This window comes from Scyliorhinus canicula, chromosome 25, assembly GCF_902713615.1.
Source record: "Scyliorhinus canicula chromosome 25, sScyCan1.1, whole genome shotgun sequence".
NCBI classification, from domain to species: domain Eukaryota; kingdom Metazoa; phylum Chordata; class Chondrichthyes; order Carcharhiniformes; family Scyliorhinidae; genus Scyliorhinus; species Scyliorhinus canicula.
This window is the reverse complement of record NC_052170.1, coordinates 6,906,791-7,195,148: the sequence shown is the minus strand read 5'-3', so window position 1 is coordinate 7,195,148 and position 288,358 is coordinate 6,906,791. Positions and strand designations below refer to the sequence as shown.

Sequence of the window (288,358 nt, the reverse complement as noted above, 5' to 3'; positions counted from 1 at the left end):
TTTTGAATCAAACCCCGAGGAAAACCTGCCCGACCCACCCCTCCCTTAAACTAACCTGGCCTTTCACACAGAGGTGCACCCCCCCCCCCCCCGCTTTCAAGCTCTTGAGGTGCGCGACCACCCGCGATCTTTTAACCAGCCCATTCAGGTCCCGGATGTTCCACATTTCCAGCCTTACCGGAGGCTTACTTCTCCAATCCCCTCTGCTGTCCGTCATTTTAGCTTCCGCCCCCTAAATTCCACCCTGCATCTAGCCCATCCCAGATGGTCCCCTTCTCCATCCCTGACCATGTAATCTCTCACACCCTGCCATATCGCAACAAACTACCCCCCCCCAACCCCCCCACCCCCACCCGGGCCACCCCTCTCGGCCTTCTCCCTCACCGCCTCACTTCCTTTCCCCAGCATTACTTGCTAGCGCAGTAGCCCCTGTCCAACATCACCTCCCAGTCCTCAGCTCAAGGAAGTAGGCTCCCTGCTGATCTTTCCCTCCTCCACCCAAACAAAGAGTTCTCCTGAACTCCAGACTGCCTCCTCCAAAAGCCAGCAAAACACAAACAGTTCCATAAAACAGGAGTGGGGGATGGGAACATCCATCCCCACATAAACCTTTCACCTCTACAACCCCTTACAGTCACATCAGTAAACAGCTAACCCCCAAAAAGGGCCGCCTCCAAACTGGTAGGGCCAGAAATCCCCCAATACCACCCCCACTTCTGATGTGGAGATGCCAGTGTCGGACTGGGGTGAGCACAGTAAGAAGTCTCACAACACCAGGTTAAAGTCCAGCAGGTTTAATAAGTTTATCCCCACTTCAAGCATACTTCTAACCATTACGAAATGCCAGCACCCCGATTCCCAAGTATTGTCCACTCAGTTCTCCCCTAGTTTGTGCTCCTTAATGAAGTCTTTGGCCGCTTCCGGAGTATCGAAATAATACTCCCGGCCCCCGAGCGTCACTCATAATTTTGTGGGGTTGAGCACCCCAAACCTGATCCTACGCTGGTACAGTCTGGCCTTGGCGTTGTTGAACCCTGCCCACTACTTCGCCAACTTGGCTCTGATGTCCTGATAAATTCGGACCTTATTCCCCTCCCAGTCGCAGACACGCTTCTCCCTGCTCCAACACAAAATCTTCTCTTTCTTCACAAATGTGCGGAGTCTCATGATCACCGCCTGTGGAGGCTCCCCAGCTCTCGGCTTCTGCCTCAGGGACCTATGCGCTTGGCCCACTTCAGGGGCCTTATCCAGCACTCCTTACGCCACCAGCCCCGCCAGCATCTTCAAGACGTGCCTCGCGGCACTCACACCTTCAATTCCTTCAGGCAGGCCCACTATTCGCAGGTCCTGCCATCTTGAGGTATTCTCTTGCTCCTCCACCTTTGCCCTCAACGTTTTACAAAGGTCTCCTAGGAGCCCCACCTCCACCTCCACAGCCACCACACGATTGCGGTGGTCGGAGATCACTCCTTCGATCTCCCGAATCTGGAACCCCTGCACCTCCAAACACCTCTCCACCCATTCCATCGAATTCGTCAGGGGTGCCACAGATCCTTAAACGGTCTTCGAGCGATCCTCCCATATTTTCTTCCTGTGTTGGCAGAATTCCTCCTTAATAAAAGTCATCAACTAGTCCATCTGGGGCCTTTCATCTTGCACCAGGCCTTCCCCCGCAGCCATCCTTACACTGGCTGCTGCAGCACAGGTTTCCTTGAACTCTCTAGCCACCGTCTTCTGCCGGGTTTGATAACCAGCAGACATACCACTCTTGGGGGAAACTGCTCCTCCGACCTTCACCTACACCTTCTCATCAAATTCCACCCAATATCGAGTAAAAAGAGCTCTTTTCTGTGCCTTCAAGCAGGAGCTGCCCTGTGTGTGACCACTAACACCATGGCTGCCACCGGAAGTCGACCTCCCCATTCTTATTGAACCCATGTAATCATCAATCACTCTTCTCATCCTTGCACAAAAACTTGGATCCACAAGCAGTCCCACATCCAGCCTCTGTGCAGGCCCCTTCTCAAGGATCACATACACCATGAGGCAAGCATGATCCAAAATGACAATTGGCAAGTATTCCGCTTTCCTCATTCCTGACAGCAATAACCTTCCCATAATAAAGAAGTCAATCCTTGAGTAAGCATTGTGCACTGGCGAAAAAAAGGAATACTGTCTACTCCTGGATGCAAGAACTGCCACGGGTCAGCTCTCCCTATCCCCCCCCCCCCCCCCCACCCCTCCCCCTGAAGGGGTGAATGAGTGCGTCTGAGACCAGTCCACCTTTGGATGCAACACTATTTCAATCTCCACCTTAAATTTATTGATGTGTGTCCAGGCTTGGTATGGGGTCAACATCCTCTTCATAAAGCCAACATCATCCCAATTCGGGCATACCCGCTAACCAACATCACCAACCTTCCCTCCAATGCATCCGTTCCTATAACATACCTGCCATCCTCATCCGCCACCACCTTCTCCATCTAAAACCTAACTCTCTTACCCATTAGTACCCATACTCCCGGCACTATCAAAGCCTGAGTGGAACACCCCCCTCATCCAACCCTTCCGCAGCCTAACTTGCTACTTCACCCTCAAGTGGGTCTCCTGCAACAGCACCACATCGACTCTCAAGCTCTTCATATACGAGAAAACTCGCCTGCCTCACCAGTCCATCCAACCCCCGCACGTTCCAGTGACCATTCGGACTGGGTAGGGGGGATTTTGTCCCCATTCCCTCCTATTAGTCATGACCATGGCACCTGACCCCTTCCTACGAGTGGGCACCTGGCCCCGGCTTCCCCCCTGAGCGGGCACAGGCCCTGCCCTCCCAAGCGGGCACAGGCCATGCCACTTGTCACCATCTGCCAGCTACCCCGCCTTCCTTCCCAGAAATCTCCCAATCACTTCCTCTCAAAACCACTTCTCTCTATATACTCCCCAACCCACCCACAATCCCTCCTCCCAGGCCCATCCAACCATGTCCACATAGGCTTAGCTGGCTGCGGCCTCTGTGCCCAGCTCGCTCCCATTCACCATCCTACTCACATTTGCTAGCGAGGTGGCCCCCGCCAGAGTCCCCCCACCTCATATACCTAGTACAAAACCACCAGAAAACCCCCCTCCAAACCCAACCCTTTTAAACAACCTAACATGATAAGCCCTAAACAAACGGGGATAAAAAACAACACATTACCCCAACTTTTCCAAACAATCCTCTCCCAACAACAACATACGAAAACAAAGCCCAACTCAATTCAGTCCCAATTCTTTGGGCCTCACGTACGCCTCCGCCTCCTTCTCTGTCTCAAAATAATAGGGCGAAATTCTCCCAAAACGGGAGAAATCGTCAAACTGCCGTAAAACCCGGGCGGGTTTTACGGCATCGCGCCCCTTCCCGACGGGGGACCGATTCTGGGGCGAAATTCTCCCAAAACGGGAGAAATCGTCAAACTGCCGTAAAACCCGCCCGGGTTTTACGGCATCGCGCCCCTTCCCGACGGGGGACCGATTCTGGTCCCCCGTCGGGGCTAGCAGCCCGACGTCGGAGGCCCCGACAAGTCGGGCTTAACGAAAATCGTTAAGCCCGCTTGTCGGACTTAGCGCCGGCTGACGCGTCATATGACGTCAGCCGCGCATGCGCAGGTGGGAAGACTCCACCCGCGCATGCGCGGGTGACGTCATCGCGTTTTTGCGCAAACCCCGCGCATGCGCGGTCCGGGTTGCCCCTCAGCCGCCCCGCATATTGATACTGCGGGGCGGCGGAAGGACAAATAGTGCGCGGGCATCGGGCCTGCTGCCCGCGATCGGTGGGCACCGATCGCGGGCCCATGGCACCCTTGGCACGGCCGTGGTACTGCCGTGCCAATCGGTGCCATGGTTATTTTTTTCCAGGTGGTCACGACGTTTTTACGAATGGCAGGACCAGGTGTGTTTGCCGTTCGTAAAAAGGTCGTAAAGGGCTGGGACTTCGGCCCTTCTAACAGCTGTGAATCGCTGCCGGCCGTAAAAAAACGGCGGCAGCGATTCGTGTCAGGATTTCGGCGGGGGGGGGGGGAGAATAGCGGGAGGGCGTCAAAAAAGTCGGGAAGGCCCTCCCGCTATTCTCCCACCCGTCGTGGGGGGGGGAGAATTTCGCCCATAGTGTTTGGAGGTATGCGTAACTCTCAACTTCACCGTGTAGACCTCCCCGAACCACACATTACTTTTGTAAAGCACTGCCGTCGCCCTTTTAAAAGTTGCTGCCGTCTTGATAGGTCTACCGTGATGTCTGGCACCTGGTTGATTCGACAACGCCACCAGGATGGCAGCCTGGCTGGGGGACCTGCACGACTTTCTCCGGCTTGAAAAAATGAAGTTTGAAATGAGGGGATCAGCGGAGGGCTATGACACATGGTGGGAACTGTTCAATACCATCTTGATTCTGCTTGGCCCAGCTCAGCACCTTCTTCTTCATCTGATAGTTGTGGAAAGAAACTATCACAGCTCTCGGTGGCTCATTTGCCTTTGGCTGGAGCGACCACACAGCTCTATCCAGCTCAAAGAGGGAGGTGTTCTCTCTCCCAATAACTTGGCGAACATCTCCGAAAAGTACTCTGTCAGCCTCCAGCCCCTCGTACAGACCCACGACCCGCAGATTCTGCCGCCGTGACCTGCTCTCCAGGTCCTCCACTTTAGCTCTCAGCCCTTTATTACTTTCCTCTGCCTTCCGCAGCTCCTCTCACATCGAGGCGAGCTGGTTGCTGGGCTGCGTCAATGCCTCCTCCACCTCCTTCAGCACCTCTCCTTGCAACCGCAACACCGTTGACGTCTTACCAAGAGCCTCCTTTATTGGAGCCAAAGTATCGCCTCCCAACTGTTTGTGCCTTTGCATCATCTCCTTTCCATGCTGCTCAAAATGCTTGCCAAACTGCCGCTCAAACTTCACCACCATCACCTCGGCCAGCGTGTCCACTGTAATGGGCACAGAGCTTGCTCCTGCCATCCTTCCTCCCACAGAACTCCGCACCAAACCCGAGCTCTCAGGCGGACTAGCACTCCTTCGTTTTCGTCCCATATTCTCATATGCTCTCCGCCCCCCCCCCCACCCCAGATGAACAATTCTTGCCATAGCCCTCCGATGGTCCCCTCATTTCAAACTTCTCCTTTTCAAGCTGGAAAAAGTCGTGCAGATCCTCCAGCCAGGCTGCCACCCTGGGGGCGTTGTCGACCACCATTCCAGCAAATTCCTTCACCGGGTAAAGAGAGAGGTGACGGTCACAATGTTTGGCTTCCTCCTCTCTATCCGCTCCGGCATTTCTGATATCCCAACTATCGCCACCATTTGGTCTGGCCCGGCCTCTACCCCTTTGATAATATCCTGAACACCCTCTTCCTGTATCTCTCCAACTTCTCACAGCCCCAGAACATCTGTACATGATTTGCTGGTCCTTGCCCACACTTCTGACACTCATCCGCCACCCCCTGGAAGAACCAACGACCGCCACCAACATTTCGCCACCGGAACCTCAATACTCCAAACTTAATTCGTTAGTGCGAACACTTCCTTTGAAGGCCCTATACCGTAGTCTGATCGAGGAAATGAATCTGGGTCCAAACCCAAACTCCCCAGTATCTCAAAGATATTCGCTCGCGACCCGGTTGAACACTTTCTCTGCGTCCATGGAAATTGTTACGTTCGGCTCCGGACCCGACGGGGACAACATCACTACATTGAGCAACTTCTTTATATTGGCCGACAATTGTGGGCCCTTCATAAATCCCGTCTGATCCTCCGCTACCACCCCAGTATGCGATCCTCAAGCGCTTGGCCAGCACCTTAGCCAATAGCTTTGCGTCTGCATTTAATAGTGATGTGGGCCGCTAAGACCCACATTCCTCTGGATCCTTATCCTTTTTCAAGATTAGAGAGTTCAAAACCTGCGCCAATGTGAGGGGCAACTCACCCAGGCGACCGAGTCATTAAACATCTCCATTAGATGAGGCCCCAACTCCGTCGCAAATTCTTTATAAAATTTTGATGGGAATGCATCCAAGCCCGGAGCCGACTCAGATTGCACCTCACAACTTCCTCCAGCCCTGCACTTTCCCCTCTTCCACCATCGGGAAATTCGAACAGTCCAGGAACTGTTTCATATCTGTGTGCCTCTCCGGTGGCTCAGACCTGCACAACCCTTGGTACGAGGTTTCAACCACCCCATTTAACTTACTTGGGTCAGAAATAACCTTGTCCCTCTGATTTTTTATTTGTACTATCCCTCGAAGATGTCTCCCATCTCCACTGGTGCACCAATGACATACTGGCCTTCTCCCCACGCTCGGAAAACACCCCTTGTACCAACGCAACTGGCTAATCGCTTCCCCATTGAAACCAATTTGAGATCGATCTGCAGCTTCTTCCTCTCTTTCAACAACTCCTCCCTTGGGATAGCCAGCCCATTGCCAAAATGGCCTCTACCAACTGTTGCCTCTCGATATTCTCCCTGTGCACCTTAATCAAGATCAGTTCCCCACTAATTAACGCTTTAATGTCTCCCAGAACATGGAGGGTGAGACCCCCTCATTCTTATTGAATTCCATGCACATTTCTATCGCCGCGACTATCCTGTCACATGCAGATACAACCTCCAAAGAGGCCATTGGCCGCAACCCCTCTCCAAACACAAATGCATAGTGCAGCCATGGTCCGATATAACAGTCGCCGCACATTCCAATCCTACCATCCTCGGGAGCAGTACCTTACCCATAATTAAAAACATGAACGCGGGAGTAAACGCGGTGCGAGAAAAAGGGGAACTCATTCGCCAGGCGGTGAAGGCCATGACATTGGCCCCCTTCCCCTCCACCCGCTCCAGCTAATGTGACATCCCAAAAATCGGCACCAAAGGGCCTGGCGTCATCTTGATCTCCACTATCCCCGACAGAGTTTCGAACACTGCCTCCCAGAAACCTGCAGGTTTGCACACCGCCCAAAGATATGAGCATTATTCGCAGGCTTCCTACACCTCTCACATGCACCCTCCACTCCGGGGAAAAAAACACCAGTCCGACTCCGTGTCATATGAACCCTGTGTACCACCTTGAATTGGCTAAGGCTCATCCTCCCACAGGAGGAGGTCGAGTTGACCCAATGCATTACTTTGCTCCATGCACCCCACTCCAGCTCGATCCGCAACCCTTCCTCCCACGTCCGCTTTATCCCTTCCATTTGTGCCTTGTGCCTTCTCCTTCCACCTAAACTTACTGCCCCTTGACAACTCTACTTTTAGAACATAGAACATAGAACAGTACAGCACAGAACAGGCCCTTCGGCCCTCGATGTTGTGCCGAGCAATGATCACCCGACTCAAACCCACGTATCCACCCGATATCCGTAACCAAACAACCCCCCCCTAACCTTACTTTTTAGGACACTACGGACAATTTAGCATGGCCAATCCACCTAATCCACATAACTTTTCCCACAATTCCTCTAACCTGACAAACTTGCCATTAGCGAACAGGCCCCTTACCCGCTCTATCCCTTCCTCATGACATCTCCCAAACAATGCATCCATCTCCTCCAGTATAAACCTATGGTTCCCACATACAGGGGCCAGTGCAGACATGTACCCTCACTCAAAGTGCCCCCTCAATTGGTTCCAAATTTGAATCGATGACACTGCCGCCAGACTGCTAGTATACCTCACTGGAGAAAACGGAAGCGGAGCCGTCGCCAAGGACCTCAAACTCTTTCCCCTGCAAGAGACCTCCTCCATCTGCACCCACTCTGACCCCCTTTATCTCCACACCGCCCAAAAGAAATGCAACAGATTTGCGAGCGCCAGCCTCCCCACCCGCCCCCCCCCCCTCTGCAAAAACGTCAACTAACCATTGACGTCTCGCCACACAAACACAGATATATTTCGCCACCCTACGGAAAAATGCCTTGGGATGGAATAGTGGCAGCGATTTTAAAAAATAAATAAAAATCTTGGCAGCACCTTCATTTTCATGGCCTGTACCCTACCTACCAGGGGTAGCAGCAGGCCGTCCCACCTGTTCAGATCCCTTTTAACCCCTCTGCCAGCCCAGCCAGATTCCACTTGTGCATAGTTGCCCAGTCACAAGCCACCTGAATTCCCAAATACTGATACTGACCCTGGCCAACTTGAATGGTAAGGCCCCCAGGTCCACGCTTTTCCCTGCGCACTCACTGGGAAATCTTCCCAATTAGATGCATTACATTCACCAAACCCACAAGTTCTCCCATTAATAACCTACCGATTCACCATCATAAACCTAACCACCCCCCTCCCCCCCCCGCCCGCTCCTCCGGGGAACCACACCTCCCTGGCTACCTCAAATGTCATCTTTTTACTGAACAGGATCACAACCCACATCTTGACCTAGAATCAGCCCCCGAGTTAAACGTTTGCCCCACCCATCCCTTCCTTAACTGCACCTGATCGTTCACCCGTAGATGTGACTCCAGCCGGAAAACCACAGGCGGGATTCTCTAATCCCATGGCAGAGTGTCCATGCCGTCATAAACGGCATCGCTTTTTATGATGGCCTGAACGGACAGACCCAACGACTAACTCTGGCCCGCAAAAGGGGCCAGCATGGCAGTGGAGCGGTTCACGCCGCTCCAGCTGCTGATCCCGGTGCGAACTGAGTGCCGCGGGATACGTGCATGCGCCTTAGCACCGGCGCCAACAGCGCATGCGCAGTACCTTCCTTCAACGCGCCGGCCCCGACACAACATGGCGCAGGACTAATGGGGCCGTCGTGGAAGAAATAAGACCCCCAGTCAGAGAGGCCGGCCCACCAATTGGTGGGCCCCGATTGCGGGCCAGGCCACATTGAAGGCCCTCCCACCCACGCCGGAGTCGGACCCCGCCTCCCCCCCCACAGGCCGCCCCCCCGACCCTTTCATGCCGAGTTCCCGCTGGCTGAGAGCAGGTGTGGACAGCGCCGGCGGGACTTGGCTTTTTCACGATGGCCGCTCGTCCCATCCCCCATCCAGGGCCGGGAATGAGCCGGCCGGCTGCGTAGAGTGCCCTCCCACCGGCGCCGCTCCAACCACCCCGGCGCCAGTGGCGGTGATTCTCAGCTCTGTGGCGAATCACGGGGTGGCGTGGCACAATTCGCGACGGTCACGGGAATTCTCCGGCCCTGCTCCGGGCTGAGAGAATCCCACCCCACATGTGCTCTCAAACTCTTCAGGTGTGCAAACACCCGCGACCGTTTAATCGGACGATTTAACCCACGTACATTCCATATTGAATCCTCACCGTGGTTTTTGACCTCCCCTTCTGCTGAGGTCCGCCATCATCACTGAACTTAAACCCCGCCCAACCATCCCCTCACTAAACTAGGCCCATCCAAAATGGCGACGCCTGCCATCCACACCTAGTCCCAACCAAAAAAAACAACTGCGTTATCAGACCAATACTCCTCCCGCCCCCACCTCCCCCACTGCTCAGGCTACCCTCCACAGCCCCCATCCCCACACTACTTCCGTTCACGATCTGACTAGCATACCCTGCTAGCATGGCGGCTCCTAACTGGAAATCGGAACAAAGGTCCCCACCCCATCTACCCATCCTTCCACTCTGCTTGCTCTATACTTTCCCCTCTTTGACCGACCCCAAATCCAATCACCCAGTTCGAAATGGAATTGGCGAAAGCCTAGAGAATCCTGCATGTCTAGAAATGTTCAGGACTGGATAGGAAGGAAAAGAGAACAGGTACAAAAGGCCCTTATGGAGTGTAGAAACTGCAGGGGGAACTCAAAAAAGCAATTAGGAGGGCAAAGAGGGGGCACAAATAATTTTTTAAAAAATCTTTATTAGGTATTGGCGGTAAGATTAGGGAAAATCCCAAGACTCAAATTTTTTATTTCTTTCTGGCCACCGGGGAGATGTCAGAGGACTGGAGGACAGGTAAATTTGGTTCCAATTTTCAAGAAGAGCGGTAGCGATAAGCCAGGGAATTACAGACCAGTGAGTGTTACATGAGTGGTAAGGAAAGTATTGGAGAAAATTCAGAATCAATCTCCACTTGGCGAAACAGGGACAGTCAGCATGGCTATTTCACAGGGAGGTCATGCCTCACAATTTGATGTCATGGTTTTGAGGAGGTGACCTGTAGATGAGGGTAGGGCAGTTGATGTACTTTACATGGATACCAGCAAAGTTTTTGACAAGGTCCCACATGGGAGGTTGAATAAGAAGGTGGGATCAGGGTAACGTGGCAATTTGGAGCCAAAATTGGCTTATTGATAGGAGACAGAGAGTGGTGATCGAAGGCTGTTTGTGTCACTGGAGGACTGTGTCCAGTGGCGTACCACAGGGGTCAGTTCTGGGTCCCTTATTGTTTGTGATTATATATAAACAATATAAAAGGAAATGTGGGGTAGATGATCAGTTCACAGATGACATGAAAATTGGCCAGGTGGTTGGCAGTGAAGAATAAGGGCTTGGGTAATAGAATGGTATTAATGGATTGGTCAGATGGGCAGATCAGTATCAGATGGAATTTAACCCTTAGAGGTGTGAGGTGAGACACTTTGGAAGGAGTAACACGATGGATTATTCAATGAATGGCAGGGCACTAGAAAGCTCAGAGGAACAGGGATTTTGTGTCATGTGAGAGTACTTTTAAGAAATGGGTATTTATCAGATAACTGCAGTGATGTCAGAGAGTGGGTGTGGGCTGTCTGTCTTTCACTTTTGTTTTTGTGCAGGCTGCTACAGGGTGTGTTTAGTTTCGTTTTGCAGATTTGGAGCTGCATCCAGCAAGACAAGATTTCTGTATGAAAGGAATGTCTTCAGATCACTTGCTAATTTAACAGTGATAACTGCTCTCAGTAAAGCATTTAAACCTGATATCTGTGTTATAGATGTTGCAAGGAATGATTAAGGGTTACTTATAGAATATTGTACCTGTGGGGACGATTGGTGTTCATAGTTGTTAAGATGTTTACTGTGGGTTTATAAAGTGTAAACTGGATTCATAAATAAATATTGTTTTAATTTAAAAGTACTTTAGCTCTCTGTTGCACCACATCTGTAAAGTGGGCCTGTGTGCTCCCCATAACCACAATCTATAAAAGTTATGGGTCAGGTGAACTTCATGATTCACTTTGGGGTTCTCTAAACCCTGGCCCATAACACGTAGGGTGCTGGTCCACAGATCCCTGAAGGCAGCAGGACTGGTTAATAAGGTAGTTAAGAAGGGATACGGGACACTTGCCTTTATCAGTCATCTCATAGATTATTAGAGCAGGAAGGTTTTGTTGAAGCTGTACAGGGTTTTGTTGAGACCACAGCTGGAGGACTGTGTTCAGTTCCCATCAACGCACTATAGGAAGGATGTGATTGCACTAGAGAGGGTGCAGAGGAGATTCACCAGGATGTTGCATGGGATGGAGCAGTATAGCTATGAAAAGGCTGGATAAACTTGGGTTGTTTTCTTTTGAACAGAGAAGGCGGAGATGGGACCTGATTGAGATGTATGAGATTGAGGCGCATGGACATGGTGGATAGAAAGCAGTTGTTCTCCTTAGTTGAAGGATCAATAACAAGGAGGCATAGTTTTAAGGTGAAATGTTTAGAGGGAATTTAAGGAAAATATTTTTCACCCAGGAGGGTGGTGCGAATCTGGAATGCACTGCCTGGGAGGTTAAATAAAATAGTATAGCTAGCTCACCATCTTTAAAAAGTACTTGGATGAGCATTTGAAATGTCATAACATTCAATGCTGGGAAGTGGGATTAGTGTAGATTAGAATATTTTTGGAGGCTGTGCAGTTTTGATGAGCAGAAGTGCCTCTTTTGGACTGTACTATTCTATGATTATAGACTCCAATTTCTCAATTGGAATTGAATTTCTGAATCCGAATATTGGGTTGTTACAAATCTGAAAATGTTAGTAACAGACCCGCATCACAAGACACAGTGGCTGACATTGTTTAAAAATCAGAGTAAATTACAAATTACTTTTGGGGAAAAAAGGAGTAGAAAATGAAACATTAAATATTTGAGTCGCTTGCTGGTTCTGTCAGTTACAACTAAATATAGGGTGTGGACCAAATTCAGGACAAATGATTATGCTACTGGTGCAAGGAATGTTGGGGGAAATTGTCTTGTCAAGAATACGTTAACATGGAGTGTCATTGTAGTTTAAGCAGAAATATGAGATCTAGAAGAAACCAGACTCTCTCCTACTCATTTTATTCTGTTTTGTCTTGTAGCCAGAAGGGAAGAAAATCGATAGTGTGAAAACTTACAATTTGGATCCCAAAGGTTGGTTCCGTTTTCACCATTAACATTCTTAGCACAAGTTGTTGTCAACATATCATTCATGTTATTACTGGAAGGAGAGGCATGTTGCTGAAGCTTTTCACCTTGCACTTATCAGGACAAATGCAAGAATGCCAAACGTAAAATGATTACTACAGTTTATACCACAGGTGAAAAGAGATGCTGATTGGTTGGCAAGTCGATTCTGATTGGCCAAGGCATTCCAAAGGAGAAAGGATCAGGGACCTACAGGCTTCCAACCCTCTGTCATTCAAAAAGGGCACAAGGCTTGAACATCTTTCTTTTGTTTGCGGAGAATGAATTCTTGAGCATGAATGTATGCTGGTTCTACCAAGCGTAAAGGAGCCACATTACGAGCTTGATGGATTATCTCAAATTTGTTATTAGTGTAGCTATTGACATACTTAAGATTGTTCAGGAAGTGTTCCCAATCACAGAATCATATCATATATCTTTTTGGGTTTTGTAAGTGAGTGGGTAGTGGTCTATACTGTGCCCATTACGAACAACTGGAAGAAGCCTAGGTGCCAGATTATACAAAGCTACGGACCAAGTGCCGGAAAATGGGATTAGAATAGAAAGGTACTTGATAGCCGGCGCAGACATGATGGACTGCAGGACCTCTTTCTGTGCTTTTGACTCCAAGATGTTCTTTGATTCGATCGGCTAATTCTTGGAATGCAAAGCCTAATGCCTGGCATCACAACGGCACTCAAATTCATACACAACATTGCTCAATTGTGTTGTAATCAGATTATCTTTTTGGACTGGTGGGAGCATTGTATTAGCGGAAACTACCAATTATGTAGCTACTGCATAATAGCAGTGTGATCCAATTTGCTTAATCAGTTGTTCAAAGTTTTGAGCTAATTTGTTTTTCCAGGGTAATTTGAAGTAGAACGGACACTGCCTTTATCAGTCATCTTATAGATTATTAGGGCAGGAAGGTATTGTTGAAGCTGTACAAGACTTTGGTGAGACCACAGTTGTTATTGATCTAAACGTGGCAGCTTTTGGTCCACTGCCAGTCTGTATGATAGCAGGTTAAAGTCCAACAGGTTTGATTCGAATCACTAGCTTTCGGAGCACTGCCCCTTCCTCAGGTTTTAGAAGGGGTAGGTTCCAGAAACATAAATTTAGACAACGTCAAAAATGCAAGACGCCACTTTGAATGCGAGTCTTTGCAGGTAATTAAGTCTTTACAGGTTCAGATGGGACATGTTAAAGAGGTGTGAATTGTCTCAAGCCAGGACAATTGGTAGGATTTCACAAGGCCAGGCCAGATGGTGGGATGTGAATGTGATGCGACATGAATCCAAGGTCCTGGTTGAGGCCGCACTCATGTGTGCATAACTTGGCTATAAGTTTGTGCTCGGCGATTCTGCGTAGTCGAGCATCCTGAAGGCCACCTTGGAGAACGTTACCCGAAGATCAGAGGCTGAATGCCCTTGACTGCTGAAGTGTTCCCCAACTGGAAGGGAACATTCCTGCCTGGTGATTGTTGCACGATGTCCGTTCATCCGTTGTCGTAGTGCCTGCATGGTCTCGCCGATGTACCATGCTTCGGGACATCCTTTCCTGCAGCGTATGAGGTAGACAACGTTGGCCAAGTCGCACGAGTATGTGCCACATACCTGGTGGGTGGTATTCTCACGTGCAATGGTGGTACCCATGTTGATGATCTGGCACGTCTTGCAGAGATTACCCTGGCAGGGTTGTGTGGTGTTGTGGTCGCTGTTCTGAAGGCTGGGCAGTTTGCTGAAAACAATGGTCTGTTTGAGGTTGCGCGGTTGTTTGAAGGCAAGTCGTGGGGGTGTGGGGATGACCTTAGCAAGATGTTCATCTTCATCGATGACGTGTTGAAGACTGCGAAGAAGATATCATAGTTTCTCCGCTCTGGGGAAGTACTGGATGACGAAGGGTACTCTGTCTGTTGTGTCCCATGTTTGTCTTCTGAGGCGGTCCGTGCGGATTTTTGCTGTGGCATATTGGAACTGTCGATCGATGAGTCGAGCGCCATATTCCATTCATATGACAGCATCTTTCAGCGTCTGTAGATGTCTGTAACGCTCCTCTTCGTCTGAGTAGATCCTGTGTAGACAGAGGGATTGTCTATAGGGGATGGCTTCTTTAATGTGTTTAGGGTGGAAGTTGGAGAAATGAAATGAAAATCGCTTATTGTCACAAGTAGGTTTCAAATGAAGTTACTGTGAAAAGCCCCTAGTCGCCACATTCCGGAGCCTGTTCGGGGAGGCTGGTACGGGAATTGAACCGTGCTGCTGGCCTGCGATGGTCTGCTTTGAAAGCCAGCTCTATAGCCCTGTGCTAAACCAGCCCCTAATGGAGCATCGTGAGGTTAGCCGTGGGCGTGCTGTAAAGCAAAGTGCTGAGGTGACTGTCCTTGATGGAGATGAGTGTGTCCAAGAATGCAGTCGATTCTGGAGAGCAGTCCATGGTGAGTCTGATGGTGGGATGGAACTTATTGATGTCATCGTGTAGTCGTTTCAGTGATTCTACGCTGTGGGTCCAAAGGAAAAAAATGTAATTGATGTATCTGATGTATAACGTCGGTTGAAGGTCCTGTGCGGTGAGGAGGTCTTGTTCAAACTTGTGCATGAAGACGTTGGCATATTGAGGTGCCAATTTAGTCCCCATGGCTGTTCCATGTGTCTGGATGAAGAACTTGTTGTCGAAGGTGAAGACATTATGGTCCAGAATGAAGCCGATGAGTTGCAGAATTGCATCTGGAGATTGGCAGTTGTCGGTGTTGAGTACTGAGGCTGTAGCATCAATACCGTCATCATGGGGGATGCTGGTATAGAGTGCTAAAAAGTCCATTGTGACGAGGAATGTTCCTGGTTCAACTGGTCCATGGGTGCTGAGTTTCTGTAGGAAGTCCGTCGTGTCGCGAGAGAAGCTGGGCGTTCCTTGTACGATGGCTTTCAAGACGCCCTCGTTGTAGCCAGAGAGGTTCTCACACAGGGTCCCATTGCTTGTTACGATAGGACGGCCTGGTGTATTGGTCTTGTGTATTTTCGGGAGGCAGTAGAGATCTCCAATGCGGGGAGTACTTGGGATGAGAGCATGTAGGGTGCTCTGAAGGCCTGGATCCCAGGTCTTGATCAGTCTGTTGAGTTGGCGGGTGTGTTCCTTGGTCAGATCTGCGGATAACTGTCTGTAGTGTTCAAGGTTGTTGAGTTGTCAGTACACTTCTTTGCAGTAGTCCGTTCTGTTCAGTATGACGGTGGCCCCTCCACTCCGACAAGTTGATGATACATTTTCCATTTCTGTTTTCTACTGTGGTGTCAACGCCGGCATCTCCACATCAAATCTGTATGATACACAGCGAATAAAAAGAGTCTGCCATCCATCCATAAAGACGTTCTTCCCATCACACAATTGAGCAATTCAGTGCCAGTTTGATGCCAGGCAATTAGGACATATATCATAACGAATGACTGATTGAATCAAATAACTTACTCCGCCAGCTGTCAATAATAGGCAGAGTACAGATGGTATTCAACAAACCGTGCTTGCAAAACACAATATGAAACGGCTACTATCAGATGTGATTTTGCTATTGAGCAGCACTTGCTGAACAACCCTGAATACACTAATTCCTACATAAATCACTACAGTAGGATGTTAAGATAATGAGTCGATCTCAGTTATCCTTGCTAGAAGTGACATACATTCTTACTCAAGGACCCATTCTCTGGAAACTTAAAGGAATGCATTCAAGCTTTGCTCCTTCTTTTGAATTACATGGAGAGGCTTTTTAAAAATTCATTCACGGGATGTGGGCATCATTGGCTGGGTCTGCATTGATTGCCCATCGTAATTTCTCTTGAACTGAGTGGCCATTTCAGAAGAGAGTCAAACATATTGCTGAATATCTAGAGTCACATGTAGGCCCGACTGTTAAGGACAGCCGATTTCCTTCCCGAAAGAACTTTAGTGAAGCAGATGGGATTTTACAACAATTGTCAATAGTTTCATGGCCATCATTAGACTTTACAGATTGTGAAAAAACCAGTGGAGTCCAACGAGCTTCTTAAAAGTCCTTTATTTCAGCAACAGCATCATACATGCACAGGGCCCGGTTACCTTTCACCGGGTCCTCGTTTCCTTTTTAGCTGGCCCTACAGCTGCCGGCCTTTTATGATAGCGCTTTAACTCAGTCCAATTGAGCATGGGGAATAATCATCCCCAACTGGATGAGTTCTGTGCAGGTTGCTACAGGTTATGACACAGATTTTATTAGATTCAAATTTCACCACATGGTATGGTGGGATTTAAACCCAGGTCCCCAAAGCATTACCCTGGTCTCTGGATTACAAGTCCAGTTACAATACCACAAGGTTACCATTACCTCTTCTTAAATTTTCTATTTATGATTACAATACCTCTGCTGATCAGAGTCAACTTGCCAACTAATGAACATTCCCTTTACCATTGTATAAATTGTCAGGATCGTTTTAAATATGGCCTTCTAGTGTTTGTTCCTGATGAGTGTGTGGTGGTATGGATGTGAGCACTGCCATTGGTGCAGAGCATGGGTTTCCCATTGGCTCTGGCTGGTCATGTGCCTCTCATCCAATTGGCTGGGACTAGTCATGTGACGGCTCACCAATTGGTTGAGAGGCAAGTAGACCCCGCCTCCGAGTCGGGGTATAAGTACCCAGAGTTCCCGGCGGTCGGCATTTCTCTGTAGTCGACCACCAGGCTAACAACTAGCTGATTAAAACCACAATTTGGATCTTAATTGAGTCTCGAGTCCAATTGATGGTACATCAGAGTGTAAGATGAAAAACTTCAGAAATATGTCTCATTTTTTCAGCACAAATCATGTTCTGTACTATCAACAACTGATCATCAATGCTGTTTTTTTTGGTTCACACAACAACAACTTGCATTTTCGAACACAGTAAAACCTGACAAAATCCTTCATAACGGCTTCATGAAATGAAATTCATCACCAAGCCAAATAATCAGATATTAGGACAGGTGACCCAACGCCTTGGTAGGTTCTTAACTTGGAGGTCGAAACATACACGTTTTAACGGAGGTTCTTTGGGCCAAATCAGCTGCAGGTACAGCTGTCAGTACTGGAGTGAATAAAATCGGTAATGCTCAGTCAAGCAGAATTTGCGAAGTGCAGGTATCTAGGGAGTGATGTAGGATGATAGAAGACGACAGTGATTGGGAGGGGAGAGGACATGGTCATTTAGCTTAACCAAATACCATGCTGATATTTACACTCCACTTAAGTCTCCTCCCATCCTTCTTCAATGCACTGCATCAGAATAACATTCTGTATCTTTCTCCCTCATGCACTTGTCCAGCTTTTTGCCTCAACTTTACCTTTAGGTAGTGTGTTCCACTCTCTGGGGAAAGAAGTTTATTCTAAATTCCTTGTTGAACTTACTATCTTAAAGAGAAATGAATTCCAGCCTGCTCAATTTTACTCTTAAAAAAAAATTTTTGAGTACCCAATTCATTTTTTCCAATTAAGGGGCAATTTAGCATGGTCAATCCACCTACGCTGCACATTTTTGGCTTGTGGGGGCGAAACCCACGCAGACACAGGGAGAATGTGCAAACTCCACAGCCGGGATTGAACCTGGGACCTCGGCGCCGTGAGGCAGCAGGGCTAACCCACTGCACCACTGTGCTGCCCTCTGCTCAATCTTTCCTGATGGGTATACCCTCAGTTCTGATATCATCCTTGTCAGTCTAAGGTTCTAGACCAGTTTAATGTAACTTCTCTGATTATTAGTTTTATCCCTCTGGCAAAGTTGATGAAAAACAACGGCAACTTCATGTCATGCTTCTGACCATGGAATTCTACCGTGCGGGTAAATTGAGACTTGAGTAGAAAGTTCAGTCAGCTTGAGTTTATCTTAATAAAGTTATATCAGAACCTTGGAATTCCATTGGTGAAAGCATGGGAAGATTTAAAATACTGAACTCTCCAGTAAACTCCAGGAGGGTGGAATATTGTGGTCATGGGGAGGACAAATAAGAGAAAACAAACCAAAACCAATAGTTGTTGAGAAAATCAAGGATCTTATTAAAATATCCTATTTATATAAATCAATATATTTTTTAAATTTAGGTAATGAACAAACGGTTAAGATTGATGCTGATATCCCAGATGACATCATTCCAAATACAGAACCACTATCGTTCATCAGTGTTCAAGGTACATTGATTGGGGTGAGGGATCTCTGGTCTAAATAATCCAAGGCTGTTTCCTTTTGGAGACTGCAAGACGAGCACATTGTTCAAGTCTACCTGGCTTGTGCAAATGTAAATATTCAAAACGACAGATCATGAGCATTCCAGCTTTACTTTGGCTATCAATGCTTGATAGAAATCCAAAAAGTAAGGGGCAATAAATACCGATGCTGTAATAATCTGCTTATTTTAGGAATATGAGTCAGAAAGCAGCTCATTGTTCCTTCCTCCTCTTTGCGATACCTTCCATTGATTAAATTTTCTTCTCAATGTCAGAAAGTAATGGGTGTTTGGCCTCTTCAAGTCATAGTCACAGAACTTTACAGCACAGAAGATGGTAATTTGGTTCCTTCTCACTGAACTTATTTTATTGCCTCAGTTTTTTAGTCTTAAAAACTGGTGAATCTTTTCAGGATGCAACCCTTGAAATTGAAAAGATGGCTGGAAAAGTTTTTTTCTGGAGAAAAATGGGCTAAAACTATGGTATGTTGTGAACATGTCTAATCTTGAGTATTGCTGTAAAAGAGACCTTGGGCTGGATTCTCCGGTTGCTGACGCCCAAATCACGTTTGGCAATCGGCCAGATAATCAAAGTTCCCAACTGAATCGGGGACGGTGCCACTTTCGTGATGCTCCACCCCCTACAAAGCGACGTGCTCTGTGGGTACGCAGTGCCACGTATCAACGGCCTCAGGACATTGCCTCAGGCCCGCCCCGATGCTCCGTCCCGACCGGTCGAGTTCCCGATGGCGTGGGGTCCGTGTGGTCTCAGCTGTGTGGGAACTCGGCGTGGTGGCTGCAGACTCAGCCCAGAGCCGCCACAGTTGGGGGAGGGCCGATCCGCGGGCAGGGGGGGGGGACTTCATCAGGGCTTGGGAGGGAAGGGGGTGGTCCGGGTCACGTGAGCCGGCCCAAGGGGTGGCCAAGGACCCGACAATTTTAAGGGCCGTATTGGCAGCTAGAGCCGGGTTCTTTAGGCTGTCTGCCTTGAAACTTACTCCCGCTGTATTCCCTCTGACTTGATTGCTTTTCTGTATTAAACTATGTCCATATTCTGCTAACAGTCTTTGTCCCCTCTCCTTGGCAAATTAGTTTAAACTCCTCCCAACTGTACTAGCAAACCCGCCAGCAAGCATGTTAGTCCCACTTTAGTTCAGATATAGACTGTCCCACTTATACCTGATACTCGGGCAGCAGGGGCTGGTTTAGCACACTGAGCTAAGTCGTTGGCTTTCAAAGCAGACCAAGGCAGGCCAGCAGCACGGTTCAATTCCCGTACCAGCCCCCCTGAACAGGTGCCCGAATGTGGCGACTAGGGGCTTTTCACGGTTACTTCATTTGAAGCCTACTTGTGACAATAAGCGATTTTCATTTCATTTTCATTTCATTCTCCGCCATTGCCGGGATACCTCATGTCCAGGGGCTGAGTGACTGCACGTATGTTGCCTTCTGCTCTTGGGCCATTTAGGAGTGCACCTAGTCAATAGGAAGGGGTTCCACTCCCTGAATATGCAGCTCTTGTGCGCCCACCACCTTCGGATCTTGCAGGTGTGTGCACGGTTCTGAGGGACTGTGCATTACAGCTGCATCCTGGGGCAGTTAGACATCCCCGGTCTCTTCAAGAACACCCCAGGCTGGGTGGTCGTCTCTTGGGGAATACTCGCTGTGGACCTGGCTAATGACGCCAGTCAGGAGGCCGGAGATCCGATACAACGAGGCCCATGTGGCCACCCGGGCTGTCATTGAGCGGTGCACCGGACTGCTCAAAATGCAGCTCCAATGTCTCGACCGTTCCGGTAGTGCCCTGCAGTACACCCCCTGAAATGTACCCGCTTCATGGTCATCTGCTGGCACAGCAGCAGGGCATGGAGGAGGAGGAACTTCCAGGGAAGAGGAGGGTGACGAAAAGGCTCCAGACCGGCAGGGGCTGGAGGAAGAGCCCATAGAGGAAGCGGAGGATAGCCGGAGGCTGCAGGAGAGGTAGCAGCAGTGAGTGTCTGGCATGCTGGAGGGCATGGGAGGTACTCATATCAGCCTGCTTTACATAGGACGTGGCCTGACCCGTCAATGCTACCCCCACCCCCCCCCCATTTCCCACCCCCCGGTCTGTGTTACATCACTCCAGGGTGCTGGGACTGTGCCAGTATAGTCAGTGGGTCACTGTCAATGGCAGGCGGGATGATGATAACCAGCAGAGAGCTGAGCTCTGATCTTCGTTCTATGCTATAGCCTGACCCCTGCCTGTCTGCTGAGTGCTTGCACACACACAACAGCTGCAACTGGTGTGCATGGAGTGGGGGAAGAGGGGGGGGCTTGCAGGACATCCATGTCTGGGGAGATGGGGCAAGGGATTGGAAGTCGGCCCTCGCTGTGGAAGAAAGTGATAAATGCGTCATACTGGTTGTGGTGAAGGATTTTTAATGTATCACAGAACTGTCCACCATTGCTCCATTCTCCCGATAGTGCCTCCCCACCTGCGAATGGACAAGTTCTGCAGCACCTCGGCCATTCCCATCTGAGACTGCGACATGTCCCGCAGTGCCTCATCAAGGATTGCCTGTTACTGAGTGACGTCCCCCAGTGAGTTGGATAGTCTACCAAGACCCTCAGACGTGGTCGTCACCGACTGTGCCACGCCTTGGACACCTCCACTCATGTTGCTGATGCCATGCACCAGGCTCTCCACTGCGGCTGCTACCCCGGTATGTTTACCTCGGTTCCATGTATTGCCGGCACCACGTTCTGCGCCCTTAGCCTCTGGGACTCCTCCAATCAGCTCTGGACCTGCTGTAGTGTCGCTGACAACCCCCTCTGAATATCAAGGCCGCACCTTAACGTCTGCATCAACTCCGGGTAAATCCGTTTCCGAGGCTCAGCATCTGACTGAGACCCAGCTGGGTCCTGGGATCCAGCAGGCCTCCGGCTGCTGTCTCGCCTGGTCATTGCTGCCACCATCTGATGTGCATCTGCAACGTTGTGGTGCTCACCATAATGTGCTCCAGACGACTAATGTTGGCCACCAAGGTGTGTGTCTCTGCGCTGGTGGAAGATGGGGTTGGTAGTTGTGACTCATCCACAGTGGCATCCTTGGAGCTCTCCTCTGAGGTGTTTTCCTGGGAGGCAGGGAGCGGGACCACCCCGGATGTGCCTGCGCCGTCAGCTGGAGGTCCTGCGGGATAATAGACATGTGGTGAGTTGGAGGGATGAGTTATTCTGTATGATAATAACAACTTACATGTGACAGTCCATCTCGGTGGGGCCCGGTGGATCCTCACCTCTGCAGCATGCGCCGAACTCCGCTTTGGTGACCGCTCTGTCCTCGGCCACTCCTGTAACCTGCAGGGCCCGTTCCTTGAAGGTGGTCAGGATTCTGATGTCGCCAATCTGAGCCCTCTCCTGATGGCTGTGGGACAATTTCTCCTGTGGAAAAACAGAGGGCATCATTAGCTGCACACGTGGTTAAGTGTGAGGGGAGGGGGTTGAGATTCTGGTGGGTGGTTGGGGAGGGGGCTTGGGGTGGGGGGGGGGGAAGAAGGCTTGGGGGAGTGGCGGCATGGGTGGGCCAGGGCACTGCTCGGTGTTGGGTGGGGGTGATGCCAGGTGTAGTTTCGTCGGGGGGGGGGGGCAGCTAAACCTGGTCCTCCTGGTGATGCTGCCCTAGCTGACGGTTGCTGCCACTTCCTCCCAGGCGGCCTTGTAGCTGACTCTCCGGAACCCTCGAGGGAACAGGACACCGCCTCTGGGAGCCTCCCTAGGTATGCATCCCCAAGTGGGGCCGGTCGTCTTCACGCCAAGGCTGCAAGCTGAGTGGGGTTGGATGGGGAAGAGCAGTTTATGTGTTCTTTGTTATCGGGGGGCTGGTGAGTGCGGCCATGACGAATCAGCTGGTGAGCCTTCATTTGCCTTCAGTGTGAAGCATGTGGGACCTCCTCAAGTGGACCAAGCACCTGGGAGCTCGCGGCAGTTCCTGCTCACTAACTCACTTAGAAAGGTTTTGGAAGAATTGCACCCATCTTCCAAAGATGGCATCTGTTTTTCTCACCCATTTCCATCTGACTGGAATATTTTCACCATTTTTTCTTTTAAATTTCTCGCATCTGCAGTATTTTGCTTTGTACTTACGAATGTATTTTGTTACCAAAACAGGAGAAATTTTAGCCCAAACAATTGAAAATTCTATTGATGGAGCAAAACTGAAACATCTAATTAGAACCCCTGGTGGCTGCGGAGAGCAGAATATGGCATCAATTACCCCAGTTGTGATTGTCACCAACTTTCTGGACAAAACTCACCAATGGGAAAGGATTGGAATGGATCGTAGAGATGGTGCATTGAAGAACATTCAACAAGGTACACATCTCAAATTTTATATACGCGATTGTTAAGATAAGGAGCATTGTGTTTCTGGAATTTGAATTTTATGGATTGACGCATATTGAGACTATCACTGATGGCATAGCATAAATCAGGTGCATTTTATAGTACACTGAGAATGCTAATTTTGAGGGCTATAGATTGCAATATGATGATAAATTAAAACCATATGCAGCGGGACTCTCCGCCTGCAAGATTCTCCATTGTGCTGGCAGTGCACTCATACCCGTGGCTTTCCCTGTGGCATGGGGTGGCTACAATCCCATTGGAAGGTGACGGGAGCAGGTGTAAAATGCACAAGCAGAATTTACAAATCAGCCAGGCTATTTAAAGAGATGCGAGGGAAGAGGGTGTTGTTATTTTCGCTGTTTAAAAGTTCAAACATCGCTTGCATTCCATGCCTTGCTACTGGAGATGTGAACAGTTGTGAAGGCATGAGGTAGATTTCTAAGACTGATATAGAGCTGTGTGCAGTTTCAGATTTAAAGCTGAATTTGTCTCACATAGAATTTGTGTATGAATTCAAGGAAGGGGGTGGTGTGGCTGGAAAAGAGCAAAGGCACATCCACGTGGGATCCTCTTCATCAGTACTTGCTTCATCACAAGAGAGTGACACTTCAGACTGTGAATCTCGCTGGCATGCACAACATGCATCATTTGGAAGAAAGGTGGAGGCAATTACTGTATAACAAAGTATTTGTAGGGTTAATGTGAGACTAAAGAAACAGTGATAGTGGAGTCGGACACTTTAGGAACTTTCAAGAGGTTGTTGGATAGGCACATGGAGCACACCAGAATGACAGGGAGTGGGATAGCTTGATCTTGGTTTCGGACAAAGCTCGGCACAACATCGAGGGCCGAAGGGCCTTTTCTGTGCTGTACTGTTCTATGTTCTAAGTCAGGACTGTGACAGAATATTCTCCACTTTCCAAATAAGTGCAGCTCTAATCACTCTAGAAGCTCAACACCATATAGGACAAAGTCATCCGGTGCATTTGCACCCCATTTTAGACCCTATAAAAATTTCCCTCCAATACCAAACGCTGGGCTGAATTCTCCGTCCCAGGACGCTGATAGGTCGGTACTTTGGTTAATATATCTTATGTGTCACCGTACTTTATACATTACTCAACAGACTTTGAAACTGAGCTTCATGCGTGAAGTAAATTGTCTTTTATTCAGATAGTTTTGCAGATGTCTCTTATCAAGTCAGTTTTCTTGCAGATATAGAGTTTTTTAAAGTTTGTTTTGTCCAAGCAGAGTACTGAGTTGAATTCAATATAAATTACGTGGGCATGCAGTGATGTGATCTGTATGAGATACGGAAGGAGATGAGGAGATGATTTGTGTAATCCTTTATCAGTGTGAGTGCACATCCAGTTTTGGGTCCTGTTAAAAACTGTTGGAGCTGAAGCCTTGGCCTGGAATCCTTCCTTCATGCTCTAGTATGCGCTATATGTCTATTATTCCTTATCCATTTATCCCTTACTGCACAATCATCGCTAACACGACTGAAGCCGTGATCAAAGGTGCTTTTACAATATCTTTGGCACCAGTATTGGATGATTTTCTATCTTCTAAATTTCCATGTTCAGACATATTCTGCTGATGCGCTCACCATTGCAGCATTTGCATGCCAAAGCTCTGTTCCTTCGACCTGCTGGATGTAGGGTATCCCACCAGCCTTCAACTTCTTGCACCAGGCCCTGGTTGCTGAGCCTTGGTACATAATCATGAGACTCAAACATGTCCTCCAGGAATTGTGCCATGATAGTGCATGAAGTCATGCTTCTCCCTTTAGTCCACACTACTCTATACCCATGTGCAGTGCACGCTTATGTTAGGGGTGGGGGTGAGATGGGGGTGGGGGGGGGGGGGGAGGGAGGTGAAGAGAGAGAAGCAATCAGTTTCTGGGTCCTGTGTACTGCGTTTGTGCATGAGCACCCCAGAATGTCATGATATGAGTCTGATGGTTATAGAACCCTGCTGGACAACTCCCTTGGAGTCACTCATGCCTGTGGGATAGTGCGCTGATGCCACTGTTATGGCTGAAGCACCTTTGGGTGCCAGATTTGTAAACGCGACAGATGGAATGGCAGTTGGTTAGACAGCAAGAATTGGCATGTAGGGCCCTGATATCTGCCCTTAGGTACCCTGCTCATTTCACTTGCTCTACAATGTCATGATCTGCTGTAACTGCAAAGATGCTGATGGATCAATGAATGTTATCTGTGTGATGCTTCTTGCCTGTTTGCAATGGGGGGAATTCAGCATTGAAAGTCTCGATGGAAGACCCTTTAATGGACCATGCCTTACAGCAAATAACCAGTTGGTCAACATTGAAAATGTTTACTCACATGTCAGTGGAATGAGATCTCTGCCCACACATCCTTATAACTCCTTCACAACTTATTTGAATAATTTCCAAGGTTGCAGTTTATCTCAGGTCCGAGTCTTAAAGTTCGCCTCCTAAATCGGTCCAGTCTTTGAAATGTTCTTGGGGTCGGCTGACCCGACTTGAAATGAAAAATGAAAATGGCTTATTGTCACGAGTAGGCTTCAAATTAAGTTACTGTGAAAAGCCCCTAGTCGCCACATTCCGGCGCCTGTCCGGGGAGGCTGGTACGGGAATCGAACCGGGCTGCTGGCCTGCTTGGTCTGCTTTAAAAGCCAGCGATTTAGCCGAGTGAGCTAAACCAGACTTCAGCCCATACCTGCCTCCTGACAATGAAGATCTCTCTGGTACCATTTTTGATGAGGCAGGTGTGCGCAGGCAGGAGTTTTCCTGGTTTCCACAACTGGCGTCAAGGATGAAAATGAAAATAGAATCCATTATACCTGACAATTGGTGCAAAGCATGGGTAAGGAAAAAATATCATGGGCAAGAAACTCTGAGATTTTGGAGATGGTAAACAATAAGGATTTTGGAGGTGATGCAAGCCCAATGTTCGGAACAGTGGAATAGATTGAGAATGATTTAATGATACAGGCCACGTTTTCACCATGTTAGTTTGAATGGAGCAGATGTTGGAAAGCATAGCCAGGCAAACAGGCTTCAGTAATGGACAGTATGTCTCATTAGCCAACTTCTAACAAAACCAGAATGTCATGAAAGTTCAGTCTATTGGTCATGACACAACAGTGGCAACAACCTTGCATGTTTATACATGTAGCTGTCAGGTGGAAATGCAGAATGGGCAATTGTTGATCTGCTGACCAAGCCCTTGGGGCAATGTTTGGCAGTGAGTTCACTGTGTACCAGACTACCAAGTGTTTTTCAAAAGAAGTCATTGACAGTGTCTTGTGGAATCCCTTGGAGATTGCAAGGAGGAGTACAGAGTGCTGATCTTTGCTTGTTCAATGTGGGATAAAGACTGCGATAGCCGGAGGAAATTAAGACGACAAAGGAACACTTAGGTTTGGATAGGGATTGGAGAGCAAGGTACCTGAAGCGGGAGACATAAAAGATGACGTCACTGCAGGGGAGAAGGATCTTGGTACAAAGAGGGAGGAAAGAAGCACCAGATGATATGGCCTTTGACGAGGAACACCAACCAAATAGACATGGAGGGGAATTCAGGTAACAAAGGCATAGCAGAGGAGAGACCTGTGCTGGTCATAACCTCACAATAAGGAGAAAAGAATATACAAGTCCAAATTTAAATTCGGAGGCCCTATGATTGGGTGAAATAGGCTCAGAGACAGAATGGGGTCAACTTAGAGCATTAAAGAGCCATTATGCAGGTTGGAGACCATGTGAGGTGGAATTGGATTGAGGAATCATTTGTGGACCTTGACCCTGGCTTTGATTAGTCAACATTTTCTGCTTCCAGATTTCTTTCTGTTTTCTCTGATACTGTATTTTGTGATCAGATCACTGATTTTCCCAGTTTTTTGTGATTTTCATTTCAGATTTCCAGTGTTTGCAGATCTTTGTTTTGTAATTTGATTTGTTTTCCACACAGGTTATGCTCAGCAATTGGCATATCGCAAACCGGATAGTTCATATGCAGCATTCATGAGTCGACCAGCCAGCACGTGGTATGTTATCGAATTAAATGTTTCCTTTCTCTCTTCTCGTTCTGATAATAGTATTTTCATAGAATTTTCATAGAAGTTACAGTGCAGAAGGAGGCCATTCGGCCCATCGAGTCTGCACTGGCTCTTGGAAAGAGCACCCTACCCAAGGTCAGCACCTCCACCCTATCCCCATAACCCAGTAACCCCACCCAACACTAAGGGCAATTTTAAACACTAAGGGCAATTTAGCATGGCCAATCCACCTAACCTGCACATCTTTGGACTGTGGGAGGAAACCGGAGCACCCGGAGGAAACTCACGCACACACGGGGAGGATGTGCAGACTCCGCACAGACAGTGGCCCAGCCGGGAATCGAACCTGGGACCCTGGAGGTGTGAAGCGTTTGTGCTATCCACAATGCTACCGTGCTGCCCAATAAGCTGACATAGCTTATTGAATCTTGCTTCTGTGAAATGTCTCAGGATGTTTCATCCTGTTTCATGTGTGTGATGAATACAAGAAATTGCCGTATTTTTGCAGTAGAAAAAATAAATTATCATATTTTGTAGTTTGTATTTTTGCAGTAATGTAATTAAAACACATACAGACTGTATGCCTGCTAGAGCTGTGATTAACAGTGAGGTTATCAATGATGTTGCAGAGGAAGTGTTCTGCTGGTAAGCATTAAATGGCATGTTTGCTGACAGCTAGCTATGTATTACAATCTGGACCAGACCCCAAAAGCAGCTAGGATACTGGACCAAAACCACAATATTTAATTTTAATAATATAGAGGGCGCGATTCTCCGCTCCCCCCCCCCCCCCCCCCCCCTCCCGCTCAGAAGAATCACCGCTCGCTGTTTTTCACGGCGACTGCCGATTCACCGACCCGGATGGGCCGAGTGGCCGGCCATTCGTGACCGTTTCACGACGGCGGCAACCACACCTGGTCGCTGCCATCGTGAAATCGCCGTGAGATGGCCGTTTTGGGGCTTGTAGGGGGCCTGGTGGCGAATGAGCACCACGACTGTGCTCGGGAGGGGACAGGCCCCCGATCGGTGCCCACCGATCGTCGGGCCGGCGTCTCAATCGGACGCACTATTTCCCCTCCGCCGCCCCGCAAGATCAAGCCGCCACGTCTTGCGGGGCGGCTGAGGGGAAAGACAGCCACCGCGCATGCGCGGGTTCGTGCTGTCAGCGTCGTGACGTCAGCCGTGCATGCGCGGGTTGGAGCCGGCCAACCTGTGCATGCGCGGCTGACGTCACATAGGCGCCGCCATCGCGTCACTCTCGGCGCGCCGCCTGGCGGCCGAGAGTTACGGAGCGCCGCTCCTAGCCCAGCCGGGAGGGGAGAATAGGGGGCGAGGAGCGGCCTCCGAGGCCGTCATGAAACTCGACCGAGTTCACGACGGCCCTCCCGATTTTTCCCGGGAGCAGAGGATTCCGCCCAGGGGGCGGGATTCTCCGCCCCCCCCCCCCCCCCCCCCCCGCCCCCCCCCGGGCGGGTCGGAGAATCGCCGGGGGGGGGCGGCGTAAATCCTGCCCAGCCGCCCCACAATATTCTCCGGCCCCCCAAAAATACCATTGTTGTGAATCGCGCCGCGCGCTTCGGAGAAGGTTGAGGACCGGCGCGATGTAACGGGCCCCGGGGCCGCCCCAATTCTCCGGGCCGGATGGGCCAAAGTCCCGCCGATGTGACCACGGGTCACGCTGGCATAAATCAAACTATCTATTTCACGGCGTCAACCAGTCGTGATGGGCGTGTGCTGGGGAGGAGAGGGGTGGGGGGAGGGTGTGGAGGGTGTGTGCCGGGGAAGAGAGGGGGGTGGGGGTTGGGGAGGGGATTGGGGGGGGGGGTTTGGGAGGATGCGTGCCGGGGGGGTGGGGGGTTGGGGAGGGTGCATGCCAGGTAGGAGAGGGAGGTGGGGGTTGGGGGGGTTGGGCAGTGTGTGTGCCAGGGAGGGGGGGGGGGGGGGGTGTCTGCCTGGCCATGTGCCAGCTGGCAACAGTCGCGACCAGCCAGCCCATAGCACTTGTCTGAGGTGGAGGGGTGGGGTATGGGAAATGGCGACATGTCGTCTATCCCCCCCACCCCCGACAGGCCGTTGTGTTTGGTCATCACCCAGCCATGTCGGCCACTGTGGCAGGAGCCGCACTTCTACATCTTGCCCTGGGGGAACTGGAGCAGGGGCATGCCAGGGAGGTGCCGGAGGCTGCTGCAGAAGAGCGTGCCGCAGGGAGGTAGGTGGCAGCCGCCCAGGCTTGAGGGCCGCCCTCACGACAGGACGAGGAGGAGGTGGTGGTGCCACGGCGATGGAGACGCCCGATGAGGCCCCATGTGTACCGGCCCTACTCGTCGTACCAGGACCTCACGGACCGGGCATGCAGGAGGAGACTTCGGATGAGCCGAGAAACCGTCGCCCATATCTGCCAACTGATGGCACACCTGGCACCGCGTGGCACTGAGGGAGGACACCCTCTCCCCGTGGCCGTCAAGGTTACAGTGGCCCTGAAGTTCTTGGCCATGAGATGAGATGCACGTCGCCTTGCGGCCACCTGCGGATAACAGGGCCGTGTTCACGAATAGGAAGGGGACCTATTGCATGCCGCAACCTGGCCCATCTAGGCCGGGCCACCCCAGGAAACGGCCGCAACCATCGCATGATGATGCTGCACGTCTGTGCCAGGTACCTGGGCAGTGTACATGACTCATTCGTATTGGCTCAATCCTTCATCCCCACCATGTTCGAGGGATGCTCCCCCCCCCGGCTGAGGGGCTGGTTGCTGGGCGACAGGGGTTACCCGTTGCGGTCGTGGCTGATGACGCCTATATGGAGGCCACAGACTGACGCGGAGAACCGCTACAATGGTGCCCATGCAGCGACCAGGGGTGTGATAGAGAGGGGCTTTGGCCTGCTAAAGATGCACTTTCAGTGCCTGGACCGCTCTGGCGAGGCTCTCCAGTGGCTGTCAGATAGGTTCGGCCACATCGTTGTGGTCTGCTACATTCTGCACAACATAGCCCAGCAGAGGGGCGATGTGCTGCACGCAGAGGAGGGGGAAGGGGAGGAGCAGCAGGACGAGGCACAGACCTCCCCAGATGAGGAGGATGGGGGCAATGTTCAGGACAGACGGGCTGGACATGGACGGGAGAACTAATCTGTGCCCTGCACCCGTGCCAACTTACTCGGTGTCAAATTTTTTGGCCTTACGGGCCCTATGACTACGTCTAGGTGGTTCCCCAAACGGTACAGCGTAACTGGAGGTGGACTCCTATGATTCCTGCCCTGTGACTAGGGACCCCTTTGGCGGCCGTTTCCTGGGGTGGCCCGGCCTAAATGGGCCAGGCTGCGGCTCGGGCGACTGGGATGGTGAGCTGCCAGCCTGTCCTGCCCGTTGCCCACCAGATGCACCTGGGACGGAAGGGGCGGGGTCTGAGGTGTCTCGGTGTTCCGGGACCTCCGCTACAGGGGGACCCAGAACAGGCCTCCGCATCTCCTCCTCCCTCGGGGTGCCCGATGTCCCCCGGGCCTCTGCATGGATTGCGGATGCGAACAGACCGAGCACCCGGCACCCCCCCCCTCCCCCCCGGGCATCTGGCTCTGCCAGTCCTGGAGGCCTGCCCTGGTATCAACAAGGGTCTGCAAGTTTGCAGCCATGGAGCTCAGGGAGTTGGCCATCCCTGTCTGTGTCTGGCGACGCCGGCTAGCACCTGGGCAATGGCGCTGATGCCCTGCAGAGACTGGGCCATTGCCTGCTGAGACTGGGCCACGGTGTTGAGCATCTCTTTGATATGCTGCTAACTCTGGCTCATGGCTGCGTGTGAGAGGGCAGCCATGTACTGAGCCACGAAAGCCCCACACCTTGCATACTGCGACCCATGTCTGACACCGTCGCACCCATTGCCTCCACCGCGGACGCCACCCGTGCGGTGTCAATCTGGGTGGCACGCATGACCGGCACCACTACCTGCTCCTGCACATGGGTGGACTCCTCCACCTTCGTCGGCACATGCCGCAAGCCGGCCGTCATCCCCTTTGGTCGTCCCTTGGTCCGTGCCTGCACAGGTCTATGGGTGGGTGTGGTAACTCAAGGAACCCGGGACCCGTCTGAGCGGCAGTTGGCTAACTGTGCCGGGCTGCCCTCCGTCCGCCTGGCCCCTCGGCTGCTCCTGCCTCCACCTGCTGCACCAGGACGGCTGTGTTGTGCGCACCAGTTAGTGTCCCAGATGCCTCATCGCTAAAGTGCCCAACCGAAGTGAGTGTGTCTGTGATGGTGAAGGGTGTAGGCGATAGCAGTGGTGTAATGGTGTGCTCCTCATCCGACCCAAAGTCCGGGGTCCCCTGGAGTGGTGATTCCTGGCCATCCGTTCCCTGTGTGTGGGTGTCGTATGCTTCAGTGTCCAGGGCATCGGTGTCCTGTGTGTTAGGGTCCTGAGTGTCGGTGTCCTGTGTGTTAGGGTCCTGAGTGTCGGTGTCCTGTGTGTTAGGGTCCTGAGTGTCGGTGTCCTGTGTGTTAGGGTCCTGAGTGTCGGTGTCCTGTGTGTTAGGGTCCTGAGTGTCGGTGTCCTGTGTGTTAGGGTCCTGAGTGTCGGTGTCCTGTGCGTCAACGTCCTGTGCGTCAGTGTCCTGGGCGTCAGTGTCCTGGGTCGGCTGCGAAGGGGGCCTGTTGTTGAGGCTGCCCTCCTCGTCGCTGGGTGTGGCCTGCTGGCGTCGTCGCACTCATACTAGATGTGGGAGGGGTCCGCCTGGTGATCCGGGCCTGTCCCTGGCTCGTGGCCGCCCTAGAATGTTCTGGGGGCGGTGTCCGCCTGATGGGCCGGGTCCGTCGCCCCTTCCCCCATATCCCCCTCACCCCATATCCCCCCTTCCCCCATATCCCCCTTCCTGCTATTCCCATTTCCCCGATATCCCCCTGCCCCCAGATCCCCCCTTCCCCCATATCCTCCTTCCCCCATATCCCCCGATATGCCCCCTTCCCTCATATCTCCCTTTCTGCAGATATGGGGGAAGGGGTTATGGCGGATGGGGGAAGGGGGGATATGAGGTATGGGGGAAAGGGAGGATATAGGGGAAGGGGAGATGTGGGGGAAGGGGGAATATGGGGGAAGGGGGAATATGGGGGAAGGGGGAATATGGGGGAAGGGGGGATATGGGGAAGGGGATATGGAGAAAGGGAGGTTATGGGGGAAAGGGAGATATGGGGGAAGGGAGGATATGGGGGAAGGGAGGATATGGGGGAAAGGGAGATATGGGGGAAGGGAGGATATGGGAAGGGGGATATGGGGGAAAGGGAGCATATGGGGAAAGGGAGCATATGGGGAAAGGGAGATATAGGGGAAGGGAGATGGGGGATATGGGGGAAGGGAGGCTATGGGGATATGGGGGAAGGGGGATATGGGGAAGGAGGATATGGGGGAAGGGGGATATGGGGGAAGGAGAATATGGGGGCTGGTTTCAGCTTACACTTTGAACTGATTGAAAATAAACTGTTCGTCTATCTACAGATATAGCTTTTAAACTGAACTGAAATGCTTGACTTCTGTTCACATCTCCAACTAATATTGCTTTTCTGCAAAGTACCTGATATATTAGCTCCTTCCAGTAACTACATCATCTTACCAAGCTGAAATCTAATTAACTCCACAGGGACTCTCTTTAATTCAAACAACATTCCATTAGCCCGAGCTAATACTTTAATTGTACTTCTGGCTTCAGAACATAGTTGTCTTTAAAACTAAGATTTATTTTAAAACCATGACTGCAGCAGTCACACACACCAACCCAGGCTCTTAACCCTTACAGATCCAAATACCTACAATACAATGGGCTGGATTCTCCATCCAGCCGTGCCACATTTCTGTTTCACCCTGCCGGCGGGATGCCCCATTACGCCGGCTGGTCAATGGGGTTTCCTATTGTGGGGCACCCCCCCCCCCCCCCCATGCCGTCGGGAAACCCCCGCGCTGCTGGCAAAACGGACGTCCCGCCGGCACAGAATCCAGCCCAATATATCTGAAATTCTTACATTCATCACAAATATTGTAACAGTTTGACCCTGGCTGAATAAATCAAGGCACATCATGTAACAAGAGACAAAGGAATGCTGTGTGCTTTGAGTGCAGCTGGTGTAGCTAATGGGAGGGACCAGGTCTGTCTGGAAAAATATATTGCCTCCAGGACTTGAATCTGGGCAGAAGTTTTTCAGCTTAGATCTAATAAAAAAGGTTTCTCCCTCCACGGACTCTGCATTAAGACAAGCAAGTAAAACTTGGTTGTTAACTTTACACATAAGTGGTATTTAAAATGTATGGGTTTGTTTAATTGGAATGTTGAGGCAAGTTTCAGGAAGCAAGTTAAGATGTTGTACCTGTTTACTTTAACGCTATTTCTATGTTGCTACAAATTAAAGTTTGTTTTAATGCGGGTGACATGGTGACACAGTGGTTAGCACTGCTGCCTCATAGCGCCAGGGATCCGGGTTCGATTCTGGCCTTGGATGTCTGTGTGTGTATGGAATTTGTACTTTCTCCCTGTTTCTGCGTAGGTTTCCTCTGGGTGCTCCGGTTTCCTCCGGCAGTCCAAAGATGTGCAGATTAGGTGGATTGGCTATGCTAAATTACTCCAAAGGTTAGGTGCGTTTACTGAGTTACGGGGATAGGGTGGGGGTGGGTGCGTGGACCTAGTTGGGTGCTTTGAGGGTCGGTGCAGACCCGATGGGCCGAATGGCCCCTTTCTGCACTGTAGTGATTCTTAAAGCTGTCTGCTGGTCAGGATTATCACTCCTGTTGGCAGGAACATTTCCTCACAGTTTTACCAAATGCAAATAGTTGAGTTTCAGTCTGGGTTCTAAACCCAAATTGGGGTTCTGGTCTGGATCCATAACAGGTGCCACAAATACAACTTATCATGTTCCTGCTTCTGTTGTCGGGCTAATGAGACTGGTATCAAAAAAAAAAATTATGTACTAGTAGGAGTATAGGATGCACAAAATCCATTAAAATCTCCCATGCAATCTGAAAGAGGATTCTCTTTCGAGGTATGTCTCTTTACTATAGTACAACAACATCTCGTATTTACATAACACCTCTAAGATAATTAAACCTCCCAAGGTGCTTTGCAGGAGTGATTACCAAACAAAATCTGTCACCAAGCAACATAAGGAGATATTAGGACAAGTGATCAATACTTGGTTCAAGAAGTAGGTTTTAAATCTTCAAGGAGATTGATGTAGAGAGGTGAAGGGGTTCAGGGAGAGTTCCATAAAATGTGTGCCAAAACTGATTTCCATAAAGATAAATGATGTAGATCAAATAATGTTTTAGATTTCAATCTGTGCACATTGAATCATTAATTATAGTGATGTTCAAAGGATTAATTGTGTAAAGTTTCTTAGCTTAATTTACTCCATTAGATTAATTTACTCCATAAAATCGTTTCTTGCACAATATTTTTTAAAAAATGAGTTTACATTGCATTTCTTTCCTTGTAGGTTGACTGCTTATGTGGTGAAAGTGTTCGCGATGTCATACAATTTGATCACAATTCAAGCAGATGTTCTCTGTGGTGCTGCAAAGTGGTTGCTTTTAAACAAACAGAAACCTGATGGTCACTTCCAAGAGGACGCTCCTGTAATTCACGGAGAGATGATTGTACGCAAGATGTTTCTTCTTTCTTGTGTTCAGTACAGATGGCTGTAATGAAGAAATAAAACAATTGAATCGTGCAATGTTATAGGACAGAATGAGGCCATTCACTCCATCGTGCCGATGCTAGCTCGTTGACAGAAATATCCAGTTTGCCTCAGCCCCCTGCTGCTCCCCCAGATTTTTGCCCTTAAAAGTGTTCCTCCAGCTCTGTAGTTACTGTTGAACCTCCTTGCACCACTTCTTCACAGAGTGTGTTCCAGTTCACAGCTTGCTGCATTAAATGCAACATTGTCTCTGATTCATATGTGAATTTCTTTAATTGCAACCCTCTTTGATTCTCCCACTGGAACACATTTTTCTTTATTATACACAATCATAGCTCTTCACGATTTTGAACATCTTGATCAAATCTTCCCTTAGCCTTCTCCTTTATCCTTTTTATTTGTTCAAATGCCTCCTTGACCTGATATTTCAGTCACTCCTACAATCTGCTTTCACCCTTCAGTCGTTTCCCTCCTTTGTTCTCCACTGTTATGAATGTTCTTTCAACCATGTGTCACTGTTCGCTGGACCAAACCTCCAAATCCTTCAGTTTTCAAAGTTCTTTACGTAACATTCCTCTTCCCAATCCAAATCCATCTTCACGTTCTTCTCTTTTCTTTGGTGTCCATTCTGTGCCCCTCTACATGGGAAAGCATTCTACTATATTTTTTGAGTTGTTGGGGAAACTTGTTCCTTTCAACATTTCCATAAACTTCTTCAAAATTGAACAACTCAGCTCAATGTTGAGGGTGTAAATTTCCTGATGAGGCTTTTGTTTTTTGTTGTAACCCCAAAGGATATTCCAGGACCGGGACAACATGATTTCCCATGACCTCTAAGGAACATGAACTTCTCTTTTGGGGTGGGGGGGGGGGGGGTTCCTCTCGACAGGCGAGGCCCAGCTCTATAAAAACTCTGGTCGAGGAAGGAGACCCTGAGGGGATGGAGGAGTATTGGAATTGTATTGAAATAAGCATTGTTTGTAATTTCTATTATTGCCTATGCCTTCTGTTTATTGTGGATTTAACAGTTTTAAAATTGTTGTTTAAAAAGTTCACATCTAATTTGTACTTACACAACATTCCTGATGTTCCAAAATTTTCAAATTGTTCCTTCAGATGAATTTGAGGCTTTGAGGTTTTAATTATGATCTGAATTATAGGATATTTCTGCCCCAATTTTTACTTGGGGAGGGTGGTGTTCAGGCCTTTGATTTGTTTTCATAAATCTTTGCCAAGCAATTAAGTCCAGAAATGAAATCAGCAGTTTGATTCCTCCTTCAGGTACCATACCCTAAGACTTCCATTTGTTGGGTCCATAATTACGCCTGGCAAAGTACTACTGTGGTTTGCCATTTACATTATGGCTGACCTGGAAGCTCTCCTGCTCTTAACACCTGCCATCAAGTGAATTTGCAGGTTTCACAGGCTGATAAGCAACCTATGGGTCCAAGTTATGTCAACATCTTCCATGAACATCAAATCCTGAAGTGGGACACTACACTGTGCCACAAACCATCCTCTAGCAGTTATTCATATTTGTTTGAAGTTATAACGTGGGGATGTTCATTAATTAAATGTGTCATCTTTTGATTTGTATGCTGATTGTATCCTTTAGGGAGGAATCCAGGGATCAGAAAGCGACGAATCACTGACTGCATTTGTGCTCATCGCGATGCATGAGGCTAAATATGTTTGTTCACTTTATATAGAGGTAAAGGAGTCTCCTTTTTTTTAGAGTAAGGTGATAAGACAAGAGTATGGATGAGATTTAACTAAATGGGAACAAAGTCGCATAGCAAGCATGTTTCGCCGCCTGTTTCTTGGCGCTCGTAGCTCCGAGAAACGCAAGGCTCTAAAATGCGACTTGCATTTGATTGGGGGCCTAAATGGGGAAAGTGCGGCCGAGGCTGCATATAGCCCTGTTTTGTGCACTGAGAAGCTCCGCTGGCCGGGATGCCTCAGTATCGTGAGGGATCTGGATATCATTTTTAAATTGCGTCCCGATCGCTGGAGCCCCTGATGCAAACCCTGGACACCCCCAACGCAGTATGGGAGGGTCTGCGCCCCCCCCCGAACACACCCGTGCAAATAATGCCAGTTTGGCACCTTAGCAGTACCATCTGGGCTCCTTGGCAGTGCCAGGCTGGTACCCAGGTGGCACTGTCAGGCCGGCAGTGCTAGGGTGCCACCCTGACCACTGGCATGCGCCTAAGGGCCTCTGATCCCCTGGGAGACCCCTCACGAGTGCCGTTCCGTCTGGCTCCCATTTATGAAGGCCAGTATTTAACGACGCTCGCCCAAGGTCTCCGTGGCGAAGTGGATAGATCACAACGATGCGGGTATCTCGAGAAACCTCACATTAAAGTGAGACTAGCTGTCACGCTTTAATATGCCAATTTATTAAAAGGTGTTCCCGCCCACAATGGGCGAGATTCACATCACAACGTTTTGCAAGATCCCTTTAAATCTCACGAGGCGTTGCGAGCCTGGTAGATCCTGGGAGTCGACCATGCTGCGCTGTGGCGTGCTGCTTTTTTTGTACAGTCTGGCTGTTTGATCATCCTCGACAATCCAATATTCTGGTTCACATGATTTTGTTAGTTTCCTTGACGTTATCTCCAATTTTCTCCCATCTCACCTGAAAGGCCTTCGCACTACTATCAATAAGTGCCTATTTGGCACTTATTCAGCATGAAAGTTTGGAAGGCAGGCTACCTGACGAGATGCATCATTGCTAAATATGATCCTGTCTGTTGTCATTTTCACTTGGGTCCCAGACGTCCTGATTCTCTTGCTGTGGCATTGTCACCCACCTCTTTTACAACTTTGTGACCAAAACTCTTTATTATGAAGGGTGCTGGGGTGGATGCTGATGGTTAACGCATGGCGAATGCTGGAAGTTGAAAGATTGGAGACAAGACACAGGGAAGCTAAGTAAGGATGGATTAAGGGAGAGAAATCAGTGGCATGAGGGTGATGGGGTAAGTAAGGAGTTCGAGGTTGGATGTATAGAGGGGTGATCAGAGAATGGAGTGGGATCGGTAGTTGTGGATAGACCATTGATGGAGGTGAAACTGGAAGCTGGCTCATTGGCGATGATCAGGTTGCGAAGAATAGCAGTCCCCGGTAATAACATTTTGATCAGGAGCAGCACTCCTGCAATATCCGGTGATGCAAGACTGTTCAGCATAAGTGGTTTGTACGTCGTTGTTGAAGAGACTTTTAAAATAAGATGTCCTTACTTCGCATGGGCACAGTGCATAATGAAGACATGACCGGTAGATTTATGTTCCACTGCAAAAATGTCATGTTCTGTCAGCCATATTGTATTGAGCAAAGAGAAGCAACAAAACAGGTACACCTGAGTTTACATATTCAAGAAATATTACTGCTGTGAATGTTTTCTCAATACACCAGTTGATAGAATGTCATTCTAAAATCTAATTTATTTATTATTCATTAATTTCAGAATTATGAAATCAGTATCAGAAAAGCAGGTGACTATCTGCAAAATAGGATTGATAATCTGAAGAAAACATATTCTGTGGCAATAACAACCTATGCCCTATCACTATTGAGAATAAACAAACTCGACACCCTGATGAACTTTGCCTCCTGTAAGTCCGCATTTTCTTTGTCCTTAGAATTTTCCTACTGACATTCGTCCATCTCTGCACACCCAGGGACTATCACAGTAAGTGAAATTGTTAGTCCTGTCAAAGGATATCGAATCCTCAACACCTTTGTGACGTTCTTATTTAACAGAAACTAAGGCGGAGACAATGCTGTCTTGAATCTTGAAATCAGAATTCAAGCTAGTTTGAAAATTCCGAATTCACTGCACTGTGAGGCAGTGAACATTTCCATTTATCTAATCAATAATTACAGTTAAGCTGGTGAAGCTGTTTTAGTTCACAGTGCGAAGGAGCTTATAGCAAATTACGTTGTGCCCAGTTTCTGCTTCATTGAGTCAGAGCTGATCAGTGATGAGCATATTTGGCACTACTGCTGAAAAGCAGTGTACACTCCCATCTCCTTCATGTTGGTGCAGTATTGTTTGCTGGGCACCCAGAATGGGATATCTTTTTTTATAAATGTTTTTTTATTGAGTTTTCATATTTTATATATGACAAATTACAAGTTATTAGAGAGAGAAAAAAAAAGGAAAACACAAAAATTTAACATGAATATTTACAGGTAAGCATCTTCATAACAATAATTGTGGCCGCCCCCTTTAGCCAGCATACATATTTTACATTCCCCAATATGGCCGAGGCACATGTTTATAGGCATTTATTTATAGTTTGGTTTTGGGCCTTGGCTTGCCATCAAACCCCCATACCGAGCCCGTAGCCCCCCCTCCCCCCGGCTACCTTCCCCCGATTCCCGTCCATTTTCCCCTGGTTCTTGGCCACCCGACTATTCTTCCTCATGTACGTTGGCCACAAACAGGTCCCGGAACAGTTGCATGAATGGCTCCCACGTTCTGTGGAAGCCGTCGTCCGACCCTCGGATGGCGAATTTGATTTTCTCCATTTGGAGAGATTCCGAGAGGTCGGACAGCCAGTCTGCAGCTCTGGGTGGTGCTGCTGACCGCCAGCCAAACAGGATTCTACGGCGGGCGATCAGGGAGGCAAAGGCAAGGGCGTCCGCCCTCCTCCCCAGGAATAGATCTGGCTGTTCTGAAACCCCGAAGACCGCCACTATCGGGCATGGCTCCACCCTCACCCCCACCACTTTGGACATAGCCTCGAAGAAGGCTGTCCAGTACTCCACAAGTCTGGGGCAAGACCAGAACATGTGGGCGTGGTTGGCCGGGCCTCTTTGGCACCGCTCACATTTGTCCTCCATCTCCGGGAAGAACCTACTCATACGGTTTCTTGTTAAGTGGGCTCTATGTACCACTTTTAGTTGCGTCAGGCTGAGCCTTGCGTACGTGGAGGTGGAGTTGACCCTATGCAGTGCTTCGCTCCAGAGTCCCCACCCTATCTCCATCCCCAGGTCGTCCTCCCATTTCCTTCTTGTTGCGTCCAGTACGGTGTCGTCCCTATCTACCAGTCGGTCATACATGTCACTACAGTTTCCTTTCTCTAGGATACTTGCGTCCAGTAGGTCTTCCAATAGTGTCTGTCGTGGCGGTTGTGGGTACGTCCTTGTCTCCTTTCGTAGGAAGTTTTTGAGCTGCAGGTACCGTAGCTCGTTCCCCCCAGCTAGCTGAAATTTCTCTGTCAGTTCGTCCAGTGTTGCGATCCTGTCGTCCGTGTATAGGTCCCTGACTGTCAGTGTCCCCCCGTCCTGCCTCCACCTTTTGAAGGTGGCGTCGGTCAGTGCTGGTTTGAACCTATGGTTGTTGCAGATGGGAGCCTTGTCCGACATTTTGTACAGGCCAAATTGCTGCCGCAGTTGGTTCCAGGATTGGAGGGTGGCTGTCACCACTGGGTTGGTGGAGTGTTTTTTGGGTGGGGATGGGAGTGCTGCCGTGGCGAGGGCCCGGAGGGAGGTTCCCATGCAGGAGGCCTCCTCCGCACGCACCCACTCGGCTTCTGGCTCCTGGATCCATCCCCTTACTCGCTCGGCTGTTGCCGCCCAGTGGTAGAATTGTAGATTCGGGAGGGCTAGCCCCCCCCTGGATTTTGTTTTTTGTATGACCTTCTTTGGGATCCTAGCATTTTTACCCCCCCATACGAACGCCATGATATGTTTGTCCAGCGCTTTGAAAAAGGCCTTGGGGATGTAGATCGGAATGGATCTAAACAGGAAAAGGAACCTGGGCAGTACGTTCATTTTGATCGTCTGGACTCTCCCCGCGAGGGAGAGCGGGAGTGTGTTCCATCTTTGCAGGTCCTTTTTAACTTCCTCCGTCAGACTGGTGAGGTTCCATTTGTGGATCCCTTTCCAGTCATGGGCTATTTGGATCCCCAGGTAGCGGAATTTATTTCGGGCTTGTTTGAACGACAGCCCCTTTAGTGCTGCCCCCCCCCTTGCGGGTGTACTGGGAAGATCTCACTTTTGCTCATGTTGAGTTTGTAGCCCGAGAAGGCTCCAAACTCTTTCAGGCAGAATGGGATATCTAATAAAAGGTGGTTCTTTAGTCAGTGACTGGGCCTTCACCCATCAGACGAGCTCATGATGGGAAGTGGTAATGGAGACCTGAGGACAAAATGGCGAGTCTCTTGAGAGCCTCACCAGAATGTCAACAACCAGTAGCCTCAGTCTTGATGCTGTTGCAGGTCGAGGAAGCCTGAGCTTGTGTGCAACTTCCCTGCTGATGTGAGAAACCTTCATTGGGAATTGTTAATGATAAGGAATTATGACATTTTGGCAGTTGTGGGTCTAACGAGGACCAGCAACATTTGGTGCTGAGAATGAAGGCAGAATAATTATCCTCGTTATTTTAGAATATTACTTAATAGAAATCTTGGAATGAAATGCTGGAGTACTTCAGTGAAGAAACACTGATACTTTTGTGATTTAAGTATATTGGCTAGAGGAGTGCAGAAGAAAATAATTTTAAAGGGAATATTCAACATTTTATATCCAACAATGTTTTTATTCCTAATTTTTAAAAGCTCCAAAAGCAGGAGGAGCATTGATTTTTCTGGTTCCATTACTTCTTACTCACAGAATAATTCATCAGGAGCATCATTTCTGCTTGAATTCTCATTCCAGACAATCTCCCTGACAACGCACTTGATAATTGCCAATGTGCCTCTCTATCAGAACTAGATGAATTTGCTTCAAAGGATTTTCTTTTTGTAAGAGCATAGCATACAGGACCAATATATTTGAAAGGGGCAGCACATTTGCTATGAATGATCTTCATTTTAACTTACTATTTTTTCAGACACCCATTTAGGGGAATCGTACTGGGCAGATGCTGGAAGTGTCAACTCTTTGTACACAATTGAAGCCACAGGATATGCCCTTCTGGCTCTTGTGCAGTTTGAGAATTTTGACCAAGCTGGTAAAGCAGTTAAATGGCTGGCACAACGAAGCGAATATGGAGGTGGCTTCAGCTCCACACAGGTTGCATTATTCTACTTTACATTTGTATTGAATTCATTTTTAAGAATAAAAACTAACAGTTTAGCAGAGATCTTTAAGAATGGTTGAGGTTTAAGTCTTTCCTTTTTATCGCTGTCAAACAGAATTGACCCTTTCCCAAGAAGGCTTGTACTGGTATACAAGTTGAGCTTGTCTCTCATTTCATAGAAAATACTTTGGAGGTTCATTAGTGAATACTAGTTAAGTGTGATTTAGTGCTTTTTAGCTTATGTCTATTAATGGAGCAGTAGAAGGCCTGGAGAATCTCTGAAAGGGATGAAGGGGCAAATTTTATGCTGTTGTGAAATAGTGGGTGGACATCCCCACACCATGAAGGGATGCTCTTGATCCTCAATGGCGTTCCCTCCTCAGGCTCACTTAATTGGTTTTGTCAAATTTCTTGAGGATCTCTTTAAAAAGAGCATGGTGATTAACTGGTTAATGCAAACGATGGAGGTCTGTTGCAATGCACCATAGCCTGTGGCTTCTGAGCTGTCATAAAAGGAAGCAAAATAATAGCTTGTGCAGTTCATTTGTACAGGAATGCTATGGCTCAAATGACAGAAACTGGACTGAGTGACCTTTTCCATTATTTTCAAAGCGTTAGAAAATTCCTGCTCATATTTGAGCAGATATGATTTTACCAACCCAGCACACTGACGGTAAATTCGTGAAATGTTGTGGATCAAATGAGAGTCAGCAAATCTTCTCCCTGCAATCAGCTGGTCAGCATGATCTCACTCGAATATATTTCCAGCGGCAAATTTACACCAGGATCTTTCAAGTGTACTCAAACCGTTCGAAAGTGTAAAAGCAATTTACTGCAGATGCTGGAATCTGAAACAAAAGGAGAAAATAATGGGTAATCTCAGCAGGTCTTTCAAAGAGTCATCCAGACTCGAAACGTTAGCTCCCTTCTCTCTCCATAGAGGGTGTCAGACTTGGTGAGATTGCCCAATATTTCCTGTTTTTATTTTTGTCTATTCCAAAAGGGATGGCATTTGTGATTTTACAGAACTTCTGCAGTGACCTAGTGATGAGCATCCTGATTTGGACATTAGACACCTAAATATTTGTAAAATAAACTGAACCAATACTCAGTATTCAACAATGAACCGACATATAAAATACTGTACTTTAAAAAAAAATGTATTTTATTAAAAACGTCTATCAAAACAGGTTATAACAAATAAGCATCTCGGGAAACATACTTCCCAGCAATGAACTATGCAGTCTGTATAATTTTATGGGGGCCCCCCATAAAATATTGTAATTACTAAATAAGAAAATTGATTGGTTTTGCTCAACTAGAACTGTTTTGCGCATCTTACGAAACCTGGTTGGAATCTTGCACTAGCTTATAAGTGTTCTTCCGATCAAATTGATAGGCGGTATTCTCCGTTCCAGGGACAAATTTCTCCTGCCAGTGGAGAATGAGGACTGTGTCCTATTGGTGCTAGGATTGTCGTCGAGGTGGAATTCTCATATCTTTGTTGTGCAAAATAATGCACAGCGGAGAACATACCAGTTTCCCAGCACTGACTGGTATTGGGCCGTCATTGTGCAAAATAATGCACAGCGGAGAACATACCAGTTTCCCAGCACTGACTGGTATTGGGCCGTCATTTCGAATGGGTGCCACGATTCTCATATCCAGAGACAGGCCCTTCCTCCGCACAATGCTAGTATTTTTAAAAAATAATAATTTTTATTGGAATTGTTTGAAAAATATATATCAACAAAACAACAATAATAATAATAAACACCCCCCGGCACCCGTAACAATGCATATAACAAACCTCCCCAAACCCAATAAACAACAGAATAAATTAACAAAAAGCAAAATAACTTAAATACTATCCCCCTAAACCCCCCCCACCCCCCCCTCCCCCCCCCCCTTTCCCCCCTCCCCCCCTGGGTTGCTGCTGCTGCTGCTGACCTAGTACCTTATCGTTGAGCCAGAAAGTCGAGGAAAGGCTGCCACCTCCTAAAGAACCCGTGTACCAACCCCCTCAGGGCGAACTTAACCCTCTCCAACTTAATGAATCCCGCCATGTCATTAATCCAGGTCTCCACACTCGGAGGTTTCGCATCTTTCCACTGCAGCAAGATCCTCCGCCGGGCTACTAGGGATGCAAAGGCCAAGACATCGGCCTCTTTCGCCTCCTGCACTCCCGGCTCCACCCCAACCCCAAATATTGCGAGTCCCCAGCCTGGCTTGACCCTGGATCCCACCATCCTCGACACCGTCCTCGCCACCCCCTTCCAGAACTCCTCCAGTGCCGGGCATGCCCAGAACATATGGGCATGGTTCGCTGGACTCCCCGAACACCTGACGCACCTGTCTTTGCCCCCAAAGAACCTACTCATCCTAGATCCGGACATGTGGGCCCAATGCAGCACCTTGAACTGGATGAGACTAAGTCTCGCACATGAAGAGGAGGAGTTCACCCTCTCCAGGGCGTCCGCCCATGTCCCCTCCTCAATCCGCTTCCCCAGCTCCACCTCCCACTTAGCCGCAGGGGCAGCAAAGGGAACCCCTCCACCTGTCGCCTAGCAAACGCCTTGACCTGAAGGTACCTGAACATATTCCCTGGGGGGAGCTCAAACTTCTCCTCCAGTTCACCAAGGCTTGCGAACCTCCCATCAATAAACAGGTCTCCCATCTTCCTAATGCCCGCCCTGTGCCATCCCAGGAACCTGCCATCCATGTTTCCTGGAACAAACTGGTAGCTGCCCCCAAATTTTGAGGGTGGCCGCCACCACCGGGCTCGTGGTGTACCTCGTTGGAGGGAGCGGCAACGGAGCCGTTACCAGTGCCTTCAGGCTCGTGCCTCCGCAGGACGCCATCTCCATCCTTTTCCATGCTGCCCCTCCCCCTCCATTACCCACTTGCGTACCATCGAGACATTAGCCGCCCAATAGTACCCAGAGAGGCTGGGCAGCGTCAGCCCCCCTCTATCCCTACCCCGCTCCAAAAAGACCTTCCTTACCCTCGGAGTCCCATACGCCCAAACAAATCCCAGAATGCTGCTGTTCACCCTCCTAAAAAATGCCCTCGGAACGAAAATGGGGAGGCACTGAAACAAAAACAAAAACCTCGGGAGCACCGTCATTTTAACGGACTGTACACTACCCGCCAACGACAAAGGCAGCATGTCCCACCTTTTAAATTCCTCCTCCATCTGCTCCACCAACCTAGTAAAATTGAGCTTGTGCAGAGTCCCCCAGCTCCTAGCCACCTGAACCCCCAGGTACCTAAAACTCCTCACTGCCCTCTTTAGCGGGAGCCTACCAATCCCCTCCTCCTGACTTCCCGAGTGTACGACAAACAGCTCACTCTTGCCCAGGTTCAATTTATATCCCGAGAAACTCCCGAACTCAGCAAGAATCTCCATCACCTCCGGCATTCCCCCCACCGGGTCTGCTACATGCAACAGCAAGTCGTCCGCATACAGCGACACTCGGTGCTCCTCCCCATCTCGCACCAAACCCCTCCACCTCCTCGACTCCCTGAGAGCCATGGCATGAGGCTCTATTGCCAGCGCAAAAAGCAAGGGGGACAGGGGGCACCCCTGCCTCGTCCCATGGTGGAGCCTGAATTACTTGGACCTCCTCCCATTTGTCGCTACACTCGCCATCGGGGCCTCGTACAGCAACCTCACCCATTTAATAAACCCCACCCCAAACCCGAACTTCTCCAACACCTCCCACAAGTACCCCCACTCAACCCTGCCAAAGGCCTTCTCCGCACCCAATGCCACCACAATCTCCGCCTTTCCTTCTGCTGCCGGCATTGCACAATGCTAGTATTAACCACCCTTCCTGCTGACAAGGGTAGCACCGCTACCCATTCATTAAGGAGGAGCTTCCTCCTCCTTCCCTCCCCTCAGAACATCATGCACGCCTGAGTGTAATCCGATCCCCCCGCCCTGCTTTCTGCAATTGGAAAAGAGGAAGTGAAAGCACTTAGCTGTTTTGAAGTGACCAGCAGCTGTCAATCAGAACAAGAATGTTTCTAACCATTGCAGTTGGGATCAATGGAGGGTACTTCAGATTCATTAAATTGCAAATGGAAAGATTAAACAAACCTCATGGCAGCTGGGTTTAAACCATTAATCTGTCAATCAAATGCTAGTTACAGATACTGCACTGAAATTGAATGAATGCTTGACATTTCATTGGATCTCAGGGTATTTCAAGCCTCTCACGTATTGTGAGATTTCTAGGCAGGCTCTGACATTTCAAAAAGCAGTTTTAAAAGCATAGGCTGAGGGAACCAGTGCGAGGAGATGGAATGTATTTGTGGCTTGAATATTCACTGAACTGTCAGGCAGAGCAGTTCAAAATGAAAAGCATAATAATCCCGGACCAGACCCCAACCGCTGCAGGTAATCAGCCATGCATATGCATGGCCAGAGACCCGGCCATTCTCCGGCGGTTTTCGGCGCAGGAATCGGGAGTTTCACCCGGTGTCGCTGCTAGCCTCCCACCGGTACCGGAGCGGGGAGGGTTTCACGCAGAAATTTTCATCGTAAAAAATCACCCATGCTCCGTTAGCGTCAACACTTAGTCGGTGAAACGGAGAATCCAGCCCTATGTCTTTTAGGAAAATAGTGAATTATTTCTGAGCTTTTAAAAAGTGATAACTCGCATAAAATAACTTAGAATTATCATTGCATCACTTGCACTAATTCCTAATTAGTGATTCTTACCACATTGAAGAACAAGGGAAGCAGGCACTTGGTACCATGATACCTGCGACTTCCAAATTGTACCCTGCACTGACTTGGAAATAAATCACCGATCCTTCACTGTCACTGGATCAAAATCCTTGAATTCCCTCCATAACATTATTGTGGGTGTATCTATTCCACATGCACCACAGTGGTTCAAGAAGGCAGTTTACCACCAGCTTTTGAGGGGTATGTAGGGCTGGGCAGGGGAACAAATATTGGCCTTGCCAGTGACGCCCACACCTCATGAATGAATGAAAGAAAAAAGAGTGCCCCACTCAGGCCCACACAACAACCCCCCCCCCCCCCCCCCCCCCCACCCCCCACAACTCCATTTAACTGTTGGACACTAAGGGGCAATTTAGCATGGCCAATCCACCTAACCTGCACATTGTTGGACATTGGGAGGAAACAGGAGTTCCCGGAGCAAACCCATACAGGCACGGGGGTTGGGGGGCGGGGAGGGGGGGGGGGGGGGGAGAACACATGCAAGCTTCCCACAGACTGTCACTCAAGGTCAGAATCAAACCCGAGTCCCTGGCCAACCACTGTGTCACCGCGCCGCCCCTGGAATCTCCAGTTTTCTACAATCTCTTGATTATTCCCCGTGAACAAAATAAGAAATTGGTTAGACCTTCTTATTTCTGAAGCAAGTCTGAAGTCTCAATTAAGTTTAATAATGACTCTTTTTCCACTCCCCCAGGCGACCATGGTTGCTTTGCAAGGTTTAGCCGATTACCAGGCTGCTGTTCCTTCAATCGAAGACATTGACTTGAATGTTGTTGTATCCATTCCTGGCAGACGGAAACCTATTTCGTGGCATTTTGACTTCTCAAATAGATATGTAGCAAAATCAACAAGGGTTAGTTATTACTTCTTTTTAAAAATAAACTTTCCAACTTTTCTTTTTGATATGCCCCAACTTTGTGCACTTCTGCTTACTATTATTTTTGACCATAAATATAAATTCTCCAAGATGGTGTGTATCATCTGTGGCTGTTTCGCAATATAATTTTCCTGTGTTACCAATAGAAGTGAATTAATTTTGCATTACATAGAGCAGAGCCTTTAGCACAGAAATGGGTCTTTCAAAACAATTGTCTGTGTGTGCATTCATGTTCCATGAGGTCTCCACTCAGTTCATTTCATGAACATGTATTAGATTTATATTTTTAATAGCTGTGAGGCTGATATTTTTTCTCAATAATTTCAGTGTTGGCTGTTCAGAGGGTTATAGTTTTATTGTGTAACCTTGAGGAATTTCAGTGGCATATTAGAGAATTCCAATTTTCAGCCACAGACAGTCTGGCGAGGTATCATGTTTCCTTCTATAGAACATAGAACATAGAACAGTACAGCACAGAACAGGCCCTTCGGCCCTCAATGTTGTGCCGAGCCATGATCACCCTACTCAAACCCACGTATCCACCCTATACCCGTAAACCAACAACCCCCCCCCCCCCTCCCCCCCTCCTCCCCCCCTCCTCCCCCCCCTTAACCTTACTTTTTATTAGGACACTACGGGCAATTTAGCATGGCCAATCCACCTAACCCGCACATCTTTGGACTGTGGGAGGAAACCGGAGCACCCGGAGGAAACCCACGCACACAGGGGGAGGACGTGCAGACTCCACACAGACAGTGACCCAGCCGGGAATCGAACCTGGGACCCTGGAGCTGTGAAGCATTTATGCTAACCACCATGCTACCCTGCTGCCCTATGGCAGGGAGATTCTTCACAGAGCATCTCTCATCCATTTCCTGGGAGCAGACGTTGAACTCACCTCTCCAGATTGTTAATTCATGCCTCTGGATTACTGCTATGGCAAAGTTACCAAAGCAAAATACAAGATGCTGGAAATCTGAAATAAAAACAAAACGTGCTGGAAGTGCTCAATATATTTGGTGGCATCTGTGGAGAAAGAAAGTCCGACGTTTCCTCTGCTTAGGGCATTATAAAATTTACATCTGTTAAATGGTCAGGAGATGAGGTCTCTTTACTGATGGTTTCACAAGGGTTTAATTCAATTCCCAATCCTCCATTGATGAAGTTGCCCACACCAACGTAAACATATGCTTGCATATTAGCCCTGCTGGAGCTGAGAAATGGAAGGTAATATTTAATCTATGAATGCTCGGCAATGGCCACCGCTCACAAGAAAAATCCCAGTGTAGTCCCCTTGACTTTCATTATTGCTGAAATCCCACTCCCACTATTAGTATTTTATGAGGTTATAATTGACCAGAACGTTTTAACTCGACCAGCCAGATTATCACTTCAACTACACAGAACGTAGAACAATACAGCACAATCCAGGCCCTTCAGCCCATGATGTTGTGCCGACCATTTATTCTAATCAAAGATCAACCTAACTTACACCCCTTCAATCTACTGCTGTCTATGTGCCTGTCGAAGAGTCGCTTAAATGTCCCTAATGACTCTGACTCTATCACCTCTGCTGACAGTGCATTCCACACACCCACCACTCTCTGTGTGAATAATCTACCTCTGACATCTCCCCTTCCTCCAATCACCGTAAAATTATGTCCCCTCGTGACAGCCATTTCCACCCTAGGGGAAAAATCTCTTGCTATCCACTCTATCCATGCCTCTCATTATCCTGTGCACCTCTATCAAGTCACCTCTGCCTTCTTCGCTCCAGTGAGAAAAGCCCTAGCTCCCTCAACCTTTTTTCATACGACTTGTCTCCAGTGCAGGCAGCATCCTGGTAAATCTCCTCTGTACCCTCTCCAAAGCATCCACATCCTTCCTTTCATGAGGCGACCAGAACTGGACACAATATTCCAAGTGCAGTCTAACTAGAGTTTTATAAAGCTGCAGCAAAGCCTCACGGCTCTTAAACTCAATCCCCCTGTTAATGAAAGCCAACACACCATAGCCTTCTTAACAACCCTATCATCCTGGGTGGCAACTTTGAGAGATTTGTGTACGTGGACCCCAAGGTCCCTCTGTTCCGCCACACTTCCAAGAATCCTGCCTTTAACCCTGTATTCAGCATTCAAATTCGACCTTCCAAAATGAATCACTTCACATTTATCAAGGTTGAACTCCACCTGCCACTTCTCAGCCCAGCTCTGCATCCTGTCAATGTCCTGTTGTAACCTGCAACAACCCTCAACACTATCTACAACTCCCCCAACCTTCGTGACATCGGCAAACTTACTAACCCACTCTTCCACTTCCTCATCCAAGTCATTTGTAAAAACCACATAGAGCAGAGGTCCCAGAACAGATCCTTGCGGGACACCACTGGTCACCGACCTCCAGGCAGAATACTTTCTATCCACTACCACTCGCTGTCTTTCGCCCAGCCAATTCTTCATCCAGACAGCCACGTTTCCCTGTATCCCATTCCCCCTAACTTTCTGAATGAGCCTATCATGTGGAACCTTATCAAATGCCTTACTGAAATCCATATACACAACATCCACTGCCCGACCTTCATCAATGTGTCTCGTCACATCCTCAAATAATTCAGTGTGGCTTGTGAGGCATGACCTGCCCCTCACAATCAAACTATGTTTCAATCAATCTTCAATCAAACTATGTTTCTCTAAATAATCATGAATCCTATCTCAGAATCCTTTCCAATATTTTGCTCACCACAGACGTAAGACTGATGGGTCTGTAATTCCCAAGGATTTCCCTATTCCCTTTCTGAAACAGGGGAACAACATTCACCTCCCTCCAACCATCTGGTACAACTGCAATGGAGAGTGAGGACGCAAAGATCATCGCCAATGGCGCTGCAATCTCCTCCCTCGCTTCTCCATAGTAACCTTGGGTATATCCCGTCACGCCCAGGGGACGTATCTATCCTGATGCTTTTCAAAATTTCCAGCACATCCTCCTTAATATCAACCTGTTTGTGTCTATTAACCTGGTTCACACTGTTCTCATGGGCAACAAGGTCCCTCTCTCTTGTGAATACTGAAGCAAAGTATTCATTTAGGGCCTCCCCCAGCTCCTCAGACTCTCGGCACATGTTCTCTCCACTATCCCTGATTGATCCTACTCTCACTGATCATCCTCTTATTTCTCACATAAATGTAGAACGCCTTGGGGTTTTCCCTAATCCTTCCTGCCCGGGCTTTTTAATACCCCTTCTAGCTCTCCTCAGTCCATTTTTGAGTTCCTGGCTACCTTGTAACCCTCTAGAGCTGAGTCAGATCCTTGCTTCCTCAACCTTACGTAAGTTTCCTTCTTCCTCTTGACTAGAAGCTCCATTTCTCTTGTCATCCAATAGCATGTTTGAGACTAGGTGCCATCCATAATTGGTACGTTTGCTGACTCCTCAAAACCACTCTCCAGCATCTACATGGCTCAAGTTGGATGAAACACACACGTTCACCTTATTGGGTGGAGCCATGTACCACTCAAGAAACTGAACGGCCAAGGCAAAGCAGTTAGTTTGTTTGTCACCCTGGCTTTAGACCAGATATCAATCCCCTCATACACTAGTGAGATAGTGTGCATTATGCATAAAATCTGTTGCAGCAATTCACTGAAGTTGTTTGACATTAACTTCCAACCGTCTTAACAGCCACCAGTGAGATGAAATAGTGCAGCACTCTCAATCTTGAGGACAACGAATTAAAATCATTAGACAACTATTCTCTTTTTTATTTTTCTTATTTGTTAGAATATAACAAAATGAAGCCATTTTCATATCATGAATCCAAGCTGTTAAGCTCTTTATTGTGCAGTCTTTTTCTGGGTTTTTGTTTAATTAACATTATCCATACTTCAGATGAGCGGCCTTGATAATGCGGTCTTAACTGCGACTGGGAAAGGACAAGGAACAGTTAAGGTAAGGGTTGACTTCAAATACTTATTGTTTTGGAGTACAATACTGTCAGCGGAGTTTAGTCCTTCATCCATTAATCCCTTGAATTGTTGCCGATGATGTGTTAAATTGGGTCATTGTAACACCATTGAAAGGTAAATTGTTCCAGCAGGACTACATATGATACAGACGAAAGCCAATTGGCCAATTGGTCCATGCCAGTTTTTATGCCCAACACAGCCTCTCCAAACTTTAATCAGGATATTCTTTCTCCCGCTTATGGTTATCCATCTTCCCATTATTATTCCTTGTGGTGGTTTATTCTGCAATCTAACCGCCCTCTGTGAAAATGACTTTATTCTGAATTCCATAATAGGTTTATTAATCCAAAAAGAAAATGCTGGAAAATTTCAGCAGGTCTGGCAGCATCTGTAGAGAGAAGAAAGAGCTAACGTTTCAAGTCCACATGACCCGTTGTCATTTTAATGTCTGGTTTATTAATGTCTGTATTAGATTTAGGGACCCTAGGTCTGGTTCCTTCCACAGTGGAAATTCTTTCTCCACATCTCTTCTATCAAACCCTTTCAGAATTTTAAACAGTTCTGTCAGATCACTCCTCAGCATTCTCGTTTACAGAAAAGAGGCTTCAACTATTAATTTTTTCTTGATGGTTATAGTCTCTTGGTTCGAATATCATTTTTGTGAAACTGCTGTAAATGATGCATAATATTGTGTAACTCATTTAATTATTTTAAAGAGTTTTATCAAGTCGCACTTTTCTTGATGAGAGGAAAGAACCATAACCTTTCCTGAGAAGTATATCTTCTCAGTTCTGCGATGATTCTAGTGTATCTTAATTGCACCTTCTTCCTGCCTCTATATTATTTTTAGAGAAGGGAGACAGATATTATCATACTTCGCACCAATGGAATGTTACCATCCCAGTGGATCATACTAGACAGAAAAGACCCAGACTGAAATCCTCGCTCAAAACGACAGAACTTTTACTTTTACTTTTTTGAGAAAATGTGGATGAACATAGTCACAGGACTGCCAATTAGCTTTTAGAAAGAGAAAAAAAAGTTTAATAAACATGAAAATTTTGACTTTATTAAAATACTCCTTCACTCCCACTTCACAGATGTACATATACGTTAAAGATAACACAGCTTACAACGCATATCCTTATGCTGCAAGGTTTTCAGTAAATATACTCCTTGCAAATCAACAAGCCAACTGTGGTCAGATGCATACCACTCTGCAATAATGTGGTAGATGTTACCCCATCGAATCTCTGTGGATTTCTACTCAAAGTCCCTCAGGATGATTGTCCCATGAGTGTTTCCAAACTCCACTCTCAAGAAGGCGTCTTCTTAGAATCAAAGCTTTTTGGCAAAGGGTCATCTGGACTCGAAACATTGGGCGGAATTCTCCACCCCCACGCCGGGTGGGAGAATCGCCCGGGTGCCGCGTGAGTCCCGCCACACCGCCCTGGCACCCGCACGTGATTCTTTCCCCCCCCCCCCCAAACACGACAGGTTCCCACCGGCGCCGTCCACACCTGGTCGCTGCCGGTGGGAACTGCGCGGTAACGCTGAGGGTGCGGCCTGTGGGGGGGGGGGGGGGGTTCCCTGCACCGGGGGGGGGCTCCGTTGGGTGCCCACCGATCGGCGGGCCGACCTCTCTAAGGGAGGACTTCCTTTCCTCCGCCGCCCCGCAAAATCCATCCGCCATCTTCTTGCGGGACGGACTCAGGGAGGATGGCAACCGCGCATGCGCTGTTTGGCGCCGCATGCGCGGGTGACATCATTTACGCGGCGCTGGCCATGTCATTTACGCGGCACCGCTGTTTATGCGACGCCAAGGCCCAGCGCGCGTTAATGATGCGACGCCGCTCCTAGCCCCCCGAGGGCAGGAGAATAGGGGGCTGGGAGCAGGCTCCGACGCCGGAGTGAAACACTCCGGTTTTCACTCCAACATCGGCACTTAGACTCCCTTTGGGAGAATTGTGCCTGTTAGCTCTTTCACTCCCTACAGATGCTTCCAGATCTGCTGAGATTTTCCAGCATTTTCTCTTTGGTTTCAGATTCCAGCATCCGCATTAATTTGCTTTTATGAGTACAGTTAAACTTGGCTAAACAGGTATTTTTAAGTGGCCCCGACTACTATTTACTCATTCTTTTTACAAGCTCTTTATTACTTTCCACGCCGTAAACAGCATAATAGAAACACTGCTTAAAATTCAACCAAAAAGCCCAATACAAGCAAACAACTTTGTTTAACATTAATCTCACTAGTTTTACTCCTTTTTACACAGGATCACTAAATTAAACTCCCTTAAATTAATGTTTTATTTCTCATATCTGACCACGTAAACATAGATTACAGAAAACTATCTCCGCTTCTTGACACCTCCCCCTTTCAAAGAACAAAGCATTCATAACTGTGAAGATTTCTTTACACTGGTGTTGCATTCACCTCACCCAAAGGTAATCCAAATATCGAACAATGAAACTTATTGCATCATACAAATAAACTTCTGTTATTTCACAAATACTTGGAATGATTTCATAGAATCATAGAATGTACAGTGCAGAAGGAGGCCATTCGGCTCATCGGGTCTGCACCGGCCCTTGGAAAGAGCACCCTACTTAAGTCCATGCCTCCACCCTATCCCCGTAACCCAGTCACCCCACCTAACCCAGTCACCCCGCCTGCATTTAACCAAAATGAAGACAATAACAGAATTATCAGAATCTATACATGAAACAAGTCATGTGTTTTTTTTCCACTGGTTTCCAGATTTTAACTCTGAAAATACTGTTTCATTTAAGTCTACAGAGCAATTTACACACACACAGATACACAGAACATACAGTGCAGAAGGAGGCCATTCAGCCCATCGAGTCTGCACCGATCCACTCAAGTCCTCACTTCTACCCTATCCCCATCACCCAATAACCCCCTCCTAACATTTTTGGACACTAAGGGCAATTTAGCATGGCCAGTCCACTTAACCTGCACGTCTTTGGACTGTGAGAGGAAACTGGAGCACCCGGAGGAAACCCACGCAGACATGGGGAGGATGTGCAGCCTTCACAGAGACAGTGACCCAAGCCAGGAATCGTACCTGGAACCCTGGAGCTGTGAAGCAACTGTGCTAACTGCTGTGTTGCACAGCAGCATTTAACCAAAATGAAGACAATAACAGAATTATCAGAATCTATACATGAAACAAGTCATGTGTTTTTTTTCCCACTGGTTTCCAGATTTTAACTCTGAAAATACTGTTTCATTTAAGTCTACAGTCTAATAGTCCTTTTTTCCACTTGTAGGCATAGTTTAATTTTCAAGCCCATTTTCCAAATTCACATGTGATAAATTCACATCTTGATGCAACACAGTCAAAATTTAATTTTTATGCATTGACATATAATTTCGTCTCTTGTCAAAAATCTCTTTTAGCTGTTTAAAAAACATGAAGATGCATCAAAATGGTTTCCTTTCCTTGCTTTGTTTGTTGTTATGATCTTGCCGTTTCTCCCAGTCCCATTTCAAGCAAGTTATTTTGAATTCTGTTTGAGCCATGTCAATCACTTCCTCCCTCTGGAGTTTCATAATTCGTTCCAACCCTTCAACCTATTTGCACAATTTATGAACTTTGGATTTTGACTGGTCTTTGGCAAACTGTTCATTTGCTCACTTGATTTTCTTCCAATTACTACATCTGTGTTGTATTACTGATAATCATTTTAAAATCAGTGGGTGCAATCCATCGGCCACACTGTGCCAGCAAAGCAGCTTGCCGTGGCACAGTGTGACCGATGAAAGCCAGGAGACCCCGCTCCTGGGATCAACCTGGCTTGCAACCCCTCGCGAGGTCCAATGTGACCTCGAGAGATGTTGCAATTTGAATCCCGGCCACAATGGGCAGGATCACTTTTTGAGAAATCTGCATATTAGAGAGAGGCAGTAAGCCTCACTCTAATGTGCAGCTTCCTGAGGTACCTGGGATTCAACCTCTTCGCCTCAGAGATCTTGGGCGAGTGCTGTTCAACATAATAAATAATAATAAATGCAAATTACTTTGGATGCTGGAATCTGAAACGAAAGGGAAAATGCTGGAAAATCTCAGCAAGTCTGGCAGCATCTGTAGGGAGAGAAAAGAGCTAACGTTTCGAGTCCGATGATTCTTTGTCAAAGCTAACAGACAGAGAGAGTGGGAAATACTTATACTGTGGAGTAGGAATGAAAGATGAGTCATAGCCACAGTAACCCAGGGAAACTTGGTGCTAATGGCCACAGAAACCAAGGGGAAAGAGTGTTAGTGACAGTTCCCAGAGAGGACAAGAGATGTGAAAGGTTAAACAGCAGGGAAACTAACATCAGAGGATGAACTGTTGGTGTGGGGGGAGGGGAAGGGGGAAGCAAAGAGGAGAAAGGTGCAGGAAAGAAAGAAATGGTAAAAGACAGTTAAAATGAAATGAAAACAAATGGGTCGAGGTGGGACTGATCATCTGAAGTTGTTGAATTCGATGTTCAGGCCGGAAGGCTGTATGCCTAACCGGAAGATGAGATGTTGTTCCTGCAGTTTGCGTTGCGCTTCACTGGAACATTGCAGCAGGCCAAGAACAGACATGTGGGCATGGGAGCAGGGTCTTTTGTTAAAATGGCAAGCAACAGGAAGGTCAGGATCCTGAATGCGAACAGACCGACGATGCTCAGCAAAGCGATCACCCAGTCTGCGTTTGGTCTCTCCGATATAGAGACCACATTGGGAGCAGCGAATGCAATAGACCAGATTGAAAGAGGTGCAAGTGAAACGCTGCTTAACCTGGAATGAGTGTTTTGGGCCTGGAATGTTAAGCATGGAAGAGGTAAAGGGGCAGGTGTTACACCTTCTGCGATTGCATGGGTATTCTCTGGTAGTGAGAATAGGTAAAAAATGCAACTGGTTAATTATTATTTGATTTCTAACCGCCCCCCCCCCCCCCTTAGCTCGCCCCACCCTCTATACACATACAAGACAGACAAACACAGAGGGAAAAGAGGGGTATAAAAATGATACTAAAAGTAAAAGAATAAAAGTCTCTGTATCAGATGGACATCTTCCAGTTAGATCTTTCTTCAGTGTGATGTCTTTGCTTTCAGCCCCCACTTTTGGTAAGATCTCAGTTAATGTTATTAATGGACGGGACGGTCCCGGACTGGAACACTGGCTCAAAATTCTATCGGCTGGATTCTCTGTTCTTGAGACTAAGTGTTCACGCTGGCGCAGGATTCGTGGAGTTCCACAACATTCAAACTGGTGAACTGATTCAGTGACTGTTGAGGGGCTGGCACCGGCGCCACGTGGAACACAGTCGAGTCCAATGAGAAACAGGGCTGGATTCACGATTGACACTCAGGAAGCTGACAAGCTGCAGCTGCATATACACACTGCACCCCCCACGCACACCATCCCAGCCAACAAGGAGAGCAGCACCGCAGTTTGTGGACATCAAGCTGGAGACCCCCCTGGATGCGGTGGAGGAGAGGCAGGTGACTATGTATCCCGGGAAGGAAGCTGCCACCCGCCGCCATTCACTGTGTCCCCTCGGGGTTATCGGCAAGCACCATCACCTTGTAGGGCACCAGGATTGGGCGTCCTCCCCCATTCCCCAACAGTACCAGGTGCTGCGGGATCTGGCAGATATGTCACACTGTCTCCCTGCTCAGCCGGAGTCTTCGACGGCATGCCTTGTCTGGCAGGTCCTCGAATGTCAGGCACTGCTGGGTCACACGAGACCTCATGCAGTGCCTCCTTTGCAGCTCCTCCTCAGTCTGTTGGGCAGCCGGCTAGCCATCCTGGGCAGCTGCCTCCTGTCCTCTGGGACGTGTTCTGCTGCTGCATCCTCTGTTGCTGCAGCTTCCTCTTCCTCGAGCAGTGCCAGCTTGTAAAACCATAGGGCACCTCCCCAGGGCTGTGGTGACGAGCAGAGCCGCCGTCATTGCTGGTTGAATTTCAATATCTATTCTCTGCAAAGGGTGAAAGGCTGATATGTGAGCATGGTGCGTATCCCCGTGCCCAACCAGGTCCAACCGGCTACACGGTGGCCCCAGTTGGCACTGTCAGCTCTGTCCCTGCATTCCCCCTCCTCCCCCATTTCCATACCCCTGGCGCCTGTACCTGATGCAAGGGGTACCGTCGTCTGGGGCTGCCCTTGCCAGCGGTCCGCTCCTGTGGCCTCACCTGGCGCCCCTGTAGGAGTTACAGTGGGCGTTGCCCTGGGTGGACCACCTGATTCCTTTCTGGCGGGTACCGGCCGGTTGGGTGATGAGGGGTGTGGCGAGAGGTTGGGGGGGCTGGGGCCACCCATACGGCTGGTATCACTCTGCAGAACCAGAGGCCAAGGTGGGTGGGTCAGCGGGGTGAACAGCAAGATGGCTGCCTTGCCGCGGCAATGGCAGTCCGTGCCTAGACACAGCTCCAGTCTCGCGGGGGTCACTCCGACCACTCGGCCCTTTCACCAGTTACCGCTTTCCCCTCCCCCCCCCCCCCAACCCACGTCAGCCAGCCCAGCGGCCAGGCAGCAGCTGACTGACTCCATCCTGGAGGTCGACAGAAAGTACTCCGAGGCCCTGCCCGTAGAGCTGCTGGGGGAGAGAAAAAAGTTACAAATGGACTTTAACCTGCTATAAACTATGAAAGCAGTGCACCAACTCCGCCAGACATGGGGGACCTACTATGAACACGGGGGACAAGGCTGGCTGCCTACTGGCTCACCAGCTGAGAAAGCAGACAGCCACGAGGGAAATATCACCGGTAAAGGATAGCAGAGGTGGACTGGTAGCAGAACCAAAAGAGGTCAATCAGGCATTCGAGACCTTCTACTGAGGACTGTACACCTTCGAGCCCCCTGACGGGGACGCAGGGTTGAAACAGTTCGTCGACGGAATGGAACTATCAGTTGTGGGGGAAGACAGATTTTACTCCCTACGCTAGCGCAGGCCACAATCACAATGATACCCAAAAAGGATAAAGACCCTCCGGAGTGCGGATCATATAGACCCATTTCGCTGCTGAATGTAAATGCGAAAATACTCACAAAGGTCTTGGCAAAAGGCTGGAAAGCTGTGAACCAGAGGTGGTCGCAGAGGACCAAATGGACTTTGTCAAGGGTAGGCAACTCACTGCGAACACCAGGCGGCTGCTGAATGTAATAATGATCCCCTCCCGGGGAGAAAAAACCAGAAGTAATCGTCTCCCTCGATGCAGAAAAGGCCTTTGGACAGAGTCAAATGGAAGTACCTCCTCGAGGTACTGAAATGGTTTGGGCTAGGAGCGGGATTCACCGCCTGGGTGAGACTCCTATACAACGCTCCCAAGGCAAGTGTTTGAGCCAGCACCACCAGCTCTGAACACTTCCAGCTACAAAGAGGCACAAACAAGGATGCCTGTTGTTCCTGCTGTTGTTCGCGCTCATAATCAAGCCCCTGGCGATAGCCCTGTGGGACGCGAAAAGCTGGAAGGGCATCCAGAGCGGAGACAGAGAGCACAGAGTCTCACTCTATGTGGGTGACCTGCTCCTCTATGTCTCAAAGCCACAGGAAGTACTGAAGGCAATCGTGCAGATCCTGAAAGAGTTTGGAACCTTCTCGGGTTACAAACTCACCCTGGGCAAAAGTGAGGCATTCCCAGTGAACCCAAATGGGGGAGCGACAGAGCTGGAGGTGCTCCAGTTTAAAACAACATAGAACAGATTCCAATACCTGGGGATCCAAATAGCCAGAGACTGGGCACAGATCCACAAGTGGAACCTGACCATTTGGTGAAGGAAGTTAAAATTACCTACAGAGGTGGGGCGCACTCCCACTCTACCTGGCGGGAAGAGTGCAGACGATCAAGATGAACGCACTGCCGAGGTTCCTCTTCCTGTTTAGATCCATACCGATTTTCATCCCCAATGCCTTTACCAAACCTGCAGCACTACCACTGGGCAGCAATGGCCGAAAGAGTGAGGGGATGGGTAAAATAAACCAACTCACAGTGGGTACAGATGGAGGAGGCCTCCTGCAAGGGGCCTTGGCTACAGCAGCACTCCCATCCCCTACGACAAAATCAAGCCCAGTGGTAGTGGCCACATTGAAAACGTGCGCCCTATTAAGGCAGCACTTCGAGCTGACTAGGATGTCCCCCATGACTCCCATCTGCGGCAATCACAAATTCCCCCCCAGCCATGCTAGACATCACATTCAGGAAATGGTGATGGGATAGGGGCACACTGACAGTTAGAGATTTTTACGTAGGGCACAAACTAGCGACACTGGATGAACTGACGGAAGAGTGGAAACTGCCGACAGGACAGGAAATGTGACACCTACAAATTACGCACTTCCTCCGCAAAGCGACAGTAGGGTACCCCGGGGCCCCAGACACTACACTATTATAGGACCTGATAAACGCAGACAGTAAAGAAAGGGGACTCTGTGGGAAAATGTATGGATAGCTGCTGGACAGAACCCAAGCTGCTGGAATAGACCAGATGGAAATGGGAGGACGAACTGGGGACAGAGGTAGAGTGGAGACTCTGGAGTGAAGCTCTGAGCAGGGCCAGCTCCATCTCCTGAGCAAGGCTTAGACTCATGCAGTTCAAAGTGGTGCACAGAGCCCACCGAATCCGAATCCGAATGAGCAGGTTCTTCCCAGAGGTAGAGGACAAATGTGAATGGTGCTAGAGAGGCCGACCAACCACGCCCACATGTTCTGGGCATGTCCCAAACTTGCTGGGTACTGGACAGCCTTCCCTAAGGCAATGCCCAAGGCTGTGGGGTGAGGATGAAGCCATGCCCAAATGTGGCAATCTTTGGGGTATCAGAGTAGTCATAACTACACATGGGGAAGAGAGTCAACGCACTAGCTTTCGCTTCCAGAATCATGCGCCGGAGAATCCTGTTCCCGTAGCGATCAGCAGCACTGCCCACAGCTGCAGACTGGCTTGCTGACCTTTTGGAATTTCTCCACCTGGAGAAGATTAAGTATGCCATCCGAGAGTTGGAGGAAGGCTTCCTAAACACATGGGGCCAGTTTGTCGACCTGTTCCAGAACCTGTTTGAGGCCAGCAACAACGAATAAGATGGAGAAACGGCAAAGTTAGAAAGAAAAGGGAGAGGAAAAAGAAAAAAATAAAGACGGGGGGGGGGAACCATAGGAACGCACAACCCAGGGGGAGGAGGTGTGGGTAGAGGAAGAGGAGAAAAGGCAGGAGGGACACAGAAGGGACAACGGGGGAGGAGGCAATTCCCTTCCAATCACGAGGGAAACACAGCCGAAGTTGATGGGGGAAGAAAAGAAAGGTGGGGGGAGAAAGGGGTGTGGAAGTGGGGGCAACCCCTCCCCCCCCCAAAACCGACAGGGGAGGGGGATGGGACAGGGAGGGCCGGGCTGTGGGGGAGGGCAGGAGGGACCACACGCTGAGCCAGAGGGCAGCAGAATGTAAATAGGGGAAATTAAGGGAAGGACAAGACAAACCTTTCTGTATAATACAGTAAATAAACACGGCCAAAAATGTACATAACTGTTTATAAATTTTGAAAATGCCAATAGAAAGAATTTTTTTTTAAAAAGGAGAGGACTTGCCCCCTGTTTGTGGCACTCACTCCCTGTTCAGGTATATTACAGGTCCCAAGTCTTAATGAGTGTGGGTTAATGAATGGATGAGTGAGTGGATTGGGTGAGTGATTGCCAGGGGGATGGTTAGTTGCTTTGGGGTTAACCAAGTTGAGGTGCGATGGTTGGGTCATGTGGGAGTCAGGTTGTGTGGGTATTTGGGTCAGTGCGGACTTTGGATTGGATTGGATTTGTTTATTGTCACGTGTACCGAGGTACAGTGAAAAGTATTTTTCTGCGAGCAGCTCAACAGATCATTAAGTACATGGGAAGAAAAGGGAATAAAAGAAAATACATAACAGGGCAACACAAGATATACAATGTAACTACATAAGCACTGGCATTGGGTGAAGAGTTAATGAGGTTAGTCCATAAGAGGGTCATTTAGGAGTCTGGTGACAGTGGGAAGAAGCTGTTTTTGGACTGGTGGGAGAGAGAGAGTCAAGTCGGATTGGGAAGCTTGGCTCAGTTGTGGTGCTCAGTTTAGTTCTGCTGCTAATCACGGACTTTGACCAGGTTTTAACCAGCATAACATTTGCTAGGTAATTATCTGGGTAAATTCTGTGGATCTAACCAAGTTTCTGACCCGGAGCTCAGTTTGATGACATTGGCTGAGGGCCTCAGGCAGCATGAATTATCCCATTGTAAGTTTAAACTTCCCATTCAATTACAGGATATGTGAGTGAGCAAGTAGAGTGAGCAAGGACTTCCGCAGGGTCCCTACATGCGACATAAACCTCTCAGTCCAGATTTGACTGGTTTGGCTTATTGTTATATTTTAAATGTACTGCTTTTGATAAATGACCACGACTTGTGCTTTTACTATACAGGTTCTGACTAGTTATCATGCTTTGCTGGAAAAGCGTGTCACAGAATGCAAGAAATTCACTTTAAAAGTAACTGTGGAAGAGGTTGCTCAAGGTGAGCCATGCACAAACCATCCAGAGATCATTATTTCTCTTAACTAACACACAACCCATTCTGAAATGCAGCTAACAACAAACATCATTTGCATATTTTTTGACTCCCACAAAGAGATATGATGGGATAATTTTGCTTGCTCAGCAGTTGAACATAGAACAGAGAAAAATACAGCACACAACAGGTCCATCGGCCCACGATATTGTGCCAAAACTTTGTCCGAGATTAATCATAGATTATCATAGAATTTACAGTACAGAAGGGGGCCTCATGGTAGCATGGTGGTTAGCATCAATGCTTCACAGCTCCAGGGTCCCAGGTTCGATTCCCGGCTGGGTCACTGTCTGTGTGGAGTCTGCACATCCTCCCCGTGTGTGCGTGGGTTTCCTCCGGGTGCTCCGGTTTCCTCCCACAGTCCAAAGATGTGCGGGTTAGGTGGATTGACCATGCTAAATTGCCCGTAGTGTAAGGTTAATGGGGGGATTGTTGGGTTACGGGTATACGGGTTACGTGGGTTTAAGTAGGGTGATCATTGCTCGGCACAACATCGAGGGCCGAAGGGCCTGTTCTGTGCTGTACTATTCTATGTTCTAAGGAGGCCATTTGGCCCATCGAGTCTGCACCGGATCTTGGAAAGAACACCCTTCCCAAGGTCAATACCTCCACCCTATCCCCATAACTCAGTAACCACACCCACGCTAAGGGCAATTTTGGACACTAAGGGCGTTTCTCATGGCCAATCCACCTAACCTGCACATCTTTGGACTGTGGGAGGAAACCGGAGCACCCGGAGGAAACCCACGCAAACACCGGGAGGATGTGCAGACTCCGCACAGATAGTGACCCAAGCCGGAATCGAACCTGGGACCCTGGAGCTGTAAAGCAATTGTGCTATCCACAATGTACCGTGCTGCCCTTTAGAACAAATTAATCAACACTCCATCATTCTACCGTAATCCATGTACCTATCCAATAGCCGTTTGAAGGTCCCTAATGTTTCCAACTCAACAACTTCCACAGGCAGTGCATTCCATGCCCCCACTACTCTCTGGATAAAGAACCTACCTCTGACATCCCCCTATATCTTCCACCATTCACCTTAAATTTATGTCCCCTTGTAATGGTTTGTTCCACCTGGGGAAAAAGTGTCTGACTGTCTAGTCTCTCTATTCCCCTGATCATCTTATAAACCTCTATCAAGTCACCCCTCATCCTTCTCCATTCTAATGAGGCCTAGCACCCTCAACCTTTCTTCGTAAGACCTACTCTCCATTCCAGGCAACATCCTGGTAAATCTCCTTTGCACCTTTTCCAAAGCTTCCACATCCTTCCTAAAATGAGGCGACCAGAACTGCACCCAGTACTCCAAATGTGGCCTTACCAAGGTTTTGTACAGCTGCATCATCACCTCACGGCTCTTAAATTCAATCCCTCTGCTAATGAACGCTAGCACATCATAGGCCTTCTTCACAGCTCTATCCACTTGAGTGGCAACTTTCAAAGATCTATGAACATAGACCCCAAGATCTCTCTGCTCCTCCACATTGCCAAGAACCCTTACGTTCACCCTGTATTCCGCATTCATATTTGTCCTTCCAAAATGGACAACCTCACACTTTTCAGGGTTAAACTCCATCTGCCACTTCTCAGCCCAGCTCTGCATCCTATCTATGTCTCTTTGCAGCCGACAACAGCCCTCCTCACTATGCACAACTCCACCAATCTTCGTATCATCTGCAAATTTACTGACCCACCCTTCAACTCCCTCATCCAAGTCATTAATGAAAATCACAAACAGCAGAGGACCCAGAACTGATCCCTGCGGTACGCCACTGGTGACTGGACTCCAGGCTGAATATTTGCCATTCACCACCACTCTGACTTCTATTGGTCAGCCAGTTCGTTATCCAAATGGCCAAATTTCCCACTATCCCATGCCTCCTTACTTTGTGCTTAAGCCTACCATGGGGAACCTTATCAAATGCCTCACTAAAATCCATGTACACTACATCCACTGCTTTACCTTCATCCACATGCTTGGTCACCTCCTCAAAGAAGTCAATAAGACTTGTAAGGCAAGACCTACCCCTCACAAATCCGTGCTGACTATCCCTAATCAAGCAGTGTCTTTCCAGATGCTCAGAAATCCTATCCCTCAGTACCCTTTCCATTACTTTGCCTACCACCGAAGTAAGACTAACTGGCCTGTAATTCCCAGGGTTATCCCTATTCCCTTTTTTGAACAGGGGCATGACATTCGCCACTCTCCAATCCCCTGGTACCACCCCTGTTGACAGTGAGGGCAAAAAGATCATTGCCAACGGCTCTGCAATTTCATCTCTTGCTTCCCATTGAATCCTTAGATATATCCCGTCAGGCCCGGGGGACTTGTATACCCTCAAGTTTTTCAAAATGCCCAACACATCTTACTTCCTAACAAGTATCTCCTTGAGCTTACCAGTCTGTTTCACACTGTCCTCTCCAACAATATGGCCCCTCTCATTTGTAAATACTGAAGAAAAGTACTCGGTCAAGACCTCTCCTATTTCTTCAGACTCAATACACAATCTCCTGCTACTGTCCTTGATCGGACCTACCCTTGCTCTAGTCATTCTCATATTTCTCATATATGTGTAAAAGGCCTTGGGGTTTTCCTTGATCCTACTCGTCAAAGGTTTTTCATGCCCTCTCTTAGCTCTCCTAATCCCTTTCTTCAATTCCCCCCTGGCTATCTTGTTTCCCTCCAGCGCCCTGTCTGAACCTTGTTTCCTCAGCCTTACATAAGTCTCTTTCTTCCTCTTAACAAGACATTCAACCTCTCTTGTCAACCATGGTTCCCTCACTCGGCCATCTCTTCCCTGCCTGACAGGGATATACATATCACGGGCACGTAGTATATGTTCCTTGAACAAGTTCCACATTTCACTTGTGTCCTTCCCTGACAGCCTATGTTCCCAATTCTTGTCTGACAGCATCGCATTTACCCTTCCCCCAATTGTAAACCTTGCTCTGTTGTACGCACCTATCCCTCTCCATTATTAAAGTGAAAGTCACAGAATTGTGGTCACTATCTCCAAAATGCTCCCCCACTAACAAATCTATCACTTGCCCTGGTTCATTACCAAGTACTAAATCCAATATGACCTCCCCTCCGGTCGGACAATCTACATACTGTGTTAGAAAAGCTTCTTGGACACACTGCACAAACACCACCACATCCAAACTATTTGATCAAAAGAATTTCCACTCAATGTTTGGGAAGTTGAAGTCACCCATGACTACTACCCTGTGACTTCTGCACCTTTTCAAAATCTGTTTACCAATCTGTTCCTCCACATCTCTGCTGCTATTGGGGGGCCTATAGAAAACTCCCAACAAGGTGACTGCTCCTTTCCCATTTCTGACTTCAACCCATACTACCTCAGTAGGCAAATCCTCCTTGAACTGCCTTTCTGCAGCTGTTATACTATCTCAAATTAACAATGCCACCCCCCCCACCTCTTTTACCATCCTCCCTAATCTTGTTGAAACATATATAACCAGGGACCTCCAACAACCATTTCTGCCCCTCTTCTATCCAGGTTTCTGTGATGTCCACCACATCGTAGTCCCAAGTACAGATCTATGCCTTAAGTTCACCCACCTTATTCCTGATGCTTCTTGCGTTGAAGTATACACACTTCAACCCATCTCCTTGCCTGCAAGTACTCTCCTTTCTCAGTGTTTCCTTCCCCACTGCCTCACTACACGCTTTGGCATCCTGAATATCGGCTACCTTAGTTGCTGGACTACAAATCCGGTTCCCATTCCCCTGCCAAATTAGTTTAAACCCTCCCGAAGAATACTAGAAAACCTCCCTCCCAGGATATTGGTGCCCCTCTGGTTCAGATGCAAGCTGTCCTGCTTGTACAGGTCCCACCTTCCCCAGAATGCGCTCCAATTATCCAAATACCTGAAGCCCTCCCTCCTACACCATTCCTGTAGCCACGTCTTCAACTGCACTCCCTCCGTATTCCTAACCTCGCTATCACGTGGCACCGGCAACAAACCAGAGATGACAACTCTGTCTGTCCTGGCTTTTAACTTCCAGCCTAACTCCCTAAACTCGTTTATAACCTCCACACCCCTTTTCCTACCTATGTCGTTGGTACCAATGTGCACCACGACTTCTGGCTGCTCACCATCCCCCTTCAGGATCCTGAAGTCACAATCCGAGACATCCCTGGCACCTGGGAGGCAACGTACCTTCCGGGAGTCTCGCCCGCAACCACAGAATCTCCTATTACTATTGCTTTTCTATTCTCCCCCCTTCCCTTCTGATCCCCAGAGCCAGACTCAGTGCCAGAGACCTGGCCGCTGGGGCCTTCCCCCGGTAGGTCATCCCCCCCGAACAGCATCCAAAACGGTATACTTGTTTTGAAGGGGAACGGCCACGAGGGATCCCTGCATTGTGTGCCTGGTCGTTTTAATTCCCCTGACTGTAACCCAGCTAGTCTTGTCCTGTACCTTGGGTGTGGCTACCTACCTGTAACTCTTCTCGATAACCCCCTCTGCCTCCCGGATGATCTGAAGTTCATCCAGCTCCAGTTCCCTAAACGGTCTCTGAGGAGCTGGAGTTGGGCGCACTTCCCGCAGGTATAGTCAGCGGGGACATCGGTGGTATCCCTCACCACCCACACCCTACAGGAGGAACATGCAACTGCCCATGCCTCCATCCTCTCTTACCTTACAGAATATAGCTGCCCTGTGGACCAACTGGACCTCCGCCCTCTGACTCTGCTCCCAGTCAGCTGCACTCTCTGTAAACTCCTGGCTCCCTTCTCGCTCTTTGTGGAAAAGAAATGAAAGGAGCACCTTGCTCCCTCCTCACCTAACTCCCTCAGTCACCAAACTCTCATGATAGCACTCAAATGCACCAAATTCAGCACTCCCTCAGTCACCAAACTCTCACTATAGCACTCAAATGCACCAAATTCAGCACTCCCACAGTCACCAAACTCTCACTATAGCACTCAAATGGACCAAATTCAGCACTCCCTCAGTCACCAAACTCTCACTATAGCACTCAAATGGACCAAATTCAGCACTCCCTCAGTCACCAAACTCTCACTATAGCACTCAAATGGACCAAATTCAGCACTCCCTCAGTCAACAAACTCTCACTATAGCACTCAAATGGACCAAATTCAGCACTCCCTCAGTCACCAAACTCTCACTATAGCACTCAAATGCACCAAATTCAGCACTCCCTCAGTCAACAAACTCTCACTATAGCACTGAAATGCACCAAATTCAGTACTCAGTGCAAACAAAGTCTGCACTGTAGCTGGATCCTTTTTATACTGTGAATCTAGCCTCTGAAAACTGGCCTAATCCAATTAACTAATTAACAAGCTCCAGCTGCAAGTACCTACAAGTAGAACCTTTGTTTAAAGATGATTGAAAATTCACCTTCTTCTAAACCAAACAGCAACTTTTACGTTACTTAACCCAATAAAGGAAAGACAAAACTTTAGATAAAAATGAACCCTTATACTCCCTCAGTCACCAAACTCTCACTATAGCACTCAAATGCACGAAATACAGCACTCAGTGCAAACTTTAAAAGTAACTGTGGAAGAGGTGCCTCGAGGTGAGCCATGGACAAACCATCCAGAGATCATTATTTCTCTTAACTAACACACAACCCACTCTGAAATGCAGCTAACGACAAACATCATTTGCGTATTTTTTGACTTCTACAAAGAGATATGTTGGGATAATCCCAGTTGAAATAGGGTTGTGATTCTACCTAAGTGACGGGACACAGTCAATGCACTGGCAATATAATAATAATAATCACTTATTGTCATGGGTAGGCTTCAGTGAAGTTACTGTGAAAAGCCCCTAGTTGCCACATTCCAGTGCCTGTTCGGGAAGGCCGATACGGGAATTGAACCCGCGCTGCTGCCTTGTTCTGCATTACAAGCCTGCTGTTTGTGCTAAACCAGCCTCTAGTAGCTGTTTATATATACCTTTGCAAAATATAAAAGTGTTTCATGTTTTTCCTAGTCATGCAAAATAAAGTTAAATACCCTTGCCTTCATTTACTTATGAAACTGCTGTAAAAATCTTTTACTCTGTTTTGCAATTGAATAACTGAAAAGTGAAATCCCCGTCCATCTTCGAATGCGAATTTCTCAACTCAACCTATTTACATATAAGCCCACTCTACTATAGCTTTGCTCTTGCATGTGGTCATACTGGCACTTCCATTACAGAATAAAATAATATGTTCCCAAGCTATTTTTAAAAGCTACATCCATCCTCGCCTCTCTTGCACTCTTTCTTATTAAATTTAGAGTACCCAATTAACTTTTTCCAATTAAGGGGCAATTTAGCGTGGCCAATCCATCCACCATGCACATCTTTGGGCTGTGGGGGCGAAACCCACGCAAACACGGGGAGGATCTGAGCATTTTCAAATGCCAGCAGGGTTAGGACCTGTTGAGGGCACAATTTCAATAACATGACCCAAAGTTCATCGCAGGATTCCATATCCTCCAGGACAGTTTGACGTTTTCAACATGCTGGTGGTGTTGAGGAATGGGGAATCATTTTGCCGTCAATTTATGACCCATTAATAGGTGAGGCAGATAAACCTAGCGCTTGGATTAGTACTTGGAACTATGATGTTGCCAGAACAGAGACTTTGTTGAGGGAGACCATAAGACCATAAGACATAGGAGCAGAATTAGGCCACTCTGCCCATCGAGTCTGCTCTGCCATTCAATCATGGCTGATACTTTCTCAACCCCATTCTCCTGCCTTCCCCCCATAACTTCTGATCCCGTTATTAATCAAGACCCTATCTATCTCTGTCCAAAAGACACTCAGTGATTTGGCTTCCGCAACCTTCTGCGGCAGAGTTCCACAGATTCACCACCTGAAGAAATTCCTCCTCATCTCTGTTTTAAAGGATTGCCCCTTTTGTATGAGATGGTGTCCTTTGGTTCTAGTTATTCCAACATATGGAAATATCCTCTCCACATCCACTCTATCCAGACCTCGCAGTATCCTGTAAGTTTCTAAACTCCAACGGGTAGAGACCTAGAGGCCTCAACTGTTCCTCATACGACAAGTTCTTCATTCCAGGGATCATTCTTGTGAACCTCCTCTGGACCCTTTCCAAGGCCAGCATATCCTTCCTTAGATACGGGGCCCAAAACATGCTCACAATACTCCAAATGGGGTCTGACAGAGCCATGTACAGCCTCAGAGGTACATCACTGGTCTTGTACTCTAGCCCTCTTGACATGAATGCTAACATTGGATTTGCCTTCTTAACTGCTGACTCAATCTGCACATTAACCTTGAGAATCGTGAACACGGACTCCCAAGCCCCTTTGTGCTTCTGATTTCCTAAGCATTTCCCCATTTAGAAAATAGCCTATGCCTAAATTCCTCCTTCCAAAGTACATAACCTTACACTTTTCCGCATTGTATTTCATTGGCCTGTCCCTCTACAGATCTTTGTATCATCTGAAAACTTAGCAACAGTGCCTTCAGTTCCTTCTTTCAGATCATTAATGTATATTGTGAAAAGTTGTGGTCGCAGCACCAACCCCTGAGGCACACCACTAGTCACCAGCTGCCATCCTGAAAAAGACCCCTTTATCCCCACTTTCTGCCTTCTGCCAGTCAGCCAATCCTCTATCCATGCCAGGATCTTACCCTTAACACCATGGGCTCTTAACTTATTTCACAGTCTCCTATGCGGCACCTTGTCAAAAGGCCTTCTGGAAAAACCACATTCACTGGTTCTCCTTTGTCTAAAATCCTTTTTACCTCCTCAAAGAAGTAACAGATTTGTCAGACATGACCTCCCTTTGACAAAGCCGTGCTGACTGAGTCCTATTTTACCATGCACTTCCAAGTACTTCACAATCTCATATTTAATAACAGACTCTAAAATCTTACCAATGACCAAAGTCAAGCTAACTGGCCTATAATTTCCTGTCTTCTGCCTCTCTCCCTTCGTAAACAGTGGTGTTATATTAGCCCCTTTCCAGTCCTCTGGGACCCTTTCTGCCTCCAGTGATTCGTGAAAGATCACAACCAATGCCTCCACAATTTCCTCAGCTATCTCTTTTTGGATTCTGGGGTGTAGTCCATCCGGTCCAGGTGACTTATCCACCTTCAGACCTTTCAGTTTCCCCAGAACCTTCTCCTTAGTGATGGACATTGCCCTCACCTCTGTCCCCTGATTCTCCTAGAGCTCTGGCATCCTTCTGGTGCCTTCCACCTTGGAGATTGATGCAAACTAACTATTCAGCTCGTCTACCATTTCATTGTTTCCTATTATTACTTCTCCAGCCACGTTTTCCAGTGGTCCAATGTCTATTTTTGCCTCTCTCTTACCTTTTATATATTGAAAGAAACTCTTCCTATCTTCTTTTATATTACTAGCTAACTAGTAAATATTTTATCTACTCTCCCCTTATTGCTTTTTTAGTTGTCCTCTGCTCGCTTTTAAATGATTCCCAATCCTCTGGCTTCCCACTAATCCTTGCCACTTTCTTTTGCTTTTACGCTGTCCTTGACTTCCCTCGTCAACCATGGACGTCTTGACCTGCCCTAACCATGTTTCCTCCTCCTTGAGGTGAATTTCTGCTGTGTCTCCCAAATAACCCCAAAAAACACCTGCCATTGCTGTTCCACTGTCTTCCCTGCTAGTCTCCTTTTCCAATCAATTCTCGCTAGCTCCTCCCTCTTGTCTTTGTAGTTACCCTTATTTAATTGTAATACCGTTACATCTGACTCCAGCTTCTCCATCTCAAACTGCAGGGTAAATTCTATCTTATTGTGGTCACTGCTCCCTAAGGTCTCCTTCACCTTAACAACCCTAATCAAGTCTGCCTCATTATACATCACCACATCCAGAATTGCCTGCTCCCTCGTGGGCTCCGCCGCAAGCTGCTCCAAAAAAAATCTCTTAAACATTCCACAAATTCCTTTTCTTGGGATCCACTGCTAACCTGATTTTCCCAGTCCACCTGCATATTTAAGTCCCCCATGATTATTGCAATATTACCTTTTTTACATGCTTTATCTATCTCCTGATTTATTTTCTGCCCCACATCCTGACTGCTGTTAGGGGGCCTGTACATAACTCCCATCAGGATCTTTTTTCCTTTGCGATTCCTCATCTCTACCCACAGAGATTCTATGCCATCTGATTCTATATAGCTCCTTGCTATCGATTTAACTTCATTCTTTACCAATAATGCAACCCCGCCCTCTTTGCCCATCTGCCTGCCCTTTCGATAGGACACTTTTCCTAATATATTTGGATCCCAGCCCTGATCCCCTTGCAACCACGTCTCTGTAATGCCCACAATATTGTATCGTCTAATTTCAATGTGTACATCAAGCTCATTTACCTTGTTCCGTATACTGTGCGCATTAAGGTACAATACCCTGAGTCCTGCATTGACCACCTCCCTTCTCACACTTGTCACCTTTTTTGCCCTTCCTGAGGGCGATGTTCTATTATTTTTGCTCTCTATTTTCCCTTCAGTTATGACACCTTCTAAGCTAATGCTCTGGTTCCCACCCCCTGCCATACTAGTTTAAATCCTCCTGAGTGACACTAGCAAATCTCCCAGCCGGGATATTGGTGCCCCTCGAGCTTACTGCCTAACACCCTGAACTCCTTCTGCAGGACCTCATCACTCTTCCTCCCTATGTCATTAGTACCTATGTGTACCACAATCTCTGGCTTTTCACCTTCCCCCTTCAGGATGCCCTGTGTTCGTACAGAGAAATCCTTGACCATTGTGGTGGTATGATGATTAACATAGCTGCCTGCCATTGGTGCAGAACACCGGCTTACCATTGGCCCTGGTCGGTCATGTGCCTCTTGACCGATTGGTTGAGACCAGTCATGTGACGGCTCCCCGATTGGTCGAGAGGCTGAGTTAACCCCGCCTCCAGGGCGAGGTATAAATACCCAGTACGCACGGCGTTCGTCCATTTACTGTAGTCGACCGCAGGGCTAACATCTAACTTATTAAAGCCTAACTTTTGTACAGCAACTCGTCTCGCGTTCAATTGATGGTTCATCAACCATGACACCAGGGCACCATGGGAGACAACACACCATCCTGGAGTCTCTCTCACTTCCAAAGAAGCGCCTATCTGTGCCCCTTACTATAGAGTCCCCTATAACTATCGCTCTCCTGCACTTTGCCCTCCCCTGCTGAGCAACCGAGCCAGTTGTGGTGCCACTGTTCTGGCTGCTGTTGTTTTCCTCTGATGGGCTGTTCCCCCCAACAGTATCCAAAAAAATACCTGTTGGAGAGGGGTGACACCACAGAGGATTCCTGCACTGACTGCCTGCCCTTTCTAGCGGTCACCCATCTGTCTGCCTGCACCTTGGGTGTGACCACATCTCTGTAACTCATATCTATGACGCTTTCCACCACCTGCATGCTAACTAAGGGAGAGACAGGATTGGCAGATAAATGTTCTAGAAGTTAGATGTTTCAGGTGGGATAAAGGGGCACGTAAAAGGGCACAGTAAGAAGTCTTACAGCACCAGATTAAAGTCCAACAGGTTTATTTGAAATTTGGATGTAAAAGGGGTGGGGGATTTGAACTACTGGTTAAGAAGGGGTCACAGCTGTACTGCAGGAGGACACCTTGGAGGACTCGTGCAGCGAGGCAATATGGGTAGAGCTCAGGAATAGGAAGGGTGCAGTTGTTAGGGGTTTACTACAGGCCTCCCAACAGCCAGTGGGATATAGAGGAACAGATATGTAGGTAGATTTCAGAATGATGTAAAAGCAACAGGGTTGTGTGGTGGGTGATTTTAACTTCCCCTATATTGACTGGGACTCACTTAGTGCTTGGGGTTTTGACGGTGTCCAACTAGGGAAGGGGCAGTAGTGGACCTGGTATTGCAAAATGAGCCCAGCCAGGTAAGCAAGCTTTTTCAGTTGAGTTCTAATCTGGATACCCTTTTCGACCACAAGTAAAGTATTTTGTTCTCACAGGATAGTTAAAAAAATAGTAAAAGTATTTAAGGCAAAGCAGATTTGTCTGAAGACCAGGGGAAGCTGAAAGAAACTAGTTGAAACAGGTTTTGAACATTTTGCCTGCATCTGCAGGGTTTCTAATAGGAGCCAAATTTGTTCTGGAAAGCAAGTGTTACTGTGTGCCATTGGGATGTGGGATCGATTGAGAACTACATGTTTTTTCCATTCTTGTTTTTTAATTGGGAATAGAGATAATAATTAAGGGGATTGTATTTACTGTATTGAGTAGCATTGTTTAAGCGTCAATTATGGGCGGCTGCTTTACAGTGCCAGGGTCCCAGGTTCGATTCCCGGCTTGGGTCACTGTCTGTGGAGTCAGCACGTTCTCCCCATGTCTGTGGGTTTCCTCCGGGCACTCCGGTTTCCTCACACAAGTCCCGAAAGAAGTGCTGTGTTCAGTGAATTGGACATTCTGAATTCTCCCTCATTGTACACAAACAGGTGTTGGTGTGTGGCAACTAGGGGTTTTCACAGTAACTTCATTGCAGTGTTAATGTAAGCCTACTTGTGACAATAATAAAGATTATTATTAGAAGGTATTTTCGGGTGTGATGTTAAAGAGTTTAATATTGTTTTGATAATAAAGCTTGGTTTTAAAATCTTACAACACCAGGTTAAAGTCCAACAGGTGAATTCATCTGAGGAAGGAGCTGCGCTCCGAAAGCTAGTGTTTGAAACCAAACCTGTTGGACTTTAACCTGGTGTTGTAAGACTTCTTATTGTGCTCACCCCAGTCCAACGCCGGCATCTCCACATCATGGTTTTAAAATAGCAAATTCCCTTTTCTTCCTGCAATCATTCCTGGAACGAAGTGTTCTTTGTGCTCAGTCTTGGAGCATATACTAAAATATAGGGGTTTAGGTCCAGTATCCTAGCCACTGTTGGGGTCTGGTCTGGATCGTAATACTCCTGACTGGCACCTTGTAGCAGTTGGAAAGACTTTAAATCTGTCTGCAGTCTTAAGTATATCTATTTCCATAAAGCAATTTAAGGAAGAGCCGGGGAGTTCTCCTGGTTTCCTGGTGAACATTTATTCCTGAATCAACACCCGAGATCTGCTGATCTGTACATTCATGTCATTGCTATTTGTGGGACCTGATTGGACCCACACTGGCTGTTAGGATTCCTACATTACACATGAGATATACTTCAACAGTGCTTCATTGATTATAAGGATGGCTTTGCGGCATGAAAGGAGCAATATAATTACAATTTAATTTTCCTTTATCGTCATATTTGAATAAATAATTGTGAATGAAAACGCTCACAATGTCAATGACTAGCCTTGTTTTGCATTGTTACAGCTTTACGACCCCAAGATGCTCAGAATTCTCTGATGATAAACATCTGCACACGGTAAGAAGTTCATATTTCAATTGTTTGGAGTTACATTTTGTAGCTGATATTATTGGGGAAATTGATTTGGGAGATATTTGTCCATAATATCCTGGTTCCCCAGTATTGCATTTAGGGGGTGCTCCAATGAAGTGCTGGGGAATCCGTCTCGGAAGTTCCCACGTAAAGGTATACATGACAATTGCGCAAAAGTGCCAACTTTCTCACGCCAATTGCACTGGGCTGGGAACCATCGGACAGAAGTGATTTAAATCGCTAACCTGCCAGTTTTACTCGGATACTTTAAAAGAGTTAGAGGAAAATAAATCAACTCTCGAGTAACTATTTAAATAACCCAGACCCAGCCTTGCAGGAGAGCCCACCACGTACATGACCCACCCCCAAACGGAACCGTCTTCCCCCCCCACCCGCCACCTCCTCTGGTCCGATGCACCCGCACCCCTTCCTGTCCCACCCTACCTTCCATGTTTTCTGAACTGCTTAACCTGTTAATTATCCCTTTAAACATCTCCTTTGTGGCAACTAGTGCCCTAAAAAGCGGTCGTTTCTTACCTCTCCGGGTCCCCAGTTGCTCTGCACTGATGCAGCCAGTGGTGCGCTTCACTGCTCCCATCTCACCTAGCCTCAGTGAGGACTTTTGGAAGAGACTGCTTTCGAATATCAACATGGGTTAGTCTGTCAAGAGTGGCAACCCATCGGAGATTGCCACTCTGAGGAGGTTACAGATTTAACTAACACATATATTTGAAACCTGGGTTCAGTCCTTTCATATTGTCAATTGACATATTCCTGATAAAATCAACAGTTAATAATCAAACATTAAGAATATCCCCTAGAATAGGGAGCAAACATATCCCCCCCTGGGCCATCACCTTGAGCACAAAGACTTCTTTGTCACTTAAGATCGAGGTTATCCATGAAGATAGTTTGACTAATTTCCTTCCGTCTTGCATAACAAGACAATCCTCTCACTGCTCAAACCCTGACCTTTCTCGTTTCTCTTATCATGGCGTATCCAATTCAACTTGTCTGTTAGATCCACCTTCTGCACCCCCTTGTGCCAATTTCATGATCCTCGGACTATCCAACTTGCATTCTCAGTTCCCATGCCTGCCAACATTGTAAAGGCTGCCGTGGCTGATGGGCTAAAAGGGGCTGAGTTTAGCTCAGAGCTAAATCGCTGGCTTTTAAAGCAGACCTAAGGCAGGCCAGCAGCACGGTTCAATTCCTGTACCAGCCTGCCCGAACAGGCTGCCGGAATGTGGCGACGAGGGGCTTTTCACAGTAACTTCATTTCAAGCCTACTCATGACAATAAGCGATTTTCATTTCATTTCAAATGGTTCCCTCTTCTCAGATATTATTGCCCTCATTTAAAACTATCATTCTCACAATCTTCAAGGAATCACAATCCCACAATCACTGGAACATATCCTTACAAACTACTATCCTCACCTCCAAATTATCTTTCCTGGCAAGTTACAATCACCTATGATATCTGGGTGTACTTTGGCTGAAACTCCATGGACTGGATTCCCCGTTGGCTGACAGCGAAATTGTGAAACGCGATTGGGCAGAGAATACATTCTGATGCTAAAATCGTGGCGGGCACCGATTTGACGCCAAATCGCAATTTTCCATCACCTCGATAGCGGCGTCAATGCGGTCCGCAATGCACGTACAATAAACACCGCTTGCATGTCATTAGCGAGCCTGACCCAGTATTCTCTGGGGTCTATGCGATGCTCCACCTCTGATAGGCCGAGTTCCCAACGGCTTGGTTCCCTTGTGCTTTTAAAAATCGTGAAACCGCCGTCGTGGCTGCTGAGTGAGACAGAGGGGGTAGAGGGAGTACAGAAAGTGTCCAACATCGCCATAATGTGCTGACAGTTGTGGTGAGTGGCTTGGAGGGGAAATTCCAGGTGCTGGTGTTCCCATGCATCCTCTCCCCTTTTTTTCTTGATGGTAATCGTCCTGGGTTTGGAGGTCCTGTCTAAGGAGCCTTGGTGAGTTCCTGCAGTGCATCTTGTAGATAGTATATACTCTGCTACTGTGGAGGGATTGAATGTGCGTGTGAGGGATGCCAATCAAGTGGACTACTTTTTTCTGGATGGTGCGAAGCTACTTAAGTGTTGGAGCTGCACTCATCCATGTAAGTGGTGAGTATTCCATCACACTCCTTGTAGCTTTTGTACAGGCTTTGGGTGTCAGGAGGAGAATTACTCGCTGAAGGCTTCCTAGCCTCTGTTCGTCACTGGTAGCCACAGTATTTATATGGCTAGCCCGGTTCAGTTTGTAGTCCATGATAACCCCAGGGTGTCGATAGTGGGGGATTCCGTGATGGTGATTCCATTGGAATTCAAGGGGAAATGGGTAGATTGTCTCTAGTTGGAGACGGTTATTGTCTGGCACTTCTGTGGCACAAATGTTACTTAACATTTGACTACAAAGAGAAGATGGTTAAACTCTTTTATCCCCAAGGCAATTAACTGAAACCTGTGTTTCCCCATGGAATTCGCTTCCACATACACCCTGCAAGACTCTCTTCACTACCTCCTTCATCTCTACTTCTCTTGACTCTGCTACTCTCAGCTGTTTGTCTAATATCAATAGGGGGATATTATCTGTTTTGATTTCCTGCAAAGTGACCTTTTGACCTCTTCTGCTTTTATCCCCAAAATTTACCTCCAAAAGGAAGTTACTTTTCCAGCAGTTTATTCAATGAAAATGCAAAATAAAATAATGGAATAATACATCTTTATTAAGGAAATACTGTTGCCAAAAAAATTAAGTTTTTAAATTCCGAGTGAATAATATTCCACAATCTGCATGTTTCTCTTAGCAAGGGCTCAAAATGTCCAATGATTGTCATATGTTTTGCTCATTTTCAAAGTAAACTTTTAATACCTTGCTCTTCTAAGGTATCTTGCCGATTCCGATTCCTCAATGGCCATTATAGATATTTCCATGCTGACAGGATTTTCTCCAGATACACACGATCTGAATTTGGTAAGATATCTTTATTATTTAATAAGAACAGTGTACATTTATATCAGAACCAAGGTCATGGCAAAAGTTAAAATGAAAGATGCTGCATCTAAAAGCAGGGCTTTAGCTGTATTAATGGCACAAATAGAAATAAAACTTTAGATTTGGTAGCTATTACCAGTAGCAGAGTGAAGTTTCCAGGATGCTTAACTTGTAATAAAGTTAGACAAAATGGGAAAGCAGATGGGATAACCCTGATAACAAAGAATGAGACCATGGTGGCAGTACGAAGATATCTTCGTCCAGAACATTGGGATGGCAAATTGGTACATGAGGTTGGAGCTGCAAAATAGTGGAAGTAGCTATAGCTACCCTAAACGTAATCATAGTACTGCATGACATTTGAAGCAGGGAATGAGAGGAACATCTAACAAAGGTAATGTAATAACCGTCACGACTTCAGTTTTCATGTAATCTGGGCAAACCAGATTGGCAATTGTAGCTTGGAAGATAAGTTCATGGAGTGCATTTGGGAAGTGAGTGGGGAAAGTGTGAAATCTACTGTGGTCGGAAGGAAGGAAAAGCAGAATATCTTTTTAAAAAGTGACAAACTGGTAAGTGTTGGTAGTCAGAGGGATTTGGATACTTTGTACGTGAACCGCTGAGTATTAACATGCAGTTAGAATGAGAAATTAGGAAGGAAAATGAAATCTTGGCCTGTATTACATGGAGGTTGAAGTATGTGTACAAGAAAGTTTTGCAGTGAAACCAAAGGAAGTATTGTGTACAGTTACCAAAGGAAGTATTGTGTACAGTTACCAAAGGAAGTATAGTGTACAGTTACCAAAGGAAGTATTGTGTACAGTTACCAAAGGGAGTATTGTGTACAGTTACCAAAGGAAGTATTGTGTACAGTTACCAAAGGAAGTATAGTGTACAGTTACCAAAGGAAGTATTGTGTACAGTTACCAAAGGAAGTATTGTGTACAGTTACCAAAAAAAGTATTGTGTACAGTTACCAAAGGAAGTATTGTGTACAATTCAGGTCTCTTTAATGAAGGAAGGAAATATTTGCCTTGAAGTGTAACAAAGGTTTATGAGATTGATTCCTGGGATGAGAAACTGTCCTATGAGGAGAGAGTGAGTAGAATGGCCCATTTTCTCTGCAGAATAACAATAATCTTTATTATCACAAGTAAGCTTACATTAACACTGCAATGAAGTTACTGTGAAAAGCCCCGAGTTGCCACACTCCGCCGCCTGTTCAGGTACACAGAGGGAGAATTCAGAATGTCTAATTCACCTAACAAGCACATCTTTCAGAACTTGGAAGTGGAAGCCTGAGCACCAGCAGGAAACCTACGCAGACACTGAGAGAATGTGCAGAATTCGCACAGACAGTGACCCAAGCCAGGAATCGAACCTGGGACCCTGCCACTGTGCATTAACAGTGATAACCACTGTGCTATCATACCATGAAGAATGAGAGGCGATCACATTGAAATGGATAAAGTTCTTCGAGGGCGTGACAGGCTAAATGCTGTGAGGCTGTTTCCCCAATTGGAAAATGAGGGAGCATAGGGACATTCAGCCTATTGAGCCTACTCCGCCATTCAGGAAGATCATAGTTGATCTTGCTATAGTTTCAACTCCACTTTCCTTCTGCCCCTCCGTAGTCTCAGAGTTTGGCTATTGAGATGACTGAGACGAGAAGACATTTCTTTACTCTGATGGTTGTAAATATTTGGAATTCTCTACCCATACAACTGGGGATGCTTAGTCATTGAGAAGATTCAAAAGAGCGGGATAGTTTTTTGGGCATGTGGGGAATCAAGGCATATAAAGATGGTGAGGGAAAGTGTAGTTGAAGGAGAAGCTCATGATCACATTAAACAGTGAAGCAGACCTGAGGGGTTGTAGAACTACCCATGTTCCTAATTCTTCTACTCGTAACCTTACCATGTTTGAGAAATGTCTCGAAGTGTTCATCACCTTGAAATAATAGAAAACTATTATGGAACTAACCTTTTGTAGACAGCAGGATCTCTTACAACCAACTACATGAATGACCAATTAATCTGTTTTCAGACATAAGTGGAAGGTTAGTGGGGGCCATTGAAGCCTGTCCAGCCATTCAATAAGTTAATGGTTGAACTTCTACTTCAAATCTGACTCCTCACACCAATTCCCATATCCCTTGGATGATTTTTTAAAAATCCCTTAATTACCAGAGCACACAAAAATGTTGGCAGATAAGAATGGTGTTGGTTGTTGTAGGACTGTACATTTGAATGTGGCAGCCAGTGTACAACAGGGAAACCATTTTCATTTATGACTGAACCCAGTTTGACTATTCCGTTGGAGGTCACTGATTGTATGAATTTTTGTGCCCACTCTAGATGTAGGAGACCCTACCTCATTGGATATTAGACGGAGCAGTGATATGCCAACCACTGCATCCCTTGAACATTCAATTTTAGTTCTTTCAACTTCAAATGATCGCACTATATTTTTATTTAGTTCTAAAATCTAAAAAGAAACTTCCTTTCCAATGATAAGTGAATGTTAACAATGAAATTCACAATTTTCTGCCAAAGAAAATTGATCAAGTCTAGTTAGAAGAAGTATTCATGTGATGCAGAGTATAATTGAATATGAACTACTTAAGAAATGTAAATATTGTTCTTCTCTCACTTGCCCTCAGAGACAATGTTGGTGCTGTTCTCCCCTCACTTTCACTTCACACAGACGTTCTTCCCCTTCTCATTAGCTTCCCCCTTCCCCACCCCTCAATCCACACTGTCATCGAACCCCAGTTCTTACTGCTTTCATCATTCCTCTCACTCCTTTAGTTCAGACTGGTGTTCCTTTCAGCAATCCTCCCAGCTAATATTGTGCAAACCAAATTCTGCCGGTGTGAATGAATCTGCAATTGGTTTGAGATTTCAGGCTTGGTGCTGAGCTTCTGCACCTGTCTGAAACCATCTGACCAAATTATGTGTAATCATATATCCTCTTGTGTATGTATGAACAAACCATAACTTGATAACATTTAGCCTGATTTATTTCCAGCTGAACAACGAAGTGGACGGTTACATATCAAGATATGAACTAGACAAGGCATTATCAACCCAAGGGTCACTGATCCTTTATTTGGATTCGGTAAGAGACAAACTATATTTTGAGTATTATAAGATTGAAGAAAGACCGTGGCAGGTTTTCGCTCCTGGGCCTGGCAAGCAGAGAAGGGAGAATTCCTAGCTTTGTGAATCTGGCCTTTAAAAATGTCTGCCCAGACTGTCTCCATACCCTCTCTGAGGTAGGAATTTTCAGGCCAGGGGGCTGGTGGATGACCTGCTAGAAATGAGGAGGCTGCAGCGTATGGAGGAGACATAAAAGGCCTATCTTGGGGCTCTGGCACTGTGCCGACATTTTTTTTTAAATGAATGTATAAAACATTTGTCCAACCCTCACCCAGTACACGCTTTCCATGACAATCATGCACCTCATGCTTCCCCCATGGGCCTTTATATATTACATATTCCCAAGCTGACCTGTGCCCGTCTACCGCCAAGTACCTTGATAACCCATGCCAACTTAATCCAATTCATGGCAACCTATCCGTCACTCACCACAATTTTCCCTTATCCCCTCCATGACAGGTCACCGAGTATGTAACAAACCTTAGACGCCATTTTGGCAGAAAATAAAGTCTATTGATAACATGAATATTTGAAAAAACACGTATTTGATTTAAAAAGTAGGAATCGCTTATGGAAACAACAATATTATTTAAGGACTTAATCTCTTATGACAATAAATATTTCTATTCTATAACCACTTGAATCTGTCAAGCAAACTGCTCACTTAACAGACACCCAACGTGATAAAATCAGCCATTGGAGCGCAAATCCTAACATGATAGCTGCAATGCTTACGCCATCAGTCGGAAAGTAAATATCAGGCATGGATTTATGTTTTTTGTTCCACACCTTTTTTAAATCTTGAAATCCCAGCAGCGTTAAATCCATTGACAGCTTTGACAATTCTGATGTGTTTTGACAGATCCTTGGCAGCTTAGAAGTTTGTCGACAGTGTTGGCAGTTCCAATGAGTTTACGTACGTGTCCCCACACAATCATGTCTAATTTAACAATCTGGATGGGTGCTATACTTACTGCAAAGACTGCCTTACTTCTCCCCAAGATGTCTGAGGACAATATCAAAAGAGGTACCTTACCTCTACAAAGGCTGCTCTAGCTATCTGAGCAAATATGTTCAGGCTGCCTCATACATGTCCTAATCTGCACACATTGGGATTCAAACCACTGGTTTTCCAAAATCCCATTTCAGTGGAGGCAACTGATGATTTAATAGCCAGCTACCTCTGTAAACCATGCATGCATGAACCCAGGACCAATTTCAATTTTGTGCCCTGCAAAGTGGTAAATGCCATGCCTCGGCCAGGACTTTAGTTTTTCCGCATTACTGCTATTTTCACCTTGATGGAGAGCTTACCTGTCATGTGCAAAATCTGGATGTCTCAAAATACTTCATTGAAAATTTTGAGTTTTGAATTGTCGAAGACTGTTGTACTGTTGCCAGCGGGGAAGTAACCTGGTCATTTTTATTTGTCTCCCCACCTGGTTTCTGTCAAGTTGGGTGGCTCAAAAACTGGCCCCAACCTTAACTATGCTCCCCACTGTTTTATTCCAAATAGCAGCTGTGGTGAATGTGATTCACACTATATATAGTTGCCAGTATTACTCCATGTATATATGTTCATTATCTACCCATTGTAAGATCAATGCTGTATATAGTTGCCAATATAACTCCGTGTATATATGTTCACTATCCACCATTGTAAGTGCAGTTGCACTATCCGACCACCAGGGGGAGTCGCTCGGGGAGTACGCAAGTGTTTGTACTGGGCTCCTCCCTTGGCTCTGCCCAGGATTCCTCCCCCTGGGACCGATGTATAAAGATCAGTGCCTTAGAGCCAGCCTGCCATTTCATCTGGAGTTCAACGACGAATAGGCTGGCTCTGTTGTAAGTGTATTAAAGCCTCTGTTCAGATCCAACTACACGTGTTCGCTGAATTGATGGTTCCATCAGCAGCAAAAATAATTGGACCATTGTTTGGATTCTGATCTAAAAAAAGAAACAAGGATCCTCCCACTCAAGGACACGAAAACCCGCCCCACACCCGCAGACACAATGAACGCCCTTCCCCGTTCCATTGGACACAGGGGATAGCCCTCCTCACCCCCACGGATATCCTGAATGGAAGCCCCCTAGCACTGGCCCTGCGGGTACTGTTCGCCAAGTTCCCCTTTTACAAAACCTATTTTAAATCCTGTCAACATGACATCTCGCTGATGGCAGGGGAGGGTTGCCTTGCTAACTAAATGGTAATACCTACTACCTTTCATCGCGGGACCCCCATTACGTCATTGGCAGGGAACAGGACAATCAGGCAGGGAATCCCACTGCGTGAAAGCCGTTTTTAGACTCGCCCTCGATTCTCTGCTCCCATTGGCATTCCTGCCCACTGAAAACGGGTTGGAAAATGCCCCCCCTCCTAATGTGTTTATCCACATTTTCCGCACAGTCATGTCTATGTTTAACAATCGCAAAGGGCAAAGTACCTCCCCCAAATGGTATCTTATAACTCCAAAGAACTCCACAAATTTTAAACCTTTCCTGGACAGGTCTGAAGTGGGATGATTTGGGTATCACAATAGCCAAAATTGTCTGCGACTGAAGGCAGCCGCTCTTTATGAAATGAAAATGAAAAAATACTGCGTGCAATGTCTTGCAGAACCACAAACGTGCAAAGTACACCCTCCACCATCCCCCCTCCCCACAGCCACCCCACCATCTGGAGAAAATGGTGGGTGATGGATTTAGTAGTAGAACTTCTGGCTTCTGGTGCCATTTCTGTTAAGCCAGGAACACCCGCCATCATGGTCAGGACTCTGATATCGGTTTCAGAATTTAAAAGGTATTTTGTTGAGATTGGAATTTACTTTGGACTGCATTAATACTTATTTCTCAGTGGTGTTTACTTGCGCATTTCAATCATGCCTGCATTATGTGAAGTTTAAATTCTCTTTAGCATCTCTGAAACAATCCTTTGTTTAATATCATCAGGTGAATTGTATTCCCAACAGTGCTGTTCTACTGTCTTCACATATGTAGATTAACCCTTTTGGCTCATCTTTAATCGATTGAGTTCTGATTTTCTCTTTTAAATTACGAACAGGTTTCACATACAGAAGACACTTGCTTGGGATTTAAAGTACATCAGTTCTTCAAAGTTGGACTTATCCAACCAGCTTCTGTCAAGGTTTATGAATATTACGATACAGGTGAGTACTTGTAAGGCCATCATGCTGACTTTGTTTAACATCTCTTGAGTGGAAACTAAGGTCATAAGAAAAAGGTTAAGTTACTTGGAAAGAATGTCATGAGAGAAATAAGAGATTGACACGGGATGGTTATGAAAATGATGGGAATTAAAAGTTTTTTAAAATAACATTCAGTTGTAAAGCTTAAAATATTTATTGACCTGACAACAAAAAGCTTAGGTAATTGCTCAAAACGGGAAGGATACCAAGGTCAGGTATCTTAAATGTGTTCATTGCCATGAGTACTTTATCTGAATTTGGTCATTCTTTTCTATTGATTGTTAGGGAACTTTGATACAATTGCTTGGCAGATAGAAATTTATGGACTTATATTATAAGATTTTCAATTGTCCTGAATTAAAAAGATACGGCATTTTCTAGGTAGTCAGTTTTCAGAGTTTAAAAAATTGTAATAAATTTAAATAAAAAGAATTGTTTATATAACTTGTCTTAATCTATCCATATTATATTGTCATTTTTGTTATCTACATGCAGAGAACAGTTGTACTAAATTCTACAATGTCAATGCAAACAGTGGTATGCTCAGTAAAATCTGTGAAGGTGATGTTTGCAGATGTGCAGAAGGTAGGATTCAATTACAAGTTTTATATGGGAATTTTTTTATTTGATGCACTGTAGTATTTGTCTGCGCATTATGGCTGGGATATTTTTAAAGTTGAAGCTATCAAGTAGTGTCATCATTTCCAATAGTCCAATGGAATAAAGTTTGATTAATTTAAAAATGAACTGATCTACATATACCAATGTCTATGACTTGTTATCAATGAAAACTTGACTTAAATCAGCTCAATATCACAGAGAATCCATACCAATTTATTAATTTTGTATGAATATACATTTAATTATGGTAGCAAATCTAAAGAGATGATCTGCAATATTCTTCTTCTCACACTGAGTTCCACTCCCTGGGAGCATGGGATTGAGATGGACTAAAGGTTTTGTCAGATATTTCAACCTTGTGAGCACCTTGTGAGCATAGCTTCCTGCTTGGCCCATAGTCACTGACCCTGGCTTGTATTTTTGTAGCCATGATGTGGAGATGCCGGCGTTGGACTGGGGTGAGCACAGTAAGAAGTCTTACAACACCAGGTTAAAGTCCAACAGGTTTGTTTCAAACACTAGCTTTCGGAGCACTGATCCTTCCTCAGGTGAATTCACCCGAGGAAGGAGCAGTGCTCCGAAAGCTCGTGGTGGTGGTGGAGTATAGGGTATACTTATATGCTGATGACTTGTATATTTTGGAGTCAAGCTTTTGGTGGGGAGCATTATGAGTTGCTTCAAAGACTTGGGATGTTTTCAGGGTACAAATTGAATTTTGGGGAAAAGTGAGTATTTTATGGTCTCTTCCCCAGGAGTGGGAGGGGCTGCTATTTCACTGGCAGCATCTCACTTTAGGTATTTGGGGGTGCAGGTGGCCCGGGATTGGGCAGGCCTCCAGAAGTTCACCTTCACCAGCTTGGTGGGGAGGATAAAGGCTGACTTGTTGAGGTGGGACAATCTTACTCTATCGTTGGCAGGCCAGGTATAGGTAGCAAAGATTAATATTTTGCTGCAATTCTTGTTTCTGTTTCAGTGCCTGCTGATCTTTTTGCCCAAGGTCACTTTTGGGGGTGGACAGGCTGCTCTCATTTGTTGGGTGGAGAGTGTGGGCAAGATTAGGAAGGTGACAGGGGGAGGAGGTGGGTGGCTGGGCCTTCCAAATATGATGTATTATTATTGGGCAGCGAATGGAGAGCTTATTCAGGGATAGAATCTGGAGGTGGGGGCTTTGCGGGTGAGAATGGAGTCAGGCTCTTGGAGGGTTGCGGGTTCTGGCAATGGTGCCAGGGAAGTATTTGGTGAGTCCAATGGTGGTGGCCACGCTGCAAATCTGTGGCAGCATTTTAAGTTGGGAGCTGGGTCAGTGGGATGCCGATTAGGGGGAATCATGGGTTTGAGCCGTGCGGGTGGATGCAAGGTTTCGGGGATGTGAGGGGAAGGGGGATCAAGGAAATTAAAGATTTGCTTTTTTGAGGGCAGTTTGCAATTTTGCAGGAGATGAGCGAGGAGTTTGGGCTGGTGCGGAGAGAATGTTTTAGGTATATGCAGGCGCAGAACTTTGCGAGATAGGTCTTCCCGACAGTGTCTGCCTCATCGTTGTTGGAGGCGGTGATGTGAGTTGTCTCGGCGATTTATGGGAGGATTTTGGAGGAGGATGGGGTGTCCATGGAGGGGGTTAAAGCGAAGTGGAAGGAAGAGTTGGGGCGGCACTAGAGGAGGGATTGTGATGGAGGTGCTGCGAAGGGTAAATGCCTTGATTTTGTGTGCGAGGCTGGGGCTGATACAAATGAAGGTGGTGTACGGGGCACACCTTGCAAAGTCTAGGATCAGCTGACTATTTCAAGGGATGGAGGATGTCTGTGAGCGATGTGGGACGGGCCCTGTGAACCATGTGAACATGTTTTGGGCCTGCCCAAAGCGGGAAAGGCTTTAGAGGACAGCACCTTTTCGGGAGTTTCCTATCTGGATGTGGAGAGCAGTCCCCCTAGAAGCCATATTCGGGATGTAGGACCGGCTGGACCTGCAGGCAGGTGCAGGGCAGATGTTTTATCCTTTGCTTCGCAGATTGCTCTCAGGTGAGTCTTGTTGGGGCGGAGACCATCTTCTCCACCCTGTGTCTCATTGTGGCGGGATGAACTGCTGGAGGTTTTGGCCTGGAAAAAGTGAAATTCTCTCTAAGGGGAGGGGAGGGGGCTTAATGGTTTTGCGGGGCGGGGGGATTTGGGATTGTTCTAAATTGTAAAAATGTTGAAAATTTGTTGAATAAAAGTACTTTAAAAAATAATAATTTAGTGGGAGGATAGCTAAACCTCAATGTAAACCAAGCGGAGATGTGATAATGTAGTTATTTATAAAATCCCATGATAGCAGCATGGGAGCTCCCTGCACATTGGCAGAGGAGAAGCTTGGAAGAGCTGCTCAGATTACTGAATAAACTGCTGTTATTATAAGTGCTTGGATCACCAACCATTGGAACCTAGCACTTTTACACTCAACATAAGAGGATTCTGTACAAATTCACAATGGGCGCAATTCTCCGGAAAAACATCCAAGTGTGGTAGCGAGCGTCAATTGCCGCGAGCTTCCTGGTGCTCAGCCCAGCGATGCCGACATCGCAATTTAACATTAATTGATACACGGAACGAGTCCTCACAGGCTTCCCGTTGCAAATGAAGGCTTGCTAGTCCGCCGCTAACAAGGTCTAGCAGCACTTACGCTGCACTTGCTCAGCCGACCCCAGTCACCCAGCCAGCTCACAATAATGGCGACCAAGAGACCAACCCAAGATTCGGAGATGCTGACCTGGGGAAGTTGCTAGATACCGTGGAAGCCAGAAGGGATGTCTTGTCCCCCTGAGGGTCCCAGAGAGTCAGGCACAAGGGAGCAAGTGTTGCCTGGGATGAGGTGGTGGCAGCTGCCAGCTCGGGTGTATGACCAGGCGGACTGGCCTTCAGTGCCGTAAGAAGGTCAATGACTTCCACCGTGCAGCATGAGTGAGTAGACACCAACGCCCCCCCCCCCCCCCCCCCACCGCCACACAACCCCCCCAGTCCCCATCTAACCCCCAGCCCCCTCAACTCCAACCCCCCCCCCTCCTTTGCACCCACTGGCGGATGTCGCAGAGGTGAGGAACCACCGGGCTCCATCGGGGGACCTGTCAAACATGAGTAGTGATTGCCTCACTGACTGACCCATCCCTCCCACTGACCACAGGCGGGATTCTTCGAAAACTGGCGGTGCGAGCAACTTCAGCGTGAAGGAGTGGCAGAATCCTCCGCACCTTCAGGGGTTAGGCCGGCACCGGAGTGGTTTACGCCAGAAAATCGCACCCAATGTCTTCAGTTGACCAAAACATTGACATAGCCGTCAAATGCATTCACAAAAGTACAATTTCTTTACAGTGATCGGACACTCGTGACCCAAAAGTTTTCATGACCCTACACCTGGGGGCAGCCCTGACAGCTGCATAAAGAGGTGGAGCCAGACTGTTGTCTGTTACGTCCTGATGTCTGTGACAACTTTGGTGGATGTCCTCTGGTAGTTTTACACCTGAAGGGTCTTGGCTGGATAATGGTCTCCTGCTCGTCGGCAGAAGCACTCTCTGCAGCCTGAATAGCTGGAGTGGAGACGATCACATGCAGAGGGGATTCTGAGTGGCTGCTTACCCTTGGCGTGTTCACAGAGGAGGCCACCAAGCTCTCTGGCTGATGCAGCACGTTAGCATGGTGGTTAGCATAAATGCTTCACAGCTCCAGGGTCCCAGGTTCGATTCCCGGCTGGGTCACTGTCTGTGCGGAGTCTGCACATCCTCCCCGTGTGTGCGTGGGTTTCCTCCGGGTGCTCCGGTTTCCTCCCACAGTCCAAAGATGTGCGGGTTAGGTGGATTGGCCATTCTAAATTGCCCGTAGTATCCTAAAATGTAAGGTTAAGGGGGGGGTTGTTTGGTTACGGGTATAGGGTGGATACGTGGGTTTGAGTAGGGTGATCATGGCTCGGCACAACATCGAGGGCCGAAGGGCCTGTTCTGTGCTGTACTGTTCTATGTTCTATGCTGCTGGATAAGGCCCTCCGCCCTGACTCCTGCAAGAGTTTGTGTATCGGAAGGGAGGTCAAGATGTCACAACAGGTCTGATTGCACACACACCAAAATTTCCAGTTTGGCACCTTGGCAGTGCCAGGCTGGCACCCAGGGGGCACTGTCAGGGTGCCAGGCTAGCAGTGGCACCAGCAGTGCCAGGACACCACCCTGTCCAAAGGGCATGCAACTAGGGGCCTCCGATCCCCTTGGAGACCCTCACGTGCCATTCTGTCTGGTCCTCATTTGTGGGGACCAGTACCAAATGGCTTTCAGCCGATGTCCTCGAGGTGGAGGGAGTTAATCCCAAAGCTTCAGATAACGTAGAAATGTGCACATTAGAACAAAGAAACTTACTTCCTCGCTCTAATATGCAGAGTTGCCAAAAGGTGTTCCCGCCCATTGTGGGTGGGACTCACCTTGCAACATCTCGCGAGATCGTGTTGACCCCCATGAGGCATTGCGAGTCGGGTAGATCCTGGCGTTTCTGGCGCAGCACGGCCGGAGGATCGCGCCCTAGGCTCATAATTCAAAAATGTGGTGCAGTGCGATAGCCCTGCTGCCTCACGGCGCCGAGGTCCCAGGTTCGATCCCGGCTCTGGGTCACTGTCCGTGTGGAGCTTGCACTGTATTCTCCCCGTGTTTGCGTGGGTTTCGCCCCCACAACCCAAAGATGTGCAGACTAGGTGGATTGGCCACACTAAATTGCCCTTAATTGGAAAAAATGAATTGGGTACTCTAAATTTATTTTTAAAAATTCAAAAATAATTTCCAGTGTTTCAGGTCAGGATTTAGTTTGCTTATATAAAGAAGCCAAAATTTCAAACCAGATTGTTAATATCTTGTAATGATGTTTCAATGTTTTATTCACATTTGTACAACTAAATTGCAGGTTCCTATACTCTGCTGTTGTTAAAGCCTCGAGGGAGATTGTGAACTAAGTCCTGAATTAAAAATATTTCATAGAAGAATTTTACTTAACCTCACTTAAAGATAAACATTAAATATACAAATACAAAACAATGGTACCTTTATCTTTGGGTTGTCTATTTTCCTGAGAATGTGGAAGTATTAGAGGGGAAGTAATTTTAAAACATTAGGGGCGGGTTTCTCTGAAAATGGGGCTATGTCCCCACACCGGCAGGAAAACCGGCGCAAATCGCTCCGGCGTCAACATCCCCCGAAAGTGAGGAATTCTCCAATTTCTCGGGGGCTAGGTTGACGCCGGAGTGGTTGGCGCTGCTCCAGCCGGCGCTGAAGGGCTGGCGTGAATTCGTGCATGCGCGGAATGGCCGGCGTAATCAAACACAGATATTTGACAAAGTATTTTTTCTTTTTGCCTGTATAGGAAGTTGTATAACAATTAAAATGCCTGAACTGCATATTGCTGCTGATCAACGCGAGGAAAAAGCATGTGACCCTGAAATAGATTATGGTAAATGCATCATTCAGCTGTTTTGCAAATCTGATCAGTCTACTTGACTGATCCCTGAAAGTGCATGATCCAGACCATGCCATTTTATCATTGCATCTGTAATAGTCATAATTTGTAGTGTTGATTGATACATATTATTTGTGTCACTGAAATGTCAGATCATTGGAAACATGTTTAGGATTTGGAATGTTCAAACCTAATGCTGCTCATTCTTATCAAACTTCTTGCGGGGCAGAAATTCTATTCTCATTCCATCTCTTTCACCACTTCGAGACACCGCACCCAAACTGAGCATATGAGTATCTCTGCACTTGTTGAGGATCAGAAAATGACAGTTCTAGGGCAGCAGGGTGGCGCAGTGGTTAGTACTGCTGCCTCATGGCGCCGAAGCCTCCTTCTGCACCAGGGATTCTATGGAAATGTTGCAAAGGTATTTTAAATTGTCTACCTAGATCAAGTTGAAATCTTCAATGCAATTGTGATACATATAATCACTGCATACGGTCAATGGAAGTCATACAACCCAAGAGGGTTCTATACAATTCCCAGACCCCACGTTCACTGCGGCTGAAATGTCTTAGAGAATTACCTTCCCCCTTTGCTCGTCTGCAGCGGCTGCTCCAAGTTTTAATGCATCCCTCAGCACCTAGCCCTGGGCTTTGGAATCAACTAGTGAGGCATCCACTGTCGGCAACCTTATGGATGCTTTTGCAGTTGCAGGCAAGTCTGTGACTTCAGGGCGGCACACTGGTGCAGTAGTTCGGGCAGCATGGTGGCACATTGCTGCCTCACGGCGCTGAGGTCCCAGGTTCGATCCCGGCTCTGGGTCACTGTCCGTGTGGAGTTTGCACATTCTCCCTGTGTCTGCGTGGGCTTCGGCCCCACAACCCAAAAGATGTGCAGGCTAGGTGGATTGGCTACACTAAAATGCCCCTTCATTGGAAAAAATTAATTGGGCACTCTAAATTTATTTGAAAAAAAGCGCTGCTGCCTCACGGCGCTGAGATCCCAGGTTCAATCCTGGCTCTGGAGTCCATCTGGAGTTTGCACATTGAAATGAAATGAAAATCGCTTATTGTCACGAGTAGGCTTCAATGAAGTTACTGTGAAAAGCCCCTAGTCGCCACATTCCGGCGCCTGTCCGGGGAGGCTGGTACGGGAATCGAACCGTGCTGCTGGCCTGCTTTAAAAGCCAGCGATTTAGCTGAGTGAGCTAAACCAGCTCCTGTGTTTGCATGTGTTTCGCCATTACAACCCAAAGATGTCCAGGGTAGGTGGATTGGCCACGCTAAATTGCCCCTGAATTGGAAAAAATGAATTGGGTACTCTAAATTTTTTTTTAAAAAGAAATGTCAGTTCTCATTTGTTTCAAAGGAAATATGTTTTCCTCCTTATTGGGAAATAATTGACATTTCATCTGTGCCTCTCACAGGACAGCTGAAATTGCGAACAGCATGGGTGAGTGGTCACAGTGTTTCACCTCTTACACTTTGGCACATGCTAATGTTAGAAGTCAAACTGTTATGAATTTAAAAGTCAGGGGCATGATTCACCACCAAAATGTCAAAGTTGGGTTTCAGGCACGTTTGGCGGGGTGTTTCATGATGGCAGCAATGCCAAGATTGAGACCGCTATTCAACGGCACTTTACTGTTTCTTTGGGCCGTGGGGAGTTTTCCCCCATCATGGCCACACTTTAAAGTCTTTCTGGCACTGGACACCTGGGCTCGCCAGCAGGACTGGCTCCTCACAGATCAGGGCACCATTTTGAGAGGCTGCCCTGATTACTACACCCCCCTCTTTCAGGACCCCCACATCACCCCCCCCCCCCCCAACATTTCTTCAACCTCTCCCCGCCCCCACCCTTCATCGACATGGCCCCCCCAGGCCCCGACCCTTGGCAGTACCAACCAGGCACATTGACACTGCCAATTTGCCAGTACTAAGGTGCCAATATAATTCCTTGGTACTACCCTGCCCTGTCCCTGGCCACCCACGGAGCCCCCACTGATTTTGGACAGCTGCACGGTCCCTTAAAACGGCTCAGTGCCAACCAGGCACCCCAACAATGCCAAGGCACGTTGAGGTGGGGAAATCGCACCTCAGATATAATTTTTCCCGCATAATTAGGGCTGCCATCCATCCTTCTTGTCTGAGAGACTCCCATAAATGAGGATTGATCTCCTGGACATTGCTGTGTGCAACCCAGGTGGAAAATTTGTAAACTTATTTCCAGTGATGCCATTTATCCGTGGATTGTAATGCATGTACAGTATTGAAACATGTCTCTCAGATGTGAGATGTCACATATTCTATTCCAGACCAGAAAAAACAATTAAACAAAAGCTCAGTCTGACTTGTAATTTACCCCAAATGCATTAACAGTAATCTGCCTCTTACCTCAGGAGGCCATAACAATACAAATTACTCTCTGATTGTCCTACCTAAGTTTGCCAAACTTAGAGCAAAGGCTTTCGGACACACGTGGTTAGTGGCAAAGCCAGTGCTTCCCAAACCCTTCCTATTGTGAACCTATTTTTGTGCTGGCAATTTCTTGTGACCGACCCTCAGATTGAAAATTTGGGTTACAAAAGTTGTCAAGTGGGGCTGGAGTGGGTAAACGATTTCACTCCAGCGGTTGAGCAGTGGGGAGGCTGCAGAATGACAGGACTTGATGAAAAGTCAGGCTTTCTGCTCAAAAATGAAGCAAATGCCTATTTATTCACAGGCTTTTTTGGAATTGTGATTGGACTGATAGAGCAGTTAATTAGGCTACACCCATCACCAAAAGACAAACGCATTTTAAGGTGCCTGGCAGCCTTCTAGAATCAGTGGGAGCTGTGTGATCGTGACATCAAAGGTTCTGACAGAGTTGGGAAGCCTTGGGTTAAGTATTGTGACCCTGCTGTACATTTATGAGCAGAGCTTCAGCTTATACAGTGATAGTAATCAACAACATTTAACACATTTCATTTTAACTCCATTTTATCTCTTTTAGTTTACAAAGTATTATTTCAAAAGAAGAAAATTATAGACAGTTACATATACTACGAAATGAAAATCCTGGCTGTGATAAAACAAGGTAGGTTAACTTCATGTTCTTGAACCTGACCAAAAAGAAAAAAATAATGTTAATGCACATTAATATTACATCTAACAGAAAACACTAATCCTAGGTAGTATTGACGCTGTATGGTCCATCAAACCATTTAGTCCACAGTCTGCATCTATACCATAATTGTTGAGATAGCAAATTGGATGGGAGCTGTTGACATACAGCAACTTGCATTTATAGAGCACCTTTAGCTCAGTGAAACCTCCCAAAGTGGTTTACAGGATAACGATTAGACAAATTTGATGGACGATTCTCTAGCTATGACTAGAGAAGTAAGACAGGACCAAGTAATAATCGCACTCAGCTGACAGTGGTGGAAAGGTGTTGGAGGGACAAATGGTGTGGGAAGCTGGCTCAAAGGCTGGAGACTTGCCAAGAAGGCTGGAGAGGGATAATTCATCACTGCTGCAACCATAAAAGATGTCATTTGTGACTTTTAGGGCCAATTCCATGCTTTGCGAGGAACGATTGACATGGGTTTGGGAGCCATCAATACATTCGAGTGCTTTCGTGAGGTAAGGGAAATAGGGCGGTAGTTTGCAAGGATGGAGATGTCAGGGTGGTTGGTGAGATGTGGGAAGGTTGGTAAGGCATGGGAGGAGAGGGGACCATTAACAATATCAGCTATTATTGGGAACAGGAGGAGATGTTGTGAGGTCAGCAGTTTAATGAAAATGCAAGTAATATGATACAGCAGAATTATCTGGCAAAGAAAAAGCTCAGAACTGATGTTAGGCAGAATAGAGGTTAATATCTGGAATAGTGGAGGCACAGACTCTATAATTATTCAAAACACAATTGAAATATACAATTCAGATGAATTGACTGTTCCACAGAACGGTCCGTACTTTTTTTTCCACTCACTCCTGGCACCTGAGACTGGTTGGAAAGGCCGACAATTGATTCCATCCTCAATTGTCTGAGAGTGTGGGCAGCAGGGTGGCGCAGTGGCTTAGCACTGCGGCTTCACGGCGCCGAGGTCCCAGGTTCGATCCCGGCTCTGGTCACTGTCCATGTGAAGTTTGCACATTCTCCCCGTGTTTGTGTGGGTTTCATCCCCACAACCCAAAAATGTACAGGGTAGGTGGATTGGACACACTAAATTTCCCCTGAATTGGGAAACATGAATTGGGTGCTTTAAATTTATTTTAAATAATAATTGTCTGAGAGTGAAACACGTTCAGTTGTCACTTTTAAAAAGGGAGCTGGACGATTACCTGAAGAGAAAAGATAGGCAGGCTGCAAAGAAACCGCATGAGTGGGATCAACTGGATTTCTCTTTACAGAGAAGTGGCACAGATATGATGGGCTGAATGGCCACCTTACTGTAACTATTTTATGACTTTAAGAGAAGCCATCCAGTATTTAGGGGGCATATTCGTTTCTGTAGGACTTGGGAATTCTTCTGCAAAGCTAGACCAAAGACCATGAGTGAAAACTTGCCTGACTTTGACAAGAGAATAAAACAGTCCCTCATGATGAAAACAATACTTTGAATGATAGAAACTAATGTAAGATAGGGAAAAAATTATTATAAACAAATACAACTACATAGATTTGATTTTACTGTTACCTTTATGTGTCTGGAATAGCTTGATTTTTAAAATTTATTTTCAAAATATATTTCTGATAAATAAATTAAAAGAATGAATGAAGAAAGGTTCTAAGGATGCTTTTTCAAGATAACAGGAGACAATATGGAGAAAGTTCTGGAATATAGGGCCAAGGTAGCTTGTCGAGGAAATAATTCTTGTTTCAGTGGTGTACGCACTTCCCAGTTATACTGGTTCTTAATATAATTGGAAACAATTGCATTCATATTGCTGAAGGGGGCTTTGCATATGGCATTAATTCCAATAATTGTATGTTGGGGAAGAATGAGTTTGAAGTTGGTCTGTGCTTTAAAACAGGTTTATTTCAGCCAACAGCCAATAGAACCGGGGATGGGCGGGGGACTCATGGCAGCTGGGGGACCACAGGGAGCAGACAGGGAAGGAAGGAGGGGCAGACCGGAAAGCAACCGCCCGAGAACCAGGGGACCTAGAACAAGCCAACAAGAAAAGGAACGGCAAAGGGAATATATTCTATTGCAACACAATTTCACCATCTCTTGTTCACAGGAGTGGTTGGACTCTGTAACAAATAGTTATTGGGCCCATTGGAAAGTAGTCCATGCTTTCAGGGATTGATTATCTGGTCACGTGTATTTTGGACTTTTTTTAAAGTGCTTGCAGTCTTAGGTTCAGTTTAGCCTTTTGAGTGGTGCATTTGGCAGAATCTCCCATGGAAAACCGAGACCCCCTCAGGGATGTGACGCACTCCCTGGATGTGACTGAGGGTGGAGACAGTTACTGAAGATATGCTGAAAGTCCTCTTACCGTAATTTCCCTATCGCCCCTGGATGTTGCATAATCTTGCCAGGTCAGATCCCACCCCATTTTCCAATCATAACTTCCCAACAATTGCCACAGAGATGTGCTTGGGTCCAGATCTGAATTTCAAACCCAGAATGGTTGCTATGGTTTATTAGGTTTGCAACGTGATTTTCATTTAATTTCAATGACAGTGTTGCCCAGTAGAGAATTGCTGGTATGGCTACACCATTACCATATACACTCACTTTTGAAGAACTTGCTGATGTACACTTGCACAAAACACTACTTTCTGTAACAAGCACTGCTGTTAACCATTAACTGAGAAAGTAAGCACTCAAAATGATGAATGCGCTTGCACTTTTTTTTTTGATTTTACCGTTTTATCTACAAGCATGCAAAGAGAAGTGTGAAAGTACTTACATTCAACACTATTTGAGGCCAATGTAGGTGGAGGCCGCACGCTGGGTGTCCTGCTAGTGTCTTTGTTTTTTGGGTCTTCATGCCTGGTCTTGGGGTACTTTTTGGATGAGCTGGTTTGTGAAGTCCGAAGGAGTCACTGGAATGTCGAAGTTCCAGAAGAAAGATAAGGGAAGGAAGTGGGAGAGCGAACGTCCACCAGTGACTGTTGCTGTAGGTCCAGCCGGAGGAAAGACGCTGATTCGTCGGGTGGGGCTGCTCCCATTACGGTTGAGACTCTGCCCGTGGTGTATTTGCGGAGTTTGAAAGGCCGTTCACCAAACATTTAGAGGTGCTTTGAAAGGAGATGATGGCTTTGCTCAAAGAGTGAGTGGAGGAGGCTCTTGAACCGATAAAGGTTACATTAACGAAGAATTAGGTTGAGATGTGCGAGCGAGAAGATGAAGAGGGTGGAGGAGGCAGTCGCAGCACAGAGACCATTCCACCTCAATGGGTGAGGAACTGAGGAAGGTGGCAGAGGGCAAAAAGGGCCTGAGAGCCAAAGTGGAGGACCTGGAGAACAGGTTGAAGAGACAGAATTTGAAGATTGTGGGTCTACCAAGGGGGTGGAGGGCCCGAGGCCAACCGAGTATTTTGTGAATATATTCACTAAGTTGATGGGGGAGGGGAAGAGGCCTCCCTCCATGATCTGTACATCGGTCACTCTGGCCGAAACCGAGAACAAATGAGCAACCAAGGGTGGTCATAGTCTGTTCCAACAGTTACCACGTGAAGGAGATGGTTTTGAGCTAAGCGAAGCAGAAGCAGGGTGCAAAGTGGGAAGGCGTTGGTATACGTGTACACCAAGATCTTATGGCAGAGCTAGTGAGAAGACGGGCGGCTTTTGGACGCGTGACGGTGGCATTGTACAGCAGTGGGGTGAGATTCGGAGTGATCTACCCTGCAAAGCTGAGGACATCTCGAAGGACTTTGAGAAACATCAAAAATTGAAGCAGGAGGAAGCCCTGCTCTGCCCTTTGAGCTTGCTCCACCATTCATTATGATCATGGCTGATCACTAAGTTCAATATCCTGATCCTGCCTTCCCACCCCCATATCCCGAGATCCCTTTAGCCTCAAGAGCTATATCTAATTCCATCTTGAAATTCCACACGTTTTGGCCACAATTACTTTCTGGCACCTGAGACATATTCACCATTCTCTGGGTGAAGAAATTTCTCCTCATCTCAGTCCTAAAAGGTTTACTCCTTATCCTCAAACTATGACCCCCCCCGAGCTCTGGACTCACCCCACCATCGGGAACATTCTTTCTGAATCTACCGTGTCTAATCCTGTTAGAATTTTTAAAGTTTCTATGAGATCTATGAGATCCCCTCTCACTCTTCTAAACTCCAATAAATAGATCATCGAATTTACAGTGCAGGAGGAGGCCATTCGGCCCATCGTGTCTGCACTGGTCCTTGAAAAGAGCACCCCACTTAAGACTCTGCCTCCACCCTATCCCCGGAATGCAATAACTTGACCCAACCTTTTGGACACTAAGGGGCAATTTAGCATGGCCAATGCACCCAACCTGCACATTTTTGCACATTTTGGGAGGCTTCATAATGCCAGGGTCCTGAGTTCGATTCCTGCTTGGGTCACTGTCTGTGCGGAGTCTGCACATTCTCCCTGTGTCTGCGTGGGTTTCCTCTGGGTGCTCCGGCTTCCTTCCACATGTCCCGAAAGACGTGCAGTTAGGTGAATTGAACAGTAAGAAGTCTTACAACACCAGGTTAAAGTCCAACAGGTTCGTTTCAAACACGAGCTTTCGGAGCACTGCTCCTTCCTCAGGTGAATGAAGAGATATGTTCCAGAAACATATATATAGACAAAGTCAAAGATGCCAAACAATGCTTGGAATGCGAGCATTTGCGGGTAATCAAATCTCAGATCCAGAGATAGAGGTAATCCCAGGTTTAACCTGCTGTTGTAAGACTTCTTACTGTGCTCACCCCAGTCCAACGCCGGCATCTCCACATCGTGAATGGAACAGTGTACCTGAACAGGTGCCGCAGTGTGGCGACTGGGGGCTCTTCACAGTAACTTCATTACGGTGTTAATGTAAGAATACTTGTGACAATAATAAAGATTATTGTTAAACCGGAGCACCTGGAGGAAACCCACGCAGACATGGGGAGAAAGTGCAAACTCCAAACAGACAGTCACCCACGGCCAGAATTGAACCCGGGACCTTGGAGCTGTTAGGCAGCTTTAGTCTCTCATCATTTGACAGTCCTGCCATCCCAGGAATCAGCCTGGTAATTCTTCGCTGCACTTTCTTCATAATAAGAACATCCTTCCTCGGATAAGGTAAAGACAGTAGCAGCAGAGACATCCATTCAGGCTGAAGGACTGGGACTGAGATGAGGGATGAGAGTTGGGATCTGGACTTGAATGGTGTGGACTGGAAATGCTGTTCTTCAAGCTTTTTTCTTTGATTCTTTTTCAACAGGGGTTTTTCCATCTGTTTTTGTTTCTTATGGATGTGTTTTGTTTTTCTGTTTAGGGGATGTGGTCTCCCCACTCTGGCGATATGCGTGGGGAATTGGAGTTGGCCTTTGGTGGGAGTGTGAGGTGGAGGGGTGTTGGGCATGGGGAGTCAGGGCATGGGGAGTCGGGTTGCTCAGGGTGTGGTGGGGAGGAGGAGATTGCTCTGGCACACTGCGCTAACAAACAAAGGTTGGTTAGTGAACAGGAGTGTGGTGGGGGGGAGGGACAGCTGTCATTGGAACCTGGTCAAACAGGTTTCGAAGGAGCTGGCAGTTGTGAATAGAGGGGTGGGTTGGGGGTGGAATCTAAACTAGGTGAGGTGTTTGCAAGAGGACGTGGATAGAGGAATTTTGGGAACTAGGGATCGGGGTTGACGGTAACAAAATGATGGGGTGTGTCTGGGCAGAAGGGTGAGCCTGGGGTAATGTTGATGGCGGGTAGATGAGGTGGGGGTGGGGGGGCGTGAGGGGGGTGAACGATGGGTTCCACAAAAGCTGGGGTTTGTTCATTCTGCATTTTGGAGAGTTGGTTACGGTTGGCTGTTGAGGGAGGGGGTGGAAGGGGAGGTGGGGGGCTTTGGGGAGTTGTGGGTTTAATGTGTTGGTTGAGTTTATTGTTGGTGTGAAATATAAAAAGTTGAAAACTTGGAATAAAAATATAGATAAAAAGTTGTGTTGTTCCCCTTTGAAAAGAGAAGGTTAGGGGAGTACTGATAGTGTTCAGAATCGCAAGGGGCCCAGATAAAGACAAACTGGACTGGATTCTCTGCTCCAGCGGCTAAGTGCCGGCTCGAACAGACAGTTCGCGGGAGGTCTACGACCAAAAAAATCAGCGCCAACCCCGCACCTATTCTGGGACCATGAGGGGCTAGTAGCGGCACTGGGTTAAACTCCCACCTCCCGTGCTGAAAACAGCCAGAGAATGGCTGGGTCCCTGGCCGCACAGGCACACGGCTGACAACCTGCAGCAGACGCACCGTATGACATGGTGCCGGCCGTGCCCGGACCCGACCCACCATCCACAACCCCACAGGCCACCCATGGCCACCCACACCAGTCTCCCCAGCCCTCGCGGCACCTCGCGCCGGCCGGCGGAGGCCCTTTGATGGCGGTTGGCACGGTGCCGATTTCTTCCGCTCCGGCAGGCGCGGCTCCAACCCCAACAGCGCCGGCCTAGCCCCTGAAGGTGTGGAAGATTCCGCAACTTCCGGGCGGCCTGATGCCGGAGTGGTTCACGCCACTCCTTGGCGTCGGTACGGCCCACCCGCCGGGTGGGGGAGAATCCCGCCCAAGGTGTATGGCAAAAGAATGGTGCCATGTGAATAAACTGTTTTATGCCGTGGTTAAGATCTTGTATGCACTGTCTGAGAGTCTGGAGGCTGATTTTATCATGGTTTTGAAAAGAGATATGAGCAATCACATGAAGAGAAAAAAATTGTACGGCTACAGGAAAATGGCAGGGCAATTAGACTAGATGAGTTGCTCTTGTGGGGAGCTGGCATAGACACAACAGGGAGAATGGTCTCCTTCTGCTCTGTGAGCATTCTATGATTCTGTCACTCAATGGCAAGTATCCAGTAAGTAGTTGTCATTTATTATATATAAATACCATTAGCCACATCTGAATTGCCAATTAAACGCATGAACCAAATGCATCTGGAAATACTGAATGAAAAAAAAATGAAAATCGCTTATTGTCACGAGTAGGCTTCAATGAAGTTACTGTGAAAAGCCCCCAGTCGCCACATTCCGGCGCCTGTCCGGGGAGGCTGTTACGGGAATCGAACCGTGCTGCTGGCCTGCTTGGTCTGCTTTAAAAGCCAGCGGTTTAGCTCAGTGTGCTAAACCAGCCCCAGAATGGTGATCAGTAAGAATAATTTTTCTTCCGACTGTGCATTTTGTATTTAGGAAGCGATGACGTTGTGGAAGAACAAGTTAGAGAACTGATAACTCGTGCCAACTGTGAAGGAACACGTAACATGGACTTGGAAACGCACTATTTAATAATGGGCCAGGGATCAGATTTGTGGGTTGTCGATAAAAGGTAAGCCGTAAATTCCGAGCTAATTTTCCTCATTGTTTAATTTTCTGCATTTTCCCACAATTGGCATTTTACTGATAATCTGTATAGTAGCATCGTGACATTGTATTCTAAAGTAACTGGCTTTTTATAATTCTTTGAGAGATGGAAAGTAGAGTGTTCAGTCTGAAGAACAACGTAAAACATTCAGCACCAGATCTTGTGGTGAGCTGCACAGCGGAGGATTTCATTGCTGACTGTTTTTAAGATTGTAATCTTACCTTTTCCATTGACTGGGTGGAGTGGAAACTTCCTCTCTCCCGCTGCAGTGTGGTTCCAACAATGAGGTGAGGGGCCTAATGAAGCAGTTCTATTCCAACAAACTTTGCTTCCTTTGATGTCATGAGTTAAACACATATCCCTCCAGATATAGTTGTGCAGGTGTGGTAGAGTGTAGCTGGGGGAGAGTGTAATGAATGTAAGTAACAAAGTAAGTACCAGGCGGTCAGCACAATAACGATGAATGTCCCAGTGCTTGCTGCTAAACAGGACTGCAAAATCTGAGCCATAACCTTCAGGTCTTGCACACATTGTCGGTCCTCGGCTTTGTTGTATATTCCCATCGACTTCAAATCTTCAACTTCCTCTATCGCAGCACATCCTGATATATTTGAGTTGCAGTGGATAGTTCTCTCACTTGCTCTATTGTGGGCACCCTTTCAGATAAATAAGGGGAAAAGTTATGTAAGTCGATTATTAGAAATTAGAAAGACATTATATTTATGTACTTATTTTCAAGATATATCAAAACCCTTCTGAAGAATAGTCATACGGACACAAAATATGAACTATAGGAGAAATTTAACCACCATGTTGCACCTGGCACGGATCTGGGTGGTTGGTTAAATAGCGGGAAAGGTCAAAATTGAGATTCAACACAATCTATTATTCTTTTCCCCTTCATGTATTTCCAGCTTCTGTTTAAATGCATCACTATCATTTGCCATAACAGCTCCCTGTGGGAGGGAGTTCCTCAATCTCACACTCCCTAAGTAAAGAGGTATCTCTTGACATCCCTATTGAATATACTTGTGACTATACTTTATTTATGCTTCTTAGATTTGGACTCACCAATAAGTGGAACAATCTTCTCTCTTTTCACCCTATGAAAGATTTTCATAATCTTAAAGACCTCTACAATTGGTTCTTCTTCCTGTTACTTTCATAGGGGTGGTATACAGAATACCTAACTGCAGTGGTAAGGTTGGGAATAGCATTAGACAGGAAATCAGAGATGCATGTGATAAAGGAACACCTGGGATAATGGGTGACTTTAATCTTCGCATAGATTTGGTCAGTCAGATTAATGACAGTACAATATTGGAGGAATTTCTGGAGTGCATACGGGATGGTTTTCGGGACCAATGCGTTGAGGAACCAAAAAGGGAACAGGTCATCTTGAACTGGTTGTTGTGCAATGAGAAATGATTAGTTGGCAATCTAGTTGTGAGAGAACCCTCGGCGATGAGTGACCATAATATGATAGAGTTATTTATCAAGGTGGATATTGAGGTATTGATTCTGAGACCAGGATCCTGAATCTCAATAAAGGCTCTGATGGTATGAGACATGAGTTGGCTCTGATGGCCTGGGAAACATTACTGAAAGGAAGACAGTGGACAGGCAATGGCAGGCATTCAATGAACCAATAGGTGAACTCCAAAAGTTATTTATTCCAATTTGGCATAAGAGTAGAAAGGGAACTGAGGCCAAACCATGGCTTCCGAGGGAAATTGGAGATAGTATTAGATTCAAAGAGGCATACAAATCAGCAAAAAAAGGCATTAGATCTGAGGATTGGGAACAGTTTAAAATTCAGCAAAGGCAGACCAAGGAATTGATTAAGAAGGAGAAAATACAATACGAAAATAAGCTAGCGGGGAACATAAAAACTGACTGTAAAAGTTTCTATAGTTATTTAAAGAGCAAAAGATTGATAAAAACAAATGTTTACAGTCAGAAATAAAGGAATTCACAACAAGGAACAAAGAAATGGCTGAAGAACAAAATTTGTACTTTGCTTCTGTCTTCACAAAGGAAGAACATGGAACATACAGTGCAGAAGGAGGCCATTTGGCCCATCGAGTCTGCACCGACCCATTTAAGCCCTCACTTCCACCCTATCCTCGTAATCCAATAACCCCTCCTAAACATTTTGGACACTAAGGGTAATTTAGCATGGCCAATCCACCTAACCTGCACATCATTGGACTGTGGGACGAAACTCACGCAGACACTGGAAGAAATTGCAGACTCCGCACAGACAGTCACTCAGCGGGGTGAACCTGAGACCCTGGCGCTATGAAGCCACAGTTCTATCCACTGGTGCGACATGAATAATGTACTGGAAGTTCTAAGTAACACCAGTTTTAGTGAGGAGCTGAAGGAAATTAGTATTAGTTGAGAAATGATTTTGAGGAAGTTAATGGGATTGAAGGCAGATAAATCTCTGAAGCCTGACAATCTTCATTCCAGAGTCCATAAGGAAGTGGCCCTATAAATAGTAGCTTCATTGGCGGTCATTTTCCAAAATACTTTGGACTCTGGAATGGTTCGTTCGGATTGGAATGGGTCTATTTCTGACTGCTAATCAAATGGGAGGTAAGGAGAAAACAGGGAACTATAGCCCAGTGACCCTAACGTTGATAGTAGGGAGGTTGCTGGACTCCATTATCAAGGGTTTCATAGCACAGCATTTGAAAATCAGTGGTATAATCAGACAAAGCCAGCATGGATTTCCAAAAGGGAAATCATGCTTGACAAATCTCTGAGAATTCTTTGAAGAAGTAACTAGTAGAGCTTGCAGGTCATTGCCCATGAGAGGTAGGAGGAGGGGACGATTGACGGGCCAAGAATTTTGCGGGGTTGAAAGGGGGAGGCGGTTCCAGAAAACAGAGGCGGGAGGTGGGGGATGTAGACATCGGGGCACCTATCAAAATGGCGCCCCGACCTGAGAGGAGCCGGTCCTGCTGCGAGATCAGCTACCCAGTGCAGGAAAAAAGGCTCGACGGGGAGAAGCTCCTCGAAAAAATCCCGGCAAAGTGCCGGTGAATAGCGGGGTGAATCCTGGTGCTACAGCCTCCAACAAACATCCTGTCAAACGTGTCAAACGGACTTGGCTTTCTTATCACTGAATTGTGTCCTTAACCTCTGACATTATCCTTGCTAACCTTTTCCTTGTACCTTCTCCAGTGCCTTAATATCCTTTTACATGGTAATTCAAATATCACATAGAAACAGCCACTAGCTATCATTAGTTCTTTCTAATTTAGATTGTCTTCATAATCAGTGTGCCTATGTGATTTCGTCCTCATTTTCATTGGCTGTCTCAATTTCAGGATAAGCTATCAGATTGGAGGTGGAACCTGGCTTGAACATTGGCCAAAAGGAGATGAATGTCAAGACCGTCGTAACAGGAAACTCTGTCAGGACCTTGAGGAATTTTCCGAAGCCCTGATGGTTAATGGCTGTGGAACTTAATTTTTGCTTCTTCAATGATGGTGGTAAAAAATAATTTGAATCATGTCATCTAAATAAATAAAGCTTTCTGATCAGATACCAAATGACGAGAAAATACACAGCGACTGCTGATTTAAAACCTGATTTAAATCCCTGATGTAAAAGGTAGCTCTTATGTGTTGTAGCAATGACTATAAAGGACACATATTGAATTTCAAAGGTAGTCATAGAAATATATATTTTGACCAATCTGCTCAGCATTTCCTTTACCTCATCTTTATGATAATGTTCTGTATGGTGATGTGAATACGATCAATAAAAACATGTCAAAAACTGGTTTAACTCGTATGAAATTTTAGTACCAGCCAATCTCAATACAGGATGTGCACTATTTTTCTGATACTTCTTTCGATTACCAAATCACAAACACGTTGTATTCTTTTTACATGTACCAGATATATTTCCTGCACTTCTCTGTATTTTCTAATTATTTCCACGCATCCCCCCCCCTACCCCTTTCACCTTTCGTACATGGACATAAGGAGTGGGATTCTCCATTAGCCGACGCCAAAATTGGCAAATGCGATTGGGCGGAGAATAACTTCTGACTCCAAAGTCACAGCAGGTGCCGATTTGACGCCAAATCGTGATTCTCCATCACCTGGAAAATAGCATCAATGCATTTCACTCCGCACGTACATTAGACACTGTTTGGTATCATTAGAGGGCCCAATCCAGTATTCTCCAGGGCTCCATGATTCTCCACCGATGGGCCGAGTTCCCGATGGCGCGGTTCACTTGTGCTTTTAAAAATCATGAAAGCGGCGTGACGGCTGCTACGGGAGAGAGAGCGAGAGGTTCAGAAGGTGCCTCAACATCGCCATAGTTTGCTGACAGTTGTGCCGCTGGCTGGTGGGGGGGGTACTTCTGCTGGGGCTGGGGATGTGGTGGGGGGTGGCCAGGAGGTGAGCTGTGGGGTTGGAGTGGACAGGCACAGAGCACCATTGCCGCAGCCGGCAAGACAGCCATGCAGCTGCTCACCGCTAACAGCCCACTTTGAACCTGGTGCCATGGGTAGGATAGGTATCCCACAGGGTGATGCACGATCAATTGCACAAAGACTAAGGTTGGGTACAACTGTGGCTTTATTGCAGTCAGATACGTGGCCTCCTGTTGCAGCTGGCGAAATGGCAGATGAATGGAGGACACACATATTTATACTCCTCCTACTGGGTGGAACCAGCCGGCAGGGGCTACCGGAGAACCTGTAGTACAGGTTCTACCTTATATCCCCAAATACAGATGTACAGTGGTTCACCACACAGGGCACCCCCTGAGGTGCCCTCTAGTCCCAGATGATGCCCAGGGGCAGCAGGGTAGCATGGTGGTTAGCATAAATGCTTCACAGCTCCAGGGTCCCAGGTTCGATTCCCGGCTGGGTCACTGTCTGTGTGGAGTCTGCACGTCCTCCCCCTGTGTGCGTGGGTTTCCTCCGGGTGCTCCGGTTTCCTCCCACAGTCCAAAGATGTGCGGGTTAGGTGGATTGGCCATGCTAAATTGCCCGTAGTTTCCTAATAAAAGTAAGGTTAAGGGGGGGGTTGTTGGGTTACGGGTATAGGGTGGATACGTGGGTTTGAGTAGGGTGATCATGGCTCGGCACAACATTGAGGGCCGAAGGGCCTTTTCTGTGCTGTACTGTTCTATGTTCTATGACCCATCAGCTGTGTGGGCGCACTCCAGCAAAACCAGTGCCATCTTTTTGGCTGTGATAAGTGTGTGTGGGGAGTGTAATGTGTATGTGCGGCTGCAGCTTATCAGCGTCCCAAGTGGCAATCACGGACCCAGCGAATCCCGCACCATTTCTCATTGGATTCGATTGTGTTCCATGCAGCACCATTGCTAACCCCTTAACGGTAATGGAATCGGTCCATGTGTGGTGCCAATATATCTGAAGTGAAAGTCCACGGACTCTCCGTTGACGTCAACACTTAGTCTCAGAAATGGAGAATCCAGCCCAAAGTTTCTGGGGCTATATGAATGTATTCTCATTTGCATTCACTGGAAAAATGGACTTTGGTATGTTAAAAATGGCACAAAATATTTTACATGTTGGACCTCATTTAAATGTACACTGGGGTGCTGATGGGCAGCTTGTTGATAAATGGGGAGGGAAATTTGGTAACTTGTTTCCCAGCTAAGAGGAGTCTTTATTTTTTTTCATTTTTTTTACAGGATGTGGGCTTCGCTGGCTAGGGCAGCATTTGCTGCTCATCCCTAATTTCCCTTGAGAAGGTGGTGATGAGCTTTAAATTGAGGGGTGGTGGATATCGGACAGATGTCAGAGGTAGTTTCTTTACTCAGAGAGTAGTAGGGGTGTGGAACGCCCTGTCTGCAACAGTAGTAGACTCGCCAACTTTAAGGGCATTTAAGTGGTCACTGGATAGACATATGGATGAAAATGGAATAGTGTAGGTCAGATAGGCTTCAGATGATTTCACAGGTCGGCGCAACATTGAGGGCCGAAGGGCCCGTACTGCGCTGTAATGTTCTATGTTCTATGAACTACTGCTGTTCATGTGATGTAGGTAATTAGGGAGAGAGTTCCAGGATATTGATCCAGCAGGGGTGAAGGAATGGCGAAATATTTCAAGGTCAGGATGGTGAGTGGTTTGGAGGGGATCTTCTAGGTTCCCATGTGCCTAATGTCCTTGTCCTAGATGGTCGTGGCTGTTGAAGGTGCTGCCTCAGGAGCCTTAGTGAATTCCTGCAGTGTATCTTGTAAATGGTACACACTGCTACTGTGCATCATTGCTGGAGAGAATGAATGCTTTGGAAGGGGTGCTAATCAAGTGGATACTTTATTCCCGGCTTGGGGTCGCTGTCTGTGTGGAGTCTGCACGCTCTCCCCGTGTCTGCGTGTGTTTCCTCCGGCTGCTCCGGTTTTCTCCCACAAGTCTCGAAAGACATACTGTTCGGTAATTTAGACTTGGAATTCTCCCTCATTGTACCCTAACAGGTACCGGGGATTGGCGACTTGCGGCTTTTCACAGTAACTTCATTGCAGTGTTAATGTAAGCCTACTTGTGACAATAAAGATTATTATTATGTTTAACAATTCCTTTTGAGTTCTCTGAAGAAGTAACATGTGCTGTGGATAAAGGGAAACTAATGGATGCACTGTTCTAAAACAGAAAATACTGGACAATCACAGCAGGTCTGGCAGCATCTGTGGAGAGAGAAGGGAGTTAACATTTTGAGTTTGGATTACTCTTTCTCAAAGCCAGTCATCTGGACTCGATACGTGATTATCGAATATTTTCTGTTTTTCTTTCAGATTCCAGCACCCGCAGTAATTTGCTTTGATCTTCAGATGCACTACTAGATTTCCACTAGGCACTTATTAGGTGCTGCATCAAAGGCTATTGTGGAAAATAGAAGCTGATGGTGTACGGAGTAACATAGATAGAAAATTGGCTGGCTGGCTGACTGGAAACAATTGGCATAAACGGTTCTTTGAATGATTGACAAGATGTAAGAAGTGGTGTGCTACAGGGAGCAGTGTTGGTGCCTGAATGTTTTCCAATTTATATAAATGGCTTGGACGAAGGGACTGAAGTCATGGTTGACTAATTTTTAAGAGGGCGCAAGGAGGTTGCAGAGAGATATAAATAGGTTAAGTGAGTGGACAAAGACCTGACAAATGGAGTATAATGTGGGAAAATGTAAAATTGTCCATTTTGGCAGGAAGAATAAAAAATAAATATATTATCCAAATGGTGAGAGATTGCAGAGCTCTGAGATGCAGTGGGATCTTGGTGTCCTCGTGCATGAATCCCAAAAGGTTAGTATGTACGTATTGCAAGTAATTCAGAAAGCTAATAGAATGTTATTGTTTATTATGAAGCTGATTTAACAGAACAGTAGAGAGGTTATGCTTCACTTATACAGAGCACTGCTGAGACCACATCGGGATCACTGTCCTGGTCTCCTGATTTAAGGAAGGGAGAAAGGGATAAACCAGAAAATTCCAGGCCAGTCAGTCAAATGTCAATGGTGAGAAAACTATTGGAAGCAATTCTGAGAGGCAGAATTAATCCGCATTTGGAGAGGCAGGGATTGATCAAAAACAGTCAACATGGTTTTGTTAAGGGGAGGTCATCTCTGACCAACTTAATTGAATTTGCCGAAGAGGTGACCAGCTGTACAGATGAGGGAATTGCATTTGACGTAGTCTATTTAGACTTCAGCACGGCTTTTGATACTGTCCCTCATGGGAGACTGAAAGTGAAAGTAAAAGCCCATGTATGCTTCACCCTGCCGGTTCTATCTTGTTACATTGTGTACCTTATGATTTGTCCTATTATGTATTTTCTTTTATTTCTTTTTCTTTTCATGTACTTAATGATCCGTTGAGCTGTTCGCAGAAAGATACTTTTCACTGTACCTCGGTACATGTGACAATAAACAACTCCAATCCATCCAATCCAATGTGATCCAAGGAAATTTGGCAAGTTGGATCCAAAATTGGTTGAGGGCAGGAAGCAGAGGATGATGGTCGAGGGGTGTTTCTCTGACTGGAAGCCTGTGTCCAGTGTGCAGGGGTCCCGCAGAACGCGACACGCCATTTTGGGGGAGGAAGGGGTGGGAGAATCGCGAGGGGTGCCAGGGCGGCGTTGCATGATTCGCCCGGCCCTCCCGCGGTTCTCCCACCCGGCATGGGGTGCAGAGAATCGCGCCCGGTGTGTGTCTGAGGGAGAATCGTTTATGTGCGGCTGCAGCTTGTCAGCTTCCTGAGTGGCAATCATGGACCCGGCGACCATTTTTCATTGGAATTGATTGTGTTCCACTTGGCGCCGGTGCCAGCCATTAATAGTAGCGGAATCGGTGCAGGATTGGCGCCGATTTTTCTGTCGTGAAAGTCCATGGATTCTCCGTTGATATCAGCACTTTGGGTTGGATTCTCCGATTTGAAGACCATGTTCCCACGCCGGCTTGGGAATGGCGGGTAAATTGGCGCCAAACGGCCACCGATTCCCTGATTTGCTGGGGGCTAGCAGGAAGGCAACATAGAGCTCCCGGCTCCAGCTGCCGATACGGCCTGGAGAATTGCCAGGTCCATGGCCATGCAGGCGCACGGTAGCGGCCTGCAGCAGCCATGCCGTACTTTATGGCGGATGCCGCTCGAGGCACCGGCCCGCGAAATAGTCCCCTCTTCGGTCGGCTTGCGCACCCTGGACTGCCCCACCACAGTGCCCCCAGCCCCGAATAATGTCCCCCTACCCGCAGATTGGCCTTCCCCCGACTGTGACGGCGGCGGACTGAGTCCGCTGTCCCCACGCTGAGTTTCTGACGGGTGAGACCACACGTGACCCATGCCGTCGGGAACTCAGCCGGTCGGGGGCGGACCTCAGGCAATTGCCTGATAGAACATAGAACGGTACAGCACAGAACAGGCCTTTCGGCCCTCGATGTTGTGCCGAGCATTGTCCCAAACCAAGATCAAGCTATCCCACTCCCTGTTATAACTTTGGTATTTGTCATAATCCTAGGGTCTGTAACATCCTGGGCTAGGGCGCGGTCAATTCCTGCCCCCCTTGACCCGGAGCCGCTAACACAATTGAATTAACCGATAATTCTTCGAAGAATACCCAAAGTCTTTGGCCCTTGACTGTCCAATAATTACAGTCACCAGGTTGGTAAATGTAAACACAATTACTGTTTATTTGTAACAAGAACTATAATGAAATATTTATCAAATACAACTGGTTAACTATTATCTAATTCCTAATCCCCCACTTTAACTTGCCCCGCCCCACCCTCTATACACACACACACACACCGTGGATACGTGGCACGGCATACTCAGAGTGTATGCCGCTTTGGAGGGGCGGAGCAGCGTGAAATCGGCACCGCCCCTGATTCTGTCAGGAATTTGGGTTCTCCGATCAGTCGCCGAACGCGATTTTGGTGTCGGCGACCGGAGAACTCAGTCCTTAGTCTGTGAAATGGAGAATCCAGCCCTGCATTTTTTCAAGAAGGAATTAGATATAACTCTTGAGGTGAAAAAGATCTGGTAGGGAACACGGGAACAGGTTATTGAGTTGGACGGTCAGCCATGATTATAAAGAATGGCTGAGTGTACTGCCAAAATTCCACCAACACATCTCCTGTCCCACCAGGGGCAATAACACTCTTGATAACAATCAAGTGCGCCGACCGTTCCATTCCCCGACCACACTTTGGAAAATCAGAATATAAGACGGTGCTCCTTTTCCCGGCATACAAACAGGAACATAAGCCGGAGAATCCGGTTACGAAGGTCGTGCAGTGCTGGTCTGAGGAAACAGAAAAGCTCCCACGTGACTGCTTGAAGTCAGTGGACTGGTCCATAATTAAACACTCAGCGACTAAATGAGTATGCCACCACCGTCACAGACCTCATCAGCAAATGTGTGGATGACTGCGTGGCAAAGAAAGTAGTACGTACGTTTACAACCGGAAACCATAGCTTAATGGGGATTCCCCGCTGAAGGCCAATTCTGAAGCGTTCAAGTCAGGTAACCCTAACCTAAACAACAAATCCAGGTACGACCTCCGCAAAGCCATCTGGGATGCCAAGTGACACTATAAGACCAAGCTGCATAGAACATAGAAAAATACAGCACAGAACAGGCCCTTCGGCCCACAATGTTGTGCCGAACTTTTGTCCTAGTTTAATCATAGTGTCCAAAATTCTAGGATAATCTAAGGGCAATTTATCATGGCCAATCCAACCAACCTGCACATCTTTGGACTATGGGAGGAAACCGGAGCACCCGGAGGAAACCCACGCACACACGGGGAGGATGTGCAGACTCCACACAGACAGTGACCAAAGCCGGAATCGAACCTGGGACCCTGGAGCTGTGAAGCAATTGTGCTATCCACAATGCTACCGTGCTGCCCTTAAGAAGAAATTAATCTACACTCCATTATTCTACCGTAATCCATGAACCTATCCAAAAGCCGCTTGAAGGTCCCTAATGTTTCCGACTCAACTACTTCCACAGGCAGTGCATCCCATGCCCCCACTACTCTCTGGGTAAAGAACCTACCTCTGAAATCCCCCCTATATCTTCCACCATTCACCTTAAATTTATGTCCCCTTGTAATGGTTTGTTCCACCCGGGGAAAAAGTCTCTGACTGTCTACTCTATCTATTCCCCTGATCAGTTTATAAACCTCTATCAAGTCGCCCCTCATCCTTCTCCGTTCTAATGAGAAAAGGCCTAGCACCCTCAACCTTTCCTCATAAGACCTGCTCTCCATTCTAGGCAACATCCTGGTAAATCTCCTTTGCACCTTTTCCAAAGCTTCCACATCCTTCCTAAAATGAGGTGACCAGAACTGCACACAGTACTCCAGATGTAGCCTTACCAAGGTTTTGTACAGCTGCATCATCACCTCACGGCTCTTAAATTCAATCCTTCTGTTAATGAACGCTAGCACACCATAGGCCTTCTTCACAGCTCTATCCACTTGAGTGGCAACTTTCAAAGATCTATGAACATAGACCCCAAGATCTCTCTGCTCCTCTACATTGCCAAGAACCCTACTGTTAACCCTATATTCCGCATTCATATTTGTCCTTCCAAAATGGACAACCTCACACTTTTCAGGGTTAAACTCCATCTGCCACTTCTCAGCCCAGCTCTGCATTCTATCTATGTCTCTTTGCAGCCGACAACAGCCCTCCTCACTATCCACAACTCCACCAATCTTCGTATCATCTGCAAATTTACTGATCCACCCTTCAACTCCCTCATCCAAGTCATTAATGAAAATCACAAACAGCAGAGGACCCAGAACTGATCCCTGCGGTACACCACTGGTAACTGGACTCCAGGCTGAATATTTGCCATCCACCACCACTCTCTGACTTCTATTGGTTAGCCAGTTCATTATCCAACTGGCCAAATTCCCCACTATCCCATGCCTCCTTACTTTCTGCATAAGCCTACCTTGGGGAACCTTATCAAATGCCTTACTAAATTCCATGTACACTACATCCACTGCTTGACCTTCATCCACATGCTTGGTCACCTCCTCAAAGAAGACCTACCCCTTACAAATCCGTGCTGACTATCAATAATCAAGCAGTATCTTTCCAGATGCTCAGAAATCCCATCCCTCAGTACCCTTTCCATTACTTTGCCTACCACCGAAGTAAGACTAACTGGCCTGTAATTCCCAGGGTTATCCCTATTCCCTTTTTTGAACAGGGGCACGATATTCGCCACTCTCCAATCTCCTGGTACCACCTCTGTTGACAGTGAGGATGAAAAGATCATTGCCTCACGGCTCTGCAATTTCATTTCTTGCTTTCCATAGAATCCTTGGATATATCCCGTCAGGCTCAGGGGACTTGTCTATCCTCAAGTTTTTCAAAATGCCCAACACATCTTACTTCCTAACAAGTATCTCCTCGAGCTTACCAGTCTGTTTCACACTGTCCTCTCCAACAATATGGCCCCTCTTATTTGTAAAAACTGAAGAAAAGTACTCGTTCAAGACCTCTCCTATCTCTTCAGACTCAATACACAATCTCTCGCTACTGTCCTTGATCGGACCTACCCTCGCTCTAGTCCAGGGGTGGGCAAACTTTTCCGTGCAAGGGCCACATTCAGAAATTCACAATTCACAAAGGGCCGCATAGTATATTAAGTAAAATAATTACTTCACCCGGTTATGATTCTGGGTGCCTCATATAGAACATAGAACAGTACAGCACAGAACAGGCCCTTCAGCCCTCGATGTTGTGTCGAGCAATGATCACCCTACTCAAGTCAACGTATCCACCCTATACCAGTAAGTAACCCAACAGCCCCCCCCCATTAACTTTTAAAAAAAATTAAAAAAAAAAAAATTTGTTTTTAAAAAAATTTTTTTTTTTTTTTTAATGACTTGGTGGGCCGCAGAAATACCTTTGGCGGGCCGCATGCGGCCCGCGGGCCGTAGTTTGCCCACCCCTGCTCTAGTCATTCTCATATTTCTCACATATGTGTAAAAGGCCTGGGGTTTTCCTTGATCCTGCCTGCCAAAGATTTTTCATGCCCTCTCTTAGCTCTCCTAATCCCTTTCTTCAGTTCCCCCCTGGCTATCTTGTATCCCTCCAGCGCCCTGTCTGAACCTTGTTTCCTCAGCCTTACATAAGTCTCCTTCTTCCTCTTAACAAGACATTCAACCTCTCCTGTCAACCATGGTTCCCTCACTTGACCATCTCTTCCCTGCCTGACAGGGACATACATATCAAAGACATGTAGTACCTGTTCTTTGAACAAGTTCCACATTTCACTTGTGTCCTTCCCTGACAGCCTATGTTCCCAACTTATGCAATTCAATTCCTGTCTGCCAGCATTGTAAACCCTTCCCCAATTGTAAACCTTACCCTGTTGCAAGCACCTATCCCTCTCCATTACTAAAGTGAAAGTCACAGAATTGTGGTCACTACCTCCGAAATGCTCCCCCACTAACAAATCTATCACCTGCCCTGGTTCATTACCAAGTACCAAATCCAATATGGCCTCCCCTCTGGTCGGACAATCTACATACTGTGTTAGAAAAGCTTCCTGGACACACTGCACAAACGCCACCCATCCAAACTATCTGATCTAAAGCTTTGAAAGCAGACCAAGGCAGGCCAGCAGTACGGTTCGATTCCCGTAACAGCCTCCCCGAACAGGCGCCGGAATGTGGCGACTAGGGGCTTTTCACAGTAACTTCATTGAAGCCTACTCGTGACAATAAGCGATTTTCATTTTTTTTTAAAGAGTTTCCACTCAATGTTTGGGAAGTTGAAGTCACCCATGACTACTACCCTGTGACTTCTGCACCTTTCCAAAATCTGTTTCCCAATCTGTTCCTCCACATCTCTGCTGCTACTGGGTGGCCTGTAGAAAACTCCCAACAAGGTGACTGCTCCTTTCCTATTTCTGACTTCAACCCATACTACCTCAGTCAGCAGATCCTCCTCGAACTGCCTTTCTGCAGCTGTTATACTATCTCTAATTAACAATGCCACCCCTCCCCCCCCCCCCCGACCTCTTTAACCATCCTCCCTAATCTTGTTGAAACATCTACAACCAGGGACCTCCAACAACCATTTCTGCCTCTCTTCTATCTAAGTTTCCGTGATGGCCACCACATCGTAGTCCCAAGTACCGATTCATGCCTTAAGTTCACCTACCTTATTCCTAATGCTTCTTGCGTTGAAGTATATACACTTCAACCCATGTCCTTGCCTGCAAGTACTCTCCTTTGTCATTGTTACCTTCCCCACTGCCTCACTACACGCTTTGGCGTCCTGAATATCGGCTTCCTTAGTTGCTGGACTACAAATCCGGTTCCCATTCCCCTGCCAAATTAGTTTAAACCCTCCCGAAGAGTACTAGAAAACCTCCCTCCCAGGATATTGGTGCCCCTCTGGTTAAGATGCAACCCGTCTTGCTTGCACAGGTCCCACCTTCCCCAGAATGCGCTCCAATTATCCAAATACCTGAAGCCCTCCCTCTTACACCATTCCTGCAGCCACGTGTTCAACAGGACCTCTGCCCTCCGATTCTGCTCCCAGTCAGCTGCACTCTGTAAACCCCTGGCTCCCTTCTCACTCTTTGCGGAAATGAAATGAAAGGAGCACCTTGCTCCCTCCTCACCTAACTCCCTCAGTCTCCAAACTTTCACTATAGCACTCAAATGCACCTAATTCAGCACTCCCTCAGTCTCCAAACTCTCACTATAGCACTCAAATTAACCAAATTCAGCACTCCCTCAGTCAACAAACTCTCACTATAGCACTCAAATGCACCAAGTTCAGCACTCCTGTGCAAACAAAGTCTGCACTGTAGCTGGATCCTTTTTATACTGTGAATCTAGCCTCTGAAAACTGGCCTAATCCAATTAACTAATTAACAAGCTCCAGCTGCAAGTACCTACAAGTAGAACCTTTGTTTAAAGATGATTAAACATTCACCTTCTTCTAAACCAAACAGCAACTTTGAAGTTAATTAACTAAATAAAAGAAAGACGAAACTTTAGATAAAAATGAACCCTTATACTCCCTCAGTCACCAAAATCTCACTATAGCACTCAAATGCACGAAGTTCAGCACTCCAGTCCAATTTACTGTGTGCATTTCTTAAAAGATAGTGAAAAGGTGAAACCATCTTGAAGTTGATGGTTTATTTTTTTAGTGGGGACCTGATATGTGCGAGTACCTTTAAGAAATGTCAGAATGTGGGTGGAGCTGGGCTGTCTGTCAGCCTTTTACTTTCATTTTAGGCTGTTTGCTGCAGGGTGTGTTTTACTTTCATTTTCAGAGCTGGATAGCTGCAGTCACAGCCAGAAGGTGTATTAGAGTCTCTCTCTCTGTAATCTAAAGACTGTAAATTGATCCTTTGGTGATTTAAAACTAATAACTGCTCTCAGTAATGACTTTAACCTGATGTGCTTCTGTTAAAGTTTTTTAAAAGTCTTATGGATGTTAAAAGGACAGCTTAAGGATTACTTAGTGTTGTATTCTTTGGAGGGTGAGATTTGAGTTGATGGTTGCTAAGATGTTCACTGTATGTTTTAAAAGGTTAACTTCATATCATAGAATAAACATTGTTTTGCTTTAAGAAATACTTTTCCATTTCTGATGTACCACTTCTGTAGAGTGGGCTGTGTGCTCCCCATACCACAATCTATTAAAAGTTGTGGGTCAAGTGATACACTTTGGGGTTCACTGAACCCTGGCCCATAACACTCGTCGTTCAAGATCCAACCAACTATGGTCGTGTCGTCAACAAACCTGCAGATGGAGTTGGAGACAAATTTCCGTCTGGAGTCATGTGTGTGTGTATAGGGGGTATAGTAGGGGGCTAAGTATGCATTCTCATGGCCGTTAAAATTTGAGAACATTATCACAAACTGTTTGAGTTGGAAGACACTGATCGTAGATTTCAGGATCATGTCATCCAGTTCAGTATGAAATAAAGATGCTCTGTTCGATGTTTTTTGATTGGATAAAGATTACAATTTTATTTAGTGTTGACATATGTTGTAATAATGAATTACTGTTTACTAGAAAGAGAACATTTCATGTGTTTAGCTTGAAAGTTAATTCTCTTTTCATTCTGTTTCTTAATAAATGTGCTTCCTTCCAAACCAGGACATGAATGCAGGAGTTCCTCAGCGTAGTGACTGAGGCACAATTATCTTCAGCTGATTCATCAATGACCTGCTTCTATCATAAGGTCAGAAGTGAGAATAGCCACAGATGGCTGCACTATGTTTGCGACTCTTCAGATAATGAAGCAGTCCATGTCCAAATGCAGGAAGACCTGGACAATATCCAGGCTTGGGCTGACAAGTTACATTTGCGCCACGCAGATGAGGATCTAACCATCGCCCCATGGCATTTACTGGCGTTACCGTCACTGCTTTCCCATTGCTGAATCCCCCACAATTTACACCCGGATTACCATTGATCAGAAGCTGAATTTGACTTGCCTTATTACTACTGTGGCTACCAGAGGATCTCAAAGGCGAGGGGCTGGATTCTCCGATTGCCGATGCCAAAATTGCGTTTGGTAATCGGCCGAAGAATCCCTGTTTATGCCAGAATTGGGGTGGCGGTGGTGGGGGGGGGGGGGGGGGGCACTCCTTTTGCGATGCTCCGCCCCCTCAAAAACAGCATACTTGAGTACGCTGCATGCCGAATAGACGGCCTCAGGCCATCACCAGAGGCCCTCTCCTGATGCTCCGCCCCCGATGGGCCGAGTCCCAAGCGGCATGGGATGCGTGTGGTCACACTGTTTGGAGACCACGTGTGGCGGCTGCGGACGGGTTCCAGCGCCGCCACAGTGGGGAGGGGGGTGGGGGAGGGGGGGGGGGGGGGGTTGCTGTTTCAATGGCAGGGAGGGCTTCGGCGTTAGCTGGAGGAACTGGTGGGGGGTGGTGAGGTTGGTTACAGGGGGCCAGTTTTTGCCAGGTCGGTCCACGCATGGCCAGCTCCATGTTGCCCGGCGCGCCTGCCGCAGGCCGTCGCCTTGTGTATGCGCGGCCACGGACCCAATCATTCTCCAGCCGTAACTCCAACAACACCAAAGCAGTGAACTTGATTGCTACCCTTTCCACAAGTATTCAATCCTTCCATGACCGACGTACAGTGGTAGCCGTGTGTACCATGTACAAGATGCACTGCAGTAACTAGCCAAGATTGCTAAGGAAGCACCTTGCAAACAAACGATGTGTAACATTTAGTAGGACAAGAGCAGCAGATACCTGGGAACCCCACCGCCTGGAGGTTCCCCTCCAAGTCACTCACCACCCCGACTTGGTAATGTATCACCATTCCTTCACTGTTCCTAATAGCACTGTTGATGTACCTATACAACAGGGATTGTAGCGGTTCAACAAGGCCGCTCACCACCATCTTATGATGGGTAACAAGGGGTGGGCTGGCCTAGCCAGCGGCGCCCACATCCCGTGGATGAATTTTTAAGAAATCTCCACTTTACTGGTAACATCAGAGCTTGATTTAGTAGCAGTTAAACTGTAGCTACTTTGTTTAATTATTTTACTGTTACTGAGTTAAACACCATGGGTGGGATCCAATAGCTGCGTTGTGCTCTCGCTTGAGTGAGGTGCGACAGGTGAATGCTGGGCGGAGCCTCTCGCGGGCTTCCCAGAAGTTTTTGAAAAACAAAAATCTTTATTGTCACGAGTAGGCTTCAATGAAGTTACTGTGAAAAGCCCCTAGTCGCCACATTCCAGCGCCTGTTCGGGGAGGCTGGTATGGGAATTGAACCCACGCTGCTGGCCTGCCTTGGTCTGCTTTCAAAGCCAGCGATTTAGCCCTGTGCTAAACAGCCCCTCAGCAATGAAACGGCAATGAAGTTACTGTGAAAATCCCCTCGTCGCCACATTCCAGCCCCTGTTTAGGTACACAGAGGGAGAATTCAGAATCTCCATATGATCTAACAGCATGCCTTTTGGTAGTCTTCACGCCTCGGGGGATCCACCGAAGTGTGTTGAAGTGTCCGAGTCAGAAACATGTCCACAAGGGGTGTGCACCAAACGGTATGCACCAAAGCTGGTTTAAAACCGACTTTGGTAAACTTACCCGGGATCCACAGACCTCCCCAGCGAGTCCGCAGCTGGGTGCTGTTCAGTAATGGTCCACACCAATATGGACCAGGTTGAATGGCACCCAGCGGGTCTCCCGGCTATCACGAGAACCCTGTGTGACCAGGGATAGTATAGCACAGGGAGGCTCCCTGGCCCTACCCCTGGAACTTGGGCAGCTTGGCACTGTCCAGCTGGCAGCTTGGCACTGCCACCCTGGCATGCCAAGGTGCCTGGGTGGCACTAGGGCTGGCAGGTGCTCTGGTAGCACTGCCAAGGGTCAGAGGAACCGTGCCCATGAAAGGGGGGGGGGATTTGAAGGGTGGGGGTGTGAAGGGCAGGTCCTCTGGGGGGTTTGCAGGTTGTGATGGATTGCGGTCCTGGAAGCGGAGTGTGGAGGGCCCTGAAGAAGGGGAACGCCGAGGGACCCCATAACGGGGTGTCCTCAATTGCTGTGTGTGGGAGAGTGCCCACGTGTGTAGGGGGTGACATTGCCCATGGGTGTAGGGTACTGGGGACCCACAAGCTCACTTAACAGATCGGCGCACTCTTTCAAAATGGCGGCTCCCCAATACTAAAAAACATTCTCCTGTGAGAAACCCCCCCAGGGCCCCAGCAAGTGGCTTTGGGCGGGATTCTCCGGCTGCGTCTGCCCGGCAACCGGAGAATCTCATCCGAGGTCAATGGGCTAAACAGCTGGCTTGTAATGCAGAACAAGGTAGCAGCGCGGGTTCAATTCCCACACCGGCCTCCCCGAACAGGCGCCGGAATGTGGCGACTAGGGGCTTTTCACAGTAACTTAATTGAAGCCTACTTGTGACAATAAGCGATTAATAATAATTATTATTATAATGGGCCCGCCGGTGCTGGGTGCAAACTTCAATTTCTCCACCAGCGAAGGACTGGAGGATGACGCCGGAATCGGCTTTTGGCACAAATCTTGATTTTCCAATTACGCCCGATTCTCCGCCCGATCGCGATTCTCACTTCCGGTGCCGCGAAAATGAGAATGCCGCCTTCGTTTTTGAAGACGAGGCCCCTTAAAGTGGCTGCCCCTTTAATTTACCCCTCAGTTCATTTGATTTAGTTTAATTGGTTATTTTATTTATTCAAAAATAGGAATAATGTAGCAGGGATAGTCTACAGGTAAAAAAATGTGACAGGTAATGGTGAGCTGATTGGTGTCATGGCTCTCGATTAGAGTTAACATGGTCAGTCATGAACTCTCTGGCAGCACTCCATTTGTAAAATGTTTGTATTCCTTATCTTAGGTTGCCAAGGTTAAACCTCAAATTCCCGGCAAAAAGCCATCAAATGTCAGGAACTATCTGCTGTTCCCGGATTTTCACCAGACTTTTGAGTTTAAACAGTGCCAACCACTGAGCTCTCGTGTCTTCATAACAAGAGGGTTCAAGTATGGGCAGCGGATATTTGTGTTGCTTTTAAGAGCGAACAGCAGTCCAAATTTCCCAATGGTTAAAAATTAATAGATCGTGCTGGGTTTTTATATAAACCGATAAAATTATTTGGAAAGTTTGTCCCAGTAAAGCAGTCTGCCATGATGAGGAGGACGTCTCAGTTACTTGCTGCATTGGTCTTTATTCCTGGGCTGTCCCAATGTGTTCCACTGTACGTATGAGGCAATGTTTCCGATTTCTATTGAAATACATATTGTTTTCTAGACAGCTTCCTGATGTGATCCTAAAAGAGGGGGGGAATGGGAGTGTTTCCTTATTTCTTGTTAATCACTCATTTGAGGCAGGTTGTCAGTTCATTATACTGTTTGTGAGATAGCTTTTTAGAGAACATTGTGTTTTGCTGAAAGGAAGGAGATCAAGGCATTGGAGAATATGTCAGATTACATACGGAATGTGGCACAAAAGCAGACCATTAGGTCCAACTAGTTCAATCCCTGTTTATGCTCTACCTAAACTTATCATTCTAATCTTCCATGCCCTTTTCCCTAATATGCTTGTCCAGCTTCCCCTTAAATGCATCTATACTATTTATTCCAACCCCTCCTTCTGGTGGCACATTCCAGATTCTTTTTTAAAAAATTTTTAGATTAGCCAATTATTTTTTCCAATTAAGGGGCAATTTAGCACGGCCAATCCACCTACTCTGCACATTTTTGGGTTGTGGGGGTGAAACCCACGCAGACACGGGGAGAATGTGCAAACTCCACACGGACAGTGACCCAGAGCCGGGGATCGAACCTGGGACCTCAGCGCCGTGAGGCGGTTGTGCTAACCACTAGGCCACCGTGCTGCCCTACATTCCAGATTCTTAACACCCTTTGCTAACCACGTTCCTTCTCAGTTTCCTGTTGGATTTCCAGGTGACCATCTTATTGACGGCCTCTAGTTGCTCTTTTCTGACAAAAACAGACATTCTCTCTCACAAGAAAAAACATTTTCTCTGCACTCTAAATCCGTTCATTATTTTTACCAACTCTGATAGTTCGCCTCTCTGCCTTATTTTTTAAGAACAATGTTGCCTGGTCTGTCGGGATCATCATTGTAAATCTTCCCTGCATTCTTTCCAGTTCCTCTATATCCTTCTCCTTTTTTGTACTTTGGTTATCAGAGCTAAACTCAGGTGGTTTGACCCAAGTTTGATGGAAGTTTAGCATGATTTTCTTCCTTTTCTGTTTTGTCCCTTTGGAAATAAATTAGTATATTTTCTGAGTTTGCGAACCTCTGCTGTGACATTGAGTGATCGATGGATTTGTACTCCAGGGCCCCTTTGTTCTTCTACTTGCCATGATACCCTGGGCTAGTGCGCTGTCAATTGCAGCCTCACTTGACTCAGTGTCATACCACAAATTAAATTAGATTTATTTTAAAACACCTGAGGATCTTGGCTGAGCCCAATGAACTACAGTTACCAGGTTTGTAAATTTAACGCACAAATAACCTTTTATTATCCAACAGTAATATAATTAAACTGACAAAAATGTAACTGACTGCCTGATACCCCTTACCCAACCCCCTCTTTCTAACTTGTCCCACCTTGCGCACGCACACACACACAGGTATCAGAGAGGGAAAGAGTGGTGGAGAGAAAGAAAAAAATGATAAAGTAAAAAGGATAAAAATCTCCGATGCACCATGATGGTTTCCAGTTAAAGTTTTTCAGGAGTTCATGCTTTCGCTTTGATGCTTCCTCCTTCTAAGCTTAGACTATAGAATTTACAGTGCAGAAGGAGGCCATTCGGCCCATCGGGTCTGCACCGGCTCTTGGAAAGAGCACCCTACCCAAGCCCCCACCTCCAGCCTATCCCCATAACCCAGTAACCTCACCCAACACTAAGGGCAATTTTGGACACTAAGGGCAATTTTAGCACGGCCAATCCACCTAACCTGCACATCTTTGGACTGTGGGAGGAAACTGGAGCACCCGGAGGAAACCCACGCACACACGGGGAGGATGTGCAGACTCTGCACAGTGAACCAAGCCGCGAAACGAACCTGGGACCCTGGAGCTGTCAAGCAATTGTGCTAACCATTATGCTACCATGCTGTCCTGGAAGCACCCAAAGCGAGAATCATACCTGTGGATCAATGAGCCCCTCTAGCTTGAGAGGATTTTCTCTGGCAAGGCTGTCTAGTTTCTTTTTAGAGTCATTTCAACTATATAGTAAAGATGAGCCAGGTACTCATTGGTTTTAGAACAATAAAGCAGCCCTTTACTTCAGGAGAAAGAGAGTGTGAGTTTTCTTTCATGAAGGGTTTTTATGGAATAAAATAAGGAAAGACTGTTTCCAGCTGCAGAAGGTAACCAGAGGACCAGGTGTAATTGTCAAATAAGTCAGAGTCAAGATGAGGAAACCTTTCTACTAATGTACTGGAATACTTTCTGAAGAATAGTGAAAGCTGATTCAATAGTATTTTTAAGAGAATTGAATAAATACTTAAAGGGAAAAGAGCTGGGGGGTGGGACTAATTGGAGAGCTCTTTCATAGATCTGGCACACAGATCTTGCAGATAGATCTTAGTTTCCTTCTGTGCTACATTATTCTGTGATGCTGTTCTTTTAATTTAATCACCAAACACAAACACGACTTGCTTTCTTGGTCATTGTATCTGCAGATCATAGGGAACAGCCTCAAATTTGAAAAGTAATCTCCGAGATGACAACTATGGAAAAGTATTAACTCCTCTAATGGCATTCTCTCGGAAAGGCTCAAGAGCTATTGTCTTAGCAAACTAGCGTCAACATTCAATTTCAATATTTTGTCTAAATTTAAATCAGAAATATTAAACAGACACTTTGCTGTGTAAGGTCTGATTAAGGTCTGTCTCCATCACTGCTGCCATTTTGAGACAATTAATGGCATTGCTACTCAGGCCTGGACTTTCCTTCACGCACTCTCGCATCAAAGTGCCAGTACAACCCTTTATTGGGATGTTAAAATTACATTGAGGATCGACTACACAGACATACAGAGTATCTACATCATCGAAGGTCTGTGCAGCATTGAAAATTGTATGTTGTGATGTGATGCAATTTTAAAATGTTTGGTAGCTAGGAAGTTAGCCTTTTGTTCTATTGTGCTCTCTGGGAATCAGGAACCAAGCCTTAATCATTTAAAAACTTAATTTGGTCTTTTAAATCCTGCTGCATTGTTCTCTGTGCAGTATTATAGAATTTTTCATTATTAGATTTACTGAATGTTTGAAACTTAATTTGAAAATACCCACTCATGATGTACATCTATGTAACCTTCTCCATAATGGATAGAATATATATGAGTTTGGGAAATATAACTCATCTGTCCACTAAATTGATCCGAAAGTCAACACCATACATTGTTGCTGGAGCACCTTAATCATTGCTGTTGACAAAATGATATTTGTTTACTTATTCTGACAGATACCTACTGACTGCTCCAAATATTTTACGGGTTGATCACATGGAAAATGTCGTTGTGGAAGCCCACAATGTCAACTCGGACATAAACGTTGACATTCATTTACAATTTTACCCTAAAACTAACAACATAATATATTCGACTCGTGGAATTATACCATCAAATGTTGGATTCCTATCTCTGCCTATTAAGGTAAGTGAACTGAAAAATTAAATACTTAAAGAAGTTTACACAGTTATTTAGCATCTCTCCAAAGTAGAAGGCTTTATTTAGAATTATCTGAGAAACATTGGTCAGGATTTTGTTGCTAACGTGATCTATTCTGGAGATCTTCACCTCGGAGCCCCCAACTTCATCGTCCCCTAACCCTGACCCTGACATATGACTGATCTCCCATGGTGCGCGATTGGCGGGCAGATCTACTGGAGGGGCTCAGGTGAGTGCATCACTTGGTGGAGAGGGTAATGCCTGGGCAGTACCTGGTTGCCTACCGACCCTGCCAAGATCACTGCCCCCTGACACTAGCCGGGTGCTGCCCCCGGGAAATGTCAAGGGGCAGTACTGAGGGGAGGGGGGGATAGAATATAAAATAGAACAGTACAGTACAGAACAGGCCCTTCGGCCCTCGATGTTGTGCCGAGCAATGATCACCCTACTTAAACCCACGTAACCCATATACCAACAATCCCCCCATTAACCTTACACTACGGGCAATTTAGCATGGCCAATCCACCTAACCCGCACATCTTTGGACTGTGGGAGGAAACCGGAGCACCCGGAGGAAACCCACGCACACACAGGGAGGACGTGCAGACTCCACACAGACAGTGACCCAGCCGGGAATCGAACCTGGGACCCTGGAGCTGTGAAGCATTGATGCTAACCACCATGTTACCGTGAGGCCCCTAGATGGTAGATCTATTTTTACTTTGTGTACCGTGGCAAAAAATGGCACCTAAATTTTTAAACCAAAGTGAACCACAGCCAGCCCGACCAGCATGACATGATAGGACACGCCCCAGGCAGTTTTTTTCTAACTCGCTGACAATATGGCGGACAAAGCTGCCGTTGGGGCTGTTGTTGTCAATGCTGCTTTTCCTGGCCGCTGCCATTCTCTGCCTTTAAAAGGGATTACTCCGCCCCAAATATCTATTTTCCCCTTTTCCTTTCCCATTCGGTATCTGATGTGATTCTAAATCACCCTATTCTTTTCCTCATCCCCCCAGTTTCTTTCTCAAGGCTTAAATCTTACTCGTTAGTGAAGTAGACTGTCGGTCACATTGTTTATCAATGATCAAGATGCTCCATTGCCTGGGCAGCACGGTGGCGTCCTGTTGCCTCATGGTGCCGAGGTCCCAGGTTCGATCCCGGCTCTGGGTCACTGCCCGTGTGGAGTTTGCACATTCTCCCCGTGTTTGTGTGTGTTTCGCCCCCACAACCCAAAGATGCGCAGGCTCGGTAGACTGGCCACACTAAATTGCTCCTTAATTGGAAAAAAAATGAATTGGGTCCTCTAAATTTAAAAAAAAATGCTCCATCGCCCAAATTGCAATGTTATCAGATCACACTTCTAGAACGTGCAGAGCAAAAGCTTTTAAGGTGAAGTGAGGGGTAACATCTAAATCATGCTGAGATGTCCCACTTAAGAAAAACCTGGGTCATTCAGTCCGCTGATTGGGGTCAGATTGAAGCACAACATTGTTGTCATGACTGTGGACGAGACCTCCAATTATTTGGATGATCTGGGTAGGGACAAATAATTTCTTGTTTAAAGTAGACAAAGTTTGAGATTCCATTATTTACTCAGAGATTAAAACCCACAGGTTTTTACAGATTATGAATAAACAAAATAAACTACACAAAGTCAAAACAGCAAAACAGTTTATAATATCTATCTCCTAATATTCAGAATCAACATGAGGTGCCTGTGACTTAACAAGCAAACTGTCTAACACCCACACTACGCATCAAATTGCAAATACGACCAAGATATCCCATAAATTGCTCAGCAATCCACCCAGATGTCAGTGCTCCCTGTCAGTTACGCTGCCTTGTTAAAACTCTCTTCACTTTTGAAGATATAACCTTGAAATTCCCTCCAAAGGTTGCTTCAACTCAAGCTGCTTCAATGACTACTCACTTTCCAGGGTTTTAACCTTGTCCCCCAAGAGAGGCCAAAATCGGGAATCATGCCGGCCGCCGAACGGCTTGCGATCTAACTGGCCCGTTGGCGAGATGAGGACCTCGGCGTAGCGAGGACCTAATAATCACCACTTAAAGCCACACCATTAACAGAAATGACCCTCTATCTAACCCCTTCCCCAGCAAGTGGATATGCAGGTGCCGGTTAGAACACCATTGTTAAATACGTGAGGCTGGCAGAATGGCTGCAGTGTGGATCCGAGGAGGTGAGTAGCCATCTTCGATCCCAGGCAGGGAGCTAGGGGGCACTGGGGTTGCTGGCTCAGTGCTCTGCAGGTGGGGAAGGAGCGTGGGGGGAGGGGGGGGGGAGAACCTAATGGGTGGTAGAGACCCCAGGGTGGATGGTCTTGGTCAGGGGCGGGGCGGTGTCGAAGCCATCAGAGGGGGTGGGGCATCCCTGGGATGGGGGGTGGGGGGGGAGCCCCAGCACCCGTAGGCCTGCCATGCCATCCCCTGGATCACCTCTTTCCATAATGACGGCAGCGCCAATTCATGGACACAACTCTAACTTTTCATCCACTTGTCTCTAATGGCCCGCAGCATGGAGTCACTGATCTTCTGCTGCATTTTCAGTTCCCCAGTGCTTCTGCACCCTCGCTGCTTGAAGCCTGTCAAATGCAGCACGTTTACTGCTTGGAGTCTCTTTCTTCGCTCCTCACCCCAGTGGTTTCTCTCCATTATGCTTCCGCCTGGTGTCCTGTCAATGGTCTCTTCAACTGGTTGTCTCCTCCCAGGGGACAACTGCCAGCCAGCCAGATCTTCTCTACCATCAACAAAGCTGATGTGAGGATTGTGATGGCATGCCTATTAATACCTGAATAGTTGAAGTTCCAGCACTTTTTACCACCCAGATCAAAGCACCCTGCTCGAGTCATGCCCCCAATACCATGGATTGTGGTTGCTGTGTAACTTGCCTGCACTGCAGCAACTAAGAAAGCTTGACATTGCCTCCATCCTATACCAACAGTGAAGAACAGAAGCTGCAATGTCTATGGAGGGCCATGACCTGGAAACATGGTGCAGGGAATGACCTCTGAGCTAGAGTGGGAGACCAGAGGACTATCTGAAATTAGGCTTCATTATACAGCTCACTGGTGAAGACTTATGGAATTTCCAAGGTCAATGGGGATATTATAAGGGTTGCTGGGCGCAATATGACCAGTTATATCATAGCTATACCTATTTTAATAGATATTTCTTGATATGTTTCTTTCCAGATACCCAGAGACAGAATTCCAAAAGACAAAAAATTGCCCAAGTATGTACAGTTGGAAGCAACATCAACAGCGTTTCAGTTGGAGAGAACCATCCTTATTTCATATCAAATGGGACACATATTTATCCAGACTGATAAACCAATCTATACACCAGCTCAAACTGGTAACTATAGCTGCAATTTTTCTGATATATCTCCAACACACAGGTAAAGAACAGCGCTGAATGTGTCAGGTGCAAATAGGAGGTTGAAGAGTCCATAGCTTATCAAGTTGAGAGACGTCAGGAATGGAAAATGGAACTCTCATTTCAGATTTAACAGTGTCTGCAACAAACACACTGAAGCCATGCATTGAAACACTTCTTCGTGCAAGAGGCGGGGGAAATTTGGCACCCGCTTCCGCAAATAGCAATTATGAAGTTCAAAATTGAGATTGGTAGAATTTTATAATGCATATACTCACACATGTACCCTCAAACACGTACTCACACACACACATGCATTCTCACACATACCATGCACTCACTCCCACATACACTTGATCTTACACACATGCACTCTGACGCTCACGCACATGCATACACACATGCACTCTCACACATCATGCGCACGCACACACTCTGGGCATGATTTACCGCCTATGACCCGCGGGAATCGGAGTGGACGCGGCCGGTAGATCCCGCGAGGGGCGTCTTCGAAGGTTGTTTGCCTCATGATATCTCGTTAGATCTGCAATGGGCAGGACCCAGACTTGCAGAGTTAACTCTGCCGGCGCCAGATCGAATCGGATGGCACAGCTCACCCTATCAGGGCACTGCCAGGCTGGCAGGTGGCACTTTGCCCACGCTGGTGATCGGGCCTGGGGGTTCCGTGCCTCTATGAGGTGGGGGTAATTAATCCACTTAATGAGGCCCCAAGGGCGGCATGCTGCAAAAGAAGGCTCGCCAACGATTCGCTGGAACCGTACTCGCCAGCCCTTGGCTAACGAGGTCGAGCAGCACTTGCACAGCGAACCACACTCAGCTCGCAGCAAGGGAGCCAAGACGCTCGGCCCCAAGGCTTGGAGAGGCGGACCTGGGGAGGCTCCTAGTTGCAGTCGAGACCAGGAAGGATGTCCTGTTCTCCCGACAGTCCCGGAGGGTGAACCACAGGGTAGCCAGCCCTGCTATGGCAGCGGCTGTCAGATTGGGAAGCGTGATCAGGAGGACTTGCCTCCAGTGCCACAAGAAGGTCAAAGACCTACACTGGGTGAGTTGTCACCACTGCACCCCCCCCTCCCCCCCCCCGCCCCCACAAGACCTTCCCGCCACCACGCGAGCTGTCCTCCACCCCCAACCCTGCATGTGCACCTTCACAGCCCTCCACCCCCTCCCCCCAACACTTCTAGAAGGCACCAACACCATGGTGCAAACATTGGGGAGCCGCTAGGGCTGGCATAGCTAGATAACGCAGGGGCAGCCGGTACCCCCTCCCTATGGATGTGAGTGAGCACTCAGCAGACAGACATGATTAGATTGGATTTGTTTATTGTCACGTGTACCGACGTACAGTGAAAATTACTTTTCTGCGAGCAGCTCAACAGATCATTAAGTACATGAAAAGAAAAGGAAATAAAAGAAAAAACATAATCGGGCAACACAAGGTAAACAATGTAGCTAGATAACACCGGCATCGGATGAAGCAGACAGGGTGAAGTGTTAATGAGGTCAGTCCATAAGAGGGTCATTTAGGAGTCTGGTGACAGTGGGGAAGAAGCTGTTTTTGAGTCTGTTCGTGCGTGTTCTCAGACTTCTGTATCTCCTGCCCGATGGAAGAAATTGGAAGAGTGAGTAAGCCGGGTCAGATTATGACATAAATTGAGGAGCGCCAGTGCTCATCTCTCTGTGGGTTATCACCGCCAGACCTCGACAGTGACCCGCTGACAGTGCCAACAAGTCCCAGCACCTTGGATTGATGTACAACAGATCCTGGGAGGGTGGGAAATGTGGAGGGGTGGGGAATGGTAGCGGTGATGGGCCAGGGTGATGGGCCAGGCCACGCCCTATGTGAAGCGGGCGAGTATGAGGGCCCCCCTGGCCGGCCACTTGCTGCTGCTGCCTGTCCTGCAGCCTCTGGCTGGTCCTCCATTTTCTCCCCAGGATCATCCTCTAGCCCCTATTGGTGCGGCGCCTCCCTATCATCTCGTCGTCCAACTCCTCCTCATCATCCTTGGCGTTGTTCTCCTCCTCCGTGTTCCTCATCCCCCACCCCCAGCTCATTTCCCCACTGCTGTGCCATGTCTTGGTGGACACAGCAGACCACCACAAGCGGGCGATCCTCTGGGGGGGGGGGGTACTGCAGAGCACCACCAGAGCGGTTGAGGCATCGGTATCGCATTTTAAGCGGTCCAGCGCACCGCTCAATGGCAGCCTGGTGACAACATGGGGCTCGTTGTATCGGGTCTACCCTTCATCTCCGGCCTACAGATTGGCGTCATTAGTCAGCTCCTCAGCGGGTACCCCTTATCTCCCAAGAGCCAAACACCCATCCTAGGGTGGTCCTCAAAGAGACCGGGGATGTCTGACTGCCCCAGGATGTAGCTGTGTGTACACTCCCTGGAACGTGTGTACACACGTACGTGATTTGCATCTGGTGGACGCACACGAGCTGTATGTTTAGAGAGTGGAACCCTGTCCCGTTGATGTAGGGCACTGCCAGCTGGCCTGGTGCATGTGCACACCGTGCCATGCATGCATACCATCAGCCCCTGGACCTGGGCCCACCGATGGCGGAGAATCCTGTTGCCCTGGCATTTGGTTGGGCTTGGTTCATGTCAAAGTTGATGAAATAATACTTAGAATCATCTTTATTAGTGTCACAAGTAGGCTTACATTAACACTGCAATGAAGTTACTGTGAAAATCCCCTAGTCCCCACATTCCGGCACCTATTCGGGTACACAGAGGGAGAATTCAGAATGTCCAATTCACCTAAGAAGTACGTATTTCGGTACTTGTGAGAGGAAACCTACACAGATACAGGGAGAACGTGCAGACACAGACAGTGACCCAAGCTGGGAATCGAACCTGGGACCCAGGCGCTGTGAAGCAACAGTGTTAACCACTATGCTACTGTTTCCCTCTGACCGAGGCTGAGGTTTCTCTCCCTTGTCTCTACTGGCTTTTCGGCTGTTTTTTTTTTCTACCCTGCTCGACAGTGCGGGGGTTAGACTGGGGTGAATTACATTAATTTTGGTGTTTGTTGGGGTTAAAAGGCTGTAGTCAAAGTCCTTAAACAAGAGCCACCTTTTGTGCGGCTGCTCAGCCCACAACCACCACCGGAAGTCACTTCTGACCTTATTATGAAAAGAAGTTAATTGCTGAAGCAGCTGAATATGGTTGGGTCAAAGACATTTCCCTGAGGAACTCCTGCAATGATATCTGAGAACTGAGATGACTGACCTCCAACCAGCCGAGCGTTTTTCCCCCTTCCCAATGACTCTAGGTATTGCACTCGGTCAAACGCAGCCTTGATGTCAAGGGCGTGGGAGAAACTTTGGGGAGTGGGACGTGTAGCATAATAGGGAAAATAAATTTGAGCTTTTCTTACAGTCTTCGCTTCCGTGTGGTTGCTCGCCTGGAACTTGACACTGGCGACGAAGGTAAAGTGGAATTGCAGGAGACGCCACTTCCTCCAGACTAGGCCCATCTCGATTAGGCCTCAGGAGGCCTCCATCCAGCCTGCGAGTATGCCACTAATCAGAAAGTTAGTGGCGTTCAATGCCGAGACGGGTGACTGGACCCAATATAGCGAACTAATACACTACTTCTTTTGGCTCAACATTGTAGGCGACGAAAGACAAAGACGACCCTCCTTACAGTCTGCAGGGCAGATACCTACTGTATCACTGAGAGTTTAACTTTACCGGATTCGCACGTCACCTGCCAATTTGCGGAGTTAGTTTCCTTGGTAAGCAACCATTTTGATCTAAGCTGCCACTGTTAGTCCACCGTAGACTGTACACTGGGTGGCGTAGTCCGCCACTTAGTCCTGGAAGAGCCTGACTTCTTTGGACATTTAAGAAAGCTGGCCGAGTTCTGCGAGTTCGGCGCAACCTTATCCGAGGTGCTCAGAGACTAGCTGCTCTCTGGCATCTGCGACGCGGCAACCCAAGAACGCTTGCTGGGGGAAACGCTTTAAAGAAGGCAACTGAGATATCCGTGTCCCAGGAGAGCGCAGAGTGGCCACCGCCAGTACAGGGCACCCACCTGGACAAGGAGCCCCCTCTCCCCGTGCTGAAGTTCAGGACTCCTGTCATTTGGGACGCACTCCTCGAGGCCAGGACCAGCTTCAGCATTTTACGGGCGAGAAACGCCGGCACTCCCAATGCCGGAGACACCCGACCTGCAGGATGTACGCATTGGTATCTGGAGGAGCCGGCAGAACAGACACCAGCGGGGATCCTGCCTGCCACTACACCCCCGATGACTGTCCTAGGGGACCGGCCCATTTCGTGGAAGACCAGGGGAGGGTGCCCACCACCTGTCGCGGCACCACAGGTGGCACCAAGCCTGGTCATGGTTTGGATCAACGGGTTCCCTGTCCAGATGGAGCTCGATACGTGGCCATGGCCTCAGTAATCAGCCGCCACACTTCTGACTGAGTCCACTCGGGCATTCGAGGCTTGGTATTGCGGGATACCGATGCACGGCTGGCAACATACACAGGGGAGCCCGTGGAGATCGCGGGCACCTCCCTGCGCACAGTTAGCAAACCTTCCATTGGTGGTGGTGAAAAGTTCGAGCCCCAGTTTATTGAGGCAAGATTGGCTGAAGTGCCTCCGGCTGAATTGGTAACAGGTGTGCCGCATGTCGCCCAATGGTCGGATGTGGTGTTGTTAGGCTTTACGGGCATCTTTCAAGGCAGACTGGGTAACATCTGAGAGGCCTCCGACAAGTTTATTCCAAATTGGCACCACTGCATCTGTTAATAAAACAGGGCCAATGATGGGTTTGGGACCTGCCAAAACAGATGGCTTTCGATGGGGTGCAACTGCGGCTATCATCTTCGTATCTGCTGACTCATTTCTACCCGTCCAAGCCCTTGTTGTTAATGTGCGATGCCTTGCCTTCCAGCATCGGGGCTGTTCTGGCACACCGAATGGATGATGGAACGGCCCATTGCATTTGCTTCACACATGCTGGAGGCGGAACTATGCATAAATCAAAAAGAAAGATTTGGTGCTGGTCTTCGAGGTGAAGTGATTCCACCGGTATACATTTACGGCTTACACGGACTACCAGCCCCTATTGGAGTTATTTCAGGAAGATAGGTCAATCCCCCCGGTGGTTCCCACCCGCTTCTGATGACATATGAATGTGTGTTGGCACATCGTCCAGGAACGAAGATTCTGTAAGCGGGCAGTCTCAGTCGACACCCACCGCCCAGCAGTGCACCAGTGCCTGCCACATCAGACAAAGTAATTGCTTTATGTACGTTTTGCCATTTAACGTGGCCCAGGTAAAGACATGGACGCACAAGGACCATTGTTGGGCAGGGACTGCCACATATTGTTGTACAGAGCCCAGCATCATGCTCTCCCGGTGGATCTGCGCACGTTAATCACAAAGGTGTCTGAACTCAGTGTGGTGGATAGCATCCTGCAGTGGGGCTCCCGGGTAGTCGTGTCCAAGGGAGCCCCGGGAAATCCTAAAAGACCTCCACAGCGGACACCTGGGAGTCTCCAAAATTAAGATGTTGATCCGGAGTTATGTATGGTGGCCTGGAATAGACACAGATATCGAGACTTTAACAAAATAATGTACACGCTGCCAAGATACAAGAAGCTACCGCCTAAAGTTCCACTCCACCCATGGGAGAGGCCGGGCCAACAATAGTGCCACATACATGTGGATTTCACAGGGCCTTTTTAAGGAGCTACATATCCAATTATTATGGACGCCCATTTGAATTGGATGGATGTCCACCAACGACATTGCGGGTCAATGCTGAGCGGCTCAGACAAACCTTTAGCGTCATAGCGTGCATGGGCTTCCAGAAGTGTTGGTATCGGACAACGGCACAGCTTGTACGCATGCGGAATTCACCAACTTTCTGACGCAAAACAGGATCCGTCATGTACAGACTGCACCTTACCACCTGTCATCCAACGGGTTGGCCAAACGGAGCTGTACAGACATTTAAGCTCAGCATGCGATAACAGACCTCCAGTTCCCCGGAGACCCATTACCTTTTCTGTTACCAGATCACATACCACGCCACCATCAGAGTGACACCCTCGGAAATTGTTAATGGGTCATTGGCTGCACACAATGTTGAGCTTCATCCTGTCAGACGTTGGGGAAAACGTCCGCGATTGGCAGGAACAGGCTGAAACACAATGATCCAGATCCGTCGAAATTTGTGGCACGTGACGCGGTCCATGTCTACGAGACCCTTCAGAGAGTAGGAGGTGGAGCATGATAGGTTAAATAAATTTGAGTTTTTCTTAAAGTCATTGCTTCCATGTGCTCTCTTGCCTGGAACTTTACAGATTGTAATTGGCAGGGTTAGATTTGTTCTGCTTTTTGTGTACAGGACCTAACTGGGCAATTTTCCACACCGACGGTTCTAATTTAAATAACCTACAAAGGATGAGTTCAAATCAATGCAGTTCCACATTTCTTTCCAAGTACCTATTAAAAGGAGGTCGCTGCCTAGCTGCGGTGAATCAGCAACATCTTTGGTCCCAACTGCTGCCTGCTCAGGCACTCCAAATGACGAAGGGGGCAATGCGTTCACAGTGTCAGTGTTTGGAGACTGCATTGTGTTGGTAGGAAACTCAGCCTTATTTATTATGTGATTTTATATTGTTTCAATGTGTAGTCCTTAATAAGACCTCAGTAAAAGTGTGTGCAAGTTTATTAAGAAAGCAGAAACAGTAATGTGGACTTATTGTTGTTTTCTTTTCTCTAGTTCTTTACCGTTTGCTCACTGTGAACAATGAACTAAAACCCATCAAAAGTGCCATTATTGTTGATTTTGTGGTAATGTATTTTTATCGTTTTTACATTTCTATAAAAATTCAACCAAAATAAGATATTTTTGGGTCATGTCTAATGCAGTATATTTGTATATTTGGATCTTCCCAGTACTTCCATCCAGGATGGAGCTGAGCCAAATAGCTTTCTATTTCAATCCCTGACAGTGCTGAATTACCTAATCTCAACTAGAATCACAATTGTTGTGCTCTGCGTTGTGGCCATTGTAAAGATGTGCACTGAACATCTAGATCTTTAGTTTATTGACAAAATTAACACGTGGAAAGATAACTAACGAACAATAATATAAACGGCAAGGAATGAGGAAATGTTCTTGGAGCCACTTCTAATGCGACTGGCCTCCAGTACGACTTACTACCAACTGATGGATCTCTGGTGTCACATGTTTGAGTCTATCGCCACCTGCTGGTCGGAGGTGGTATAGATAACTATATATATTAATAGATCACTATATACATTACTGTGCATATGCATATCACCACATCCCCCTTCCTTTGGAAGTGTTAACATTTACAAATGTAATTATGCTTCACCCAACATAATATGCATAACAATTTGAAACATGTAACATTTACAAATATAACTGCTCTACCAAACATGATATGCATAATTTCATACATGTAACTACACAGTTCACTCCCAGTTCAGTCTCTCAGGTTTACAGTGTAATCTGGTTGAACTCCTGAGCAATGGCTGAATAGGCGATGTGTTGCACCTTCATTTATTGTTGGTGTTCCTGCTTGTTCTGTATTTATTGCTGCGGATGTTTAGTTGAGTGCTGGCTCTGGTTGGTGGTCTGTATCCTCTTTAAGTGAGTTGACTACAAACCAACTCTTCTGTTGGACTCAAAACGAAGGGACGTTGAACTTTCAACAGTGCTCTTCGGTTTCTCCGCAAGACTGAGCCATCTTCAGTGATGATGAAAAACGAATGTGGACCTGCCTTGCGTTTCCCATCCGTTTCCATTAGTATCCTCCAGTCTAAGCTTGTCACCTGGATACACTGACTGGAGCCTCCTTGCGGACTTACCGTAGAACCCTTTCTGCCCCCTTTTCTGAAGAAGCAGTTTCCGCTCCAGTCCTCGATCCACAAGGTGAATCATAATGGAAAGCAGGGTCGTTCCTCGCTGCCGATTCATCAGTAGTTGCGCTGGTGACAGCCCATTGACAAGTGGTGCAGAACGACAGCTCAAAAGTGACAGATACATGTATTCCTGGCTGTCAATGCCTTTTTTCAGCAGCTGTTTAACAATGTGCATGCACCTTTCTGCCTTCCCGTTTGACTGAGGATATAAAGGACTTGAAGTAACGTGCTTAAAGTCATAATGATGGGTGAACTCAGTCCACTAATAGTTTTTGAAGCAGGGACCATTGTCAGTCATTACAGTGTTTGATATCCCATGCCGGGCAAAAATCCCTTTAGCATGTTGGACAACACACTGAGCAGTCAAGTTCGCCAGCTGTGCTACCTCTGGATAATTAGAGAAGTAGTCGATGACTAAAAGGTAATCTTTTCCATTGAAAAAGATCCATGCCCACCTTCTGCCAAGAAGTTGTACCCAATTATTAATTTCTTTCTAACTAAGGGGTAATTTAGCGTGGCCAATCCATCTAACATGCACATCTTTGGGTTGTGGGGGTGAAACCCATGCAGACATGGTGAGAATGTGCAAACAGACAGTTCTCAGGGGCTGGGATTGAACCCTGGACCTCAGTGCCGTAGGCAACAGTGCTAACCACTGGGCTACCATGACGCCGTTGCCAAGGAGTTGTGATGATTTCACCCACGTGCATTGGCACTTTCCTCTGCTTGCACTGGAACTTCTGACAAGTGTCACAGTTATCAACCATGACTTCAATGTCTTGGGTGATGCCTTGCCAATAAACTATCTCTGGCCCTCTGCCCCTGCGCTTGCACTTTTCAATATCCAGGTGCCCTTCATGGATGAGAATAAGTGGCCTGACGGAATGTGGAATCACAATCCTGTGCTGTCTCAATTGTAGGATGCCTTTTTTATCTGTGGGACATGGCATCGGCAAAACAGCCTTTATCTTCTCTTGATCCGACTATCCCCTAAGAAGGTGATGCTGTCAAGGCAAGGGGACAGCTGGTAAGTGGGAATCTATCAAAAAGGTGTTAACTAGGGTTCAAGGTGAGCATATTCCTCTTGGAGTGAAGGGTAAGGCTCGTAGAAGGAGGGAACCCTGGATGACTCGGGATATTGAGGCCATGATCAAAAGGAAGAAGGAGGCATATGCCAAGCAAAGGCAGCAGGGATAATGTGGATCCCTTGAAGAGTATAGGGCTTGTCAGAGTAGAGTTAAGAGAGAAATCAGAAGGGCAAAAATGGGACAGGAGATTGTCTTGGCAGATCAGGCAAAGGAAAATCCAAAGAGCTATTACAGATGCATAAAGGGTAAAAGGGTGACAAGCGGGATGGTAGGGCTTGTTTATCTTAAGGATAAACAAGGTCATCTATGTACAGATCCACAAGGAATGGGAGAGGTCCTAAATGAATATTTCTTGTCAGTATTGACTGTTGAGAAAGGCACGAATGTGAAGGAAATTGGGGGACTAAGAAGTGATGTCTTGAGGAGTGTACATATTTTAGAGAAGGAGGTGCTAAAGGTATTAAAGCGCATCAAGATAGATAAATCCCCGAGGCCTGATGAAATGTATCCCAGGGTGTTGGAGGAGTCTAGGGAAGAAACTGCCGGTACCCTGGAAGAGATATTTGAATCATCAACAGCCGCATGAGAGGTGCCTGAAGATTGGAGGGTAGCAAATGCTGTGCCATTGTTTAAGAAGGGCTGTAGAGATACGCCTGGGAACTACAGACCAGTTAGCCTTACTTCTGTTGTGGGTAAATTGTTAGAAGGCATTCTGAGGGACAGGATCTACAGGCAAGGGCTAATTAGGGAAAGTCAGCATGGCTTTGTGAGGGGAAAGTCTTTTGAAAGGGTAACCAAGAAGGTAGATGAGGGCAGTGCAGTCGATCCAGGGTGAGGTAGCCAATTGGATACAAAATTGGCTTGGCGACCGAAGCCAAAGGGTGGTTGTGGAGGGTGGTTGTTCAAACTGCAGGCCTGTGACCAACGGTGTGCTTCAGGGATCGGTGTTGGGTCCACTGTTATTTGTTCCATATATGAATGATTTGGATGAGAATGTAGGAGGCATGGTTAGTAAGTTTGCAGATGATACCAAGATTGGTGGCATAGTGGACAGTGAAGAAGGTTACATAAGATTGCAACAGGATCTTGACTAATTGGGCCAGTGGGCCGATGAATGGCAGATGGAGTTTAATTTGGATAATTGTGAGGTAATGCATTTTGGTAGATCAAATCAGGGCAGGACCTATTCAGTTATTGGTAGGGAGTTGGGGAGAGCTACAGAACAAAGAGATCTCGGGGTACAGGTTCATAGCTCCTTGAAGGTGGAGCCGCAGGTGGACAGGGTGGTGAAGAAGGCATTCGGCATGCCAGGTTTTATTGGTCAGAATATTGAATACAGGAAGTCTTGTTGAAGTTGTACAAGACATTAGTAAGACCACACATACTGTGTTCACCCTATTGTAGGAAGGATATTGTTAAACTAGAAAGAGTGCTGAAGAGATTTACGAGGATGCTACCAGAACTTGATGGTCTGAGTTATAAGGAGAGACTGGATAGCTTGGGACTTTTTTTCCTGGAGCATAGGAGGCTTAGGGGTGATCTTATGGAAATCTAGAAAATAATGAGGGGCATAGATAAGGTAGATAGTTAACGTCTTTTCCCAAAGGTAGAGGAGTCTAGAACTAGAGGGCAGAGGTTTAAGGTGAGAGGGGAGAGATACAAAAGAGACGAGAGGGGAAATGTTGTCACACAGAGCGGGTGGTGAGCATCTGGAACGAGCTGCCAGAGGCAGTGGTAGAGGCGGGTACGATTTTGTCTTTTAAGAAGCAGTTAGACAGTTACATGGGCAGGGTGGGTATAGAGGGATATGGGCCAAATGCGGGTAAGTGGGACTAGTTTAGTGATAGAAACTGGGCAGCATGAACAAGTTGGGCCGAAGGGCTTGTTTCCCATGCTGTAAACATCTACAACTCTGTCAATCCCAATTTGACACTTTCCTTTGTTAATCTTTAGGCTATTCTTCTTTATACTCTTTAAGACCCTGAGAAGCCTTTTCTCGTGCTTGTTGCGTGTGGACCCCTAAATAATTATGTCATCTACATTGATCCGGATGCTGGTAACCCTTGAACTATGTGCTCCATGGCCCAATGGAAAATTTCTGAAGCAGAAATTATTCCAAATGACATCCGAAGGAAACAATAGCATCCAAAAGGTGTGTTAAATGTGCATAGCTTTATGCTCGCTTTAGAACATAGAACATAGAACATAGAACAGTACAGCACAGAACAGACCCTTCGGCCCTCGATGTTGTGCCGAGCCATGATCACCCTACTCAAACCCACGTATCCACCCTATACCCGTAACCCAACAACCCCCCCCCCCCCCCTTAACCTTACTTTTTAGGACACTACGGGCAATTTAGCATGGCCAATCCACCTAACCCGCACATCTTTGGACTGTGGGAGGAAACCGGAGCACCCGGAGGAAACCCACGCACACACGGGGAGGACGTGCAGACTCCACACAGACAGTGACCCAGCCGGGAATCGAACCTGGGACCCTGGAGCTGTGAAGCATTTATGCTAACCACCATGCTACCATGCTGCCCTTTGTCCAGTTTGAGTTGCCAAAAGCCTTGTGGCGTGTCCAACTTGCTGAAACATGTCGCTCCAGCCATTTCCCATGTTATTTCCTCCCTCTTCGGAATTGGATTGTGCTCTCTCTTGATGTTAAGGTTCAGGTCTTTGGGGTACATGCATATTCGTAGGTCATTATTCCTCTTCTGGACGCACACCATAGAGTTGACCTTGTCTGTAGGTTCCTCTATGCGTTTGATGACTCCTAGAGCCATCTTTCTATCTAACTCAGCCTTCAATTTGTCCTTCAATGGAGCTGGTACACGTCTCGGTGCGTGTATGACTGGCTTTGTATGCTCCTTCAATTGCGGTACATAAAAGGCAGAGTGCTAACGCCTTGAAATAGCTCCGGAAAGTCCTTTGTGATGGATTCTATGGATGCACGTTGGCGGGGTACCATGCTTTCTGCACTGTATACCCGCTTAACAAACCCAAGCGCTTCACCTATGAGAGATTCGCGCTCTGTTTCTACTATGGAAAATTTAATCACACAAGTTCTGTCTTTTACAGTAACTGAGAGCTCACATGCCCCTAATGTTGGGATCTCATTACCGTTTCATCGACAAACTATTTTCGGTTTAATTTTCAGCCCTTTTAAAGCTGACAAAGTGATAAGGTTGTCCTTCGCTACTGTGTCGAGCTTGCATTTTATTAGTGTGCCAATAACCATCAGCAGATTCGTCCATCTGTCTTCTATGATATTCGCATCCTCATCACTATGGTGCTGGCGTCTCCTACCATATTGGCACCAAAATGTTTCAGATTGAGTTCAGCGAGGGACTGGGGCATGGCGTTGGAATCGGTGTCAAACGGGCATCCTCTGGGCAGGGTGGACCCTTGCAGTGCCAGCCTGGCACACTGGGAGCTCCAGCCTGGAACACTGGCAGTGTAACCTGGGTGTCAGGCTAGCCCTGCCAAGGTGCCCAGTTGGCACTGCCAGATGGCAGCGGCACTGCCAGGGTGCCAGGCTAGCCCTGTCAGGGTGCCAGGCTGGCATTTTGTGTGTGGCGGTGGTTGGGCGCGGGTAGTTGCCCTGCATGGGTGAGGGTGGGAAAATGTCACCCCGATCCCACCCTGCATTGAAAGGTTCAGTGAGCGGGACTCCTCAGTGCAAGAAATGGCTCTAAGTGCAGCCGGCCACGGGTTCCCCACTGAGGCCCCGGATCTAACCAGAGTCAGGTTAGAAAGTGTTGCAGCACCAGGAAACATGCGGCTATGGGACATAGTTCCCATTTAAAAAAATTGCGCCTTAATAATGGTTAGACAGTGGTGGGAAGCCGCCGACAGAGCCGGAGGGAAAATTGCAGCAAAACCTGTCACAAATGACACTGAGTAACTTTTCATTAGATCGGGCCCAAGGGGTGGTCCATTTAAAATGGAGATGAGGTCAAACTTTTCACTTGGTTCTAAGCCTTTGGAACTCTAATCTGATAAGCTGTTGGAAGCAAAATCTGAATATTTTTAAGGCAGAGGTGGATCGATTCTTGGTGAGCAAGAGAGTGTGGTGTTGTGCATCACTGTGTGTGTCTGCACCAACAGGTTATCGGGATTAGGCGGGATGCAGATTTGAGGTTTGTAATGGATCAGTCCTGATTTTATTAAATTAAGTGGAGCAAGCTTGAGGGGCCGAATGGCCTGCTGCTCCTTGTTTGTGTGTTCTGGAAAGTACATCTATCGGTTCCCCTTTATCTGCAGCACCTGTGATTTTTTTCAAAGCACTTCAACTTTTAACAAAACCTTCTTAACTCTTGAATTGTTGCGAATTTTTCTGAGTGCTGAGCTATAACATATTTAACAATAGTTTCTCCCATTTTCCCTATTAGGCTAACTGGACAGTAGTTACCTGCTTTATCTCCCTCTCTCTTTGAATAAAGGAGTTGGGCGAGATTCTCTGTTCTCTGACGCCGATTTCATAATCGGTAATCGGGCAAGGAATCCCATTTAGGATGAAACCGAGGACGGCGCCTGTCTGATGCAGGCTCCGCCCCTTCATAACGGCGACATCGTGGCACGCACGGCACGCCGTTGGGACAGCCTCAGTGCGTCACCTGAAGGCCCTCCCCCTGATGCTCTGCCCCTGATGGGCCGAGTTCACGACGGCGCGGGTCACTTCTGGTCCCAGCTGTGCGGGAACCCAGCGTGGCGGCTGCGGACTGTGTCCAGCGCCCCCACAGTCGGGCGGGAGCCTTGCTGCTGGCTGAGGGGGGAGCTTCCGCGAGGGCTGGGGTGACTGATGGGGGGTGGGTGGCCAGGGGGTGTTCAGGCGGACGCTGTCTGGCAGACTGGGTCCGCAGACGGCTGGAGCTCTTTGTTAAAGCGCAACTACTGCTCAATTCCACTTCCCTGGTGATTGTAATATTCCTGAGTTCCTCCCTCCAGTCTTTTTCCTGATTTACAGCATTTTCTGGGATGTTACTTGCATCCTTAATAATGAAGGCGGATGCAAAATACTGAATCATCTTCCATCTCCTTATTTTCCATTGTTAACTCCCCAGACTCACTTTTTATAGGACTAATGCTCACTTTGTTAACTCTTCTTTTTAAAAAATCTATAGAAACTCTTACTATCTGTTTTTATCTTTCTAGCTAGCTTTCTCTAGAACTCTAATTTTTACCTCCTTATTATTCTTTTTGTCATTCTTTGTTGTTCTTTATCTTCTGTTAAATCTTCTGACTTGCGACCCATCTTTACATAATTATATGCTTTATCTTTAAGTTTGATACTATCTTTAACTTTTTTAGTTAGCCACGGATGGTGGCACCTCACCTTAGAATGTTTCTTTCTCGTTGAAATGTATCTATTCTGCATAGTCTGAAATGTACCCTTAAATGCCTACTACTGAACCTCTGTTGACCGATTCCTGAAATTCATTTGCCAGTTAACTTTAGCTAATTTTGCTTTCATGTCCTCAGAAAGCCATTATGTAAGTTTAAATACTAACCTTGGACGCACAGGTATGTCCCTCAAACTGAATGTAAAAATCACATTTTGCAGGAAAAAGACATTTTGTTGAAGCCTTTCATTTTTCTGTCATCAGGACAATCATGAAAATGCCAAGAATGATCCTGATGAGTGTAAGACAAAAAGCTTCGACAAAATGCTGTTTTTCCAGCACTGTTGCTTCACAGCGCCAAGGACCTGGGTTTGATTCCCGGCTTGGGTCACTGTCTGTGCGGAGTCTACACGTTCTCCCCGTGTCTGCGTGGGTTTCCTCCGGGTGCTCCGGTTTCCCCCCCACAAGTTCTGAAAGACGTTTTTGTGAGGTGAATTGGGCATTCTGAATTCTCCTTCAGTGTACCCGAACAGGGGCCAGAATGTGGCGACTAGGGGCTTTACACAGTAACTTCATTGCAGTGTTATTGTAAGCGACTTGTTAAAATAATAAAGATTATTATGATCTGCTCTTTGGCCCACCAAATCTTCCCAGGTTTTATCCCTTGCCCCACTATTTAGTGTAGAACCCTGACTACACTCCTAGTTCTGTGGTCTGCTGGAACTCAAGCCCCAGCAAGGTAGATTGTTTGAACGGTACAGCTCCACTTTTCCTAATTTTGGGACCTTGCTCTACAATCCACCTCTCTCACGCCAGTCCTGGAGCCACACATCCGTTTCTCTAATCTTATTTGTCACATGCCAATTTGCACATGATTCGGGTAATAATCCTTAATAATTACCTTTGAAGTTCTGCTTAATTTGGCACCTCGTTCTTCATACTGACTATGCAGAACTTTCTTCCTCATCCTGCCTATCTTGTTGGTATCTCCATGGACCACAACCACTGGATCTACCCTTTCCTGTAAGTTCCTTTCCACCCCTTTCAAATGTCCCGAATCCTGGCATCAAGCAGGTAACACAGGTTTCTGGACTCTTGCTCTTTGCCATAGAGAAAAGTATCACTCCCCCTTAATATACTGTCCCCTACTACCACTACATTCCTTTCTGTTTCCCACACTTGAATGACTTCCTGTACCATGGTAAGTCAGCTCATTCATCCTGCAGCCCCCACGTTCATCAAAAGAAGCTGAGAAAAGCCTAAACCTGTTAAGCAATGGGTTAAGAAACATTCCAATTAGATGTCTCATTGATCCAATAATTGACACTGAGATGTAAAAGGCTACAGATGGCTTTTGGCGCATGTGATGTGATGATAGAGTTTGGTGCTGAGTGTGTTCAAGGAAAAATAAAGGCCTTTGGGAAACGGAGCAGGCCTCTTGACTCTTTACTCAACAGCAGCTAGAGGCTAGCAGTGGTAGCAGAGGATGGTTGCTGTGCAAATGTAAAGGGTTGAAAGATACAACTTTCCCAGACAAAAAATAATTCTGCATCAACCAAGGAATGAGTGAGAGGAGAAAAAAAAATATGGCTGCACCTAGGATAAGGATGGCTGGATATGCCATTATTTTCTGAAATGGGATCGTACGACCAATGGAGAAGTGTAGTAGTTATGTGGACTAAGGTAACTTGCTTGGGAAAGAGGACACAGGAATGGCATTGGCTCTTTCTCTATCTTATGAGAGTAAAATCCAAAGCAAAGTGTTTTCTGAACTGCAATTGGAACAGTTAGACTCAGAAGAAGGTCTGGAGACTCTATTGCGTTCTATGGATAAGATTGATCGAAAGGATGGCTTATTAAGTGCGTATGAAGCCTGGTCAGAATTTGACAGAGTCCGGAAAACAGAGGATATCTCTATTGAGGAACAAGATAACAGGTGGGATAGGGGACCTAGTTTGTTAAGGTCTCAGAATATGGATAAGACTATGACTGCTACTAGGAGTAGAAGTCCACCTGCACGTGAGATTTTATGGCCTCCAATATATTAAAAAGTTATCAAAAATGCCAAACAACATAGTTGGAGTGAATTTGGGGTATACATGGAAGTACCGGATAGGGGACAAAGAGCTCTATCCCACAGTTGGATTTGTACAGAAAAGGTTCTTCCGGATGGAACTTATAAGGCAAAGGCCAGGCTTGTGGCAAGGGGATTTGAAGAAAACTTAGAAGATCAGGATTTAAGGGTAGATTCACCTATGGCAGGAAAGGTTGTTTTAAAGATCTTCTTGGCTCTTTTAGCCACAAAGGCATGGGAATGCAAATCTATAGATATAAAAGCTGCCTTTGTGCAGGGGCATCAGCTTCAGAGAGACACTTTTCTCCGTCCTCCTAAAGAGGCAGCTAACACAGAAGGGGTACTCTGGAGGTTGAACAAATGTGTATATGGATTAAATGATGCATCTAGAGGCTGGTATTTTTCGGTCAGGTCAGTTTTGTTAAAGTTAGGCTGTTGCCAGTTGAAAGCAGACCGAGCAATGTTTTACTGAGACCATAAGAGAAATCTTTCTGTCATCTTTATGATGCATGCCGATAATTTTTTGTGAAGTGGGACTAGTGATTTTGAAGCTGTTGTAATCACTGTGTTGAGGAAAGAATTCAGGGTTGCAAGTCAGGCTTCCAGTGCATTTAAATATATTGGACTGGAAATCGGACAGACTAAGTTAGGGGCAACTTTACGTCAGCAATCTTATTCGGAGAGCATCAGCCCAATAGCAATTAGTCATGGTCGGGTTTCACAAAAAGACTCAGTAGTTTCAAAGATGGAAAAAGAGCAACTGCGAAATTTAATTGGGAAACTGAATTGGTTCGGAAGACAGACTAGACAGACGTTAGTTTTGATGTCTTAGAGTTGAGTAGAAAAATGAATGATCCTAAAGTAGAAGAAATAATGAGAGCAAATAAAGCTTTAGTCAAACTAAAAATGCAGGAGTGTGTTTTGAGGTTCATGGTTTTAGGTGATCTTAGGCACTTGAAACTCATAGTTCATAGTGATGCATCCTGTGCAGAGTTACATAATGGGGTTTCAAACGCAAGAGGTTTTATAATTTTCCTTTATGGGAATAATGGTAAATGTTGCCCTCTTGTGTGGGAAACAAAGAAAATAAGGAGAGTGGTCAAAAGCACTTTGGCTGCTGAGACGTTAAGCCTTGTTGAGGCAGTGGATATGGCCCCTTATATATCTCAGATATTGACAGACATTTTGGGATTAAGGGATTTAGGTAACATATCCATTGAGTGTCACATTGACAATAAATTCCTGGGGGAAAATGGGAAATCTACAAAAAGTGTGAATGAAAAAAGATTAAGGATAGACATTTTTTTTTATAAATTTAGAATATCCAATTCATTTTTTCCAATTAAGGGGCAATTTAACATGGCCAATCCACCTAACCTGCACATCTTTGGGTTGTGGGGGTGAAACCCACGCAGACACGGGGAGAATGTGCAAACTCCTCACAGACAGTGACCCAGGGCCGGGATTCGAACCCGGGTCCTCAGCGCCGTAGGCAGCAATGCTAACCACTGTGCCACCGTGCCGCCCTTAAGGATAGACATAGCAAGTTTGAAACAGATGTTGGACAGAGGGGAGAAACAAAAATTATTGAGTCAACAGTAGCTATTAATTATCCGACTGTTTAACGAAAAGAGGGGCTTGTTCACAGAAACTTTAGGATATTGTTAGTCAACGGCGCCTGTTTCTGTGACTGTTTGCTTTTTTTTCCTTTAAAAAAAAAAGAGGGGGGGGGGAATTTGCGTGTGTTTCTGAGTTTCTTGAAATTTTGTTTTCACCAAATTATTTTTTTCTCCAAGGAAGGGGAGACTGTTAAGGAATGGATTAAGAAACATTCCAATTTGATGTCTCATTGATCCAATAATTGACATTGATATGTAAAAAGGCTCCAGGTGGCCTATGGAGCAGGTGATGTGATGATAGAGTTTGGTATTGAGTGTGTTCAAGGAAAAATAAGGGAAAAGGAGCAGGTCTCTTGACTCTTTACTCAGCAGAAGCTAGAGGCTAACAAAACCTGTAGAGGCTGGGTCCCTACCAGCCTCAGCTGCAGCCACATTTTGCTATCCCTGACTACCCTCCAAATCAGAAGACCCTGCCTAAGAGGTGCGACCGCCACATGGTACAAAGTGTTCAGGTAACTCTAGCCTTCTGTTGCAGTGCCCGCAGCTCAGCCTCCAACTCAATGACTGTGAGCCAAAACTCCTCAAGTCGTAGACCCTTACTGCAGATGTGCTTGCCCTGGATTACACTGGTATCCAGGAGTTCCTACTTGCTGCAGCCATGACAACTCACCTGTCCTCCCATACCAGTGTGTTTTATTTAAAAATTTACCTTCTGTTACATGTTTATTAATCTTCTCGCAAATTACTATTTTAAACCTTAGGAATAGAATAAAACTTGACCACAGATACTCATCAGCAGCTTGATTCTTCCCCTGTAGCACTGCAAGAACCAATTCCTTCAGGGTGGGAAAATTAGGAAAAGGAAAGCAGTACATTGCTCCGCCTTCACTGAACCCCCTCAGCTCACCAAACTCTCACACTCAGTTGAGTTCTCAAATTCAATATGACATTGAACACACATAAGGGGATGTCAGGACAAACACAAGGTAGATTTGGAGGAGCATGTTGAAGGAGGAGGCAGAGGTTAAGATGCTGAGCAGTTTAGAGAGGGAATTCTGGAGCTTAGCAACTGAAGGTGCGACCACCATTGGTGGCATGACGGAAGTAGGGGGTGTGTAAGAGACCAGAATAAGAGCCCACAATTGGAAGAACGCAGAGACCTCAGAGGGTCCAGGGGCTGTAATTAATACCTGCTGTTTAATTATGAGATATTTGGTCGGACACATGGGGCGGGATTCTCTGACCTCCCGCTGGTTCGGAGAATCGCCGGGGAGCACCGTGAATCCTGCACCCGCCGGCCGCCGAATTCTCCGGCACCGGAGATTTGGCGGGGGGCGGGAATCGCGCCACGCCGGTCAGCGGCCGCTCGCAGTGGCCCCCTCAGCGACTCTCCGGCCCGTGATGGGCCGAAGTCCCACTGGTTCTTTGCCAGTCCCGCCGGCGTAAATTAGACTAGGTCCCTTACTGGCGGGACCTGGCGGTGCGGGCGGGATCCGGGGCCCTGGGGTGGGGGGGGGAGGCGTGATCTGGCCCCGTGGGTGCCCCCACAGTGGCCTGGCCCGCGATCAGGGCCCACCGATCTGCGGGCGGGCCTGTGCCGTGGGGGCACTCTTTTCCTATGCGTCGGCCGTGTCAGCCTCCGCAATGGCCGACGCGTAGGTGAACCCCGCCTGTGCATGCGCGGGGATGATGTCAGCAGCCGCTGATGCTCCCGCGCATGCGTGGACCCTTCCGCCCTGGCTGGCGTGGCGCCAAAGGCCTTCCACGCCGGCCGGCGGGGTTCAAACCACTCCGGCACCGGCCTAGCCCTTGAAGGTGCGGAGGATTCCGGGTACAGGAGAATCCCGCCCATGGTTTGTATTCTGGCAATGTTCCAGACCCTGGTGCCAGTGAACATATTGTTGGTCAGGTAGTTCAGGGGCTGTAGTAATCCACAGGAGGCAGGAGTTCCGTCACCACACCAATATTTATTTACAATAACGATATTACAGGAGCAGCTACAAACAGTGCTGCTAGCAGTCCAGTCAACTAAAGACTGGCTCACAAAGCCTACACAGGTGATTATATGGGCCCCCTCAATGAGCTATCATTGAGGGAGCTCATACTCCAATTGGCCAACCAATAAAGCCAATTGGAGTTCATTACAGGGGAGTAAGCTTCCATAGCCGTAGTGAGTGATTGTAGCTTCCGTCCGTCCATCCATCATTGTTGCTTGTTACTCCCTCAATGAACTGTAAAAAAATTACTCAACCACCGTTTTTCTTTCAGAGAACCATGTTTTCTGAAACAACTAAAAGTTAAATTATGAAGAGCCAGCACTCATGAACATTAATTTTACTTGGCTGTACAATCTATTTCAGTAATTGCATTCTGTGTCTTCAAGAAACAAACATATTGATGATTTTGAAAATTAAGTTTTATTAAAACAAATGTATGCAATGTTTTGGAATTCCACTTGCTGCCATAATTTTCAATCATTTTTGTTTTAGCCAGGAAAGAATTCTTTTTACAACAAGTCTTTCTTTCAGAATCCACATGATGTTATTGTGAAGAGGGATGATGTATTTGCCAAAGATAATACCGGCATTACTGGAAGCACCTTTAAAGTACCCGAGATTGTAAAGTAAGTGCCAGAAAATGCAGTAAAATTAGAACTTGCTGCTAAAGCATTGTGGAGAAACATTTCTCTCATTGATTTGGCAGTTCATAATCCAGAGCCTTTTCACAACAGTGCATCATACAAAATACATTGAATGATGCAGTTGGTTGTCACATTGGGAATGAAAATTCTGCCGTAACTAATTTTAATAGCTATCTTGGTGAGAGCAAATAATAATCATACTGATCATCATACATTGCTCCTTCCAAGGGTGAGTATTAGTGGGAATTTTACAGTAATTAGGAGGGATTTTCTGACGCCTCGCGTGAGGTGTCATGTGGGCATCTGCTTGGGCTTCCTCCGGGTGCTCCAGTTTCCTCCCACAGTCCAAAGATGTGCAGGTTAGGTGGATTGCTCTTAGTATCCAAAAAAGGTGAGGTGGGGTTACTGGGTTACTGGGATAGGGTGGAGGCATGGCCTTAAGCAGGGTGCTCTTTCCAAGAGCTAGTGCAGACTCAATGGGCCGAATGACCTCCTTCTGCACTATAAATTCTATGATTCTTATGATTCTATGATATGACCGTCCAGGACAAAGCAGCCCGCTTGATTGCTCCCCCTTCCACAAACATTCAAACCCTACACCACCGACGCACAGTGGCAGCCGTGTGTACCATCTACAAGTTGCACTGCAGTAACCCACCAAGGTTCCTTAGATAACACCTTCCAAACCCATGACCACTACCATCTAGAAGGACAAGAGCAGCAGATACCTGGGAACCCCACCACCTGGAGTTTCCCCTCCAAGTCACTCACCACCCTAACTTGGAAATACGTCGCCGTTCCTTCACTGTCGTTGGGACAACATCCTGGAACTCTCTCCCTAACAGCACAGTGGGTGTACCTACACCTCAAGGACTGCAGCGGTTCAAGAAGGCAGCTCACCTACCACCTTCTGAAGGGCAACTCGGGATGGGTAATAAATGCTGGCCTAACCAGTGATGCCCACATCCCCGTAAATGAATTTTAAAAAAGGAGATACAAAAGTCTGAGAACACGCACGAACAGATTCAGAACAGCTTCTTCCCCACTGTTACCAGACTCCTAAATGACCCTCTTATGGACTTCTCTGATCTCTTCACACATCTTCTCTACGTAGTACTACACTCCTGTATGCTTCACTCGATATCTGTGTCTATGTATTTACATTGTGTATTTTATGTTTGCCCTATGTATTTTCTTTTCATGTAAGGAATGATCTGTCTGAACTGTATGCAAAACAATACTTTTACTGTAACTTCGGTACACGTGACAATTGAGTGAAGTTGTTCAAAGAGTAAACCAAATATTTTCGACTAAACTGTCAATTGATTGAATTGATTTGTACTGCAGCCTTCATAACATACACAATGAAGTGTGCCACAACTATATATAATTTTAAACACCAGACACACTTGTGAGAAAAAATATATTTCATCATATCAATCTTCAGGACAACTTAACCCAAATGTCAAAGCAAAAACTTTCTGGCCCCTCCCGCCACTGGAATCTTCTGGTCCCACCATTGATCTGTGGCAGATTCCGCAGCAGCAGGACTGACGAGCCGCACAAAACACCGGATGTTGTTGGGACTGGAAAATCCCGCCAATGGCGAGCTGCTGCCGCTGCCAGGGGAGAACGTGTTGACTTCTCACAGTCAGTGACCCAAGCTGGGAATCAAACCTGAGACCCTAGAGCTGTGAGCAACCATTAATTCAAAAACAACCTCCAAAGAATACAACACTAATTAATCCTTAAGCTGTCCTTTTAACATCCATAAGACCTAAACAAAACCTTTAAACAGAAATACATTAGGTTAAAGTCACTATTGGCAGAAGTTATGTGTTTTAAATCACCAAAGGATCGATTTACAGTTTTTAGATTACAGAGAGATTCTAATACCCCTTCTGGCTGTGACTGCAGTTCTCCAGCTCTGAAAACGAAACTAAAACACACCCTGCAGCAAACAGCCTAAAACAAAAGTAACAGGGGTGCGTGCGATTCTTTGCTTCCTGAAGTCAATGACCAGCTCCTTAGTATTGCTGACATTGAGGGAGAGATTGTTGTCGTTACACCATGCCACTAGGTTCTCAATCTCCCTCTTCTACTCTGACTCATCGTTGTTCGCGATCCGACCCACTCCGGTCCTGTCATCAGCAAACATGTACATGTAGTTGCAGCCATATTTTGCCACCCAGCCGTGCGTGTATAGGGAGTATAGTAGAGGGCAAAGTACGCAGCCTTGCTGCGGAGTATTGAGGATTATCGTGGAGGATGTGTTATTGTTTTACCCTTACTGATTGTGGTCTACTGATCAGAAAGGCGAAGATCCATTTGCAGAAAGGGATGCCAAGGCCTAGATTTTGGAATTTTGATATGAGCTTGGCTTTGATTGTGGTGTTGAAAACAAAGCTGTAGTCAATGAATAGGAGTCTGACATAGGAGTCATTGTTGTTGAGATGCTTCAGGGATGAGTATAGAGATAGCGTCTGCTGCGGGCAGGTTGTGGTAGTATGCGAATTACAGTGGATCAGGGCTTTCTGGGAATATGGAGTTGATGTGCTTCATGACCAACTTCTTGAAGCACTTTATTACGACCGGTGTCAAGGCCACTGGATAATAGTCATTGAGGCACATTGCATGATTCTTCTTTGGCACCAGTATGATGATGGTCTTCTTGAAGCAGGTGGGGACCTCACTGGTAGAGTTTGTTCAGAAAGTTCAGTCAGTTTTATAACAATCACACAACGATAACAACAAGCATCGTGGTCCTCTGTAGTTATTCGCATCCATATGGATGATATCAGCACATGTGTAGCAAAGCATTTGGGCATGATGTGTACAAAATACATAATTTACTGAAATATCATACAGTATTTTTCAGAGATAGTTTGCTGGAGCCATTATGTCCCACGTATCTATCCAAGAAGAAGGTAACAGTTCCAGATCAGGCAAATTCACATCTAGGTGTGACTGCAAGTTAATTATAACTCAGTGCATGATGGGCTGGAAGAGATTTAAAGTACTGACTCTGGATTTGCCGAAACGTGAATTTGAAGTGTATCATACTTAAAGGGACCAAGAGTAAAGGAAATAATTACTTCAGAATTGCGCAAACTGTCTTCAGATATCATTTAAATTGGATTTTTCTGTAACCAGAGTGGAGAACTTTAGTTCAGAGGTGGTTAATAATGAAAGTGTATGAGGGGATAAAAAAGTGAGTCTAAGAGGTGTGGTAGTCGCCACTAGCTGTATTATATGTATTACGGTAAGACACGTATACTAGAGGTACATGGGTAAATCCCTGCCTGCTGGCTCCGCCCAGTAGACGGAGTATAAATGTGTGTGCTCGCCGGTGCTGCAGCCATTCTGGTTCCAGCTACAGGAGGCACAACATCTTTGCTCAATAAAGCCTCGATTATTCCACTGCTCTCGTCTTTGTGGTAATTGATAGTGCATCAAGAGGCAGCAGTGAGAGGATTAAAATTGGGTCTGAGAGAGAGTAGTGCAAGAGCAGAGAGGATAATTGAGCAAGTCAGAGGTAGCAGCGAGTGGATAGAAGATTGAGTTTTAGAGGGAGCAGTGAGAATGGTGAAGGGATAAAAGAGCGGGTCTGAGCGAGAAAGAGCAGTGCAAGAGCAGAGAGAGGATAAAAGAGAAAGTCAGAGGGTGCAGCATCTGGATAGAAGAGTGGATCTGAGAGGAGAGTGTGAGAAAATAAATGAGCAAATCTGAGAGGCAGCAGTGCGAGAAGATAAAAAAGCGAGTTTTAGAGGGTGCAGTGCAAGTACAGTGAGAGGATAAGAAAACGAGTCAGTGAGAAGTGCAAGAGTAGCAAGAGGATAAAAGAGTGAATCTGAGAAGGAGCAATGTGAGAGTGGTGAAGGATAAAAAAGGGATTCTGAGAAGGACCAGTGGGAGAGCTGTCGGAGAATAAAGGAGTGAGTGAAGGAAGCAGTGCAAGAGTGGTGGGAGGATAAAAATGTGAATTTGAGTTGGAGCATAGGAGGATAAAAGGGATAAAAGGGTCAAGCAAGGGAGCATTGCTGGAGCAGCAAAGAACTGAAAGAGCAAGTCTAAGAAGGAGCAATGTGGGAACAGCGAGAGGGTAGAGGAGCAAATTTGAGACGCAGCGAGTCTACAAGATTGGTGAGAGGCTACAAAAGTGAGTCTGAAAGTGAGCAGTGTGAGAGTGGCAAGATTAACATACCTGAATCTGAGATGGAGCAATTCGAGAGAAGTGAGAGGATTTAAGAGTTAGCCTCAGAGGGAGCAGTATGAAATAGGGGCCAGAATCTTCTGGCCATTCATGCTGGTGGTATGTTCCAGTCCGGCCGATGGCGCACCTCTGCCATTGGTTTCCCGGCAGTGAGGCAAGCATTCAATGGGCAACCCCATTGATGACGATAGGATCAGAAAATCTTGCTGCCGGCCAATGGCAAGTCGATTCTGGCACGGCGAAATACACAGTGGGTTGCGTAGATAATCCCGCTCATTTTGTGGATTCACAGCTGACCAACTGCATTAAAATCACTGCAATTATCTCCAACTCTGGTGTGGTGCTGACTCATAACGTGATCTAATATCTGTGCATCAGTTGGAATTTTTCTCAGTAGTTAAGGTCGAAAAGAATTGCGAGACATCCCGAATACAAAATGTCCCTTGTTTCCATTTATCAATTATGTTTTTTTCAATAATTGAAAACACCTTGTTGATTTTGGATTTTTTTGTTCAGTGTGGACTTAAGCTTGAAACAAAAACTACGGACAGTTCATTTGGTCTTGGGATTCATGAGGAATATATTTTGATTAAACACATTTACAATTGTGATTATTGGAAGATTTGATATAAATGTAACATATCAAGAAAGAATTTAAAATAACATTATTTGACTGATATATTTTCCAGTATTGGGGTCTGGAAGATTGCTGCAAGTTACAAGGATGCCAGTCATATAAATTACACAACTGAATTCGAAGTCAAGGAATATGGTAAGGAAATCTAAATGATGTAATAGTCTATTATTTCTCGGTCCTAAATGATTTATTAAAATAGATATTGAAGGCAAAGCGTTTCTCAGCTTAGTTAGAAATTAACTGTGAGGCTACAGTTTGGAAAATGTGGCTCAACTACTTTCGTTCCTAAGGGTTGGACAGCTGGTTTGTGATGCAGAACGAGGTCAGCAGCACGGGTTTAATTTCCGTACTGGCTGAGGTTATTCATGATGACCCCGCCTCCGCAACCTCGCTCCTCGCCTGAGGTGTGGTGACCCTCAGATTAAATCATCATCAGTCATCTATCCCCCTCAAAGGGGAAAGCAGCCTGTGGTCTTCTGGGATGATGGCGATCTTACTATTTCCTTTGTGCAGAATATTTAAGAGTATGGTGTTAAGTTGATTTGTATTGATATTAAGATCAATATACCAGTTGAAAGTACTTGGATTATGTTATTAAGTTGTGAGTGGCTCTCTTCCACCTCATGGTTCTGCTCACATGTCGGGTGGAATTCAATGCCTTCTCCCATGGTGAGTTTGATGGTAGGGAGATGGGATGGCCTTTAATCGGGTTAAAGTGGATCCTGCTGCCTCATCATTTTTGTCCCAATTAAGCCTGTCCCAGCACGGCCCTTTGCTGCTCTATTCCTGCCCCGCCACCAATTGAGACCCTTCATTAATGCCCACTTCCTGCCACAGCTGGTATTGACCAAGTGATAGATGAGGGACTTGAATGCAATGAGCCCGATGAGCAAATCTGTGTGGGGATGCTCATGGGCTCTCGGGAGTCCTCACTCAAAGGCATGTTTAATGCTGCAGTGACCTTTGTGGCCACCGGGAGCAGGTGTGATGTGTCCGCAGTAACATGACATTGGTGTTGCTCTGTCTCCCTGCTGATCCGTAGCTGGCTGCGGCCTATCTGTCCATCAGCTCATGGAAGGACCAATGACTCCACAGTGCCCATCGCTGGCCTCCCCTTCTGACTCCTCCTCAGCCTATTTGGTGGCCGGGTCCTCAAGGTGTGTGGCGGCTCCCTGCACAGGTGGTGCAGCCTCGAGCCTGCATTGGTCTCGCTGCCACCTTCGGTGTCTGCCCACCTCAGCTGCAATAAGCACAGCAGGGGCAGCCTCCGCAGGAGGCACACCATCAAACATCTTTCTGTCTGGAAGAAATTGGAGGAGAGAGACTGACAATCAGTTAGAGCTTCCATCCCAGGACCCTAAAATACCGCAGGCTTCCCCAACCTTAGCATGACTGTCCCGCCTTCTCTCAGAGTGCCGTCTAGCGAGCCTGTTGTGGCAAATCTCACTCTGCACACTCACTCCTGGCCAGATCAGGTACCTCTAGACCCCAGACTTCTGCCATCAACATTAGAATAGATTCTCTATTGTGGTAGTCACCACTAACTGTATATTAGATGTAGTACGGTAAGGCTCCTGTATTAGAGGTACAGGTGTAAATCCCTGCCTGCTGGCTCCGCCCAGTAGGCGGTGTATAAATGTGTGTGCTCGCCGGTGCTGCAGCCATTCTGGTAGCAGCTACAGGAGGCACAACATCTTTGCTCAATAAAGCCTCGATTATTCTCTACTCCCGTCTTTATAGTAATTGATAGTGCATCATCTATACTGCAGAGGGATGCTATTCAGTCCATCAAGTCTGCACGGCCCTCTGAGAGAGCACCCTACGAGGCCCAATTCCCCACTCTATCCCCGTAAACCCCACCTACCATTTGGGCATGTTTAGCATGGCCAATCCACCTTCTCGCACAACCATACTGATGCCTCTGTCACTTCCTTCCACAGTGGGGGCTAACCCCATGGACCATTTGCCCATCTCTCGAGGCATATCACCACCCCAACACCCCCCCCCCCCCACCCCATCAGAATTACTACAAGGCATACACTTTTATCAATCTTTGTTGACTTGTGCACAAGGAGAGCAACCCAGTGGAGCTCACTGCATTGCTCTGAGTCCAGCGAAGCAGAAACAGTTACAGCTTTTTCAATCAATAGATTTACAGGTTGCACTCTAATCCTTCATTTGCATGTCAGAAACATTAACCATATCACAGTTAAACTTTCATATTAAACCAATGAAAGGACAGTAATTCTATCCAATAGAAAATAGGTCAAATGGACCAATAGAAAAGCGAGCACTTTCAATCCTTCTTTTGCATAATTATCTCCCCTCCTGCCCTTGGAGGTTACGGTGGTTTACAGAAAAGCAGATTCTTGTTACGGCTACCTCCATCATTCCGTCTCCACAGACTCATGTCATTCACAAAGTACCAGGATATTATGGATTCCACGGGCGGAATTCTCCGACCCCCCGCAGGGTCGGAGAATCGCCCGGAGCTGGAGTAAATCCCACCCCCGCCGTGGCCAGAATTCTCCATCATCCGGGAATTGGCGGGGGCGGGAATCACGCTGCGCCGATCGGCGTGCCCCCCGCGGCAATTCTCTGGCCCACGATGGGCCGAATTCCCGCCGCTGAGAGGCCAATCTCGCCGACGGGATTGGCGGCGCGAGCGGGCCCCCGGGGTCTGGGGGGGGCGCGGGGCGATCGGACCCCGGGGGGTGCCCCCACGGTGGCCTGGCCCGCGATCGGTGCCCGCCGATCGGCGGGCGGACCAGTGCCGTGGGGGCACTCTTTTTCTTCCGCCGCTGCCACGGCCTCCACCATGGCGGAGGCTGAAGAGAACCCCCCTACCGCGCATGTGCCGGTGGTGACGTCAGTGGCCGCTGACGCACCGGCACATGCGCAAACCGGCGAAGGCCTTTCAGCCAGCCCCGACGCAGGGGGGCGGGCGTCGAAGGCCGTTGGCGCTGGTTTTAGTGCCAGTCGGCATGGCGCCAACCACTCCGGCGCAGGCCTAGCCCCTAAAGGTGCGGAGAATTCCACACCTTTGGGGAGGCCCGACGCCAGAGTGGTTGGTGCCACTCCGCTACGCCGGGACCCCCACCCCGCCGGGTAGGGGAGAATCCCGGCCCACATTAACTTATGTCCTTCACTACGGAATAGGATATTATAAATTCAACACACCCCCACTCCCCGTGGTACTCACCTGCCCTCCAGCTGTGAACACGTCCCAGGAGCTGTGTCCCGTCCCTTGGGTATCCGAATGTTGTGTGTGTAGTGTTGCCTCCCGTAGTTTTCAAGCACGGTGTCCAGCCATCTTGGTGTGATTGGGATACTGAGTAATGACACATGACTCGCCCACCCTCGAGAATCCACTTGGCATGTGTGAAGTGCTCACTTGAACACGATTGTCAATTCCCTATTAGCAAGCCTTCAGTCGCACGGCCAGAGGCCTCAGCAGTCAGTGGGGATTATGGGTGGACGTTGGGGCAGATGGGCAGGGACAGGGTTACTCCGTAATGGGTACACGCGATCCAGGGGTTGGCATGATGATGCCGTAAGCGGGTATCCCTCGGTTGCTGCCCCCAGCGCACCCCCCTACCCCACCCCTCCATGGTGGCCCACCTCTGCGGAGGGACCCCCAACCCCCACTGAGCACTGGGGTGGCAGGCCCAGCACCCCCGGGCCCTTTGTCTGTGAGCAAAGATGGGGATCTCATTTTTGGCCTCTTCCGCTATTCACCGGCCTCGTTACATTTGAGCGAGAGCGAAAAAATGCCAGAGAATTGCACCCAATATTCGCCTGCTGGACTATAATATCTGCATCATCAATTCCCTTTGTAAACACAGAGACAAATTATTCATTTAAAACCCTTCCCACAGCTTCTGTATCTACACACAAGTTCCCTTCTTCAACTCTGATAAGTCCCACTTTTTCCTTAACTACCTGTTTACCATTAATATTTTGGTATAACATCTTTGGGGTTTCTTTAACTTTACTTGCTAATCTTTTTTCATACCTTCTCTTTGATTTCTATATTTCCTTTTTGACTTTGTCCCTAAACTTCCTATATTATCCTGGGCTATCTAAAGTGCTTAGTTCTTTGTGCCGATATAGGCTTTCTTTTTCTCTTTGATCTTCCCCTGTATTACTCTAAGCAACCAGGGGGTCTAGATTTGGCAGTAGCACTCTTATTTATGGAGGAGACGTGCCTACTTTGTACATTTTGGATCTCTCCTTTTAGTGCTCCCCACTGGTTTCCCACTGTTTTATCCTTTAGAAATGCTAACCAGTCCACCTCAGCCAAGTTCCTTCTCACTTCTGCACAATCTCCCTTCCCGGCTCAAAATTTGTACTCCTGCTTTATCCGTGTCCTTTTCCCATGGTAATACTAAATCGAACTAAATTGTGATTAGTATCCACGATATGGTCGCCATCTGTCACTTCACCCATTTGCCCTTCTTCGTTCCCACAGACTAGGTCGAGAATTGTATCTCCTCTTGTTGGGTTTGTGACTAATTGGTTGAAAACATTTTCCTGGACACATCATGAATTTTTCCCCCTCAGTTCCCCTTATATTGTTTGAATCCAAGTTTATATTGGGATAATTAAAGCGTCCTGTTCTTATTGCCCTCATGTTCTTACAGGCAGAGATTTGCCTACATATTTGATCTTCTATCGCCCTTTCACTATTTTGGGGTCTGCAGTATACTCGCAGTAGTGTGACTGCCACTTTTCTATTTCTACGTTCAACCCGTAAAGCCTTGTTTGTTGACCCATCTAGTATAGCATCCCTCCTCACAATTGGAATTGATTCTTTACCCATTAGTGCTACTCCCCCTCCATTTTTATCTCCCACACATCCTTCCTCAGAACTCTGTAGGGAGGGATATTGAGATGCCAATTCTGCCCCTCCTTTAGCCAGGTTTCTGTCATAGCAACAACATCCTGTTGCCATGTGTACCTGTGCACTTAACTTGTCTATCTTGTTTGTGGCACTCCTTGCATTGAAGTATAACGCCACCATTTTCCCTTGCTGGGGGAGGGGGGTGCGCTGGGGGGGCAGCAACCGAGGGATAACCGCTTACGGCATCATCATGCCAACCCCTGGATCGCGTGTACCCATTACGGAGTAACCCTGTCCCTGCCCATCTGCCCTGACTTTTTGAACCTTACTTCCTCTTCAATTCCAAGTCGATCCTCACCTCTTCTGCACCATTAGCTAATGTGCTACCTCCATTTTCCTGATCTGATTTTGACCTATCCGATCGCACTCTTGGGACCCATCATGCTGCCACACTAGTTTAAATACTCCTGAATTGAACTAACGAAAGCCCCTGCAAGGGCATGGATTCCAGCTCTGCCCAGGTGCAACCCGTCCGGTTTGTACAAGTCCCTCCTGCCCCAGAACCGGTCCCAGTGCTTCAGGAATCTGAAACCCTCCCGGCTACACCATCTCGCCAGCCACACATTCATCTGATCTATTCTTGAGTCCTATTCTTGCTCTCTCTAGCACGTGGAACTGGAAGCCATCGTGAAATTACTACATTTGAGGTCCTGCATTTTAGTTTATCTCCTAACTTCCTGTACTTAGCTTGCAGGTCCTCATCACTTAGTTTACCTATGTCATTGGTACCAATGTGGACTATGACCACGGACTGTTCACCTTTCCTCCCAGAATGCCCTGCAGCCCCTGTATGATACCCTGGACCCCAGCACCAGCGAGGCAACGTACCATCTTTGATTTGTGTTTGCGGCCACAGAAGTGTCTGTCTGTGCCCCTAACTATTGAATCCCCTGTTAATATTGCCCTGCCGCTCATTTTTCTACCGGGAACTTGGCTACTGCTGCTTTCCCCTGACAGATCATCCCCCCAACAGTATTCAAAGTGGTATGTCCGTCTGAGAGGGGATGACCACAGGGGGCTGTTGTACTACCTACCTGTGACTTTTATTGTTCCTGATGGTCACCCATTCCCTTTCTGCTTGTGTGATCCTCATGCTATCCACAACTTCCTCAGCATCGCGGATGCTCCACAGTGAATCCTGTCGCAGCTCCAGCTCCGAAATCCCGTGAGCTAGAAGCTTCATTTGGTCACACTTTCTGCACACATGGTCACTAGGGACAACCAGAAGCATCCCTCATTTCCCACATTGTGCAGGAGGGGCATATCATTTTCTTCATTATGGATAATGGTGGTGGAATACTTTAAAGGACTTTTGCTTGATTTGGATGCAGGAACTGACCTATTTAACCCTTCAAACCTGTTCTGTCATCCAATTTAATTGTGGCTGATCTATAATTTGTTTATACTACCTAATTGTGCGGTCTCCTGGATGAATTTTGTGATAATGTAATTAATTTTAATGGTGATCTGCAAGCTAACTAGTGCAATGTCAAACATATTTGGTCACTATTTCCAGACCGCATCAACTCTATCTGACAAACTAGGCAACTATTCAGGGAGGCTTGAGGTGAAGTTCTGTTGATTTCTATCATATTCTCTTAGATGTTACACAAGGCCTGCATACTTAGACTTTTGAACTGGCAGAAAAAGTTCAGAAGAACTTTCTTCTTTGTCTGGCCAACATTTCTTTCTCAAGGGACATCAAAAACATTATCTGGCCATTCAGTTCATTGCTGTGGCACCTTGGTGTTTGTAAATTGACTGCTATGTTCAAACATGTAATAGCATGAGAGAGAGCCACTTGTAAGACCACAAGACAGAGGAACAGAAGGAGGCCCTTTAGCCCATCGAATCTGCTCTGCTGTTCAATGAGATCATGACTGAACTGATGTGATGTGGTTTTAAATGTTGTTTTAACTAAGTTTGTTTTTGTTAGTGCTGCCGAGTTTTGAAGTTACCCTGGAGCCGGAAAAGGCATTTTTCTACATTGATGATGTCAAATTGGATGTTTCGATCACTGCAAGGTCGGTGTATTCTTCTATCAGAGAAATCTGGAGAGTTTGTTTCGATGACATTTTAACTGTTTAATCTTATTTTTAGATTCACATATGGAAAACCTGTTCACGGTCGTGCATTTGTTCTGTTTGGAATAATGAAGGATGATGCAAAGATAAGCATTCCATCATCACTTCAATCAGTAGCTGTAAGTAAAGAGAAAAATATTGCTGAATTTTGGATTACTAACATGTTCATATAGTTTGCTGAGTGGAGTATCTTGGTAGTATTGAAAAATTAGCTAAGTGTGAAAGTAATTGCTTTCTTTGTGGGGAAACAGTTCAGTGGTGAATGGTAGTTCTTTTTAATTGTAAGTAGCTCTTTATTTTGTGTGACAAAGGTATTTAATTTTTTGAACGAAGAATAGTATATAATCGGGGATTAGAACGTCAATCACAGTGTGCGTTAAATATTCAGTGTCCAGTGCCGATTGGACTTCTCCATACAGATGAAGAGTGCACAGCAGAACAATGGAAAACATTGAATAATTTATTCCAATTAGGGTCTTGCACTTGTTGGAGGACTGTTTTGTGCTCTAAACTATTTAATTTCAGATTACAGATGGGGAAGGAGTTGCATCCCTGACAAGTCAAGCTATGAAAAACAGCTTTCCAAATATTCAGGAACTTGTGGGGTGTTCCATCTATATTACTGCTAGCGTTATAACACATACAGGTGTGTAAATATCGTGCATCTTATTCCGGTTAAATAACAATACATTGAAGGGTTGTCAAAATGATTGACTTATCCCATTGGTTTTTAATGTTTACATGTATATTCAATCTGCTTGTCTGTTATAATGAGAACATAACGAATAGGAATTGGAGTAGGCCATTCGGCGCTTGGAGTCAGCTCCTCCATTCAATAGCACCATGACTGACATCGACTCCATCCTGTCCCATTCCTATATTCCTCCATTATCCCAGTAACAAAATATCTATTGATGTATTTTTGAATATACCGAATGGCTAAAAGTGCACATTGCAGTTGCGAAATCTAAACATCCACAACTTTTTGAATGAAGAAATGTATCCTCTTCTCAGGCAAGTGACCCCTCTTCTTGATTCTCCAGCCAGGGAAAAATGTCTTCCTTGTATACGCTACTGAGACCCTAAAGAATTTTATATGTTTCAATGAGAGATCACCTTTCATTTCTTTAAGCAGGAGGGAAAGGAAACGCGATATACTCAATTTCTGCTCATAGGACAATCCTCTTTTGTAAAGGGTAGCTTTTCCACTTTTTGACACCATTTAATTCAGTACAATCTTGTAATTGGTGAAATAAATGCAAAAGATTGGGGAAATTTAAACTCTGGTGAGTTGTACTCATAAGCACTCACAGGTGTGTTTTCTACAAACCTTTGTTGAAAATTAAGTTCACGTGAATCAGGCTGTGGCAAAACGCATCACTTCCTGAGGTCCAAATTGTGAGATTCTACTGATCATATTGCATTTCAGAGTGTGCTCGTTTCTGAGGCATTTAAGCACTAGTAGGCATGTTTGAAAAGGTTTTATTCATTCATTTTTGTGATGTCAGCAATGCTGGTGGGACCAGTATTTATTGTCTATCCCGAATTGCCCTCGAGCAGGTGGTGGTGAGCTGCCTTGAACTACTTCAGTCCATGTGATAAGAACATAAGAACATAAGAACTAGGAGCAGGAGTAGGCCATCTGGCCCCTCGAGCCTGCTCCGCCATTCAATTAGATCATGGCTGATCTTTTGTGGACTCAGCTCCACTTTCCGGCCCGAACACCATAACCCTTAATCCCTTTATTCTTCAAAAAACTATCTATCTTTACCTTAAAAACATGTAATGAAGGAGCCTCAACTGCTTCACTGGGCAAGGAATTCCATAGATTCACAACCCTTTGGGTGAAGAAGTTCCTCCTAAACTCAGTTCTAAATCTACTTCCCCTTATTTTGAGGCTATGCCCCCTAGTTCTGCTGTCACCCGCCAGTGGAAACAACCTGCCCGCATCTATCCTATCTATTCCCTTCATAATTTTAAATGTTTCTATAAGATCCCCCCTTATCCTTCTAAATTCCAACGAGTACAGTCCCAGTCTACTCAACCTCTCCTCATAATCCAACCCCTTCAGCTCTGGGATTAACCTAGTGAATCTCCTCTGCACACCCTCCAGCGCCAGTACGTCCTTTCTCAAGTAAGGAGACCAAAACTGAACACAATACTCCAGGTGTGGCCGCACTAACACCTTATACAATTGCAACATAACCTCCCTAGTCTTAAACTCCATCCCTCTAGCAATGAAGGACAAAATTCCATTTGCCTTCTTAATCACCTGTTGTACTTGTAAACCAACTTTCTGTGACTCATGCACTAGCACACCCAAGTCTCTCTGAACAGCGGCATGCTTTAATATTTTATCGTTTAAATAATAATCCCGTTTGCTGTTATTCCTACCAAAATGGATAACCTCACATTTGTCAACATTGTATTCCATCTGCCAGACCCGAGCCCATTCACTTAACCTATCCAAATCCCTCTGCAGACTTCCAGTATCCTCTGCACTTTTCGCTTTACCACTCATCTTAGTGTCATCTTTATGTTTATGGTGTGATGTTTATGTACTCACAATATTTGACTGTTCTGCAGTACTTTTGCTACAACTCAGTTGCTTGTTAGTTTCGAAGGCATTTAAGAAGTCAACCACATTGCTGAGGATCTCGTGTCATCTGTCAGCCAGACCGGTTAAGGATGGCAGATTTCTTGCTCTGAACAAGATTAGTGGATCAGATTGTTTTTAATAACAATCTGTGTTTTTTATAACAATCTGATGGTTTCATAATCATTATGAATGAGACTAACATTTTATTCCAGATTTATTAATTAATTGATTTTCAATCTTCCCAGTTGTCATGGTGAAATTGAACTATTGTGTCCCGAGAACGTTTACTCATGGATTACTTGTCAATTACCACTGTGCTACTGACCCCAGTAAAAATTTAAACATTTTATTAAAATGAAAAAATGTTGAACTTATTAAGAAACCGATCTGTGTACACTAACAAATCTTTTAAATAGTTCAATATAAGGGACGGCACAGTGGCCCAATAGTTAGCACTGCTGCCTCACGGTGCTGAGGTCCCAGGTTCGATCCTGGCCCCGGGTCACTGTCCGTGTGGAGTTTGCACGTTCTCCCCTTGTCTGCGTGGGTTTCGCCCCCATAACCCAAAGATGTGCAGGGTTGGTGGATTGGCCACTCTAAATTGCCCCTTAATCGAAAAAATAAATAAATAATTGATAGAGAAATAAAAGAAAATAAATAGTTCAACATAGATTCTTTCAGTAATTTCTGAGAAACAACAATGGCTGCTCTTAAATTGTGTCATGTTTTATTAAGCCTGCAGCAGAAATATTTCACTTCTGAAATTGGGTAAAATGCAGAATATAATTATTTCTATTTTATTGCTTTATGATGCAGGTAGTGACATGGTAGAAGCAGAAAAATCAGGAATAAAAATTGTTACCTCGCCGTACACCATATTATTCACGAAGACTTCCAAGTATTACAAACCTGGAATGCCATTTAGTCTAACGGTACAGATATCTCTTTACTTTGTCTTTTCTGTAACTATATATCTTTGCTCTGTGAGGAATTGGATAAAGATTGTTTTCTCTGTTCCTTCTTATCTGAGGTTTACGTAACAAATCCTGATGGTTCACCAGCCAATGGTATTCCTCTCATAGCCATTGACGAAGGTAGCAGTTCGAGAACTGGAGCTGACGGTACTGCCAGGCTGATAATCAATACAGGTGGAGAACAACAAAATCTACCAGTTAAAGTGAGCGCATTTAATATAGATTCATAGAGTAATACAAAACAGAAGTGCCCTTCCGGCCCATCGTGGCTTTACCAGCTCTTTGAAAGAACCATCCAATTGTCCAACACATCCTGCTTTTCCCCCTATCCCTACACATTATTTATCTTCACATTTATATCTGAAACCCCTTTTGAATGTCATGATTGTGAACGATCTACCGGCCACACACTCACCATTCGGGCAGGCACGATGCAGCCGGTAGATGTTGGGAGGGGCTTCTTCCATTATCCATCCGGCTCGCCAAGCTTCGCGAGATTTAAAAATGCTTTTTAATTAATGTACAAAATTACAAACCCCTTACTTTCTCCCTCCTTGTTTATACCCTCCTCCCACCCCTCTTTACCCTCCCCAACAGCAAACAGTGACCATCTCTCTGAAGTACTATACAAACAGCCACCATCTCTGGTGGAACGCTTCAATTGGTCCCCTCATGGTGTATTTGACCTTCTCGAGGTGCAAAAACTCCGTTAAATCCCCTAGCCATGCTGAAGCACTCGGTGATGTGCTGGCCTCCAGCCCAACAGGATCCGCCTCCGTGCCACCAACAAGGTTCGTGCAAGGACATCAGCCCCTACACCCGCCCACAGCTCTGGCACATCCGAAACACCAAAGACAGCCACCAAAGGACTGGGCTACAGCTCAATATTTAGGATCGCCGACATGGTACCAGAAAAGGACCTCCAGGCATCCTCCAACTTGGAATATATGTGTGTGGTGTGCAGGCCCCCTCAAACAGCGCTCATACCTATCCTTCAACCTCGCACCCGTCGAGGGCCAGTGATTCTCAGCCGGCAGCTAGCCGAGTTCCCGCCGGCGTGGTTCACTCATGGTTCTGCTGCCGCCCTGGCAGGGGGCAGGGGGGGATCTGTCACCGAGGGGAGGGGGGCTCCAGGATGGCATGGCTCGCGATCGGGGGCCACCGATCAGCGGGCGTGCGCGATCTAGTGGGGACCTATGTTGTTGGGGCCGGCACGTTGCGCGGTGCGGCCCCGCAGCCGGAGGTGGAGGGCCCCATATCGGCAGACGGAGCTGCGTGGACTACTCCGGGGCCCTGCAAGCCCCCTTCAAGACGGAGAATCACTCTGGACTTTCTCCACAAATTTCTTCCATGGAGGCCTTCTTTCCTCCACGCCAGGCCCCTGTAGGGCTCCGCCATATTGCCCGGGTGTCGGCGCGGAGAAGAGAACCCCCGCTCATGTGTGGAAATACGCTGGCCGGTCCGCACATGCGCGAGATCACGCCGGCCATTCTGCGCATGCGTGAGATCACGCCGGCCATTCTGCGCATGCGCGAGATCACGCCGGCCATTCTGCGCATGCGTGAGATCACGCCGGCCATTCTGCGCATGCGCGAGATCACGCCGGCCATTCTGCGCATGCGTGAGATCTTGCCGGCCATTCTGCGCATGCGTGAGATCACGTCGGCCATTCCGCGCATGCGTGAGATCACGCTGGCCATTCTGCGCATGCGAGAACTTGCGCCTTCCCTTCGGCGCCGGCTGGAGCGGCGCCAACCACTCCGGCCTCAAACTAGCCCCCGAAAAGTTGGAGAATTCCTCACTTTCGGGGGCTGTTGACACCGGTTTTCCCGCCGGAGTCCCCAGAAGGGAGAGTCTCGCCCCCTCAGTCCCGGTTTGGCTGCCCTCCTTCTCATAGTTCTCTCCTTTTTTGCTGTGTCCCAAGTCAAATTCCCTGCCACTTTCTATACTCTCTGTTCTATTCGGTGTTCTAGAACTTTACTGACCTCTCCTGAGTCCTCGGCCCCTTTAACTCGTTTAAAGTCAATAACCTGCACCTTCTCCTTCAACTTTGATTTTCTAATTTTCCATGGAACTGAACACTTCCCCCCCCCCCCCCCACTCTTTTGTTTAAAAATCCCTATCTACTGGCCAATAGGTGAGATGAGGCTTTGGGGAGTCCGGGTGTCAAGCGTGTGTGTTGAGAGATTGGGACGCTTTATAAAAAGGGATCCTGATCTCCTCGCGCACTGACGTGTTCTGGGGGAGGGGCGTTCCCTGCTTCGGTCCCAGATTGCTACAAAGTCATTCAACAACGTGGTCTTCCTTGGCATCTGTTCAAATTGGCTAGATCGAGTCCATTGAATCTGTATCCAGCAGTCTTACAGGAAATGCATCCTACGGGCGGGATTTTCAAGCCCTTCCTGCTGACAGGACCTTTCGGTCCCTCCATGGGCCATTCTCTGAGGTAGGTTCCCCAGCGGCAGGGCGGGCAAGCTATACAAAACACTTCGGCAGGTTTGGAAGATCCGTGTGTGGGCCAGAAAATCCCAGGTCATATTAGAAACACTCAAAACACTTGTGTTACTTTACAAATATAATGCAAGGTTCGCATTTACTCAATGGTGTCAGTTTAAGTTTCTTGTTTTGTTTTATTTTTTTCACTCGTAGGTTGAAACAAATGTTGCCGGCATTTCCAAATCTCAGCAGGCCTCTGCAAGTATGGTGGCTCAACCGTATAAAACACAGGATGGTTCAAACAACTACTTGCACATTGGCATTCAACAAACAGAACTAAGTCCAGGAAATAATTTGATCGTTAATCTCAATCTGCGAAATGACAATGCAGAAATCCAGAACCAGATACAGTATTTTACCTGCCTGGTATGTTCTCTGTCAGCCAATTATGTCTTACTGTTTTGACATTTATAAAGAGCCAGTTCAAGAGTCCTCTGTAAAAAAAAATTGAGGTGCTTATGAACTACTGCGGCCATTCTGTCCACTTACTTATGTCCACTTCTCACTCGCGCATTCTACAAACTTTACTGAATTCCTTCAGCTAACTTGAATTTTCCTTCCCAGAATCTGAAAGCTTGTGTATCCTTAAGCACCAGTATCCTGAAGCACCTATACGTCTTTCTAATATAGTTCTTCTCAAAGATAAGCAATGTTCCCCATATTCAAACCCATCCGTCATTATCGGCGACACGGTAGCACAGTGGTAAGCACTGTTGCTTCACAGCGCCTGGGTTCGATTCCCGCTTGGGTCACTGTCTGTGCGGAGTCTGCACGTTCTCCCCGGGTCTGCGTGGGTTTCCTCCGGGTGCTCCGGTTTCCTCCCACAAGTCTCGAAAGACGTGCTTGTGAGGTGAATTGGACATTCTGAATTGTCCCTTAGTGTACCTGAACAGGCGCCGGAATGTGGCGACTGGGGGATTTTCACAGTAACTTCATTGCAGCGTTAATGTAACACTACTTGTGACACTAATAAAGTTTATTATTATTGAAGTAGGCATTAGCGACCCTGATAATCGTGTGGAATGAATTACTGCTCTGATTCTGGTGACTGGTACTACCTTCTAAGAGATCTGTGCTCCATAGCCAAAGCCCCTGCCTGAGTCAGGCGGTGGATCTATTTTCTCTGCAAGTTGGGATCTGCGTTGCCATTACGGGACTCAACTGAGCAGAGTGTGCATGGTGCATTTGAACTTGGCAACATAGCAGAAGTACATCTTTAGTCTGCTTCACCATTGAATAAGATCAGAAAGGATCTGTAATCGAACTTCATTCATTGTCATGGCACTTACCTGCAAATAAAATCTCAGATTGAAAATAATTAATGGAAATCACATCCACTGCTTTTTACAGGAGAGTGTTATACTTGTTATGCTTTTTCCCTTTCCCACGAAATAATCGAAGGAGTCTCAGGTACACAACGATTGTTTATTGACCAAACTAGGGGGCAGCACGGTAGCATGGTGGTTAGCATAAATGCTTCACAGCTCCAGGGTCCCAGGTTCGATTCCCGGCTGGGTCACTGTCTGTGCGGAGTCTGCACGTCCTCCCCGTGTGTGCGTGGGTTTCCTCCGGGTGCTCCGGTTTCCTCCCACAGTCCAAAGATGTGTGGGTTAGGTGGATTGGCTATGCTGAATTGCCCTTAGTGTCCTAAAAAATAAGGTTAATGGTGGGGTGTTGTTGGGTTACTGGTATAGGGTGGATACGTTGACTTGAGTAGGGTGATCATTGCTCGGCACTACATCGAGGGCCGAAGGGCCTGTTCTGTGCTGTACTGTTCTATGTTCTAAACTGTTGGGAGAGCCCAGCTTCCTGGATAAACCTCTGTAGCTGACTCTGCCAGCGTACAGAATAAGGTGACATTTATACAGACTATGGTTACGTACATTATGTATGTAAGGACATTGTTTACATAAGATCATGTCTGTATTAAATTTTACATTAAACAGGTTATGTTCACCCAGGCAGTGAGTGATATCTACCCTTAAGTTTTTAACCTTCCTACTTTGGGCCAGACCTGATAGATGTGTTTGGTCCTTCGGTCGAGTTAGAAAAACGTTTGTTAACATTCTTTTTTGAAAATATTTTTAGTGGACTTTTAACGTTTGATGCCAAAAATTACAGAACAACACAAAACTAACACATGTATCAAAAATTGCAACAACAACAGTAACAGAAATATTGAAATATCATTATTTACCTCAGTGTATATAGAGGAGACTGAGAAAACAATTGGGGCAGAATTTTCCGTGCCCGAAACGTAAATGTTGACAGCGGAACTGAATCGGTGGTGTTCTGGGACAGCAGAATTGGCGCGGTTGCCATGGACCGTTAATTGTCTCGCACCGGTGCCATGTGGAACACGACCGATTCCAATGAATAGTGGTGTCTGATTCACCGGAGTCAGGATTGACACTCGGGAGGCTGACAAGCTGCAGCCGCACATCAGCACTCCACTCCCCACACAAACTCACCTCAGCCAAAAAGGTGGCACTAAGGAGAGCAACACCCCGATTTAAGGATGCTGAGCTGGAGACCCTAATCGACACAGTAGAGACCCTGTACCCTGGGGTGGTGATGCGGTTGCCACCTGCCGCCGTGCCCTGGGTCAGGTGGGAGAGGTTGTGAGCTACGTGGGCAATGCCCCCAGCAGTGCAGAGAACAGCTCCACAACCTCAAGGTGGCCACAGTGAGTTAGCAGCACTGTGCCCCTGGCACTATCCCCGCCCCACGCACCCATAACCGCAGCCCCCGCCTCATCTAGGGGGATGACCAAACCCCCACCTGAACCTACGGCTTGCAGCCATACCGGCCATCATGGCTGGGAGCCCGAGCTACAAAGCCCATCAAATACCCACCGAGACAAAGGGATCTCGCCTCACGCTGCGCTGGAAAAGCATCTCGCTGTGGCCGGAAGACCCTTCTCCCAGGATCCACCTGGCTTGCTGCGCCTCGCCAGATTCAACGCGTTCTCGCGAGACTTTGCAAGGATAATCCCGCCCCAGTTTTTGGCAAATCTGCATATTAGAAGGAGGCCGTAACCCTTGCTTTAATGTGAGGTTATCAAGGTTCCGGGCAAGTGTCGTTTGGTACTGGTCTCCACAAATGGGAACCAGATGAACGGCACTCGTGAGGGTCTCCAAGGGGATCGGAGGTCCCCAGGTTCATGCCCTTTGGGCAGGGTGGTGCCCTGGCAATGTCGGTGCCACCTATGTACCCTGGCGGTGCCAGCCTGACACCGAGATGCCAGCTTGGCAGTGCTGAGGTGCCCAGGTGGCACTGCCAGATGGAAGGGGCACTGCCACGGGGCCAGGTTGTCACAGCCAAGGTGCCAAGCTGGCATTTTCTGCCTGCGAGTGCCTTTGGGCCGGGTTGACCACCTTGGGTGTTGGGGGTGCAGGGGACCCTCCCATGTTGCGTTCAGGCTGGTTGGAGGTCGGGGACTTTTATTGTGGGCCTGGGAGATCGGGGGGCCATTTTAAAATTCCAAACTCTCGCTACAACGGGAAGTTTCGGCGAGCAGATCTCCCCGTTGTAAAAATCGGGCTATGTGTTGCCTTGACCGCACGTTCCCAGTTAAGGCCCTTATTCAACGTGAATAGCATTGAAGAGCCATGTGCTTCATGGCACTATGAGTGTCGGGAAACACACGGCGAAACGTGCTCGCTGGGGGACTTTTTTTCCTTTTGGGAAGATCCTGCCCTTAGTCTCGCCCAGGAGCTCTGACATTCTGCAAGGAGTGCAATACCACCTTCTACCCACATATTAACTACTGTCATCCTTTTAAAAATGTGCTCCGACTTTGAGCTGCTCAAAAATGTAGCTACCTGCCGAAGTAGACCTGTCTGTCCTCAGTTCCGAACTGTAACATGTATTATTCTTTAATACGCATTTAGAATGTTTTTAATTTAATGATAAAATTATGCTCATGGCTTTCATTCAGATGTTTCCTGATAAGTGCACTGTCCACTTCCTCATTTATTTCACAAAGTGAGATCATTGAAATCTGTCAAAAGTCCTTATGCATCCATAGATTTTCAAAATGATTTACTCTACTTTAACCTCCTTTTGTCTCTGAATTAATTTCTCTTTTTTTGTCCCTTCGATCAGTTGATAAGCAGAGGAACGATCGTGTTGGTTAAACGACAGCCGAGGGCGGTGGGTCAAATCGTGGTGAACATGCTCATTCCAGTCACCCCTAATCTAATTCCATCGTTCAGACTGCTGGTGTATTACCATGTAACAAAGGGAGCGCAGATTGAAATGGTTGCTGATTCCATATGGGTTGATGTGAAAGACACGTGCATGGGAACAGTAAGTATTTCTAGTTTGTTTGAGGCTGAATCTGTGCAACATTTTTAATCTAACTTCCAGTGTTGGGAGGTTGAATGAAGAAAGGAAGGAGTCAGAAAGTAGGAAACCATAAGCTAATTAGGAACCATGAGAAAATTATAGAATCCATTATTATGCAAGTAGTAATAGAACATTTGGTCAATTATAATACTATCAGGCAGAAGCAACATCATTTTATGAAAAGAAAATCACGTTTGTCAGATTTATTGGCGTTCTTTGAGATTGCTACACGCAGGGTGGATGACGTGAGGAAACCCACGCAGACACGGGGAGAACGTACAAACTCCACACATTCACCCGCGGCCGGAATTGAACCTGGGTCCCTGGTGCTGTGAGGCAACAGTGCTAACCACTATGTCAACTTGGTAACGCTTCAACACAGGACTACTTGCATGCCAAACAGTGAAACCAGCATGCAAGAGACAGGACTCGCTGATCTGCGCTCTGCAGTCCTGCCACATCCAGTTGTGAACGGTAGTGGACAATTAAACAACCAACTAGAGAATGAAATGAAATGAAACAATGAAAATCGCTTATTGTCATGAGTAGGCTTCAATGAAGTTATTGTGAAAAGCCCCTAGTCGCCACATTCCGGTGCCTGCCCGGGGAGGCTGGTACGGGAATCGAACCGTGCTGCTGGCCTGCTTTAAAAGCCAGCGATTTAGCCGAGTGAGCTAAACCAGCCCCTGAGGCTCCACAGTTTGACAAATACCAGTCTTCAGTCAATTTGATTCACTGCATATGATATCAAGAAACAACCCAAGGCACTGGATAATGCGAAGGCTATGGGCCCTGACAACGTTTCAACAATAGTAATGAAGATTTGTTCTCTGGAACTAGCTGCACCCCTCGCCAGTAAATAACCATCTCCAACAAGAGTGAATCTAATCATCTTTCCCTGACATTCAACGGTAATATTCTGCCGTTACCATTGACCTGAAACTGAACTGGACCAGCCACACAAACACTGTGGCTACAAGAGCAGGTCAGAGGCTGGAGATTCTGCGGCGAGCAACCCACCTCCTGACTCCCCAAAGTCTATGCACCATCCACAAAGCATAAATCAGGAGTGCGATGGAACGCCCTCCACTCGCCTGGAGCAGCGTAGCTCCAACAACACCCAAGAAACCCGAAACCACCCAGACAAAGCAGACCATTTGACTGGCCCCCATCCATCACCTTCAGCATCCACTCCCCGCATCACCAATTTCTAAGATGCACTGCAGGAACTTATGCATGTTCCTCCGAAAACACCCTCCAAATCCGTGACCCCCACCACCCTGAAGGACAAGAGCAACAGACGCATGGGAACACCACCACCTGCAAGTGATGGTGCACCTCCCCCACCTCCCCAAAGCTATACCCCACGTTGACTTGGAATTACATTGCTGCTCCATCACTGTCGCCGGGCCAGAATCCCAGAACTCCCTCCCCAACACATTCTTCTAAATTCAAGACGGTAGAGGCCTAAACTGCCCAATCTCCTCTCAAAAAAAGCTAGGCACGGGGAGTGATACAATTGGATCTGTGCAAATGTGTGGATGAGGGCGCATGTGCAGAAGGGTATCAGCGACCATCTTGTGTGGCCATTAGTTGGCAGGAGACACAGTGTATGATTAAATACTTGAAGGGAAGACTTTACCGGGCCGTCATGTTAGAACAGGAGGGGTGCGGCTAATTGGATTACTCTTTCAACTGAACGAGGCTGAATAGTCTCCTGTGCTGTCTAATTCTTTGATTCTATAATTTTGGTATTCCAATTCTAATTTTACAGCAGTCAGCAGTGAAGTGTTGCACTGTTAGAAAGTAATTCAGAATTTGAGACTATTGCAGACTAACATACATTTCTCCACAGCTGATCGTGTCCGCTGCAAATAAGCACGATGAAAATAAAATTTACAAACCTGGCAAGCAATTTCAACTGAAGCTCACAGGCGATTCCGGGGCAGCGGTTGGTCTAGTTGCTGTGGATAAAGCGGTGTTTGTATTGAATAAGAAAAATAAATTAACGCAGAGCAAGGCAAGTAATTCCCATTGTTGTTCTAAGTATTTGCATTTAGAAATTAAACGTTAATCTGGCGATAGAGCCATTGGCAATGGCTCTCAGGGGAATGGCAGAGTGACGGGGGATTATGAGAGGACAGAGGCAGCATCGGGTGTTGCTCTATGCCGATGACTTCCTGCAGTATGTTTTGGAGCCGTTGGAGAATATGGGAAGGATTATAGGCCTGCTTGGGAGGTTTGGAGGGTTCTCAGGGTACAAGCTGAATGTAGGGAGAAGCGAGGTATTCCCGGTGAATGAGCTGGCACAGCGGGCTAATTTAGAGGGAATGCATTTACGGTAGCGAGAGATAGGTTTAGGTATTTGGGGAGTCAGGTAGCGAGGGAATGGACGGGGCTCCACAAGTGGAGGGTCCAACAGGTGAAAATGAATATTCTGCTGAGGTTTTTGTTTATCTTTCAGGCTCTCCCGATCTTTCAACCAAATGCCTTTTTTCGGAAAGTGGACACGATCATTTCTGACTTTGTATGGGCGGGGAAGGTGCTCAGGGTGGGGAGGACCCTGCTACAGATGCAGAGGCAGCAGGGGACGTTGGCGTTGTCGAAGTTGCTTCATTATTATTGGGCGGTGAATGTGGACAAGTTGAGGCGGAGATGGGAAGCAGAAAGGGTAGAGTGGAGGTGGAATCTTGTAAGGGGTCTAGTTTGAGGGCTATGATGATGGCAGCATTGCCAATGGCTCCGAGTAGGTAATCAGGGAACCCAGTGGTGCAGTCCACGGTGAAGATATGGAATCAGTTGAGGAGGATTTTAGGGTGGAAGGGATGTCGGTGCTAAATGTAACAAAATACATTTTTAAAAAAATGATAATTAATAAAGGATAAAAACATCCATTTGTGATGTTTCTTTAAAGTTTGGTTGAAAGAACGCTCTTTCTCATTGGTTTGAACAAAAGTGGCCAGCAATTGGCCTGATGTGTACACAGGTAGTTATGGGAGCTGAGCAAGAATAGCAGAGCGGCAAACGCAAAGAAGAGAATTGGAGGTGTGGGGCAGGTAGGATTTTGAGGGTTAGGGTTGGGGAAAGGCAGAATAAGAGCGACCACGCTGGTTGTTTCAACAGTTTGGTGAAAAAATGTGAGGGAAGAAAGCCAAGATGTACTGTAATTCGCTTTGGTTCTTACAAAACTGATGAATGCTGTGGCTCTGCTGTAGCTGCAGCGTTTAATGAAGTACTGGATTCTCTGCTGTCGGGGTGCTCCGTTTTGCCGGTGGCCCGGGGGTTTCCTGACGGCGTAAGTCTGCCCCAGAAAACCCCATTGACCAGCCGGCAAAGCGGAGCATCCTGCCGGAGTGCTGAACCAGAAATCTGGCACGGCGGGACAGAGAATTTGGCCCATTGAGTTTGAGAGACTCAGGAGAGAATGGCAAGTTCCATTACTTCCACCAACCCATGGGAATGTGCTACTGTTTAAAATATGCAGTTTTTCAGTGCCTGTTCATCAAGGAAGAAGCAGAGAAACACTATTGAGCTAAGAATAATTGTGGATTCGCTTTCCACGTGTTGAAAGTCATTGCAAGTATGACTGTTTTTCACTGACTCTCAGGAAGCTTCCTTCTGCATAGTATTTCTGTCCAGGTGTTACAATATATTGGAGATTCATGTTGGGTTTCCTACTTCGCATGACTGAAATTTTGGAAGGAAAGGCAACAGAGATCTTTGTGACATAAGATGTATTTGTTTTCCTGGGATGTGGGTGTCGCTGGCAAGGCTGGCAGTTTGCTGCCCATCCTAATTGCCCATGAAGTGAGTGTTTTGCTCAGCCATGTCAGCAGGCTAAGTTAAGAGTCTATCAAATTGCTGTGGGCCCTGAGTCACAAGTAAACCAGACCAAGTAAGGATTTGTTCATTCAAGGGCAATAGTCAACCAGATCACAGTCATAATCAACAATAGTTTTAAGGACATTGTTACTGAGACCAACTTTCAATGCCAGATTTCATGAATTGAATTTAATTGCCAAGAGCTGCCTTGGTGGGATTTGAACCATGGCCCCAGAGCATTAGGCTGGATTAATAGTCTAGTGCCATAAAGGTTACCAAACTGCTTTGTTGCAGTTTTTGAGGTGGTGGTGACATGGACAACCCCCGTAACCTCTCTCAAGACACAATATACAATTTATTCGCAGAGTAAAGCCAACACTTTATGTGCTTATTTCAAATTTCCAGCATCCACTGGACTTTTCCCTTATTGAGGAAATGACAGTAAGTGGATACAGATTAGCTGGTGATATTTCTGCTCCACCACTAACCTACCAGCCAGGGAAAGTTAGGTTGATATGGCATCACTTTATTAACTTGGTTAGTAATGCACCTACTTTGTGTGCGTCCCATGTAGATCTGGAGCGTTGTGGAGAAGAATGACATTGGCTGCACGGCTGGAAGTGGCAGTGATGTCCTTGGAGTTTTCTCAGACGCAGGACTAGCATTTGTGACAAACGCCGACATCAAGACTGCTACAAGGACAGGTACCGTTTCCTGGAAGCGTTCAACATAATGAATTAACATTGGTAACTTCATGAAAAGGGAAGTCTGGCAATGGTTGAGTTCTATTTGCAATTATAACTTGAATAAAATAATGGTTTAATGCAGAGTCCTTTAATTGTGCAGAAATCTAGTCCAGCTTGATGATACATATCTGCATAGCACTCATTCCACCTAGATTCTAATTTAAATCGCCTCTGATCACCAGTGCCTCCAATATTCATCCTTTCAAAAATCATCACTTTCACTAATTAAAATCCCCACTTCAGCTTGCTGCCCGAGTTCCACCATTTTCTATTTTCACCCAGATTTCCACCATTCGCGGTATTTTGCTGCTGCTTAATTCGCTGGAATAATCTGTACAATGAGGACATTAGGAGCATGCAGTTGGGTTTGCAAAACTTATACTGTGCATCAAGATTGTTTGAAACTGCAGGCCTGTAATTCATATTTTAACATGCGTCTATTTCAATTGTCAATTACAGAGCCGAAGTGCAAACAGCCAATGAAACGTAAACGTCGTTCAACAAAACTAATGGACGTTACGACAGCCAAATGTACGTGTTTCTGATTTAAGAAATAGTGCTTTGCAATTAATCACATTTGTAACAATCATTTTGATGGCAGCTTTTTTAAGCCAAATGGGAGTAAAATGTTTATCTGATGTATCTGTGTAACCAACTGGTGACAGCCCTTCTCTATGAAAACAAAATGGTTGCTGCTGAGTTTACTTTTATCAATTTAATATGCATGGCACCTGCCTTTCCACTGTGTCCAGATCTCAGTGGGATAAACATACTGTGGATGGAGACTTTACAGTAGTTTTTGTAAATTTACCTCCCTGTTTTCCTGCATCGCCTCCTACAGAAATTAGTGGTCGACTCACGGTTGTTTGCTTAAATCTTCTAGTATCTAGCATGCAACAACTATGAGCACCTGTGCTCCAACAATGACACCCAAGTTTCTGGGGATTAAGTGCCTGACACTCACTGAAAAAAACCAATCAAGGAATGCCAGATATTATCATGTAAACTCATGCTGCAGACCAGACTAAGGGTGGAATTTTACAGGCAAGAAAAGCAGCGTGCAGCACTAATATTAATGGAGACATTACATTCGCCAGCTTTTCTTGCCATATTGTCCAGCACTTAGAAGAAAAATATCCTGGCGGCGTATCCCATGTCATCATGCTGGCGGGGCAGGCCTGAAGGAGCCAGCTATCGGGGTGCCCTTTTAAACAATCTCCGGTTAAAACAAAAACAACCCTCACAGACACGGTGACCCTCCCACATGCACTAGGGAGCCCCCCACGTTTACAACAAACCCCCTCCCCCCCACACACAGCAGTGGAGAGTCTCGAGAGAGACAGTCAGAAGCACCTGGAGAGGGAGGATGGCCCAGAGACAGATAGTCAGCAGCACTTAGAGGACTGGAGAATGACTTTGTACAAGAGTGATGGGAGTTGGGTGAGTGATGGGTTTGGTGAAAAAAAATGATACGAAAATTAAAATGGCTTATTGTCACAAGTAGGCTTCAAATGAAGTTACTGTGAAAAGCCCCTAGTCGCCACATTTCGACACCTGTTTGGGCAGGCCGGTACGGGAATTGAACCTGCGCTGCTGGCCTTGTTCTGCTTTACAAGCCTGCTCTTTAGCTCACTATGCTAAACCAGCCCCTGAAGAGGGGAAAGAAGTGTCCCTTTGTTTTTTTACGACATTTTCACCTCTAGGAATTGGTTCTTACTCTATTGCAGGATAAGAGGCTAGCTGCTTGGTAAGTGTTCTCTCCACTTCTAGAAGGGTCTCACTCCTTGTAAGAAGTCTCACAACACCAGGTTAAAGTCCACCTGAATTCACCTGAGGAAGGAGCAGTGCTCCGAAAGCTAGTGTTTGAAACAAACCTGTTGGACTTTAACCTGGTGTTGTAAGACTCCTTACTGTGCTCATCCCAGTCCAACGCCGGCATCTCTACATCATGAGTCTCATTCCTTGACCTGTGTCCAGGTCGAGGTTTTTATCCTGAATGTCTGCATGTGTTAAGGGGGAAGGCCTGCCCTCTTTACCGGGGAAGTTTGTATTCCGTGGAGGTCACGGGGAAACCGGATAGTGCAGACCCCGCAACCTCCGAGGGGATTGTAACACCCCGTCGCTCCACAAGTCCATATCTATTGGCTGTAGCAAGGGGTTCCTGGTACGCTTGAGGTCGGCATTCAGGCCGTGGGGCATTTACCGCACCAGGGACCGGCGTTTTTGCATAGAGCCTCTGGATTGGACCAGTGTAGCAGGTGCAGACGTGTTAGGCGCCAATCTTCATCTGTTGTTCGACGTCCATATTGGGATCCAAAACTTCCGCATCAGGCATATCAGCCTCCAGGACTGTGATGGCTGGCGGAGTTGGCAGTGCCGGCAACGGCAACTTTGGGAGAAATGGGACCGTTTTGCCTGGGATTGGTTCCGGGATGTGCGGCGGACGTCGTCCACATGACAATTCTACGCTGTTTTCTGCCCTCAAAATAAGGAACTGGCCCGGTCTGGGCCATTACCAAACCCAGGGCGCGATTCTCCGCTGCCCACGACGGGTCGGAGAATAGCGGGAGGGCCTTCCCGACAATTTTCACGGCCTCCCGCTATTCTCCCCCCCCTCCGGCCGCCCCCCGACACGAATCGCTGCTCGCCGTTTTGTACGGCGATCAGCGATTCCCCGCAGGCCGATGGGCCGAGTTCCCAGGCCTTTACGGCCGTTTTCACGGCTGCGATCACACCTGCTTTCAGCGTTCATGAAAACGGCCGCAAAGTGCCCGTCCTGGACAACCATGGCCGTGCCAAGGGTGGCATGGGCCTGCGATCAGTGGGCACCGATCGCGGGCAGCGGGTCCGATACCCGCGCACTATTTGTTCTTCCGCCGCCCCGCAGGATCAGTCCGCGGGGCGGCTGAAGGGCATGACGGCCCGCGCATGCGCGGGTTTGACGCGTCTGCGTGATGACGTCATCTGCGCATGCGCGGGTTGGAGCCATCCAACCTGCGCATGCGCGGCTGACGTTATCGTGCGCGTCAGCCGGCGTGACACTTGGCGCGCGGACTTAGCGACGGTCGCTAAGCCCGCGATGCCGTGCTTCACGGGGCCCCGCTGCTAGTCCCGCCCGGGGGGAGAATCGGGTCCCGGGAGGGGGCGCGGAGGCTGCCGTGAAACACGGCCAATTTCACGGCAGCCTTTATGACTCTCCGAATTTGCGGAGAATCGCGCCCCCAGTGTTCAAGTGACACCTGGGCCAAAATTGCAGATGTAAACTGCATCCCGGGGGCGAAAGAATGCAGTGGGGCGAGCCGCTCTGCATCCGATTCGAACCAGTCCTGGCTGCGGCAGACTTTTTCCCCAGTGTCTGGGATGACCAACCTCGCCGTGTATGGAATGAGTGGCTTGGTGGTGTCAAAATGCATTTATAGTTTTGAGGAGGAGAGTCGTTTCTTCACCTCAAAGAACGCTTCCTGTTGTGAAATGAAATGAAAATGAAAATCGCTTATTGTCACGAGTAGGCTTCAATTAAGTTACTGTGAAAAGTCCCTAGTCACCACATTCTGGCGCCTGTCCGGGGAGGCTGGTACGTGTTACATGTGGCACGTGGTACTTGTGGCGGTGCCCATTCCTAAGGATGGTCTTTCTTCAACAAACAGTGGAGAGTACCCTATATTAACAAGAATGGATTCTACTCCTTCAATGTGCAGATCCTTTGTTTTCACAAAAAAGTCACTGCTGGCCATCCCATGAGCCTGCTTGACCCCATGACAGTGGAAACGACGGATAATAATTAGGGTTTCAAGTTAAAGTGGTCCCCAACCGAGGTCACCAATTCAGCGAAAGACCGTGAATCTGGCACAACCATGTGGGTCAGGCTCTTTGATTCTGTAGTTAAGCCCAACAGCCATCAGTAAGGCCAGTGTTTGCCGCTAGTATCTGACAATGCATTCGTTCTGAAATGAATTAGGAGCAAGAGAACAAGTAGGCCAACTCAAGGACAATGGAGGGAAGTGATGCGTGGTACAATAGGAAGTGGGTGAAATCCTTAAGGAGTACTCTATATCGGTGTCCACCAGGGAGAAGGACATGATGGTTGTTGAAGTCAGGGATAGGTGTGTGAACGCTCTTGAGAACGTCAATATATCAAAGTAGGAAGTGTTGAGTATTCTAAAGTTCATTTAGGTGGACAAGTTCCCGGGGCCAGATGGGATCTATACCAGGTTGCTGCAGGAGACAAGGGGAGTAATAGCTGTGGCCTTAACAGATAACTTCACATCCTCTTTGACCACAGGTGATATTCCAGAGGACTGGAGAATAGCCAATGTTATTTCCCTGTTTCTGAAAGGAAACGGGGATAATCCAGCAAATTATAGGCCGGTGAGTCTGACATCAGTCGTGGGGAGGCTTTTCGAAAAGATACAGAGGGACAGGATATATGCACATTTGGAGGAATGTGGACTAGTTAGTGACAGGCAGCACCGTTTTATACAGGGAAGGTCATGTCTCAGCAACTTGAGTGACTTTTTTGACTTCATCAAAGAAAATTGATGATGGAAAGGCTATGGATGCAATTTATATGGACTTTAGTAAGGCATTTAACAAGGTCCTACATGGCAGAGCGCTACAAAAACTAAATTCACATGAGATTCGGTTAGATGGATACAGAATTGGCTTGATTATAGAAGACAGAGAATAGCAGTGGAAGGGTGTTTTTCTGAATGGAGGTCTGCATCTAGTAGTAGTCCGTAGGGATCAGTGCTGGGACCTCTGTTATTTGTAGTATATATAAATGATCTGGAGGAAAATGTGGGTGATCTGATTAGTAAGTTTGCAGATGACAAAGATTGACAGAGTTGCTCATAATGACGAGGGTTGTCAGAAGATACAACAGGACACAGGTAAACTTGATACATGGGCACAGAAATGGCAGATGGAGTTTAATACAGACAAATGCGAGGTGATGCATTTTGGAATATTTAAGTCAAGTGTGCTCTCAAAATTCAAGTTCCTCTTACTAAATATTAGAAAGTATCTTTTACACTTATGCAATTGTTCATGTTTTCCCCACCAAAGTAATGATAGCCACAGTCTCAGGTTAAGAGGTTGACCGTTTAGGACTGAGGTGAAGAGATATTTCCTCATTCAAAGGGTTGTGAATCTTTGGAATTCTCTCATGCTTTGAATGGCTCAGTCTTTGATCATATTTAAGACAGAACAGTGGATTTTTGACTTAACGGTGAAGAGGAACATCGAGTTTTGGTAGAAGATCAATGTGATCACATTGAATGGGAGAGCAGGCTTGAAGGGCTGAATGGCCTACTCCTGTCCCGATTTTTTTTGTCTTTATGCTGTTAAATCATGAATGACAAAGCTCCATTTTACATTTTACTATCCCTGATATTATAATTGAGACCTAGTATGCACATAAACTTAATTGCTTGTTTAAAATAAAAAATGCGTCTTTTTTATGATTCATTCGAAAGCCCTGAGCTGTTAAACATCTCCGGAAAATGATTTCCACATTTCTTTGAAATATTTTTTTCAAAGGTCATATTTCACTCCCCCTTTCTTTGGTATTTTTATATTAAATTTTCCTATTTGATTCATTATGTCTTTTTATTTTAGTGAATCAGTACAAATCCAAATTGCAGCACAGATGTTGCCGTGGTGGAATGATGCCTAACCCCATGGGATTTTCATGTACCAAGAGAGCAAGGGAGATACGGCTTGGAGAAGAGTGTAAAGCCGCCTTCCTTGATTGTTGCAACCATCTCCAAGAATTTAAGGATCAACGCAGCAAAACTGAACTAACTCTAGCGAGAAGTAAGCATCAATTATTTCTCTATGTGGTAACCTAAATGAAATGTCAAAGTTTAAAAAAAAATTTTTTTTAATTGTTTTTTTTACATACGGCATATTTACAGATGTACACATAGAGAAACCAAAAAGCGATAACAAAAACATTTCATAACTAGAAAAAAACCAAGGGGTGGGGAAATAATAACTGGGGAAGTGTATACACATTGAAGCAACGGAGAGACAATTGCGTTAAAGATGTTATTGCCCGAGGGGAACGGCTTTCTCCCCCCCCACCCTTCTTGTCTGTGTTTTTTAAAAATAAAGTACATACAGAACAGGCAAACCAAACCAAAACTGGGTGAGCCTCCTGTGGTGAATGTAACGTAGTAATTCACACTGTATTTACCAATACCATTGTAAGCGCAGTAGCGTTATCCGACCACTAGGGGGAGTAGCTCTGGGAATGCTCAGGAGTTTGTACAGGGCCCCACCCTTGGCACCGCCCACGACTCCTCCCCCTGGACTGCTGTACAAATACCCTTGTCCAGAGCCAGCCTGCAGTTCATCGAGAGCTCAACGGGTAACAGGCTGGCTCTGTAGTAAGTAGATTAAAACCACTGTTCATATCTTAAAGCACGTGTCTCGTGAATTGATGGTTCCATCACCTCCCTGATGTTACTTGCTTCTCCCGGTCGGTTTTCGCCGTTGTTGTGTGTTTGCCTCCACCTCGGCCGTCTGTTGTTCCTTCCACCTGTACTTTCTTACTCTCTGTTGCCCTCCTGTGTTCGTTGTGGTCATTGTCGTTTCCCGTGCTCTCATTCCAGTTTGTGTTCCCTCGTCTTTCCTCCCCTCTAGCTCCCCTCTATTCTCTGCCCCATCTTCCCTGTCCCCCACCCCTTCCCCTCGTCTCCCTCGCTGCAGCTCCCATTTCTTTTCAGCTGTGTTTGGCTTGCACCTCTTGCACTGTTCCCCCCCCTCCAGTCTTACTACCCTTCCCCCTCTTTTCTCATGTCTTGGCTATATTCCCCTGGCTCTTGGCTACTTGATTATTTATTTGTTAGTTCGTTGGCCACAAACAGATCCTGGAACAATTGGGTGAATGGCTCCCATGTTCTGAGGAAGCCGTCTTCTGACCCCCGGATGGCAAATTTGATTTTCTCCATTTGGAGAGATTCCGAGAGGTCGGGCAGCCAGTCTACAGCTCTGGGCGGTGCTGCTGACCGCCAGCCAAACAGGATTCTACGGTGGGCGATCAGGGAGGCAAAGGCAAGGGCGTCCGCCCTCCTCACCAGAAAGAGATCTGGCTGGTCTCATACCCCGAAGACCACCACTTTCGGGCACGGCTCCACCCTCACCCCCACCACTTTGGACATTGCCTCGAAGAAGCTGTCCAATACCCGGCAAGTCTGGGGCAAGACCAGAACATGTGGGCGTGTTTTGCCGGGTTCACATCTGTCTTTGTCCTCCGGGAAGAACCTATTCATTCGGGTTCTTGTGAAGTGGGCTATATATACCACCTTTAGTTGCGTTTTGCTCACCTGGAGATGGAGTTGACCCTACGCAGTGCTTCGCTCCAGAGTCCCCACCCTATTTCGAGCCCCAGGTCTTTTTCCTCCTTGTTGCGTCCAGTACAGTGTCAGTCCTCAACCAGTCATTTGTACATGTCGCTGCAGTTTCCTCTACGAGAATATTTGTGTCCAGTAATTCCTTTATTAGTGTCTGTCGCGGTGGTTATGGGTACATCCTTGTCTCCTTCCGTGGGAAGTTTTTAAGCTGCAGGGATCTGAGCTTGTTGCCTTTAGCTAGTTGGAATCTCTCTGTCAGTTCGTCCAGTGTTGTGACCCTGCCATCGGTGTACAGGTCCCTGACTGTCAGTGTTCCCCCGCCCTGTCTTCACCTTTTAAAGGTAGCGTCAGTGAGCGCTGGAACAAACCTATGGTTGTTGCAGATGGGGCTTTGTCGGACCGAGTTGTTGCTGTAATTGGTTCCAGGTCTGGAGGGTGGCGACCACCACTGGGCCGCTGGAGTGTTTTTTGGGTGGGGATGGGAGTGCCGCCATGCGAGGGCCTGGAGCGAGGTCCCCCTGCAGGAGGCCTCCTCTGCGCACACCCACTCGGCCTCTGGCTCCTTAAGCTGTCCCACTACTCTTTCTGTTGTTGCCGCCCAATGGCAGTATTGTAGGCGAGCCCCCCCCCCCCAGACTCTGTAGGACCTTCTTTTGGATCCTAGCATTCTTCCCCCCCCCCCCCCCCCCCCCCATACAAACGCCATGATTAAATTGTCCAGTGAGTTGACAAAGGCCTTGAGGATATAGATCGGGACATATCTAAGTAGGAAGATCTGGGCAGCATGTTCGTTTTGATCGTCTGAACTCTCCCCGCGAGGGAGAGTGGGAGTGTGTTCCATCTTTGCAGGTTCTTTTTTACTTCCTCCATCAGACTGGTGAGGTTCCATTTGTGGATCCCTTTCCAGTCATGGGCTATTTGGATCCCCAGGTAGCGGAATTTGTGTCGGGCTTGTTTAAACGGCAGTCCTGTTAGTGTTGCCCCTCCCCCTTGCGGGTTCACTGGCAAGATCTCACTTTTGCTCAGTTTGAGTTTGTAGCCCGAGAAGGTGCCAAACTCTTTCAGGAGCACGATGATTCCTTCCATGCTGCTTTGTGGGTCCAAGATGTAGAGGAGCAGATCATCTGTGCTCTCTGCCTCCCCTTTGCATTCAGCTCCAGTTTTATGCTGTTCTGAGAGCGATCGCTCCTGGTTCGATCACGAGGGCGAACAGCAGTGGGGGCGGCGGGCATCGCTGCCTGGTGCCCCTGTGCAGCTGGAATTACTGGGAGCTGGTGTTTGTCTGTACACTCAGCACGGGAGCGTTGTATAGGAGCTTCACCCAAGAGGTGAACCCTGATCCGAGCCCGAACCACTCCAGTATCTGTATCAGGTACTTCCACTCGACTCTGTTGAAGGCCTTTTCTGTGACCAGGGAGATGATCACCTCTGGTGTTCTCTCCCTGGAAGGAAGATGCCTGATGTTCAATGTTGGCTGTCTACCTTTTACAAAGCCCGTCTGGTCCTCTGCGACCAGCTCTGGAACACACTTCACCAGCCTTTTGTCTAGGATCTTGGCCAGTATTTTGGCACCTACGTTCAGCAGTGAGATGGGTCTGTGTGACCTGCATTCAGTTAGGTAAGCGAGATTGAGGCTTGTGCTAGTGTAGGTGGCAATGCGCCCCTAGCCAGCAAGTGAACATCTCCCGCAGGTGCGGGGCCAGTGCTGTCGCAAATTCTTTGTAGACGTCCGGCAGGAACCCGTCTGGTCCCGGCGCCTTCCCGCCTGCATGGAGCTAATGCTGTCCATGATCTCACCCAGTTCTAGTGGTGCTTCCAAGTCCTGTTTTCTGTCCTCCCCCCCCCCCAACTGGAATGTCCAGTCCGTCGAGGAACCGTTTCATCCCCGAGTCCCCTGTTGTGGGCTGTGAGGTAAAAGGCCTTGAAGGTTTTGTTGACCTTTTCTAGGTCTGTTTCCAATGTGCCTCTGTTGTCTCTAATTTGTGTAATTTCTCTGGTGTCTGCCTGCTTTCTCAGCTGGCGTGCCAGCAGGCGGCTGGCTTTGTCTCCATGTTTGGATAGAGTTGCCTGTGCTTGGCGGAGTTGGTGCACTGCTTTCCTTGTGGAGCGCAGGTCAAAGTCCACTTGTAGCTTTTTCTTCTCCGCCAGGAGCTCTACGGTTGGGCCTCAGAGTATTCATGGTCTGCCTCCAGTATGGAGTCGACCAACTGCTGCCTAGAAGTTCTTTCCTCCCTATCTCTTCGCGCTTTGAAGGCGATAATTTCTCCTCTCATCTTGGCCTCTGGCGCCTCCCAGAACATGGAGGGTGAGACCTCCCCGTTTTGGTTGTTTTCCGTATGCGCCACTATGGCCTGTGATACCCTTTTGCTGAAAGCCATGTCGACTAGTAGGGCAGTGTCCAACCTCCATGCGGGGCGTTGGGCCCTTCACGTCTCCAACCTCACGTCCATGTAATGTGGAGCATGGTTGGAGATTATGATTGCGGAATATTTCGCTTTGACCAACCCTGGAAGCACCGATTTCCCCACCACAAAGAAGTCAATCCTGGTATATACGTTGTGTACTGGGGAGAAGAAGGAGAACTCTTTCTCCACTGGGTGGGTGAACCTCCAGGGGTCCACCGCTCCCATCTGTTCCAGAAAGCGATCGAGTTCCTTTGCCATGTTTGAGGTCTTCCTTGTTTTGGGGTTTGACCTGTTTGTCCGTGGGTCCTGTACACAGTTAAAGTCTCCCTCCCCTCATGATCAGTTGGTGCGTTGCTATGTCGCGGATTTCCGTCATGGTCTTTTTAATTAATTTTTTGTCGTCCCAGTTGGGAGCGTAAATGTTAACAAGCACTATTGGTGCCCCGCCTAGGGCCTCGCTGATCATGACGTACCAGCCCACTCGGTCCGTTACCATCTTCCTCGCCTTAAACATCGTCCTCTTATTGATCAGTATTGCCACCCCCGGCCAGCACCCGTAACAGGAATGGAAGGTCTGTCCATCTAGCCTTTCTTTACTCGCTGTCAGCCCTGCTCTCTGCCGGAGGGAGATTATGTCAGCTTTCATGTTTCTTAGGTGGGTGAAGATTCTGGATCTTTTCACTGGGCCATTGAGTCCCCTGACGTTCCAGGTGACTATCCTGATGGGGGGGGGGGGCTTCTGTCCCCTCGCTCCTGTGGGATTAACCACATTTACCTGGTGGACGCGCCCCTACCCTCCGGGGTTTCCCTTTGTGAGGGGGCTGTCCAAGTTGGCCACTGTCACTGCTCTCTCCATGCGGTCGAGTCCCTGCGTTCCGGGGTTTTGTCCAGGGGGCACCCAACATGGCCATCAACAGTGCATCCATCACGTGGATCTGCCCCTGTACTCTGGGGTCTCCCTTCACCCAGAGACCGTACTGGGTGGTTACTTGCAGTGTTTCTTTGCTCCAGGCCCCTGGTTGCGGCTCTTTGTAGCCATATTGCCCCTCTTGCTTTGGTCCTATTCTTACCCTCTCCCTCTGTCCCCCCTCCCCCCCCCCCCCCACCCCCCAGTCCTCCCCTTACCCTCCTTTCCCATGCTCCCCCTCCTTTGTCCCTCTTCTCCCAGCTCCTATCCCTCTTTGCTCCTTGTCCCTGTTGTGTGTTCCCCACCTCCCTGCCTGGCGCCATGGCCCCCGTCGGGCCTTGCTTTGTTGCATATTCCCGCTTCCCCCAGTGTGCAGTAACCCCCTCCCGGGAGTTTCTGTCTCGTTTCTCCCTTGCCCGGGAGTTTCTGTCTCGTTTCTCCCTTGCCCGCTCTCTGTCCTTCTGCCCGTTCTTCCCCCCCCCCCCCCCCCCCCCCCCCTGTCTTACTGGGCCCTCCTCTCGCTTGCCACTTCACTTTCCCTTCTCCGCGTGACGCGGTCCCTCAGGTGCCGGCTTGCTCAGGGTGTGTTTGGTGGGGGGGGAGTGGTGCAGTGAAGCGGTATTTCCTCTGCTAACCACTTGTGCTACTGTGCTGCCCAAGTGCTGTTAAGGTGGAGAAAAAAAGAAATCTTCCCGTGTGGAGAAGAGATGTTTGTGTAGAGTTTTTTTAGTGGGTGTTTAGGCAAACAGGAAATATCATAATGGCTGCCTGGTCTACTCTTTGCACCAAATTCAGTTCCTCTGACTGCAAAACATTTGAATGTGCAGTGGTGCATATATAAGTGTCCAGTGCTATACTGTCCATTTCTGTGCTATCATCAAGTTAACTTTCAATCCAGGTGATTAAATTGTGAGGCCAGAGTAACTTCATTGCCAAGCAAAATATTTCAAAAATATAAACAAGTGACAAAGAGATGGACGCCATAGAAATATTAGTTGAGCCGAAGTAATGTTAGTTTTGGAAATGTAAGTATTCCATTTCACTCCTGATTTACATACTTACATAGAAGATAGGAGCAGGAGGAGGCCTTTTGGCCCTTCGAGCCTGCTCCGCCATTCATCACGATCATGGCTGATCATCCAACTCAATAGCCTAATCCTGCTTTCTCCCCATAGCCTTTGATCCCATTCTCCCCAAGTGCTATATCCAGCTGCCTCTTGAATATATTCAATGTTTTAGCATTAACTACCTCCTGCGGTAATGAATTCCACAGAGTCACCACTTTCGGGTGAAGCAATGTCTCCTTATCTCTGTCCGAAATGGTTTCCCCTGAATCCTCAGACTGTGACCCCTGGTTCTGGACACACCCATCATTGGTAACATCTTCCCTGCATCTACTCTGCCTCGTCCTGTTAGAATTTTATAAGTCTCTGTGAGATCCCCCCTCATTCTTCTGAACTCCAGCGAGAACAATCCCAAACTAGTCAATCTCTCCTCATATGACAGTCCCGCCATCCCTGGAATCCGTCTGGTAAACCTTCTCTGCACTCCCTCGAGAGCAAGAACATCCTTCCTCAGAGAAGGAGACCCAAACTGCACACAATACTCCAAGTGTGGCCTCACTAAGGCCCTGTATAATTGCAGCAACACATCCCTGCTTCTATACTCGAAACCACTCGCAATGAAGGCCAACATACCATTAGCCTTCTTTACCGCCTGCTGCACCTGCATGCTTACCTTCAGCGACTGGTGCACAAGGACACCCAGGTCCCGCTGCACACTCACCTCTCCCAATTTACAACAATTCAGGTAGTAATCAGCCTTCCTGTTTTTGTTTCCAAAGTGAATAACCTCACACTCATCCAAATTATACTGCATCTGCCATTGATTTGCCCACTTGCCCAACCTGTCCAGATCTTGCTGTAGGATCCCTGCATCCTCGTCACAGTTCACCCTCCCACCCAATTTGGTATCATCTGCAAATTTTGAGATGTTACATTTTGTTCCCTCAACCAAATCATTAATATACATTGTGATAGCTAGTGGCACCCCACTAGTTACTGCCTGCTAATTTGAAAACAACCCATTAATTCCTACTCGTTGTTTTCTCTCTGCCAACTAGTTTTCTATCTACCTAAATATATTTCCCCCAATCCCATATGTTTTAATTTTGCACAGTAATCTCTTATTGGGATTTTGTCAAATGCTTTCTGAAAGTCCAAATATGCCACATCGACTGGCTCCCTCTTGTCAATTGTACTCGTTACATCTTCAAAGAATTCCAACAGATTTGTCAAGCATGATTTCCTCTTCATAAATCCATGCTGACTGATCCTTCCACTGCTTTCTAAATATTCTGCTATAAAGTCCTTGATAATGGATCCAAGAATTTCCCCCACTACCGATGTTAGGCTTCCTGGTCTATAATTCCCTGCTTTCTCTCTACCTTCTTCCATTATTACAAGCATCTCTAATTCTGTGTTTACCGCCATTCCCAACATCACCCCTGCACTTTGGGGATCTATATATGACACCCACTAATGTTTTTTGCCCCATGGTATTTCTCAACCCTGCCCATGCAGACTCCACATTGTCAGAGCTAACATTCAGAGCTAATATCCTTTCTCACTATTGTGTTAAATTCCTCTATAACCAGCAGTGACACACCACCACCTTTTCTTTTATGCCTGTCCTTCCTAAATACTGAAAACAATGGGACATTCAGTTCCCATCCCTGGTCACGCTGCAGCCAAGTGTCCGTAATCCCAATTATATCATACCCATTTATATCTATCTCACATTTATGTCTTGTTCATGGCTTTTGGGTGACACGCAGTTAGTTATTCATGGCAGAATTCCCAAGCTCTCCCAACTTGCACTTGTAACCACTGTATATATGCGACAATTCCAGTTGAGTTTTTGATCAATGGTGACCTTCAAGGTACCGGTGGTGGGTTAAACAGGGTTGTCTCAGAAACTCTGACATGGTAGGCCCACTTCTTCCTAGAACCCCGACAGTGCAGAAGGGGGCCATTTGGCCCAACAGGTCTGCATTGACAATCGAAAGGGCACTCTACCGTGGCCTACTCCCTCACCTTATCCCCGTAACCCCGCACATGGATCATGGCCAATCCACCTAACCTTCAAATCTTTGGACACCAACGGCCAATTCAGCATGGCCAATCCACCTAACCTTCAAATCTTTGGACTGTGGGAGGAGGCAATCAGAGCACCCGGAGGTAACCCACATAGACACGGGGAGAATTTACAAACTCCACACCGGCAGTCAGCCAAGGCCGAATCAAAGCTGGGCCCCTGGTGCCATGAGGCCGCAATGCTAACACTGTGCCACCGTGCTGCCTTTTAAAGTACAGCTGTGAATTATATGTGTCATTTTTCCAATTAAAATGAAAAATATGAACCAGTATCTCACTAATTACCATTTACCCTCTCCTTCAGGTGATGATGATGATTTCTATTCTCCCTACGAGGATATTATATCCAGAAGTGACTTTCCAGAAAGTTGGCTGTGGCTACTGAAGATTCTGCCCATAAATCCCAGAGAAGGGTACAAATTACTATTGTGCATTTGTAAGAATGTGTAGTATTAGCACTGCTTCTTATGACTGAATACATAGAATTGTCACTCAGTAGTATTCTTTCAATCCAAAGTGTTAGGATCCTATTGGTGTCACTATTGAACGGGCAGGTTCCAGAGTGGAACACTGAGGATCGGAACTTTAGTTTTTTTTTTAAACTGTGGAGGAGCACAGACTGCAAATTAGTTTTTATCAAGAAGAAAGAAAACAATGATTAAACACGAAAAGTTGGATTATAATACAATAATCCTTTACTCCCCCATTAGCTTCACAAATGTATACAGTTTTTGAAGGTAACAACCCACTCTAAAACCAAATGGCGGATAGCACAATCGCTTAACAGCTCCAGGGTCCCAGGTTCGATTCCGGCCTAGGTCACTGTCTGTGCGGAGTCTGCACATCCTCCCCGTGTCTGCGTGGGTTTCCTCCGGGTGCTCCGGTTTCCTCCCACAGTCCAAGGATGTGCAGGTTAGGTGGATTGGCCATGATAAAATTGCCCTTAGTGTCCAAAATTGCCCTTAGTGTTGGGTGGGGTTACTGGGTTATGGGGATGGGGTGGAGGTGTTAACCTTGGGTAAGGTGCTCTTTCCAGGAGCCGGTGCAGACTCGATGGGCCGAATGGCCTCCTTCTGCACTGTAAATTCTATGATTCTATGTTCTATGCCATTCAACTAATTTTCTGTGGTTTTCCCCTCAAATTCCCCCAGGGATTGTCACATCAGTGTTTCCAACTCCACAACTCAAAAAGTCACTCTTTAAATCTTCTTTCAAACAGTGCTATCCATCAGTTGTTGCATTCAGAATTCGCTCCGGGTTTTCCAATTATTTTGCCAAACAAAGATTCTGTTGCCCTGTTTTGATAAGGAATCTAGCACCAGGTTTTCCACATCTCCTTTCAGGCTTCATTTATCTCGAGTTGCGACATGCATTCAAAATTCTGCACAAACTCAGGTGCTCAGTCCCCAACACCTCAGGCAGGAGCAGTGCTCTGAAAGCTAGTGATTCGAAACAAATCTGTTGGACTTTAACCTGGTGTGGTAAGACTTCTTCCTGACCCAACAGAATACTACTGCTTGAAAAACTATAAATAAGGACATGAAATCTTATTGCTTCAGGTATGTGGCTGAGGGCAGCACGGTGGCACAATGGTTAGCATTGCTGCCTACGGCGCTGAGGACCCGGGTTCGAATCCCGGCCCTGGGTCACTGTCCGTGTGGAGTTTGCACATTCTCCCTGTGTTTGCGTGGGTTTCACCCCCACAACCCAAAGATGTGCAGGATAGGTAGATTGGCCATGCTAAATTGTCCCTTAATTGGAAAAATAATTGGGTACTCTAAATTTATTAAAAAAAAAAGGTATGTGGCTGGTCTGTTGCCGCCTCATCAAATCTCTTTCCAGGCCTGACTAAACAGCAAAGGCAGTTCCGCTTTGCTCCTTTTTACTTCAATATTCCTGGAGCTTCTTTTCCAATCCCTAGTTTCTAGAACTAACTGTCCTTTACTTCTGTGGGCTGGTTTAGCTCACAAGGCTAAATCGCTGGCTTTTAAAGCAGAGCAAGCAGGCCAGCAGCACGGTTCGATTCCCGTACCAGCCTCCCCGGACAGGTGCCGGAATGTGGCGACTAGGGGCTTTTCACAGTAACTTCATTGAAGCCGACTCGTGACAATAAGCGATTTTCATTTCATTTCATTTCCCCTGGAGCTTGCTTTCGTGCACCTTCTGCCACTGAATGTCTTTTCTGCCTTTCGCTTCCCAATTCCAACTACTAAGAATTTAGTTAACCTACACTCAAAAAGTATTCATACCTGGTTTCTAAGCAATGACTTTTACTTCTCCCAACTTGTTTACTTTGCAACCCAAACCCCCAGATGCAAACATCTTTGTCTGACATGAATCTAATTGTAGGGTTACCATTCTGTACGCAGCAATGCTAAATCGAATCCACTTAAAACTGCGATTCTCTGGAAAGATTTTGGTGTTGTAGCATAGAACATAGAACAGTACAGCACAGAACAGGCCCTTCGGCCCTCGATGTTGTGCCGAGCCATGATCACCCTACTCAAACCCACATATCCACCCTATACCCGTAACCCAACAACCGCCGCCTTTAACCTTACTTTTTAGGACACTACGGGCAATTTAGCATGGCCAATCCACCTAACCCACACATCTTTGGACTGTGGGAGGAAACCGGAGCACCCGGAGGAAACCCACGCACACACGGGGAGGACGTGCAGACTCCGCACAGACAGTGACCCAGCCAGGACTCGAACCTGGGACCCTGGAGCTGTGAAGCATTTATGCTAACCACCATGCTACCCTGCTGCGAGTGGGAATTGCTGCGAGTTTCCCGGCACTTGGCCCAACAAGGCCGGCAACGCTATTCAACGTTAATTGATCCACTTTACGAAGCCCCACGGGCTTCTCGCAGCAAATGAAGGCTCGCCAGCTGATTTGCCGGCACTGCGCTCACCAGCCCCCCGCTAACAAGGTAGAGCAACACTTAAGCTAGCTGTACTTGCTCAGACAACCCCAGCCAACTTGAGACAATGGCGCCCAGGAGACCAGTCCCCAAGATTTGGGGACGCTGATCTAGGGAGGCTCCTAGATACCATGGAGGCCAGGAGGGATGTCCTGTTCCCCTGAGGGTTCCGAAGGGTTAGCCATAGAGCAGTCAGTGCTCCAGGGCCTAGGCGGCGGCAGCTGTGAGCGCCTGAAGTGTGACCAGGAGGACTGGCCTCCAGTGCCGCAAAAAGAGTAATGACCTGCACCGGACAGCAGAGCTGTGTCCCATCCCCTGGGTGTTCAGATGTTGGCTGCTGCGTGTGTGAGTGTTGCTTCCCGCAGTGATCAGGCATTATGGTGTGATTGGGATGCTGGGCAATGACTCTAATATGCTTCATGGCCACCTCACCCATGGGAATCCAATTAGGTCGTGTGCCGTGCTCACTTAACCACGAATGCCATTCCCTGTCGGTAATAGCCTCAAGCCGCACGGCCAGAGGCCTCGGCAGTCGGCGAGGGTTATGGGTGGTCGTTAGGACAGATGGACAGGGACAAGGGTTGGATTGGATTGGATTTGTTTATTGTCACGTGTACCGAGGTACAGTGAAAAGTATTTTTCTGCAAGCAACTCAACAGATCATTAAGTACATGGGAAGAAAAGGGAATAAAAGAAAATACATAATAGGGCAACACAAGGTATACAATGTAACTACATAAGCACCGGCATCGGGTGAAGCATACAGGGTGTAGTGTTAATGAGGTCAGTCCATAAGAGGGTCATTTAGGAGTCTGGTGACAGTGGGGAAGAAGCTGTTTTTGAGTCTGTTCGTGCGTGTTCTCAGACTTCTGTATCTCCTGCCCGATGGAAGAAGTTGGAAGAGTGAGTAAATCTGAAAAAAATATCAAATGCTGGGGTCAGGCAGCATCAATGGAGAGGGAATTGAGTTACTGCTTCAGGTGTGTCTCCTTTTATTAGAACTGGGAAAGTAAGAAATGTAATAAGTTTTATGCAAGTGAAACGGTGAAAGATGGAAAACAACAGAGAAGGGCTTTGATAGCTTAGAGGGTAGGAGAGGTCAAATGATGAAAAAGTTTAATTGTCAGAACTCAAATGGACTGGCAATGGGATAAGTGAAGAACACAGAGGGTAAAATAAACTAGTAAATGAGGTCCTGTTCTTTGAGCTTGCGTTGAGCTTCTCTTTATGCTCGGCCATTAGGTATACAAGAGATGGTAGGATGCGGGATGAGGGTGGGGGAGGGGGATCACAGGTCTTGGATTTGGTGGTGTGTGTGGATTGGACAGGGGCAGGTGTGGGAGGTAGTGGTCACCTTGCTATCCCTAACAGCTGGGCTATTTAAAGGGAGTGGTGTGGGGAGTTGGACTGCGACTTCTTGGGCCAATCAGAGTGGCTCAATGAGTCTAGCATGGTTGGTTGGGAGGGGAACAGGGTTAATAGAGGTGTAGGGATCTCTGTATATGTAAATACATGAAGGGTTAATGTGTAGTCAGTACAGTCAGATGATCACTAGAGGGCAGCACTAATGAGAGATCTATAAACAGCCACAATCTGTTTTCCCATTCTGAATGTATTGTGACTAGAGTCAAGAAGTTTAGCAAGATCAGAGTGTAGAGTATAAGTATCATTGCTAATCTAAATATACATTATCTAATTAGAACTAGTATAAGGATTGAAGAAAATAACTCACGACTAAGTTGAACAATTACTCAACAAATTAATTTGTTATCAACTGGATGATTTCGAGTATTCATCATCTAAGTTAAGCTCAACTTGGCAGGAACAAATGAGTAACAAATATTACTCCAAAGTAATATAACATGGTACCAGGCTAAAGCTTTAAGAAAATAATACTCGATAGATTAGGTAGACAAAAGAAAGTTCCAGTACCGACTGTTCGACTGTGGAAGGCTTCGCAGCAAATGGATCCTGGACAACAAACCCATTTGATGGACCATGTTCAAGCTCCACAGCAGCTGAAAACCTCTGGTAACTTAAATTTAAGTTGGAAGTTGTTTAAACAACAGTTCCAACTGTATCTGGAAGCGCATGATTTAAATACTGCCTCTCAAGCCGGAAGAATAGCAATGCTCCTGTCAATGGCAGGTGGCAAGCTAGAGAGATATATAATTATATTTACTGAAGGCAAAGACAAAAGCAAATTTGGTGTGATTATCGTGAAGTTTGATGACAGCTGCAAGATGCAGACGATGACATACTGAAGCGTTTCAGCTTTCATAAAAGGGTACAGAAAAATAGCGAACCGATTGTAGGCTCTGTCACCGATTTAAAACTGCTAGCACAAAAACATGGAATTTTTCTGATTTGCATGATTCTTTAATAAGGGATCAAATTGCTTACAGACTTTGTGATGAAAGTTTGAGAGAAGCATTACTGAGACAAAACGATCTAACGCTCAAAATTGCGATTGAAAAATGTGTTTCGCATGAGCAAAGCTGAAATCAATATTTGGAGTTTTATCACCGGGGAAAGGTGCGAAGGTCCACCACGAGGTTGAGCGTGTTAAAATGGTGTCGCAGGCAGCAAAGAAGCACGGCAGCTATCTTGCACGCGCGCGCACTCCAGCTCGACACATGCGCAGTTCATACAAAGATGCCGGGCTCAAGAGAAGAAGTCCGCACATGCGCAAATGTGCATCATGCGTCAGGGAGATGACATCATGACGTGCTACCGATATGGTAACGCCCACTTAAACGGGAAGTGTCCTTCACAAGGAAAACGATGTTCAAAATGCTCAAAGCTCAACTACTTTGCATCTCAATGCACGTCCACAGCAATTTTTCACAATCCAGCTATGAAGCAACAACAAATCACTATTTGCGACATTGATAAGATGGAACATAAAGAATCAAGGAAAGATTTTACAGAAGATGAAGATTTTTTCTCCTTAGAAAATACTTTCTTTGTGGACATAATAAATACAGAAGATGAACTTCAAGGTGAATTTCAATCAGCAACGAAGGTTCATCAGCAAATAAATCAAGTTGAATACAACAGTGAGTGGACCACAACAGTGCCATTCAATGATGTACTGATACTCTTCAAACTTGTCTCTGGTGCTTCAGCAAACTTGATGACTAGCAAAGACCTCGCATCAATCCAAGGGGAACACGAGATGATACCCGCAGCATGCAAGTTAAAAGATTATACTGGCAACCAAATAGTTTCCAACGGTTCATACCATTTAAAAGTGGTCAAGACACTGACCACCGTTATGGTGGCCATCTTGCTGCGCACCAACTGACCACCCACCTCAGCCCCTGGCTCTACATAGTGACACCGGCCATATGGGTGCGCCCACCTCTGCACCCCCCCCCCCCCCACCACACACCGCTCCCCCGTGCCTCAAATTCACTACCCAACTGGCCGCCACCCATCAGCGGACCACCCAAGGCCACACCCACAGCAGCCCACTGCGAGGGCAGTGCCAGCTAAAGGTATCCCTGGGTGTTAGGGCCAGAGGTTCCTATGCTGCTGACTACCAATGGAAGATGGGTGAGGGTGTAGGGCAGGGGCACCATGCGAGGTGAGGGGGCAGAGCCGGCACTACCAATCGGGGCCACCGTGTAGCCCGTTGAACCGGTTGGGCAGAGGGGGTTCGCACCATGCTAACATGTTGGCCTTTCACCCTTGACAGACAATGCCTTTTGGAGTTCGCCCAGCATTGGTGGCTGCCCTACTGGTTGCCGCAGCTCTATGGGTTGCCCTGCAGCTGCCGCCCGAAGAGGAGGTGGAAGCTGCAGCAGCGGAGTGGGCAGCAGAGGGGCAGGGGGCAGCCGGCCAGGCTGGAGAGCTGGCTGCCCAACAGGCCGAGGAGGGGGATGTGCCAAGGAGGTGCTGGATGAGGCCTAGTGTGTACTGGTGGAGCCTGACATTTGAGGACCTACTGAACCAGGCATGCTGTTGAAGACTCCGGCTGAGCAGAGAGAAAGTGTGGCACATTACCAGACTTGCCTTTAGGGACAACACTCATTACCTACCCATACCCTGCATGGTAGCACAGTGGTTAGCACTGTTGCTTCACAGTGCCAGCGTCCCAGGTTCGATTCCCGTCTTGGGTCACTGTCTGTGCAGAGTCTGCATGTTCTCCCCGTGTCTGCGTGGGTTTCCTCCGGGTGCTCCGGTTTCCACCCACAAGTCCCGAAAGACGTGGTTGTTAGGTGAATTGGACATTGTGAATTCTCCCTCAGTGTACCCGAACAGGCGTCGGAGTGTTGTTATGGGCCAGGGTGTATATAACACCAAAGTGTATTATGGAGTTCACCTGACCCACAACTTTCAGTAGATTTTGATTATCACAGATTATCACAGAATTTACAATGCAGAAGGAGACCATTCGGCCCATCGAGTCTGCACCGGCTCTTGGAAAGAGCACCCTACCCAAGGTCAACACCTCCACCCTATCCCCATAACCCAGTAACCCCACCCAACACTAAGGGCAATTTTGGACACTATGGGCAATTTATCACGGCCAATCCACCTAACCTGCACATCTTTGGACTGTGGGAGGAAACCGGAGCACCCGGAGGAAACCCACGCACACACGGGGAGGATGTGCAGACTCCGCACAGACAGTGACCCAAGCCGGAATCGAACCTGGGACACTTGAGCTGTGAAGCAATTGTGCTATCCACAATGCTACCGAGGAGCACAAGGGCCCACTTTCCAGGTGTTATGCAACAGAGATATTAAGTATTTTTAAAAAAACAATGTTTATTCCATGAATACAGTTAACATTTTATAACCACACAGTAAACATCTTATCAACCACCAACACAAATACCCCCTCCGCAAAGATACAGTACTCTATCGATAACCCTTAATAACTTTCCTAACAACATCCATAAGCCAAACACCCTTTTTTCCTACAAAAGAGTAGGTTTGAATTCCTTACAGAAAACAGGTATTACTTTGAAATTATCAAGTGGTCTGGAGACATTCTTTAGCATGCAGAGAGAGAGAGAGAGGCCAAAAATACACCTTCTTTGTTTGAATGCAGCTCCCAACTGAAAACAAAATCAAAAAACTCAGAGCCGCAAAGCAGCTTCGAGCTCAAAACAAAAGTAAAAGACAGAATCACAGCCCAGCTCCACCCACACAGTGACATCACTGCAGCCATTTGATAAAACACACTTTTCTTAAAGGGACCCTCACATGACAGTGTGGTGACTAGGGGCTTTTCGCAGTAACGTAATTGCAGTATTGATGGAAGCCTACTTGTGACAATAAAGATTATTATATTAAATGGTTTGTATTATCTTGAATATAGGTTAATAGTTAGCAGTCAAACAAAGGGTAGCAAGAGTTCAGTAGTTGATTTCACAAATAAATGACAATTATAGTCAAGGTGTTCACAGTATTGGTCAAGAAGTATTCAATCAAAATATATTTTTCCTTTTCTTACTCAGCGTTGTCACAAAGGAGGTATCTGGTTATCTTAAAGACTCAATTACTACTTGGGAAATACAAGCCGTCAGTGTGTCATCACAGAAAGGTAAGTGATTTTCAGCTTAGTCATTTTTGGAAAGTGCCTTTGTACAATGTGACTTGCTGTAAGCTTGTCGTAGTCATGTGACCTCTGTTGTGATCTTTCTTGTCTAAAGACTTGAGAGCAGAAGCCATTTGATCCACCATTTGGAACATGGGGTGGAATCCTCCCATTTTGAGACTAAGTGCCACGGTGGGTAAGTGCCACGGTGGGTAAGTGCCATGGTGGAGGTGGGAACACGGCCGGTGGGAATACACGCCACATCTTCCTGTGCCAACCTCATTAATAATACATGTGGGCATTTCCGCCGTATTTCGTGACAGGGCAGGCCTGGGTGGCACGTAGTCCACCGTATTGCCTGGGTGCCATATTGAAAAGGTATCCAACGTCACTGACCCAGTATTGAAGAAAGATGGTGGATCCCCTGAAAATGAAGGCAGATCATTCTCTGGGAGTCTCCGTTGGCTGACAGCAAAATCGCGAAACGCGATTGGACGGAGAATCAGTACCAACGCCAAAATCGTGACGGGCGCCGACTGGTCGCCAAATCACAATTCTCCACCGCCTCGACAGCAGCATCAATGCAGTTCGGATCGGCCTGACCCAGTAATTCCCCGTGGCCTGCTCATACTCCGCCTCCGTATGGCGGTTCACTTGTGCTTTTAAAAATCGTGAAACCGGCGTACCCCTGGAGCATACCCCTGTCAAGGGCAGCACCAGCCGACTGTACCCCTGCACCAGGGCCAGGGGCCTCCACAGTGCCAGGCAATGCTTGGGCTAGGGATGCGGAGATTGGTGGACATACGGGAGCGGAGCCCGTAGTGCCAACCTGTGCCATGTAGCCCAGGAGACCTGATTGGGCACGTGGGTATGCAGCATGCTAACATGTTGGCCTTTCACCCCCTGCAGACAATGGATACTGGAATTCAGCAATGGTGGCCTTGCTGCTAGCCCTGGGGGATGTCCTGTGCCATACGAGCTGGCACTACTCGAGAGGAAGAAGCTGCAGCAGCGGAGCGTGCAGCAGCAGAACAGGTGGCAACCGCCCAGATAGACAGCCAGTCGCCCTACAGGCCGAGGAGGTGGAGGTTCCAAGAAGGCGCCACATGAGGCCTCGTGTGTACCGGCAGTGCCCATCATTTGCCAGCCTGCGAGACCGGGCATGCCGAAGACAGTGCGACATATCTGCCAGATCACAGCACACCTGGCACCGTGGGGGTTTGATGGGAGGACACCCTCTCCTGGTGACCATCAAGGTGATGGTCACCCTGAACTTTTACTCCCTTCCAGGCACCAAGTGGGATCTATCCGGAATCTCAGGTGGCTCAATACATCCACTTCAATCTGGACAGGGCCCACCAGGATGCCCGGGCAGCAGGGTTCACCGCCATCGCCGGGATTCCCCAGATCCACGAGATGTTCGACGGGATGCTAGTCCCCCGATGAGTATCTGCGGATGACAGGCCACTCGACACAAACTAAAAGGGGTTTCACTTGATTAACGTACAGCTGACATGTGACCATCAGCTGCGCTTCACACACATATGCACCCGATACACGGGCAGTGTGCTCGATGCCATCTTCCTGGCACATTCGACGATTCCTGTCGTGTCGGGGTGACCCCCCGGCTGGTGGGGCTGGGCCCGGCATGACAGGGGTTAATAATATTATTGTTACAAGTAGGCTTACATCAACCCTCACCCTAACCCGACATTAACACCGCAATGACGTTACTGTGAAAATTCCCATCATTCATGTCCAAGGTCTGCCTGGGCCCCATGTCCTGCCCCTCCCCCAGCTTCCTACTCGTTAGACGAGACCTAGGGTTCCTCCTCCTCCTCCAGCATGCCGCCCCTCTGCTGCGCGATGTCGTGGAGGAGGCAGCACGTGGCCACAATGCGGGCCACCCATACTGGAGGGCCCCTGCAGAGCGGTGAAGGCACTCGAACAGCAGCTTCAAAAGGCCGAAGCATCGCTCGGTCAAGCTCTTAGTTGCAGCATTGGCTTCGCTGTAGCGGGTCTCGGTGTTGGTCTGTGGCCTCTGGTTAGGTGTCATCAGCTACAACTTCAGTGGATCAAACTGGGTGAAACGGTAGCACAGTGGTTAATATTGTTGTTTCACAGCTCCAGCGTCCCAGATTCGATTCCCGGCTTGGGTCACTGTCTGTGCGGAGTCTGCACGTTCTCCCCGTGTCTGCGTGGGTTTCCTCCGGGTGCTCCCACAAGTCCTGAAAGACGTGCTTGTTAGGTAATTTGGACATTCTGAATTCTCCCTGTGTACTCGAACAGGCGCCGGAATGTGGTGACTCGGGGCTTTTCACAGTAACTTCATTGAAGCCTACTTGTGACAATAAGCGATTTTCATTTCATTTTCAGTGCTAACCACTTTGCCACCGTGCTGCCCTAGGACAAGAAACACCTTCCACTAACGTTAAACATTTCGGGATGACAACACCAGTGTTGAGGTGCTATGATGTTAATGATGAGGTCACCCTGAAGTGCGATGCACTAAGCAAGGAGCACCCCTCATGCAGCAAAAACAACCATTTGCATCTCATGTTAACGTAAAATGAACAATGCTATGCTCAGATTGAGAAAGAATGTCTGGGCACTGTCTTTGCTTGTGAGCATTTTAAACAGCACCTATTTGAAAGAGACAAAGTGATGCAAGAGGTCTGACCACAAGCCGCTTCATAGCATCTTTTGCAAACCACTTTTACCGATTTCGAAGTGTGTGCCAAGGATGCTTTGTTTGCAGAGATACCATTTGGATGTGAATCACTGCTGTCAGAAGTCAATGATGCGAGCTCAGAGTGTGAAATCGGATGGACTTAAAGAGAAGCAACATCATGACATGTTGATCAGCCCGGCAGAGATTGAGAGCTGGATTCTCTGTCCCGGGATGGCCAGAATGTGTTTCCCTATGGGACAGAGAATGAGGAGTTGGAGCAAAATCAGGATTAATGGCCAGCGCCGAATGACCGATTTGCATCTATTTAGTCAGCTCGCCGCCCGATGCGCCCTCTCATGTCCCCATGGCCAGGAATCATGTGGGCATGGTTCACTTATTGTCTCTCGTATCGTGGCCCTGGTGTGGTGGACCTCTCGTTGGGCCAAGGGGGCAACCCTTGCCCCCCCCGACCCACCGCGGGGTCCACAACACCAGGCCAAGATGGTAGAAACCATCCGAGTCCCAACCCCCCTCCCCCCCAACATTGCAAATCGGCTCTGACCCACCACCCCTCTCACACTGCACAGCAGCTCCTTCCCTCACCTCCCAGCAGCTCCCAACCCCTGGATTGCATGTGTGCCCCCCTCACCCCTAAGTACGGGGTGTCCCAACCTGCCACCCTCCCCCCACCCCAGGATCCTCCCCACCCCAGGATCCATGTAATAGGGAAACCTCCCACAAGGACCCCAGAGATAGGCAGACCCCCACAGGGAATCCCTGACTAAAAGGATCCCCTCAGGGAACCGCTGACTAAAGAGATTCCCTGACTAAATGAGCCCCCCAGAGAACCATTGACCACATCAAAAAGATGTAAGTGCACTAAGTACATTCCAATCACTCAAGTGTGTTAATACATTACACTGATCTCCCTTGCTGACCAGAAAGACCGTACGGTATATCTGTCACATCATGGCCCACCTGGAGCTATGGGGGTATAGGGGAGGACATCTGCTTCTGCTTCCTGTAAAGGTGCTCCTGGACTTTTATACCACGACCTTCTTCCAGGCGCCGAAAGGGGTTCTGTCAGGGATATTACAGACCTCCGTGCACAGATACATCTACACCACAACGGTGGCCCTGTATGCCTGGGTGGTGCAATACGTCAAACTGAATATGGACCGAGCCCAACAAGGTTGCCCAGGCAGTTGAGATTGGCGCCATCACCAGGGTACCCTAGGTGCAGGGGGTGATTAAAGCAATGCATGTTCCCCTACGAGTCCCACCGCATGAGCGGTGCACTTCACAAACTGGTGTGTGACCAACAGCTGCACATCATGCACGTCTGTGCCCGATATCCATGCAGCATGCACAACGCTTTCATCCTGGCCCACTCTACGGTACCTGACGCCTATGAGGCGCTCTCCCAGGTGAGGGGTTGTCTCCTTGGCAACAGGGGTTATATCATGACGGTTGACACCTATCCGGAGGTCACAGACCAACGCGGAAACCCGTTACAACGCTGCCCATGCCGCGACCAGGGGCAGGATCAAGCGGTGCATCGACGTCCTGAGGATACGGATCAGGTGCCTGGACCTCTCTGGAGGGGCCCTCCAGTATAGCCACAGGAGAGTCTCACACACCTTGGTGGCCTGCTGCACCCTCCACAACATTGCGCAGCAGAAGTGCGACATGCTGGAGTGGGAGAATGAACGCCAGGCTTTGATGAGGAGGAGGGCCAGGATGGGCAGGGAATTGGGTTCGGGAAGGCTCAGGAGATCGCACAATGTGCACGCCTGGGCTGCCATGCATGGAACAATGTAATCGCCAACCGGGGCCTGGCCAGTGGTGGCTCAAAGACCCACCACCCACTCTTCCCCCCAGGCCCTTTGTACCAGTCCACTCTTTAGAATTGTTCCAGTTTATACATATTACCTCTCCCTCTCCCATCTTCCAAAATGCATAATTTCACACTGTTGGGGGGGGGGGGGGAATAGCCCATCAGGGGAAAACAACAGCCGCCAGTACAGTGGCACCACAACTGGTTCTGTTGCTCAGCAGGGGAGGGCAAAGTGCAGGAGGGCGATAATTATTGCGGACTCTAAAGTAAGGGGCCCAGATAGGCACTTCTGTGTACGTGAAAGAGACTCCAGGATGATATGTTGCCTCCATGGTGCCAGGGTCAAGAATGTCTCTGAATGAACACAGGGAATCCTGAAGGGGGAAGGTGAACAGCCAGAGGTCGTGGTACACATAGGTACTAATGACATAGGGAGGAAGAGTGATGAGGTCCTGCAGAAGGAGTTCAGGTAGTTAGGCAGTAAACTAAAAAGAAGGACCCCTGGGGTTGTAATCTCAAAATCACTCCCTGTATCACTCGCATGCCAGTGAGGCTAGAAATAGGATAGAGCTGCTAAACACGTGGGTAAGCTGGTAGCGTAGAGGGAGGGTTTCAGATTTCTGGACAAGGGCAGGTGGGACCTGTACAAGAGGATGGGTTGCATCGAAACAGGAGTAGCACTGATATACTGGCTGGGAGGTTTGTGAGAGTCACTTGGAAGGAATTAAATTAATATGGCAGGAGGTGGGAACCAGAGGGTTAGCTTAGAAGGTGTCATAACTGAAGGAGAAATAGGGAACAAAAACAAGAGAACAACATCACCCTCAGGCAGAGCAAAAAAGGTGACAAGTGTGAGAAAGGAGGTGATCAATGCAGGATTGAGGGTGTTGTACCTAAATGAATGCAGTATACGGAACAAGGTAAATGAGCTTGTTGCACCCATTGAAATTGGCCGGTACGATGTTGTGGGCATCACAGAGATGTGGCTGCAAGGGGATCAGGGCTGGGATCTAAATATACAAAGATATGTGTCCTATCGAAAGGACAGGCAGATGGGCAAAGGGGTTAGTAAGGAATTAAGTTAAATTGATAGCAAGGAGCGATATAGAATCAGAAGGCATAGAATCTCTGTGGGTAGAGTTGAGAAATTGCAACGGTTAAAAGACCCTGATGGGAGTTATGTACAGGCCTAGTAGTCGTCAGGATGTGGGGCAGAAAATAAATCAGGAGATAGAAAAGGCGTGTAAGAAAGGCAATATTACAATAATCATGGGGGACTTCGATATACAAGTAGACTAGGAAAATCATGTTGGTAATGGATCCTAAGAAAAGGAATTTGTGGAATTTGTAACGGAGCATACTAGGAAACAGGCAATTCTGGATTTGGTGATGTATAATGAGGCAGACTTGATTAGGGAACTTAAGGTGAAGGAACCCTTAGGGAGCAGTAACCACAAAATGATAGACTTTACCCTGCAGCTTGAGAGGGAGAAGCTGGAATCAGGTGTAACGGTATTGCAATTAAATAAGGGTAACTAAAAAGACATGAGGGAGGAGCTGGCCAGAGTTAATTGGAAAAGGAGCCGAGCAGGGAAGACAGTGGAACAGCAATGGCAGGAGGTTTGGGGGTTTATTTGGGAGGCACAACAGAAATTCATCCCAAGGAGGAGGAAACATGCTAAGGGGAGGACGAGCCGTCCATGGTTTACGAGGGAAGTCAAGGACAGCAAAAAAGCAATACAAAAAGCATACGAAGTGGCGAAGATTAGTGGGAAGCCAGAGGATTGGGAAGCCTTTAAAAGCGAGCAGAGGACAACTAAAAAAACAATAAGGGGGGAGAAGATGAAGTCTGAGTGCAAGCTAGCTAGTAATATAAAAGAAGACAGGAAGAGTTTTTTTCAATATATAAAAGGTAAGAGAGAGGCAAAAATAGACATTGGACCACTGGAAAACATGGCTGGAGAAGTAATAATAGGAAACAAAGAAAAGGCAGAGGAACTGAATAGTTACTGTGCATCAGTCTTCATGGTTGAAGACACCAGTGGGATGCCAGAGCTCCAGGAGAATCAGGGGACAGAGGTGAGTGCAGAGGCCATCACTAAGGAGAAGGTTCTGGGAAAACTGAAAAGTCTGAAAGTGGTTAATCACCTGGACCGGATGGGCTACACCCCAGGTTTCTAAAAGAGATAGCTGAGGAGATTGTGGAGGCATTGGTGATGATCTTTCAGGAATCACCGGAGGCAGGAAGGGTCCCAGAGGACTGGAAAGTGGCTAATGTAACACCACTGTTTAAGAAAGGAGGGAGGCAGAAGACAGGAAATTATAGGCCGGTTAGCCTGACTTCGGTCATTGGTAAGATTTTAGAGTCCATAATTAAAGATGAGATTGTGGATTACTTGGAAGTGCATTATAAAATAGGACTGAGTTAGCACAGCTTCATGAAGGGGAGGTCATGTCTGACAAATCTGTTAGAATTCTTTGAGGTAACAAGGAAGTTAGACAAAGGAGAACCAGTGGATGTGATTTATTTAGATTTCCAGAAGGCAAGGTGCGGTAGAGGAGACTGTTAAATAAGTTAAGAGCCCATGGTGTTAAGGGTGATCTGGTTGAATTGTGGAGCAGACTCGAGCAACTGAATGACTACTCCTATTCCTTATGTTCTTATGTACAAAGTTTTAAATTAAAATTGTGACGCCTTTTCCTAATTATGATGGTACTTTCCTGCAGGAATATGTGTTGCTCAGCCTTTTGAGCTCGTAGTGCAGAAGGATTTTTTCATTGACCTTCGACTTCCATATTCTGTCATCCGCAATGAACAAGTGGAAATTAGAGCAATCCTGTACAATTATGATGAAGATGAAATTCAGGTAATTTTGGCAATGTATTTATCTCCTCAAAGAAGATTACCACTCATTTGAGGAATGCAGACAGTGCTGGTAAGGTGAGCTACCTTCTTGAGCACGACTGGGTGACTTCAGACGGCAGATAAACGTCAATTATGCTGCTAGGGTCTGCAGTCACAAACAGGCCAGGCAGCATATGGATGTGAGTTTCTGTCCCTATATTAGTGAACCAATTTGATTTTTATGACAATCTGTCAATTTCATGGTCAGCATATCTGGTACTAGTTTTTTTACTCCAAATTTAATTAATTGAATTTAAATTGTCCAGCTGCCATGATTTGAAATTAATGCGACCCAAGGTAAATAAGGTACATTTCCCGGAGCTACCAACCTTGGCTGCAATTGGAGACTATTAACTTTTCAAAAAAATCTTTCTATTCACCATATTTTCATCATTTTCACCATGCAAACAGAAAAGGAAAAAGAAGAAAACAACAAGAAAACAGCCCCCCCCCCCCATTTTATACCCTAAAACACCGATTCGCAGTTTAAAAAAAAAATACAAACAACAAACAAAGCCCTCCTTAGCGTTCAACGGCAACCAACTCCTGAAGGTGCATGATAAACATGATAAACAAACACCTTAATTATAGGACGCCCTCCTTCGCACCCCTCTCCACCCCCACCAACTCAAACCTCACCTTCTCCAGTCAAAAATTCCAGCAGGTCTCCTCACCACGCCGAGGCAAAGGGTGGAGAAGCTGACCCCCACCCCAACAGGACCCGCACACGAGCAATCACGGAGGTGAAGGCTAAAACATCAGCCCCCTCACCTGCCTGCAATTTGAGCCGGTCCGACACCGCATTAACGGCCACTTGTGGACACGGCTCCAAAACCATATGCAGCATCCCTGAGATGGTGTTAAACACCTCCCTCCAATCCCTTTCCAGCTTTGGGCAGGACCAAAACACATGCACATGGTTTGCGGGGCCCCTCCCACATCGCTCGCAGACATCACGCACCCCCTCAAAGAGCCGGCTCATCCTCGCCTTTGTGAGGTGCGCCCTGTACATGGCCTTCAATTGTATCAGCTCCAACCTCGCACATGAGGTTGAGGCATTCATCCTTCACAGCACCTCACACCGCAGACTATCTTCCATCGCCTCCCCCAGCTCTTCCTCCCAATTCACCTTAACCCCCTCCATTGACACCCTATCTTCCTCCCGAAACCTCCCATAAATTACCCGTACCACCCCTTTCTTCAACCCCTCAACTGACAGTACCACCTCCAGCAGCGATGGGGCAGGCGCTATCAAGAAGGCTCGCAAAATCTCAGACCTTTAGGTACCTGAACCCTCCCTCCTGAGCCAACGCTGAGCTCCTCCAAACTCGCAATTAGTACCCCCAGGAACAGATCTTTCATTACCTTAATCTCTCTCTTCCCTTCTCTGAAACCTCGCATCCAGCCTCCCGGGCTCGAACCTATCATTCCCCCTAATCGGCATCCCCTCTGACCCGGCCCCCAGCTTAAATTGCTGTTTAAACTACCTCCAGATCTTCAAAGTTTCCATTACCACTGGAAACACCAAATACTTGCCCAGGGCTATTGGGAGCGGCGCCGTTGCCACCACCCTCAACCCAGACCCCTACACGAGCCCTTCTCTATCTAACCCACCGGGTCACCCCCCCCCCCCCCCCCCCCCCCTCCTTTTTGTGGCTGGTTTAGCACACTGGGCTAAATCGCTGGCTTTTAAAGCAGACCAAGGCAGGCCAGCAGCACGGTTTGATTCCCGTAACAGCCTCCCCGAACAGGCGCCGGAATGTGGCGACGAGGGGCTTTTCACAGTAACTTCATTGCAATGTAAACCAACTTGTGATAATAAAGATTATAAAAAATATTAAATACTCGCTCATATCTAGGTTCAATTTATACCCCAAGAGTGATCCGAATCCTTGGAGCAGCTCCATTATATTCCCCAATGACATGCTCGGCTCTGAGATATACAGTAGCAAATTGTCAGCGTACAAGGATATCCTATGTTCCATTCCGCCCCACCCCCTCCCTATCCCCCCTCCACAACCCCAAGCTCCTTAGAGCGATGGCCAGCGACTCTAGAGCCAATGCAAACAGCAGGGGTTAGGGTTAGTGGGGAAAAATACCCCAATTCATATTATTGGTACGAACACTCACCATCGGCTCCCTATACCGCAGCCGTACCCATGCAACAAACCTCAGCCCGATCCCAAATCTTTCCAAGACCGCCATCGGATAACCCCACTCGACCCGATCAAAAACCTTCTCCGCATCCAGTGCCACCACCACCTCCATGTCCTTTCCATCCGTCAGTGACATCATCACATTTAACAACCTTTTAATATTCGAGAACCCTGCCTGATCATCAGCACCTTTGCATCCACATTTAATAGGGATATGGGCCTGTACAACCCACACTCCACTGGGTCCTTATCCTTTTTTAATAGCAAGGAAATCAAAGCTATTCACCATTCCCACCATCAGCAGTGCCAACTTGTCCTTAAACTTCTTATAATATTCCACTGGGAACCCAGCCGGTCCTGTTGCCTTCCCTTACTGTCTCCTCCCAATTGCCTCTTCCACCTCCTGCTGTCCCATCGGCCCTCCAGCCCTGCCCTTTGTTCCTCCCCCAATCTTGGATACTCCAACCCATCCAGGAACCCCCTCATCCCCCGCTCCTCTCCTGGCGGCTCCGACCTATACAACTTCTCATAGAACTCCTCAAAAATGTTACTAATCTGCTCTGGAGCCCTCACTAGCTTCCTAGTCTTATCCGGTACCTGGACTACTTCCCTCATCGCCGCCTCCCTCTGGAGCTGGCCGACCACCATATTTCCCCCTCCCCCCTCACCCGTCTCAATTGGCACACCGCCTTGCTGTGAACAGCCAATCAAACTTTGCCTGAAGCTCCTTCCTTCTGTCCAAGAGGGCCTGGGTTCCGGGTCCCCGCGTACCTCCTATCCACCTCCAACATCTCCTCTATCAACGTTTGGCACTCCTTCCTCTCCTCTTTGTCCACCTTAGCCTGAAATAAGTTCACCTCCCCCCCCTCACTACTGCCTTCAAAGCCTCCCAAACTACCGCCTGCAAAACTTTCCCTGTGGAATTAAGTCCCACACATTCCTCAATTACCTGCCCAATCTTATCCCAAAAACTCCGGTCCCCCAACAATCGCACATCCATTCTCCACCCTGGTCTCTGGGCCATCCCCTTCTCCAAAGCACATCCACCCAATGCAGCGCATGGCCCGAAATCACTATTGCTGAATACTCCGACCCTTTGACCCAAGCCAATAACACTTTCCCCACCATGAAAAAGTCTATTCTCTAATCTGCTTTGTGTACCGGGGAGAAAACCGAGTCCTCCCACTCCCTCAGGTGCAGGAACCTGCACGGATCCACTCCTCCCATCTCTCTCATGAGCCCAGCCAATGCTCATTGTGACCGATGAGCCCTGTCCAGTTCATGCTGGGAGGGTTCTTCCCTCTCCCCAGCCAGCATCTTTGCGGAGTCATCAGTCGACCGCCACCAGCTCCTGCATTTCTCCCATCATGTCTCATCATGCATCACCTCCATATACTTGGCAAACTGTTTTTCGAACTCCCCAGCCATCACCTCGGACATCTTCTCTACTGAGAAGGGCGTGGCCCCACCCAGCGACCCAGCCTCCGCCATCTTTCCCGCAGCTGGGCTGATTCGTTCGCTCGACGGCGAACTTTCGCTCACCCCCTTCTTCCCAACGGCTTGGCAAACTGCAGTTAGTATTTATATCCACAGCATAACTTCTGAATAAAAGTAGAATGAAAATAATCTAGCACCATGGATATCTTTGTAGTTGGTTTAACACTGAGAAATGAAAGTCGTGTCTCGGTGAGAAAACAGCAGGTCGGCAATTAGAAACTTCAGGGCTGTTTGCTGTTTACAAATGCCAATTTTCAAGATATGCTAACTTTTATTTAAAGGTAGCAAATCTCTTATTGCACCGGGAACAATGTGATGCCACTGCTGACCATAACAAATTTCTGTGGATTTGCTTCATTAACAAATTTTGGCAGGAGGGGAAATTAATTGCTGCCAATCTCAGTTGCTGCACTGCTCAGATGCTTCAGGTCTTGGTTGTTGTTTTACTCCTTCGACAAAACTCATAAGTTGTTGCAGGAAATCCTGGTCACACAGCATGCACTTCAAGCTGCTGAGGCCTCTGCTTCGCTTAGTAGCAGCTTCTGTGGCCATGACAATTAGTTTCTGACCCCAGTTCTGAGATCGAGTTTTGCCTTCCGCACCATGCATTATTCTGTTGCTAGATGATGCTGTGTGAATGTAGCAATTTTATACACATGCAGTCAATTACAGTTCAGTTATGCAAGGAATATTGCCAAGGAAAATAGTATTCTCAACCTCCAGTGGCAAATCAGAAGAGGTGCATTGAAGCAAAAGAATTGAGAGTGTTGCATCTGTAATATTTGACATAATGTAGATGTTTTATAGATTCTGCACATAAATAATTCCACCGTTTAATATTATTTTGTAATCTGTATTTTAAATTCTAGGTGCGTGTGGAATTTCCATACAATGAAAATCTTTGCAGCAGAGCAAAACAGACACAGAGATTCAGACAACACGTTACTGTCCCTGCAAAAGGATCCATTGCTGTGCCTTATGTCATAGTCCCATTGATAATCGGAGAAATAGAGATTGAAGTCAAAGCCTCAGTCTATGACAAACTTGTTACTGATGGTGTGAAGAAACCTCTTCTGGTGGTAGTAAGTATGGCATTTCTGGATGTTCTTGATATTATTCATAGAATCAGTGAACCCCTATAGTGAAGAAGGCTAATCGAGTCTTTACCGACCCTACGACAGAGCACCCTACCTACACCCATTCCTCTACCCTATCCCCACCTAAAGGGCAATTTAGCATGGCCAATCCATCTAACCTGCACATCTTTGGCCCTTGAATGAATGATCACTCTCATTTACTGATCATTTAATGTTTACAATACTGAGGGAAGTTATTCAGCCCATCAAATCGATGCTGGTTCTCTGCAAGAGTGTTTTGGCTTGTCCCATTTCCCTGCCCTTTCTTTGTAGCCTTGCCTGTTCTTTTCTCTCAGTTGCTTCTCCAATTCCTTTTTGAAAGCGATTTTTGATTCTGCCTTCACCCCGGTGCACAAAGCAGATTCACCTGCAAATAACTAAACTCACTCCCCCTCGGCAACTTAAACGTCTCCTACAATTCCTGCAACCCTATAAACTTACCATCAGCGAGCAAGTCTCTTACCTGCTCTGTCCCTTTCCCCACACCATATATCACATCCATTGGCCCTGGTATAAATCTGTTCCCACATATAATAATCTCTATCGTCACAAGTAGACTTACATTAACACGGCAATGAAGTTACTGTGAAAAGCCGCTTGTCGCCACACTCTGGCGTTTCTTTGGGTACACTGAGGGAGAATTCAGAATGTCCAAATTACCTAACGGCACATTGTTGACACCACCACCAGACTGCGAGTATGCCTCCCTGGAGAAAATGGGAGCAGAACCATCGCCAAGGCCCTCACGCTCGTAAGAGTGCAAGAGGCCTCCTCCACCTGCACCCACTCTGCGCCCCTTTCTCCTCACCATTGTCTCATGTTCTAGGCATTTGCCACCCAAAAGTAATGCGACACGCTTTGGAGCACCAGCCCCCCCCCCCTCCCCCCCCCCCCCCCCCCCCCCCCCCACCCCAACCTGCCCAAAGGACCTACTAACCCTCAGCATCTTGCCGGCACACGCAAACTCAATCAATTTATTCAGCCTCCTGAAAAATGCCTTGGGTATGAATATTGGCGGCGATTGAAAAATAAATAAAAATCTTGGCATTAATTTTCATGGCCTGTTCCCCCCCCCCCCCCCATGGCCTGTACCCCCCCCCCCCCCCAATGATAGCAGTAGGGCGTCCCACCTCTTCAGATCCCTTTTAACCCCCATCTACCAGCCCGGTCGGATTCCACTTGTGCATAGTTGCTCAGTCACGAGCCACCTGAATTATCAAATACCAAAACCATACCCTGGCCACATTGAATGGCAAGGCCCCCAGGACCACACTTCTCCCATGGGAATTCACTGGGAAAATCTCACTTTTTCCTACATTTATTTTATTCCCTGAAAATGCCCAAATTTCCCCAACAAGTCTATAATACTACCCATACTCCCCAGTATTTTGCAATGTAAAATAATCAATTGTTGGAATATAATGGCATCCTCCGCTCTCTACCGCGCCCCACCTCACCCCCACAATCCACTGCCATTCATTTGAAGCCTGCAGTGCAATCACCGAAGGCTCAATGACCCACACGAACAACAAGGGGAACGTAGAAAAATAAAAAAAATAGGAGCAGGAGGAGGCCATTTAGCCCTTCAAGCCCTTCATTATGATCATTGCTGATCATACAACTCAAAATCCTAATTTCACTTTCCCCCATATCCTTTGATCCCCTTCTCCCTAATCTACTGCTTCTTGAAGCCATACAATGTTTTGGACTCAATTACTTTCTGTGGTAATAAATTCCACAGGCACACTACTCTCTGGGTGAAGAAATTTCTCCTCATCTCTGTCCTACATGGTCTACCCTGTATGCTCAGACTCTGCACTCTGGTTCTGGACACACCCACAATCGGGAACATCCATCCTGCATCTACCCTGTCCAGTCCTATAATTCTCTACTAGATCCCCCCTCTTTCTTCTGAACTCCAGCGAATACAATCCTAACTGATTCAATCTCTCCTCGTAAGTCAATCCTGCCATCCCAGGGATCAGTCTGGTAAACCTTCACTGCACTCCCTCAAGAGGAAGAACATCCTTCCTCAGATAAGGAGAGCAAAACTACACACAATATTCCTTTGGTGTGGTCTCACCAAGGCCCCTGTATAATTGCAGCAAGATATCCCTGCTCCTGTACTCGAATCCTCTCGCAATGAAGGCCAGCATACCATTTGCCTTCTTTACCACCTGCTGCACATGCACGCTTACCTTCAGCAACTGGTGTTCACTCTCCAAATTTATGGTCATTCAGATAATAGTCTGCCGTCTTGTGGATGACCTCGCATTTATCCAAATTATACTGCATCTGCCATTTGTTTGCCCACTCACTCAACTTATCCACTGAAGGATCTCTGCATCCTCCTCACAGCTCACCCTCCCACCCAACTTGATGTCATCAGCAAATTTGGAGATGTGATACTTCGTTCCCTCATCTAAATAATTAATACATATTGTGGATAGCTGGGGTCCCAGCACCGATCCCTGCGGTACCCCACTGGTCATCGCCTGCCAATTTGAAAAGGACCCATTAATCCCTACTCGTTGTTTCCTGTCTGCCAACAAGTTTTATCTCCATCTGAATATACTACCCCCAATTTCATGGCCGGGATTCTCTGACCCCCCCCCCCCCCCCGGGCCGGGTCTTTCTTTCTCATGTTCCATTTGTTTAATTTGCAATTGAGTTTTTGCCATTTCCAATGAGTGAAACTGTATCTCAGGCAACTTTAAATGCTGAGCCACCGCCTTAATTACCCCATCATAATTACCCCATGAGGGGCTGGTTTAGCTCACTGAGCTAAATCGCTGGCTTTTAAAGCAGACCAAGCAGGCCAGCAGCACGGTTCGATTCCCGTACCAGCCTCCCCGGACAGGCGCCGGAATGTAGCGACTAGGGGCTTTTCACAGTAACTTCATTGAAGCCTACTCGTGACAATAAGCGATTTTCATTTTTTTCATTTTCACCTTTTCGCATTTTGTCAGGTAATGTTAACGGCAATGTTTTTGCCAAATCTAACAGTCTGCTTTTAGTCTCTGTCCGTAAGGTACTGCGTGTGACCGTCTCCACCCCCAAAAACTTCAGAGCCTCCGAAAGAACCATTGTCGACAACACACTCCCTACTTAAACTAAAATACCACACCTGAAAAGCAACAACAATATGCTCACCCCTCACTGTCTTTGAGTTCACTAAGCCAATCCAATAGATAGACTTTTATCCCAGACGAGCCCCCAATGTGTTAATGGCCAGGGTTTAGAGAACCCCAAAGTGTATCATGGCGTTCACCTGACCCACAACTTTTACTAGATTGTGGTATGGGGAGCACACTGCCCACTCTACAGGAGTGGAACGGCAGAAATAGAAAAGCATTTTTTAAAGCAAAACAATGTTTATTCTATGAACTCAAGTTAAACTTTTAAAAACATACAGTGAACATCTTAGCAACCATTAATTCAAATACAACCCCCAAAGAATACAGCACTAAGTAATCCTTGATATCTTCCCAAACAACATCCAGAAGACTTAAAACAGCTTTTACCAGAAGCACATCAGGTTAAAGTCACTACTGTTATTAGTTTTAAATCAGCAGGATCGATTTATAGTCTTTAGATTACAGAGAGAGATTCATACACCTTCTGGCTGTGACTGCAGTTATCCAACACTGAAAATGAAACTAAAACACAGCCGGCAGCCTGCTCAAAAACGAAAGTAGAAAGCTGACAGACAGCCCAGCTCCACCCACTCTCTGACATCACTGCAGTAATAAACACCCATTTCTTAAAGTTGCTCTCACATGACATTGTCCTATTGCACCCATCCTAAGAGGTAATTTAGCATGCCCAATCCATCTAACAGACACATCTTTGGATTGTGGGAAGAAAACAGAGCACCCGTAGGAAACCCACGCAGGGAAGGAAATCGGTCATCCTTATCTGGTCTGACTCCAGACCCACAGCAATGTGGTTGACTATTAAATGCCCTCAGTGTTGGGCAATAAATGCTGACCCAGCCAGTGGCGTCCACATCCCAGGAACAAATCAAAAAAAATAGAGAGAATATGCAAACCCCAGGTTGGAATCGAACCCGGATCCCTGGCGCTAGGAGGCAACAGTGCTAACCTGTCCATTGAAGGACCACTGACTTTTTAAAATTTAGAGTACCCAATTTTTTTTCAAATTAAGGGGTAATCTACCTGCCTTGCACATCTTTTGGGTTGTGGGGGTGTGACTCATTGAACCTGGGTTTTCAGCGCTGTCAGGCAGCAGTGCTAACGACTGCGCCACCCTGACATGTCGCTAGACTCCCCTTCTGGCCCCCACAGCCTGGTGTAAGGCCGGGTCTTGCGGGGGTGTGGCAGGCCCCTGCACATGTGGTGATCCCTCCGGCCTGCGTTGGCCTTGTTGTCTTCTTCAACATCTGCCCACCTCGGCTGCGACAAGCACAATGACGGCAGCCTCCGCAGGGTCGATACCAGCACTTCTGTATCTGGACAGAATTGGGGAAGGGGAAAGACAGAAAAAAAATTCGGGCTCCCATTCCTGCGACCCTCATATCTCCCAAGTCTACCCACCCTTACCATGATTGTCTTGCCCTCTCTCAGAGTGCCATCCAGTGAGCCAGTTGTGCTGGCAAACTTTACTCTGAGAACCCACTCCTGGCCAGATCAGGAACCCCTAGACCCAAGATCTCTGCCAGAAACATTGCGGAGGTTGTACTCAGCTGTCCTCTGCTCATCCAGACACTTCCCCGTTAGCCTCGAGAGAACCCTCAGTGGTGAAGCCCTGTGTTTGAGTTTTGGAAGTTGTCTCTTTGGTGCCTACGCTCTTAGAGTTCAGGCATGCCGTTTCCTGAGCACTGGGTAGGAGCTCCGGTGCCCTTGAGCTGGATGCTGGTAAATGGAGAAGGCTCACCTCCTCACTTCTCCATGGTAGTCATTGTATCAGATTTATAATAAGGGTCCAAGAACTAAAGCCTGTGGCAAACCACTGGACCCAACCCTCCAATGACATTTTGACATAGGGAGTGAGGACGTACTGGAGGTTCTGGCGAGCTCAAAGCTGGACAAATTGTCAGGTCCAGATGAGTTGTGTCCCGGGCTGCTGTGGGAGGCAAGGGAGGAAATTATAGGGGGCTCTGACTCAAATTTTTTATTTCTTTCTGGCCGCTGGGTAGGTGCCAGAGGACTGCAGGACAGTATATGTGGTTCTACTTTTCAAGAAGGGTGGTAGAGATAAGCCAGGGAATTGCAGACCAGTGAGTCTCACATCGGTGGTAGGGAAAATATTGGAGAAAATTCTGAAGATTAAAATCAATCTGCACTTGGAGAGGCAAGATTTGATCAGGGATAGTCAGCATGGCTTTGTCAGAGGGAAATCATGCCTCACAATTTCATTTACCATTTTGAGGAGGTGACCAGATGTGTAGATGAGGGTAGGGCAGTTGATATAGTTTAGATGGATTCAGCAAAGTCTTTGGCAAGGTCCCACATGGGAGGCTGATAAAAGTAAAAACATATGAGATCCAGGGAAACGTGTCACGTTGGTGAAAAATTGGCTTAATGATAGGAGACAGAGAGTGGTGATCGAAGGCTGTTTGCGTCACTGGAGGACTGTGTCCAGTGGCGTACCACAGGGGTCAGTTCTGGGTCCCTTATTGTTTGTGATTATATATAAACAATATAGAAGAAAATGTGGGATAGATGATCAGTTTACAGATGACATGAATATTGGTCGGGTGACTCCAGTGAAGAAGAAGATCTTGGGTTATAGGAGGATGTAAAAGGATTGGTCAGACGGGCAGATCAGTATCAGATGGAATTTAACCCTTAAAGGTGTGAGGTCATGCACTTTCGGCAAGTAATACAACAAGGGATTATTCAATGAATAGTAGGACTCTAGGAAGCTCAGAGGGATCTTGAGGTGCTTGTCCACAGATCCCTGAATCGGGCAGGGCAGGTTAATAGAGCAGTTCAGAAGGCAGAAGGAACACTTGCCTTTATCAATTGTCTCATAGGTTATCAGAGCAGGGAGGTTTTGTTGAAGTTGTACAGGACTTTGGTTAGGCCATAGCTGGAGTACTGTGTTCAGTTCTCATCAACCCACTATAGGAAGGATGTGATTGCACTAGAGAGGGTGCAGAGGAGATTTACCAGGATGTTGCCTGGGCAGGAGCATTTCAGCTATGAAGAGAGGCTGGGTAAGCTTAGGTTCTATTCATTGGAGCAGGTTCTATTCTTTGGGGTGTAGAAGATTGAGGGGCATGGACAAGGTGGATAGAAAGCAGTTGTTCACCTTTGTTGAAGAATCAATAACACGGGGGCACAATTTTAAGGTGAAAGGTTGAGAGGGGATTTGAGGAAAATATTTTTCACCCAGAGAGTGGCAGGAATCTGGAATGCATTGCCTGGGAGGGTGGATAAGACAGGAGTTGGAAAGTATTTGGTTGAACATTTGAAATGTCATAACTTTCAAATGCTGGGAAGTGGGATTAGTGTAGATTAGAATATTTTTTTTTGGCGGTGCAGACTAGATGGGCCAAAGGGCCTCTTCTAGACTCTACAATTCTCTGATTTTAGACTCCAATTTCTCAATTGGAATTGAATTTCTGAAACAGAATCTTGGGTTGCTTTGAATCTGAAAATGTTAGTAACACGCCTGCATCACAAGACACAGTGGCTGATATTGTTTAAAAATCATCGTGAATTACAAGTTAATTTTGGGAAAACGGAGTGGAAACTTGGACATAAATACCTAGTTGCTTTATGGATCTATTAGTTACAACTAAATATAGGGTGTGGACCAAATTCAGGACAAATGATTATGTCACTGGTGCAAGGAATGTTGGGGGAAATTGTCTTGTCAAGAATACATTAACATGGAGTGTCATTGTAGGTTAAGCAGAAATATGAGACCTAGAAGAAACCAGACTCTCTCCTACTCATTTTATTCTGTTTTTTCTTGTAGCCAGAAGGGAAGAAAATTGATAGTGTGAAAACTTACAATTTGGATCCCAAAGGTTAGTTCCTTTTTCACCATTAACATTCTTAGCACAAGTTGTTGTCAAAATATCATTAATGTTATTGCTGGAAAGAGAAACATGTTGCTGAAGCTTTTCACCTTGCACTTATCAGACCAAATGCAAGAATGGCAAATTTTTTTTTAGGAAATATTTTATTGGGCATTTATAATTTTAACAATTTTAACCACCAGGTACCAAAAGAAACAAAACAAGATAAACAACACACCCACCCAATAACAAACCCCAGCCAACGTGGCTTACACAAACAGGACCTCCTTCCCCTGCCCCCCTTTCCACTGGTCTTCCTAACCTTACTCAACCCCCCCATGCCTCCCTCCACCCTCTCCCCTCCTCTGATGAACAGCTGCCACCTCCAGGCAAACCCCTGCAGCAATCCCCTCAAGGCGAACATGAGTTTCCTGAGTCTGAGAAACTGAGAAACCCCACCATGTCGCTAACCCATACCCCTGACTTCGGGGGTTCTGAATCCCTCCAGCCTAATAAGATCCGTCTCCGGGCCACCAGGGAGGCAAAGACCAGAACATCAGCCTCTCTCACCCCCTGGGCTCCCGGATCTTCTGACAAGCCAAAGATCGCCACCTCTGGACTCGGTACCACCCTTACTTTTAATACCTCTGACATGATTGTATTGAATTGCAGCGCAGGCTCAAGAAGCAATATGGTCTACTCCTGCTCCTATATCTTTTAGATATTCATTGTGTGAGCCATTACCGTGAAGAAAGATGGGCAGGAGCCTGAGGATGAAGAAAATGTGAATTATCCTTCATTTAAATAGGGTGAACCACCAGCATATATCGGCGGGATTCTCCATTGGCCAAAATTGTGAAACGCGATTGGACGGAGAATAGCGTCTGCCGCCAAAATCGCGGTAGGTGCCAGTTCGACGCCAAATCGCGATTCTCCGGCACCCCAAAAATGGCGTACATGTGACGCGCGCTGCACGCCATTTAAACGCCGTTTGCGTATCATTAGCGGGACTGACTGGGTATTCTCCGGGGGCCTCCCTGATTCTCTGCCTCCGATGGTCGGAGTTCCCGATGTCGTGGTTCACTCGTGGTTTCAAAAATCGTGACGCTGGCGTGGTGGCTGCTGAGACAGAGAAGAGGTCGGACATGGAGAAGAGCAACTGTGGACACTGGCCGTGCTGACTGCAGTGGGGGAGGGGGGGAAACATGACAAGTGGCCGGGCGACCCCCCCCCCCCCACGGGACTGGGACAGTGCCCAGACACCCACCGTCATTACGGTGGCCATCTTGCTGCGCACCCTCTGACCATCCACCCCGGCCCCTGGTTCTACACAGTGACAACGGCCATAATAGTACGCCCACACCTGCACCTCAAACCCCGCCACACCGCCCAGTCCATTAGACAACCTGTCTCCCATCCATTGACTGCATCTCCACCTCCCGCTGCCGGGGGAAAGCGGGCAGCATAATCAAACATCCCTCCCACCCGGCTTACTCACTCTTCCAACTTCTTCCATCGAGTAATAGTCAGGGTGCAGTGATTTATGTAGTTTACAGGAGTGCTGAGGAATTTGGAACCTTGGGCATCACAGCAAGCCAGCAATGAGAAAGATATGCCCAGTTTTAGAAGTTTATTGACTTTCCAAAAGCCAAATGTGTTACCGCATTGTCCTTCGAGACCAATGTGCAAATCCAGCCCAGGCTGGTTGGACGAGTGGAATTCCCTTCTTTGCTGACTGATTTGAAATGCAATGAATTAAATTAGGAATGGCTGTGGGCTTCTGTACAATATTGACTGTACTCTGGTCCAAATGGATACTGAATAGCGTACTGTAATCTGAAAATGAATAGAACTTTGAAATAGAAGGTCGACTTGAAGAAGTGCTTTGCTGTTATTGGATGAGGAACATTCTTTGGGCAGAGGAGAAGGAGGGTTACTTTTCTTTACCTGCCCTGAGATTAAAGGAGAAAATAGTTCATTTATGAACAATGACGCTTGCACCTTTGGAACAAATAATTCAGTGAAATAATTAATAGGAATATTAAGTTTTGAATATAAATTTGCTGAATACTGTTGCGGTGCACATTCCAGCAGTGTTATGTGAAACACAAGAAAACAGAACAAGCGAACGTTTACAAATCAGATGTTTTGTGGCGGTAGGAAGAAATATTTATAGAACATTTAAAGTTTAGCTTAACTGGCCCATGCTGATATTTACGCTCCACTTAAGTCTCCTCCCATCCTTCTTCAATGCACTCTGTCAGAATAACCGTCTGTATCTTTCTCCCTCATGCACTTGTCTGTCTTTCCCTGAAATGCAGCCAAGCTATTTATGCCAGCTTTACCTTTAAGCAGCGAGTTCCACTCTCTGTGGAAGGAAGTTTATTCTAAATTCCTTGTTGAATTTACTGTCTTATATTTACGGCCCCTAGCTTTGGTCTCCTGCCCAAACAGGAACAACTTTACCCTGTCAGATTTCCATCAGCTCACTTTCAGACTTCTAGAGAAAGGAATTCCAGCCTGGTCAATCTTTCCTGATATATATATATAATCTCTCAGTTCTGATCTCATCCTTGTCAGTCTAAGGTTCTAGACCAGTTTAATGTAACTTCTCTGCTTATCAGTTTTATCCCTCTAGCAAAGTTGATGAAAAACAACAGAAACTCCTTCACGTCACACTTCTGACCATGGAATTCTACCGTGCAGGGAAATTGAGACTTGAATAGAAAGTTCAGTCAGCTTGAGTTTATCTTAATAAAGTTATATCAGAACTTTGGAACTCCCATTGATGAGCATGGGAAGATTTAAAATACTGTAATCTCGAGTAAACTCAGGAGGGTGGAGTATTGTGGTCATGGGGAGGACAAATAAGAGAAAACAAACCAAAACCAATAGTTGTTGAGAAAATCAGGTATCTTATTAAAATATGCTATTTATCTGAATCAATATATTCTTTCTTAATTTAGGTAAAGAACAAATGGTTAGGATTGATGTTGATATCCCAGATGACATCATTCCAAATACAGAACCACTATCGTTCATCAGTGTTCAAGGTACATTGATTGGGGTGAGGGATCTCTGGTCTAAATAATCCAAGGCTGTTTCCTTTTGGAGACTGCAAGACGAGCACATTGTTCAAGTCTACCTGGCTTGTGCAAATGTGAATATTCAAAACGACAGATCATGAGCATTCCAGCTTTACTTTGGCTATCAATGCTTGATAGAAATCCAAAAGGTAAGGGGTAATAACTACCAATGCTGTCTGTTTATTTTAACTCCTGGGAATATGAGGCAGAAAGCAGCTCATTGTTCTTTCCTCCTCTTTGCGATACCTTCCAGTGATTAAATTTACTTCTCAATGTCAGAAAGTAATGGGTGTTTGGCCTCTTCAAGTCATAATCACAGACCTTTACAGCACAGAAGATGGTCATTTTTTTCTTTATTCGTTCATGGGGTGTGAACGTCGCAAGGTGTGCCAGCATTGATTGTCCATCCCTAATTGCCCTTGAGGGGGCAGTTAAGTCAATCATATTTTTGTGGGTCTGGAGTCACATATAGGCCAGACCAGGTAAGAATGGCAGATTTCCTTCCCTAAAGGTGAATCAGATGGGTTTTTACGACAATCGTTTCATGGTCATCATTAGATACTTTTAATTCCAGATTTTTTTATTGAGTTCAAATTTCACTATCTGTAGTGGCGGAATTTGAACCTGGGTACTCAGAGCATTACTCTGGGTCTCTGGTTTACTGTCCAATAACTATATGTGCCCAACGCTAGATTTCTGCTACAAATATTAGATGATAAATGCATCAATCCCTACCCTCCAGTTTAGTTACCCCTCAACTTAGTTAATTACTTAGTTTTACTTAGATTTTAAATTTTTTTCAAATTTAGCAGAGAGTTCCTACCAGCCAATCAGGTCACAGTTTTACTGTGATGACACTTTTTCAGCTTTTTTCGAATTCAGTGGAATGACCGACACTCACCGAGGTAAGTTACTTTATAAGTTACTCTGCCCTTCGAGACTGCTCACTGAAGACTAGGCCACAAATCCCCGAGATAAGTTACTTTATACTCACCGCTGTGCTCTCCGAAACTGCTCACTGGAAAGTAGATCGCAAATCCCCAAATTAAGTTACTTTATACTCATCGCTCTGTCCTCCGAAACTGCTCCCTGGCGACTAGCTATCATCCAAAGGCAAAACAGGAGAAAAATAAGATTAAGACTAAAACATGAAACTATGGTAGCCATGATGTGGAAATGCCAGCGTTGGACTGGGGTGAGCACAGTAAGAAGTCTTACAACACCAGGTTAAAGTCCAACAGGTTTCCTTCCTCAGGTGAATGAAGAGGTATGTTCCAGAAACATACCAGGTATGTTCCAGAAGTCTATATAGACATAAACATAGAACAGTACAGCACAGAACAGGCCCTTCGGCCCTCGATGTTGTGCCGAACAATGATCACCCTACTCAAGCCAACGTATCCACCCTATACCAGTAACCACACCCCCCCCCCCCCCCCATTAACATTATTTTTTAGGACACTAAGGGCAATTTAGCATGGCCAATCCACCTAACCCGCACATCTTTGGACTGTGGGAGGAAACCGGAGCACCCGGAGGAAACCCACGCACACACGGGGAGGACGTGCAGACTCCGCACAGACAGTGACCCAGCCGGGAATCGAACCTGGGACCCTGGAGCTGTGATGCTAACCACCATGCTACCGTGCTGCCCTATATACGTTTCTGGAACATACCTCTTCATTATCTTGAGGAAGGAGCAGTGCTCTGAAAGCTGGTGTTTGAAACAAAGCTGTTGGACTTTAACCTGGTGTTGTAAGACTCCTTACTGAAACTATGGGGGAAGAGATGAAATTGTTGAGCTTGGTGCTGTGCAGAAGGATGCAAAGCTCTAATCGAAAGATGAGGTGCTGATCTTTGACCCCAAAAAGAAAACGCTGGAAAATCTCAGCAGTTCTGGCAGCATCTGTAGGGAGAGAAAAGCGCGAACGTATCAAGTCCAGATGACCCTTTGTCAAAGCTAAAGACAGAGAAAGTGGGAATATTTATACTGTGGAGTGAGAATGAAAGATGAGTCATAGCCTCAGAAACCCAGGGAAACCTGGTGCTAATAGCCACAGAAACAAAGGGAAAGAGTGTCAATGGCAGTCACCAGAGAGAACAAAAGGTGTGAAACTGCAGAGAAACTAACATCAGAGGGTAAACTGTGACAGATGTAGATGTGGGGGGAGGGGAAGGGAGAAGCAAAGGGGAGAAAGGGTAACAATGGGTGAATAAGATGGGGGGGGGGGTGAATATATATAAAGAAAGACAAGAGAGAAAGAAATGGTAAAAAAACAGTTAAAACGCAATTGGATGAAAACAAATGTGTCGAGGTGGGGTAGAGCTGATCATCTGAAGTTGAATTCGATGTTGAGACCGGAAGGTTGTAGCGTGCCTAACCAGAAGATGAGGTGTTGTTCCTCCAGTTTGCATTGAGCTTCACTGGGACATTGTAGAAGGCCAAGAACAGACATGTGGGCATGAGGGCAGGGTCTTGTGTTAAAATGGCAAGCATTTGACCTTCCTCTATGTACTCTTTTCACCATTCCTCATATTGCCTACTTAGAACCTAGCGGATTTCTAACTCTTTCAGTTCTGACTAAAGTTCACCAACCTGAAACATTATCTGTTTTTTTTAAACCAATTTTGTAACATTTCCAGCATCTTTTCTTATAAATTTCACGCATCTGAATATTTTGCTTTGTTCTTACGAATGTATTTTGTTATCGAAACAGGAGACATTTTAGCCCAACCAATTGAAAATTCTATTGATGGAGCAAAACTGAAACATCTAATTAGAACCCCTGGTGGCTGCGGAGAGCAGAATATGGCATCAATTACCCCAGTTGTGATTGTCACCAACTTTCTGGACAAAACTCAGCAATGGGAAAGGATTGGAATGGATCGTAGAGATGGTGCATTGAAGAACATTCAACAAGGTACACATCCCTAATTTTATATTCAAGATTGTTAAGATAAGGAGCAACAGTGGCTGGATTCTTCGCCCTGCCGCAGCGCCACATTTCTGCCTCGACCCGCCGTCAGGGTTCTCTGTTATGCTGACCGATCAATGGGGTTTCCCATTGTGGAGCAGCCCCACGCAGTCGGGAAACCCCCTGGCGCTGGCAAAACGAAGCACCCTCCGGCGGAGAATTCCGCCCCATGTTTTTGGAATTTGAATTTGCTGCATATTGAGACTTGATGCATATTGCGACTACCACTGGCGATACAGCATAGATAAGTTCAGGATAGCGGCTGTATTCTACAATGCTAATGTTGAGGGCTATAGATTGCAATATGATTATACTTTAAAATCACATGGCGCCCTTGTCTCATAATGCAGAGATTCTAAAACATTTTTGCAGAACCTCCTGTTGTGTCATGCTGCTTCGGATAACACAGGCTGCTACATGATGCAGTCTTAACTAAAGGATGCTCCAGACTCTGAAATGAGTTCAACGTGTTTATTGAACTATTGACACAGTTCTCAAATGAGTTCGACTCTCTGCTAATCTAACTGTAGTAACTCAGTCGAACTGTACCAGCTTGCTCTAAGCCACGTGCTGGGGTGTGATGCTGCTGATCAACCCTGTCTAACTCTCTGGATGTCTGTCTGTGGAAAGATGAGTGCCTCATCCCTTTTATAGTGTTTATGTCATGCCCCCTTGTGGTGATGCCACGTCTGAGTGCCCTGACGGCCCATTGGTTGTGTCCTATTCTGAGTGTTAATTGGTTGCATGTTTGCATATCATGAGACCTCCCTTGTTTGGAGATTGGTGATCCTTGCTCTTGGAAAATAAATAATTATGGGCATGGCGGCACAGTGGTTAGCACTGTTGCTTCATAGCTCCAGGATCCCAGGTTCGATTTGTGGCTTAGGGCACTCTCTGTGTGGCGTCTGCACGTTCTCCCTGTGTCTGCGTGCATTCCTCCGAGTGTTCCGGTTTCCTCCCACAAGTCCTGAAAGACATGCTGTTAGGTAATTTGGACAATTTGAATTCTCCCGCTGTGTACCTGAACAGCCGTCGGAATGTGGCGACGAGGGGCTTTTCACAGTAACTTCATTGCAGTGTTAATATACTTGGGACAATAAAGATTATTATTCATATTTGTAGTACATGGGAAAACAACAGAGTTCGATTTTATTGGTTTTATTAAATGTGTTATATTACTTGGGAGTAATATATGTTACTCATTTATTTATGTCGAGTTAAACTTAACTTTGATGATGAATACTTGAAGTCGTCCAGTGATAACAAATAATTTAGTGACTTACTAACCAATTTACATGTGAGTTTGATTCTTCAATACTTTTACCAGTAGTCAAATTAAACAAGATAGAATTAGATTAATTATGAATATTATTCCATACTGTACACTCTGAGCTTACTATACTTCTGTTCTCTATCTACAACACACCCAAAGAGAGAGGGAAAACAGATTGAGCTTGTTTATATACTCCCTGTTAGTGTTGCCCTCGAGCGATCATCTGATTGCACTAAAGAGAAAATGCTGGAAATTCTCAGCAAGTCTGGCAGCATCTGTAGGAAAAGAAAAGAGCTGGAAAAAAAGAGAAAAAAGCTTTGACAAAGGGTCATCTGGACTCGAAACGTTAGCTCTTTTCTCTCCCTACAGATGCTGCCAGACCTGCTGAGATTTTCCAGCATTTTCTCTTTGGTTTCAGATTCCAGCATCCGCAGTAATTTGGTTTTATCTGACTGCACATTAACCCTTCATGTATTTACATATACAGAGATCACTACAAAATGGGGAAATTCAAAATGCCATTATATAGGCCAGAATTTGCGCACTGAGTTTTGAAAGCTGATGTGGTGATGTTGCAAGAGACCCATCTGAGGGTGAAGGACCCGTGTCGCGTCTTTTCGTCCGACGTCACTTCGTCCAACGACACTTCGTCCACGTCTTTTGGTCCAACGTCTTTTTGTCCGCCCGTCTTTTGGTCCAACGTCACTTCGTCCAATTATCCAATTACAAATTAACTCCGTATAAAACCATTTAATTGATAAAATGCAAGTACAATACAGCAAGTGAATTTAATTGCTAAAATGCAAGTAATTGATAAAATGCGAGTAAAATGCAAGTTGAAAAATGCAGTTAAAAAATCTAAAAATGCAGTTAAAAAATCTAAAAGTTTACTAATTACTTAAAATTCCCGAATTAAGAAAGAGACCGGTAATAAAAATCCTTTATTGCATATTATACCTTGCTATGTGCATTAGAGAAGATTTCTATTTACAAAAAGTTAATGTGGGGAGTGGAGTGGAGTGCTACTAAGCAAGTTACAAAAAGTCAAGTTACAAAAAGTCTTTTACAAAAAAAATCATCCGACAAAAAAACGTAACAAGTCACAAAAAGTCTTTCACGAAAAAAATCATCGGACAAAAAGACGTTGGACCAAAAGACGGGCGGACAAAAAGACGTTGGACCAAAAGACGTGGACGAAGTGTCGTTGGACGAAGTGATGTCGGACGAAAAGACATAGCACCGAAGGACCAGATGAGGCTGAGGAAGAGTTGGGTGAGCCAGGTGTTTCATTCTAGATTTGATCGTAGGGTGGGGGGGAGGTGGCGATTCTGGTAGACAAGCGGTGAGGTTACAGATGGAGAGGTGGTGGCGGATCAGGGGCACAGATACGCAATTGTAACGGTTGCATTGGTGGAGAGATTGGTGGTGCTGGTTAGCGTATCTGCCCCCAATTGGGATGAATTGGGGTTTGTGAAGAAAGCTCTGGCGGCCATCCCGAATCTTGATCCCCATGAGACAATTTTGGGGGAAATTGGAACACAGTGCTGGAAACTAGGGTGGGCAGGTTCCAGCCAAGCTGGCTGACCACTTCAGGGTGGGGGGGGGAGGTATTGGCAGGGTTTATGAGGGAGGTTGGGGGGGGTTGGATGCGTAGAGACTTTTACGCCCGAGGGATTGAAAGTATTTGTTTTTCCCCCCAGTGCACAAGGTGTTCTCGTGGATTAACTTTTTCATTGTGGGGAAGGCGCTATTGGCTGGAATTAAGAGTGCAGAGTATTCAGCAATTGTGATCTCGGATCACGCTCCAGATTGGTGGTACAGGAGAAGGGGTTGGCTCAGAAGCCAGGTGGAGGCTGGATGTGGGTTTGTTGGCGGTCCAGAGTTTCTGTGATCGGATGGGGAAGGTGATTGAGGGGTATGTGGGGTTCAATTGTATGGGGGAGGTCTTGCCATTGGTGGTTTGGGAGGTTCTGAAGGCAACGGTGAGGGAGAAGTGATTTTGTTTAAGGATGGGCATGGGGAGAGCAGAATGCCAACAGTTGATCGAAGGGGGTGAACGGGAGATGCGCTGGGGACTCGGACTCAGATTTCCTGGCAAACAGGAAGGAGTTACATACTTGGTTCGAACCTGCTGACCTCAGGGAAAGTGGTGCATCAGCTGAGAAGGATGAAAAGGGCTGTCTATGAATACGGGGAGAAGGCAGGTTGAATGTCGGCAGGTCAGCTCTGTCGAGAAGTTGCGGCGAGAAAGATAGTTCAGGTTCGGCACAGGACAGGTGAGTTTGTGCACTGGGGCGGTTTGAGGGGTTTTATAGGGGCTTTTATAAGTTGAAGCCGCCAGAGGATGAGTGGGAGATGAGGGAGTTTTTAGGGGGGTTAGATTGCCCTCGGTTGGGTGAAATGGAGAAGGCGGGGCTGGAGGACCTGGTAGGGGTGGACAAAGTGAAAGCGGCAATTGGGAAGATGCAAATGAGGAAGGTGGCAGGGCCGGATGGGTTCCCGGTGGAATTTTACAAGATGTTTAAGGATAACCTGGTGGAAATGTTCAAGGGCACGATGGTTAGGGGTTTTTTTTTGCCGAATGATTGGACAGGCCTCCATCTTGTTGTTGTTAAAGAAGGTAAGGACCCGGTAGAATGGGGGTCGTATAGGCCCATACACCTGCTGAATGCGGACACCAACATGTTTTCAAAGGTGCTGGTAGTAAGGTTGGAGGTGTGCCTTCCAAGGGTGACTGAGGGAGATCAGACGTGGTGTCATAGAATGAGGCGGCTGCTGAATGTGATTCCTCTTTGGCAGAGGGAAGCGAGTTGGAGATGGTGATGGCATTAGATACGCAGAGGCCTTTGATTGGGTGGAGTGGAGTTATCTGATTGCGCTGTTGGAGAAGTTTGGGATTGGGCCTACGTTTGTGGGTGAAATTACTGTACAAGGAGCCGATGGCGAGCGTGCGCAACAATTGTATGAATTCAGGGCATTTTTCATTGCATCGGGGAACTAGGAAGAGCCCTTGGCTGAGAAAAGCCCCTAGTCGCCACATTCCGGCGCCTGTTTGGGTACACTGAGGGAGAATTCAGAATGTCCAATTCACCTAACAAGCACGACTTTCGGGACTTGTGGGAGGAAACTGGAGCACCCGGAGGAAACCCACACAGGCACATGGAGAACGTGCAGACTCCGCACAGACAGTGACCCAAGCAGTGATGAGATCTGTGTGAGACACTAAAATAGATAATCAGTGTGAGTGCACCTACAGTTTTGGATCATGATTAAAATACGTAGGAGCTGAACCCTTTGGTCTGGAATCCTTCCTTCATGCTCTAGCATGGGCTAAATGTCTATTATGCCTGAACTACCTACACTTGCTGCAGAATAATTTCTACCTCTAATGAAGCCCTGATCAAAAGTACTTTTGCACCAACTTTGGCACCAGTAATGGGTGATTTCCACCTCCCATATTTCCATGTTCGGACGTATTCTGCTGATGCGCTCACCATTGCAGCATTTGCATGCCAAAGCTCTGTTCCTTCGACCTGCTGGATGTAGGGTATCCCACCAGCCTTCACCTTCCTGCACCAGGCCCTGGCTGCTGAGCCTTGGTACATAATCATGAGACTCAAACATGTCCTCCTCCAGGAATTGTGCCATGATAATGCATGAAGTCATGATTCTCCCGTTATTCCACACTACTCAATACCCATGTGCAGTGCACGCTTATGTTCGGGGTTTTCCGGGGGGGGTTTGGACGGGAGGACGGGAAGAGAGAGAAGCAATCAGTTTCTGGGTCCTGTGTACTGCGTTTGTGCATGAGTGTGATGATATGATCTGCATACTCGTCTGCCATTGGGCCAGAACGTCGGCTTACCATTGGCCCTGGTCGGTCATGTGCCTCTCGACCGATTGTCTGAGAGGCTGAGTTAACCACGCCTCTATCAACGAGGTATAAATGCTCAGAAGCCTGACGATCGTCCCTTTCCACTGTAGACGATCGCCAGGCTGTGTTCTAGTTAATTAAAGCCTGACATTGGTAAATCACTCGCCTCACGTGCAATCGATGGTGCATCAATGAGCACCCCAGAATGTCATGATATGAGTCTGATGGTTATAGAATCCTGCTGGACAACTCCCTTGGAGTCACTCATGCCTGTAAGGATAGTGCGCTGATGCCACTGTTATGGCTGAAGCACCTTTGGGTGCCAGATTTGTAAACGTGACAGATGGAATGGCAGTTGGTTAGACAGCAAGAATTGGCATGTAGGGCCCTGATATCTGCCCTTAGGTACCCTGCTCATTTCACTTGCTCTACAATGTCATGATCTGCTGTAACTGCAAAGATGCTGATGGATCAATGAATGTTATCTGTGTGATGCTTCTTGCCTGTTTGCAATGGGTGGAATTCAGCATTGAAAGTCTCGATGGGAGACCCTTTAATGGACCATGCCTTACAGCAAATAACCAGTTGGTCAACATTGAAAATGTTTACTCACACGTCAGTGCAGTGAGATCTCTGCCCACACAACCTTATAACTCCTTCACAACTTATTTGAATAATTTCCAAGGTTGCACCTTTACAGGGCAATTTTTTAGTGTCTTAAAGCTCGCTTCCGAAATCAGTCCAGCCTTTCAAATGTTCTTGGGGCCGGCTGACCCGACTTCAGTCCATACCTGCCTCCCGACAATGAGGATCTCTCTGGTACCATTTTTGATGAGGCAGGTGTGCGCAGGCAGGAGTTTTCCTGGTTTCCACTACTGCCGTCAAGGATGAAAATAGAATCCATTATACCTGACAATTATAGTAAGAAGTCTTACAACACCAGGTTAAAGTCCAACAGGTTTGTTTCAAACACTAGCTTTCGGAGCACTGCTCCTTCCTCAGGTGAATGGGCCGGCATGATCTCATGCATGCGTGGAACCGCCGGCTTGCTTTGGCGCATGCGTGGGGGGTTCTCTTCTCCACGTCGGCCACGGCGCATGGGTGAACTTGCGCAGTCCCAATCGGTGGGTGGGCCTGTGCCGTGGGGGCACTGTTTTTCTTCTGCCATCGCCATGATCTTCACCATGGCAGAGGCAGAAGAGACCCCCTCCCCTGCGCATGCGCAGGGATGACGTCATCAGCTGCTGATGCTCTGGTGCATGCGCGGACTTACGCCAGTCGGCAAAGTCCTTTCGGCCCCGGCTGGCATGGCGCAAAGCCGGCGGAGTGGGAACCTAGCCCCTCACTGTGAGGGCTTGGCCCCTAAAGGTGCTGAGAATTCCGCACCTTTGGGGCTGCCTGACGCCAGAGTGGTTCACACCACTCCAACACGCCGGGACCCCCCCCACCCCGCCGGGTAGGGGAGAATCCCGGCCGAGATCCTGTGTGACTTCACCTTTTGTACCTGCCTCCCACAAGGGACCTTGTCAAAGGCCTTACTAAAGCCCATGTAGACAATATCCACTGCCCCACCTTCATCAATCATCTTTGTCACTTTCTCCAAAAACTTGATCAGATTAGTGAGACACGACCTTGCCTTCTCAATACCATTCTGTCACTCACTAATACATCAACTCACTTCCAAATGGGAGTAAATCCTGTCTCGAAGAATTCTCTCTGACAATTTCCCTCCCACTGGCGTAAGGCTCACCAGCCTGTAATTGCCTTGATAAGCAAAGAACAATACAGCACAGGAACAGGCCCTTCGGCCCTCCAAGCCTTTGCTGTTCACGTGTCCTATCTAGACCAACCGCCTGTATCCTTCTATGCCCCGTCTGTTCATGTGCCTATCCAGATAAGTCTTAAAGGTCACTAATGTATCTGCCTCAACCACCTCACTTGGCCGTGCATTCCAAGCCACCACCACCCTCTGTGTAAAAAACTTCCCCCGCACATCTCCACTGAACCTTTCCCCTCCTCACCTTGAACCTGTGCCCCCTTGTAATTGTCATTTCCACCCTGGGAAAAAGCCTCCAACTGTTCACCCTATCTATACCCCTAATAACTTTATAAACTTCCATTGTGTCGCCCATCAGCCTCCGTCTCTCTAGGGAGAACAATCCCAGTTTATTCAATCTCTCCTCATAGCTAATACCCTCCATTCCAGGTAACATCCTGGTGAACCTTTTCTGTACTCTCTCCAAAGCCTCCACGTCCTTCTGGTAGTGTGGTGACCAGAATTGGACACATAATTCCAAATGTGGTCTAACCAATGTTCTATATAACTGTAACATAATGTTTGAGCTTTTATACTCAATACCCCGTCCGATGAAAGCAAGCATGCCATATGCTTTCTTTACCACCATTGCCACCTGTGCTGCCACTTTTAAGGATCTGTGGACCTGCCAGCCCAGATCTCTCTGTGTCTCTGTGCTCCCGATGGTTCTGCCATTTATTTTGTAGCTCCCACCTGAATTGGATCTACCAAATGCATCACCTCGCATTTGTCCGGGTTAAATTCCATCTGCCATTACTCTGCCCAATTTTGCAGCCACTAACCTTCCCAGAGTGTACTCCGAATTTCTCCTGCTCAGCCCCGCTCCCGATGTCAGGTGGAAATGCAGAGTGAGCAACTGTAGATCTGCTGACAAAACCCTCAGGCGGCCTAAATGGGGGCAATGTTTGTCAGTGAGTTCACTGGGTACTAGACCAAGTGTGTTTCAACAGAAGGCGTTGACAGTAGCTTGTGAAATCTTTTGGAGATTGCAAAAAGGGGTACAGAGTGTTGATCTTTGCTTGTTCAATGTAGATCTAGACTGCGCTAGCTGGAGCAAATTAAGACGACAAGGGAAGTCTTGTATCTGGTAAGGATTGGTGAGAAGGTAACTGCAGGAAAAGGATCTTGGGCGGAGGGAGGAAAAAAGCACCAGATGATACGGGCTTTGGCGAGGAACACCAACCAAATAGACATGGAGGGGAATTCAGGTAACATAGGCATAGCAGAGGAGAGACCTATGCTGGTCTTAACCTGACAACAAGGAGAAAAGAATATACAAGTCCAAAGTTAAATTCTGAGGCCCTATGATTGGGTGAAATCGGCTCAGAGACAGAATGGGGTCAACTTAAAGCAACTGAGAACTGAATGTAGGAGACGATATGAAGTGGGGTTGGTCGAGGAACCATTTGTGGACCTTGACCTTGGCTTTGATTTCTGCTTCCAGATTTCTTTCTGATACTGTATTCTGTGATCAGGTCACTGATTTTCCCAGTTTGTTGTGATTTTCATTTCAGATTTCCAGTGTTTGCAGATCTTTGTTTTGTAATTTGATTTGTTTTCCACACAGGTTATGTTCAGCAATTGGCATATCGCAAATCGGATAATTCATATGCAGCATTCATGAGTCGACCAGCCAGCACGTGGTACGTTATCAAATTAAATGTTTCCTTTCTCTCTTCTCGTTCTGATAATAGTGTTTTGACATAGCTGATTGAATCTTGCTTCCGTGAAATGTCTTAGGATGTTTCATCATGTTTCATGTGTGTGATGAATACAATAAATTGTCCAGTAATGTTATTGAAATGCATGCAGCCTGTTTATCTGCTAGGGCTGTGATGAAAATGAGGTTATCAGTGATTTTGCAGGCGAACTGTTCTGCTAATAAATATTAAAAGCTATTTTACCGTTTGCTAATAGCTAGCTCATGTAATGTATTACGATCTGGACCATACCCCAAAAGCAGCTAAGATACTGGACAGAAACTCCAATATTTAATTTTAATTTTGTAAGACTGTGAGGGAATGATACCTCTCTCCAGGAGTGATTTCACAAAGATATAGGGGTATGATATATTGAAACAAACTTATTAAGAACACAGTAGTGAAATATCAATTACATTACACCAGAAAATAACTTAGCATTAAACAACGCTAATTAATACAGCGAATACAGTAACTCTCAACTGCTATCTTTATTCTCACTCAAACAAAATCAAACCCACCTCAGTTCTCAATCCACAGTTAACTCTCACGAATACCTGCTTAACAGAGATGTTCTTAGAAAAAAATAGATCTTTTGACACTGGTTTAAAGAAAAGATCCTTCCCACTGGGTTGGAGAATCCCCGGGTGGCGGCGCGAATCCAGCCCCATCATCCCGACGCCGGCTGCCATATTCTCTGGCACCGTTTCTCGGGTGGGGGCGGGGTTTACGCCACGGCGGTCGGTCGCTGTTGACAGAGGCCCCCCAGGCAATTCTCTGCGTGCCGATGGGCTGAGCTTCCATCTGTTTTGGCCAGTCCTGCCGGCGTGAATCACTCAGTTTACGTACCGGTGGGACCTGGCGGGTAAGTTGGCTGGGACGGTCCTCGTGGGGGGAGGGATCTGACCCCGGGGGTGCCCCCCACGGTGGCCTGGCCCGTGATCAGGGCTCATCGATCTGCGGGCAGGCCTGTGCCGTGGGGGCACTCCTTCCTTCCGCGCCGGCCCCTGTTGGGCTCTGCCGTGGCCGACGTGGAGAAGAGAATCCCCCACGCATGCGCCAAAGCAAGCCGGCGGTTCCACGCATGTATGAGATCATGCCGGCGCATTGGCGCATGCGTGAACTTGCGCAGTCCCTTCGCCACTGGCTGGAGCGGCGCCAACCCGTCTGGCGTCCACCTAGCCCCCGAGAAAGTGGAGGTAAGTGGAAAATTCTTCACCTTTGGACCCGTTGACGCAGGAGTGGTTGGCGCTGGTTTTCCCGCTGGCGTAGGCACTTAGTCCGCGGAAAGGAGAATCCCGGCCCTGAATCCTGCCAGAACCATGCTGAAACTCTGGCTCTATTTCTTCAGAAGCTGTTTCAGCTCGTTTCAGCTTACACTCCTCTGAACTGCTTGAAAATAAACTGTTAATCTATCTACAGACATATCTTTTAAACTGAACTGAAATGCTTGACTTCTGTTCACATCTCCAACTAACACTGCTTTTCTGCAAAATGCCTGATATATTAGCTCCTCCCGGTAATTACATCATCTTACCAAGCTGAAATCTAATTAACTCCACAGGGACTTCCCTTAATCCAAACAACATTCCATCAGCCCATTCTTTTTGTGATACCTTAATTGCACCTCTGGCTCCAAAACGTAGTTGTCTTTCAAACTAAGATTTCTTTTAAAAACATGACAGCAGCAGTCACACACACCAACTCAGGCTCTTAACCTTTACTGCACCAAATACCTACAATACATATCTGAAATTCCTACATTCATCACAAATGTTGTAGCAGTTTGAGCCTGGCTAAACAAACCGAGGCAAATCTTGTAACAACATAAGAACTAGGGGCAGGAGTAGGCCATTTGGCCCCTCGAGCCTGCTCCACCATTCAATAACAGCATGGCTGATCTTTTTGTTGACTCCACTCCACTTTCCTGCCCGCTCACCATAATATTTAGTTCCTTTACTGTTCAAAAACCTTTCTATCTTTGCCTTAAAAGCATTCAACGAGGTCGCCTCAACTGCTTCACCAGGCAGGGAATTCCACATATTTGCAACCCTTTGGGCGAAGAAGTTCCTCCTCAACTCAGTCCTAAATCTGCTCCCCCTTTATTTTGAGGCTATGCTCCCTATTTCTAGTTTCACCCGCCAGTGAAAACAACCTCCCTGCTTCTATCTTTACTATTCCCTTCATAATTTTGCATGTTTTTTTAAGATCCTCCTCATTCTTCTGAATTCCAACAGTATAGTCCCAGTCTACACAGTCTCCCCTCATAAGCCAATCCTCTCAACTTTGGAATAGACTGAGTGAATCTCCTCTGCGCCTCCTTTGGTGCCAGTACATCCTTTATCAAGTAAGGAGACCAAAACTGTACACAGTACTCCAGTTATGTCTCACCAGCACTCTATACAGCTGCAACATAGCCTTCTTGTTTTTAAACTCCATCCCTCCAGCAGGGAACGACAAATTCCATTTGCTTTCCTAATTACTTGCTGCATCCACGAACCAGCTTTTTGTGATTCATGCACAAGGACACCCATCTGCGTAACAGCATGCTGCAATTTTTTACCATATAAATAAGTCAATTTTGCTGTTATTATTACCAAAATGGGTGATCTCACAATTACCAATATTGTACTTGATCTGCCAGACCCTTGACCACTCACTTAAACTATATATATACCTTTGCAGACTTTCAGTGTCTTCTGCACACTTTGCTCTACCACTCATCTTAGTGTCATCTGCGAACTTTGACACATTACACTTGGTCCCCAACTCCAAATCCTCTCTGTAAATAGCAAACTATTGCAGTTCCAAAAATGATCCCTCAAGCACACCACTTACCACTGATTACCAACCAGAAAAACACCCATTTATCCCCACTCTTTGTTTTTTGTTTGCTAACCAATCCTCTATCCATGCTAATACATTACCTGTAATGCCGTGCACCTTTGTGCAACAGCCTTTTGTGCGGCATCTTGTTGAATGCCTTCTGGAAATCCAGATACACCACATCCACCAGTTCCCCGTTGTCCATCGCACTTGTAATGTCCTCAAAGAATTTCAATAAAGTAGTTAGACATGACCTGCCCTGCCTTTCATGAACCAAATGCTGCGTCTGCCCAATTTCTCTCCAGATGTCCCACTATTTCCTCCTTAATTCAAGCATTTTCCCCACTACAGAAGGTAATCTAGCTAGCCTATATTACCCGCTTTATGTCTACCTCCTTCTTTGAAACAGTGGCATCACATTTGCTGCTTTTCAATCTGCCGGAAATACCCGAGTCCAGCAAATTCCCACAAGCGCATTTGCTATTTCCCCCGCCATCTCTTTTGGTACCCTGCAATGCATTCCAGGAGACTTGTCTACCTTTAGCACTATTAGCTTGTCCAACACTGCCTCCTTAGTGATAATGATTGTTTTTAGATCCTCACCTACCATAGCCTACTTGTCATCAATTATTGCCATGTTATTTGTGTCTTCCACTGTGATGACCGACACAAAATAACTGTTCAATGCCTCGGCCATTTCCTCATTTCCCATGATTAAATCCCCGTTCTCATCTTCTAAAGGACCCATGTTTACCTCAGCCACATTTGTTTCATATATTTGTGGAAACTTTTGCTGTCTGTTTTTATATTCTGAGCTAGTTTTCTCATACAATCTCTCAATTTTCTTTATAGTTTTTTTGGTGGCTTTCTGTTGACATTTAAAGATTTCCCAATCCTCCAGTTTGCACTAATCTTTGCCACTTTCTATGCATTTTCTTTCAATTTGATATACTCCTTTATTTCCTTAGATATCCATGGCTGATTAGCCCTTTTCCTACAGTCCTTCTATTTTATTGGTATATACTTTTGCTGAAAAATCGCTTTAAAAGTCCTCCACTGTTCCACAATAGTCCCACCAAAATGTATTTGCTCCCAGCTACCTTAGTCAACTTGTCCTTCATCCCATTGTAGTCTCCTTTTTAAAGCACAAAACACTGGTATTGGATTTTACCTTCTCACCTTCCTTCTGTATTTTAAATTCAACCATACTGTGATCGCTCCTTCCAAGAGGATCACTAACTAAGAGATAATTAATTATTCCTGTCTCATTACAGGGCAAGATCTGGGATAATTTGCTCCCTCGTAAGTTCCATTACATACTGTTTGAGAAAACTATTGCGGATACATTCTATGAACTCCTTCACAAGGCTGGTTTGACTAATCAACATGTAGATTAAAATCCCCCATGGCAATTGCCATACCATTTTTACATGCATCAGTTCATTCTTTGTTTATTGCCCGCCCGACTGTAATGTTATTATTTAGTGGCCTATCGGCCAAACCTATCAGCGAGCTTTTCTCCTGACTATTTCTAATTTCCACCCAAATGGATTCAACCTTTATCTTCATAGAACCTATATCGTCTCTCACTACCACCCTAATATCATCCTTAAATATCAGAGCTACACCACTTCCCTTACCTTCCTGTTTGTCATCCGAATAGTCTGATACCCTTGAATATTTAGCTCCCAATAGTGACCACCCTGTAACCATGTCTGAATAATGGCCACTAAATCATATTCATTCGTGGTGGTTTGTGCCGTCAACTCATTTACCTTATTTCAAAAGCTACGAGCATTCAGGTAAAGTGCCCTTATGCCAGGTTTTCCTCCCTTTAACTTTTTTCATAATTTTCCTTGGAGTTGAATCCTCCTCCCCATATGCTAACCTGCTGCTTTGCTTGTCATTCACCATTATTGTTACCGTAGTTTCACCCATCCCTCCCCCCTTATTTGTTAGTTTAAAATCCTTGTGACCACCCTATTTATCCTTTACTCTAGAACACTGGTCCTAGATCGGTTCAGGTGAAGACCATCCCAATGGTTACAGTAAAGATGCCAATGCGCCATGCAAAGGAACCTCTCTTAGGGTGGCACATGGCACAGTGGTTAGCACTGGGACGACGACACTGAGGACCCGGGCTCGAATCCTGGGTCACTGTCTGTGTGGAGTTTGCACATTCTACCCCAGTCTTTCACCCCCACAACCCAAAGATGTGCAGGTTAGGTGCAATGGCCATGCTAAATTGCCCCTTAATTGGGAAAAAAAAATAATTGGGTACTCTAAATTTAAAAAAAACAGAAAAGGAAGTCCTCTTTCCTGCACCACTTCTTGAGTCACATGTTTGCTTCCCTAATTTTCTCATCCCTATGCCAATTCACACATGGCTCGGGTAGTAATCGTGAAGTTATAACCTTTGGGGACCTGTTCTGTAATTTAATTCCGATACTCCCCCAACAGGTCTTCTTTCCTAGTTTTGCCTCTGTTGTTTGTCCCAACATAGACCACAACACTAGATCCTCCCTCTCCCATCTAATATGCTTTCAAGCCAGTCAGAGATGTCTCTCACCCTGGCTCCGGGCAGGCAGCATACCTTGCCGGACTCTCATTCCTGCTTACAAATGATGCTTTGAACAAGAGGCAAAGGAATGCTGTGTGCTTTGAGTGCAGTTGGTGTAGCTAATGGGAGGAACCAGGTCTGTCTGGAAAAAATACGTTGCCTGCAAGACTTGAAGATGAACAGAAGGCTTTCAACTTGGTCCTAATAAAAACAAGGTTTCTCTCTCCAAGGACTGTGCACCACGTAAAACCTGATTGTTAACTTTATACTTAAGCGGTATTTGAAACCTATGGGCTTGCTTAATTGGATTGTAGAAGCACATTTCAGGAATCAGGTTAAGATGTTGTACCTGTTTACTTTAAAGCTATTTCTTTGTTGCTAATATTCCTAATTCTCTGTTCAAATTAAAGTCTGTTTTAATGTGGGCAGCATGGTGGCACTGCGGTTAGCACTTCTGCCTCATAGCGCTAGGGACCCGGGTTTGAATCCGGCCTTGGGTGGGTATCTGTGTGGAGTTTGCACGTTCTCCCTGTGTCTGCGTGGGTTTCCTCCGGGTGCTCCAGGTTTCCTCCCACAGCCCAAAGATGTGCAGATTAGGTGGATTGGCCATGCTGAATTACTTCCCAGTGTCCAGGTTATGTGGGTTTACTGGGTTATAGGGATAAGGTGGGGCATTGGTCTAGGTAGGGTGCTCTTTCAAATGGCTCCTTTCTGCACTGTAGTGATTCTTAAAGCTGTCTGCTGGGCAGGATTATCACTCCTGTTGGCAGGAACATTTCCTCACAGTTTTACCAAATGCAAGCAGTTGACTTCTAGTCCGGGCTCTTAACCAAAATTGGGGTTCTGGACTGGATCCATAACAGGTGCAAAAAAAATACAAGTTGTTATGTTCCTGCTTCTATCTTTGGGGTAATGAGACCGGTATCAAAAATTTAATCATGTACTACTAGGAGTATAGGATGCACAAAATCCATGAAAATCTCCCATGCAATATGAAGGAGCATTCTCTTTCGAGATATGTCTCTCTACTGTGATACAACAACATCTCGTATTTTAATAGCAGCTTTAATATAATTATACCTCCCAAGGTGCTTTGCAGGAGTGATTACCAAATGGAATCTGTCACCAAGCAACGTGAGGGGATATTAGGACAGGTGTCCAAAAACTTGATCCAAGAAGTAGGTTTAAAGGAACATCTTCAAGGAGATTGATGCAGAGAGGCGAAGGGGTTTAGGGATAGAGTTCCATAAAGCAGTGTGTGCCCAATATGATTTCCATAAAGATAAATAATTTAATTAAAATAATCTTTTTGATGTCAACATCTGTGCACATTGAGTTATTAATTGCAGCGGTGTTGAAAGGTTTAATTGTGTAAAGTTTCTTTAGATTAATTTACCTCATAAAATCTGTTTCTTACACAATATTTTTTTAAAAATTGGTTTAAATTGCATTTCTTTTCTTGTAGGTTGACTGCTTATGTGGTGAAAGTGTTCGCGATGTCGTATAATCTGGTCACAATTCAAGCAGATATTCTCTGTGGTGCTGCAAATTGGTTGATTTTATATAAACAGAAACTTGATGGTCACTTCCAAGAGGACGCTCCTGTACTTAGCACTGTGATGATTGTACGCAAGATGTTTCTGCCTTCTCAAGTTCATTCCAGATGGTTGTAATGAAGATATAAAACAATTGAATCGTGGAAATGTTATAGGACAGAATGAGGCCATTCACTCCATCGTGCCGATGCTAGCACTTTGACAGAAATATCCAGTTTGCCTCAGTCCTCTGCTGCTGAAGGGCCTCCGCAGGCCGGTGGGAGTTGGCGCATGTGCAGGAGCGCCATCGTGTTCTGCCACATGCGCAGAACCACTGGCGTGCTTCCTGCGCATGCGCAGGGGGCTTCTTTACAGCTTTATAGAGGCCGGCGTGGAGGGAAAGGGTGCCCTCATGGCACAGGCACAGGCTTGCCCGCAGATCGGTGAGCCCCGATCGCAAGCCAGGCCCCCCCCCCCCCCCCCCCCGGGGCTAAATCCCCCCACACCCCCCCCACCCTCCCCCCACGAGGACTCCGCAAGCCGCCCTCAAAGCCAGATCCCAACGGTATGGACCTTGTCTAATCCACGCCGGCGTGACTGGACAAAAACGGGCGGCTGCTCGGCCCATCGGTGCCCGGAGAATTGCCAGGGGAGGCCGCTGCCAACGGCCCCCGACCGGCGTGGCCCCCGCCCCCACCCAAAAGCCAGCGGCGGAGAATTCGCCAGCCGGCATCGAAGCGGTGGGGCGGGATTCACTCCGACCCGGCGGTGGGTCAGAGAATTCCACCACTGACGTGGCGCGCCCCCGAGATTCTCTGTTCTTCCAGCTGGCCAATGGGGTTGCCCTTTGTGGGCAGTCCCATGCCATCGGGAAATCTCTGGGTTTTCCTGTGCAACGGAGAATCCCAACAGCGGAGAATCCAGCCCATTGTCTCTGGTTCATATGTGAATTTCTTTAATCAGAATCCTCTTTGATTCTCCCACTGGGTTCACGTTCTCCTTTATTTACACTATTAGAGCTCTTCAAGATTTTGAACATTTTGATCAAATCTTCCCTCAGCCTTCTCCTTTATCCTTTTTCCTTTGTTCAAATGTCTCCTTGACCTGATATCTCAGTCACTCATACAACCTGCATCCATCCTTCTGTCGTTTCCTTCCTTTGCTCTCCACTATTGTGAATGTTCTTTCAACCATTGTGTCACTGTTCGCTGGACCAAACCTCCAAATCCTTCAGTTTTCAAAGCTCTTTACGTAACATTCCTCTTCCCAATCCAAATCCATCTTCACGTTCTTCTCTTTTCTTTGGTGTCCATTCTGTGCCCCTCTACATGGGAAAGCATTCTGCTATATTTTTCAAGTTGTTGGGAAACTTGTTACTTTCAACATTTCTGTGTTTCTTCAAAATTGATCAACTCAGCTGAATGTTAAGGCTTTTGGTTTTAAAATTGTTGTTTTAAAATGTTCACATCTAAGTTGTTACACAACATTCCGCATGTTCCAAAATTGTCAGGTTGTTCCTTCAGATGAATTTGAGGCTTTGAGATTTTAATTATGACCTGAATTATCTGATATTTTTGCCCCAATTTTTTCCTGCGTCTTTTTTCATACCTTTTATTGTTTTCGTAAATCTTTGACAAGCAATTAACTCCAGAAATGAAATCAGCAGTTTGATTCCGCCTTCAGGGACCATACCCTAAGACTTCCATTGGACGGGTCCATAATTATGCCTGGCAAAGCACGATAGTGGTTTGCCATATAGAGTATGGCTGACCTGAAAGCTCTTCTGCCATCAGGTGTATTTGAAGGTATTACAGGCTGCTAAATAACCTATGTGCCATGTTATGGATGCACCTTCCGTGGCCATCAAACCCTGAAATGGGTCACCACCACTTTGCCACAAGCCGTCCTGCAGCAGTTTAACTACTAATTGCTTTCAGTCAGAATGTGGGAATGTGCATGAATGAAATGCTTCATTTTTTTTTGCATGTTTTAGGGAGGAGTCCATGGATCAGAAAGCGATGCATCACTGACTGCATTTGTGCTCATCGCGTTGCTTGAAGCTAAATATGTTTGTTCAATTTACATCGAGGTAATGGGGCCCCTTTTTTAAGAGTAATGTGATGCAATATTTTGGTTCAGATGATTTTGTTAAAGCTTTCTTGAAATTGTTGTGGGCCAGGGTTTAGAAACTCCGAAGTATATTATTGAGTTCACTGACCTATAACTTTTTGTTGAATTTGGCGAGGATGACCAGAAGAGCCTTCTCTTCAGATGCGATGCAACAGTCTTCCTAGACACTTTAATCAAAATATACTTTATTCTAAGAATTTAGTTAACATTTATATATAACCAAACAGCAAGAATTTGTATCAACTACAAAATAAAGATACCCCACAGCTACAGTAATCTATGTTTCACACTTAATGAATTCCCCCTCAACTGTTCCAATTCAAAAACAAAATCCCATAAACCAAAACCCCTTTATAAAGGCATGACCCAGCACTCTGCATTCTCACTTGAATAAGACTGGTTTTCCTGAGATGCTGACCCCCATCTCACCAGCAGCTTTAAACCCTTCAGGAAAGCAAACTGTATCTTAAAAATCACTACCAAGGTGATTTCTACTGGAGCATATCTTTAAAATGAAACTAGAGAGAGAAAGGCCAAAACAATTCTGTTCTCTGAGTCCACAGCAGCCAAAAATGTGAAAGTGAAACCAAAATAGCTCACAGAGCCACAACCCAGCTCCACCCACACAATGACATCACTGAAGCCATGTGATAAGACAAAAGCCTTTCCCATGCCAAAATTACCTCCAATTGTCTCCCATCTCACCTGAAAGACCTGACTCTTGCTTTCCATGCATATCAAACAGAAAAGGGGACCTCGTATATTTGGCAATTATTCAGTATGTAAGTTTGGAAGTGATCGATAGCAGACTACCCGACCAAATCATTGGCATCATTGATAAACATGATCTTATCTGTTGTCATTTTTACTCGGGACCCAGATGTCCTCATTCCCTTGCTGTGGCATTGTCACCCACCCAGATCAACAACTTTGTGACCAAAAATCTTTATTGCAAAGGGCAAAGATGTGGATTCTGATGGTTAACGCATGGAAGCTACTCGAAGTTGAAAGAGAATTTGGAGACAAGGCCCGGGAATATAACGAGGATAGAGCAGGGGAGAGAAATTAGTAGCTACAGGGAAATGGGGGAAGTAAGATATTCGAGGTTAGAGGTCTGGAGGAGTGATCAGAGAAAGGAGTAGGATCAATGGTTGTGGATTGATTATAGGATCATGGTGAAACTGGAAGCTGGCTCATTGGGAATGATTAGAGTGCGAAGAACAGCAGTCCTTTTAATTTCAATTTGGATCAGAAGGAGCACTCCTGCAATATCTGGTGATGCCAGACTGTTCAGCATAAGTGATTATATGTTGTTGAAGAGACTATTAATATAAAATGTCCTTACTTCGCATGGGCACAGTGCATAATGAAGACATGACCGGTAGATTTATGTTCCACTGCAAAAATGTTATGTTCTGTCAGCCATATTGTATTGAGCAAAGAGAATCAACAAAACAGGTACACCTGAGTTTACATATTCAAGAAATATTACTGCTGTGAATGTTTTCTTAATATACCAGTTGGTAACGGTTGATAAATTGTCATTCTAAAATCTCTTAATTTAATTATTATTCATTAATTTCAGAATTATGATATCAGTATCAGAAAAGCAGCAGACTATCTGCAAAATAGGATTGATAATCTGAAGAGAACATATTCTGTGGCAATAACAACCTATGCCCTATCACTATTGAGAATAAACAAACTGGACATCCTAATGAAATTTGCTTCCGGTAAGTCTGCATTTTCTCTGTCGTTAGAATTTTCCTACTGACATTCTGATCATCTCTGCACACCCAGGGACTGTCACAGTAAGTGAAATTGTTAGTCCTGTCAAAGGATATTGAATCCTCACCACCTTAGCAAAATGGTTAGTTAATGAAAACAAAGCAGAGACAGAGACAGAACCCTGAAATCAGAACTCGAGCTAGTTTGAAAATTCCGAATTCTCTGCACTCAGGAGGTAGCGAACATTTCCCTTTACCTAATCAAAAATAATAATCGTTTATTGTCCCAAGTAGGCTTCAATGAAGTTACTGTGAAAAGCCCTTAGTCACCACATTCAGGCGCCTGTTCGGGGAGGCTGGTCTGGGAATTGAACCCACGCTGCTGACATCGTTCTGCATGACAAACCAGCTGTTTAGCCCACTGTGCTAAACCAGCCCCTTGAATTAACGTTGAGGAGGTGAAGTTGTTTTTGTTCACAGTGCAAAAGGAGCTTACAACAAATTACATTGTGCCAGTTTCTGCTCCATTGAATCAAAGCTGATTAGTGATGAGCATGTTTGGCACTGCTCCTGAGAAATAGTTTTCAGCCCTATCTCCTTCATGTTGGTGCAGCATTATTTGCTGGACACCCAGCATAGGACATCTGATAAGAGGTGGTTCTTTTGTCAATAACTGGGACTCCACCCATCAGATGAGTTCAACCCGCAGTGATAATTGCAGTAATAATAATAATATTTATTAGTGTCAAGGGTAGGCTTACATGAACACGACAATGAAGTTACTATGAAAATCCCCTAGTCGCCACACTCAGGCGCCCGTTCGGGGATACAGAGGGAGAATTGAGAATGTCCAATTCACCTAACAAGCAAGTCCTTCGGGACTTGTGGGAGGAAACCTTCGCAGACACGGGGAGAACGTGCAGACTCCATACAGGCAGTGACCCAAGCCGGGAATCGAACCTGGGATCCCGGTGATGTGAAGCAACAGTGCTAACCACTGTGCTCCCGTGCCACCACCGCTACCATTCCATAATGGAGACATGAGGACAAAATGGCGAGTCTCTTGAGAACCTCACCAGGATGTCAACAACCAGTAGCCTCAGTCTTGATGCTGTTGCAGGTCGAGGAAGCCTGAACTTGTGTGCAACTTCCCGGCTGATGGGAGAAGCCTTCATTGGGAATTGTTAATGATAAGGAATTATGACATTTTGGCAGTTGTGGGTCTAACGAGGACCAGCAACATTTGGTGCTGAGAATGAAGGCAGAATAATTATCCTTTGATGTTCATTATTTTGGAATATTACTTAATAGAAATCTTGGAATGAAATGCTGGAGTATTTCAGTGAAGAAACACTGATAGTTTTGTGATTGAGTATATTGGCCAGAAGAGTGTAGAAAAAAATATTTGTTATCCAATAGTTTTTTTATTCATAATTTTTAAAAGCTCCAAAAGCAGGAGGAGCATTGATTTTTCTGGTTCCATTACTTCTTACTCACAGAATAATTCATCAGGAGCATCATTTCTGCTTGAATTCTCATTCCAGACAATCTCCCTGACAATGCACTTGATAATTGGCAATGTGCCTCTCTATCAGAACTAGATGAATTTTCTTCAAAGGATTTTTTTTCTGTAAGAGCTAGAGCATACAGGACCAATTTATTTGAAAGGGGCAGCACACTTGCTATGAATGTTCTTCATTTTAACTTATTATTTTCAGAGACTCTTTCAGAGGAATCATACTGGGCAGGAGCTGGCAATGTCAACTCTTTGTACACAATTGAAGCCACAGGATATGCCCTTCTGGCTCTTGTGCAGCTTGAGAATTTTGACCAAGCTGGTAAAGCAGTTAAATGGCTGGCACAAAGAAGCGAATATGGAGGCGGCTACAGCTCCACACAGGTTGCATTATTCTACTTTACATTTGTATTGAATTCATTTTTAAGAATAAAAACTAACAGTTTTGCAAAGATCTTTAAGAATGGTTGAGGTTTAAGTCTTTCCTTTTTATCGCTGTCAAACAGAATTGACCCTTTCCCAAAGAAAAAGGCTTGTGCTGGTATACAAGTTGAGCTCGTCTTTCAAATTTCATCGAACAAGACTTTGAAGATTCATTAGTGTATATTTTAGCGCACATGATCGGATGGACATGAACAAATAGTTAATTGTGATTTAGTGCTTTTTAGCTTATGTCTATTAATGGAGTAGTAGAAGGCCTTGAGAATCTCTAAAAGGGATGAAGGGGCAGATTTTATGCTGTTGTGAAATAGTGGGTGGACGTCCCCGCACCATGAAGGGATGCTCTTGATCCTTATTGGCGTTCCCTCCTCAGGCTCACTTAATTGGTTTTGTCAAATTTCTTGAGGATCTCTTTGAAGAGAGCATGGTGATTAACTGGTTAATGCAAACTACGGAGGTCTGTTGCAATGCACCATAGCCTGTGGCTTCTGAGCTGTCATAAAAGGATGCAAAATAATAGCTTGTGCAGTTCATTTACTCTTGACACACTCCATCTGCGGTCAGCAATGTTGGATGCTAAGGCCAGACAAGCATTCTTTTGTCCAGGAATGCTGTGGCACAAATGGCAGAAACTGGCATGAGTGACCTTTTTCCACCATTTGCAAAGCGTTCAAAAATTCTTTCTCATATTTGAGGAGCTATAACACACCCAGCACATTGATGGGAAATTCGGGAAATGGTGTGGATCAAATGAGAGTCAGCAAAGGTTCTCCCTACAATCAGCATGATCTCACTCTAATGTCATTCCAGCGGAAAGTTTACACCAGGCTCTTTCAAATCTTAAACCTTAAATCTTAAACCGTTGTGTGTCAAATTCTATTCTAAAATGGAAAAGTAAATTATTGAGGATGTTGGGATCTGAAACAAAAGAAGGAAATACTGGGTAATCTCAGCATCTGTGTAGAGAGAAGGGAGCTAACGTTTCGAGTTTGGATGACTGTTTGTCAGAGAGGTTGGCCAGTATTTTCACTTTTTATTTATTTCTATCCCAAAAGAGAAGGGGTGCGATTCTCCGCTCCCCACGAGGCGTGGGAGAATCGCGGGAGGGCCCCCCGACAAATTTTATGCCCGCTCGCGCCCCCGCGGTTCTACCCCACCCCCCCCGGCCGGAAGAACTCACGGCGACCGGCGATTCTCCGACCCGGATGGGCCGAGCGGCCTGCCGTTCGCGACCATTTCACGACGGCGGCAACCGCACCTGGTCGCTGCCGTCGTGAAATGGGTGTGTAGATGCCAGGTTTGGGGCTTGCAGGGGGCCTGGTGGGGAATGAGCACCGCGACTGTGCTCGGGAGGGGACAGGCCCGCGATCAGTGCCCACCGATCGTCGGGCCGGCGTCTCAATCGGACGCTCTATTTCCCCTCCGCCGCCCCGCAAGATCAAGCCGCCACGTCTTGCGGGGCGGCTGAGGGGAAAGACGGCCACCGGGCATGCGCGGGTTCGTGCTGTCAGCGTCGTGACATCAGCCGCGCATGCGCGGGTTGGAACCGGCCAACCTGCGCATGCGTGTCTGATGTCACATAGACGCCGCCGTCGCGTCATTCTCGGCGCGACGCCTGGACACCAGCATCAAGGCCCCGCCGCCGTGAATAATGGAGCGCCGCTCCTAGCCCCCCGGGTGGGGGTGAATTAGGTGCGGGGAGCGGGATCCGAGGCCGTCGTGAAAGTCGGCCTATTTCACGACGGCCTTCGCGATTTTCCGCGGGAGCGGAGAATCGCACCCATGGTATTTTTGATATATCAGAGCTTCTCCAGTGGCCCAATGACGAGCATCCTGATTTAGACATTCGTCACCTAAATATTTGTAAAATAAACTGAACCAATACTCAGTATTCAACAACGAAACAAAATATAAAACGCTAATTATGTAAACAAGAATATTGATTGGTTTTGTTCACCTAGAACGGTTTTGCACATCTTATGAAATCTGGTTGCAATAGCTTATAAGTGCCCTTCCAACCAAATTGATGATGGGCGGTATTCTCCATTCCAGAGACTAATTTCTCCACCAGTGGAGAATGAGGACTGTGTTCTATTGGTGCTAGGATTGTCGCCGAGGTAGAATTCTCATATCTTTATTGTGTAAAATAATGCACAGCGGAGAACATGCCTGTTTCCCAGCACTGACTGGTATCGGGCCACCAGCGTCCAGAGACAGGCTCGCCCCCTCTCCACAATGCAAATGTTGATCCCGTCTGCTGACAAGGGGAGAACCTCCATCCTTCATCAAGGAGGAGCGTCCCCATCCTCCTTCTCCACCTCCTCTGCCACACACATCATGCATGTGTGAGTGTAACCTGCACTGTAGGGATTCTATGAAAAGAGCAATGACATTCTGGTGTCAGTTCCTGGCATACAGGGGAAAAGGATACTGTTTTCTGCAGTTAGAAAACAGCAGTTACAATAGCAGAAGTGAAAGCACTTAGCTGCTTTGAAGTGGCCAGCACCTGTCAATCAGAACTAGAATGTTTATAACCATTGCAGTTAGGATCAATGAAGGGTACTTTAGATGCATTCAAGCGTGAATGTAAAGATAAATAAACAAACCTCCTGGCAGCTGTGTTTAAACCATTAATCTGTCAATCAAAGGGTAGTTACAGATGCTGCACTGTGAATTGAATAAATACAAGGCATATCATAGAATCTCAGGGTATTTAAAGCCTTTCAAGTGTCGTGGCAGTTACTGCACGCTCAGTTATGCAGATTTGCCAAAAACCGATCCCACCCATTTAATCGTCCATGCTGCGCCATGGCGAGATACTTTTCCATTACATCATGGATGGAAGATCGTGCCCTAAATTCCATTTGTGTTTAATTTAACTCCTCAGGACTTTAAAGCTCAGTTTCCCTTTCCCCTGTATGCCAGGAACTGACACCAGAATGTCATTGCTCTTTTCATAGAATCCCTACAGTGCAGGAGTCAGTCATTTGGCCCATCGAATCTGCACCAACTCGTGAAAAGAGTGCCCCACCCAGGCCCACATCCCATCTCCACAACTCCACCTAACCATTGGACATGAAGGGGCAATTTATCATGGCCAATCCACCTAACCTGCACATCTTTGGACTGTGGGAGGAAACCGAAGCACCCGGAGGAAACCAACACAGGCATAGAGAGAACATGCAAACTCCACACTGAAGGAGGGTAGAATCAAAATCCAAGTCCCCGGCACTGTGAGGCAGCAGTGCTAAGCGCTATGCCACAGTGCCGCTGCTAGAATCTACTATTTTTCTACCATCTCTTGATTACTTTCCGCGAACAAAACAAGAAATTAGTTATTTATTCTTATTTCTGGAGCAAGCAAGCAAGTCCGAATTATGTTTAACAAAGATTCTTTTTTCCACTCCCCCAGGCGACCATGATTGCTTTGCAAGGTTTAGCCAATTACCAGGCTGGTGCTCCTCCAATAGAAGAAATTGACTTGGATGTTGTCGTAACCATTCCTGGCAGACGGAAACCTATCAAATGGAATTTTGACTTATCAAATAAATACGTAGCAAAATCAACAAGGGTTAGTTATGACTTAAGTTTTAAAATAAACTTTTCAACTTTTCTTTTTGATATCTCCAAACTATGTTCACTTCTGCTTCCTCTCCCTACTATTTTTGACCAGAAATAGTGTCATTCTCCAAGATGATGGGCGGATTCTCCAATCCTGGGGCTAAGTGTTGATGCCATCGTAAACGCTGGAGCGTTTCATGCTGGCGTCATCTGGCCCCTAGGATCAGAGATCCTGTGCTGCATAGGGGGCCAGCACGGCACTGGAGCGCCTCACGCAGCTCCAGCTACCGATACGGGCGCCAGCACGGCCGGCGCGAGTTCGTGCATGCACGCCATGGCTGGTGCGGGTTGTCTTCTCCGCGCCGGCCCAGAGGCCACTGTAGGGCTCCTCTATCTTATCTCTGGACCGACGCTGAGGAACATAGACCCCCCCCCTGGGATAAGCCCGTCCACCGATTGGTAGGCCCTGAACGCGGGCCAGGCCACAGTGGAGGTCCTCCACCCTGGAGCCGGATCCCCCCTCCCCCACACCAGGACGGCCCCCGCAGCATGAACACTGAGGTCCCGCCGGGTGGGACCACACACGAATGGCGCCGGCGGGACTTGGCGGGCATTCAGATTGGAGAATCGGCGGGGGAATTCAGATTGGAGAAATGGCTAATTAACGTTATCTATACTTCAGATGAGCGGCCTTGAAAATGTGGTGATAACTGCGACTGGGAAAGGACAAGGAACAATGAAGGTAAGTGTTGGCGTTGAGTACTTATTGTTTTGGAGTACAAGAATTTAGTCCTTCATCCCTTCAATTGTTGCAGATGATGTATTAAATTGTGGCATTGTAACACCATTAAAGGGTAAAATGTTCCAGCTGAACTGCATATGATACAGATGAAAGCCAATTGGCCAATTGGTCCATTCCAGTTTTTATGCCCCACACAGCCACGACCAACTCTAATCAGGATATTCTTTCTCCCGCTTATGGTTATCCAGCTTCCCATTATTATTCCTTGCGGTGGTGAATTCTGCAATCTAACCGCCCTCTGGGAAAACAACTTTATTCTGAATTCCTATTGAGGTTTATTAATGTCTATTAGATTTAGGGCCCCTATGTTTGGTCCCTTCCACATTGGAAATGTTTTCTCCACATCTATTCTGTCAGACCGTTGCAGAGTTTTAAACAGTTCTGTCAGATCGCTCCCCGGCATTCTCTTTTCCAGAGAATAGGGCCTCACCTTCTCATTTTTTCTTGATGGTTATAGCCTCTTGGTTCCAGTATCATTTATGTGAAACTGTGCTGTAAATGATGCATGATATTGTGTTTATTTTAATTATTTTAAAGATTTTTATCAAGTCATAAGGGAGAATTCACCCTAACAGCACATTCACCCTGTCCAATTCACCTAACAGCACATCTTTCGGGACTTGTGAGAGGAAACCGGAGCACTCCGTGGAAACCCACTCAGACACGGGGAGAAGGTGCAGACTCTGCACAGACAGTGGCCCAAGCCAGGAATTGAACCTGGGACTCTGGTGTTGTGAAGCCCAGTGCTAACCACTGTGCCAACCGTGTTGCCCTTTAACCAAAATGACGACAATAACAGCATAATCAGAATCTGTACATGATGGCATTATCGTGACTCACGCCATGTGTTTCTTTTTCTTCTGGTTCCAGATTTTAACCCTGAAAATAATGTTTCATTTACATCTACAGTCCAATAGTCCTTTTTGTTACTAGTAGGCATAGTTCAATTTTCAAGCCCACTTTCCAAATTCACATGTGGTAAATTCACATCTCGATGCAACACAATCAAAAAGTTATTTTTTGTGCGTTGTCATATCATTTCTTCCCTTGTCAAAATCTCTTTTTGGTGTTCTAAGAATGTTGAGATGCATCTTATATTCACTCAAAATGGTTTCTTCTTGCTTTGTTTTGCAAACTTTTTATGATCTTGCCGTTTCCCCCAGTCCCATTTCGAACAAATTCTTGTAAATTGTGTTTGAGCCATGTCAATCACTTCTTCTGGAGTTTCATAATTCGTTCCAACCCTTCAATTTGCACAATTTATGAACTATCTCAGTCCAGTTCTCAGCAGATTTTGAATGGCTTTTGGCAAACTGTTCACTTGGTTTTCTTCCAATTACTACATCTTGTGTAGTCTGGCTGACCAGCATTTTTAAATCAGTGCCTCTAGTCATTTAGCCAAAAAGGTCATTTTCTAATTTCAGTCCTTCTTGTTGGCAAGTCGTAATTTCCAGTTTTGCAGGCACTTAGTTGTTTTCTTATTGTCCATATCAACTTTGATACATCAGTAATATCACTTGGATCAGAGCTTTGATTGGTTGGATCACGCTTTGACAATTATTTTTTATTCACAGGAACAACTTTAGAATTGTGACATTCCTTACCGCCATCTTCTCCTTCATTTTCTCCAGTTTGCTTCCAAGCTCAAGAATCTCATTGTTCTTTTCACAACAAAGTTCTAGCAGTTTGTTAATTTGCTTTGTAATTCCGCATTCAGCCAATTATTCGGATTTGCCAGCAACTCCTTTTCCTGTTCAAAGCATTTTTCACGATACTTCACAGAAATTTCCAATGCTTAAAGTTCATCAAGTTTTAACTGAATATCAACCTTTGCTAAGTTTGCTTTTACAAGTTTATCATTTAGATATTTCAAGTTCTCAGTCAAGTGTTCCTCTTTCCCCAACTGATTGTTCTCACCAATTCTTTTTTCGTCAGCAAATTCTCTTTGATCCGTGAAAGTTGATTTTCCACATTAATCAGGCTTTCCTTCAATTGCTTGATATCTACAATAAGTGACTCATTGTTGTAGGCCCGGAGTGGTTGGTGCCCCGCCGGCTGGCGGGAAAGGGGCTTGGCACCACACCAACCAGCACAAAAGTTCCTCCGCCAGCTGGCGCAAGTCGGCGTATGTGCGGGAGCGTCGGCGCATGCTGGCGTCATCGCCGCGCATGCGCAGAGTGAATCGCTTCTACACCGGGAATGGCGGAGGACCACGGCCTCCTGTGCGGAAGGATAGAGTGCTCCCACTGCATAGGCGCGTCTGCGGATCAGTGGGCCCCAATCACGGGCCAGGCCACCGTGGGGGCACCTCCCGGGGCCAGAACCCTCCGCTCACCCCCAAGAGCCCCGGAGCCCGCCCGCGCCACCAAGTCCCGCCGGTAAGGGACCTACTCCAATATACGCCGGCCGGACCGGCAACAGACGGGCGGGAGATTTCGGGCAGCCACTGAGTCGTGCCGGACCCTACCATTCTCCGAGGCAGGCGGTGCAACTCACGCCGGGCTGGTTTTTGTGGGGGGGCGGGAGAATTAGGAGGACTGCGGGGGCAGGATTCACGCCGGCGCCCGGTGATTCTCCCACCTGGCGGGGTGTGGGGGAATCCCGCCACTATTATCTCTCCTGATGCTGTAATGATCTGCACATCTGCATGTATACAATGGGTTAATACCAATACAATATAAATATAATATAAATAGAGAGACAAAAGCCAGGATAAGGGGTGGGATTCTCCTCTACCCGGCGGGGCGGGTGGCGTGAACCACTCTGGCGTCGGGCCGCCCGGAAGGTGCGGAATCCTCCGCACTCTCAGGGGCTAGCACGTCGCCAGTGGGGTTGGCACCGTGCCAGCCAGCGCAGAAGGGCTTGGCGCCGAAGGGCCTCCGCCGGCCAGTGTGAGTTGCCGCATACACGGGAGCGCCAGCGTTTGCTGGCATCATCCCAGTGCATGCGCAGGGGGGGGGATTCTTCTCCGCGCCGGCCACGACGGAGATGGACAGCAGCCAGCGCGGAGGGAAAGAGTGCCCCCACGGCACAGGCCCACCCGCGGATCAGTGGGCTCAATCGCGGGCCAGGCCACCGGGAGGGCACGCGCCGGGGCCAGATCCCCCCCCCCCCCCCGCACCTCCCTGAGGACTCCTCAGGCCACCTGCAAAGCCAGATCCCGGCGGTATGTACCTGGTTTGATATACGCTGGTGGGACCGCACAGAAATGGGCGGCCGCTCGGCCCATCACGGGCCGGAGAATCGCCGGGGGGGGGGGGGGGCTGCTAGCAGCCGCCAACCGGCGGGGAGCGATTCCCATCTCTGCCAAAACCCCGGCACTGGAGAATTCTGCAGCCAGCGGCGGGGCGGGATTCACGCCGCCTCCCGGCAATGCTCCGACCCGGCGGGGTGTCGAAAAATCCTGTCCCGTCCCAACTCTCTTCACAGGAACTGCAGCTAGTGACCAGACAGAGGCAGACAGCTCAGATGTAACTTCTGGCATAAGCTCCGAAGAGAGAAAGAACTTCCTCAATAAAGCATTTGCTTCAACTGGAAGACTAAGCGCTTTATTCGGACATAAGGTGCCTAAAACCTTCCGCTGTGGGCAGAGTTAAACTAAACTCAGAAAAGTATTTTTGCTTGAAAGGTGGCCCCGAGGTGCTCTGGTGATGAGGAATCTTTTATTGACCATCCTAACTGAGTAGGTTGCAGTGAATCACTTTCCTGAACCACTGCAGTACATGTGCTATATAATCCAAGATTTTGTGACAATGTAGGAAAAGTAGAGCTTGCAAAAGACACTGACCCAAATCTTCTGGTCAGCAACCATGTTGGGAGCAGTGCAGCAGCCCAGACATTTTCTGTGCCCTGACAGATCTGCCCGTTTTCAGAGAATACTTCCGTTCGCAGAAGAAGCAGAAATGGGCCAGCGCAATCTCTTCAGGGTAAATCCAGCGAGCATAGGAGAGTCAAAGAAAGGAGAGGACTTGCCCCCTGTTTATGGCACTTGCTGCCATGTTCAGGTATATTACAGGTCCCAAGTCTTAATGAATGAGTGTGGGTTAATGAATGGATGAGTGAGTGGATTGGGTGAGTGATTGTCAGGGGGATGGTTAATTGCTTTGGGGTTAACCAAGTTGGGGTGCGATGGTTGGGTCATGTGGGAGTCAGGTTGGGTGGGTATTCGGGCCATGGAACGCTGGTGGGAGAGAGAGAGTCAAGTCGGATTGGGAAGCTTGGCTCTGTTGTGGTGCTCAGTTTAGTTCTGCTGCTAATCACGGACTTTGACCAGGTTTTAACCAGCATAACATTTGCTAGGTAATTATCTGGGTAAATTCTGTGGATCTAACCAAGTTTCTGGCCCGGAGCTCAGTTTGATGACCTTTGCTGAGGGCCTCAGGCAGCATGAATTATCCCATTGTAAGTTTAAACTTCCCATTCAATTACAGGACATGTGAGTGAGCAAGTAGAGTGAGCAAGGACTTCCGCAGGGTCCCTACATGCGACATAAACCTGTCAGTCCAGATTTGATTGGTTTGATTGGTTTGGCTTATTGTTATATTTTAAATGTACCGCTTTTGATAAATGACCACTACTTGTGCTTTTACTCTACAGGTTCTGACTAGTTATCATGCTCTGCTGGATAAGCAAGACGGCAAATGCCAGAATTTGAGTTTAGAAGTGACTGTGGAAGAGGTGCCTCAAGGTGAGCCATGCACAAACCATCGTGAGACCATTATTTATCTCAACTAATTATAGCACAACCCACTCTGAAATGCAGCTGATGGCAAACATCATTCTTACATTTTTTGACTTGCAGCAAGCGATATGATGGGATAATTTTGCTCGATCAGCAGTAAAACAAAGTGACAGGACCCAGTCAATGCACTGGCAATATAGCTGTTTATATACAATGTAAATGTTGCCGCAGTCCCAGAGGGCCATAGGCTCTTAGAGAGCTGACTGCTGGTGATTTAAACTGACCGTCATCACACTTTAGGCAAGGAGCAAAGTTGAGAAGACGGGACTTGCATGAATAACCTGAGTTGGGACGGGAATGGAACCCATGCTGTTGGCGTTGCTCTGCATCATGAACCAGCAGTCCAGCCACTGGGCTAACCCACCCGCTAGTGTTAATAATGTGACCATGAAACTACTGGATTGTATTAAAGGCTCAGTGGTTCAGTAATATCCCCTTGAGAAGGAAATCTGCTGTCCTCACCTGGTCTGGTCTATATGTATGAGTCTAAACTGAAAGCACTATGGTTGCATCTGAATCGACCTCTGAAAGAACTCTGGGGCCACTAGTTTGATGGCAATTGAGAATCAGTAACAAGAACAGGGATATGAGAAATGCCAGGAATGAATAGGAAAATGTGTGATACTCCTGCCTGGGTCGCAAGGGCAGGTCAGCCATCCAAGAAAACAGCCGTATTAAAATAATTGCAGGGCAAGAAATGAGTCCAGTGTACTGCTTGGAGTTAACCTCCCATTTGCCTTGCAATGAGGCAGTTAAAACTCCCTTATTGGACTCATCTTTTGTGAAGTGCAATCATCCCAGCATCAGTGAACATTTAAAAAAATAATTTTAGAGTTCCCAATTATTTTCATCCAATACAGGGGAAATTAAGTGTGGTTAATCCACCTCTCCCGCGCACCTTGGGTCTCCCTGCAGACACTGGGAGAACGTGCAAACTCCACAAAGACAGTGATCCGGGGCCGGGTTCGGACCCGGGTCTTCAGCGCTGTAGGCAGTAGCGCTAACCACTGCGTCACCGTGCCACCCAACAGTGAATATTTTTAAGAGAGGTTGAGGAAGCGATAGAGAGGGGTTTGACTGTGGATACGTGGGAAGGACGGAAAAATTGTGATTTGTGAGATTCACAGAAACAAGAACTGGGATATGCAAGTTGATAAACTTGGGGAACGGTTCTCCCGAAAGGCATCAAAGACGTCTAATAAGAAACTCCCTGAAAATTCCACCACCAATGAACTTAGAAATTGTTCTGGAGAATCGCGCCATATATTTACTGTATTGAGTAGCATTGTTCCAGGGGTAATGGTAAGCTATTTTCTGGTATGATAAAGAGTTTAATATTGTGTTCGTACTAAACTTTTGTTTTTAAAATACCAAATCCCTATTCCTTACTACAACCATTCCTGGAACGAAGTGTTCTTTCCGCACAGTCTTACATCATGAATCAAAATACTGGGGTTTCAGCCACTGTAGCCACTGTTGGGGTTTGGTCTGGATCGTAATACTCCTGGCTGGCACCTTGTAGAGATTGGAAAGACTTTGGCCGGGATTCACCGGTCTCCGGACCGTACCAGCGCCGAGGAGTGACGTGAACCACTCCGGCGTCGGGCCACCCGGAAGGTGCGGAATCCTCTGCACCTTCAGGGGCCAGGCCAGCACCGGAAGGGTTGGCGCCGCGCCAGCCGACGCCAAAGGGCCTCTGCCGGCCAGCGGGAGTTGGCACACGTGCAGGAGCGCCAGCGTGTGCTGGTGTGATCCCAGCGCACGCGCAGGGGGTTTCTTCTCCGCGTCGGTCATGACGGATGTTTACAGTGGCCGGCACGGAGGGACAGAGTGCCCCCATGGCACAGACCTGCCCGCGGATCGGTGTGCCCCGACCGCGAGCCAGGCCACCGTGGGGCCCCCCCCCACCCCGGGCCATACCCCCCCACCCCCCCCCCCCCCACACCGAGGGCTCCGCAGGCCACCCGCCGATCTAGGTCCCGCCGGTAGGGAATTTGTTAGATTTACGCCTGTGGGACTGGCCGAAAAGGGGCGGCCACTCGGCCCAGCGCGGAGCGGAGGATCCCTGCTCCCGCCGAAAGAACTGCACCGGAGAATTCGGCAGCCGGCGCTGGGGTGGGGGGGTGGGATTCACGCCGCCCCCACCCCTCCCCCGGTGATTCTCTGGCCCGGTGGAGGGGGGGGGGGGGGGGGGTCGAAGAATCCCACCCTTTAAATCTGTCTGTATTCTTAAGTATATCTATTTTCATTGAAGCAATTTAAGGAAGAGCCGGGGAGTTCTCCTGGTTTCCTGGTGAACATTTATTCCTGAATCAACACCTGAGATCTGCTGATCTGTACATTCATGTCATTGCTATTTGTGGGACCTGATTGGACCCACACTGGCTGTTAGGATTCCTACATTACACATGAGATATACTTCAACAGTGCTTCATTGATTATAAGAATGGACATAAGTCATGAAAAAGGAGCAATATAATTACAATTTAACTTTCCTTTCATGCAAATTTGAATATATAATTGTGAATGAAAATGCTCACAATGTCAATGACTAGCCTTGTTTCACATTGTTACAGCTTTACGACCCCAAGATGCTCAGAATTCTCTGATGATAAACATCTGCACACGGTAAGAAGTTCATATTTCAATCGTTTGGAGTTACATTTCTTATTTGATATTATTGAGGAAATTGATTTAACAGTTGCTGGGAGATGTTTGTCCATAACTTCCTGGTTGCCCAGTGTCGTATTTAGTGGGTGCACCAATGATGCGCTGGTGAATCCCTCTCGGAAATTCCCACATAAAGGTATACGTGACAATTGCTTATTTTCACTAAATCACTTCGAACTCCAGAGTAACTGTTTAAATAACCCTGACCCAGTTTTACATGGGAATCCCCCCCCCCCCCCCCCCCCCCCGGCACATGACCCACCCCTAACCCGAACCGTCCTCCCCACCCTTCCTTTCTAGCCCTACCACCTCCTCTGGTCCGAAACTCCTTACCTCCTCTGGTCCCACCCCACCTCCCCATTGTCTGAACCGCTTAACCTGTTAATTGTCCCTTTGAACGCCTCCTTTCGGGTAGCTACAGTAAGATGTCTTCCAACGCCAGGTTAAAGTCCAACAGGTTTGTTTCGAATCACCAGCTTTCGGAGCACAGCTCCTTCCTCAGCTGAAAAAAAAAAATGGCTGGACCTAGACTAAAGGTATCAGGATATGACTATCCTCGATTATTTTCTGAAAAGGGGACTGTATGACCAATGGAGAAGTGAAGTTGTTACGTAGGGAAAGAGGAAACAAGGTATGGCATTGGCTCTTTCTCCACCTTACGAGAGTAAACTCCAAAGCAATGTGGTTTCTGAACTGGAATTGGGACAGTTAGACACAGAAGAAGGTCTGGAGACTCTCTTGCGTAGGATAAGATTTATCAAAAGAATGACTTATTAACTCCTGTTTCACCTAGCCTCAATGAGGACGTTTGGCGGAGACAGTTTGGAATATCAACATGGGTTAGTCCGTCAAGGATGGCAATCCATTGGACATTGCCACTAGAATCATAGAATTCCTGCAGTGAAGGAGGCCATTTGGCGCATCGAGTCTGCACCGACCCGAGGAATTATTGCCCTCTTTAGGCCCACACCTCCAAACTATCCCTGTTACCCCAATTTAGCATGGCCAATCCACCAGACCACATTTGTGCGAGGAAATCAGAGCACCTAGTGGAAACCCACGCTGACACGGGAGAAAATGCAAACTCCACACAGACACCCGAGGCCGCAATTCAACACGGGTCCTGGCGCTGTGAGGTAGCAGTGCCAACCACTGTGCTACTATGCCTCCCTTCTGAGGAAGTTACAGATGTGACTAACCCACATATGTGAAACCTGGAATTAATATAGGTTCAGTCCTTTCAGATTGTCAACTGATATATTTCTGATAAAATCAACAGTAAGTAATCAATTCAGAATATCCAATAGGGAGTAAATTCTCCCCCCCTCCCCCTCCCCCACTGCAACGTCACCTTGGCGCATGGATTTCTTTCTCACTATGATTGAGGTTATCCATTAAGATATCTCTACTCATTTCCTTCCTTCTTGCTCATCAAGACAATCCTCTCACTGCCCTAACCCTGAACTTTCTGTAGTTTCTCTTGTCATGGCGTCTCCAAGTTCACCTTGTCTGTGAGATGCACTTTCTGCACCTCCTTGTGCCAATCGCATGATCCTCGCACTATCCAACTTGAATTCTCGGTTTCCATACCAGCCAACATTGTAAATGGTTCCCTCTTCTCACATACTATCGCCCTCATTCTCACAACCTTCAAATCAAACTTCCGTAGCATATCCTTACAAACTACCACCCTCACCTCCAAATTCTCTTTCCTGTCAAGTTGCAGTCACCTATGGAACCTTGGTCTGCATTGGCTGAAACTCCATGGGCGCGATTCTCCGCTCCCACCCCAAAATGGTGGGCCGCAAAACCCGCGGAGAATCGCGGGCCGCCGTTTTTCACGGCGGCCCGCGATTCTCCGACCCCGATGGATTGCCTGCCATTCACGACCGTTTCACGACAGCGGCAACCACACCTGGTCGCTGCCGTTGTGAAACGGGCGTGAGATGCCCGTTTGGGGCTTGTGGGGGGTGGAGAGGGTAGTGAGCACCACGACCGTGCTCGGGAGGGGACAGGTCTGCGATCGGTGCCCACCGATCGTCGGGCCGGCGTCCCAATCGGACGCACTATTTCCCCTCTGCCGCCAGCGTCAAGGCCCCGCGGCCGAGTTTCCCACCTATCCCCCCGGGGAGGGGAGAATAGGGGGCCGGGAGAGGCTTCCGACGCCGTCATGAGCCTCTCCAGATTTCACGATGGCGTCGGGCCTCTCAGAGAATCGCGCCCCATGTTTGAAATTCTGCACTCAACATTCCAATTATCCCAGAACTCTGGAAGACCTGAACCAAAGTCACAGTTGGGATATTTACTGCCAATCCTCCATTGCGTTTCTTGAACTTCTGCAGCCTGTATGGTGTAGACCCACTGTGCTATTAGCGAACGTGGTCCAGGATTTTACCCATTGACAGTTAAGGTACGGCATTGTATTCTAGGTTGGAATGGTATGTAACGTGGGACCTCGTAGTTCCTTCTGCCCTTTTTCTTTAAGCTGGAAGAGGTTGTGCGTTTGTCAGCTGCTGTTGACAGCTGGTATATGATGCAGCCCTTGTGTGATGTTGGTGGAATGAGTGAATGTTTAAGATGGTTGGGTGGGGTCCAATCAAGCGGGCTGTTATTTTTTCAGATGTTGATGAGTTTCTTGAGTATTTTTGGAGCTGTGGTCATCCAAGCAAGTGGAGAATATTCCACCACATTTCTGATTTGTGCCTTGTCGATGGTGGGCAGGGTGTGGGGAGTCAGGTGGTGGGCAACTTGCCACGGAATTCCCAACCCCTATCCTACTGTTCCAACCATGGTATTCATATGGCTGACCCAGCTAAATTTCTGGTTCATGGTACCCCCCAGAAAGCTGATGGCAGAGATACAATAATGGTAATTATTTAAAAATTAATTAATGTGATGTGCACTTAACAAGCTACGCCAGCATTCATCGTCCATTCACAATTGCCCTTTAGAAGGTGGTACTGAACTGCATACTTGAATCGTTATAATCCATGTGGTGGAAGTACACCCAAAGCGCGAAGTGTGAGGGAATTCTAGGATTTTGACCCAGCTATAGTGAAGGAATAGTGAGATATTTTTGAGTCAGGATGATGAGTGGCTTGGAGGGGAACTTCAAGGTGTTGATGTTCCCATGTACCCTCTGGTCTTGTCCTTCTAGATGATAGTGATCGTGGGTTTGGAAGGTCCTATTTAATGAGTTCCTGCAGCGCAACTTGTAGATAGTACATACTGCTGCTACTGTGGAGGGGAGTGAATGTATGTGTAAGGGATGCCAATAAAGTGGACTGCTTTCTCCTGGATGGTGTGAAGCTGCTTGAGTGTTGTTGGAGCTGCACTCATCCAGGCAAATGGTGAGTATTCCATCACACTCCTGACTTGTACATTGTGGACAGGCTTTGGGTGTCAGGATGTGAGTTAATTGCCGTAGGATTCCGACCCTCTGTTCAGCTTTTGTAGCCACAGTATGTATGTGGCTAGACCAGTTCAGTGTCTGGCCAATGGTAACCCCCAGGGGGATTCAGTGATGGTGATATCATTGGATGTCATGGGGAAATGGTTAGATTCTCTCTTGTTGGAGATGGGCATTGTCTAAGTAACACAAATGTTACTTGCCATTTGATCACAAAGAGAAGGTGGTTAAAATATCTTTGATCCCCAAGCTTATCGAACTGAAACCTGTGCCTCTCCATGGAATTCAGGGTGGGAGATATAGGAGGGATGTCCGAGGTAGGTTCTTTACTCAGAGAGTGGTTAGGGTGTGGAATGGACTGCCTGCTGTGATAGTGGAGTCGGACACTTTAGGAACTTTCAAGCGGTTATTGGATAGGCCCATGGAGCACACCAGAATGACAGGGAGTGGGATAGCTTGATCTTGGTTTCGGACAAAGCTCGGCACAACATCGAGGGCCGAAGGGCCTGTTCTGTGCTGTACTGTTCTATGTTCTATGTTCACTACTTGCCCTAATCTCCAGTTCTCTTTGCTCTTCTCCAGTCTCGGCTGCTTGTTTGATTTCAATAGGGTGATATTATCTGTTTTGATTTCCCGCAAAATGACCTTTTGACCTCACCTGCTTTAACCCCACTTTTACCTCCAAATGGAAGTTAATTTTCCAGCAGTTTATTCGATGAAAACACAAAACAACATAATGGATTCATACAAATTTATTAAGGAAATACTATTGCCAAAAAATTGTGAGTGAGTTTCTACGTTGCCCGACGCTGATATCGTAATCGGCAATAGGACAGAGAATCCATTCCGATGCCGAAATCTGGGGCGGCGCAGTTTGACGCAGGTCAGCCATGCTCCTCCTGTTATGGGCCAGGGTTTAGGGAACCCCAATGTGTATCATGAAGTTCATCTGACCCACAAATCTTAAGAGATTGTGGTTACGGGGAGCACACGGGCCTACTTTACAGGTGTGATGCAACAGAAATCTACAGTACTTTTAAATTAAAACAATGTTTATTTATGAAACCAGTTAACACTTTATAAACCCACAGTAACCATCTTAACAACTATCAACACCAATAAATCCCCCAAAGAATACAGTACTCTAAAGTAATTCTTAATCTTTCCTTGCAAAATCCATAAGACAAAAAAAATCGTTTTTACATAAAGAGTTTTCAGGTTTAACTTCTCTACAGAAACAGGTATTATTTTTAAAACACCAAAGGATCTGGAGGCAGTCTTTACATTGCAGAGAAAGAGAGACTAATACACCTTCTTGCTGTGACTGCAGCTATGCAGCTATCCAGTGTGGAACTAAACACACACCCTGTAGCAGACAGCCCAAAGCGAAAGTAAAAGCAGACTGAGAGCCCAGCTCCATCCACACTCTGACATCACTGCAGCCATCTGATAAACACTCATTTCTTAAAGGTACTCTCACATGGCACAGCCCCCACAGAAGTGGTGCAATTGCGCCGCCCTACGCATGCCATTGGAACGCCGTTGGCGCATCACCGGAAGGCCCTGCCGTAACGCTCTTCTCCCGATGGGCCGCATTTCCGACCGCGTGGTAGGCGTGTGGTCTGAGCGGTCGAGCACCTGGTGTGGTGGCTGCGGACTGTGACCAGCTGGCCAGTGGGGGGAGGGTCCGTGAGGTGGGGGGCTGGTGGGGGTAGCCAGGGGGTGGCCTGTGGGGTCACGGGGTCTGGCGCAATTTGTACAGTGTGACCGCTGCAGGACGTTGCCATGCGCGGCCATTCACTGCCCATTTTCGGTGCAGGAGCCGGGAGTTTCACCCGGCAGCACTGCCAGCCTGTCAGCGATGGTTCGCCGCCGATTTTGGCTTCGTAAAACACCCACGAATACGCCTTTTCAGCTGTCACTTTGCCGCTGTTTTTAAGGTCCAGAATGAATAATATTCCACAATCTGCATATGTCTCTCAGTAAGGGCTCAAAAAGCCCAATGATTGTAGTAAGTTTTCCTAATTTTGGAAGTAAACTTGTAATGTCCTGCTCCTTTAAGGTACCTTGGTGATACTGATTCCTCGATGGTCATTATAGATATTTCCATGCTGACAGGATTTTCTCCAGATACAGAAGATCTGAATTTGGTAAGACTTTTTTATTATTTAATAAGAACAGCGTACATTTATATCAGAACCAAGATCACGTCAAAAGTTAAAATGAAAGATGCTTCATCTAAAATCAAGGGTTTTAGCTGTGTTAATGGCACAAATAGATATTAAACCTTTGATATAGCAGCTATTACTAGTAGCAGATTGAACAAGGTCGGCAACTAGATTTTCCAGGATAGTTGAGTTGTAAAAAAGTTAGGCAAAATGGGAAAACAGGTAGGATAACCCTGAATGAGGTTAACAAAGAATGAGCCCAAGGCAGTAGTGTGAAAAGATTTTAATGCAGAACATTGGGTTTACGAGTTGGTGCATATGCATTGAGCTGCAAAATAATATATAGAAAGTAGTGGGAGTAGCTTCAGCCGCCCTAAAAGTAATCATATTATTGGATGGCAGATAAAGCAGGGAATGAGAGGAACATCTAACACAGGTAACGCAATAAATGTCAGGACTTCAATTTTCATGTAATCTGGGCAAACCAGATTGGCAATTGTAGCTTGGAGGATAAGTTCATGGAGTGCATTTGGGAAGTGAATGGGGAAAATGTGAAATCTACTGTGGTGGGAAGGAAGGAATAGCAGAATAACTTTTTAAAAAGTGACAGACTGGTAAGTGTTGTGTCAGAGGGATTTGGGTGCTTTGTATGTGGATCACAGAGTATTAACATGCAGTTAGAGCGAGAAATTAAGAAGGAAAATGAAATCTTTACCTGTATTGCAAGGAGGTTGAAGTATGTGTACAAGAAAGGCTGTGAAACCAAAGTAAGTATCGTGCAAAGTTACCAAAGAAAGTATCGTGTACAGTTACCAAAGGAAGTATTGTGTACAGTTACCAAAGGAAGTATTGTGTACAGTTACCAAAGGAAGTATCGTGCACAGTTACCAAAGGAAGTATTGTGTACAGTTACCAAAGAAAGTATCGTGTACAGTTACCAAAGGAAGTATTGTGTACAGTTACCAAAGAAAGTATCGTGTACAGTTACCAAAGGAAGTATCGTGCACAGTTACCAAAGGAAGTATTGTGTACAGTTACCAAAGAAAGTATCGTGTACAGTTACCAAAGGAAGTATTGTGTACAGTTACCAAAGGAAGTATTGTGTACAGTTACCAAAGGAAGTATTGTGTACAGTTACCAAAGGAAGTATCGTGCACAGTTACCAAAGGAAGTATCGTGTACAGTTACCAAAGGAAGTATAGTGTACAGTTACCAAAGGAAGTATCGTGCACAGTTACCAAAGGAAGTATAGTGTACAGTTACCAAAGGAAGTATAGTGTACAGTTACCAAAGGAAGTATCGTGTACAGTTACCAAAGGAAGTATTGTGTACAGTTCAGGTCTCTTTAACGAAGTAAGGAAATATTTGCCTTAAAGTGTAACAAAGGTTTATGAGATTGATTCCTGGGAAGAGAAACTGTCCTATGAGGAGAGAGGGAGTAGAATGGTCCATTTTCTCTGCAGAATGAAGAGTGAGAAGCGATCTGATTGAAATGTATAAAGTTCTTCGAGGGCGTGACAGGCTAAATGCTGTGAGGCTGTTTCCTCAATTGGAAAATGAGGGAGCATAGGGACATTCAACCTATTGATCCTACTCCGCCATTCAGGAAGATCATAGTTGATCTTGCTATAGTTTCAACTCCACTTTCCTTCTGCCCCTCCATAGTCTCAGAATAAGTGTTTGGCTATTGAGATGACTGAGATGAGAAGACATTTCTTTACTCTGATGTTTGTGGATATTTGGAATTCTCTACCCATGCAACTGGGGATGCTTAGTCATTGAGAAGATTCAAACGAGCTGAATAGATTTTTGGGCAGGTAGTGGAAGGCTAGTGGGGGCCATTGAAGCCTGTCCAGCCATTCAATAAGTTAATGGTTGAACTTCTACTTCAAATCTGACTCCTCACACCAATTCCCATATCCCTCGGATGAATTTTTTAAAAATCCCTTAATTACCAGAGCACACAAAAATGTTGGCAGATAAGAATGGTGTTGGTTGTTGTAGGACTGTACATTTGAATGTGGCAGCCAGTGTACAACAGGGAAACCATTTTCATTTATGACTGAACCCAGTTTGACTATTCCGTTGGAGGTCACCGACCAGAAGAATTTTTATGCCCTCTCTAGAGGTAGGAGACCCTGCCTCATTGGATAAGTGAATAATAAAAATGAAATAAGCAATTTCCTGGCAAAGAACTGACCACTAATCCAGTCTCGTTAGAAGAAGTATTCATGTGATTCAGAATATAATTGAATGTGAAATACATAAGAAATGTAAATATTGTTATTCTCTCAATTGCCCTCAGAGAGGCAGCAGGGTAGCATGGTGGTTAGCATAAATGCTTCACAGCTCCAGGGTCCCAGGTTCTATTCCCGGCTGGGTCACTGTCTGTGTGGAGTCTGCACGTCCTCCCCCTGTGTGCGTGGGTTTCCTCCGGGTGCTCCGGTTTCCTCCCACAGTCCAAAGATGTGCGGGTTAGGTGGATTGGCCATGCTAAATTGCCCGTAGTGTCCTAATAAAAGTAAGGTTAAGGTTACGGGTGGGCCCGAGTTGTTGGGTTACGGGTATAGGGTGGATACTTGGGTTTGAGTAGGGTGATCATGGCTCGGCACAACATTGAGGGCCGAAGGGCCTGTTCTGTGCTGTACTGTTCTATGTTCTATGCTCTAGAGCATGGTGTGATTCTCCGAGCCCACACCAGGTCGGAAAATTGCCGGTGGGGGGGGAGGGGGGGGGGGGGAGGGGAGAGGGGAGGGGGGGGGGGGCGGCGGCGGCGCAAATCCCACCACACCGCATCCGACGCCGAGCTGGCGATTCTTTAGCGCCTGGAGAATCGGCGGCAATTTTGCCGGTGCAGTTGCCACGGTGCTGGTTGGGGCCGTTGAAAGCGGCCCCCGCGGCAATTCTGCGCGCTCGACGGGCCGAGTGCTTGCCGAGTCCCACCAAGGTCATTCGCGTATGGTCCTAGCCGACGGCATCTCGGCGTTCTGGCTGGGGGGGGTGCGGGAGGAGCCGACTCCAGGGGGGCCTCCACGGTGGCCAGGCCCGCATTGGGGACAACCGATTCGCGGGCGCCCTAATTCCGGGGGGGGGGGGGGGGGGCGGCCCTATGTTACTCTGCGCCGGGACCCTGTAGGGCTCTGCCATGTTGCCCATGGGCCGGAGCGGAGACGGCCATGGCTCGCATGTGAGGACCCGCGCCAGCCATGTAGGACCGGCTTTTGGCACCGGAGCAGCGCACGGCACTCCAGAGCCGTTCTAACCCCCGAGGAAGGGGAGAATCACTGGGACTGGAGGTCCGTTGACGCCGGCATCGCTCGCGTCAGTTTTGGCGCTGGTGTCAACACTTGGCCGGGTTTTCGGGAAATCCCGGCCAGTGTTGGTGCTGTTTTCCCCTCACTTTCACTTCACACAGGTGTTCTTCTTTTCATTAGCTTCCCCCTCCCCACCCCTCAATCCACGCTGTCATCGAACCCCAGTTCTTACTGCTTTCATCATTCCTCTCACTCCTTTAGTTCAGACTGGTGTTCCTTTCAGCAATCCTCCCAGCTAATATTGTGCAAACCAAATTCTGCCGGTGTGAATGAATCTGCAATTGGTTTGAGATTTCAGGCTTGGTGCTGAGCTTCTGCACCTGTCTGAAACCATCTGACCAAATTATGTGTAATCATATATCCTCTTGTGTATGTATGAACAAACCATAACTTGATAACATTTAGCCCGATTTATTTCCAGCTGAACAACGAAGTGGACGGTTACATATCAAGATATGAACTAGACAAGAAATTATCAACCCAAGGGTCACTGATCCTTTATTTGGATTCGGTAAGAGACAAACTATATTTTGAGTATTATAAGATTGAAGAAAGACCGTGGCAGGTTTTCGCTCCTGGGTCTGGCAAGCAGAGATGGGAGAATTCCTAGCTTTGTGAATCTGGCCTTTAAAAATGTCTGCCCAGACTGTCTCCATACCCTCTCTGGAGGTAGGAATTTTCAGGCCAGGGGGCTGGTGGATGACCTGCTAGAAATGAGGAGGCTGCAGCGTATGGAGGAGACACTAGGCGAAAGGCCTATCTCAGGGCTCTGGCACTGTGCCCAAAGTTTAAAAAAAATGAAAGTATACAAGATTTGTCCAACCCTCACCCAGCACACGCTCCCCATGACAATCATGCATCTCATGCCCTCCACCTTCCCCTATGGCCCTTTATGCTCCCATGGCTTCCTGTGCCTTTCTACTCACCCCAATGCCCCCTCATATTCCCAAGATGACCTGTGCCCCTCTACCGCCATGTACCTTGATAATCCATGCCAACTTCCCAATTCCCGTCACTCAGCACAACTTTTCCTTAATCTCTCCATCACAGCTCACCTAGTATGTAATAAACCTTAGCAGCCATTTTGGCATAATATAAAGTCTATTGGTGCCATTCTGCTAAGCTAGGAACCCTCGCCACCATAGTGAGAATTCGAATATAGGTTTCAGAATTTAAAAAGTATTTTTAGAGATTGGAACTTCGTTTACACTGCATTAATAATTATTTCTCAATGGTGTTTACTTGCGCATTTCAATCATGCCTGCATTATGTGAAGTTTAAATTCTCTTTAGCATCTCTGAAACAATCCTTTGTTTAATATCATCAGGTGAATTGTATTCCCAATAGTGCTGTTCTACTGTCTTCACATGTGTAGATTAATCCTTTTGGCTCATCTTTAATTGATTGAGTTCTGATTTTCTCTTTTAAATTACTAACAGATTTCACATACAGAAGACACTTGCTTGGGATTTAAAGTACATCAGTTCTTCAAAGTTGGACTTATCCAACCAGCTTCTGTCAAGGTTTATGAATATTACGATACAGGTGAATGCTTGTAAGGCCATCATGCTGACTTTGTTTAACATCTCTTGAGTGGAGACTAAGGTCATAAGAAAAAGGTTAAGTTACTTGGAAAGAATGTCATGAGAGAAATAAGAGATTGACACGGGATGGTTATGAAAATGATGGGAATTAAAAGTTTTTTATAACAACGTTCAGCTGGAAAACTTTAAATATTTATTGACCTGACAACATAAACTTAGGTAATTGCTCAAAACGGGAAGGATACCAAGGTCAGGTATCTTAAATGTGTTCATTGCCATGAATACTTTATCTGAATTTGGTCATTCTTTTCTATTGATTGTTAGGGAACTTTGATACAATTGCTTGGCAGATAGAAATTATATTATAAGATTTTCAATTGTCCTGAATTAAAAAGTTACTGCATTTTCTAGGTAGTCAGTTTTCAGTGTTTTAATAAATTGTAATAAATTTAAATAAAAAGAATTGTTTGTATAACTTGTATTAATCTATCCACATTATATTCGTGTCATTTTTGTTATCTACATGCAGAGAACAGTTGTACTAAATTCTACAATGTCAATGCAAACAGTGGTATGCTCAGTAAAATCTGTGAAGGTGATGTTTGCAGATGTGCAGAAGGTAGGATTCAATTACAAGTTTTATATGGGAATTTTTTTATTTGATGCACTGTAGTATTTGTCTGCGCATTATGGCTGGGATATAATTTAAGTTGAAGCTATCAAGTAGTGGCACATTTCCAATAGTGCAATGGGATGAAGTTTGATTAATTTAAAAATGAATTGATCTGCATATACCAATGTCTATGACTTGTTATCAACGCAAACTTGACCTAAATCAGCTCAATAACACAGAGAATCCATATCAATTTAAGAATTTTGTTTAAATATGCATTTAATGATGGTAGAAAATCTAAAGAGATGATCTGCAATATTCTTCCAGAGGACACAATCTCAGACCATACGATCAATCCTCTAAAACAGAGGTGAGGAGAAATAGCTTCAGCCAGAGGGTGGTGAATCTGTGGAACTCTTTGCCGCTGAAGGCTGTGGAGGCCAAATCACTGAGTGTCTTTAAGGCAGGGATAGATAGGTTCTTGATTAATAAGGGGATCAGGGGTTATGGGATCAAGGCAGGGAAATGGGGATGAGAACATTTCAGCCATGATTGAATGCGGAGCAGACTCGATGGGCCGAGTGGCCTCATTCTGCTCCAATGTCTTACGGTCTAATTAGAGGGAAAGAGACTGAAACATGAAATATTTAAGGTGCTTGACAGGATAAAAGCTGTGATGGTGTTCACCATATTTGGGAAGTCCAGAAGAGGTCATAGCAAATCTATAACAGTCATAATCTCCGCATGACGGGTCAACCATTTAGGGCTGCGATGAGATGACATTTCTTCACTTAAGGTTGGAATTCTCTCTTGAATTATTGTGGATGCTCCGACAGTGAGTACATTTAAGAGGTCGATAGGTTTTAAATACAAAGGAATTTACGAGTTATACAAATACAACTTGGCAACCATGGGGCGCGATTCTCCGCAGGTGCGGAGAATCGCGGAAGCCGCCGTGAAAGAGGGCGTCTTTCACGACAGCCTCCGAGCCCGCTCCCGGCACCCGATTCTCAGCGGGTCATCAAGGCCGCGCGCCAAGTATGACGCACGGCTGGCGCCTATATGACGTCAGCCGCGCATGCACAGGTTGGCCGGCTCCAACCCGCGCAGACGGCACGTATCCGCGCATGCGCGGTGCCGTCTTTCCCCTCAGCCGCCCCGCAAGATGTGGCGGCTTGATCTTGCAGGGCGACGGAGGGGAAATAGTGCGTCCGATTTGGACGCTGGCACGACGATCGGTGGAGACCGATCGCGGGCCTGTCCCCTCCCGAGCACAGTCGTGGTGCTCTTTCCTAAATCGGGTGCCCGGAAGCCCCAAACGGGCTTCTGGCGCCTGTTTCACGACGGCTCCGACCAGGTGTGCATGCCGCCATCGTGAAACGGTCGGGAACGGCCGGCCTCTCGGCCCATCGGGCTCGGAGAATCGCCGTTTGCCGTAAAAAACGGCGAGCGGCGATTCAGCGAGCGGGGGGGGGGGGGGGGGGGGGGGGGGAATCGCGAGGGGCGCCAGGGGTGGTGTGAAAAATGTCGGGGGGCCCACCCGCGATTCTCCCAGGCCGCGTGGGGAGCGGAGAATTCCGCCCATGATCTCTTTGAATGGTAGAATCAACTCAAAGGGCCGTACAGCCTATTTCTACTGCTGCTTCTCTTGTTTTAATGTATCAACAACAACTTTATCAAGGATGAAGGGATGGAAGCATTTAATTTATAATCAAATAAAATGAGAGGGAAGTTTTGAGGAATGTCAGACAACAATAAGATATTGAATCAGCAAACACAAAAACCCTTCAAAGAAGGAAAGATTATGACATTCTCAGATGATTTGGATGGTGAAGAATAAAATTGGAAATTGTAATGAAAGCAACAAGCCGATAAACCCAAGTGAATTATTTGTATCACAGTTAGGAGCACTTTACTGTTAATGACGGCTCATTAAATAAAGAGGGAAGAAAGTTAACCATTCAAAATCTTTCACTTTCATTTTAATGAACTACCTGAAAAACTTGAAGACAGATATTTTATAAAGTATTTTTTTCTTTTTGCCTGTATAGGAAGTTGTATAACAGTTAAAATGCCTGAACTACATGTCCCTTTCGATCAACGTGAGGAAAAAGCATGTGACCCTGAAATAGATTATGGTAAATGCATCATTCAGTTGTTTGCAAATCTGATCAGTCTATTTGACTGATCCCTGAAAGTGCATGATCCAGGCCATGCCATTTTATCATTGTATCTGTAATAATCATCATTTGTAATGTTGATTGATACGTATTATTTGTGTCAATGAAATGTCAGATCATTGGAAACATGTTTAGGATTTGGAACGTTCAAACCTAATGCTACTGATTCTTGTCAAACTTCTTGCGAGTCAGAAGTGTTAGTCTCGTTCTTTCTCTTTCACCACTTCGGGATACCCCACCCAACCCAAGCATATCAGCATCTCTGCATTTGTTTGACTATTGGAAAATGTCAGTTCTCATTTGTTTCAAAGGAAATATGTTTTCCTCCTTATTGGGAAATAATTGACATTTCATCTGTGCCTCTCACAGGACAGCTGAAATTGCGAACAGCATGGGTGAATGGTCACAGTGTTTCACCTCTTACACTTTGGCACATGCTAATGTTAGAAGTCAAAATGTTATGAATTTAAAAGTCAGGGGCATGATTCACCACCAAAATGTCAAAGTTGGGTTTCAGGCACGTTTGGCGGGGTGTTTCATGATGGCAGCAATGCCAAGATTGAGACCGCTATTCAACGGCACTTTACTGTTTCTTTGGGCCGTGGGGAGTTTTCCCCATCATGGCCACACTTTAAAGTCTTTCTGGCACTGGACACCTGGGCTCGCCAGCAGGACTGGCTCCTCACAGATCAGGGCACCATTTTGAGAGGCTGCCCTGATTACTACACCCCCCTCTTTCAGGACCCCCACATCACCCCCCCCCCCCCCAACATTTCTGCAACCTCTCCCCACCCCCACCCTTCATCGACATGGCCCCCCCCCCAGGCCCCGACCCTTGGCAGTACCAACCTGACACATTGACACTGCCAGTGCTAAGGTGCCAACATAATTCCTTGGTACTACCCTGCCCTGTCCCTGGCCACCCACGGAGCCCCCACTGATTTTGGACAGCTGCACGGTCCCTTAAAACGGCTCAGTGCCAACCAGGCACCCCAACAATGCCAAGGTACCTTGGTGCCAGAGTACCACCCTACCCTATCCCTGACCACCCTGGCGGGCTCTAATGGCCCGATTACCCCCCCCCCCCCCCCCCCCCCCCCCGAGTTGCCACAGCGGGTTGGGTGATTTGCACGAGGTTTCCCACCCAGCACGAAGACTGATTTGGCCCCTCCCATGATTCACCAGGCCAGGCGCGTCGAGGTGGGGAAATTGCACCTCAGATATAATTTTCCCAAAGCAGCGTCCAGGAGATCAATCCTCTTTTATGGGAGTCTCTCATAAATGGATAATGTATAATTAGGGCTGCCATCCATCCTGCTTGTCTGAGAGACTCCAATAAATGAGGATTGATCTCCTGGACGCTGCTGTGTGCAACCCAGGTGGAAATATTTGTAAACTTATTCACAGTGATGCCATTTATCCATGGATTATAATAAATGAATAGTGTTGAAACATGTCTCTCAGATGTGAGATGTCAAATTAAACAAAAGCTCAGTCTGACTTGTAATTTACCCCAAATGCTTTAGAGTAATCTGCCTGTTACCTAAGGAGTGAAAGTACCTTTCACATCTTTTGTCCTCTCTGGGGGCTGCCATTAACACTCTTTCCCCTTGGTTTCTGTGGCCATTAACACCCGGTTTCCCTGGGTTTCTGTGGCTATGACTCATCTTTCATTCCTACTCCACAGTATAAATATTTCCCACTCTCTCTGTCTGTTAGCTTTGACAAAGAGTCATCGGACTCGAAACGTTAGCTCTTTTCTCTCTCTACAGATGCTGCCAGACTTGCTGAGATTTTCCAGCATTTTCACTTTCCTTCCTGTTGTGACCCTAATTTTAATGCCGCCAACTTCTTGTGACCCTCAGATTGAAAATTCGGGATATAAAATTAAGTGGGGCCGGAGTGGGTAAATTATTTCACTCTTGTCGTTGGACGGTGGAGAGGTCCAGTTGTTGAGCAGAGTGACAGGACTTGATGAAAAGTCAGGTTATCTACACAAAAATGAAGCAAATACCGACAGATTCGTGATTGGACCGACAGAACAGTTAATTAGGCTACACCCAGCACCAAAAGATAAACACACTTTAAGGTGCTTGGCAGCCTTCTAGAATCAGTGGGAGCTGCGTGCTCGTGACCCTAAAGGTTCTGACAAAGAGTTGAGAAGCCTTGGGTTAAGTATTGTGACCCTGCTGTACATTTATGAGCAGAGCTTCAGCTTATACAGTGATAGTAATCAACAACATTTAACACATTTCTTTTTAACTCCATTTTATCCCTTTTAGTTTACAAAGTATTATTCCAAAAGAAGAAAATTATAGACAGTTACATGTACTACGAAATGAAAATCCTGGCTGTGATAAAACAAGGTAGGTTAACTTCATGTTCTTGAACCTGACCAAAAAGAAAAAAATAATGTTAATGCATATTAATATTACATCTAACAGAAAACACTAATCCTAGGTAGTATTAACGCTGTATGGTCCATCAAACCATTTAGTCCACAGTCTGCATCTATACCATAATTGTTGAGATAGCAAATTGGATGGGAGCTGTTGACATACAGCAACTCACATTTATAGAGCACCTTTAGCTCAGTGAAACCTCCCAAAGTGGTTTACAGGATAACGATTAGACAAATTTGATGGACGATTCTCTAGCTATGACTAGATAAATAAGACAGGACCAAGTAATAATCACACTCAGCTGACAGTGGTGGAAAGGTGTTGGAGGGACAAATGGTGTGGGAAGCTGGCTCAAAGGCTGGAGACTTGTCAAGAAGGCTGGAGAGGGATAATTCATCACTGCTGCAACCATAAAAGATGTCATTTGTGACTTAGAACATAGAACATAACAGCGCTGTACAGGCCCTTCGGCCCTCGATGTTGCGCCGAACTGTGAAACCCCTCTAAAGCCCATCTACACTATTCCCTTATTGTCCATATGCGTAGTCAATGACCATTTGAATGCGTTTAGTGTTGTTGAGTCCACTACTGCTGCAGGCAACGCATTCCACGTCCTTACTACTCTCTGAGTAAAGAATCTACCTCTGACATCTGTCCTATATCTATCTCCCCTCAATTTAAAGCTATGTCCCCTCGTGCTGGACATCACCATCCGAGGAAAAAGGCTCTCAATGTCCACCCTATCTAATCCTCTGATCATCTTGTATGCCTCAATTAAGTCACCTCTTAACCTTTTTCTCTCTAACGAAAACAGCCTCAAGTCCCTCAGCCTTCCCTCATAGGATCTTCCCTCCATACCAGGCAACATTCTGGTAAATCTCTGCACCCTTTCCAATGCTTCCACATCCTTCCTATAATGCGGCGACCAGAACTGTACGCAATACTCCAAATGCGGCCGCACCAGAGTTTTGTACAACTGCAACATGACCTCATGGCTCCGAAACTCAATTCCTCTACCAATAAAAGCTAACACACCACACGCCTTCTTAACAACCCTCTCAACCTGGGTGGCAACTTTCAGGGATCTATGTACATGGACACCGAGATCTTTCTGCTCATCCACACGACCAAGAATCTTACCATTAGCCCAGTACTCTGTCTTCCTGTTATTCCTTCCAAAATGAATCACCTCACGCTTTTCTGCATTAAACTCCATTTGCAACCTGTCAGCCCATCTCTGCAGCTTATCTATGTCCCTCTGTAACTTGTAACATCCTTCTGCACTGTCCACAACTCCACCGACTTTAGTGTCACCCATCCTTCTACGCCCTCCTCCAGGTCATTTATAAAAATGACAAACAGCAATGGCCCCAAAACAGATCCTTGCGTTACACCACTAGTAACTGGACTCCAGTCTGAACATTTTCCATCAACCACCACCCTTTGTCTTCTTCCAGCTAGCCAATTTCTGATCCAAACTGCTAAATCACCCTAAATCCCATGCCTCCGTAATTTCTCCGTATTTTCTTTGAGGGCAATTTCCATGCTTTGCGAGGAACGATTGACATGGTTTGGGAGGCATCCATACATTCGAGTGCTTTGGTTGGGTAAGGAAAATAGGGTGGTAGTTTGCAAGGATGGAGATGTCAGGGTGGTTGGTGAGATGTGGGCAGGTTGGTGAGGCATGGGGAATGGCATTAGAGGAGAGGGGACCATTAACGGGAGTGTGGTGAGGGGAGGGACAGCTGTCGTTGGAACCTGGTCAAACAGGTTTCAAAGGACCTGGCAGATGTGAATAGTGGGATGGGGGGGAGGGAAGGGAGGAAATCTATACTGCGTGAGGTGTTTGCAAGAGGAAGAGAATGGAGGAATTTTGGGAACGGGGGGAAATCGGGGTCGACGGTAACAAAATGATGGGGTGTGTCTGGGTGGGCCTGGGGTAATGTTGATGGTGGGTAGGAGGGGTGGGGGGAGGAGGGGATGAGAAACCCACAGTCAGAATGGTGATATGGAATGTAAGGGGGTTAGGGAAACTGGTGAAGAGAGCGGAAGCTTTTGCATATTTGAAGGCTCAAAGTCTGATGTGGTGATGCTGCAAGATGCCAATCTGAGGGTGAAGGATCAGATGAGGCTTAGGAAGGAATGTGTCAGCCAGGTGTTTCATTCAGGGTTTGATAGTAACGCCCGGCGAGGGGGGAGGGGGGGCGTGAGGAAGGGGTGGGTCGGAGGGGGGGGGTCGGAAGTTGGTGGGTTTCGGAGGGGAAGGGAGGGGGGTGGGCGGGAGGTGGGGGGTGATGATTTTGATGGGCAACCGGGTGAGGTTCCAGATGGAGAAGGTGGAAGCGGATCAGGGCTTGGGTATGAGATTGGTGGTAACAGTTGCATTGAAGGGGAGGTTGGTGGCGTTGGTAAGCATTTATGCCCCCAATTGGGCTGATGTGGGGTTCATCAGGAAAACACTGGTTGCATGTGCAGGATTTGGGTATGCATGAGCTGTTTTTGGGAGGGATTGGAACGCAGTGCTGGAGCCGAGGGAGGACAGTTTCCAGCCGCACTCGCTGACCCCATCGGGGGCGGGGCTCGGAAGGCATTGGCTGGGCTTACGATGGAGATGTGGGAGGGTTGACCCGTGGATGTTGTCATCCGAGGGATCAAGGTTATTCGTTTTTTCCCCTGGTGCACAAGGTGTTTTCAAGGATTGGCGTTTTGGTGATGGGGAAGGTGCTGTTGGCTGAAGTTAAGAGTGGGGGGTATTCGGCAATTGTGATCTCAGATCACGCTCTACTTTGGATGGGCATGATATTGGAGAAGGGGTTGGTGCAGAGGATGGATGTGGGGTTGTTGGCGGACTGGAGATTGTGTGATAAGATGGGGAAGATAATTGAGGAGTATCTGGGGTTCAATTGTATGGGGCATGTCTCGCCATCGGTCTGGGAGGCCCTGAAGGCAGTGATGAGGGGGGAGGTGATTTTGTTTAAGGCTAAGGTGGATAGAGAGGCGAGGAAAGAACGTCAATGGTGATAGAAGAGATTTTAGAGGTGGATGGGAGGTCCGTGGGGGATCCTGGCAAAGAGGAAGGATCTGTAGGTGAGGTATGACTTACAGTCCATGGGGAAAGTGGTACGCCAACTGAGGAGGATGAAGAGGGCTGTCTATGACTATGGAAAGCAGGCAGGTTGTTATGTTGGCGGATCAGCTCTGCGGGCAAGTTGCGGCAAGGGAGATAGTGTTGGCCCTGGAGTAGGTTAATAAGGTGTTTGAGGAGTTTTATAGGGGACTCTATAAGTTGGATGTGAGGCAGCTGTTGAATGTGCTGCTTTCTCCGACAGAAGGAAGAGAAGATAGAACAGAAGGAGGCCATTTGGCCCATCGAGTCTCCACCAACCCACTTAAGCTCTCACTTCCACCCTATCCCCATAACACAGTCATGAAGGGCAATTTATCAAGGCCAATCCACCTGCATGTCTTTGGATTGTGGGAGGAAACTGGAGCACCCGGAGGAAACCCACGCAGGCACGGGGAGAACGTGCAGACTCCGCACAGACAGTGACGCAGCGGGGAATCGAACCTGAGACCCTGGCGCTGTGAAGCCACAGTGCTATCCACTTGTGCCACTGTGCTTCTCTTGGAGGAATTGGAGGTGGTGGTGGTATTAGATGCAGAGGAGGCATTTGATTAGGTGGAGTGGAGTTATCTGATTGGGGTGTTGGGGGAAGTTTGGGATTGAGTTAAAGGTTGTGGCATAGGCGCAGTTTCTGTATAAGGAGCCAATGGCGTGGGTGCGCATGAATGATATGAATTCAGGGTATTTTTATTTGTAGGTGGCCCGGGACTGGGCAGGTCTTTGGAAGTTGAATTTCTCTAGCTTGTTATGGGCCAGGGTTTCGAGAACCCCAAAAGTGTATCATGGATTTCACCTGACCCACAATTTTTAATAGATTGTGGTATGGGGAGCACACGGCCCACTCTACAGGTGTGGTACAGCAGAAATGGAAAAGTATTTTATAACGCAAACAATGTTTATTCTATGAATTCAAGTTAACCTTTTTAAAACATACAATGAACTTATTAGCAGCCATTAATTCACATACAACCCCCAAAGAATACAACACTAAGTAATCCTTAAGCTGTCCTTTTAACAAAGAACTTTTAACAGATGCACATCAGGTTAAAGTCACTACTGAGAGCAGTTATTAGTTTTAAATCACTAAAGGATCGATTAACAGATTTTAGATTGCAGAGAAAGAGATTCTAATACCCCTTCTGGCTGTGGCTGCAGCTATCCAGCTCTGAAAACGAAACTAAAACATACCCTGCAGCAAACAGCCTAAAACAAAGGTAAAAAGCTGACAGACAGCCCAGCTCTACCCACACTCTGACATCACTGATAAACACCCATTTCTTAAAGGTACATTTCTTAAACACCCATTTCTTAAAGGTACTCTCATATGACAGCTTGGTGGGGAAGGTGAAGGATGATTTGGTGGAAGGGGAGGTGGGGGGCTTTGGGGAGTTGTGGGGTTTAATGTGTTGGTTGAGTTTATTGTTGGTGTGAAACATAAAAAGTTGAAAACTTGGAATAAAAATACTTTTAAAAATATAGATAAAAAGTTGTGTTGTTCCCCTTTGAAAAGAGAAGGTTAGGGGAGTACTGATAGTGTTCAGAATCGCAAGGGGCCCAGATAAAGACAAACTGGGCTGGATTCTCTGCTCCAGCGGCTAAGTGCCGGCTCGAACAGACAGTTCGCGGGAGGTCTACGCTCAAAAAATCAGCGCCAACCCCGCACCGATTCTGGGACCATGAGGGGCAAGGAGCGGCACTGGGTTAAACTCCCACCTCCCGTGCTGAAAACAGCCAGAGATTGGCTGGGTCCCTGGCCGCACAGGCACACGGCTGACAACCTGCAGCAGACGCACCGTATGACATGGTGCCGGCCGTGCCCGGACCCGACCCACCATCCACAACCCCACATGCCACCCATGGCCACCCACACCAGTCTCCCCAGCCCTCGCGGCAGCCCCCCCCCCCCCCCCCCCCCCCCCCCCGGCCAGAGGCACGGATCCCAGCAGAGGGGCGGGAATCGCACTGCACCGGTCAGCAGCCGCTAGCAGTGGCCCCCCCGCCAATTCTCCGGCCTGCCATGGGCCGAGCGACCACCCATTTTCGGCGGGTCCCGCCGGCATAAATCAAATGTGATCCGTACCGGCGGGACCTGGCTCTACAGGCGGCCTGCAGAGTCCTCGGGGGGGGGGGGAATCTGGCGCCGGGAGTGCCCCCATGGTGGCCTGGCCCGCGATCGGGGCCCACCGATCTTCGGGCAGGCCTGTGCCGTGGGAGCACTCCTTCCCTCCGCACCGGCTGCTGTCAACCTCCGCCATGGTTGGCGCGGAGAAGATCCCCCCGCGCATGTGCTGGGATGACGCCAGCACACGGTGGCGCTCCTGCGCATGCGCCAACTTGTGCAGGCTGGCAGAGGCCCTTCGGCGCTGGTTGGCACCAACCGTGCCGGCGCCGGCCTAGCCCCTGAAGGTGCGGAGGATTTCCTGACCCGCCGGGTAGGGGAGAATCCGGCCCAAGGTGTATGGCAAAAGAACCAACTACATCTGAACAAGCTGTTTTACGCCGTGTTTAAGATCTTGTATGCACTGTCTGAGAGTCTGGAGGCTGATTTTATCATGGTTTTGAAAAGAGAAATGAGCAATCACATGAAGAGAAAAAATTGTACGGCTACAGGAAAATGGCAGGGCAATTAGACTAGATGAGTTGCTCTTGTGGGGAGCTGGCATAGACAACAGGGAGAATGGTCTCCTTCTGCTCTGTGAGCATTCTATGATTCTTTCACTCAATGGCAAGTATCCAGTAAGTAGTTTTCATTTAATAATTCTAAATACCATTAGCCACATCTGAATTGCCAATCAAACGCATGAACCAAATGCATCTGGAAATACTGAATGGTGATCAGTAAGAATAATTTTTCTTCCGACTGTGCATTTTGTATTTAGGAAGCGATGACATTGTGGAAGAACAAGTTAGAGAACTGATAACTCGTGCCAACTGTGAAGGAACACGTAACATGGACTTGGAAACGCACTATTTAATAATGGGCCAGGGATCAGATTTGTGGGTTGTCGATAAAAGGTAAGCCGTAAATTCAGAGCTAATTTTCCTCATTGTATAATTTTCTGCATTTTCTCACAATTGGCATTTTACTGATAATCTGTTTAGTAGCATCGTGACATTGTATTCTAAAGAAACTGGCTTTCTATAATTCTTTGAGAGATGGAAAGTAGAGTGTTCAGTCTGAAGAACAATGTGAAACATTCAGCACCAGATCTTGTGGTGAGCTGCACAACGGAGGATTTAATTGCTGACTTTTTTAAGGTTGTAATCTTACCTTTTTCATTGACTGGGTGGAGTGGAAACTTCCTCTCTCCCGCTGCAGTGTGGTTCCAACAATGAGGTGAGGGGCCTAATGAAGCAGTTCTATTCCAACAAACTTTGCTTCCTTTGATGTCATGAGTTGAACACATATCCCTCCAGATATAGTCGTGCAGGTGTGGTAGAGTGTAGCTGGGGGAGAGTGTAATGAATGTAAGTAACAAAGTAAGTACCAGGCGGTCAGCACAACAGCGATGAATGTCCCAGTGCTTGCTGCTAAACAGGACTGCAAAATCTGAGCCATAATCTTCAGGTCTTGCGCACATTGTCGGTCCTCGGCTTTGTTGTATATTCCCATCGACTTCAAATCTTCAACTTCCTCTATCGCAGCACATCCTGATATATTTGAGTTGCAGTGGATAGTTCTCACACTTGCTCTATTGTGGGCACCCTTTCAGATAAATAAGGGGAAAAGTTATGTAAGTCGATTATTAATAATTAGAAACAAATTACATTTATATAGTTATTTTCAAGATGTACCAAAACCCTTTGGAGCTCTGAAGAATAGTCATACGGACACAAAATATTAACTATAGGAGCAATTTAACCACCATGTTGCACCTGGTGCAGTCAGTTAAATAGCGGGAAAGACCAAAATCGAGATTCAACACAATCTATTATTCTTTTCCCCTTCACATATCTCCAGCTTCTGTTTAAATGCATCGCTATCATTTGCCATATCATTTGCTCCCTGTGGGAGGGAGTTCCTCATTCTCACACTCCATTTCTGCCATTTCCCTGGCCCTACACTCATCCCTAGAGCATCTCGAAAACAAGGACTCTTACATGAAGGTGAGTACATGCCTTTAAATTTGCTTGCCATTCAGCGAGAGTGGCCTCCGGATTTTCGGCAGGAGCAGGGGCATGTCGGGAAGGTGAGTGTGTGCCTTTAAATTTGCTTGCCTTTCAGCGAGAGTGGCCTCCGGATTTTCGGCAGGAGCAGGGGCCTGTCAGGAAGGTGAGTACCTGTATATAAGTCGGGCGGTTGCTAAACACGAGACACTACACTTGTAGTGTCCCCCACCCTTCCACCTCCTCTAACCTAAGGGGTTGAGGGAATATCAGGTAAGCTCTTCCTTTCTTTTTCTTGTTTTAATCTAGAGGTGATGTCAGGGAAGGCAGTACAATGCTCCTCCTGCAGAATGTTTGAGGTGAGGGACACCATCAGTGTCCCTGCTGATTTCATCTGTGGGAAGTGCACCCAACTCCAGCTCCTCAAAAACCGTGTTAGGGAACTGGAGCTGGAGCTGGATGAACTTCGGATCATTCGGGAGGCAGAGGGGGTCATAGATAGAAGCTTCAGGGAGGTAGTTACGCCAAAGAATAAAGACAGATGGGTGATGGTGAGAGGGGCTGGGGGGAAGCAGTCAGTACAGGGATCCCCTGTGGTTGTTTCCCTGAGTAACAGGTATACCGCTTTGGATACTGTTGGGAGTGGGGGGGGGGGGGGGGGGGGGGGACTTACCAGGGGTCAGCCATGGAGTACAGGTCTCTGGCACAGAATCTGTCCCTGTTGCTCAGAAGGGAAGCGGGTAGAGGAGAAGAACATTAGTCATTGGAGACTCCATAGTTAGGGGGATAGATAGGAGATTCTGTGGGAACAAGAGAGACTCGTGATTGGTGTGTTGCCTCCCAGGTGCCAGGGTCCGCGATGTCTCGGATCGTGTTTTCGGCATCCTTAATGGTCCACATAGGTACCAACGACCTAGGTAGGAAAAGGGATAGGGATGGAAGGCAGGAATTCAGGGAGCTACGGTAGAAACTTAGATCTAGGACAAACAGAGTTATTATCTCTGGGTTGTTACCTGTGTCATGTGCTAGCAAGTCGAGGAATAGGGAGAAAGAGCAGTTGAACATGTCATAGATTATCATAAATTATCATAGAATTTACAGTGCAGAAGGAGGCCATTCGGCCCATTAAGTTTGCATGTGGCTGCAGGGATGGTGCAGGAGGGAGGGTTTCAGATTCCTGGACAATTGGGGCTCATTCTGGGGTAGGTGGGACCTCTACAAATGGGATGGTCTACATCTGGACCAGAGGGGGAGAAGTTTGCTAATGCTCTTCGGGAGGGTTTAAACTAGTTCAGCAGGGGATTGGGAACCTGAATTGTAGTTCCAGTACACATGAAGTTGAGAGTAGTGAGGTCATGAGTAAGGTGTCAAAGTTGCAGGAGTGTACCGGCAGGAAGGAAGGTGGTTTAAAGTGCGTCTACTTCAATGCCAGGAGCATCCAGAATAAGGTGGGTGAGCTTGCGGCATGGGTTGGTACCTGGGACTTCGATGTTGTGGCCATTTTGGAGACATGGATAGAGCAGGGACAGGAATGGTTGTTGCAGGTTCCGGGGTTTAGATGTTTCAGTAAGCTCAGGGAAGGTGGTAAAAGAGGGGGAGGTGTGGCATTGTTAGTCAAGGACAGTATTACGGTGGCTGAGAGGACATTTGATGATTCGAATACTATGGGCTGTATGAGTAGTATGGGCTGAGTTTAGAAACAGGAAAGGAGAGGTCACCCTGTTAGGGGTTTTCTATAGGCCTCCAAAAAGTTCCAGATATGTAGAGGAAAGGATTGCAAAGATGATTCTGGATAGGAGCGAAAGTAACAGGGTAGTTGTTATGGGGACTTTAACTTTCCAAATATTGACTGGAAACACGATAGTTCGAGTACTTTAGATGGGTCTGTTTTTTTACAATGTGTGCAGGATGGTTTCCTGACGCATTATGTAGATAGGCCAACGAGAGGCGAGGCCGTATTGGATTTGGTACTGGGTAATGAACCAGGACAGGTGTCAGATTTGGAGGTAGGTGAGCACTTTGGTGATAGTGACCACAATTTGATTACGTTTACTTTAGTGATAGAAAGGGATAGGTATATACCGCGAGGCATGAGTCATATCTGGGGGAAAGGCAATTATGATGCGATGAGGCAAGATTTAGGATGCATCGGCTGGAGAGGAAAACTGCAGGGGATGGGGACAATGGAAATGTGGAGCATGTTCAAGGAACAGCTACTGCGTGTCCTTGATAAGTATGTACCTGTTAGGCAGGGAGGAAGTGGTCGAGCGAGGGAACCATGGTTTACTAAAGCAGTTGAAACACTTGTCAAGAGGAAGAACGAGGCTTATGTAAAGATGAGACGTGATGGTTCAGTTGGGCCGCTTGAGAGTTACCAGTTAGCTAGGAAGGCTCTAAAGAGCGAGCTAAGAAGAGCCAAGAGAGGACATGAGAAGTCTTTGGCAGGTGAGATCAAGGATAACCCTAAAGCTTTCTGTAGATATGTCAGGAATAAAAGAATGACTAGGGTAAGAGTACGGCCAGTCAAGGACAGTTGTGGAAAGTTGTGCGTTGTGTCCGAGGAGATGAGAGGTGCTAAATGAGTATTTTTCGTCCGTATTCACACAGGAAAAAGACAATGTTGTCGAGGAGAATACTGAGATACAAGCTATTAGACTAGAATGGCTTGAGGTTCATAAGGAGGTGGTGTTAGCGATTCTGGAAAGTGTTAAAATAGATAAGTCCCCTGGGCCGGATGGGATTTATCCTAGGATTCTCTAGGAAGCTAGGGAGGAGATTGCTGAGCCTTTGGCTTTGATCTTTGTCTACAGGAATAGTGCCAGAAGACTGGAGGATAGCAAATGTTGTCCCCTTGTTCAAGAAGGGGAGTAGAGATAACCCCGGTAACTATAGACCAGTGACCTTACTTCTGTTGTGGGAAATGTCTTGGAAAGGTTTATAAGAGATAGGATGTATAATCATCTGGAAAGGAATAATTTGATTAGAGATAGTCAACACGGTTTTGTGAAGGGTAGCCTCACAAACCTTATTGAGTTCTTCGAGAAGGTGATGAAACAGGTGGATGAGGGTAAAGCAGTTGATGTGGTGTATATGGATTTCCGTAAGGCATTTGATAAGGTTCCCCATGGTAGGCTATTGCAGAAAATACAGAGGCATGGGATTCAGGGTGATTTAGCAGTTTGGATCAGAAATTGGCTAGCTGATAGAAGACAAAGGGTGGTGGTTAATGGGAAATGTTCAGACTGGTGTCCAGTTACTAGTGGTGTACCACAAGGATCTGTTTTGGGGCCGCTGCTGTTTGTAAATTTTATAAATGACCTGGAGGAGGGCGTAGAAGGATGGGTGAGTAAATTTGCAGATGACACTAAAGTCGGTGGAGTTGTGGACAGTGCAGAAGGATGTTACAAGTTACAGAGGGACATAGATAAGCTGCAGAGCTGGGCTGAGAGGTGGTAAATGGAATTTAATGCAGAAAAGCGTGAGGTGATTCATTTTGGAAGGAATAACAGGAAGACAGAGTTCTGGGCTAATGGTAAGATTCTTGGTCGTGTGGATAAGCAGAGAGATCTCGGTGTCCATGTACATAGATCCCTGAAAGTTGCCACCCAGGTTGAGAGGGTTGTTAGGAAGGCGTGCGGTGTGTTAGCTTTTATTGGTAGAGGAATTGAGTTTCGGAGCCATGAGGTCATGTTACAGTTGTACAAAACTCTGGTGCGGCCGCATTTGGAGTATTGCGTGCAGTTCTGGTCGCCGCATTATAGGAAGGATGTGGAAGCATTGGAAAGGGTACAGAGGAGATTTACAAGGATATTGCCTGGTATGGAGGGAAGATCTTATGAGGTAAGGCTGAGGCCCTTGAGGCTGTTTTTGTTAGAGAGAAGAAGGTTAAGAGGTGACTTAATTGAGGCATATAAGATGATCAGAGGATTAGATAGGGTGGACATTGAGAGCCTTTTTCCTCGGATGGTGATGTCCAGCACGAGGGGACATAGCTTTAAATTGAGGGGAGATAGATAAAGGACAGATGTCAGAGGTAGGTTCTTTACTCAGAGAGTAGTAAGGGCGTGGAATGCCCTGCCTGCAACAGTAGTGGACTTGCCAACACTAAACGCATTTAAATGGTCATTGGTTAGACATGGACGATAAGGGAATAGTGTAGATGGGCTTTAGAGGGGTTTCACAGGTCGGCGCAACATCGAGGGTCGAAGGGCCTGTACTGCGCTGTTATGTTCTATGTTCTGTGTTCTATGTTCTACATCAGACTCCTATTTATTGACTACAGCTCCGCCTTCAACGCCATAGTCCCAGCCAAGCTCATATCAAAGCTCCAAAACCTAGGGGCTGGTTTAGCTCACTCAGCTAAATCGCTAGCTTTTAAAGCAGACCAAGCAGGCCAGCAGCACGGTTCGATTCCCATACCAGCCTCCCCGGACAGGCGCCGGAATGTGGTGACTAGGGGCTTTTCACATTAACTTCATTGAAGCCTACTCGTGACAATAAGCGATTTTCATTTCATTTTCATTTTGCCAGCAAAACTAAAGAGCTGGTCATTGACTTCAGGAAGCAAAGTACTGTACACACCCCTGTCAGCATCAACGGGGCCGAGGTGGAGATGGTTAGCAGTTTAAAATTCCTAGGGGTGCACATCTCCAAAAATCTGTCCTGGTCCACTCAGGTCAACGCTATCACCAAGAAAGCACAACAGTGCCTATAATTCCTCAGGAAACTAAGGAAATTCGGCATGTCCACATTAACCCTTACCAACTTTTACAGATGCACCATAGAAAGCATCCTATCGGGCTGCATCACAGCCTGGTATGGCAACTGCTCGGCCCAGGATCGCAAGAAACTTCAGAGAGCTGTGAATACCGCCCAGTCCATCACACGAACCTGCCTCCCATCCTTCTCCATCTACTCCCGCTGCCTGGGGAAAGCGGGCAGCATAAGCAAAGACCCCTCTCACCCGGCTTACTCGCTCTTCCAACTTCTTCCATCGGGCAGGAGATACAGATGTCTGAGAACACGCATGAACAGACTCAAAAACAGCTTCTTCCCCACTGTCACCAGACTCCTAAATGACCCTCTTATGGACTGACCTCATTAACACTGCACCCTGTATGCTTCATCCAATGCCAATGCTTATGTAGTTACATTGTATATCTTGTGTTGCCCTATTATGTATTTCCTTTTCTTCCCATGTACTTAATGATCTGTTGAGCTGCTTGCAGAAAAATACTTTTCACTGTACCTCGGTACACGTGACAATAAACATCCAATCCAATCCAATCCAATCCCTAAGTAAAGAGGTATCTCTTGACTTCCCTATTGAATATACCTGTGACTATACTTTAGTTATGCTTCTTAAATTTGGACTCACCAACAAGTGGAACAGTCTTCTACCTTTTCACCCTATGAAAGTTTTTCATAATCTTAAAGACCTCAACAATTGGTTCTTCTTCCTGTTACTTTCATAGGGGTGGTATACAGAATACCTAACTGCAGTGGTAAGGTTGGAAATAGCATTAGACAGGAAATCAGAGATGCATGTGATAAAGGAACACCTGGGATAATGGGTGACTTTAATCTGCGCATAGATTCGGTCAGTCAGATTAATGACAGTACAATATTGGAGGAATTTCTGGAGTGCATACGGGATGGTTTTCAGGACCAATGCGTTGAGGAACCAAAAAGGGAACAGGTCATCTTGAACTGGTTGTTGTGCAATGAGAAATGATTAGTCGGCAATCTAGTTGTGAGAGAACCCTCGGCGATGAGTGACCATAATATGATAGAGTTATTTATCAAGGTGGATATTGAGGTATTGATTCTGAGACCAGGACAGCAAGGGCAGAACGGTAGCATTGTGGATAGCACAATTGCTTCACAGCTCCAGGGTCCCAGGTTCAATTCCGGCCTGGGTCACTGTCTGTGTGGAGTCTGCACATCCTCCCTGTGGTGCCTGGGTTTCCTCCGGGTGCTCTGGTTTCCTCCCACAGTCCAAATATGTGCAGGTTAGGTGGTTTGGCCATGATAAATTGCCCTTAGTGTCCAAAATTGCCCTTAGTGTTGGGTGGGGTTACTGGGTTGGAAATAGGGTGGAGGTGTTGACCTTGGGTAGGGTGCTCTTTCCAAAAGCCAGTGCAGACTCGATGGGCCAAATGGCCTCCTTCTGCACTGTAAATTCTATGATCATCTATGATCCCGAATCTCAATAAAGGCTCTGATGGTATGAGATATGAGTTGGCTCTGATGGCCTGGGAAACATTACTGAAAGGAAGACAGTGGACAGGCAATGGCAGGCATTCAATGAACCAATAGGTGAATTCCAAAAGTTATTTATTCCTATTTAGCATAAGAGTAGAAAAGGAACTGAGGCCAAACCATGGCTTCCGAGGGAAATTAGAGATAGTATTAGATTCAAAGAGGCATACAAATCAGCAAGAAAAGGCATTAGATCTGAGGATTGGGAACAGTTAAAAATTCAGCAAAGGCAGTCCATGGAATTGATTAAGAAGGAGAAAATATAATACGAAAATAAGCTAGCAGGGACTGTAAGAGTTTCTATAGTTATGTAAAGAGCAAAAGAGTGATAAAAACAAATGTTTACAGTCAGAAATAAAGGAATTCACAACAAGGAACAAAGAAATGGCTGAAGAACGAAATTTGTACTTTGCTTCTGTCTTCATAAAGGAAGAACATGGAACATACAGTGCAGAACGAGGCCATTTGGCCCATCGAGTCTGCACCGACCCATTTAAGCCCTCACTTCCACCCTATCCTCGTAATCCAATAACCCCTCCTAACCTTTTTGGACACTGAGGGCAATTTAGCATGGCCAATCCACCTAACCTGCACATCTTTGGACTGTGGGAGGAAACTGGAGCACCCGGACGAAACCCATGCAGACACGGGAGAACGTACAGACTCCGCACAGACAGTCACTCAGCAGGGCGAACCTGAGACCATGGCGCTGTGAAGCCACAGTTCAATCCACTGGTGCGACATGAATAATGTACTGGAAGTTCTAAGTAACACAAGTTTTAGTGGGGAGCTGAAGGAAATTAGTATTAGTTGAGAAATGATTTTGGGGAAGTTGATGGGATTGAAGGCAGATAAATCTCTGAAGCCTGACAATCTTCATTCCAGAGTCCATAAGGAAGTGGCCCTATAAATAGTAGCTTCATTGGCGGTCATTTTCCAAAATTCTTTGGACTCTGGAATGGTTCGTTCGGATTGGAATGGGTCTATTTCTGACTGCTAATCAAATGGGAGGTAAGGAGAAAACAGGGAACTATAGCCCAGTGAACCTAACGTTGATAGTAGGGAGGTTGCTGGACTCCATTATCAAGGGTTTCACAGCACAGCATTTGAAAATCAGTGGTATAATCAGACAAAGCCAGCATGGATTTCCAAAAGGGAAATCATGCTTGACAAATCTATTAGAATTCTTTGAAGAAGTAACTAGTAGAGTTAACCAGGTTATCACTGCCAGGGTCAGACCTTGCAGGTCATTGCCCATGAGAGGTAGGAGATGGGGAGGATTGAGGGGCCAAGAATTTTGCGGGGTTGAAGGGGGGAGGCGGTTCCAGAAAACATAGGCGGGAGGAGGGGGATGTAGACATCGGGGCACCTATCAAAATGGCGCCCCGATCCGAGAGGAGCCGGTCCTGCTGCGAGATCAGCTACCCAGTGCAGGAAAAAAGGCTCGCCGGGGAGAAGCTCCTCGAAAATATCCCGGCAAAGTGCCGGTGAATAGCAGGGTGAATCCTGGTGCTACAGCCTCCAACAAACATCCTGTCAAACATGACCGAAAGTGGACTTCGTTTTCTTATCACTGAATTGTGTCCTTAATCTCTGACATTATCCTTGCTAACCTTTTCCTTGTACCTTCTCCAGTGCCTTAATATCCTTTTACATGGTAATTCAAATATCACATAGAAACAGCCACTAGCTATCATAAGTTCTTTCCAATTTAGACAGTATTCATAATCAGTGTACCTATGTGATATCTTCCTCATTTTCATTGGCTGTCTCAATTTCAGGATAAGCTATCAGATTGGAGGTGGAACCTGGCTTGAAAATTGGCCAAAAGGAGATGATTGTCAAGACCGTCGTAACAGGAAACTCTGTCAGGACCTTGAGGAATTTTCCGAAGCCCTGATGGTTAATGGCTGTGGAACTTAATTTTTGCTTCTTCAATGATGGTGGTAAAATATTATTTGAATCATGTCATCTAAATAAATAAAGCTTTCTGATCAGAAACCAAATGACGAGAAAATACACAGCGACTGCTGATTTAAAACCTGATTTAAATCCCTGATGTAAAAGGTAGCTCTTATGTGTTATAGCAATGACTATAAAGGACACATATTGAATTTCAAAGGTAGTCATAGAAATATATGTTTTGACCAATCTGCTCAGCATTTCCTTTACCTCATCTTTATGATAATGTTCTGTATGGTGATGTGAATACGATCAATAAAAACATGTCAAAAATTGGTTTAACTCGTATGAAATTTTAGTACCAGCCAATCTCAATACAGGATGTGCACTATTTTTCTGATACTTCTTTCGATTACCAAATCACAAACACGTTGTATTCTTTTTACATGTACCAGATATATTTCCTGCACTTCTCTGTATTTTCTAATTATTTCCACGCATCCCCCCCTACCCCTTTCACCTTTCGTACATGGACATAAGGAGTGGGATTCTCCATTAGCCGACGCCAAAATTGCCAAATGCGATTGGGCGGAGAATAACTTCTGACTCCAAAGTCACAGCAGGTGCCGATTTGACGCCAAATCGTGATTCTCCATCACCTGGAAAATAGCATCAATGCATTTCACTCCGCACGTACATTAGACACTGTTTGGTATCATTAGAGGGCCCGATCCAGTATTCTCCAGGGTTCCATGATTCTCCACCGATGGGCCGAGTTCCCGATGGCGCGGTTCACTTGTGCTTTTAAAAATCATGAAAGCGGTGTGACGGCTGCTACGGGAGAGAGAGCGAGAGGTTCAGAAGGTGCCTCAACATCGCCATAGTTTGCTGACAGTTGTGCCGCTGGCTGGTGTGTGGGGGGGGGGGGGGGGGCACTTCTGCCGGGGCTGGGGATGTAGTGGGGGGTGGCCAGGAGATGAGCTGTGGGGTTGGAGTGGACAGGCACAGAGCAACCATTGCCGCAGCCGGCAAGACAGCCATGCAGCTGCTCACCGCTAACAGCCCACTTTGAACCTGGTGCCATGAGTAGGATAGGTATCCCGCAGGGTGATGCACGATCAATTGCACAAAGACTAAGGTTGGGTACAACTGTGGCTTTATTGCAGTCAGATACGTGGCCTCCTGCTGCAGCTGGCGAAATGGCAGATGAATGGAGGACACACATATTTATACTCCTCCTACTGGGTGGAACCAGCCGGCAGGGGCTACCGGAGAACCTGTAGTACAGGTCCTACCTTATATCCCCAAATACAGATATACAGTGGTTCACCACACAGGGCACCCCCTGAGGTGCCCTCTAGTCCCAGATGACCCATCAGCTGTGTGGGCGCACTCCAGCAAAACCAGTGCCATCTTTTTGGCTGTGATAAGTGTGTGTGGGGAGTGTAATGTGTATGTGCGGCTGCAGCTCATCAGCGTCCCGAGTGGCAATCACGGACCCAGCGAATCCCGCACCATTTCTCATTGGATTCGATTGTGTTCCATGCAGCACCATTGCTAACCCCTTAACGGTAATGGAATCGGTCCATGTGTGGTGCCAATATATCTGAAGTGAAAGTCCACGGACTCTCCGTTGACATCAACACTTAGTCTCAGAAATGGAGAATCCAGCCCAAAGTTTCTGGGGCTATATGAATGTATTCTCATTTGCATTCACTGGAAAAATGGACTTCGGTATGTTAAAAATTGCACAAAATATTTTACATGTCGGACCTCATTTAAATGTACACTGGGGTGCTGATGGGCAGCTTGTTGATAAATGGGGAGGGAAATTTAGTAACTTGTTTCCCAGCAGCAATTCATGACTAGGAGGAGGAGTCTTCATTTTTTTTACAGGATGTGGGCTTCGCTGGCTAGGGCAGCATTTGCTGCTCATCCCTAATTGCCCTTGAGAAGGTGGTGATGAGCTGCCTTCTTGAACTACTGCTGTCTATGTGGTGTAGGCAATTAGGGAGAGAGTTCCAGGATATTGATCCAGCAGCGGTGAAGGAATGGCGATATATTTCCAGGTCAGGATGGTGAGTGGCTTGGAGGGGATCTTTCAGGTTTCCATGTATCTGATGCCCTTGTCCTAGATGGTCGTGGCTGTTGAAGGTGCTGCCTCAGGAGCCTTAGTGAATTCCTGCAGTGCATCTTGTAAATGGTACACACTGCTACTGTGCGTCATTGCTGGAGGGAGTGAATGCTTTGGAAGGGGTGCTAATCAAGTGGATACTTTGTCCTGGGTGATGTTGAGCTTCTTAAGTGTTTTAGATCTACAACTATCCGGGCAAGTGGGGATTATTACATCACACTCATGACTTGTAGCATGGTGGAAAGGCTTTGGGGAGTCAGGAGATGAGTTACTTGTGCACAGGAGATGTGTTCTTGCAGCGACAGCACTTTATGGCTAGTCCAGTTCAGTGGCAACCCCCAAGATGTTGATAATGTGATATTCAATGATGGTAATGCCATTGAGTGTCAAGGGGCAATTGTTTGATTCTCTCTTTGGAGATGGTCTTTGTGTGGCACAAATGTTGCTTGTATGAGGATATTGGACATCCAATGGCTTACTTTTCATGGCACCAGGAGTTGTTCAACAAATATTGATGCACCAAGAAAACCTTGCGCCTGCTTTTTCTGCCCACCACTCTTAGGATCTCTTCCTGTTAGAGTTTGCCATGGTCGGCCCAGAGGACGTTTATACAACTAGAAGCCTGACGCTGCAGCTTCTTTGAGAACAACCTG

General features: G+C 46.9%; 2 protein-coding genes across 2 annotated transcripts in view; both read left to right on the top strand.

Moving 5' to 3' along the window:
- LOC119957047 (complement C3-like) overlaps positions 1 to 104,005 on the top strand; it is a 232,881-nt gene extending 128,876 nt beyond the window's left edge. Inside the window, exons 22-41 of the mRNA XM_038784653.1 lie at positions 12,238 to 12,289; positions 18,426 to 18,512; positions 22,694 to 22,897; positions 26,887 to 26,962; positions 34,434 to 34,593; positions 36,250 to 36,345; positions 38,104 to 38,251; positions 41,479 to 41,660; positions 47,118 to 47,276; positions 51,187 to 51,246; positions 61,702 to 61,792; positions 74,175 to 74,226; positions 77,147 to 77,234; positions 80,286 to 80,375; positions 83,478 to 83,583; positions 84,118 to 84,207; positions 89,607 to 89,693; positions 92,691 to 92,774; positions 100,038 to 100,173; positions 103,548 to 104,005. Of these exons, the coding sequence (XP_038640581.1) occupies positions 12,238 to 12,289; positions 18,426 to 18,512; positions 22,694 to 22,897; positions 26,887 to 26,962; positions 34,434 to 34,593; positions 36,250 to 36,345; positions 38,104 to 38,251; positions 41,479 to 41,660; positions 47,118 to 47,276; positions 51,187 to 51,246; positions 61,702 to 61,792; positions 74,175 to 74,226; positions 77,147 to 77,234; positions 80,286 to 80,375; positions 83,478 to 83,583; positions 84,118 to 84,207; positions 89,607 to 89,693; positions 92,691 to 92,774; positions 100,038 to 100,173; positions 103,548 to 103,689 (2,190 nt within the window). The 3' untranslated portion in view covers positions 103,690 to 104,005. The remainder of the gene's footprint in view (positions 1 to 12,237; positions 12,290 to 18,425; positions 18,513 to 22,693; positions 22,898 to 26,886; positions 26,963 to 34,433; positions 34,594 to 36,249; positions 36,346 to 38,103; positions 38,252 to 41,478; positions 41,661 to 47,117; positions 47,277 to 51,186; positions 51,247 to 61,701; positions 61,793 to 74,174; positions 74,227 to 77,146; positions 77,235 to 80,285; positions 80,376 to 83,477; positions 83,584 to 84,117; positions 84,208 to 89,606; positions 89,694 to 92,690; positions 92,775 to 100,037; positions 100,174 to 103,547) is intronic.
- A 15,351-nt stretch (positions 104,006 to 119,356) lies between these two features.
- Positions 119,357 to 285,908, top strand: LOC119957048 (complement C3-like). Its single transcript, XM_038784654.1, has 41 exons — positions 119,357 to 119,442; positions 122,689 to 122,878; positions 126,106 to 126,268; positions 133,058 to 133,128; positions 146,886 to 146,980; positions 151,901 to 151,983; positions 158,688 to 158,775; positions 158,852 to 158,954; positions 159,361 to 159,481; positions 162,251 to 162,366; positions 162,465 to 162,611; positions 165,058 to 165,270; positions 169,012 to 169,215; positions 171,110 to 171,274; positions 173,651 to 173,780; positions 174,282 to 174,353; positions 179,439 to 179,636; positions 187,949 to 188,057; positions 196,042 to 196,127; positions 203,357 to 203,496; positions 208,057 to 208,269; positions 215,272 to 215,323; positions 218,281 to 218,367; positions 221,118 to 221,321; positions 229,906 to 229,981; positions 236,890 to 237,049; positions 238,953 to 239,048; positions 240,675 to 240,822; positions 242,535 to 242,716; positions 246,186 to 246,344; positions 247,017 to 247,076; positions 251,733 to 251,823; positions 254,454 to 254,505; positions 260,019 to 260,106; positions 263,860 to 263,949; positions 264,878 to 264,983; positions 265,512 to 265,601; positions 267,647 to 267,733; positions 270,058 to 270,141; positions 276,181 to 276,316; positions 285,451 to 285,908. Exons 1-41 carry the CDS (start codon positions 119,372 to 119,374, stop codon positions 285,590 to 285,592), a joined length of 4,968 nt encoding a protein of 1,655 aa, XP_038640582.1. The 5' UTR covers positions 119,357 to 119,371; the 3' UTR covers positions 285,593 to 285,908.
- Positions 285,909 to 288,358: the final 2,450 nt, after the last annotated feature.

What these genes read in the sequence shown, in the direction of transcription:
- LOC119957048 (XM_038784654.1), top strand. Translation starts at nt 119,372, where the DNA reads ATGATGAGGAGGACGTCTCAGTTACTTGCTGCATTGGTCTTTATTCCT. An exon ending in CCATTATTGTTGATTTTGTG is followed by an intron (nt 133,129 to 146,885) that starts GTAATGTATTTT and finishes TCTTTCTTTCAG; the next exon opens with AATCCACATGATGTTATTGT. An exon ending in TGACCCTGAAATAGATTATG is followed by an intron (nt 267,734 to 270,057) that starts GTAAATGCATCA and finishes TATCCCTTTTAG; the next exon opens with TTTACAAAGTATTATTCCAA.